At 48.9% G+C, this 226,849-nt stretch overlaps 1 protein-coding gene and 1 pseudogene across 8 annotated transcripts; one reads left to right on the top strand and one right to left on the bottom strand.

Moving 5' to 3' along the window:
* Window positions 1–1,696: 1,696 nt before the first annotated feature.
* ST3GAL4 (ST3 beta-galactoside alpha-2,3-sialyltransferase 4) lies at window positions 1,697–184,393 on the bottom strand. 8 transcript variants are annotated; one of them, XM_090026779.1, is made up of 14 exons: window positions 183,290–184,393; window positions 81,447–81,523; window positions 80,678–80,818; window positions 72,149–72,252; window positions 28,630–28,708; window positions 24,885–24,966; window positions 23,857–23,937; window positions 23,567–23,664; window positions 22,132–22,192; window positions 16,070–16,165; window positions 14,241–14,430; window positions 13,947–14,090; window positions 12,268–12,411; window positions 1,697–9,128 (listed from the first exon to the last, which is right to left on the bottom strand). In XM_090026779.1, the coding sequence occupies exons 3-14, from the start codon at window positions 80,790–80,792 to the stop codon at window positions 9,042–9,044; spliced, it is 1,281 nt and encodes a 426-aa protein (XP_089882905.1). In that variant the 5' UTR covers window positions 80,793–80,818; window positions 81,447–81,523; window positions 183,290–184,393; the 3' UTR covers window positions 1,697–9,041. The 8 variants fall into 8 exon arrangements, with proteins under 8 accessions (XP_089882905.1, XP_089882903.1, XP_089882904.1 ...); XM_090026777.1 differs by lacking the exon at window positions 183,290–184,393 and adding an exon at window positions 182,794–183,208; XM_090026778.1 differs by lacking the exon at window positions 183,290–184,393 and adding an exon at window positions 182,794–183,208 and having other exon boundaries at window positions 80,678–80,814.
* Window positions 179,534–179,688, top strand: LOC149853405 (U2 spliceosomal RNA; annotated as a pseudogene).
* Window positions 184,394–226,849: the final 42,456 nt, after the last annotated feature.

Below are 226,849 nucleotides of genomic sequence, written 5' to 3'. Positions count from 1 at the left end.
CATGAGCAGTTTGAGTTCAACAGATATTCTGGTTAATGAATATGCATGTGCCACCTGAATTCATGGGGATACCTCTACCCCATAATGCACCTAAACCTGACCATCAGGGGACAGGAAAGACATAAGAGTGGTAGTGGAGTGAGACTGGGGCTCGACAGTCAAGTTGATATAGCTGACCCAAAGAACTGTTAAAACCCAGGCTGACCCTAATCTCATGGAACCAGAACAAAGGGAGATATTTCCCTTTTTGGATCGTGAGCTTTTTGGGCTTGACCCAGGTCCAACAGTGACAGCAATTCAGGCAGTAGGACCATATCAGTCAGAGGAAATGCTCAAGAAAAGGGGTCAAGGTTCAATATGATCTGAACTGCCCTCCAAAGGAAACAGAGGGTATGGGAACCCCAGGCAATCATTGAGAGGGCGGACTAGATCAGGTGGGGGAAGGCCAAGATTTCATCTATGATCAAAGGAAGGATCTAGTTCATGCCCCTCTGTACTGATGGTTGGGACAGGCCGATGGGGCCATAGCGGATGCAAGTTTGGCAGCCCAGAACCTCCATTTTGAGTTGCAGGAGGACCTTCTGGTAAGGGTAACCAAAGACAACCATCACAATGGTGTGGTGGTTCCAACTATTAGTCCTGAAACAGTACTGTGGCCAGGTTCTGAAACTGCCACATGATGCACCATGGAGTTAGGGAGGACCATTTGGGAGTGGAAAAGATCCAGGATAAAGTGCTGATAAGGTTTTGTTTGGCTTGAGGTATACCAGGAAATGAAAGGCTATTGTGCATCCTCCCCCGAGTGCCAGCTGGTTGCCCCCTGGCTTGCTCATAAGGGCCCACTGGTGCCCGGCCCACTGGTCAGCATTCCCTTTGAATGGGTCAGGATGGATTTGGTGGAACCCTTTGAGCCCAGTTTAAGGGGCTCCAAGTTCATCCTGGTCCTAGTCAACTATGCCACCAGCTACCTTGAGATTGTGGTGATCAACTCTGCTGGTGATCAGCTCACAGGCCACTGTACTAACAGTGGCTTCTGAGCTACTACAGATTTTCTCCTGAGTGCATTTTTAAAGAGCCTTTAATGTACCAGGGCAGGGCCTTCATGTCCTGGTTATTACAGAAGGTCTGGAGCTTATTAATAGGGACCTATCCAAATCAAGGAGGCAGGTGACGGATTTCACAGGCAGATCATGGGGTCGGCCATCATTTTTATGGGCTTATCACAACAGGCCCCACTCCATGAATCTGGCTGAGAGGCCCTGCCCCTCATCACTGATTGGTTGGCTGTCCATTGTGCAGCTCTGCCCCTAGCCACTGACTGGTAGAGGGATGGGGCTGCATGACAGGCAGCCATCTCAGCCAATAAGCAAGGGGCTGTGGTGGCCACCATCTTGGCTACTCCCCTTCACTCTGGCACCACCCTCCTTCCCCCCAGTAAGCTACATGGTCAGGCTACTGGCTCCCTACCAGGGAGCCAGTGTTTTACTTTTAATAAGATCTTTTTTGGCAGGTTTCATGGACATTGCCCAATTTCACAAGTAATGCTGCATTTCACAATTTCCATGAAATCTGCAAAACCACGAATTGAGTAGGTCACTACTTACTAAGGTCCATTTGGTAAGAACTTCAGTGTATCATCTCCAAATGGATGGCCTGGCTGAAAAGTTTGACTGAACACTGAAGGAGATGTTGAGGACATTTGTCTCAGAAGAGCTGCAAAATTGGCATCAGTCATTATCCTACTTCTTGTTCACCGTATGAGAGGTTCCAGTCTTCCACAGGCTTTTTTGTCCTTTGAGTTACTGTGTAGAAGGCGGCATGTTAGACCTCCTGCAAGAGTCCTGGCAGGCCCAGAGGATAGATACACAAAATGTAGTTCAATAGGTTTTGAAGCTTTGGGAAAGATTAGACCTGATGGGGATCCTCGCAAGGAAACATCTCAAAGCAGCCCAACAGGAACAGGAACAGCAGCAGCAGCAGCAATACAATAAAAAATGCTTGGCTCTGGATCTACCAGCTAGGGGACTGAGTCCTACTACTGCTCCCCTCCTCCAAGAGTAAGTTACTGGTGAGGTGGCAAAGCTCTTTTGAGGTCCTGCAGAGGGTAGAACAGGTGAATTATGAAGTTTGTCTAGTAGGGAAACGGTAGGGTTCATAAGTATACTACATTAACCTGTTAAAGTCCTGGAAAGCACAAGAGGCCTGTCTAGTCTCTAAGTGTTTGATGGAAGCTGCCCTGGGGATTCTGGATTCCGTCCCATTTCCAATAACTGGCCCAGGCTATTGACTTTGACCCTGACTCAACAGCCTGAAATAAAAAACCTCCTGGAAGAATTTGAAGAGGCTGGACTGCATTAACTGAACAAAGGATTATCCTCAAACCAGGTTGTGCAATTCAGGAGGGACACTTAAGAATTCCAGCATGACTTACAGAAATGGTAAAACAAGAAGTTAAGATGTGGGACTTGAGGTAATAGAATAATTGACCAGTGAGTGGAGTAGAGTGGAGTAGCCCAATTGTGTTGGTGTCAATGACCAGCTCCTTCATCCAGTTTTGCATTGACTTCCACAAAGTCAATGCAGTTTCAAAATGTGACATATACCCAATGCTCAGAATAGATGAAATAGGTAACACAAAGTGCGTGCATGCGTGTAAACCACCCTGGACTTGACCAAAGGATATTGGCAAATTTCTTTGGATCCAGTGTCTCAGGAAATCACAGTCTTTGCAACACCCCCGGGACTCTACCACTTCAAGACTTTATCTATTGGTCTATATGGAGCCCCAGTGACCTTCCAATACTTAATGGCCAAAGTTTCATAGTTAGTAGAGTCGGAAGGGACCTGAGCAGATCATCAAGTCCGACCCCCTGCCATGGCAGGAAAGAGTACTAGGGTCAAACAACCCCAGCAAGGTGATTGTCTAGTCTTGTCTTGAAGACCCCCGGGGTAGGAGCCAGCACCACTTCCTTTGGAAGCTGGTTCCAGATCCTAGCAGCCCTGACTGTGAAATAGCGCCTCCTCATGTCTAATCTCAATTTACCTTCTGCCAGCTTGTGACCATTATTTCTAGTCACTCCTGGTAGTGCTTGGGGGAACAGGGACTCCCCCAGTGCCTGCTGGTCCCCTCTGGCTAGTTTGTAACAGGCCACTAGATCCCCCCTCAGCCTTCTCTTGTGGAGGCTGAACAGGTTCAAGTCCCGTAGCCTGTCCTGCTGCCCCTGATCATGCGAGTGGCCTCCTCTGGACCCTTTCATGTTGTCCACATCCCTCTTGAAGTGCGGCACCCAGAACTGGACACAGTACTCCAGCTGCGGCCTGACCAGTGCCGCATAGAGGGGGAGGATCACCTCCTTGGACCTGCTCGAGATGCATCTGTGGATGCGTGACAAGGTGCGGTTGGCCTTCCTGACTGCATCCCCACACTGCCGGCCCATGTTCATCTTGGCATCAGTGATGACTCCAAGATCCTTTTCTGCCTCTGTACTGGTGAGAAGGGAGTTCCCCAGCCTGTAGGTATGGTGCTGGTTCTTCTTCCCCAGGTGCAGTACCTTGTACTTGTCTGTGTTGAATCCCGTCCTATTCTCATCCACCCACCCCTGTAACCTGTCTAGGTCTGATTGTAGCCTATTCCTTCCTTCTAGTGTGCCAACATCCCCCCACATCTTAGTGTCATCAGCAAATTTGAACAGGGTGCTTTTTACCCCCTCATCCAAGTCATTGATGAAGATGTTGAACAGTGCGTGCCCAAGGACCCAGCCCTGGGAGACCCCACTGCCCACATCCCTCCAGGTCAAAAATGATCCATCCACTATCACTCTCTGGGTGTGGCCCTCCAGCCAGCTGGTGACCCATTTGACTGTGAAGGTGTCGACACCACAGTCCCCTAGTTTTTTAATGAGAATGGGGTGAGAGACAGTGTCGAAGGCCTTCCGAAAGTCCAGAAAGACTATTTCCACTGCTATCCCTGCATCTAAGGATTTGGTAACCTGGTCATAGAAGGCCACCAGGTTGGTCTGAGAGGAACTGCCTCTAATGAACCTGTGTTGGTTGCCCCTAAGCATAACCTCCCCTGCTGGCCCCTCGTGGACATATGCCGGAATAATTCTCTCAAAAAGCTTACCCAGGATTGAGGTAAGACTAACTGGCCTATAGTTTCCTGGGTCCTCCTTCCTCCCTTTTTTGAAGATGGGAACCACGCTGGCCCTCTTCCAGTCCTCTGGCACCACACCAGATCACCACGAGTGCTTTTAAGTGCTCTGGCACCACACCAGAGCACCACGAGTACTCCACTCACACTAGGCATATGAGACTGTCTATCTGGATGACGTTGTAATATTTACCAATAGATGGGTGGACCACCTCCAATAAGCGAAAGAAGAGTTGCAGTTGATACAAGAAGCTGGTCTCATGGCTAACCCAACTAAATGTCACCTGGGGTACATGGGGACTAGATACCTGAGCTATATTCTGGGCAATGGTAAAATCAGGCCCCTAGTCAACTAAGTAAAGCCCTTGGTGGAAGCACTAATACCAACAACCAAAAAGCAAGTGAAGCCATTTCTGGACTTGGCAAGCTACTACTGGCGATTCATCCTACAACAGTGGTCACCAACCAGTCTATCTCGATTGACTGGTCAATTGCGGAGCCTTTGACAGTTGATTTCAGTCTGTCAGAGGCTCCACAGTTGGGAGCACCAGGACGTATGTGGCTGGGCTTAGCCACACCCCCTGCCACCTGGGCCAGGCTGGGTGAGTGGGGTCAGAGCCCACGTGGCTTCTCTGGGAGGCAGGGCAGGGCCAGGGGGAAGGCAGGGCAGGGGCGGTGGATCTTGGGGTGCTCTTTACTTTAAAAACAAAAAAACCCAAAAAAAACGTGATTTTCACCATAAAAAGGTGGGAGACCACTGTCCTACAATTTGCAGCCATCACAGCCCCAGTGACTGGCCTGCTGTGGAAGGGAGCACTGAAAAGGATTCAGTGATTAAAATGTGAGACAGTGTTTGGGACAGTAAAACAGCTGCTATGCAGTACACCAGTCCTTAACACAAATATTCATATTGCAGACAGATGCCTCAGAGTAAGGCCTGGGGATGGTTCTTTCCTGAGAGACTGAGGATGGAGAGCACTCCATTCTGCATCTCAGCACAAAACTGCTTCCCTGGGAGCAGAAGTATACTGGCATAGAAAAGGAGCACCTAGCAATTAAGTGGGTGGTTGAAGCCCTCTGCTAATATCTCCTCCCAGAGATCCAGTATTGTTGGGTCATTGACCATGGCCCTTTAACATTGCTTAATGCTGTGCAGGAGGCCACCCCCTGGTTGACAAAGTGGTACCTGTCCCTGAAGCCTTTTGATTTTATGACAGATCACAGCTGTGTCAGCACACCCAAATACAAACTTCTTCTTCCAAGAGAAGGTGGGTATTGAAGAAAGGGAAGAGTGCATCCTGGGTTCAACTCCTGGAAGGGAGGATGTGTAGCTGGGTACATAGCTCAGGGGTGGGAGTCCAGCTGCCGGGGGGCATAGCCTGTCCGGTCAGGGGCATGGGACCAGCTGACAGGGATGACTGCCTGGCCACAGAGGAAGTTAAAAGCTCCTAGGGAGGGGAGTTAAGGAGGGAAGGCTGTGGTGCTGAGGGGACAGCATAAAGCTGGGATTGCCCTCTCCGGGTCCAAGAAAGGACCGCAGGTTTTGGATTGATCCTTTGTTTGTTTGTTAATCATGTTTGTTTGTTTTATTACTGATGTTGTGGGGACAAGTTTGCCCCAGGGAAAATAAAGGCTCAGGGACACTCTGCTACACCCTCATTCTGGAATCAGCATGTCCACCCATGCAGTTATTTAAGAACTACCATTCCTGAACAGTTATTTTTAAATAACTCCATGTGTAGATGCCTTCAATACCAAGGGTCATATTCTGCTCCCAGTTCCACCAGTGTCAAATTCAGAGCCACTCCACTGAGTTAACCGGAGACTCTTTATTAACACTAGCACAGCTGAGAGCTGAATTTGTTTCTGAGTTTTAATGCTGACTGAGAAAAAGCTGCTGTACAATTTACACTGATGACTCAAAGTGCATGGACTAAGAACTAGAATATAAACCAGGAGAGGGCAAAGCCAGAGTTTTCCAGGTCATTTCTGAGAGACTTGGGTCTCCCACAGCCTCCGGGGCCACATGGTGCCTGCAGCTGCCACTGAAAGTAGTTGTTTGGAGGTGACTTACCAGCTGCAGCCCAGCTATAGAGAAACACACAGTGGAGCAGTAAGGTAAAATGTCTCCCCCTTTTCAGGCCTATCCATAGTGTATCCTTCCTGAAATATGAACTAGGACCTACACAGGAATTACAAGGAGCCATTGTTCACTGATGGAGCAGCATCAGCTTGGTGGGTCCCCAAATGAGCCAAATGTGCTTAGCCAACAGGGTCTGCAGCACTGCCAGGTATCTGTCACAGTTAGGCACTGCCTATAGCTCTCTTGCTCAGTCATAGTTACCTCCACAGCAACTCCAGCACATGCAAGGAAGTGAGAGAGCAGGAGCCAAATGAGGCAGGGATGAGAAGCTCAAGTTACTTAAGCTAAGCTCCAACCTGCTTCATTTCAGATGACTGAGCCTCATGGAGCTACCACACTGGCATCCACTGGACCAGTAAGTAGGGATGGGCAAAATCAGTATCACTACATCAGTGGTGCCCTGCATCACCAGGCACAGAAACAGGGACTGGCACAACTTGCTGACCAAAAAGAGACATGGACTTGCAAATGGCCTCCAGAGTCCTGCTCCATAGGCTGGCAAGGTAAGCAACGGCATTGTACTGGTGGGAAGTGGGAGAGAGAAAGGAAGGATAAGGCCAAGCTCTTGTTATCCTAAGCATGCCCTTGAGCAATACACAAGGTGGAACCCAAGGCAGGACACTGTTACTAGAGAGAAAGGAGGACATAGCATTTGAGTGGTACAAAGTGATTTGGGGACCCAACACACAAAGTCCACAAGAGTCTTTCAGTGGATCTGGGAACGGATACTCAGTGATTACATCAGCACTTTACAGACAGACATTTGCCCAAGTTGCGATCCCTTTCCTCTGCCTCCATGGACAGCAGGAGCAGTCAAATCCATGCCTTGAACTGGGAATGGGTTCACAGGGGATATCCCCAAAGTTAACCTCCCCCCAGCATGTCACAGCAGAAAGACAATAACGTTTCAACACTGTCAAATAAAATTGTTTGTCATTGAACCCACAATGAACTCACTCACTGCAACCAAACATATAACGCACTCTGCAATAGATATCGACACTTCCAAGATAAATAATTTAAATTAATGTTAATTTTAAATTAACGAGCACCAAGCTACAATGCAGCCTGCTCAAGAGAGAGTTTTCTGCTCTGATCCATAAGGTCTGAGCCCCTTTAGTTCAGTGGAAGAACTGACCTGCCCTCCCCAGTTGACAGGGTGACCTAGAATTCGGCAGCGTGCATCACTGACCCCCAGTTCAGGATCAAATGCTGACCAAGAGAACCATTCCAGTAAACTGTCCACATCCCAATCAGCCTCTTTGTTGGCAATCTTGGCAGGGAAGGCAAGGATTGCACAAGTTACGGAGACCAGCCTCCCCTCAAAGCCTGCAGGGCAGTGCTAAGGCACATTGGGTAGGAGCAGGAGGGCAGGGACATCCAGTCCTGCTGCCCGTGTGGAGCCGGCTCTGAAGCTCAACCAAGAACTCTGACCTCCAGGGCCATTAATCTGGCTCTTCTCACCTGTAATATATGCACTTGAGACACAAACTGAAACAGCTGGATCACAAGTTAAAAAACAGAAAAATGCAGTATTTCCCCAAACTTCATACAGTCCAAGTTGTGGAGCAGAAAGCTCCACCCATCCTGGCCTCAGAGCAGAGCTACACCAGGTGCTAGCTCCTCGAAAAGCCCACAGTTCTTCCTCCAAACAAAGTGCTTGTGTATCCATCTCTGGCTTAGGGTCTTACCAGCCATCATCCTATATAACAGGATGAAAACTCCTACTCTTCAGCTTACTTCTGTCATTTGAAAATGATGGGATGCTTTCCAATCCTCTGGTTAACCACGCTCTCCACAACCTTTTAATTTAACCCTTTTTCAATGAGCACTGTTCACTAGCTCTCCTGCAGTGGAGAGACGAAAAATGGACCCGAACGTTTACCCAAAGATTTTATCTTGGGTAACAGAACCACCCATAGCAAGTAAATGCTGGAATGGACACACACACCCACATGCTCCCAGTCCATGGACAGGGATTTCCAATTCCCCAAACCCAGGAAGTTCTGCTCCAATTCAGTGTTTTGGTATCAATATTCACCGCAAAATACTGTAAGGCATCCTCCCTTCTCAAAATAAAATTCACAATCGGTGCCATTTCAGGCTTCCCAAAGCCAGCCCCCAGACTGGGGTCAGGAAGCAAACTGGCACCCCTTTGCCTCATTCATACTCAAAGAGCAAACCAATCTAGTGAGAAGTTTAAAGTCCTTCATTCAAGCCCATCCTGCTCCAAGGGAAATGCTGTAGGTGGTTAAATTAAAGAGCATGGTAGAACAGCTAAAGTTCTCTGTGAAGAGCAGGAGGCCAAAGTAGTCAGTGTAGCAGCAAGCCATGGGAATGGTCTGTCCCATAGGAAGTACCTCATTGTGCCATGCTGAAGGCCTAAAAGTCAGCGCTGGACTGGCCCCAACATGATTAATCCATTCCATGACATTGAAGACTTCAGAGGCCTCTACTTCAAAAGTCTTGGCACAATGTAGATAAGAGTATCATTGCCCAAGGCAAGGAGGACTCAATAGCCCCAGGGACCAGCCCTTCTCCCTCTGCCCACCTTCTCCAGGGCCATCATTATCCCCAGCTACCAACACTGCCAAGAGCAAGGAGCATATTTGAGGCCAATATGCAAGAGCCAAAGGCTATGGCGGTGTCTCCAAGCCAATGGGTGTCAGGAGGCTCTCAGTGACAGGCAGCCATGGCAGACTCTAAACTGCCCAGACAATTTGCAGGTAATTCCAGTCCATGGCCCCATCAGAAGTAAGTGAGGTTCTTGACAACTCTCAGTTCAAGCATCTTCTTTATAGCTAATGCCTCATGAGAGACATTGTGCTCCGAAGCCTGTGAAATACAAAAAAGAAGACTGGTTTTCCATGCACCATAGTGAGGAGCATCCTTATAGAAACCTAGGTAAGTATGAAGGGTTGTGTGCCTGTTTCAGACTTTCCACTCATCTCAATCATACTCTCATCATTCATGGTGATCTGTTTTAGTGAAGCTTTTAAAACTTTTTAAATTGTTTTAAAACATTTTAAAGAGTTTCCTACTAAGTACATACAATTGCAATAGTATTCAGGGAATCTGGAGAATAAGCCACTATACTACACTGACCCCATTGGCAAAATAAATGAGAAAATCTGTGACTAAGGATCTGGGACACCAAGTTGATGCAAAAGGAAGATTATTGGTATTGTTATTAGATCAACAGTGAAAACAAGCAAGTGACTCTCCATTGAGAAGTCTGTTGTTTAAATCAGCAGCTAAACTGATCAACTTGATCTCTGGACTAGAGAAATCTTTGCCATGGTTCATGAGTTGGTAAAAGCATAATAGTTTACCTGGAGCAATCCACTGCTGACAGGTATTAGCTCTGCTATGAAAGGGTTAAGCAGTAGGGCTGTGCAAAGCTTCAGACCATGATTCGGATTTGGAGACGATTCAGAGGCTGAATCTACGAATCCAAATCGAATCACTGGAAGCTTTAGGCTTTCCAAATCGATTCAGAGCTTCTGAATTGATTTGGAAAAGCTTTGGAGATTCGGCCATAGGGTATAATGGGGAATCAATGAAATAGCTATAACTTCGTCGTCTTTTGGCTGATTCAGATGAAACCTGCAGGGACGGTAGCTTCTGTTGAGAGCATGACATGCCACGCTTTGAGGAGATAGGTGCAGGTGTTTCTGGGAAATTCCGCCTCAAAGTCCTGAAAACAGAACACGTCACACGTGTGTGTTAAGACACAGTGGGGTCAAAACTGCAGGCATGCTAGCCCTGCTGAGGCCACAAAGCCTGCCAAGTTTCAAGAAGATAGGTGCAGGGGTTTGGGGGAAACTGCACCTCAAGCTGCGGACAAGCAAAATTTGTGACATGGGGGACACTGTGTGTGTTAAGGTGCAGCAGGATGAAAACCACAGGCCTGACAGCCCCTGCTGAGGCCACAAAGCCTGCCAGCTGTCAAGGAGATAGGTGCAGGGGCTTCTGGGTTCTCGGGCCCTGCACCTCTAGCTACTGACAGGCAAAACTTGTGATATGGGTGCTTGTGCAACTGTGTCCGTCCCAGAGCACGGGATGGGGGCACGACTACTGTAGGCCTGGCTGCTAAGCTACTGTGTTACCAATCAATCATGATTCACTCAGGGACCAGCTCAATACACAGTAGCTAGCTACTAGATAATGAGTTAACAAGCAAGGATTAACACCTACAAAACCACAGACTAAGGAGAAAAAAGAATTACTAGAGTCGGGAACTGCTTCTGCCCCAAGACAGAGACAGTCAGTTGCACAAGCACTCATGTCACGAGTTTTGCCTGTCAGCAGCTAGGGGTGCAGGGCCCCAGAACACCCCTGCACCTATCTCCTTAACAGCTGGCAGGTGTCGTGGCTTCAGCAGGGGCTAGCATGCCTGCAGCTTTCACCCCGCTGTGCCTTAACACACACGGTATCACCCATGTCACGAGTTTTGCTTGTCCGCAGCTTGAGGTACAGTTCCCCTGAACCCCTGCACCTATCTCCCTGAAGCTTGGGAGGCTTTGGGGCCGTAGCAGGGGCTACCACCTCTGTAGTTTTCACCCCACTGTGGCTTACACACACACGTGACATGAGTTTTGCTTTCAAGAATTTGGGGTGCAGTTTCCCCCAAACCCCTGCACCTATCTCCTTGAAGCTTGGCATGTGTCACGCTCTCAGTAGGGGCTACCATCCTGGCAAGTTTCACCCAAATCAGCCAAAAGACAACAAAGTTATAGATATTTCATTGATTCCCCATTACACTCTATGGTCAAATCTCCGAATCAGCTCTGAATCTTCCAAAGCAATTTGGCCGAATCGAATCAGAGAAACGATTCAGATCTCTGAATTAAATCTCTGGCATCCAAATTGGCCAAATCCGAATTGAATAGCTCCCTATTCGCACAGGCCTATTAAGCAGGTTTTGTGGGCTCCCCAGTGTTGGGGATTCATATCTAGGTGGAATAACTGAAGCAGCTCTCTGAAAACAAAAGCTTCATTGGTGGAGGCTGAAAAGGAGAAGCCCTAGGAACAACCCAGCCCAGCACAGGCAGAAGGTGCCGTTCATCTAGCCTGCAGGGCAAAAAGGATAAGAACCCCTTGCTGTACTCAAAACCAAAAGGCAAGAGGTGAGTTTGGACCCTACGCAGCATCTACACTGTACTTGCAAAAAGATCACACAGGCTTTTTTCAAATTTGTTTTCATAATTTGCAGATTACTGTAATATGCAGCAGCTCTGGAGTCACTTATTTTGATAGCATAGACAAGCCTGTGACACAGCAGAACTCTCCATTAACAGCACAATGCAGACATTCTGGCTGGCTGGCTCCATTTGGCAAGTTTGCCTTAATGACATTGCATCTCTGGGGCAGGAACCATCCTTCCTTACTTGCACGGCATGAGTTCATTCATACCCATAACCACCTTGTGCTATGCAAACAGGGAAGGAAAAGATGGCTCCTACTCCAAAGGCTTAGGAGGTATTTCCTGTCTTACGGTGCCAGACATATGGGGGCCCTGATGCCACACTACTGTTCATAGTTATTACTGTAAATACAAATGATGGTAAGGGGAAATTCTTCATATACTAAGTATTCCCAGTAGCTGCATGGAGAATGCTCCCAAATTTCAAGGTTATGCCTACGGCAATGAAACAGTGTTCATGGACAAGCACTGCATTGCGTACCACTGCTCATGAATGTGTCAAAGCTAGTCAGAAATATGATCACGTGACTTCCCAGTGGTAACAAACATAGGGAGGTAAAATCTCTCAAGCTATTACATAGGTGAAAATGTATCCATGGTTATGGCCAATGAGCTGTTAGCAATAACGTTTTCCCCAGTGCTCTCTGTGAAGTCCAAAGATCCTCAGAGAGATGGTGCTACACAATTGCTAAGTAACAGGAGCAGCCCAACACAGGTGGAAGGTAGTTCAGCGGCAGCAAGCAAAGGAGGATGCAGGTAGTTACTTACAGCCATGGACTTTAATGTGATTTGCTCATAATAGTGTATGGTCTGTTTCTTATTGCCAGAATCAGGGTAGCCAAAGCCTGCAATGTGTACTACGTCACAGAAGTGCAATGCCAAGGTGATAGCTAACAATCCTGTTGTTGGTTTCTGAGAGAGAGATAGAGAGACAAATAACATGACTCGATGATAAACATACATGCTGTGCTGTTCGGTGTAGTTTTCTCTCTCCTCCTCCCCCCAGCAACAGGTCCTGTGTGTAACATAGTGGCGGGCTCCAAGGACTCTCAATCTGTCACTAGGTTACTCCAAATAGTTTGGGCTTGGGATGCTGACGTTACAAGATCCTAGGCCCACTGACACCAGGCTACTTCATGGTGCAGCAACACAATTCATCACATACACACCACTTAGGATGGCTGCTTCCCCAATAGGAAGCGTCACATCTAGTAATGGGGTTGCCACCATTCCAGAACAGGGCTTTAAATGTTGTCTTGCAGCTTTCATCACTAGGCCCATGGAGCATACAACATTTTTGACTGCACAAGAGGGGAAATGCTATGTCACAAATTCCAAGATGCAGATGAATTTTCCAAAGAGCTCAGTGAGAAGTTTTTCAGATAGGAGAATCTCCCCTGGTTGTGTGCCAGGTCCCCGCACAGACCAAGGCACTGAGAAAGTACAGATTAAGCACAGCTCTATGAACTTTACTGCTCATGCCTGCACAGCTTAAACTGCTCTAGAAACTTTAAGAAGTTACTTTGACCCTTGCCTATAAAATTGCCATGTTCAAGATACTTTTCTCAGCTCAATGTAGTTTTTAAAAGACATGAGCCTTGGTAGAGAGACTAGAGAAAATGCATTCATTCACTCTGAATTTAGTATGACTGTCAACCAGTAACAACCAATTAAAAGATCTGCCCCTCTGCTCACTGCTTATCTCAGCCTTCAATTCCAGCACCATTTATTTGCTGAGAGCAGCAAAGCTGTATGAAAAAAAAATCTTATGGAAGCAATGAAATGGTGCTGACAGAAATGTTCGGGTCATGTCCCCCTCTGGAGGCTCACGCATGGTTCATTTCCTACTACTATCACCTACCACAGTGGGGGTAAAGGTTTTTAACAAATGTGTCACAAATTAGCCCCAACACTGATCCCCTTCCCCTGCCCAATTTCCTGCTCTGCTTCCTGCTGTCTGTCAGCTCTGTTGCTCCTCTTTCTGCTTTACTCCCTGTGCTCCCTCCCTGATCTTCTGCTTTGCTTTCTGCTCCCTGCCCCATCTGCCACTGTGCTACTTCTCCTCTCCTCAATCTGTTGCATGCTATATATGCACATGCTGCTTGGGCCATTTGTGGCATTCATGCTACAGACTGGCCACCCCTGCCCTAGCATTTTTATATTCAAAGCGCTGTGTAAATGTAAACTAACAGAGGTCAAGGCAAATTACTGGCCTTTCCCATCCTAAGTCAGCAAGGATAGCAGCTTTGGAAGCTATATTTAAACAGCTTACAGCTTGGCCAACAAGTCAAGAAGGGGAACAACAGGGCCAGGAAAGAGGAGGCAGTACTGTCCAATGACACTAAGTCCCATTTAGCAAGTTTTGTGTGCGAACACCTTGGGTTTTAAAATCTGAGCACCGTCAGTCTCCCTCATTCTCCTTCACCCGGCTATACTGGCTCCCTTACCTGCTTAACCTTCCGCAGTTGCTTCATTGGAAGATTAAGCAATTTAGCAGCAGTTATTTCCATAAAATAAGGGTTCAGAATTCGCACATGCTCTGGATTTGCATCCCAGATTAGAGGAGGCTGTTTCCAAAACCCCTTCCGTACCTGAAAAATGAAAACAGGAAGGTTAGTCCCATTCTTTACACGGGAGTCCCAGGGCCTGAGCCTGGGAGGGTTAGCTGCAGTAGCCAAATGAAGCAGGTAAGATATCCAGCCTGGCCTTGTGACATCGCCCACCCTCCTTATGGTACTCACGCGCTTCTTGTCATTGAGGATGGACTCCATCCAATGGAAGTCCATGGGTTTAAATGGCACCAAGACCAGCAGGGTATCTGGGTTGTTCTCCCTTTTGGGGTTGAAGTGTGCAGATTCTGGGTAAAACAAGCGCATGGTAGTCTTGGAGCCAACATCCTGCTCGTACCCATAAACTGGTGCATTGTTCAACCTTTTAGAGAGAGAGAGAGGAGACATGTGAGGCATCTCCCACTGCTTGAAGACCTGTCCCCTTGACATCCTGCAAGCATTCCTAGGAAAGACCATTTTGGGGGCTCTAGTCACGTGTTCGCTGTACTTTGATTCAATGAATTTGTTTGGTTAGAGGACTTGGTCCAGTCTCAGGGTGTGAGATGGCATCCTTCTTGAGTGAACTCCCACATGAACAGAGGGTCACCACATACTTCCCCACCTTTCTGGCTCTGGGTGCAAGGTGCTCTTCTTTGATTTGCCTTACATAACGTAACAACGGGCATCTAATATGCATATTGAAAGATTTCAAAATAAACTCTCCCCTGTCCACCCTTCCCCACCCCCCGGAAATGGGATGAGAGCTTGCATACATGAGAAGCGTTGTTACATGCACTACTACAACAGCAAGTGTGGTTTAAGAACCTATACAGACAGAACAGTATGGAGGGCAACTGGCACTAATCAACAAAACACAAAAGGGATCAGGTCTTCAGGTGAGGTTAACCTGTGTAGTGCCATTAAAATCAGACAGTGACCACTTACATTGGCCCATGAACTCTGGACACTGCTTTGCTCTCTGGTCTTGGCAGCGCCAAACTCCCAAAAGCCCCACCCCAAAATGTCAGTTTTTGTTTTCACCGCCCAGGCTGCATTTGCACAGAGTCACAGATTTGAATTTCTGGAATAGGGAAGTCTGAAGTCCCTGGGGTTTGACCAAAGCCTGGAGAAGTGGACAGGAAAGCTCTTATGGATGTCAGCATGCTTTGGTTAGGTTCTTGGCCCCTGGCAAATGTGGAGCAATGTCCATCGTTCAGCAACATGCCTCAATGATCCAAGAGGCCCTTGACCAAGTCCAGGTGATGGGCCAGAGGAGTCTCACTACCACTCAAGTATTTCTGAGGTGGGACTTTATGCTAGAGGAAGGTTTCGGACCTCTCTGGTCTGAAACAAACCCATTAAGTTTCCACCCATGTTTCAGTTCATAGTTGCCCTTGCTGAATCTTCAAACACTGTCCGTATGCTTCCTCTAGCCCGGCGGCGTGGGGCATGGGGTAGGTTCCTCTTTCTGCTGGCTCCAGCGGCGGGATGTGAAGGGCCTGATTTTAATAAAAGCTCAGCACCTCCAGCACCCGCGGACCCTAACCAGAGCCCTAAGTGCGCAACACTTCTGAAAATAAGGCCAGGAGTTTTTGCAGGATGGCATCATCTTGGTTACTCACCACAGGGCAAAGCCACAAGCCCAGAAAAATGACTTCACTGGGCAGGGGAGACACTAACTAGAGCTGTAATGATGGGATCATAAGAAATTAAAGACCAAGGCACTGAATGTCACTATTTCCCCCTGTAATGTCCTGCAGTTGGAACAGCAGCATCATGACTAGTCCTGCTTTTGCGTTCTGCCTCTGCTACTGTCTGCAGGCAACTTGAAAGAAAAGGAAGAGACACAACATTCCCCAGGCTCAGTTCTGGTCTCTCAACAGTACATCGTTTTCTTCCTTCCCATGAATGTATCACTGGTTCCTGGAGTTTTTTCTCTGTCTGTGTGGAGATCTCTGGGAAGTGCAGGATGTAGGGAAGATGAAGTCTTGTTGTATGAAGGGCTACAAATGCTCACATACCTGATCACAACATCGTATTTATTAATTGCTTCCCCCATGGAGCTGTTCTTGAGCCGGTGTCCATTCCCCACCACCACACACCTCCGGCACTTCATGCTATGGAAAGGAAATTCATTTTGAACCACCCGCATCTCAAGGCAATTATCCTTCCCCTTTATATTTACCAGAATAGTTCTTTATAAGTTGTTAGAACAGAAGAAAGCCTAAATCCCTTGGGGCCCATACAGAGCTGCCCTGCTTGCTGCTGTAGATCCAAGTTCTGGGTGAAGTCCCATGGCTTGGCTATGCAGAGAGCAGGCTACATGGTCACAATCTGGGCCTTAGCAGCTCTGAATCTTTAAAGTACCATATTTTTACAAACTGGTTCAAGGGGAAATACACGTGGAAAATTTCCATGACTATGAGGGCGCATTTATTAGGGGCGTTTTTCCAAGGCAGATAGACACTGTCTCCAATCTCTGGAACTGAACAGAAGAAACTAATCCCTTTAATGCAGGCCACCAAATGGCAACAGCTACCAGTCACTACCACATTGGCTAGATTCAAACTGGGGACCCAGAGTGCAGGCACACATACAAGTCACCATGAGGGAAGTAGAGAGGGACTTTCCCAGTGCTGTGATAACTGCCCATATGCACAGTCTTACCTCACAGTAAGTGAAGGCAAAACCACAGTAGCTTACCCTTCAGTGAGGGGGCTAAGTTACTGTGGGTTAGCTTTCATATACTGGGGAGAAGGGATCCTAGCAGCAACTTATTGCAGAGCATTTGGTGTGCAGTAAACTCTGCCTTCTTCTACCTTGCAGTAGTTTGTTCATATGCTTTCCAGGGACAAAGGACCCTCCCTGCCTGCACATCAGGCTGTCTCCGCTGCAGAGCCTGTGCTGCCAGGGCTATGCCGGCAGAGCCCTCTAGTGAAGGCACATTTGTAAAAGGAGGGTTTTTGCTAACTTACAGAGATGCTGAGTTAACAAAAGCCCTCTTCTGCCAGCACAGCAACACCCACACTAGAGGTTTTGCTGGCATAGCTGCCAGACAGGGGCACAATCTGCTCATACCACTAGCTGATATAAGTATGCCAGGAAAGATCTGTAGCATAGACCAGACCTCAGTAACCAAAATGTGGGAGGCAGGTATAAGGAGCCCCCTACTTGAGTCATTACAACCTGAACCTTGAACCGCCAACATTAAAAGCAAGTGCCTTTACTGTATGAGCTAAAGTAGCAAGTCCACTAAACCAGTTCAGCCCAATCCAGAGGCAAGTCCACTAAACCAGTGGTGTCCAACCTTTTGCAGGCATGCCACAAATTAGCCCTAAACTCTTCCTGAGTGTCACTCCAATCCCCTTTCCATGTCTGGTCTGCTGCTCTGCTTTTTTTCTCCCTGCCCAATCTGCTGCTTTGCTTTCTGCTTCCTGCCCTATCTGCCAATGCGCTGTTTTTATCCTCTGCAATCAGCTGTGTGCCACATACAGACTACCTGTCACAGGCTGGCCACCTCTGCAGTAGATGGCCAAATAGTAACCTTTTATCCTGTTATAGGGAGCAGGCGCTAGAGGAAGAACAGAGACCTGCTCATAGGCTGGGTCCAGCAGGAAAGACACTAGACTGAGGCCATCTGGCTTCTGTTCTCTGCTTGGCCATATCATCTGTGATTCTGATCATGCAGTCATCCAGTAGGGCTGGAAGGGGTGTCCAGAGGCCATCTAATCCAGTGGCCTACCCAAGCCAGGTGCTGCCACACAGGTGGGTACAATGTCTAAAAAGAGTCCTAAGACTCATGCAGGCAACTGTACAGAAGCACAGTGTCTTCATTCTTCCATATACCCTCCATACCCTTTGGGCAATAACAGAAGTTGGCAGGAGAAAGTAAAGTGTGCAGCTGGGCAAGAGCTCAGAGAAACCTGCCTGTACCAAATGCTGGGGTGGGAGAAGGGAGCTGCATGTCAACCCTGGCTGCAATGCAGACCAGTCAGCATGGAAGCTGAGTTACTCAGCCAGCCTGATATTCTTCACATTTCAAAACACTCAAGACTAATTCCCATTCATGGTTGCCTTCAGATACCTGTGGAGCTCCCAGAGACAAACATCTAACCACTGTTTCTAGGGATCTCTTAAAAATAGATATGGGCTGGATTAGCCAAGAGGCAAAGGCCAAAGTACCATGAGGTGGGTGAGAAGTACTCTGTAAGCACTGTTATCATATCAGGAATGAGCCCCTGACCACTCAACTTGATGGCCTTCCCCGGATTATCCCTTGCCTGATGCCAGACTTGTCTTTTTGCTTCTGCCTAATGCACAGAAAGGGAAGAGAGCAGGCTCTGGCCCTACAGACACCTGCTGGTCCTGGGAGGGCAGTAATGCCAGCTGTCACGAAACCTAATCACAAGACTTTGGATTTCTAAATCAAAGTAACTCCGACTGGCAATCTCCCAATTGAACCATCAGATCTCCGGACTTTCCCAGTTAGTAAACCTGTGGAGGTGAAGGGAGGGCGGAGAGATAGAAGACCCCATGGTGAAGAAGGGAGTAGGGCAGGAGCAGGGGCTGGGGTGAATGAGGCCCTGGGGCTGGGGAGGGTTGTCCAGAAGTGTGTGGAGGTGTGTGGGAGTGGGGGGGGGGAAATGGTGTGGCCCCCCTCAGCTGTGTGCACTGGGCTGGGGCTCTGCGCCCTGCTCTCTTGGACCCAGCAGCAAGGTGACACCATTGCTGCCTGCCAGGTGGGTAGGGGACACAGGGTGTGCTGGCCACGTGGTGAGTTCCCTGCCTGCCCAGCGGCGGGAGGCACACTGGCACCGTGTGCCTGAGCTCTCAGGGCAAAGGAAGCAGGGCGCAGAGCCCCAGCCCACAGTGGGTAACCCGCCTCTGCCCCGCAGGGGGCACATGCCCCCCATGCCTCCCCCAGGGGTCTGCACAGCTGCAGGGGGCTGAATCCCCCCGCATGCCTCTGAACAACCAGGTCCCGCCCTAGGGCCCCATTCACCCCACTCCCCCCTTCACTGTGGGGGCCCTCAATGTCCCTCCACCCCTTCTCTGTCCCCCACCCCTCCCCCTCCACTTACCGGCTGGGTGCTGTCAGTGCCTCTGTGCGTCTGCCCCTCACTCCCAAGCCACAGCCCCCCCGCCCTGCTGCCGTCTCTCACTCCTCACCCACCGTACCCCGCCTCCTCCCAGGGCTCCAAACCCCACACACACACCTTCACAAATAACAACCCCCCCAACACACACAGGCTTCAAAAATAGTATTTCATAGTTTACATGCCAATGTCTTGATTTTTTAAGAGTCTGGCTTAACATTTTTGGCACGGTTGAGTTGGCAATACTGGGTGTAACACTAGGACAAGTCTGGTTACATTTCCCAGGCCCTTAGTTTGTCAGATCTCCAGACCTCCTCCCAGCTGCCATTTGGACCCATGCTGTAGACAGGTGGGGCTGGAGCTGGTCCAGATTTGATCTAGGTTCTGCTCCTTACTCCAGCTACACCGGTCTTCACAGAAAACGAGACTGCTTGTTCTATACTTCTCATCCATGTCCTGCAACCCCTGTGCATGCTCAGGCAAGCAGAGACCTCAAGAATGGGCACAGCTCTTGGCAGTCACATACCCACTGGCTATTACTCCAGGGTCATCGTTGACTGCCACTTCAGCTCGTTACCCTTAGCCAAAAACAACAGTTCATTTTGTCCCAAGTTGGAGTGCAGCGATCTACTTCATATTAATGCCAGCACACACCCTGAGCACTGGCAGGGGTTGCAATACCATGACAACATGTCCTGAAAGAGGTCCGAGACACCATCCCAATGCTGGGCTGGGCTATAGCAGAGCTCTGCAAGGGCCTGGACCTAGAATACCAGTGGGCTGGCAGGCAGCTGTGTGTCTCTGATATACGTAACTCTGCACAGCACCATTAAGTTCTTCTTACAACAAACAGGGAGGCTGGGCAATGTGTTCAGCCCAATCCAGAGGCATGACCACATCTGGCATAGGAGCTAGCTCTACACTGGCTAGTATAGGTACTGATAATGGTGGAGTGGTTTACACTGCCCAATGAGAGTAGAACTAGCTCAGGTGCATCTGCAGAAGCTGAAACCTGACCCCCAAATTGCAGAGTAGATGTGCATGTGAGCCCACGCCAAGGAGGACAGCAAAGACCTGGCAGCAGGGGAGAGGCCTGGGGACAGGGAGCCATGATGATGCTCCATGTTTCACACAAGAGAAAGGTAAGAGAAGAGGGGCAAGCAGGACACAAGGATCAACAAGAGATCAACTGGAGGCACTGAGGTACGTCCTACTACCTCCAGCACTGACCCGCCCCCACCCCAGCACTTAGGGTCTCTCACACAGGCATCTTGTAGAAGTTCAAAATTAGTCTCCGGGCCCTTCTTCCTACCTCTGCATCCCTGTTTTCTGAGCACTGGTGGAGAAAAAACCCTAAAGGGCCTGGGGTCCCATCTCCTGGTACCTGCTCTTCCTCATCCTCAAGGACAGTTGCCAGAAAGAACTTCTTTGAAATGCACAAAGGAGACATCAGAGCCCAGCAACTGCAGGGTCACGGGGAGGTGGTTCAGTACCTCAGAGCCAGATTCTCAACATCCTTCCTACCAGTATCAGTCTTTGCTACACTGTAGCCAGAGCAAATGAGAGCAACAAACCCCATATTGGTCTCCAATCCCAGTTGCTATCCCCTCTGGAACCAGGAACCTGACCTAGACCCCAACGACAACTGACCACACTCAATGCAGCATCAAGGCGGACAGATACACCCAGACAGTAGCCACCCCTGCCTAGGAGACCTAGACATCTCACAAGCTTTCAGAAGCTCTGCATTTAAGTCACCTCAAGAGGAGGACTGCTCTTCTCATGCCACTCTGCAGCTGGGGGTCCTGAGCAGTTCGTTCCCTGCGAGCTCAATGCACTCTGCCTCCCCAGCCCTTTTGCATGTTGCCTAGCACATGAGTGAGATTAGGCACCTGTGGCACCTGGACCACCCTGCAGAGCACTAAGAGGACATGCCTTGCTTTTAAAGATCTGCTCATTTTGTTGAACATTTGCTTCCCTCATCTGGTGTGAGCTGTCAAGCCAGCTCCAGACACCATAGCAACAGGAGCCTTAGAGACATATCATAAATAATTAAGTCCCCATTTTGTGTGCTGTGGAGCCCAGCAGTGACTGGGTTAATACTCATTACACCCAGACCTTTGAGGGAAGACCGTCTCCTAGTTATACCAATGCTGACATCAAGGTGCCAGCCAGCATCAGCTCCCCCCTGCAGAAGCCAAAGGCACCCACCAAACAGGTATTTGTTCTCCCTGACCAGGAGACAAACTCCATGTCTCCACATATTGATCCAAAGGCTGGATAAAGGCTTTTAACCACATTCAGGCAAGGGACAGAAAAGGCAATTGTGAGGCACCCATTAGTGGAAATGGACTTCAGCCTCCTGGCAACTAGGGAAAGAGCTTCCCACGTTTGGGAAAAAAATCATCTGCTGGTTTGACATCAATTCATTGCAAGAAATACAGAATCTTTGATCTCCTCATCCAGTATGGGCCCAGCACAGCTCAGTGGCGACTGAATTATTGCAGCCTGAATAGGGAGAGTCCAAGATGGCAGGCTTCCAGACACCAAAAACCATCCAGTAAGTGACCCATCCAAAGATGAAATGGGCTGTAAAGAAGAAACACCCTCATGTGTATACCCTGGGGTACACTGGTACTAGGCACTGCACAGGTGGGGAACTTGGCCCTGTCATTATGCCTTTGACTTGGTCAGTTGAGAAAGAGAAAACCTGATCTCCAGGGCTCCCAATGCAGCCTCGTCCAATGCCTACATGAGGATAAGAGGGCCAAGGCTTTCTTTGGGTGATAGCTTTTATTGGACCAATTGCAGCTGGTCCAATAAGAGACAGCACCCAAAGAAAGCCTTGCCTCTCACATAATTCCTGGACCAGTGTGGCTACAACTTCACCTCTAGCATTTCCAGGAAGATAATTCACCCTATAAAGATGCTCTCCGCAATCTAGGATGTTAAGAAGTGTCAAAAAAGGCTGGATGCTCTGGAATTACCTTAGGATGGTTTCAGGCACTGAGTAGCTTGTGATTGCTAACAACCGGAGAAGAACATCTTCTGCAAAGTAAAGCAAAGGAGCTGTCAGTGAGGTTGGTCCTCCCCAGAAGCAGTGGGTTTCACCATATCAGGCGAAAGTCCCAAAAGGTAGGCAATGCACTGGGCTGTCACTAGGGAGAAAACTCTTGATGGAGATGGGCTTCCTGAGAGCTGGCTGGAAAATGCAAAACAGCCATGTGCTGATGGGTCAGGTACAAGGTGAAACTAAATAGCCATGTGCCCAGGTTCGACACTAAGTAAGTAGGACAAAAGCCAATCCTGCCTACATCCATCCGTGTCCTAGTTATCCACCCTCTCTGCTTTGGTACCCAAGTGCCCCAGTGCTAAGCATGCTTTCTGGGAAGAGGGCTTGATAACCCCTCACCAGGGCAGAATAGCTTCCTAAGGAGCTCATATCTGTACCAGCAAACCTCGGACCCGTTCCAGCACATCATGTCACCCTTGTCCAAGCACCAGACAGGGAACCAGCACCTAAATATCACCTCACCAAGCTTAGGGTTTCTGCTTGTCACTCAGTAACTGCAGCGTGTCTCACCACACACTTGCCATGTCTCAAAGCCTCACCCAGAGCCACCACCACCACAGGCCCTTCCTTCCCCCCTGTTCCCAGTTCCCAGGCTCTGCTGGGAGGGGTCCTCAGGGCAGGGCTGAGAACTTGAGTAGGAGCCTCTACCCATCCTCTTTGCCTGCTCAAAAGAGAGCAAATTAACAGCCTAATGTCGGGAGGAAGAGAAGGATGAGAAAGGAAAAGACGCCCTGCTGCTGCCCCAGAGTGGAACTGCACCCGGTTCAGGATCTGGGTCTGGGTAGGAAGTACCGAAACATGAGCAGCAAGTAGGACAAGAGGAGTGAAAACGAGGGGCTGAAGAAGGAACATGGAGCTTAATAATAGGCCCCTTCTAATGATTTCAGTTTATTTTTAGATTACTGGGATTTGTTCCCCTTTGTAAAACCCACAGTTTGCTGAGTTTTCATCCTGTAGGGGGAACATTGGCCCAGCAGATTCAGCAAATGCAGGGTTTGATAACATCAGCCCTTTGAAATGCAGAGAACAGATGGCTTTTTGCTCAAATGCCCCTTTCTTCCCCCACATAACCTTAAAGGGCCAAGAGCAAAGGACATAATCAGTAAAACAAACTGTCCAGGGAAGTCATGAATCTTTCACCTGGCAAAATCTTCAGATCAAGGCTGGGTAAAACTGTCCAGCCTGGGTTATCCAGGAGGGCAGGCCAGGTGACCCAACCACCCCTTCTGTAGCTACCTTTTCTGAATCGCTACAATTGTTGCCCTCCCCATGTTCATGCTGAAATTATCCAAAACCATGAGCCCAGTGCCAAAAAAAAAAAAAAAGAGAGAGAAAGCAGATTCACTTACCACTTCCTTTAGTACCATATGGCAGCTCATATGGGGAGACAGTCTTCACCCAAAAGTAATCCTTTAGCTGTAAGAACAGTGGATGGTCCCGTGTGTAACTACAGTAAACATAAAGCCAATTAGTTAGAGGGACTCGCAAACCAGATACTAAAACCGTGACCCCTCAGCTGACTCCTGAGCCCTCCTGCCCCATCTCTCAGTCCCAAAGCCTTCAGCAGTGATCTTCCCCAGGCTCTACCGATCCCTTCGGAGCAGAGGCCAGACCTCTAACACACCAGTTTATTACTCACTTTCCTATAAGCAATGCAGTTTTCTTTTCCACCTCTCCTTGGGGACACACTGACTTCTCTTCTTGCACAGGGAAATAAAAGCTGTAAGACAAACAGCAAAGATGGCAACTGCCCTAGCCTGGGCTGTCCTACCGATCGCTGTAGGTACAGACACCAAAAAAACTACCTCAAACCTTCTAATTTACTTATATTCTGAGCTCCTCCCACCCCTTGGATACATCTTCACTAGGAAAAAAGTGCATTTTTAGCTCATTACTTAACCCCAGGCTCTCCCACAGTTTTTAGCATATTCTGCTTCCGTGTTTAAGTTACAAATTTGCCTCCTCTCCATTACACTTTTGCCTTGTGTTAGCCACCACCAGAGCTAGGTGAATAAAGGATTTTTCAGATCACTGAAAGTTTAGGAAAGTTAGAGAAAAGTTCATTTCAATTTTAGCCAGCTTCACATATTTTACATTCTTTACAATAAACAGAAAGGCGTTCTCTAAACAAAACTGTTTCCATGTAGAAACATTTTGCTACGAAACAAAGCATTTGGAATAGTGAAATCCACAAAAATCGACTGGTGATTGATCTGGTGGTGGGGAGCGGGAGGGAGAGGAAGGTAGGCAGAAGGTTCATGAGGGGAAAAAAATAATGAAAAATGTTATTGAGCTCCGGCTCCCACGTGCAAAGAACAAAACAGCTTTTATCCTCGTAAAGCTGAGTCTTTCAGGCTCACAGGTCATGATCTAAGGTTTTAAAAAAATCCCAGGCCTAGAGAAATACCACCAGAAAAAAAAGCCCCAAAGCATTCCTGCACAATGTCACCGGGCTCCCCCATCGGTGGTGCTGTAGGAGGGATCAAGTGGTGAAATTCCACCAAGGTGATTGAGGTCTGACACCACTTTGCCAACCTGCCTCATCTGCCACTGGTGTGACCATCCAGCACCATTTCCTATTTTGAGACTGAGACATCCCAGAAGCCATCAGAAAGGGCAGAAAAGACCAGCCTCTTGCCTCCACTGGAACTTTGAAAATACACTCACAGCTGTATGTACCTCTCTTCCCAGGAGGTATAATACCACACCATCACGGCAAACACCACCAGCAGTGCCAGTATCTTCCAACCTACACAGAGAAAGAGACACAGAAAATGCTGTAAACCCAGATGACGGCACTAGGACTATAGCACACAAGAACTAGCCCATCCAAGAGATGTGCGTGTGAGTGTGTACACATGCACACAGACACTCAGCCAAGGTCTAATTCACTGATAAACAATATTCCATCTCAGTTTGTCTGTACAAACTTGGACATATTAACACTCAGAAAGATGCTGGGAAAAATCCCTCTTAGGAGAAAAGTTTGGGGATTGAGCTTCCAATAATGTAGCCCAATGATTCTCAATCAGGGTATCATGGTACCCTGGGGTGCTTTGAGATCCTTTCAGGTGTGCCACGGAGTGCTATGAAATGTTAGCAGCTAGGTGTGCAAACATGATTTACAATCTAAAATCAGAGATTTCAAGTAGGAATCCAATAGGGTCAAAAACATTTTAATCTGTGATCTTTCCGAGTGCTTTACAACAGAAGAACCACTCTTACTTTTCTGTAGTCAAGAAAGGAGTAGAACCTAGGAGCTGGCATTTTCCAAGCAGTGCCCAGAGTCTAAAGAGGGGTGTCTTGAGGCAATAAATATTTAAAATCACTGATCTAGATATATGATTCCTACAGCACCCTCCTTATTGTAGCATTTAAGCACAATGATTGGCTAAAGAAGATAAAAGCAGAAGATACAAAATGCCTACCTAAGACTTCTCCTCCATCTTTCTCTGACAACAGAAGACTTTTTTCCTTGCAGCAACATTTCCAGTGCTACATCCTGTCTAGTTTTAATGAGCCAAGCAACTGGATTTACACCATTCTCTGGGGAAGTGACAGATTGCCTGATGGTGAGGTCTACTGGTTTTTACTAAGTTTTCCAGTACCTAACTTCTTCCTGTTCCTCTTACCACGGTCATATCCTCTTAAATTACTCCAAATAAAGTGCTTATATACCTCTATCCTGTGTAGTCAGCCCACTGCTTATTATTGAACAGACATAATTTAGCCACAGTATATGAACTACTGGCCTGACTCCTCCTGCTTAGGCCTTAGGTACCTAGAGTCAGTGGGCTCTTAGACCCTGGTCCAACAAAGCACAGCCTTAACTTAACACAGTTAGCTGCAACAAAGTTAAGTGGACAACTCCTGGCACTGGCGGTTAGTGTGGGCTTACACAAACTGCAAGATCTTAGCCAAATTACTCAACACCTTGCAGGTACAAGCACTTTATGTGGTGAAACTCAGGACTAAACCCACTGACTTCTCCAGAGCAGGTTTACTAGGGGTAAAAATTAGGAAGCAAGAGAGTCTATTTCTCGTCAGAGTTTGAAATGCCTCCCAATTTTATGAGTTGTTTGCTCCTTTTTCAAAGCTGTCAACAGAAACGTTAAATGAAACTAGCACTGATGCCAGCCCATCCCACCCCACGCCCTCTGAGGCCTGCCAGTCAGCTTGATTCATTGACCTGGTTTACAGCCTTTTAGCCAATTCCCCCGCTTGCCCCAGCCCCAGCCCTGTAGCAAGAGAAACAGCAGCAGCTCCAGCCTGGGCTCTGGGGCCTGGCCAGAACTGCAGTTGCTGCATCAGCTGCTACAGAGCCCAGTTGGGGCTACAACAAGCAACCCCTGCCCTACTTTTTTAAGGAATATTTTTTGTGTCCTAGGTCAAATTAGCCAGATCAGGTCCAAATCCACTTGAATCATCCAAGAACCCTGTGGCCCTGCTACCAGCAAGTACCCTCCACCCCGGCCTGAGACTTCAGATACTTCTAAATCCTTTGGCAGGCATCCTACATGCAGGCCCAAGCATCTGGGGTTCAGATGCCTCCAAGTTTCGCTTGCCCTCAGCCGGTACGGCCACAGGAGCAAGCTAGAAGCAAGCACATCCTATGCCCTGGGCTGCAGATGGTCCAGAGCCAGAGGTGCCTACTAGGCCTCCACTTCCCCGTCCTCGCCACCAGTACCTGTAAATACCTGGGGAGCCTGACCTACTGTAAGGGGTGTTTGCCATTATGTGAAGCACCCAACGCAGCATCCTGCAAATGTAACACACACAGCAAAATATGTCACAACAGACTTCAATGCAGAGCAGTCACCAAAGGAAAACAAAGGCTGGTGGGGCTGTACTTCAGAGCAGGGCACAGCAATACAGACATCAGTGACTACTCTGAATTTGAAGGGACTGTCCTGGAATTGAGCTGATTTAATCTTCTCCAAGGTTTGAGAGCAGACAGTAGCCGCAGCATATAGCAAAACTACAAAATGATTACTGAAAACATTAGAGGAAGCTGTTATCTCGTTAGCCAGACAGAGCCCAGCTCCAGTGCAAGTAACTTCGACTGTGAATAAACACCAGAGACATGAGCCGAGACTAAGGTCAGTGCAGCTGGAAGCAGAGAGAGTGAGAGAGAGGCTGAACGTGCGGACTGCAGCGAAAGGGAACAACTGCACTGCTCCAGACATTAAGGTGCATGTGCTGTGGAAGGAGGCACCTACCCAACCACAGAACATGAGTATATGCAAAGCATTGTGGGAAACGCAGGTGATGGGGACGTCATGCTCAAAAAGGACAGACAGGAAACCAGGCTCACTGGACTAATGCTGAGGAAGCACAGAGGAAGAAGCCAAGAGAAAATGCATGACTGCACATCAGCATGGCATCCTAGAAACGACGCACTTTGCCAGGTAACACTGGGAGTAGATGCAGTCAGGTCAGGGTGAGGGTGGTCTTTGCTGGAAGGGCAGAGCCCATGTCACTGCCCCAAGTCACACAGCTGGTAGGTTGTGAAGGATGCTGGGTGACCTCAGCCAAGAGGATTTGCATCTGGGATTGGTGAACTTACTCTGTGGAGCCTGACCTCAAATTCTGGCACAAAGCAATTCTCAACCCCTCGCCAATCCCACTGCTGGATCCTGGCTCATCACTAAGGAGTAGCTTGTGACAAATCTACCTTAGCTCTCATTAAACCTTACCTTGCTTCACTTTGACAGTGATCCTCCCCTCCCTTTCTTCAATTGTGCTTAGCCAGAAACCAAGCCGTAGCCCTCCCCATCACAGCCTAGCAGCCCTGACCTACCTCAATGCAAGCTCCTCAGAGACCTGCCACTGCCAAGATAAGATTCCTAGCTTTCCCCCATCGTCTCCCACTGACTCAACTTCTTCCCACTTCTACTGACCTATCGCTAGAATATGCAGGACCTTCTCTACCAGGATCCTATGGTTTGGCTTGGCTCTAATTCCAGCTTTGTACCAACTGTGTTTTGCCCTTGTTTTTACTTCCCTTCTTCTCTCCAGCCCTATATTCTAATTCTCTCCAAGGGACTGGGCAACAATGGGGTGAAGGAACCAGACCAAAGAGAGGAGAGATCTCTATGTAGATGATTCCTTCCCACACCTTTCCTGGAGATGGCCTTAGAAGAGTAGGTCTGTGGAAAGACAGACGCTCACTCCATCCATCAGACTGCTCTTTGCACTTACTCCAGGAGAAGGAACTCAGCATGCTGGCTGATCTTTCAGGCCAAGGGCCTAAGACAGAATAAGACCAAGCCACCCTCTTTCTCATGAAATGTTGCAGGGGGTCCCCATCTGCCTCCCCTCTGCAATGCTGTTAAATACTGCTCTGCATTTCTGTCATTAGCAGCCTGAAAAATCCTTTTTAGGAAAAGAACATAAAGGAACGCAGACTTACGGGATTTGCTGAGCATTTTTATCAGCAGGTGAGGCATCACCCAATGGCTATTGCTTTCATCGCGGCCACCGCTCGTCACCTAGAGTGGGAAGAGGAAGACGCTTTGAGTCGCACCTGTCGAGCAAAATGGCTACTCACTTTGTACACATCCTCTCTCTCCCCGGGCAGCCGGGCACTTCCAGGCAACTATAAGCACTTGCAATATGATGGCCAGAATGGCAGCAGTGCAGGCAAATTAAGATTTCTATAACACCACACACACACGCACGAACAAATGGAGGCAGACTACACCGGCACTTTTGAATACTTGTGCGAACAAGTTCCGTTTTTCAAAAGGATTCTCGTCCCCTTCGAAAGCAACTAGGGCACTTCTGACAATTTTACTCACTCTCTCTAGGGAGACAGAATCATTATGCAGAGAGGTGGTTAAACATTTTACATGCCATTAAGTAAGGTGAAAAACCCCCCCACCTAAAACCTGAAAATAAATTTGTTCCATCTCCACCAAATGCATTACAAACATGACCTCAGGTACGTAACATAGGTGCTGGTTTCCCATTAAGCAGCTACATTTCAGTAATATATGCCATGAAATGTTATATATGAAGTATTAGGTGCTTTCACATTACTTAAAATCCAATATGCAAATACATTTCTTACCCACATTCACGTTTACACAGTCATGTGCTAGTCCACAGTTTGTTGTAAGTCAAGATTATTACAACAACATCAGTTCTTTTGAAATCCCTGACGCATGGTATAGGTAACCACAGATTATCAGGTTTCACGTTAAAAACAAAGCACCACAGTTCCAGCTGCTCAGGAGAATGCTTTCTTTTTTGAAGAGTTACCTCCATATTATTTTTAGACACAAATATCCAGAACCAGCTTCACTCTTCTATTTTTAAGTAACGGATCAGCCTAGTAATAATTTACTTTAACTTTCAGAGACCTTTTCTGGTTAAAAAATGTCACACGTACACAAGAGACGGCCAGACACAAACCACCCAAATTCCAAGTCACTGAGTCTGCAACAGGCACCAAATGTGCTTTGCAGCTACTGAAGTAAGAACAGCTGCAACACTGACCCCATAACAAGAAGCCCAGCAGATGAGATGGAAAAGGCAGGTATTATTAAGACCAGATTCCACATATTTGGATTAAATCCAATTCCTTTGATTCGGCCAGCTACTCGAGAAGGACCCTGGCTCCAGAGGCTAAGTATCTGCACTTGCTGCCTTACTTCTGTGACCAGTGCTGCATGTTGACAAAGCCTCCTGTTCATAAAGCAGTCTGAAGTACCAAATACCTCTGTTCCAGAAGAAGCCACCATTGTAAGGGTTTAGCTGACTTTGCCACAGTGAAGGATCTCAGCAGAAATGGTTGAAAACTACCTTCCTAAATATCATCCCGTGGTTAATTAAGGAAGTCTCAAGAAAAAACCCTCCCAGCCCACATACATCATGTTTACTTGTTTCAGAGCAGGTGTCTGTTAACCAACCAATTCTCAGCAGCTTAGTCACTTGGTTTATTACTTAGTTCTGTCATGATTCCATAATTAAATCATGCTTGCTCAAAATCTTTGCACTGCAGCGGATGTCTGGAGAGACAGACACCCCTCAGGAACAATGAGAAAGGAAGTCAGCAACCAGGGCCAGGACATTCCTCCAAATGGACCCTGGGTCTGCATGCCTGTCTTGCTGCTGCTTAGCTATTGCAGAGAGACTTCAGAGCACTCCCACACTTGCAAAAGCAAGACAAAAACCTAGGATTAAAATCCACACATATTTGTGGGACAAAAATAAATACATTCAGCAAGGACAGGTCCAGTTGCAGAGAGAGACATCAGGACAGAGCAAATCCATTTCTCTCTTTCGCCTCGATCCCAAGGCAAACACTGATTTATTCCGTCATGAAACAAAGTGAAGTACTGGTGAAATGAGCCAAACTGTGAGGTTTATCCCTTTGTATCCCTGCCAACATACCTTACTCCTGACTTAAAAGGGCCATACCAAGGGGGAAGAGGATAGTCTGGCTTGCAGGACCCATTCAACTTTTCCTTTCACAAGAACTAGCACCAATTTAATTATATCAATTTAATTATTTTTTTTTAAACAAAGTGGTAAAATTTCTATGCAGATACAAACTGAAATAAGCCAGTCCTTGCACCAGATACTTACATTAAGCCCAAAACAAGCCATACCTATACCACTAAAAATGATCTTACAGGAGTTTGTACCAGTTTAGCAAAATAAGACTAAATTCACACTGTAAGATACACCACTACAATTCTCCCAGACTAACTCAAGTGGGAACTAGACCAAGAGCCCCACCTTATTTTATGTAAATCTTCCCATAGAGATGAAAAGCCTCTTCCCATTCCCATTAATCACCTTTTGATTTTTCACGGTGGGCATCCCAGTGGCGGTCAAATGACATAGGGAAGGCACAGAAGTAACAAAAGATTGAGGTGGCCTTAGTAATGGCAGGGAAGTGAGAGTGTCATATGCTTCCACTTGATCTTAACATATAATAATGCTAATTTACTGAGCTAGAGAAAAGCCACTCAGATTCTGCAAATAATTTATGCCCCAGAGGAAGATTTTTTCCTCTAACCTTGGACAGGAGCATAATCCAACCATGTTATTTGTCCAATTCTTCCTATGCCTTATACCTGTGTTAACGTGCCTCATGCCTCCCCTCTTTCCAGCCTAAAAAGAGTAGGCATGATGTTCTCCAGAGCCCATGAGCACCACAAAGACTGGAGAAGGCATTGCTGAGCAATGGAATACACCAAAGAGACAGGTCCCACCCAAAGCCACCAGGGATGGTGAAAAACCAACTCTTACTTTCAAGGTCACATCACTGCAAACACTAAAAAACCTAGGGCGTCCGGAGAAGCAGGAGCTTACTCCACCATCTCAATAGATCTGAGTCACTCAGCAGTGAGCTGGGCACTTTTGGGCCTTACACAAGCCAGCATGGTCCAGTTTCCCCACAGAGCCCCTGTTCATCTCTCATTTCTCGATGAAGTGATGCAGCTGGAAAAAGCTTCTGCAAAGGAGGCTGGTACACACCAAGCTCATCCATTTGAAATGCTTACACCATGAGAGGAGATTTTAAACTACCTAACACTTAGTACTGCTATACAGCACTCCTTGCAAGGATCTCACACTGCAGCAGGGATACAGCCATAACCCATCCTCTGAGGCAGGTCAGCATCATCATCCCTGTCTTGCAGATTGGGAAGTGAGGCTATAAGTCACACTGCAAGATCAACAAGAGACCCAGGGGAAGGACCTCGATACTGGGCTCCTGCCCCAAGCACTGGTCCCTCATCTACTTTCTCCTTACAAAGACACCGCCAGCCTGGCACTAGGCAAAAGTGATATCTGCTACATCCCAAACACAAAGTACACAGAAGTACTTGCTACAGGGGATGCCCAATAACCCACACAAGCCAGTCCTCGTCAGCCAAGGTCCTCGATTCAAATGAGCCTCCAAATCTTCAGCTTCTTCAAGGACTTGCTGCCCATGCCCACTTCAGGGGGCCCATGTCTGTTTTTTCAAAACACGTCCTTCATTCAGAAAGGTGGAAACTGCTGCAACATTAACCCTCCCCCAGGACTTCTCCTTCTGGAGGGAACAAACCAGCACCGGCATGTGAGCACAGTAAGGCAGATTCTGCTCTCTCCCAGTAAATTAGGAACAGACCTGTTGATATCAGTGGATTTATACGGTGGAACAAAAGCAGGATCAGGCCTTGTGTGGGGCTGCAGTGTGCTTCTTAAGAAAGAAACCCCTGAGATCCTGAGCTGTAACATCACCGACACCCCACTTACCTGGAGAGAAAACACCAGGTGGTGTTTTCCTCGATCGTCCCAGTCTTGGGCTACGGGCTGAGGAGGATCAAGGCAGTGAACCAAAGACTGCGGCGCTGGTGTCATCGTGAAGGCTTTGGCTTCCATGACCACAGCCCGCTCTTTGGTGGAGAGACACTGAGCTGCCGGGAAGGGACGGCCTCCACCCCTCTCCGCTGGGGAGGAGGCTCTTCTCAGCCAGACGAGCTGACCTGCTCCACCGGGCTTTAAACTGAGCCCACTGGGGGTGGGGAGACTTGCATTGCTGGCCTGCTGAGCAACCCTTGCAAACCCAGCAGACCAAGCCATTTAAGAGAGCTCTGGAGTAAGCTGTGGGCAAGGCAAGGGCCCCCAAACGGACACCTGCCTGCCTGTACACAAATGCCAGGAACTTGGGGAATAAATAGGAGGAATTTGTCCTCCTGCTTAACAAATAATTACAATGTCACAGGGATAACAGAGACCTGGTGGGACTCCACCCATGACTGGGCCACAGGTATACATGGCTATACCCTGCACAGGAGGGAATCAAGTGGACAAAAGTGGGGGGTAGCTCTCTATGTCAATGAAAGCTATGTGTCCCTGCAAGCCGACATAGGCGCCCAGGGTGGATGACTGAAGACCTTCTGGGTTAAAATCCACGGGGAACACAGCACAGGGGACACAATGGTGGGAGTTTACTACAGACCTCCCACCCAGGATCAAGACCTTGACCAGGAGTTTGCCATGAAATTGGCTGAAGCTGCAAGCTCCCAGTGCATGGTTGTCATGGAAGACTTCAACTACCCAGACATCTCATGGGAAGAGCGCTCGGACAAATTCGAACGGTCGCAAATCTTTGTTTCGTGCGTGGATGAGCTCTGACACAAGAAATTGATGGGCTGACGAGAGGTAAAGTGCTGCTCGACCTGATACTGGCAACGGGGAATGACCTAATCAGCGACCTGCGATCGAAGAGAAGCTGGGTGACAGTGACCACAAGCTGATCAACTTCACCATCCGCCATAAAGCTGGCAAGTCAGTCAGCAATACAGAAGTCCTCAACTTCAGGAAAGCTGACTTTGACAAGCTCAGGAGGCTTGTCAGTGAGGCCCTAAGGGACCATGACCCCAAGGAGAGGGGAGTTCAGGACGAGTGGTTTCTCCTCAAGAGAGCAATCCTGGATGCACAAGCCAAGTCTATCCCATCTTGGAGGAAAGGCAGCAAAAGGGCATAGCGGCCCCCCTGGCTCTCCAGGGAACTAGCGGACCTCCTGCGTCTAAAAAGAAAGACCTACAAAAGATGGAGGACTGGATCCACCTTCAAGGGGGAATATTCTGCACTGGTCCAGACCTGCAGAGAGTGAACTAGGAAAACTAAGGCTCCAACTGAACTCCAACTGGCTACACGTATCAAGGATAATAAAAAGTCCTTTTTTAGATATGTGGGGATCCAGAGGAAAAGCAAAGGCAACACTGGATCCCTGCTAAACCAGATGGGAAAACTGACAACCAACACCCAGGAAAAAGCCAACTTGCTAAATGGATACTTTGCTTCGGTTTTTCACCAGTCCCATGGGATGCCCCTGCCCACTAAGGGAGAGGGTGGTCTGGGGGAGGGAGATCCCCGCTATCCATCAATACTGAACATGTGAAGGAACACCTTGAGACGCTGGACACCTCCAAGTCAGCTGGCCCTGACAATCCGCACCCCAGGGTACTCAAGGAGCTGGCGAGCGTCATAGCCCAGCCCCTGGCACAGATCTTCGAGAACTCCTGGCGCTCTGGTGAAGTGCCTGAAGACTGGAAGAAGGCCAATGTGGTGCCTATCTTCAGGAAAGGGAGGAAAGTGGATCCGGCAAACTACAGGCCCATCAGCCTGACCTCTATCCCAGGGAAGATCTTAGAAAAAATTATAAAAGAGACCATTCTTAACAGAATGGCCAATGGCAGCATCCTGAGGGATACCCAGCATGGGTTTGTTTCAGGTAGGTCTTCCTTGACCAACCTCATTTCCTTTTATGACCAGGTGACCTATCACCTGTACAAGGGAGAAGAGATTGATGTCATATATCTTGACTTCAAAAAAGCCTTCGATCTGGTATCCTATGATCACCTCTTGGCAAACCTGGCCAACTGCGGCCTTGGGTCTACCATGATCCACTGGCTGGGGAACTGGCTCCGTGGTCAGACCCAGAGGGTGGTGGTTGATGGAAGTCAATCGTCATGGTGCCCTGTGACCAGTGGGGTCCCCCAAGGCTCTGTCCTTGGGCCTATACTATTCAATACCTTCATCAATGATGTAGACATTGGTGTCAGCAGTGGACTGGCCAAGATTGCCGACAACACCACACTCTGGGGTAAAGCATCCACACCTGAGGACAGGCGGGTGATCCAGGCTGCCCTGGACAGGCTCAGCAAATGGGCGGACAAGAACCTGATGGCGTTCAATACTGAAAAATGCAAGGTTCTCCACCTTGGGGGGAAAAACCTGCAGCATCCTTATAGGCTCGGCAGTGCTACGCTGGTTAGGCACTATGGGGGTCATGATTGACCACAAGATGAACATGAGCCTCCAGGGTGATGCTGTGGCTAGTAAAGTGAGCAAAATGCTGGCTTGCATCCATAGATGCTTTGAGCAAATCCCAGGACGTCATTCTCCCACTGTACTTGGCCTTGGGGAGGCCACAGCTGGAATACGGCATCCAGTTTTGGGCTCCACAATTCAAAAAGGATGTGAAAAAGCTTGAGGGAGTCCAGAGAAGAGCCACACACATGATCAGAGGTCAGGAAAACAGACCTTATGAAGAGAGGCTGAGAGTCATGGGACTCTTCAGCCTGCAAAAGTGCAGGCTCAGGGGTGCCTATAAGTTTATCAGGGTGCTCACCAGGATCTGAGGGAATGTCTGTTCACCAGAGCGCCCCAAGGGATGACACAGTCGAACAGTCACAGACTCCTCCGTGATGGTTTCAGGCTGGACATAAGGAAGAACTTCTTTACTGTCCAAGCCCCCAAGGTCTGGAATAGCCTGCTACCAGAAGTGGTTCAAGCACCCACTGTGAATGCCTTCAAGAGAAATTTGGATGTTTTTCTTGCTGGGATCTTATGACCCCTGCTAACTTCCTGCTCCTGGGGCAGGGGGCTGGACTTGAAAATCTTCCCAAGGTCCCTTCCAGCCCAAATGCCTATGAATCTATGAAATCTATGAAGACTCACCGCTGAGCAGCATTCCAGGAAAGGCGGGGTGTGACATGCAAAGCACTTGGTTTTATTCTTAGGAATAAGCCTACCTCAACGCTTGATTATTCATGCAATATAAAAAGTTAATAGGACAGCTATAACTAAAAACCAAAGCCAGTGTTTAACAGCAACTGGTTTTTTACTGTACATTAAGAAGTATAAACACTAAACTTTACAGGAAACCAAGCAGACTGGCATAGCAAAGGCCAGAAACAGTTGAACATACACGGAAAGGAGGAGAGCCCAGGGAAGTAACCTGGCTCTGGGATTGAAGTCTAGAGCCCGTAGCAAGCCCTGGCCCCCAAGGGCAGCCGTGATGGCCCTGGTAGATGAGCTACTGCTGCCTCACCTTGGCCCTCAGGGTACCATCCCTCATCTGTCTCACCCGTCACACCTTACTGGATATTTTAGTCCTTTGAGAGGCTTCCCCATAGCCCTGAAGTGAGCCTCAGTTCATTTCTCCCTCTACTTCTTGTTCTGGGCTGGCACCAATCTTGCCCTTAGGCAATAAATCATCTCAGGGGCATTAATTGTGATCTCCATCCTCCTCCATGGTCACACCAGTGCCATGCTGGGGTCACTCTGTTTTCATCTGCCTTCCTGTAAATGCCTCTGCCCTCTTGGCTTTAGCCCACCTGTTACACATAAACCAGTTTAAGTGATCAGAAACTGGTTTAAACCTGTAACAGATGTTCCGTGCAGTGCACATAAACCAGTTTGAAAATGCCTGAACCTGGTTTGAGATGAACTTGGTTGAATATAGGATCAGCCTTAACTGATTAGGGTCAAACCAGTTTATGCAATGTCTGTCCCAGATCCCTTCCTGGTTTAACTTAAACCAGAGTTTAAACCAGAGTCCCCCAGGTGAGGGAGGGAGTGGGGCAGGGGCTGGGGTGCATGGCGTCCCAGGGCCTAGGTGGGTTGTCGAGGTGGGTGGGGCGCAGCACTCTGTAGCTGCATGCACCCCCTGGGGAGTCATGGGGGGCACTTGCCCCCCACGGGGCAGAGGTGGGGTGCCCACTGCAGGCTCAGGGCTCTGCACCCTCCCACCTTTGCCCAGAAACTCAGTGATGTGACACAATTCCCACCTGCGAGGTGGGCAGGTGACATGGGGCACATAGTTCACCCCCTGCCCACTTAGTGGCAGGAAGCGCACTCCTCCGCTCATGTCTCCACTTCTTCACTGGTTGGCATCCACAAGTGGTGTGTCCCCACGTGCCCATACCTCTATGGCACATCAAAGAGCCTGGCAAAGACTTCTGCAGAAGGAAGCAGAGTGATGAAATTAGCCTTGGAGTCCATGGTGCAACTGTTCTGACTTCTCTGTTTGCATCAGTTTCCTTTCCTGGCTGATAACAATCAAAGATTTTTTTTCCATTAGTAGTAATAATGCTGTAAAGTCACTCCACGCTAAAAGATCATGAGGAGACGGTAATAGATACAACTTAAAGGTCACATTTGTACGCAGAAAAAACACCACTCCCTCCTCCCAGCCTCTGGGTAGTACAGTTCTCTTGTGAAGGCACATTCACCTATTCAGCTCCTTTTTTGCATCCAATTATCTCCCCCGTCACAAGAGCTGCTCATACCCTGCGGCAGGTAAACAAGACTACTTATGTATAACATGTGAGGAAATCAAGGGGACAAAACTGATCAGATACCACTGTGCAAAACTGGCACAGGCCACCCAGAGCAACAAGGGCTCTAGCAAAGGGAACCAAGGCGCTTGCTTGAAACTGCTGTTCACTGTGGCTCTCCAGATAGTTCTGTGTCACAGGATTACCGCTTTGGATGTCCAAATGCATGTATTAAAATAGGATCTCTCTCCCTCCATAGCTAGCAGGCAACTCATTTCACCACCCTAGCTTAACCTTGATGCAGACAGGGAAGGTCAGGCAGCTTCACTGGAGTCAATGGCAGTGCATCTGCTCATACAAGAGCTGTAGCTGACCCACAGAGCACATTCCAACCAAATGCAGAAATTCAGCCTTGTTCTGCTGAGGTCTGCTTTCTTGCTGGTCTGCATGTCCCATACTTTACAGCTTTTGGATGTTTGTCTCATACACAACCAGGTTTTGTACGAAGCCAACTCAAGGACAATTACTGTTAAGAGTAAAAAGCAAACTGAACCCCAAATTATGGAGCTCTTAAGGGAATGTACATCCTAGTTAATATGCACCTAGTAACTATGATCTTTTCCCTCAACATTTGCAAACAGGGTACAGTACTGCACAGAGCACTTCCCTTACAAGTGCTTAGGGCTGGTCTAGCTTTATCAGCAGAGCTATTGCAGTACAGTCCCCAATGGAGAAGCAGCACATAGCACCAGATGGGACCTTCTCTGCCAGGTTGCTTCATGTCCCTAACAGTTATTCTACAAAACAATCTCTTCAACTTGCTTTTGCTGCATCCAGGCAGGGGAGGGAAAGGTTGCCAGAAGAGCTCTACCTGCTAGAACACGTGACCCCCCTCACCAATACAGCTATGCCAGCAAGACTTGGCTCTGTAGGCCAACCCAAAATTTGCCAATATTCCTACCCAAACCCAATGCATCAGCACAAAGCCTTGGCAATATTTAAAAAAACAGAGGAGCTTAAAGTTAGGCCCCTAAACACCTATTGAGCACTGGGTGGCCTGAGGGTTCAGAGTCAAGCACCCCACCCTGCAGCTCCCAATGATGTTGTAGCTGTTCCCACAGCCTGCACCCCAATAGGAACACATGGAGGAAGTGGGCTTTACATTTTCTTTTGATACCTTTCTTCTGAATAACAGTCCCAACAACAATTACCCAATAAGCTGGGACTGGGTAAATGTCTAAAGCATGGACATGCCACACTGAATCCCTACCCGACTTCGAATGGCACCTAGCAGTTCCTAGACAAACCTGTAAGAGCCCTGCTCACTCCATCTTAATAGGGAGTTTTAAAGCACAGCACAGCTCTGCTGCACTCCAGATCTATGTCACTTTCTGATTCAAGGCATCTTGAGCATTCAGTCCCATGAAAAGCTGGTCCTTAACCATCACCCACACTTACAACATCTCACCAAGACCCACACATCACACCTTAAATGGCTTGCCAACCTGAGAACACTTGAGCTACACAAAGACAAAAGGAAGAGAGATGAGAAACAGGGGGTTTGCGGGGGCAGCTCCTGCCACTGTGTGCACCCTAAGAGGGCAAGGGAGGGGCGTGTGCCCCCGGATCTGCGTGTGGGAGAGGGGAGGGCTGCAGTTGTGGGCTGGGGCCGGGCGGCGACGGCACTGCAAGAGGACTACAGGTGGCTACAGCAAAATTTGTGGCGGCTTCAGCTCCCCCTCCCCCTGTAACCTCCCTCCCAGCACTGCCCCAAGCGCAGCCCCCACATGCTGGGAAGAGCCTGATGATGGACGGATGTATCAGTGTCAGTGCACCTCTAACAGCAATACTTGTAAATATGATAAAACAGTGCAACTCAGAGGACACTGAACAAAGCAGCCTGCAAGACAAGGTGAAAACCTATTTTAAAGCTCAAGACAGTGCTGCATGTCAAGTCCAATTCCCCTAGATAGTGGTGCCCAAACATTTTGGGAACTAATGGTACCCAACCTGTGGGCCAGATGGGTGGTGCCAGGTCCACCTGTGGCCCGGATCCAGCCAGTGAGTTCAATCCGGCACATGGGACCAGTGCAGCAGGATCCCAATCCAGGTGTGGGGGGTGCACAGGTCGACCCAGATCTGGCTACTCAGGGAGTGAGGAGTGGCTCAGCCCCAGTCTAGACACATGGGGAGTGGGGAGCATCCAAGCCTGATCCTAATGCTTGGGGAGGAGCAACAGAGTGGCCCCAATCTGGATGCACGGGGGAGAAGGGGAAGTTGCAGGGGTGGTGGACAAGGAGCAATCCAGTCTGATCAGGTTAGGCAGGAGGTGGGCCTGGCCCTGATCCCACTTCACAGCGATAGCCCAGGAGGGGCTGGATCTGGCCATGCAAAGCTTCCATTACTTCCCTGCTGCCAAATTTCCTGACCTGTGGGGATCCCCACTGACCAGGTAGCATGGCTCTACTGGCTGGATTTGGCAATCAGGCCGGGGGTTGAGCACCTCACCCGAGAACAATGGTTCTCAACCTTTTCAGACTCAAGGCACTCTTGCTAAATGTAAGGCACCCCACTGGAACAGGGTGAATTGATTTAAATCAAGTCAATTTTAATTTAAATAATGATTTAAACCAAAAAAACCAAAAGCACAGTTTAAATAATTAATTTTTCTCAAATTTTCCTATTACATTATTTTGTTTGTTTTTTAAAAGAAAGGCATATTTTTTTTAGTTGCTATAACAATTAAAACATGTTGATTTAAAGCTAAATACAGTTTTTACAGTAGATTGTTACACATCTCCTAGGTACACAAACTAGATATATATTAAAATATATAGCTTAACATATTTGGATTTTGAGAAATCCTACATTTTAGTATGCTAACAAATGGTAAATATATATGTCTTATTCACTAGATGATTAACTATTTGCTCATATTTGTATCAAGCTGCATTAAGATGGCAGCTCAAATTTAATTAAACACAAAACCAGCACTTAATCTTTTGGGTACAGAATTATTTTTTTGGTACTAAATGTGGTTCTACATTTACAACTACATTTACATTTACAACTACATTTATTAAACACTAGTATTAACCGCTATAGTATCCGAAGTATGAACTTGTGGTTAGTCACTTCAACCAATTATTACATCCTGGGGAAAATTTTCTAAAATGCCTAGGTGAAAGTCATCTGAGCTTAAGTTCCCACTTGCCCAACTCACTGGGGGGGACCAGAAGGGTTTGGGAGAGACCTTGTTTCTCCTAGCGCCCCCAGGCATGACAAGGAATAACGGCCATAAGTTGTTGGAGATACCTGCCCTTCAGCAATGGACTGGACAGGAGGGCGCACACTGGAGAGTCCTATGAGTTGCTCCTTGGGTTCACCACAGCTGCTTGTGAGCATGGTCCTTCCGCATTGCAAGGGGCCCCTCATTGCTCCCTGGGAAGCTGTAGGGTGCCGATCTCCACTTCCACGTGGCGGCTTTGAGGGGTTAACATCAGCACACCGCACCCCAAAATTCCTAGTCCCAATCCTCAGATCCGCCGGGCAGAAAACTGCAAAAGAACTGGAAGGGCCAGGCCTTTCTGCCCGGGGCCTGGGCTCAGCAAAAAAAAAAGTCAACCTGGTCATTCTGCACTGGGCCTGGTCCAAACAGCAAAACATGCCAGGTCTCACCCTGGCTCAGGCATGCCGGTGTTTACGCCTGGCCCAAGCGTGCCAGCAAAATTGCCAGGCTTCAACCCCGGTCAGTGTGCTTTGAAGGATTAGTACCCCCATAGCATTATCCTGCTGCAGGTTTTAAACCTGACCCAAATTTGCCAGGCCTTTAATCCTAGTCAAAATTGCCAGGAAAGCATACAGCTGGGGCTCAGCTGAACCAAAAGAAGCTGCCACAGCAACACACGTGCCAGGCTTTTAATCCTAGCCTGAATCTGCCAGCAAAACCTGCCAGGCTCCAACACTAGTCAATGTGCTCTGGGTTTAATATCCTGACAGCATCATCTTACTTCAAAACCCAGAAAAACAAAAGGGGAAAGAAGAGGGAGGGAATAGTAGTCTCAGACCCCGAGACAGATTTTCTCTCCTTGTACCTGAGAGACTTTCCCTTTACATAGCTTCAGCTCACTTCTCCAGTGAAGGGGGAGACACCCCACCCCCCCAACCATGGGGAGTAGTTTCTCCAGCTCCCAATTCAGCTTTCAAGCTCTCAGCAGTCCCAGGAGAAAGAAACTCCAGTCCAAGTTGAGAGGTTTTTATATACCTGGGGTGACATCTCCCAAGCTTTTCCAAACAGGGCTTGCCCTGCCTCCAGCCTCTCTCTGTCAACAAATTCATTTAAAAAAGAGCACTACCCAGTTTAGCCAGTTAGGCCGGGGGGTCTAATCCCCCTGCTTAGGCGATTTAACTCCAAGCTCTTGTGTACAGTAAACAGCAGGGTGTATCCCTAGACAAAAGGCCCTGCTACATGCAGGCAGCCCTGCTTCTTTCCAGATGAAGGAACAGTCAAGAGAGAGCAGAGCAAACACATATTCAACCTGGTCATATTCAAACTAAAAAATATTTGCAGCAACAAACTAGAACACTTTGCAGCACAGAACGCTTCTATATTGTGTGTGCTACACAGGGCTCCTCCTCCCTGTGACAACCCACCACCCCCTTCACCCTCCCCAAAAAACAAAATCTTCCCCCTAACAATCCATGATTTTTGCTATTGTAACCCCCTAGCCTTGTGCTGCATGCATCTCTGTAAATGTGCAAGGGGACCAAGAAAGGCCATTTAACTGAAGTGCCCAGAACCATTCAGAAGCAAAGGGTTGGTTGGTAATTAATGAAGAAACGATTGTTTTTCCATGAGCTGGAGAATAACGGGTGCAAAATCAAAAATATTTATAGTTTGAGAATTGAGCTAATCGGAGCTCCAGTGGAGAGAATCAAACAGGAATTTAATACCATCCAGGTGGGCTCAGTGGATAATCCTGATTAAGGAGTACACATGACAGTGTCTGCTGGCGTCAGAGGCCGTGATGACTTTGCTGACCATTCACATAAACCCTGCATCCCTTGCAGGGTCAAGGCCTTAACGCATGAGATACTGTGCCATACTTTTAAAGTTTGATCTCAAAAGTTAGATGTTTATCCCTCATTTTTATATAGAATGACCAAATTTACTTCCAGAGTGTTTAGCACAGACTCATCGACTCAACATGCTATTTTATTTCAATTATTTTAATAGATTACACTTGGCCTTCATGAGGCCGAGAAGTGATACCTCAACCTATGCTGTATTAAATTCAAATTTCATATTAAGATGGTATATATTTTTAAAAGTACGCCTTAAATAAAAATTAAATAAACACACAAAAATCAGATTTAAATAAAAAAATATTAAAATGTTTTAAAATAGATGTTTTCATTTTTAAAAATTGATTTTTACCAACCTTGTCTTGGAAAATTTCAGCTCTTAACTTTCACTCACATCTTCTGAGTACAGAAAAATAATAGAGCAATTTTCCTGTTCCAAAGAACTCGGGCCACAACAGATCCTTGACACTATGGGTTCCCATTTGAAAAATCTGGCTGTGTCTACACGTGCGGAAACCTTTTTCTGGTGCCACAAACCACATGCATTGAGCATTAAACCGTGCACAGCAGTGTAAAGCATGTGCAAATAACATGCACGAGAACAAACATGGAGGTGGGGGAGCAGGCAGCCTAGGGCTGCATCCAAGCTAGGGTTGCCTGCTCCCATCGCCACATGCTGCAAAATCCCCTGCACTGAGGCACACTGTGCCCCAGCCAGCCGTGGAGCAGCTGGCTGGGGCCCAGCACACCTCAGGACAGGGCAGCAGGCAGCCCTGAGCTGGCTGCTCCCCTGTCTCTACATGCCTCAGTGCAGGGACTCCACTGCAGAGCCCCCGTGCTGAGGCACGTCGAGATGGGGGTCTGGCAGCCCAGGGCTGCCTGCATCCTCATCTCCACGTGCTGCTCTCTGGTGGGCTGGGGCGCAAGGTGCCTCAGCATGGGGGCTGCTTGCCGGCTGGCCCCACACTGAAGCACCTGTGTCCCAGCCAGTGCCTGCCACCCCCACAGCACATGGAGCCCAGCCAGGAACTGGGCACGGGCAGTTTTCCCACAGTGGGACAATGAGTCTTGTAACAGAGCACATTCAGGGGTGTGCACTGTGGCACAAAATACCAGCACTTGTTCTGCTGTTTGTGAGATGTCAGCGCATGACCCTGCTTGTCTGGGCACAGCCTCTGTACTCATCTTGTGAATCACCTTTGCACACCTCACAGTGCTAACACTACATGGCACCCCACAGCATCCATGAGAGGAACCCAAGGCATACCAGAATCTCAAATAATATTGGTAGCTAAACCTTGGCTACAGCCTCTGCCCAGAATGATCTGTATCTAGACTGCATTTTTCCTGCTGCCCAATAAGTAATAAGCATCTCACTGTCCAAATGGTACCAATATCTCTAGTGATCACAGAAGAATGACCTAGTTTGCTCTCCCATAGCAGTGTCAGACCCTGCAGAGCAGGACTCGAATGGTATCTTCTACAGAGCAGATGCAACACAGGCTCTCCAAAGGATACGGGATAACAACAATGGGATTATTTTTTTAGAGTCATGCTGCAAACACAGGCCCACGATTCAATCACCTCCCATAGACAAGGGAAGAGAGTATTTAAACACCATCTTCTTCGGGGTTTGTATATGCTGGTGTTTAATCAGGAGCTGTCCAAATCAGTCATCAGATTTCACAGTCAGAGGTAACACACCCATAGATCATTATTACCTTTCAGCACTTACTCCACAGTCCTCACCCCAAGCACGTCATGAAAGTCACTGCTTCAGGGCAGCAGCAGGTCACTTATATCAAGGCAAAGCCTTCCTCATCTAGGCTCAGGAAATATGCATCTCACTGCAGTGGGGGCTAGAGAAGAGCATGCATTTTGTGGCAAGACTCAAAAAGCTTGTCCTTTGAGTTCCCTGCCAGGTCGTCTCCCCCACCCACACTTTCACCAAGATGAGCGCAGGAGCAGAAATTACTGCCCAGCATGGGCTAAGACTGGGGAGGAGAGAAACACATGGTAAGCAGACAGACAAATCCAGTGAGATGGGGAGATGCCAGATGTGCTGTTTTTGGAAGAGATCAGACAGGCCAGAATCTTAGGTTTGTGTGCACCCAGCACAATGGCCGGGACCAAATGCATCTGTGCTGATTCTTGAAAATCAACAGGCAAAAGGGCCTCTGCCACCAGGGAACGGGAAACTGCAGCACATCAGTCATCTGTACCCTTAAAGCAGCAGCTGTGATCATTTCAAAGGGTTCTCGTGGTAGCCAGGGGCTGGCACAATCATTTGTCCCACTTCAGCCATGGTTTGTAGCACTACCCTGTCCCCGACACAGCTGGCTGCATATGTACAGCTGCCAGAACCACGTAACAAAGTGAACTCACTTCATCTGTAGAAAGTCCAAGGGAGTCTCTCCAACCCATGGAAACTCCCATTTAATGTTCATGGGAAACGGCCATGGAAACTCCTTTGTCATTTTAATGTTGAGGTAACATTAAAATGGCAAGGGTCCAAGAACCACAAGCAACAGTCTTATGAGGAAAGGCTGAAAGAATCAGGTCTATTTAATCTGAAGAAGAGAAGACTGCAGGAGAACTTGATAATAGTCTTCAAATACCTGAAGGGCAATTAGAGGGGACTGAGATACACGTACCACAGAATGGGAACCGCTGGTCTACCACCAGTGGTACACAGACAACCTGTAAGTGGTACACATTAGCAGACTTATTATAATTACTTTACATGACAACAATTTGCTGGTGGTACTTAAGGTTATATCATTTTAAATTGGTGGCGTGCAATCTGTCAGAGTTTGGGAACCGCTGAGATAGTCCTGTCCCCTGCAGTGACAGAATAGTCTGACAACAATGGCCCCAACCTGCAGCAGAAGAAATACGGGTTGAAGATTAAGAGAAACTTTCTCTCTCTAAGGGTGGTCAAGTACTGGAACTGGAAAAGTCATGAAATCTCTAGCTCTGGAAATTTTCAGAAGCAGGTTGGATAGACACTTGGCAGGATGGTTTAGTGAGGCATGATCCTGCCTTGATCAGAGGGCTGGACTAGGTGACCTTGCATGGTCCCTTCCAGCCCTACTTTCCTACGATCTTATGAAGCAGTATTGGCTGCAAGACCTCTTCCCCTACATAACCTTATAAGAGCCATGTGCCACTTCACCAGGAACAAGTACAGTTGGGAGATGCACAAAACATTTATGGTACACGCTGCTGCAGAGCCCTCTGCTTTCCAGAATCTGGAAGATCTCAAGTCCTCTCTCATCTGTTCAAATTAGCCATCAATCCTTCAGGGCTGCCCAAGTGAGGAAGGGCACCCAACTATCAGGAGCACATGCAAGCCAAGGAAAGCAGGGGTCGCGAGAGGCTCCAAAACCTCCTTGTTGTTGATAAATGGCATGGCGTACTCATAATAGTTTGGGGCCCTTTCACTAATTCTACATCCAATGGGAAAAAATGTTACGTAGATAACATATGTTATCTGACCTAAGGAAGCAAGGCACTGCAACAAATTAGATTTCAAACTGCTTAAAAAGTGAGCAGTGGCCGAATGGTAAAACCTGGGAAAAACCAGGGACGCTACAAAACCAACAAACAGACATCCTGAGAGGGACAAAAACCAGGCCAGGAAGACGTTCTGAGAGGAGGTAAAAAATGTGCTGTTTTCAAAGCAACCAAGGGGAAGAAGGGGTGCAGATCACCCATAAAAGAGCAAGAAAAAATAAGAACTGTGGACTTCCACCTCCACTTGCCCAGAAGAACTGCAGAACTGCAGAGACCCCCGAATGCCTGGCCAGCTGCGGAGGGACGCTGTCCTCAGAGCCCGCGTAAGACTTGTGCAGATTCTAGTGCATCTCAACTAAGGCTAAGTTTTCTGTTGTTTCTTTGTCTTTGCTTAAAAATGTAAATTGCCATACTCAATAAATGCCCTCATCAGAGAACAGACTACTCTTGTCCAAGCCATTTTCATGAATTCAGTCCCAGCACCTAGAATCTAACATTAAGCTTAGGCAATACTGGGAGAAAGGAGACCCCTGCCCTTCACTTCAGGACAAACGTCCCCAGCTTCTGCATGAAGACTACAGTCCAGTCCAAGTCAAAGGTTGGGATGACAAGGGGACACTGGAAAACAAGGCATTAGAGTTGTCTCAGACTGCCTAATAATCTACAACTCACCACACAGCCTGCCACAAGCACTAGCTGACTTATCTTCTAAATTGCAGGGACTGGGTCCTTCTAGGAAATGCAAGGCCCAACATGATAGGAATAGGGCCCAAGAATGGGACCCATGGCAAAGGGTTGCCTTTTCCCCCCACTTCTGCACAACAGCAGCAGAGGGTACAGTGCAGGCCTTAGGAGACAAAGCACAGAGCAAGACTGAGTACACATGGGCAGGTGGTAAAAGGAACTGAGTGCTGGTGCACACAGGGAGGTGGTGAAGCACAACCCTAAAAAATGGAAAACAAAGCAAAAATTAGAACAAAGTTTAAATGCTATATAAAAAACCCATATAATTTCCCTGGGGGTTGTGGTAAATGGGACATACTTTCCAATCTGCAGACAAGCCCTAGACTGGCAAACGTTGATCACAGCTCCCTGGAGAAGAAAGTCAAGCAAGGACCTATGCAGCTCCCCGCATCTCCACCTCCAGAGTCCAGCACCCATCTGACATAGGAATTCCCCTCTGAGCCTCCAAGCTTGCAGAATTTCAGAACCCCGGCACTATTTTTAGGGGAACATCCATGGGGATTAAGAAACGTGATCACAGCCACAGGGACCAGCCCTTATGCAGACAGTCCTGTTGACATCAACAGAGGTAGTCAAGTGAGCAAGGCAAGCAGAAAGTTGCTTCAAATTTCAGGTTATCAGTTCCTACCATATTCACCATACGTAATCATGTCTAACCTCCACAATTACAGACAGGGAGACAGTTAATGTGCGTGGTTGCTATCCAAAACACTTCCAAGGCAAGTTAGTCCTAAGACAGGTTTTAAGAACCAGATTTCTAAAATGGCTGGGCCTACACTCCGCAATGACTTACAGTGTACTGCAAGACTGAGATCTCACTGAGGTTGCTTTCAGCCAACATGGGCATTCACAGCAGATTGTTGTTTAATTAAACAGGCAAGCCCAAACCAATACCTGAGCTTCTACCCCCACCATTTTCAGTCAGACACAGTCTTGAGCCAAACTTTGTAATTAGCTGGTGCTGGAGTGGTTATAATCTTGATGGTCCAGGAAATATGAGAGGGGGAAGGATTTCTGTGGGCAATATCTCTGATTGGGCCAGCTGCATGGTTGGGACAGACTTAGACTTTGTCTTTCAGAATTAGCCGCTCGCCTCGTCGTAGGTGGAACATCTGTAGGCTCCAAGCCCCAGCCCCAAAGGTATCCTGTTGCAACAATCTCCAGGTATGAACACCACAGAACACAAGAGGTGTCTAAGTATACACCCTGGAGAGCTACCCCCTACAACAGTGGTCACCAACTGGTCGATCGCAACCAGCTCAGCCCCCACCCAGGCCAAGATAGACTGTCAGAGGCTTCACGATCAGGAGTGGCAGGACGCACGTGGGAAACAGCCAGGATGCAGTCTGAGTGGCAGGATGCACGTGACTGGGCTGAGCTGTGCACTCTGCCACCAGGGCCAGGCCACGTGAGTGGGATGATCCCCCTCCACACCCTCTACCACCGAGTGAGCAGGGCCCGGCGAGGCTGAGCCGGGGGAGGGTTGGAGCCTGGGTGGCTCATCCAGGCATGCGGAGAGTTTCCCACCACTGCATGCACCCCGACAGAGGCCCAGGGAACATGTGTCCCCCAACCTGTGTGCTGGGCTTTGTGTCCTGAGCCCCACTGCAGCCACCTGGAGCACAAAGCCCAATGCGCAGCAGCAGTCACCTTGCCCTGTGTACAGATCAGGGGTACACATGCCCTCCAGGTATAGGCAGCAGAAGGGAGGGGTTAATGGGGCTTAACCCCCCCCAAACATGGGGCAGCGGTAGGGTCACAAGGCAGCCCGATCGCGCGCTTCCAGCAGCTGCAGCAGAGATGGGGAGGGAGTGGGGAGCGAAGCTGGGATGAAGACGAAGCTGCGAGTGGTTTGTCCAGGGAGGCACCCGGCGCAGGATGCTGTGGGTGGCTCCTGTCGCAGCACACACCACAGGAGGTCATGGGGTGCAAGTGCCCCAGATCTGCGTGGGGGGAGGCGAGCTGCAGCTGTAGGCTGGGGCTCAGCTGGGCTCTTCCCAGCAGGGGGGTGCTGGGCAAGGCTGCACTCAGGGCAGGCAGTGATAGCAATGGGAGCAGGGCTATGGGTGGGGCTGCAGCCACCCCAAAATTCACTGTAGCCCCCTGCAACCTCCCTCCCAGGGCTACTGCAACCCACCCTAAGCTTAGCCCAGCCCAGCACCCCCTCGCCAGAAAGGACCCGGCTTAGCCTCAGCCCCAGCCCACAGCTGCAGCCTGCTTCCTCCCTGTGCAAATCTGGGGGCATGAGCAGCAGTGGGAGCTTCCCCCCAACCTCCCTGCACTGGGCACCCCCAGAAAAGCCACTTTCAGCTCCACCCCACATCCCATTTGGGGGGAGCTTAGCCCCCCCAAATCATTTTCTCTCCCTCCACCTATGCCCACGGGCCTCTGCTGGGGTGCACTCTGCAGCAGGAGCCCACCAGGTGCCTGGACGAGCCGCCTGAGCTCTGACCCCCCTCCCCCAACCCGGCACACCTGGGGCCTCCCTCTCACTCATCCCTGCCCCAACTCCCTTCCTCAGTGCAGGGGTCCCGATCTGCACCCCTCCCTCCCCCAACAGACTGACCTGCTGGGCAGGCAGGAGGGGGCACAGCAGCAGGAGGGCATGGTAGATCCTGGGTTGCCCTTTACTTGAAAAAGTGATCTTCACCTTAAGAAGGTTAGAAACCACTGTCCCACAACATGACTGCATGGGTCATATGGTCACAATACAGGAAGAATGTGGCAGATACAAAAATCTCTTTGGTTAGGCATTTTTGGCTTGTTTTTGATATTAAAGTTTGATCATTTCAGCAGACAAGCTACAGCTGGCATCATCTGCTATTAGGTTACCTAAGCTGCATTTCAGTAATGAAGCAGTTGATTTTTTTTAAATGAATGGCATAGAGTTAATGTTGGCATAGCCTTGGCCAGTAATTCCATAGGACTCCTCCATTGCAGATATAAAGAAACAGGAAATGAAAGCTGCAATTATCAACCTCAGACTACACGAGAATTGATATTACAGACTCCAGCTGGAGAAGAGGTTTGGGTTTTTACTTCCTTATCCTCCATCTAGTTGCTTACATGTCCCTGCAGAGCCAAATGGATCCATTTCTATTTTGTTTCCAGTTGTGCAACTTTAATGCAGAGACATTCTCGCCTAACAAAAAAAACACAAGTCATTTTACAAACTGCCTTGTCTCAAGCTGGGTCACTCCATAGATATGCGAGTGATAAGGCCATTCACAGAGTCACCACTCCAGAGATTCTCAGATGAGCTGCAAATCCCACTTCCTTCTTTCCTATGAATGCATAATCTCTTTCCTGGTAATACTAGTTTGCAAGACTGTTGGATACCCTTGGGCTTTAGGAAGCTGGCAATATTATAAATGGAAGTGGGCAACCCATGGCTCCCACACAATTCAAAGGAAACTCTTTAAGAAAGAGGAAAAGTTAAATAAAACCATTTAATGACCATTTGCAGTTGAGCTGGGTACTGTACACAGATCATTGACTCTGGCATGCGTAGCTTGAAAGCATGGTATCTTGTGATTCATGTCAAGATTTTGGCTTGAGGCTGACAGGGCAAAGTGGCTTTGCCATTCCTGTTATAAACTCATCTTTATTATCAGAGTGTGTGTGACAATGTTTACTTTAGTGCTATGTAACCCAGAGGCCCAGCTGGGGATTAGACCGCACTGTAATCTGTTCAGGCATCTGTTCATCTACCTGCAGAGGCTTGCAGTCTTTAGCATATGATGATGATATGAGAGAGAGAGAGAGAGAGAGAGAGATGGCACAAGGAACCAGTGAGAATGAGATGACCTTAGGTCCAATAATAATTGACAGTCCCAGCATACTAACTTGCAGCTGGATGCAGGTACCCTGGAAAGCTCCATTTCAAAATGCCACATTTTCCAATGTGTCAAGTTTTAGAATGAAATTAATAAATCACAAAGCAGCAGTGAGAGTGAACCAGGCCTCTGTGCCCAGCTGAAGTCCCAGAATGAATGCTTCTGCATTCAAATAAAGCTACGGCTAGCAAACACACAGACACGCACCGGTTACAAATACAACTGCCCCTCAAACAAAGCAGTGGTCAGTCTGAACCAGCACAGCTCAGAGAGGGCTCATTTGCAGAGACTAAAGCTAAGCCATAGCAATGAGAGGCTCGTGGCATCTTCAGAATGTCACCAGGGCTCTGGACCATTAATTACCTCTGGCACCCAGTCGCAGCACACACCACAGGAGGGCATGGGGCGCACCTGGTGGATTAGCCACATCAAAAGAGAAGGCTCTCGCAATGATTAGCTAATAGAAAAGAACTAGGAAGACCCAGGTTTGGTCTTCTGCTCTACAACAGATTTCCTGTAAGACCTTGGTTAAGTCACTTAATTTCTGTGCCTCAGCTTCTCCACTGGCAGTGGGGATAACCACTTTGCCTTAGTGCATAGGGACCTTGCAAAGGCAAATGCATTAAAAGACCAAGGTGCTCGCATATAGCTCATCTCTATTGTTTAAGCCCCTAAAATGAAGAAAACTGCAACAGCCAGAAAAACAGGATATTTATCAGAACTCTTGAATGCCAACCATAAGTATATGGCCTCCTTAACACGAGGATCAAAGCCAACCACTTCATTCAATATTAGTGCTTATTCACATAAATGAAAAACCCTTAGCAGATGCTAGATATTTTTCCCCCACGGTAAACAATTGTTTGAAGGAAGACCTCTCCCAAAGTTTTCTCTAGAAAATCTTCCCCTGGCCTCAGCATTGCTCGCAGTCACTGGTAACTTTTTTCATGATATATGCCATGCATTTGCCAAGTCTTTGCACAGAGCTTCCAATGCCTGACAGATTTTCCTAAAATAAGTTGAGAAGAGATGGTAAAACATCATAGCAGGATCTCAAAGCCTTAAGGCAGGGATATCAAACATATGGCCCACGGGCCGGATCCAGCCTCAGGAGCTACATGATCTGGCCTGTAAGGTCTCCAAACAACTCCACATGGCACGCAGAGCTGGACTGACATGTGGGCTGGATCTGGCACTATGAGTGCAGCTCGCAGCACAGGGGGTCAATTCAGGTCACAAGCTGCACATGGCGCCCATGCCAGACCAACCACACACACTGGCCCTGGAGCTGGTCTGCATCAGCATGCCAGAGCCATCACGTAAGGTTGTCTGGCAGGGTGCCACAAACCATGCTACGAGCAGCACCCACCCAGCTTGTGCACCATGCACTGAGCCCACTATGGGGTTTGTGCTGCCAGCAGCGTGTGAGCTGGACCTGGCACTGCGAGCATTGTCTGTGGCACTGGGGAGTGGCACCGGGCACAAGATGCATATGGTGTTTGGTTCGCCTGGCTCTGTCCAAGCTAGATCCAGCCCACAGACCCACGTAGCTAGATGAGTTTGACACTCCTGCTTTAGGAGAATGTGATACAGTAAATCCTCAGTCATGCCACTGAACCAAGAGGGGACGTAGAAAATACCAGCAAAGTAGAGGCAGGCACTGGAAGGAATTCATCTACCTTCACTAAGGCCTGTATTTCCTTTGCTTAGAGAGCTGTAGTTAGACATATGAGCCCCAAGGCAGGCAGAAGACAGGACACAGTGTCACCTTAGAGCCCAACTGGTTCAGAGGCATGAGCTTTTACAGGTGACAGCCCCCTTCATCAGCATCTCCGAACTAGCTGGTCTCTAAGGTGACATCCTACCCTTCCTTCTTCCTGCTTCCCTTGGGGCAGCTGAGCAGAGGATTCAGCTGATACCTGCTGTTTCACCTACCCCTTATCAGAAGAATCAAAGACCAAGCACACTTCTCCAGGACACACAAATGTGCCACACAGGAGCTATCTGGCTTTTGACCTAAAAGCAACACTGTGTGTATTTTACAGACACATTATGTTCTGCTTAATCAAGCAGCCTTGTCATTATGCAGTTAGAGCAATTGAGCAATTTAACAAGCAATCAAATAAACTCAGGTACAATTTGGCTACATGCTCTCCATAACTTCCTAAGCCATACACATGCTACAGATCACATATACAGGGTTTGGCACAGACATGAAATAACATGGAAGAACCCCATGCACCTCTCCCCACAAACACGGATGGTCCAATTCTGCCCCTCTACTCACACTGACTAGGACAGGACACCTTGGTAGTCTAATGGATCTCTAAAAAACTTCTTGTGATATAAAAGAGCTCCAAGAATAATGCTGTCAGGACCAGTCCCCAGATGCCTGTCATGCTCCTGAGTTGATATTCCCTCTCTCTCTAGCTTCATGGCTGGAATCTCTCTTTAACAGGAAGCTATCAACAAGTTTTTCATTTTATTGAGCGACTGGAGGCACTTAGTCTCCTTTAAATATTTCCCCTTTCAAGAAACAGCAGAGACTTTTCCTCACAGTACAGCAGAGGAGAGAGACTTACTTGAGTCATTTCTAAAAAAGGCAATTAATTAGCTCCCCAACTCAATTATGTACCTGTTCAATCAATTCTAAATGAAAGGGCTCTTCCTCCTAGAGCCTAGCCAAGTCCTAGCCTCAAATCCAATTACATTTCTGCCCGGGAGTAGATACCACTGGATTCTTGGAAACTGTCTGCCATACTGAAACAAAGTCAGGAGATGCCCAGGTATTTATGTGGACAAAGCCTCAATTCCAATCCCAGAACCACACCAAAAAATCCAAGATGCACATGCATACAGCCTTGAATATATCAATAGCATATATATATACTACCAAATCCAGAACTCGTGTAGCCCAGCAGTGCTTTATGCAGAGTTATACCACCTAAAGTTAGGCACCCTAAATCTAAAGTACTGTTGCTCCTGCTGGCTTCATAACAGACACTCATTTGCATTTGGAGGAGAGAAGCACTGCGTACATGGAGTTACAGATTTATGATTAGGGATCTAAGTTGCAGTGAGCAAAAGGGATTTTCATGGGCCACTCACCGTGATTTCACGGCTTTTTCCTGGTGAGCCCACCCCTCACTACTAATTGGCCAAGGGCTGGCCGTTCTGCAGCCCCACCCCTCACTGCTGACTGGTGGAGAGGGGCTGGACTGTGCAATGGACAGCCATCTCAGCCAATCAGTGGCGAGGAGGGGCGGGGAAGGTGGGAGAAGGGAGACACAGCCATCGTCTTGGCTGCGCCCCTTTGCATCAGCAGCTCCCCCTCACCCCACTTGAGAGCCAACATTTTATTTTTAGTAGGTTTTTTGGGGGGTGGATTTCACCAACAATGCCTGGTTTTGCGGTTTCCATGAAATCTGAAAAATCAGGAATTAAGTAGGTCCCTATTTATGATTTCTTCGAGTACAGAAAGCACAAGCAGGGCACTCTTTCTGCACAAACCACAAAGTCAACTTCCCATGCTAGAGCTGAGCAGAGAATGAGCGACACCGCGACCGACAGCCTCGATCCGTCAAACAGCAGCTCACAGGTGCACAAAACAATCACAAGCGAGGACAATGTCAGAGATGTAAGCAATAAATGTCCCTGACACAAGGGGTCTCTGAACTTCAGTTGCTTCCCTACGATTCTCCCCAGCAAATTGTAGACCAGTATAAACAGCCTGTCCTAGAGCACAGGGTCCTACTTCCCAGGCTCCTGGGAGCCTTCTGGAGGAGAATCATTTCACAATTTAATCTTCCAGCTGCAGGCTTCATGAAGACTTGACCCCACCACTGCAACAGGAGCACCATGCAAGCAACTGAGAAAGGGACATGTCTCAGGCGCAGGTAAAGATGGAGTTTGAGAGCAAGATATGCTGAGTGGAAGAAAGGACTCCAACAGGAACAAGATGTCACCATCGGGGAGCAGATCCAAACTGCCAAAGCTGAAACAACCAGGGAACAAACGTGATCAAAGAGCCAATTAGAGACAATTAGCTGATTTGCAGGAGGCGTGAGGGCAATTAAAGGAAATTAATGATGCAAAGAAGAAAAATGTTGCTGAGTACTCTGTATCCTTAGGACTAGTTACTTTTTCAAGCCGTTTCGTGTTGCTCCCCCCAGGTTCCAGTGTGAGACAACCCCCCATCCAGAGCCAGACCTTGTACTCCACTCCCATTCCTCCCTGAGGACAACACTGACCTCTTAACTGATATTCCCCTGCTGTTCCCGGTCTGCAGCACAGCTCTGCCAGGAGAAAGAGTGCATGAGCCAGGCAGCTGCTACATTCAGCTCCCATGGTCTTGTATAATACACTGAACCCCCACCAAGTCTCCATAAGAGAAACACCACTGTTATAAACCATGAGTGTTAGGGCTTCATCCACCTGGGGGAAAGGATCTGGAATGGAGTTAGGAGTGTGCTAGGAAACCTGATTGTACAGATCTCAGAGTTTTTTCCAGGAACTGCCAGGCCAGGGTGAGCAACCAGCAAAGCCAGCTGGGAGTCAGGCTTGGAAGTGCTGTGGATCATGATTTTGATTCCTGAGGTAGAGGAAGCATGTTGTATAGCATAGGTTCCCAACCACTGGGCTATGGCCTGGCACCAAGCCACGAAGGGTTGGGTGCCGGGTCGTGGCACAAGCCCGCTGCTTGGACCCCCGTCTGTCCACCCAGGCAAGAGGCTGTCAGTCATGTGCAGGGGTAATGCTGGGAAGCCCTGAGAAGCAGGCAGCCGGCTCCATGTGCCCTGTCCTGCAACCATGCCAGTCCGCAGCATAAAAAAGGTTGGGAACCATCATTGCATGGGACTTCTCAGGCCATTTGGGCTACATCCTGGGGGATGGGGCTGTTCCTACCACAGTACAAGGGTCATCATTAAACAGAAAGCATTTACCTGCGGTAAGAGGAGTTCTTCAGAGCTTTGGTCATGCAGTAAAAGGGATACACTTAATGTACACACCACTGCTGCTCTTCATATATTGGTTGTTTAGACTTAACATGTAGCCTTGAGCACCTGAAAAATTACAACTTGCTGCTGTTCCATCTGTGCCAGCCACTGACGGCGAGTAAAGCACCTTCCAAGGAAGGATTGATCTCAACAGCAATGGGTCCCTAGCACAGATGGCGGAAGGGGGGGCACCCATGGGGCAGCAGCGGGGCCACAAGGCCATGGGCTTCTGGCGGCTGCAGCAGGGGTGGGGAGGGACGCGTGCACAGCAGTGAGGGAGAGAGTGGGGCTGGGGCAGGCGCTGCACAGCCGGGGCAGGACACAAGACCGAGCCACGAGAGGATCATCTGGGGGGTTCAGCTCCTGCTGCTATGCGCACCCTAGGAGGCATGGGGGGCAGGTGTCCTCCGATCTGCGCAGGGTGAGGGCAGGCTGGGGCCTTCTTCCCTGAAGTGCACTGGGCTCTTCCCGGCAGGGGGGCCGGGCTGGCCTGTGCTCAGGGCAGATGGTGGTGCTGGGAGGGGAGGCTATGGGGGGGCTGCAGCCACCCCAAAATTCACCATAAGCCCCCCAACCCCCTCCCAGGACCACTGCTGCCTGCCCAACCTCGTACCAGGAAGAGCCTGCTCCAGCCCCACTCCCTCCCACACTGCCATGGGGGGGGCGCAGATCGAAGCCCCCACAATGAGGGAGGGAAAGGGGCACAAGCAGGAACAGGGGCTGGGGGAGGTGGGTCTTGCTTGTGCGCCACTCCCTCCCTCACCGCTGGGACCTTGACTTGCCCTTCCCCCCCGGCCTTTTTGCCTTCCGCCACAGACCTACCTGCCGGAGGGGGGCATGTGCACACATGTATGTGCATGCTCAGCCCCCACAAATAATGTTTTCTCCCTCCACCTATGGTCCTTAGCACATGTCTTTCCAGGAATCCATTGCCACGAGCAGAGGGCATAAAAGGGTTATGTCAAACACAGTCTAGGAGTTATTAAGGAGAACAGCAAGCATATATTACCATCCACCTTTGGTTAGCAAGGGCAGGCACAAACTGAGCTGCCAGTCAGACACTCCTAGCTAGAGCAGGCCACTGGCAAGCTTTATTTGCTAATGTCTCCAGGCCATACCACCCAATAAATTTCTGCTAGATATAAAAGAAGAGTCAAATTAGTCCCATGTGACAATACATTCATTCAGAGGGGATAAAACAGGATATAGGATGCATGTTCAAGGATGGAAGATATTTTCTTACTGCAGGTTATACAACAGGAGGTAACTAATGTGCACTAAGAGCTTCTAAAGACAGATCAGTTAGCAGTTTTCACACTTCCTGATCAGATCAAGGTAAACTTCATGCTTCCTTGTAAACTTTAATCCTAGTATTAACATCTTAAAACTATCACTTGCCTTTGCTAGGGCTGTGCCTTGTGTTAGCTGCCATATGACAGGTACTACTGTACTACATTCTTAATAAAACCAGAGGCACTACAGGGCCAGCTTATAACACACAGGGTGCTCCTTTAGCAACGCATGTGTCTTAATCATCTTGTGGATGTGCCGATACAAGTCCTAAGACTCAAAAGGACTTCTCTGAAGCGTAACAAAGGAAACACAAAGGAATGTCTTCAGTACTAACTTCTGGTGGGGTGGAATTCAATAATCACATCCGTCTAATTGGTACAAGACTGTTCCCAAGCCCTGCCAAAGAAAATGTACTAATCCATAAGTGAGAGGTTTAGTGCTAACAATAGGGGTTGGGAGGTATATGCAAGTGACAAAGAGGTACTTTGTATATTTAATGGCAGAATGCCATGAGCCACAAGACAAATACCTTTCAGCCCTACCCAAGTTACAGACTTTGGAGGGCAAATAATTTAGCACGGTCTTCTATTTTAAGTGTAAAATTAAAAAAAAAAATGCTAAAGAACAGTTTCTCTGTTACCTTCCTTGCAAAATAGACTCTCCCTCAGTTCCTGGTAGGTGCTGAATCTTTTAACTGATGCACAGTTCTACGTTTGGTAAGAGCTTGCCTGTGTTTTGCTCACTGGGAAACAGGAAGGTAATCTGACCGAATAAAGGCTATTCAGGTTTCCCCAGTTTGATCTTCCCTGAAAGTAGCATATTTGTCTTTTGGGAAACAGAGTTTGGAGACCTTTTTAAATCACAGGATTGGATGTTAAGGCTACCAAAACCTGGGCGTCTTGCAAGAGCAGAGCACATGTTCAGGTTTCAAATTCGCTCTTCAACATACAGATGTTCAAAGCTATCTAAGACACTCTGGGTGAAATCCAGACTCCACTGAGCTCCATGGACCTTTTCCCATTACAGTCAGTTGGCTCTGCGTTTCACATCTCATGTGGAAGAAAGCAGGCATCCAAATCCCCTCAACTAGTGGTAGCCAACCTGTGGCCACATGTGCCACAAATGTGGAAGGGAAAAGGAATGGGAGCAATAGCCAGGGAGGGGAGGGTGTGTATGTGGGGTGGGGATTGGTGCTAGCTCGAGGGTTTGGCCCTGTGGGAGCTGTGGAGGGGGATGCTATTGCTTCCAGCACTGTTGCTTCCAACTGGCAACAGGATTCATGGTACGGGGTGATGGCACTAGCTGATTGTTAGAGTGGCACTATGAGCACTGACAGATGTGCAGCTCCTCGGTCTAACTCATGGTGCTTCACGGAAAACACCGTGAGTTAGACCAACGCTCCTAGCGCAACAGATATTTGCTGTCAGGGGACAGCTGTAGAGCATTTTTCAAGGGGCTGATCATGTGACAAATGTAACTTCTGTCTGTGTCCTATATTATACTTAGGACTTAACTTGTGGCATACTTGCCATGAAGGAGGGCCACCACTGCTCTAAGCAGCAAGTGAAAATCTTAGCTCAGTGCTTGGTAACAGAATATATATGAACTCCCTAAAGGCAGGCTTAGAGAACAGGGTGCAGAAAGCCCTCTCCTGAGAGCAGTGTCGAGCTGCTCAAGCTTGGGGCCGACTGGAAAAGTATACGAGGTAAAGGAGCTGACACAGTAGCATAAAACTACAAGGCCCATGGAACAATGTGAAGGCAACCAGGACTGGCTGTGCCATTCACCAGCATCACCAAGCATGGAAGGAGGGAGCACAGGTTAGGTAGAAGGCAGTCTGGGCCAGAAAACAGCCTAGCCAGGTTGCCACTCTCAGCTCCACCACTGACTAGCTGTGTGACCAAGTGAACCACTGTAACAGTTAACCCGTAATGCCAGTGTCCGTGGCACACCTGGCCCCTGCCAGCTCTGCTAACTCCAAACTGAGCAGACTACCAACTGGTAGGGATGCCAATTCTAACTACCTGTCTAGAAACGGATACCAGCTGAGTCCCAAACGCAGAGTAGATTGACACTGCTAGACAAGAGGTAGATTGAGAGTATAATCAGGTTAAGTACATATGAAGCATGCTTTTTTTATTTGCCAAGCTTTTATGAGAATGGGAAGCTCAGTCCAGCATCCAAGTATCTCAATTTACGTGTCCAAAAATTAGCTTACTTTGGGCCTCACTTGTCTGTGTGCTTCATTTACCAGTCTCTAAAATGGTGAGAGCATGGGAAAGTAGGACTGGAAGAGGCCTCCTGAGCCACTGAATCCAGGAACCTGTGTATGCAGGCATCCATTAACCAAACAACTCCCCAAAGTCTCCACTTCAGACCCTCATAACACATCTAGAAAGCACAAAACCAGAAACTCCAACTTGCCAGAGGCAAAAACAAGGGGAACAAGGGTACTGTATCCCAGGGTGGCAGAGACAGGAAGTAGAAACTTCAGCTTCACTACAGAACGTGCAAGCATCTTAACTAGGCACAGAGGCAGACGCAAGACAACTTATTTAGGAGTATGAAATATTAGTCTGATGGGACACCATGGAGTTGGGAAGAAGATTAACTTCCCCTTACAGTAATCTTTTAAGATGTATGAGCAGTCTGAGTGCCAGCAGATACTGGAGAACCATTCAGAACTGACTTTCACTGGAGCTGGGCAAGAAGCTTTTCTAATCCCATGAAGCTTTGAGATTCAAAATAATTTTTACTAACCCACATCACCACAAACTCCAAACATTTTGAAGATTTTGGTGGTAGTGATGAGGGTGAGAGGGGAAAGAGAAACCCCCTGCCAGAGGAGCCAACAGCCTGAGAAGGAAGGAACAAAAGATGATCCAGGTTGTAGTCCCTGGTCTGAATCAGAACTCCCTCCCACATCTCAGGTATCAGCTGGTGATTACTTCAGCCCCCAGACTATTCACTATTTTGAGGAGTTTCTCCCCCCATTTTACAACAAATTCCTTACTTAAAAACTGACAGCCCTTTTCTGATGAAACTTTTGGGTTTTAAGTCCACATTTTCCAGTGAAAAAATATTTAGTTGAATAAACTTAGGGATAAAGCATCCACACCTGAGGACAGGGGGGGTGATCCAGGCTGACCTTGACAGGCTCGGGAAATGGGCAGGTGAGAATCGGATGGTGTTTAACACCAAGGGGTGCAGGGTTCTGCACCTTGGGAGGAAAACCCTGCAGCATCCTTATAGGCTCGGCAGTGCTACACTGGGTAGCACTATGGATGAAAGGGACTTGGAGGAGAGCCACGTGCATGATCAGAGGTAACGAAAACAGACCTTATGATGAGAGGCTGAGAGCTGTGGGACTCTTCAGCCTGGAATAGTGCAGGCTCAGGGGTGATCTGATGGCCACCTATAAGTTTATCAGGGTGCTCACCAGGATCTGGGGGAACATCTGTGCACCAGAGCACCCCGAGGGGTGACAAGGTCGGACAGTTACAAACGCCTCCACAACTGTTTCAGGCTGGACATATGGAGGAACTTCTTTACTGTCCGAGCCCCTAAAGTGTGGAATAGACTGCCACCGGAGGTGGTTCAAGCACCCACTTTGAACGTCTTCAAGAGAAATTTGGATGTTTTTCTTCCTGGGATCCTATGACCCCAGCTGACTTCCTGCCCCTGGGGCAGGGAGCTGGGCTTGATGATCATCCGAGGTCCCTTCCAGCCTTAATGTCTATGAATCTATGAACCCCCAACTCACTTTAACTTTCACTGAAAAGTCAGCCCTTATGGCAGGAGAAACAAGTCACTGTTTAATTATTAATATTCTGTTTTTACAGATGACTTTTCATTTCTGTATCTTATTGCATAGTTTACACAAAGTCTCCGTCACTGCTAATACAGAGAGGGGGCATAGCAAGGTAAGCTGGTTTTTGTGCTACATGCGCACTGCAATTTGCTAGCAACGTACAGGGCCCTGATGGACTGGTTTCTAAACTAAGGCAGAGATTATTATGATATATGCACACCTAAATTTTCATAGCACTTGCAATTAAAAGCTCCAGTTTGTTCAGTGCTGGTTATGTTAGATTTTCAGGCCAGAAGGGTCTACTGGGATCCCCTAGAGACTTTTTATATCACACTATCTGTGTTTCCCACCTACCTGCTCCCCCTCCCACACTCCAAACCTGGAAATACCTGATGAAGAAGCATCTGTTGGCCTCTGGTACGTCTGAGAACAGCCACTAGGGATTCATAGAATCTAGGGTCAAAAGGGACCTCCACAGATCGAGTCCAACCCCCTGTCTGGGCAGGAAAGAGCCAGATGCCTACCCAGTCTTCTCTTAAAGCCCCCCAAGGTAGGGGAGAGCACCACGTCCCTTGGAAGCCCATTCCAGATTCTGGCAACCCTTACCGTGAAGAAGTTCTTTCTAATGTCCGACCTAAATCTGCTCTCCATCAATTTGTGGCCATTGTTCCTGGTTACTCCAGGGGGTGCCCTAGTAAACAGAGTATCTCCTATTCCCTGCTGCCCTCCCCTGATGACTTTATAGACCAGCGCAAGATCCCCTCTCATCCTTCTCTTGCAGACACTGAAAAGATCTAGGTCCCTTAATCTCTCCTTATAGGGCTTGGCCGGCAAACCCTTAACCATACGAGTGGCCCTCCTCTGGACACTCTTGAGATTATCCACATCCTTCTTAAAGTACGGTGCCCAAAATTGGATGCAGTACTTCAGCTTCGGTGTTACCAATGCCGCATAGAGGGGAAGTATCACCTCCTTGGATCTATTTGTCATGCATCTGCTGATGCAGGATAAAGTGCGGTAGCTTTGCTGATGATTTCATCACACTGACAACTCATGTTCATCTTGGAGCACATGATGACTCTGAGATCCCTTTCTGCTTTTGTGCTGCTGAGAGGGTCACTTCCCAACCAGTAGGTGAGCTGGATATTTTTGTGCCCTAGGTGCATTTGTCCTTCTTGAACTGCATCCTATTGGGTTCTGCCCACTTTTCCAACCTGTCCCAGTCTGCCTGCAATCATTCCCTACTCTTCGGTTTGTTCACTTCACCCCACAATTTAGTATCATCCACAGACTTGGACAGAGTACACTTCACACCCACATCCAAGTCACTGATGAAGGTGTTGAAGAGCACAGGTCCAAGGACCAAGCCCTGGGGGACCTCACTGCCCATATCCTTCCAGGTCGATACCGACCTGTCCACCCACTCTCTGAGTGTGACTCCCAAGCCAACTTGCCACCCACCAGACTGTGTGATCATCCAACTCATGATGACTGAGTGGCCACAGCTGCACGTTTCCAGATTCATTGCATGTGAACTGGAGTAGGTGGGTGGGATGTGCTTGGTGCAGACACCCCTCTAGATATTCCTCCTAAATAATGCATAGCATTTCACCCACTGATGCCTACACCAAGGCCATAATCTCTGGCTGAGCTGAAGTACAGCATTTAAAAGGGACATACAACTTTGATTTGAAAACCTCAAAATGAGAAACCCAACACTTCCTTGAGGTAAGCCATCCCATTACAATCACACCTTTTGTTTTCAATTTGATTTTGTGTAGCTGTGGCTATTGACTCTTGATCTGCCATCCTCTGCCAAAGCAAAAAGTCCAGCGGGGCTGGCTTGATGATCTTTCAAGGTCCCTTCCAGCCCTTAGAATCACAGAAATTATCTAAAGCTCATAAGCCTTTGGTTCCTGTACAGTGCTTCAGGATGGTGACTGAGTTACTTCTTCTTTGCCAAGCTAAATATAGATTGAGCTCCCTTAGTCCCTCACTGTCAGAGGCTCTCCAGCCTTCAAATCTCTCTTGTAGCACTCTTCTGAGCCCTCACCTGTCTGTCAGCATCCTTTAAGTGCACACATCAGAAATGGACACAGTGCTCCCATAACAGTCTCCCAAATGCTCTTTGAATATTAAAGATGCAATTAATCCTAATGCTATATTTGAACCTTTGAGATTCAGAGAAAGAGGGTGAGAAAAAAATATGAAAGCCAAGCCTCCCTGAGAGAAGCAGCACACAGAGCGCAAATCTCTCCTCTGCAGCAGGTTGTGCTGGCTCTGCCTCACACCACGGGAGCTGCCCGCAGAGACAGCAAGCTCCTGGGAATTTAAAACCACTACATATGGAAAACAAGATCCTCACAGCAAAACTGAGTGAATAATAGATTTCTTGGTCCAGTGATATTTATTTTCATTTCCGAGTTATTTAAACTTTTTTAAAAAACAGAACGTGTTTGAAAGAGTCCACTCTGAAATGAAGAATCTGAAGGTTGTTTTGAAAATATTGCAACACGGAAACCGTTCTGAAATCCTCCTTCAGTGAATGACATTCACCCAGCCCTACTTCTATTTGTGGGGATTGTGAAACTGCATTTTTATTTTTTTTAGAAAACTGAAAATCTAACAGTTAACAAAGCCCTTTCAGGCTAGAGGACATCTTCCTAACTTACCCTTTCTGGGGCCCTTGCAGCCAGCCACTCACAAGCTCAAGGCACTGGGAGTAGAGGACACGCTATTCCTGCATAGCAGAGGGTGTGCAGGCACCGAGACATACCGAGAATGGGAATGAATGGAGGAAGCTCGGTTGAATCCGCTGAACCGTCGCAAGACACTGCTCTGTTACAAGAGTGAGGTCAGGCAATTTTTTTTATATTACAACAAATATGAACATCTTTTGGTTTATTAATACAAACCTTAGACACTGGGACTTTCACTCCCCAAGTGAAATGAAACTGAGCCAGTTACTCCTAAATCGTAATGCTGTCTTTAGAAGAAATACATTATTTGGCAGCTGACCAGTTGAACTACTGGGAAATCAATACCTCCCTTTATCATGAATGAAGAAGTAACATTTGGAAAGTAATGTGCAAACCAAAAATAGTGAGTGTTGCCTCAAGTATAAGGAAGTAAAATAAATAAATAAATCAATCAGGACTTGTTTATAGTAAGGAACTGTCTTACACAGGGGTGGGCAAAATAAGGTCCATGGGCTGCATCCAGTCCACCAGGTGCCTCCACCACACCGCCTGGGGCCATGCCTTGCCCACTCATGCCAGGGCAGCCTGCGCTGGGCTCCCGCCAGCCCAAACCCTCGCCAGCACATAACTTCTGGTGGGTCTGTTTCCAGTGCAGCTACAGCCAGGTGCTGCTCTGCACTCCTACCTCCAGCAGCAGCTCTTGCTTCTGATCTTGCCCCTGCTGCACCGCCCCACACTGTGCCAGCAGCTTCAGCCGGGCGGCTCCTACCCCAACCCATGGGGCCTCTGGCTTCAGCTCCCGGCTGCCTTCCAATGAGAGGCGGCCAGAATGCAGAGCCAGAGGCCCGTGTGCCTGCCAGGAGCAGTGCAGCATGGTGCGGTAGGAGCAAGAGCTGCTGCTGGAGGTAGGGGGCCCAGAGCAGCACCCCGCTGGCTGCAGCAGCATCGAAAACAGCCCACCAGAAGCTGCGCCTGCCCCTGCCATGCTGCACCACATTGCTCTGGGCGGGTGGGCAAGCAGCTTCAGCCGGGTGGCTCCTGCCCCAGCACCAGGCTCCAGCTTTAGCTCCTGGACACCTTCCTGGGAGTTGGGGCTGCCACATCATGAGGGCAGGGCTCAGCCTCATGCAGAGCGCCACAGGGGCAGCACAGACCATGCTGCCTGGGCAAGCTCTGCTGCATGCACCACCCACTCCGCCCTCCCTCCCCTCACCCACAGCCAGCTCCTGGTACCTAGCACCCAGGCAGCCCCCTCCTGCAGACACACACACACACACCCCCTCTCCACCCCTCCCCACACACACCCCACTCCCCAGAGGGCAGGGGCATCTGATCCCAGCCTCTCCTAAACATTACTCCCCCACCTGCCCACAGCTGTGGGGGAGAGCGGGGGGGAGAAGAGGGGTGCTGACTTGGCCTGCAACAGCTCATCAAAACTCCCTATGTGGCCCTTGGACCCAAATAATTGCCCACGCCTGGTCTTACAACAACTCTGAGAACCCCATGGCTGTCCGGCTTCATAGAGTTCAGTTTTCTTTGCCTCATTTTCCCTAGCCCTTCTCAATGAATCTCTCCAGCTAAACTAGTCCTGAAGAGAAGGGCTTCTTGTGCTGGGATTACAGCCTAGTTGAAAGTTCAAGGGAAGTCCAAGTACACAGGATTCTCACATTAGCTTTGAGACAAATGGCACTTAGATTTCTGCAACTTCGGCTAAATTTTTTGTGAAGTCTACGTACTTTGCTGTGCTTGTCAAAACCACCAGTATCCGAGGTGACAGATTTACAATTGATAGGCCCCAAGAAAGTACTGATCACGACAGCAAGGATAGCCAAGATTTCTCAGATTCTTGATCAACCCACAGTAGCAGGCTGCACTAAGGAGTCTCCTTACATGCCACAAATGTTGATGCTGTTGTATTAGGCTTAAAAATTAAGATGCACTGATTCATTCTTCCTCATTCAGATTCATTTTGATTTACACTTTCTTATTCAGAGACTAAAGCATTTACTAAATGTGCGGCCCATGACGGCTGTATTAAGTCCCTGCTTAGGGGGCCAGAGGCTAGGATGTTCAGTGTGGTGCTTCTTGTTACAAAAACTATCGGTCCCAATGGTCACATGTTTTTGAAATTGGTAAACTGCAGGGAGGTGAATGTGGACTGGGGGAAACAGGAGGCAGAGCTAGAAAAGAGAAACAACAAGAAAGATTGAGGCGAGTTTCTCAATAAAGTTACTAACGAAAAGCAAAACAAAACTTGTTTGCATTCAGTTTTAATCCACTGATTTCACTCTAAGCTCAAGATATCAGACGTCATGATTGCAACATCATAATGTTTGCCCACTCTCTCCTCTCTCTCTATCATGAGATATTATTTAAGTATCAATGCCACCCTTGGATCTCTCTTTTGACTTAATTCTTAGTGTGAAAGTGAAAGAGACTTATCTTGAAAAAGTCCCTTTTTATCGAACACAAATGCAGGCCTCTCCTTGCCAGCTAGAACGGAAGTACAGGACATGACTAGTTACAGCAGTACAGGAATGAACTTGACCTAGGACTGCCTTCCAGTCCTAAATGCTAATTGTGCTTTCCCCTTGCAGTAGTTGAATGGGGAACTGTCACATATGTCCCATTAGTCTTGCCCCTCCGACTTCCTTATGTGATCCCCTCCTCGCGCCACTTTACTCTATGAGGGCCACAATATGCAGCTGGAAATACAAAGTCCTCCTTATACTCTATACGCCAAGTTTTCTGATAATTTTTCAATAGAGATGTGAGCTACAGTGAATTTTACTTGTAACAATGTCTTTACAACATGAACCCCTTTGTTACTGCTGGAAGAACCCCCAACCCAAGCAGAGTTTTCTATAATTTACTGAAGGTTTCCAATATAACTACTGTACTACCTCCTTTTATACAACTAATAAATTGTCATACATTCAACAGTGGTTTTAAGTCGCTCATTTTTTCATAATATCCTTCCACTAAATTAATATACAAATTGTCCAATAATCACAATAAATGCAGTCTTTTTAGAATAAATATAATTACAGTTAAATTGTCTAAATAGTTCAAAGTAATAAATACTATTTTAAGTATCCCTCCTTCCTTCTGCCCCAGAACTGGTCTTGTACTTGGATCTCCCTTCAGTACTTCCCAAACTCTTCCTGTTCCACCGTCTCAGGCTCCCTGAGGGCTTTTCTCCTTTGCCCAGACCTTAGGGCAAAGAAAAATCCAAGTGCAGCAGGTAGCCAGAAGGTTTTACTCCTGAGTTTGGGGGCGGAGCTGGTATGCAGACCTCTGTCTGAGTCTCCAGTTCTGCCAATTATATGGATGGTGGAGGTTCTTGCATTACTGGAAGGTCCTCCTGGAGATAGCAAAACCCCATGAGTAAGGGGCATCAGCAAGGAGAAAAACTCCTTGCTGCAGAAAAACAGAAATTTTCTCCTTTAATGGAGAAAAAAATATGGATTTTCTCTTTTAAAGGAGAAAATAATGGATTTCTCCTTTAAAGGAGAAAAGCACAGGAAAGTGCAAGTTTCCCCTGGCAGGTTGGCATAGTTCCAGCATATAAGGGGCTGCTTGGGGCTGGAGGGAGCAGGACATGGGGGGCATCATGTGCATATGTGCACACACATGCACATGGCACCTGGGCAGTGGTGGAGAGCATGTCCCACAGCTCCCTCCAGGTAAGTCTATGGGGGCAGGGGAGGAAGGGCACAGATGACATGTTTGGAGGGGGGCACAGGAGGACACAGGCCATGCATGGGGGGGTGGGCAGAGGGAGCACAATCAATGCGGTGGGAGGCCAGGGGCCACATGCCTCCAGAGATTCTTATACCCACAGTGGGGCCACAGCCAGGCTGAACCAGCTCCAGGCAGCAGCTGGCACTGTAGCCGAGTGGGCAGAAGGTGCCCAGCATGGGAGAGAGCACTGCGCCGAGGAGCTCTACCCTTGCTGCTACTGGGCAGTCAGGGAGCACACCTCATCTTGGCAGCCATGGCAGCATGGTGCTCCCTCCCACACCCGATCCTGCCTGCTGGGCCATGGTGATAGCTCCTGCCCGGCGATGGCTCGGCCCAGCTGTAGCCCCATGCCCCACTGTGGGTGCAGAAAACTAGGGGATGGGGGGGCATGTGCCCCCCAACCCTACTGGCATATCACCTGTGCCACCACTACCACCCCCACACATCACCTGTGCCCACACCCCCTTTCCCCACACACCCACCCTGTTCCCCCCACACCCACTCACTCAGTCTTACACTGGGGGCAGGGGGCACCAGCAGGTCTAGGGGGCTGCAGGTCAGGAGTGCGGGGGCACTGGCATATCAAGGCTACTCAGCACCATAAAGCAGCGGGGGGAGGGGAGGGAGGGGAACACAGCCAGAGCTGGATCGGCATCCTGGTGAGCAAAGGGGGCAGGGGGAGCTCTGAGTTTCTATGATAAGAAAACAAAATTCAAACACCAAAATATATAGGTATATAGATATTTAGAATTTATTTTATTATAATGATTGAGGCACTGGTAGGCTTCCAGCCCACTTTAAAATTGGAAATATATTAATAAAACATTGTGTTTAACTAATACCTATAAGAAAGGGAAAGTCATTTCTTTTTCTTTGTGGACCCCCCCCCCACACACACACACACAGATTGCGGGGGTTATTTTAATCAGATAATTTGGGATTTTTAAACAAAGAAAACCAAGATCCCTGCTCATGAGCAATTTGCAAGAGGTAGCAACACTGAAAAAAGATCACACTGGGTGCGTCTACACAAGACACTTTACTGCAGAACCAACTAATAAGCTGTGCTGTAAAGCATCACCATCTACACATGCAGCATTATTAGGCTACAGTGAACTAATTTACTGTGCTGTAGGATAGTACTGCCAGACAGAAAAGCTTTCCTACAGCAGAGTAGTTACACAGGACAAAACACACATGTAGATGATGACGGGGCTGGCTGGGGCACGAGGCTGCTACACTGCAGGAGCTGCCTGCTGCCAAGACCTGCACTGGAGCACACTCATGCCCCAGCCAGCCCCTCTGCAACACGTTGAGTTGGGTCAGAGCAGCCCTGGGCTGGCAGGCTGACCCCTGTGGCTCCCTGCCAGCCAGTTCAACATGCTTTGGTCCCACACGTGCAAATGCTCTACCCATGAGCAATAAACTCCAGAGCACTTCACAATAATAGCATGTGTAGATGTGCCCACTGAGTCCAATCACCTGCATGTCTGATTAATTTACAAAAGGGAAGGGAGAGTTGGTGCTTAGGAATGAGCAACAGCTGTTATAATTGTTACCTGTTCCTGCAGAGATACAAAGGAACGATGAAAGTAAATGACGTTGCATCAGTTTTGCTAGACTGGCATGACTGCAGGGCAATGCTGAGGTACCAGAAGCAGTACCCACAGCAGCTTTCATACCCCCACAAGGTCAGTCCCAGTTAGCATGGCTGCTTCCTTTTCTACTGCACTACCCCTGGCTGCTCAGTGGAGCCTGTTCATACCCTTCAGTCAAAGAGTTCCCAATCAGTGTCCACTACCTCCACCCCCATTGCTTGGCCTACTATGGCTATGACCTAGCAATGTACCATCCAGCCAGGTGAAACAATGGCAGTCACTTTGTCTGTGGTCACAGCTTCAAGCTCACTCCAGAAGTTGGCAGCCTCCTACCTTTAAAAGGCACCTTCATCTCTACAGGTATAGACTGCAGTGGCCATCTTGCTATCTTCAGCTCAGTCAGCCATAATGTGAGAAGGCAGGCATTTTGATTAAGGGAAAATTTACAAGATTTTCCTGCCTTCCATAAAGAGGAAAAAAAGGGAAGGGAAGGGAGGAGACCCCCCCCCTCCTTCCCCCAAAATCTACAGAGTCATGATTAAATCACAAGGAGTTGACAACACTATCATAGAAAATGAGGGTTGGAAGGGACCTCAGGAGGTCACCTAGTCCAACCTCTGCTCAAAGCAGGACCAGCCCCAACTAGATCATCCCAGCCAAGGCTTTGAGCTGGGCCTTAAAAACCTCCACGGATGGAGATTCCACAACCTCTCTAAGTAACCCATTCCAGTGCTTCACCATCCTCCTAGGGAGAAAGTTTTTCCTAATATCCAACCTAAACTTCCCTTGCTGCAACTTGAGACCATTGCTCCTTGTTCTGTCATCTGCCACTGCTGAGAACAGCCCTGCTCCGTCCTCTTTGCAACCCCCCTGCAGGGAGTTAAAGGCTTCTATTAAATCCCCTCTCAGTCTTCTCTCCTCCAGACTAAATAAACCCAGTTCCCCCAGCCTCTCCTCAGAAGTCATGTCCCCCCAGCCCCCATAACCATTTTTTCTGCCCTCTGCTGGACTCTCTCCAACTTGCCCACATTCCTTCTGTAGTTGGGGACGGAGGGGCACAAAACTGGACACACTACTCCAGATGTAGCCTCACCAGTGCAGAATAATCACTTCCCTCAATCTGCTGGCAACGCTTCTGCTAATGCAGCCCAATATGCCATTAGCCTTTTTCACAACAAGGGCACATTCTTGGCTCATGTTCAGCTTATTGTCCACTGTAACCACCAGGTACCTTTTCTGCAGAGCTGCTGCTTAGCCAGTTGGTCCTAAGCCTGTAGTAGCGCATAGGATTCTTCCATCCTAAGCGCAGGATTTTGCACTTGTCCTTATTGAACCTCATGGCATTTCTTTTGGCTCAATCCACCAATCTGTCTAGGTCACTCTGAATCCTACTACACCCCCCACAAGCGTGGCACCATCTGTGAACCTACTGAGGGCGCAATCCATCCCATCTTCCAAACTGTTAATGAAGATCTTGAACAAAACTGGACCCAGAACTGACCCCTGGGGCACTCACCTTGATACCACCTGCCAACTAGACCTCAAGACATTGATTACTACCTATTGAGCTTGATGATCCAGCCAGCTTTCTATCCACCTTACATTCCATTCTTCCACCCCATATTTCCTCAGCTTGCTTTAAAGTATGCTGTGGGAGACCACATCAAAAGCCTTGCTAAAGTCAAGGTACGTCACATTCTTCTAGTGCTGCTGTTGCAGAGATGTGAGACCTGGTTCTCACTTGCTCATTGATGAGAAACGTGGAGCAAGTGAAGGGATGATTCATTTGTTTGTTTTACGTGTACAGTTCTATTAAACGCGACATGGTTAGGCAAATAAGCCTTCTTGTTTGCTTCGTATTGTGCACCGTGGCTGGCCAGTGAGTCAACGGGAACTGGATCAATATTGAAGCATGACTGTATTTACATAGCGGCACCCTCTTCCAGGCATCCGAGGGAGGAGAAGGGTAGTGGATAGGGCCATCTGTAGTGTGGATGGTGCAGAGAGGACAACTCCCCCTTGCAGCAGCACAGGGCCCTAGGCACATGCCTAGTCTGCCTGTGTGTTAATCTGGCCCTGCTCACCACTGACTGCTAGAGAGGCCCGGAGGGGGTAGCCACTATCTTGGCTGCTGGCTGCGCTGCCAGCTGGTGCCTTCCCCTCCCAGGCAGGCTGCAAGCACCAAGAGTTACTGGCTCCCACTAGGGAGCCAGCATTTTAAAGTTGTTTTTTTACATTGATTTCATGGACAATTGCAGATTTTGCAGTTTCCATGAAATCACAAATTCAGTAGGTCCCTACTAATTAAGTGTCAGCCACTGTCATTACTTGTCAAACTCCCTGGACACCCTGCAGGGGTCTCCCCACCAGCACAGCCCAGCAGGTCTGAGCCCACGTTCTAGGTTGGGAATGGACTGTGAAGCTTTCACAGGAATTACCTCCTAAATTTATGCTTGGTGAATGGTTTTTCAGAGAAACCTGCCTTTTACAGCTGCGTTCAGTACAACAACCAGCCTGATGCCCACAGGGCTGTCAGGTAATAAAATCAAAGAGTAATCGAAAACAAGAAAAAAAAATAGACTGAACTATCATGCAAATTTCTTGAGCATGAGACCTAGTGGGCTGTAAACTCATATCATCTCACCTCACTGTTTCAGACATTCATGGTAGGTCTATGTACTAGTTAAGGTCAACTTTAAGGCTGGTCCCAAGCCCATGCTGACCTACACTGTAAACTACTGCAGGGCTCTTGGTGGTTATCCAGGTCGGCTCAGAAGTTCTGATGAACTTCCAGCAGAACATCAACCTTGCTCCTACTTGCCTCTCAGCAGTACAGCTGTATAGGCTTTAAGCACAGAAGTCTTCCTGCAGCAATCCCACAATTTCCTGTTCCTTACTTCTGGCCCTTCTGCACATACCCCAGCCCAGAATAAGAGGGGAAAAAAAAACCACAGAGGGAAGGATAAGGAGACTTCAGACTGATTCCTAGAAGGAGTCCACTCAACAAGTGGAGAGCAATTTGGTGTGGACTGCAAGACGAGACAGATGGGGAGGGATGGCATAGGCGGATCAAGCTAGTGACGAGCAACCTTTAGGTCAACCCTAGATACCGGTGTAGACATGCTCTTAGTTGGAACGGGCAGTGTATTGGTAACCTATACCAGGCCAGAGTGGTGAGGATGAAACGGATGTGGTAGGGAATCGCAGACCCCAAACTTTGGCACAGGGTGTACACTGGAGAAAAGTCAGATTTTCCAAAGCGATTAAAACCTGGTACCACCTCTAAAAACACAGAACTGGGGGGGAAGTAGATGCTCCATTTCACCTTTCCTGACAAATTTGTCTTCAGCTGAGAAAGGCCAAGATTTCTAAATGTGACTAATCACTAAGATTTCTGAAGTCAGTAACCAAAAACAGACACCCAGAATCACTAGCCACTTCATAAAGTCAAGATCTATAAAGGATTATTAACATGATTAAACACAGTTCTATTTCAACAAAAAAAAGTAATTCTAAGAAAAAGAATACAACTGCGCTTACCTCACAAGAGTTGTGAAAATCTCCTGAGTCTTCCATGCATTCAAATGCTGATCTCAATTTCCCGCGTCCTAAACTATCTCTGCAGAATGGCAAGGTGGCAGTTCCTGTTTGATTAATTAGTGGTTTTCATTATTCTTCAGAGTAAAATGTATCAATTCATTTCTTTGTACAGAAATTAGACTTTGTTATTGGATCAAGTGTTTTGATTTTGTGGCTGTTCTCTTTGTGTTATAAAAAGACATTCTTTGCAGGCTGCAGCCAGTTGTGCAAAAATAGAAATTTGAAATCAAGTTATTCTTTAAGGATTGCTGCACCTTAGGTTACTGGTATGAATCCACTGCATCTCACTGTTCATTCACCATGCACAAATGCACACTCTCCTGGGAAGGATAATACGAGAGAGAGTTGACTATACAAATGGGTTCAGCGGTAACCTGGGACACAGAAAGTATGGGTTCAATTCCCGCCTCCCCACCCTCCACCTTGGAAAAGCTGTATAGGGCTGGATTTTTAAAAGGTAATTATGCACCCAGTGGGATTTCAAAAGAACCAAGTGCCTAACTCCTGTGAAAATCCCATGAGGCAGCTATCAGCATCTTTAGAAGCCTGAATACATTTATAAATCTGGCCCTTAGTTTCTGTAGCTATATCTATACTGCTCATTATGGTCAACCTTGAGGTCATCCTAAAGCCTATACCTGCCAACAACCTACATTGTAAACTCCTGTGTCTGATGCCTAGCAGCAATCAAGCCAATCCAAGAAGATATGCTGAACATTTAGGTATATAAGTCCAACCTTACTGCCACTTGCCCACCTCTTATCCCAAGTTTGGAAGCCTCAAACACAGGGAACCTGCCAGCAGCAAACCCACAATTCTCTGTTCCTGGCACCTGACCCTGCTGCACCCTCTTTCTCTTTCAACTGTTTGCAAAGAGAGACCTTACTGCCATATTTGAGAAATAAGAATCCAGTGTAGATGGCTTAGGTAAAGAGAGCAGGTCCTGCAGCTCAGGCTGGTTTAGGACAAAACTCAAAGTTAAACCTTAAATATCAGTGCTTTACCACAAGTCAGATGGCAAATGGCACTTTTCTACCCAAAGGGGCACACACAGTAGAGACTGGGAAGCACTTGGATGCTGGTGATGGAAATCACAGAGCTGTACTAGCCAGGCTCCCATTGTGTGAAAAACAAGGTCAACTGGCTATCCCCAAATCCGTGTCTGAAAAACACTTAAATCCCATGCTACTGGCTACAGAGGAGTCCCACATGTGGGTCAAGTCAGTTTGCAAGTTCCGGGCTGTAAAATCAGCCCCATGGCGAGAGATCACTGGATAATCATCTTCACATCCTAGATGGACAGTTTTTTCAGGAGGCAACCTCTAATATGGGGATCAGGCACACTGGACCAGGACCCAGTCATTCCAGATGAAGCCAAGAGGAATTGTAAGTTCTCAGCACCTCAGAGGCCATTTTTCAGTGGGGTTGAATTATCCTTCTATGGACAAAGAACAATGTCTGTCTTGACATGCTGGGGGTGGCACTAGACCTGCATACAGCTGATGCTTGCAAGCCAGAGGAGAGACAGGAAAACATCATTTTAGAGTTTGGATGGCACCTTACAAATTAACATATTTACATGGCACACTGAAAGATGCCAGGCCATTCATGGGCTGCAAAACCTTGTTAACTTTAAGTCTTGCCAACATCCTGGATAAAAAAACAGCTCAACACAATGTCCATTGTACAAGCTGGAAAACTGGGGGGCAGGAGGCAGAAAGGACTTGCCCAGAGTCACTCAGCTGATCACTGGCAGATCCAGGAACAGGACCCAGGAACTCCTGGCTCCTATCCCCCTTCGGGCAACCAGAAGCTCCCAATGACACACTGCAGGCAGCAGTGGGAAAATTTTTAAATATATATATTACTGGTCATTTGAATCCTCCCCTCCCCCATTGCAGACAGAATACACAGGGCTCCGTAGCTGCCTGGATTTCCTAAAGCTCCTAGCTTGCGTCCTCGCAATTCCTGCCTATCTCCCTGCTGGCCTTGAGCATCTTTTGACCAGCTCCCAAACAGGACCGAGTAGTTTCTTACCTGCAGCTTTCACTACCTGCACCTCAGTGCCACTAGTCCTGGAGGCTGCCCTCTAAAGCCTTTGCACACATCCTGCCAGCCAGGTGTTTTCTAAGCGGCTCCAGTTACATGCTCACCTCAGCCTGCTGCTGGATACTGGATACTCCCTCTGTTACCATTACCTCGTTGCCCTGTTTACCTGCTGGTCTGTTTGGCTTTGGGAGTCATCGACTAGGGAAATTTCACAGCTGAGGGAGATGCTGTGCAGTGATTCATACAGTCCTGCATTCAGACTGGCTGCAGCAACCTGTCTGTAACAAGGGGGCGGGCACAAACCGCTGGTTCTGGATCAGTGGACCGAGGCTACCAAAACTTTCCGTCATTCCCCAAAGGAGTGCCTGGCTGCAGGGGCAGGATCCTGGCATGTTTTCCAGACTGCAAGGCAGCGGAAAATTTAAACCAACAACAGGAAAAACTGCAAGAGGCCTGGGTTTTCCCCCTAGACACTTAACATTTGCTTCCACCTAGGAATAGTTGGAAGCCTGACCCCAAAACTGATGGGCATGCTTAGACAAGCAAGGGGGGTGGGAAGACTGGAATGGAAAGAACATGGAAGCCCACGCAGCTGAAGGAAGTACACTTCAATCCTGAGTTCAGAGAGACCCGTCTTTAACTCTGCTTGAGAGTAACAAGGACAATCTCGGAGTTTACCCCAAATCCCCCCTGGAGGAGGAGGTCATTAGAGAGATCAGGTCCACCATGAGGATGGCTCTCTCAAAGGAACCCCAGGGAACAAAGTGCCCAGATTCCTCTGACTTTCAAGTGGGACTTCAGTGCCTCACTCTCCTAGGCTGAAAATCACATTCTGGGCAGGAGACAGGGCAAATGAAGGTCAGTACCTATCACAACAGACTTGTTTTCCCAGTGAAATGCTGTGTTTCTCCTTACCTAGGAAGTATGCTGCCCATATTCATCACCATCAGATACACTTCTCGGCTAATGGTTTTCAGTGGCCAGTCACAATAAGCCTATTTTTAATGTTCCATGCTTTGCTATGGTTTTACAGATAATGATTCCTACTGAGCAGGGATGGAGGCTGGTATGACCCACCAACAAACAACAGGCCACATGAAGCATCAGGGTAACCAGACTGGAGACAGGTACAGTATCAAGATACCACAGGATAAGATGGGATGGAAACATGCAGCATCTCATTGGCCCTGTGGTAATTCCTCATGTGCACACATATTCCACAGTAAATGCAGGTAGGAAAGTGGGTGAGCTATCTTCAGGTCAGGAGTGTGCACGCAGGCTGTTGTTGCAGGATAGCTAATGCACCGTAAGTTCACATTCTGCTTTGCCCCCTGGTAAATGCCCGTACTCTTATCCCTAAGTATTTGATATGGACAAGTGACAACACTTAAAAATGCAGGCCTACAATTCACAAGAAGTCCAAATCGGAACATGCTTCCGCATATTTCCTGGCTAAAGTAAATTTCCAAATGCTCATGGTTTTCCCAAGTAGAGACAAATGCTGATATCCTTTAAGAACCCCCTCTTTGCATCCAGCACATATCTTGTCTGGAACACACAGCCTTTTCCCAAATCCCAGACAAGAGCCGACATTCAGTCCCTTTTAGGTGGATCACTATCCAGGGCACTGCTATTCTCCCCGTCTGGATTCCAGTCTCTGCTCACAGTTCACTGTGCATCAGAGCTCATGTCAAAACTGGGGTGGGGGCTTAAAATTTAAAGGAGAGCATTCCCTTCTTTATGCTGGTGCTATTCTAGAAGTCCAGAAATAGGACTGCACAACCAGGATGTATTTCATCACTTCTTGTGGTTTGTCCTCAGTGCAAGGAGCATTTGAATGAGATCAAGCAAGGATTCACTCAGACTGTACACAGGCACAATGGCAACATGTGAATACAGCTCAAGTTTTTATTTAGGTGTCACTGGGAAATAAAAAGGGACCTCCATGCAAAACTCTGAAATCCATACCCATGGGGAGTGGGGAAGCGATGTCAGGAACAAGCTTCAGATTCATAATCAAAAAGCCTGGCAAGCCTGTGAACTTGAATTCAACCTTAATCCCTGCCAGCCAAGCAGCTGCATTTGGGTTTCTTTCCCGTGTCCCTTTGTTTCACAATCCCCCCTGATGTGCACCACACTCAGGGCTTCTAGTCTACATGGTACTGACACAAATAAAAGCTTTAAGAGTCCAGCTTCTGCTCCAACTAAAGTCCATCAGCTATAGTTTAGTAACAAGCTATAATGGCCCTAAGCAAAGACTAATATGAAATCCCCAGAACTCCCCACCATACAATTATTTCAGTGAAAGGGCTCTGCTGCAAAGCCTGGCTCTCAGTCCGAGTGATCACAGACCAGTTACCTTTTGGCACCTGCCACTTAAGGAAACCTTGGCCTATCTTGGGGTCTTGACACCAGCGCGGTAACACAAGTGATAACTTTGCTGTCAGGGGAAGCTACTGGTCCCATTTTGTGCTGATGCAGGATCTCTCCTATAGTTTCCATAGATGGGAAGGAAGGAGGAATTAACTTCCCTCAAGCCTCCAAGCTGCAGGAGCCACATGGATCTGGTTCAGGTAAAATTTGATATTTTTTACGTCCACACCTGCAAGTAGTTTACTGCACTGAAGGGAACCATAGAAATGATCCTACTTTGCTATTTCAGAGAGACTTCCATCTAGGGAAAGCAAAACAATTTATATACGTTTATTAATTAGCCAACATCTTGGGATGGAGGAAAAGGTTCTTCCTGTCATTTTACAGCTCATTAACTTCAGCAGTTCAACATCCTACTCAGGCTCAAGCAGGAAGTCAGTAGCCGAGGCAAGAGCAGAACTAAGGAGTCCAGAGTTACTTTTCTTTAAAGTATTATTGGGTTCAATGAAGGAGGAACTGGGACAGGTTCTCTGACCTCTGACATACTGGAAGACAACCAGATAATCCAACAGTCCCTTGTAGCTTTAAAACAGTGGTCACAAACTGGTTGATCGTGATTGACTGGTCGATTGTGGAGCCTCTGAGAGTCTCTCTTAGTCTGGGGGAGCTAAGCACATGCACGCTCGCCCCCCCGCCCACCAAGACTGAGATCAGCCATCAGAGACTTTGTAATTGGGAATGGTTGGATACACATGGGGAGAAGCTGGGATGCAGTCCAGGAGTGATGGGACATATGAGCAGCAGGACAGTGGTGGGTTGCTTGTAGCTGAGCTGAGCCACACCGCCTGCTGCCAGGGCCAGGCAAGTGGGACAATCCCCCTCTGCGCCCTGCCGCACCCCCTGCCACCAGGTGAGTGGGGCCACGGCCGGGCGGGGGGAGGGTTGGAGCCCCAGTTGCTTGTCCACGTGTGTGTGTGGGGGGGGGGGGGCGGGGGCTCCCCTGATCTGTGTGTGGGGCCGCTGCGTGCTAGGCTTTGCACCCTGAGCCCCACGCACAGATCAGGTGGGCAAGCATCCCCCGGGCCTCCGCCAGGAGCCACATCTGGACAAGCAGCCCGGGCTCCAACCCTCCCACCACCCGGCCCAGCCACTGCCCCACTCCCTCCCTCACCATGGGGGCCCTGATCTGCCCCCACCACTTCCCTCCCCCACAGACTGACTTGCTGGGCGGTAGATCCTGGGTTGCCCTTTACTTCAAAAAGTGATCTCCTTAAAAAGGCTGGAGACCACTGCTTTGAAATCTCTCATTCCTGCAGCGCCCCACTCTGACCCCTAGGCAACACTTGCATTCTCTCTGCCGTGTGTCCCCCAGGGCAGGGAGCAGGGGACCTCTCACCCTGTCGCTCCCCGGTGCCCGCTGTCAGCGGCCACCTGGAATGTTAGTGACCGTTTGGAATGGGCCTTTTGTTGCAAGCACGTGACGCCCCCAGGCAGTCTGGGTGAAGCACTCACGCTGCTAGAAAAGGACGGTGCTTTGAGGAGGCGGAAGGGAAAACTGCATGTGAGCCACGGTTACAGCACCTCAATGTTGAACCTGGATCGGGTACAACTATTAAAACCTGCGCACATGGCAAAGCTCATATCACTTCCCAGCACAAGGCACAACAGCAGCAGGACCCTGACGCACTCATGGTGTCAGAGCAAGGGAACAACAAGGAGAGAGCCTCAAAAAAGGCACATCTTCACCCCTTTTGAAAAACTGGGCCAGCTGAAGAATCAGTTTCTCATTCCCATGAGCCACAAGCCTGAAAGCCCTTAATCACCTGCTTCAAACCCATCAACTTCAATGGGACTTACGCATTCACTGGGCCTTACGGAAGAGCTTATCGGCTTTGCTGAACAGGCAGCGACTTTGCTGACTCAGGGCTCTAGGCAGCCAATGCAACGCCTACGCAGCAGGTGTGCTGCTGTCAAGCAGTCCAGACCACACAGCAGATTACTGGTGTTAGCGCAAACAGGAGAGAAGCTGTTCTGTAGTCCCCATGGAGGAGGAGTTAAATAAGGACAAATATCAGGGGCACCCTGTGCAAGCTGTATGGCTGGAGGGAACACAGCACAGCTGGTTTTAAAATTGATGTAGTCTCCAATGCAAATTAACCCTGAATGCATTTTCAGGTTGGAATTCAGGCTGGTTAGGAGCTCTACACTCAGGAGCTCCTTTCCAACTCCTGCCAGTGCTACTGTGCCTTCTACCCTCTGGTTAAAAATTACTGTCACCATCACTGTACAGGGCAGAACTCAGCTATGGTAAATCTCCCCGCATAGTGAAGCAGCAGGAAATCGAAATCACTATCCTTAACCCACGCTACAGAGGTCCTTCACTTCTCATGGGCTGGTTTCTACTTCATTCTCAGAGTTCTGTGAACAGGACACAAGAGAAGTTTCCACTACCCTAGAGAGAGAGGAAGTCGTCCCATTTCCTAGTCTTGCTGAAATCACTTGCTAGAAGCACTACAAAAATCACCATGGCTTGCCACTTCTCTCAGGGGTAAGTGCAGTGATCTTTGGCTAGCCACAACCCTTTGCATTACAGAATTGATTAGTTTACAGGCTGGCATTTGCTTGTTTCTACAAATTCAGAAAAAGAAAATAAAAAACCCAGATATGAAATTCACAAACTTAGCAACAACTGAAACAAAGAACTGCCAGAGACTTAAAAAAAGGGGGAAAAAAGAACATAAGACTCCTCTGGATATTGACTCAGGTTAACAGAGCACTCCTGATGGAAGATAAATATCTGCCTTCATGTACATTTTAGGGAATTGGATGCATCTTCAAGTGATATAGTTATTTGATAAGTTGGATTTGCTAATAAATAAAGTTTAAAAAACAAAATCAACTACCCACACCAGTGATATTAGCAATTCAGTCACCAGTGGCAGCAAGATAGCATTGTGCTGTAACAGGGGCTTTCAACCTTTTTTAAGCAGGGTACCCCTTCTGGTTGGTACCCCTTCCAGACACGGAGCTGACAGGTGCTGACAGCCAGCCAGACATGGAGTCTGCAGCGTGGGGAACTGGCATGCGGCTGCCACTGCCATCTATACACTCCATGGCACCACTGGGCGCCTCTTTCCCGCGCCCAAGTATCCCCGCTTCTCTGCACCCCCAGCTTTGCATCTGGCCAGCCGTAAGCACCCCCTCCCTCCCCCAGTGCGCAGTGGGGAGCTTGCACGCGGCAGCTGCCCCCTCTGCCACCTATACACTCAGTGCTGTCGCAGTGCACCAAGGCCTGGAGGGGGTGGTGACAGCCAGCTGCACACGAAGCCAGCAGTGTGGAGAAGTGGGAATACTTGGGCACAGGAAAGCGGCGCCCAGCAGCAGCACAGGGTGATGGATGGCAACAGTGACCCTGCCCCATGCCACATTCCTGTGCCCAAGTATCCCCACTTCTCTGCGCCGTCAGCTTTGCAAGTGGCCGGCCATCAGCACCCCCTCCCCATGCAGCGATGGCTCAGTGTATAGATGGCAGCAGGGGTCGGGGGGGTGCTGTTGGCCAGCCAGATGTGAAGCCAGCAGTGCGGAGAAGTGGGGATACTTGGGCGTGGGAAAGCAGAGTGCAACGCCTGGCAGCGGTGGCATGGAGTGATGGATGGCAGTGGCCCCGCCCCCGCGCTTCTGTTTCCCAGGTAGCCCCGCTTCTCTGCGCCGCTGTCTTTGCATCCGGCTGACTGTCAGCAACGCTCCTCTACCCCACAGCTGGCCAGACTTGAAGCCAGTGGCGTGGAGAAGGGGGGTAACTTGGGTGCGGGGAAATGGTACACGGCAGCAACACAGAGGGATGGATGGCGGCAGCCCCACTCCCCACGACACCACTTCCCAAATACCCCTGCTTCTCTGCACTGCCGCCATGTACCCCTAGGGCTTCCCAAGTACCCCCAGGGGTATGCATACCCCCTGTTGATGACCCCTGTGCTATAACGTACACGTATGCTCTTTGCACTTGCGCTCGACTCTGGGTTCACATTTCCCCAGCTCTTCACTAACCTGATTTGGAAGCATGTGGAACAACTAATAGCTGGCAGGGCCTGGTCAGGACAGTTATGGCTTCTGTGGGCACAAACAGGCAATGCAGCCTGTGCTGCATCCAGATGTCTTCCATTCACCAGTACAAGTGCATCCACCTAGCTTCACATGGAAGGAATGCAGGCTTTCAGCAAACCCCTGCAGCAATACTGGGCAGTAGCTGGCATCAATCTTAATTTCCATGGGCCAATAATCCAGCAGACCAATGCACTTTTACTTCACCACAACAGAATAAGGTAAACGTAGCTCTGAGAAAGATTCAAGGCTAGGTTTGGGACCCACAGACACATAGGACAATTGCTTTTTGGTAGCAAGTCGAGTCTCAGTCAGCAGTTAACATGCTAACTGTAAAGAGAGGTCTGGCAGGTCCATGGGGTCAGAGATCACCCACCAGACATGGAAAAGAAGAACCTTCCTGGGTAAGGAGAGATGCTACAAGGAAAACTGAAGTCTCTCTCTGCAGGAAACACGGGCTCCCCATCTCGGAAGTGGAACAGCTGTCACTACAGGGGGGCTGACAGTGCCACGCGACCTCCCTGCCCTTCCCACCTTGCTAAGTGGGAGAGGATCCCAGTGTGGGGGGAAATGGCTTCCAGTGTGGACAGTAGTTTTACTATCTCATTGCCAATGTAGCTCCCTGCAGCTTGCTGCCCTCCTTACGCTGGAGGGAAAAATATTAAAAAGAACAACAAAGCTGGGGGGGAGAGGAGGAAGAGAAGATGCTACTTACCGTCCGTGCCTTTGTTCTGAAGCAAAGATTGCAGCACCTCTGTGGCGTGGGTCTCTGCACTCCTGCTGTCTCTTCCCCTGTCAAAGGAGGCAAGAGACAGAGGTCTTTAGCGAAGGGGCATATGGACAATTATGCAGGGCCGTGAAAGCTCTCTGTGCTCAGGGGTAAGTTAGAAGACAAGAAGGTCCCCGTGCATCCTGCCACACCCAGGATATCCTCAGAAAAGACAGCTCTTACCCCAGTTACCACAATCCAGAAACGCGCAGTTCCTGGCCCTTGCTGGGATGGTTCATTCACCTCTGACATTTGGTCAGGCTGTTATCAACCCCGGCTGTCAAACACATGGAGGTGGCTCTCCGAGATCAGTGTGGCAGCGCATACTGCTTGACAAACAGAGTGGGCTGCACCACTGCCAAGAAGCAGAACTACCTCCTGTAACAGCAGCACACATGACCACAAGCCACTGGCCAATCTGACTCAATACTGACGTATCCAGCCCTGTGTAGCAAGCGTACCCAAAAGGATGTTTGTACGCATTAACTGCAAGCAAGATCACCCCATGCTGTGTGGTGCCTCAGTGCTGCTGCAGTCTTAAAACCAACAAGCAAGCAGCTTTTTGGGTAAAGGTGGGGCCACCATGCTGCTGATTCCCAGAGGAAGGTGCTTGCATGGCAGGCACAGCATATTCAACAGCACTACTGGTTCCTCCCACTGACGAAGGTGACCGGTGGTACTCTACTCTATGCCAACCAAGCTGAGCTTATAACCCGCGACTGCCCCCTTCTGTGTTGTGCCCATGCAAGTAGCAAAGATGGAGTGTCCTTTCCATTCAGTTTTGGCTGCAATGGCCTGGGCAGTTGATATGGAGATGCTTTTTGCCCATATATTGATGCCCCCCCTCTCAGCCTAGCTGGTTCGACCCCAAAGGAAAAGCAAAAGCCAGTACATTTGGAGCCAGTTGGCTGCAGGAGCTGCTATTATGAAGGTCTTCAATCCATCTGTTTTTCAGGGCTCCACTCCTAGACCAATTGCCAACCAGGGCTGGACAGCCCACTCTACCATGCCAAGGCATCTGCCTTTTGGTGCCATTTTCTCAACCAGGGGTAAGGACTAGTACCATCCAAGTTGCTCCTCTACCCAAAGCTGTTGGCTCCATAGAGGTTGCTAGCCTATTTCCCATTGCTCAGCTCTCAGGATTGACAGCTGCAGGTAGTACCATCTACTGGCATTATCGTAGCAGACCTGGCTTGGTCTGACCTGACCTGAAAAGGCTAGGGAGAAAAAAAAAATAAGAAGAGCTGCAAAAACTTACCACTGATATTGCAGCCTTGCAGGAGACAAGACTCGCCAACTCAGGCTCCATTTGTGAGGCCAATTGCTACTTTTCCTAAGGGAGGAATGCAGAAGATACTCACCTATATGGGGTTGGTTTTGCAGTCTGCAACAGGTTGGTCAAAACTATCAAGACCCACCCCACTGTGGGGTATCAGATCGCATCATCTCACTCTGACTACAGTCAACTGATGGTTTTGTTAACATTATTAGCACCTATGCATCAACTTTACAGGCAAGTTCAGAGGACAACGGTAACTTCTACAATATTCTGCACCAAGTCATTGAGCACCTACCACCAAACAAGAAGCTTCTCCTCCTAGGGGCCTTTAATGAGAAAGTAGGCACAGATCACAACTCCTCACCACCCTTCCTGGGACACCATGGTAACAGGAAAATGAATAAAAATAACCAACATCTTCTCAAACTCTGCACCTTAAACCACATGTTTACACCTATCTGATGGGCAAAAAGCATCAAAAAGTATCATGGGGACACCCATAATCTGGCCACTGGCATCAATTAGACCTCGTGATCACCAGGAAGAAAAGACCTGCCCAGTATACATAGTTATCACAGTGTAGACAGTTATCACAGTGTAGATTATGATGCAAACCACCCCTTTATTGTTAGCAAAGTGCAATACCAAAGAAGCTGCAAAGAGTCAAGTCAGCCAACATTTCAAAGGACCTTTGAGCTAGCTATGTCTACAAAAGCAACAATTGCAAGTGCTGAAGGAGCTTGGAGTAAACTAAGAACAGTCACCCAGGAAACAGCCACAGAAGTATTTGGAGAAAATAAAGCCTGGTTTGAGGCACACACAGAAGAGACGATACGCCTTGCTGAAGCCAAAAACACAGCCTACCTGAAACACAACCCGAACCCAACAGAAAGTTCCAAGGCTAAGCTAAAGCTTGTTAGGACAACAGTACAGAAAACAGCCAGACACTGAGCAAACCACTACCGGACTGACTTATGCCAAGAGTTACAGTTTGCCTCAGATGCAGGAAACCTGTGAGTTATGTATGACAACCTGAAGAAATCTCTTGGCCCAAATGTCACTAAAGTTACCCCCCTCAAGTGTGAAGATGGCAAAGTAAAAATCACTGACAAGAACAAACAGCCATGAGGCTGGACTGAACATTACTTAGAGTTTACTCCCATGAAACACATTTCAGAAGAGGCACTGGATCAACTTCCAACTCTTAGTATACTGGCACAGCTAGACAAAGAACCTAGCAAGGCCATAGACCTTCTAGCAAGCAGAAAAGCACCAGGGGAGGACACATCCCAGCTAAGGTTCTCAAGTGCAGGAAGGGCAGCCTGCTACCAAATCTTCATCAAGTCCTCATGTGCTGCTGGAAGGAAGGTCAAGTACCCCAGGACATGCGTGACACTAACGTCATCACTCTCGACAAGAACAAGAGAGACAAGGGTGACTGTAACAACTCCCGACTCATCCTGATACACTTGCAACAACTTGCTGACCATATCTACCCAGAATCACAGTGTGGATTCAGAGCAGGCAGATCAACAATGGACATGATATTCTCCTTATGCCAAATGCAAGAAAAACACAGAGAACAAAATATGTCATTTGTCAACCTGACAGAAGCCTTCGACACTGCCAGCAGAGCAGGTTTGTTCAAGGTCCTGCTAAAGACTGGATGCCCCCCCACTTTACTCAGCATGACATGCTCCGTCCGTGAAAACATGCAGGCCATAGTTCAGTTTGATGGATCAACTTTAACAGATTTGAGATGAGGAGTGGAGTGAAGCAGGGTTGTTCTGGTGCCCACACTCTTTGGGAGCTTCTTTTCTATGCTGCTGCACTACACTTTTGATAGCTTGGAGGAAGGCATATACCTTCAAACAAGATCACATGGAAAACTCTACAATCTATTGCATCTAAAATCCAAGACAAAAGTGAGGCACATACTTATTAAGGAGCTTCTTTCTCCTGATGATGCTGCACTTACCGCTCAGGAAGAAGGCCAACTACAAACACCCACAGAATCATAGAACTGGAAGGGACCTGCAAGATCATCAAGTCCGGTCCCTTGTTGAGCTCACTTGAGCCCAGTAACTTCCTGCCCACAGCAAGGTGCTTAACCAACCTCATCTTAAACACTTCCAAGGATGGCGACTGCACCACCTCAGCTGGGAGTGTGTTCCAAATTCTGGTAACCCTCATGGGAAAAAAGTTCTCTCTTATGTCCAGCCTAAATTTTCCCTCCATTTTAGCTTGTGCCTATTGGTCTTCATCCTCCCTTGCGGTGCCTTCCTGAAGAGTTGCCCCTGAAGTGCTTGTAGGCGGCTATCAAGTCATGTCTCAATCTTCTCTTATGTAGACTGAAAGGCCCAATTCCCGGAGTCTCTCCCCATAGAGCCTATCCTCCAAGACCCTAATAATCATAGGTGGCCTTTCTTTATACCCTCTTGAGCTTATCCACATCCTTCCTGAAGTGCAGTGCCCAGAATTGAACACGGTATTCCAGCTGTGGCCTCACCAGCACATAAAGGGGAGGCAGAAGCACTTCCTTGGATCTATTGGCCACATGTCGGCTGATGCATGGCAGAGTTCAATTAGTCCTTCTGGCAACCTCATCGCACTGTTGGCTTGTGTTCATCTTCCAGTTTGTCATGACCCCCAAGTCCCATTCAGATGCTGTACCAGCCAGTGGACCACCATCTATCATGTAGTTATGGTGAAGGTTCTTCTCACTCCAATGAGGAACCCTGCACGTCTCCCTGTTAAACCTCATCTGATCCATTCTGCCCATAAAACCCGTCTGTCATGGTCATCCTGGATCCTTACCCTATTCTCTGATGTTCCCATGTTTCCCCACAGTATCATCCACAAACTTAATTAATGAGCTTTCCACCCCCTCATCCAAGTCACTAATAAATATGTTAAAGAGCACAGATGCAAGCACAGATCCGTGGGACATGGCCATCCAAGATGAAGCCATCCCATCATTTACCACTCTCTGGGATCAGCCTCCACACCATCTGTCCATCTACCTCACTGTAGACTGGCCCAGCCCAGTACCCTCCAATTTAGTTGAGAGAATCTTGCACGAAACCGAATCAAAGGCTTTAATGAAGTCCAAGTAAATGACATCAACTTCATGCCCCTTGTCCAGATGGTTAGTCACCTAGTCATAGAAGGACACCAGGTTTGTCAGGCATGATCTAACCTTGACAAAGCTGTGCTGGTTACTTCTTAACACCTCACCAGTTACCAGCTTCTAATTGATGGCCTCCTTAACACATTTTTTCAAAAATTTTTCCCAGGACTGAAGTCAGACTGTAGTTTGCAGGGTCACCCCTCTTCTGTTTCTCAGAGACAGGTACCATGTTGGCCCTCTTCCAGTTGTCCGGGACCACTCCCAAGTTTCACAACTCTTTGAACGGCCTCGCAAGTGGCTCTGCTATAAGCTCAGCCAATTCTTTCAGGACTCTAAGATGCAAGTCATCTCGCCCAGCAGACTTGAAAAAGGTCCAAGTGCTCTAAGGAGATCTCTTGCCTGTTCAGGACTGGTTTCATGTAGTCTGCTATCATCCCCATACTCCCTAGGCCTCTGGACAGGTGAATAGCCCCCATCTGATTTCAGAAATAGTGGTGTGAAATATGTATTTAGGAGCTCTGCCTTTTTACAGGGATCAACTGTGGGCTGCCCCTCCATATTCAGTAGGAGTCCCACAGTGGAGCCTGATTTTTTCTTGTTCCTTATGTATAGAAGGACTTTTTGTTGTCCTTTATTTCAGTTGCCAGCTTGATCCCCATGCCTGCCTTGGCTTTCTGTGTCTCATACCTGCAGATCCTGGTGATATAAGCGTACTCTTCTCTGGTTGCTGAACCATTCTTCCACTGCTTGTGAGCTTCTTTTTTCTTTTTCAATAGTTCCCTAATATCCCTGTTGAGCCAAGTGGGCCTCTTGGCTCCTTTCCCACTTTTTGTCGGCATGGGGACGGCCTCTTTTTGAGCAGTAAGAATTGCCCTCTTGAGGAAGCACCACCATTCTTGAACTCCCAAATCATCCAGTGATTGGTTGAAAAGGGGCTCTCCAACTAACATCCTGAGTTTTCCAAAGTCTGCCCTTCTGAAATCTAGGGCTTCTGTTCTACTAACTGACTGCCCAGCCTTTTGGTGGATGGTGAACCTAATCAAGTCATGATCACTGTTGCCCAGAGTACCTCCAATCTTCAGATCACCTATCACAGGGGTAGGCAACGTTTTTTGGCCAGAGTGCCAAAAAAACCACAATGTCTACCCTGGAAGGTGCCAGAGTGCCGGCATGCCAGAAAAACAAAATGAAGGCAGGGGGGTGTACATGGCAGGACGCACTGCATATTAGTATATTTAATAATCACAAATGTTGTCTTTGTTGTTGTGCATTCCTTTTTTTGTTGAGCATGTTGCAATGAGAGAGAAAAAAAGAGACAAATAAGACAAAGATGGGGATGGGGAGAGAACCAGACACACACACACACACACACACACACACAGAACCATGTGCACAGAAAACCGGAACACACCCATAACAGACACATGCGCACACACATCCAGAACCAGACATGTGTGCGCACAGAAACACACAGGACCAGACAGAGGCAGATGCATGGGCACACAGAGCTGGGTTCCTGGACCACTGAACAAAGTGCGCTCCGAGGGGCGCATGCACTCACTGGTACGGAGCTAAAGCCAGAGCACCGAGCAAACGTTTGCAGCCTCCCAGCTGCAGCCGACCCAGACTCTGGGTAGCTGCTGCAAACCATGGCAAGGCTTTCAGCTGCCCAGCTGCTTGCTGGGAGCAGCCTGGGCTTCATGGCTTGCAGCAGCTGCCTAGAGCCTAGGCCAGTGGTGGCATGCCAAGCAAAGTGGCCTTGCATGCTGTGCTCAGCACATGTGCTGGGGGTTGCTGACCCCTGACCTATCATGTCCTCCCATTTGGTCAGCACTAAATCCAAAGTGGCCTTACCCCTAGTAGGCCCTTCCACAACCCGTGTCAGGAACAGATCATCTATAGCTGCCAAGAAGTTGGCTGACCTGCTGGAGCTGGCCGAATGGTCCTCCTGACAGATGTCAGGGTAGTTGAAGTCACACGTGACAATCATGTCTTTAGTTCTGGCTGTCTCAGTCAGTTCCCCAGAGAATGCCTGATCGCTGTCCTCTTCTTGGACGGAGGCCTGTAGTAGACTCCCACCATCAGGTCTCCCTCTCCTGATCCCCCTTGTATTTTGACCCAGAGGGTCTCAAGGGACTTTTCCCTACTATCAAACGTGACCTGCAGGGAGGGATACCACTCTTTCACAAAGAGGGCCACACCTCCCTTCCTTCCAACCTGATCCTTCCTATAAAGCCTATAGCCCTCAATATCCACTGCCCCATCATGTATGTTATCCCACCAGGTCTGTCAACCCAATGAGATCAAATACCTCATCTACCAGGAGTGCCAGTTCCTCTTGTTTTTCTCATGAATTGTCTCTCCTGTGCTTGCAGGATTTTTGCCCTGACCATCAACATCAAGACAATTGTGGTCCTGGGACAGAGTGTTTGCCAGTCATCATCTCTCAGCCTTGACAACTCACCTCAAGGTAGTGAACAAGTTCTGCTACCTTGGCTCCACAGTAAGAGACAACCTATCACTGGATGAAGAGCTAAATGTGTGCATTGGAAAGGCCACTACCACTTTCAGTAATCTCTCCAAATGAGTCTAGAACAATACACAACTCACAATCAAAACTAAGTTGCTTATGTATAAAACCTGTGTCCTTATGTATAGCAGTGAGACATGGTCAAAATATGCATAATAAGAAAAGAAGCTGAACAGCTTCCACCTATGCTGTTTATGGAGCATCCTTGACATTGAGTGGCAAGAAAAATCATCAAACACAGAGGTCATTGCCAAAGCTAACCTGCCAACCGTCACTGCACTATCCAAACAGCAGCGCCTATGCTGGCTTGGCCATCTTCACAGGATGGAAGATGGGTGCATCCCAAAGGACATCAGGTAGGGACAAATTGCAAGTGGGGAGAGAAGTGTAGGGGGCTCAAAACTGCTTCAAAGACATCTGCAAGCAGAATATGAAGGCTTTTGGAATCAACTCAAACCTTCGGGAGGCCTTAGCAGGAAACCGGACAAAGTGGCACTTCCGTCTCAGTCACAGAGTCCAACATCACAAGAAATGTTCACTCGAATTACAACAGAAATGTGATGGAAGGAAAGAGCCTGTCAGTACAGTAGCCCCCAATGCCATGTACACCTGTGACCACTGTGACAGGAACTGCAAGTCTAATATTGGTCTTTACAGCCACAAGGGAAAATGCACCACCAGTCAGCAGAAGAATTGCAATATCTACCATTACTCACTGATCAAACGGCACAGCTTTGTAAACAATGGGCAGCACTGAACCTAGCAGTCAGAGCAGAGTGGCCAGCCTGTACTTCAAGCTTGGCTACAGCATTACTTTGGACTAGTCTCTGCTACTGGTTCCCCATCTTTAAAATGGAGCTGTTAATATTTGCCTACTTAGAGTGCTTGCAAGGCTTGCAGTCTGAAGGGCTTTGAATGCCTCTAATTAATCATGTGAATCAAAATAGCATCACAGAAATATTGCAACAGAGCAGAAATGCAGGTATATTACATAAGATCCGGTAACCTGCATGTCAGGTGCAGCTGGAAGTGAAACTATCATGTTCTCCTGCCAACACTTCCCAGGCTCGTATGGACAAGAAGCCGTGCTCCTTCTTGTGCCTAGCACAAATACGTGGTCAATTTGTTGCCCACCATCATCCCATTCTCTTTGCCAGCAGAGCTCTGAATTGCTCTAATTCTGCGTCTCCACTGACTGCCCTTTCATAGGCTCACTAGTGCTCGACTTTTTACATTAACCTCATCTCCGCTCTGACCAATTTTCCAAACACTTCAGATCTTAGCCACTCAAGGCCAGAAGGGGCCCCTGAGACCAGTCCCCTGGGTTTGCAGAGAACCATTCATCCCAGGAGTCCTAAAAATCACCCACTCCAACCTCTTACACATAACACCTTCCCTTGGATTTTAATAGCTCATCTAGGCTTCCTTTGCCCTATCGCTTGAATTCAGCCAGTGGCGTTAGCTTTCGAGAACATTAGACAGGTATGTTGAATCATATCCCAGTGCCTCAGGGCTCAGTAAGTCACTTAACACTTCCTCATCTTCCCAGTCAGTCTGATAACCCTTCATTACCTGCCTGTGAGCAAACTATTCATCTATCCCAGCAGTTCCTGAACTGACAGACTACGCACCACCAATTTAAAATGATACAACCTTAAGTACCACCGGCACATTTTTCAGTTCAACCTTTAAGTCCTGCCAGCACATTTGTCATATATAAAGTAATTCTAATAAATCTGTTAATGCGTACCACTGGTGGCACCCATACCACAGACTGAGAGCTGCTGATCTACCCTGTTAGGCAACATGCCTCTGATCTCTCCATAAGCACACCACATCCAGATACCAACCCATAACTATGACCACAATTGACATTAGATCCATCATCTAGTTGGTCAAGAGAGTACGGTCTCACTGGCCCAGCCTTTCCCAGGCTGGTCGTTACCAAGCAGCTTTGGTCTCCTCCAGTTCTTCAGAAATAAGTTGCCTTAGTAGGGTTTGTCCACAAGCAGCATAGTTATAGGAAGGCTGGAAAGTTTCAAATCAGCAGCCCTGGGTTAGAGTCTACATTTAGCCCCATGAAGTCACCTAGCAGCTGCCACCTTCCCTGACAACACTATCACAACCATATCCTAAACCAGTCCTGAAGATGTCCCTCATAGAAGACCAAACCCCACAATTCCTCGCCTTCGGCCTTTTTGCCAGATCTGCCATTTTTGTTTGGAAAATACAGTTGGACGCCTATTCCACTAGGACAAGAAAGGAGCTCAGCTGATTTCATTCATACCCCAAACTGCCAATCAGGGACAAAAAAACCATGACATAAGAGGAATCAAAGGTGTAAGTTCGGCATTAACCTCTTAAGCTTTTCAGGTCTTCGTGGCAGACAACTTGGGAGTGCATTTGAGCGCTATATTTCCAGAGAAAATTCTTGCAAGGATTCCAGGCAAAGCGATGTAAGGAGTCCTTCCAGGAAGAACAAAACAATGCAAGTTCTCCTTTCTCCATTCATTACAGTAAAATGCTGCCTCCTGCTTGCCGAAATCGCAGCTGCAATCAAACATCAAAATGCCAGAGAAAACAGGTGCCTAAAGTCCCATCAAAACAGACCTGAGCAGGTTTGGGTCAAATCCCTGCAGCTGTGCGGACAGAGGCGGCAATGGGATAGTACAGCATACACAAGAGATCTGCCACGTTGTGCATGACCAGTGCTTCAGGAGTGGCAAGTGGCAAAATCTCTGGCCTTCACTCCAACAGGACTCTGCTTTTTAACCACTCAAAACAAGCAGGATTCAAAATCTCAAGTTGGAAGCTAAATCCACAAACTCCCACAGCTCCCAATGGCAACTCAGATGAGTCTACATAAGCCAGCTGACAGAGATGGCAAGATACAGGTTCTCCCTTCTTCCAGTATCTGAGGAAGTAGTACATAGGGAATGGAGTAAATACCTTTTCATACACCCAGGAAGGGAACATCCACTGCACAGCCCTCTCCCCTTTGCCCATGGCCAACAGTAGAGACTGAATAATGTGGTCAGTTGGCTATAGATTTTCTTGTCACTTAGCCTATAGTTACTGCAAAAGCCTGGAGGACACTTACCACATTTCCTATTTTTAGACTCAAAGTACTTCTTAAAGGTGGGCAAGTACCATTAACTATTTTACAGAGAAGAAAACTGTTACACATTTCTCTGCATTCAATGTGGCCAAGGTCACACATCAAATCCCTGGCAGAGCCGGTCTAAACAGTCCTCAATTGTTGTGTTACTGCTGCATGCTAGCAACCTGCTAATGTGATGCATCACAGGGATGACTGGGTTTCAGCCAGCAGTGGGGTGGTCTGTAAATCAGGCAAGCACGAACACATCACCATATGGTTTATAATGGCTTTATTACCAGGAATTAGATATAGTGCTGCTCACAATGAGATAATGCAAGTTTGCCAACTAGCCTCATAAAACCTTTTATTCCACAACATAGAAGGTAACTCTTGGTCAGAACTTCACCATGACTTTGTGAAAAGAAAAATGGCTCAGCTGATTTGGGCAAAACATGTTTTGGTGACAAACTGAAAAGTGACAATGATGAGGCATCCCATTTCCACATCTTCAGAACAAGATATTCCCCTCTGTGGTGCAATGGCTAGGAGTCCATAAATTTTCATTGTACATCTTGTATAAAAAGGCAGAACAGACTCATTTCAGCTTTGCAGAATATTCAAAAAACAAAACATGGTTCAAAACAAAGTGTCGGAGTTTTCCTTCACGGGAATTTTAAATGATCCAAGATCCTTTCCAGTTCAAAATTAAACCAAATCTCAAAACACTTTTGTAAAACAGAACTGCCACCCTCCATGCTTCCCTAGGAACTGTCCCCCTGCAAGATTACACTCAATAAAACCAAATCTAGCAACTGCTCTCATTTGAAGTTTCCTACAATCTGTAGTTCTGGCTTTTGGTTTTACATTTCAGCCAAATGACAGCTCCACCAGCAACAGCCTGCCTGTCACTACACCAATGCAGAAGGATGAGGGCCACTTCACAAGTAACAAATATCTCTTCCTGTAGGGCAGAAAGTACTTCCCATTCAAGTCCTGACCGAGCCAGACTGCTCCATTTGCGAGGAACTAATAAAATAATCTAAGCTGATGTAACTTCTGCCTGCAAAACAAAATTTTTCCTTTCATGTCACATTACACACTGCCTTGTGACTACCATGTAATGAAAGATCCCATTGTAAGGAACAACTGAAGTCTCAACCTCAGTGTTGCATTAATATATGCTGCCCATTCAGGCATTCATAGCACGTGCATGCACACATTCACACTTGCACACTGCTGCTGAGACCTCTTAGACCAGCTTGCAGGGATAAAACCAGGTAACATGGAGGGGGGAAATATTAAAGATGCAAGATTTCAGCAACAGCTGTCAAATGTCATCAACATTCAGGTCTTGCAGCCCCACCAAACACCCTTTAAGTGCGTGCGTGCGATACCACAGTGCCAACTGCTGGGAGTTGGGCTTGTGCACACTCTGCTCTCTTGCTGCAGAGCTGATTTTATAAGCAGAGAAGCAGCAATTCACAAAAGAATCAAACTGGCTCCCACGACAGGCTGAAGCAAGCTAATGGAAGTTTTCTCTTCTTTTATGCTGCAGACAGACCTTGCTCTTTCTGCTTCCGCCCTTGCAGAGCATGCTGCTAATTTATGACCTGATAAAGCATGTCAGAGGGCTGGGGACGGAGGACATTTGGCTGACAAGAAAGCACTGACGCACCACTGTGAAAGGACAAACGCCACAGAAGCAGTTCTGCAGAATTCAGTAATAATTTGCACCAGACATATTGCCTAACAATTAGGTACAGACTGCTACGTTTTATTCCAGCTCTGTCAAGAAGCACCTACTTAACTGTTCTGCATTTCACTTCACCCATCTCTACGACAGCGACAACAACACTCATCTCCAGAGGGGAACTGTGGCCTCCTGGCAGCACTCCACGAGCACCAAATGGAAGGCATTACAGTGGAACAAAGTATTGTTCTTACCAATGTTGTCACTGCTCCAGTGACAAGTTCTCTGCATATGCACAGCTTCCCTGGGGCCCAAGCAAACTGTTGTTACAGGGGGCAGAAGGGGCCTGGAGTCTTCACAGGTTACACTTTATAAAATTGGATGACTGGAAACAAAAACTAACCAACTTCATGCAATGCACGATGGTTATCCTGCCTCTGGAGCAGCTACCTGAAGTTCAGCTCATTTCTAAATCAGTGCCTCCACCTCTACCCAATGCCGTCCATGCCAACCTGGGACGCAAAAAAGAATAAACTTCACCCATTTTGCTAACGAACCAGCTAGGGTTCAAAACTAATCTGTTCTTCTCCAGCAGAGGTCGTCAGCACACGCACGCACACAAGCCATGGCCTCGCTGTCTAAGGCAGAATGCAGACCACACACAAGCACAGATCAAAGCCCCTGTGAAAAAAGAAATCTGGAGCCTCTGCATTTTTACTTCAGTTTGTACAACTGTAACAGTGGCATCCTCTTCAGTCCTGCAGGAGGCTGCATGCAAGAAGTACATTAGGAGCTCTTGCCTTTCCAGGTCTCGTAGAGATGGTCGGTTTATTTGGCTACACTTTACTGCGTCCTGTAAAACTGTTGATTTTGTTCATTTATGGAGCAGTGAAAAATTATAAATGAAATGGAGCAATATGCATAAGCCAGAAAAACGCAAAGGCATTCTGTAGCTAATGCACCACAAAATAGAAAGTGGCAGCTCAATCTCAGCATTTTTCCCCCCCATGTTAATCGTGGTTAATTTTAGATCATCACTTCATGAAAGTGAAAATGTATTTATCTTTTCAAGAGAAAAAAAACCTCTTTTTTTGCTCTGGGCTGCAAGATGAGTTCTTCTAACTAATTATAAGGCCTGTATTTTTAGGCAGAAATGAATGGAAATACCACAATGCATCTGCTCTCTCAGCTTTGGCTACTAAAGGTTTGTGTCATCAAGAGACCCATTCATTGCTCTGACATTGCTCTGTGATGGACTGAAAAAATGCTAAAGGTCAAAGCCCTTGGCAACACCAACCAATGTCAGCAATGTTCATAAAGGCTGAACTAAAGTAATACCTGATGCCAAACTTCTCATAAGTGCAGTTTTTCTTGCACTGAACATCACAGAGGCCCTGCACAGGTGTCTGGCTGGCCCCAGAACTGAGGACTGGTACCTTGATCCCAAGCTGCACACACTAAAGATATGGCTGCTTTTCGGGGGTGGGGAGGGGGGAGAGATAGCAAAGTTAGTGGAGTGCTTGTGCAGAAAGTGGACATGAGCTCTGCAGCTGTGCTGCTATTCCTGCTGCAGCAAAAAGTTGTTTCACCCAAGTAGGAGCACACGTCTAACACAGAACTTCAAGGCAGCTGCACAGGAGAGGTGTCCTACCCTCCCATCTGGAAGAAGCCACGCTCAACCCGGCTGCCTGTGAAAGCATTGAGGAACGCTCATTCAGTCACCATGAACCCTGCCCCAAACAGGGTGTCTGCACTGAGACTGAATTAAAGCCCATACCTCCAAGCGATCTACTCTGTAACCCTTTAAAGCTTGAGGCCCAGCAGCCATGCAACCTAAGCCTGGAAGCCCAACTGAACTGCAGGGCCTGAAGCTGAGCACAGTGCAACTCTCATCTTTCCACCTGCCTGTTTTTGTGGTGTATTCAGAGCTCACCCAGGTGCTGCTTATGTCTGGAGCCCAGGAAGTTCACCTGCAGCATTCCCGTACCTCCCTGCTCCTGACCTTCAGTCATTTGGCATGCTGCCTCCGGCCTCTAGGACTTAGATGCAGGAAAAAACCCAAGAAGGAGAGAGAAGCAGTCCACGGAGCAATCCCCAACTTGCCACGTAAGAAGCACAATGCGACAGCCCTGGCGCAGACTATAGCAAGTGGTGAGGAAGGCCGACTCATGAGGCTGGACTGGCGATGGGTGATCTCAAGTTAAGCTCGAGATCACTACAAGTGGAACCAATATATCACCTGGCCAAACAGGTCGCCACAGTCAGGGTCTCTGGAGCTTCTTATAGCCCCAAGAGGGTCTACTCTCGCCATCCACAATGGCAAGGAGCTGGTAGGCAGGCTTTGTTATGCTTCATGCAGAATCTAGTCTGAGCTAGCTGAGCTTCTTTTTGGTTCTTTCTTGTATATATTCACCTGCTTCACTGGGGGACTTTTGAAAACCTGTATTTGTACAGCTGCTCCAAAGAGGGGGAAAAATAAAAGCATGAAATGTAAAAGGATCTCCCCGTCACCCCCCACAGTCCAAGAGGAGAGACAACAACAACATTTGACACTAGGAAGCAGAGAGTTTATTCAATATTTAAAGAGCTCGGAGACACCGAAGAAAGGCCTTCTAGTTTCACAGACCAAAGGGAAAAGGAAGAGAAGGCTTCAGAAGAACTATTTTCAGCATCTCTTTCAAGCAAGTGAAAGTGACTTTAAAAATAGACACAAAGCCTTCATCTAAGGAAATGATAGCAAAGTGTAGTGGCAAAGTAAACTGGGAAGGGAACTGCCAAGGTTTCCATCAACAGAAAGGGAAGGCCGTGTACAGGAGGAAACAAGCAGGTTTGGTCTAGTCTGGAGCAGTTACCATTCACATCCCACCAACATGGACGAATACTGAAAGATTTGACAATCAGTTCAGGAGGAGATGGGAGCATTAGCTGAACTGAACTGTGAAGATCAAAAGGAGGAAACCTAAACTAAAACAGCAGGACTAAAGTGAAGAGTTTGTGATTGGATTCAAAACTGGGCAGAGGACCAGAGCCGCAGGGAAGGCTGTGTGAAAAGAGATGTGCGCTGGCAGAAGCCACTCCTTCCCTGACATTACTTTCCTTGCAACCCCTGCCTTCAGAAGCCCATAACTATGCTTTGAATGTCTTTTCCAGGCACAGTCCAAAAGTACTCATACATAGGAAGCAAAACTAAATACGTCTGCATCCCTGCTCCCAGCATGGGATCAGAGAAGTCCCTTGAAGGCGTGGGGAACCGCCCCAGGCCTGGCGCTTTGCAGGGGCCCCACGGACAGTGCTGTACAGGTCTCATCGGGCGCCGCACACCACTCACCACCCTTCCTTCCCCTCCTTAAACAGGCCCCGCACAGCCTGGTATGCCCCGGGCCCCGCACACCCATAGGGCTGGCTCTGCATATGTTCCATAAAATTCCATAAAGAGCATACAGGGTAAATGGAAATTACCAGTATATTATGAAAATCAGGCCTGCACTCTGCTTCCAGATCTCATTTTCACTAATGCAAAAATTCAACCAATTATGCTAATTTAATGACAACTACAGGGCCAAACATAATAGACTTAGCTTTCTTTTTCTGATCTTTAGGTGCATGGGGGGAAAAAAAACAACTTACAAGATTTTCCATATTTTGGGACTATTTACTACAGAAAAAGTCCAAATCCACTCTGCAGCCACAGCTGAATGGATGCAGTTTTATCAAGTTCATGCTTCTGCATATCAGTTAGTAATCCTTTTTTATGTTATCCTGTGATGCTAAGTCCTTGCACTATAGGACAACTAGCTGCGACACCTATCAGATTTGGAAGGTGTTCTGTGCTTGCCAACTAGACAGCAAAACATGCCCCTTGTTCCAGCAGACGAAGTACATTCCCCAAATTTCTTCATGCACTGAGCAAGATCCTCCTGTTCAGTCCACAATGTTGTGCTGATTTCCATCAGCCAGAGACCTAGCCCAGGGACTCAAAGTGATTTTCACATGAAGTTTAGAACTGGCAAAGACTTTGCATTTCACATTGTTTCTGGAGATGTTGGGTTTTTTCTAACAGATGGTCAAATTCATGTTTTCCAGGAAATGTGCAACGACCTTGGAAGTAACACAGTGTTACGAAGGTACCCTTCCCTTTGCAGCCTGCAAAACCCCGCAGGAGTGATCAGAAACCTACGTTATGTACAACGCAGCAATACAGAAAGAATCCGTAAACCTTAACATGCAGGTAGGAAAAGCGGAAGGGGCTGTTTCTGGAATCCGCTTCTACTCCACGGTTTTGAAACCATGTGTATTAAAGTCATTCTGGCCATGAATCAGAAGCAAACTCAGGAGGGCCCTGCACTGGTTCTCTGTGTGCAGGCCTGTTAGTATAACTATGCTCAAGAAGTAGCCCCATCAAACAGACGAATTATTGTGAACAACCACACAATAACAATACACATCAGGCACCTGTTAATTAGCAAATGCAGCTGTTTCATGACCTGGCTTCTGAGCCAGCTCTGTTTGCAGTAAGGAATCAGGATGGAAGGGAAGCACCCAGGACTGTTCCTAAATGAGATCTTTGGATAGATATGATCCAATTATTTAGTTGGTCTAATAAAAGGTAAGAAAGTTCTTTGCAAGTTTTCAGGCACAAACACACTTCTTCAGGCATTGAGAGACTCTGCTGCTGTTATGAGTTCTCCAAGGTAGAAAAGAAGCTATGAGTGGAAGTTTGGAAGAGAATGGATAGAGATAGGAGGGGAGGGGGCGATGGGAGGGAAAAGAGCATGAAGGAATGCCAGTAGTCAGCTAAAGGCAGGTTACCTTGTGTGTTAGATGTCAGGCAGGTTGTAATGTGTCATAAATCCAATGTCTATTTTAAGTCCATGATTTTGTGTATCCTGTAGCTTGATGAAGTGAAGTTCGTAGGTTCATCTATGAAAGGTGTTTTGTAAATTCCCTTTGAGGATTAGAACAGAGATTGGAGAGGGAATGTCTTGTGAAAAGTGGGTACCCATAGGTAATTGGATGTTTTTGCCTTTGACTGATTTTCATTGTGCATTCATTCTTGTACACAGTTGTCAGGCGGGTACAAGCAACAACCCTGAGTGGGATCTGCCTGCAGCTTTGGGGAGGAGCAGCCAGGTTCCAATGCAGACAGATGCCTTCCACATTGAGGAGGTGAAGGGAGCTGCCCAGGCAATCTGGTCAGGGCCACAACACTCAGTAGTACTCTTAACTCTGGATACAACCCCCCAGTGCTTGTGACATGTTTCCTTGGGTCCTTAGCCCGAATATGGATCAGCCTAAACATTACATTTAATTGTAAAGGAGTAAAAAAACCAAACGAACCAAATGAACAAAGCCTTTTTATTTTAAGATACTGGGAATCTCTACCAACTAAACTCCTTTAATTTCATCACTAGGCTAGGGACAGACATTACACATAAACCAGTTTAAGTGATCAGAAACTGGTTTAAATCTGTAACAGAACAGCCATTCAGTGCACATAAACCAGTTTCAAAGTGGCTGAAACCAGTTTAAGATAAACCTGGTTGAATGTAGCATCAAACTTAACTAATTTGGGTCAAACTGGTTTATGCAATGTCTCTCCCAGACCCCTTCCTGGTTTAAGTTAAACCAGGGTCCCCCAGCCTCCCAGATGATTCACAGCCCTGGGTGGGGCTGGGCTAGGCTGTGCTCTCTGCTCCAAAGAACAGGCTGGCCCTGCCCCTCTCCTCCATAACCAGAGCTCTGGGGCAGGCAGCAGGGTCTGCCTGGCTTCTCTTGCTGCTCAAGCAGGGATTTCCCCCCATCCCTGCCTCCCATCTCCCACAGCACAGATCCCAACCTCACGGACCGTAGGCATGTGGTATGCTAGCTAATGCTGAGAGGTGTCTGTCTGTGTGCATCTCCCATTTCACTAGGACAGGGAAAAGGCAGACATAGCAGTGTCTGCTTAGGGCTTTTTGAAGCTAATCAACAGGCCAGCTGGTAATGCCCCTCCTTGGGAAAAGATGTTTAAGAAGAGTTTGAACTAATGTGAGATGCTTTTGTTTTGCTGATGGGCTGACAAACACTGTGGTTTTATCAGCCCTGACCCATGCTGGCTCACATCCCTGCCAGGTTTACAGACAGGGAGAGGGAGATTGAAAAGCTCAGTATCACCAACAGATGCATGCACTGCACCCCCCCGCCCCACACACACACACACTTCTTTGCCTCCGAGTGCTAGCCTGGGGCTGGTGGCTGGAAACACTCCTGCCCCTTGAGCAGCCAACCGCAGGTGGAAGCCTGAGAGTGCAGGCCAGAATGGGGGGTTTAAATCCATCCCTAATCAGAGCAGGGCCTGGCCAAACCCCACGCCTCAGCTCACCACTGTAGAAAGGAAGAGAGGGCTGCTCTAGCAACCCCCACCCCAGCTTCTAGCCCGAGCCATTCCAGGCATTTGCCTGCATTTCTGGAATGAAATTCCACCTCCAAATCAGTTTAAGCTTTGCAGGTTAGACTAACCTGAAAAGACAGAATCAATTCAGGCTTAGGCTTTTTGAATGTCTGACCCTAGCCTAGATGCTGGCCAGGCCACCTGGACCAAGAAGTCTCTGAAGCATCATGATCTAAACTCTACTCTGGATCTTATACTAGTTTGATGTCTGATTCCTCCTACTTACACAATAGTGACAGTACTTGCATAGAATGACAAAGTGATCATTCCTTCCCCACAATGACCCCAGACAAGCTTCCATTTGATCTCTCCAGCTTGTTTTTTCCAAGTCATTTGTGCATAAGCTAAACCAAGAGGTTTCTGGCATCACACTGAATCCTAAGTGTAGTTAAAATGGGAGCAGACACATGTTCAAGCAGTTTAGCAGGTGTTGCAAAGTTATTCCTTTTCAGGCAAAGAGTCTCTCTGAAACGCATACTAACTTTAATAAGTCACTACATTCTAATATTTTGCAACCGGTGCAAGTGAACATGTGGCATCACCCTCACTTGTGTTTCAGAATAAAGTCACAGGAGTCAAAGATGAGCTGTGAACAGGAACAGGATGCTGGAGAGAAAGAAGGTGTTTTGAGCTGTCCCATTAACAGAATGTAGTGCAGGAGTAGCTAGACATGATCAAGTTAACATCTAATGTACTGGGATCGGTTGGGTCTAAGTTTGTTCCAACAAACCACGACTCTTTTCTTGCCTGCCGGGGCAGGGGGTCAGTCAGACTAGATGGCCCACTGAGGTCCCTTTCAATTCTAGGAATCTATGAATTCCATTTAAAGCCATGAATTTCATACTCTGTTAAGGCAGCTAACTTCTCCCCAGAGAGATGCTGCTAACACAGAATTTCATGGCACAGCTTCATACCAGCGTCCTATATGAGCAAGCATGTGATCCTGGCAGTGCTCTGCACGTGCAGACAGACAATCGGCATGCATGCTGCTGGGATCAGCACCCTGAGTTTAAGGCACTGTCCCAGGGGACAGGAAAAGCACAAGACAACGTTATGGAAAAAGCTGGATCCTGTGGTCCTGAATGAAGGAAGAGTCCCGTATCAGAGCTCCCAGACCTTACAATGTAACAACTGGCCAGTAACAACTGGCATACAAAATAAGGTACTTTGTGCCACCAGAATAATTCTCTGTACACCCTCTATACAAAGATGACAGTCCTCCAGCAGATAGGAAAGTCATCGGCGAGTGCACAGATGACTGAGGAGGTCAGGTCAAGATCTGTCTCCAAAGTACAGCATGGGTATCAGCTGTCAAAATATATCCCCTGAGTAAGGGAAAGAGCATGGAGAATTATCACATCAGCATAGAGATAAAACCTGCATGAAAATGCAGCCAGAGCCCACCTCCCCACCCCGTCCCCAGTGCTCCATGGTCTTGGAGCTCATCCAAAGAGGAGACAACAGAGCACTGATGTCAAGGCATAGTCAGGCCTGCAATCCAATCAGGGCATGAAAAAGCCAGCCACCGCTCGCACAAAACACCAGTGGCTCAGGCAAACACAAATTAATGTTAAATACTCAACAAAAATGGGCAAAATACATATTTGCTTCTATAGAAAGTTTCCAAGAAAAAACAATCAAAATCTATGAGAAAAACATCTTCAGCAGCTCCAGTTACACTGACGCAGCCCACACATGGACTTATAGGGCCTGCATGCCTATGCAGAGACTAGCCAATTGTGGATATTCCTACCTGTGCTACCCACAACATGCCCCTCTGCCATGCCAACCAGCATTCTCGCAGTAAGGTCAAGTGATTTATTGGGACAGCATGAAATGGGACTGGTCACCCAATCAATGCCCTTGGCACTGCCATTGCACAGAGACTACTCACTCTAATACCACTGTCTGAATTGGACCACCATGGCTAACGTGGTTCAGGCACACAATAGACCAATGCCACAGTTAGGCTTTCGACTCCCCAACGCGAACAAGCAAGTGCCAATTCACATCTGGGAGCAGGGGTTGGGGAAGGCCTCCAACACCTGACTAGAATGAGTCTTGAACTATTGCCTCTAGGGCCACAGCAAGACACCTTAGCTCTGCTGCTGCTACCCTCCAATACGAGGAATGTCATAGGCAGACAAGGTGCTTTGGATGACTCTGATATCTTTTATTAGACCAATTTAAATAGTTGGGGGGAAAAATTTAGCAAGCTTTTGGTTTTAAAAACCCTTTGTCAAGCTAAGGAAGCCTCTGCAGTTGGTGTGTGCTCTCCTGGATGGATGGAATGAATAATGTCATGCATTGGGCGTAGGAAGAAGGGAACACTACCCTCTGCTAATTAAAGGCACATTAATTTTCTTTTTGCTGGCTCAAGTAATGGAGCAGTTCTTTGAAGAAACTGGGTGGAATGGGTGTCACATGGATAAATATATCAAATTCATTTCTCTCTGGTGCACAGGGGAAACAACTTGCTGGTGGCCTTAGCTGAAAAGATAGCTGTGGCACTATGCGTGTAACCATGTCACTGCCAGTGCAGAGCTCACAAGATCAGCAGAGTTGGGGCTGACTAGTTTTTGAAAAGGAGACTTCCTCAAGACCTAAACAGCTGGACTGCACTTGGATGCTACAACAAGCGACTTGAGACCAGGAAGTTGCAGATAGCAGTGCTCTTTTGATGCAGCGCTGAAAACCGCAACTTAAAAAGACACTGAGCACACCTACATCAGTTTGCCCACAACACTGACAGCCTGGCAACTTGTTCTGGGGTGAGTAATTAAACGCCTCCAATTTTTTCAGAGGCGTTTTGCTTCCTCTTCTCAGCTGCTCTGCAGAACACTGCTACTATAGAGCTGCTATATTCTTCAGGGCAGATGGCTGCATTTCAGAGGTGTATTAGAGATCTCTGGGGGTGCAATTTTGTACCCTAGGTCTATAAGGTCTGACAAAGCTTGCATGCCAGGTGCAGGTGATGCCAAGGAGGTTTTGTTCCATCTCTGTGCCTTCCCAAAACCAAACTGCTCAGGGGCCAAAAACTGCCTGGGGAGGTTGTCCAAGGGGACTGCTTGGGAGCTGTACTCGCCTCTCTGAGCTAATTCTGCCCAGTGCATCTGCTCCACTCCTGCACTGCAGGACTCCTCCCCTGCCTGCTCCAAGGCTCTGGTGGTCCTTCTGTGCCCCAGCAGGAATTGGGCTGAGCAGGAAGGAGAGCCCCACCCTATGTTTTAGGCATGTTTGCAAACCAATAGGAAGGCTGAAAAGCCACTGGCGTCTCTAGAGTTAAGGAGCACTACATTGAATAAGAGGACATTGTGCATGTACCCATTAATTGATTTCAGCCTAGGAATTCTTCCAATGCGGTGCTTCCTGCAGTAATTACAAGAGCATTAAATCTTATGCGTGGCATAAATCCCAGGACTCGAGAGATGACCTCCCTATCTCATATATTTTCCTTGCAATTGTTTCTTATTCAGAAACAGCCCTCACCCACAAACCAGAAGGTGCCTTCTTCTGTTACTACCGTCCTGTTTGTATTTCATCCCCATGGCCACAGACAAACCTGCGGCCCAGATTAGGCACTCAGATGGACTGGGCTGCTATCCCTGTGCTGCAAAAGTGGCTCAGGAGAAGTCAGGCTTGTTTCCCTTTGGGAAGGTCTTTCCCAGGGAGCCAGCTGTATGGGTGCCCAAGAGGCTGCAGTATTTACTGTGCTACGTGTACATAGAAGAGATGGGAGGTTGTGATTACAGCAGTGTCTCACTGCAAGATGCAGAAGCCAGGGAATGAAGCAGACTGGCCCAGCTGACAGTCTTGACAAATAATGAGTGCAAAGTTGTGGATTTGACTTGGGGGCAGAGGACAGGCAGAGAAGGACTCGGGTCAGATGCACTGTTGTATCCTATTCACACCCTCGGGAACCATCTAAATCAGGAGCCGGCTGGTAGATGAATGGTGCTGGTATGATGCAGGACCAGGTAGTTTTAGGCAGCTTTTGATGGGGCAGAGCCTGTTGTATGCAGCTGGTACTTCCTCAGTGAAGACACTCTCAGCCTCTGGTTAAGGCTGCCTTCCTCTCCCCAGGATTTGTGGTGCTGCTGGCCAGCAAAACTAGGCTGCCTTCCCTCCTCGCTCCTGGCAGTGATCCAGTCATGAAGGCCAGGTGTGCTGGCTCAGATGCACTGAACTACCCTTCCTCTGAGGTTCCCAGAGGGGGCCTGGAGATGCACAGAGAAGCCTCTCACTGAGAAGGCCCCAAGGCCTCAGACATGTGGCTCTTGCCACTCCAGATGTTCCCAGCTTTTCTTGCTCTGGGTTGTGTAATGTAATCATTGAGTCAACTTGAAACCTTTCCTGCTGGAGAGTGGAATACTGGGACCCACCCTCCTCTCCCGGCTCTCTTAACCCCTTCCTTCACGGGACAGCAGAGGCCAGTAAGATGGCTGCAAGCTCTCCCCAGCCCTACGTAGAAGGGCCTAGTGGCCTGCACCTCAGCGGACAGTGCAGATGGAGTGTATTCTCAGCGGTTCATTTAAATGGAAAACAGCGGTGAGCTGGCTAAAGCTGCTGAAGCAGAGAGGAATTTGTGCTAGAGCTGGCTGCGGAAGGAGGGCACATGGACCAGCATCAGAAGGGTTAACAGAAGACAGACCCACAAGGTTCTCCAGAGGAAAAGCTCTCCAACTTTGAGAAAAAGTAAGTGCCAGTGGCAGGGGGAGTCCTGGAGGCTGCTCATGGAGAAATCAGAGGGATAAATAATCATCTTTAAGCCTTTAAAGCACAGGCGCAGAGACAGCAAGATACACAAGCATGCACAGACACAGCAGAGTGGCAGTCAGGAAGAGAAAGGGCGCAGGAAAAGCCTTGCTGCTGGCCGTGACCCAGACTCAGTAGTTGCCAAGATCAGATGAAAGAATGGCTCTGAATGAGATCGTGTACTGCTCACCCGCTGGTGGGGACTGGTGAAAGTCTCCTGGACACACAATGCCATGAGTTTGCTGCATGGTGCAATGGAGCACTTTTTAAAGCCTAAACATGCTTGGTAAATGCATCAGGAAGGGAACCAGAGCTCCTGCAGTTAAGGAGCAACATTGGCATGAGTATAAGTGGAAATATACTTATCCATGCCCAATTTAAGCTGGAAATGAGGGGGCCCCTAACCATCAGACAAGGGAAGGTCTGGAGCAACCCCCCCAAGTAGAAGCAAGAGGCATAAAACTCTTAAATCACCTTTAAACAGAACAAGATACACTCACAAATGGGAACATGGATGTGGTGCCTGTAACAGCAGAGATCTAGACTCAATGCCTGAGGTCCCCTCAGACTTTGGGGGCAGAAAGGAATTTTACCCCCTGGCCAGACTGGTATGGACTGGGGGGGGGGGGTTGTCTTCCTCTGTAGTGGGGGGCACGGCCCCCTGCCCAGGATCTCGTGGGCATATATTGACAATATTTCATAGAAGCAGGACATGGGCTGACGTAGTTCCTCAGCTTTACTTGTGGCAGATGAGGGCATTAGATCTACGTTGCATCAAGGTTGAGGGCTGTTTTATGTAGTACTTAGATTATAGTTGTATGGGATGGTTTGGCTAGGGGTGATCCTACCTCAGGCAGGGGGGCTGCACTAGATCAGTGGTTCTCAACTTTTTTTGTATCAAGACCCTTTTGTAAACAGCAATGGCCAGTCCTGACCCAGTGCCCCCCACTCCCGACCCACTGTCCCTGCCCCCAAGCCCTGCAGTGTATGGAGCAGGGAGGAACAGGGCGGGACCCAAGCAGCCCCTTGCAGGCTGGAACTGCCAGCCTGCAAGGGAAAAGCCACTATTTCTGTTTTTCTTTTTTAAAGAACAATTCATTTCTAAACGTTTGTTTGCGACCCTTTCCCTTGCGACCTACCTGTGGGTCATGATCCATGGATTGAGAAGCGGTGGATTAGACCTCTGGAACTCCCTTCCCTAGCACTAAGAACTGCAGGAGGAACAGCCAACATTGCCAGCAGTCACGGCGGGGGGTCACCCTGCACTCCCATTATGTCATTACTTCATTCTTCGCCCCTTGTCCCCCTCCCTCCCCACACAGGCACATTCCTCTCTGCTCATTACTGTCGTCATCTCCTCTCCCTGCTGCCTCAGGTCTCTATCCCACACGCTCTGCATGAGACTCCAGACTCCAAAGGAATCTCAGGCTGTCTGGTCGCCTGCAGCAGATGCAGCCATCAGGCCAATTGTTCCCAGCTTCAATCAGCAGACCCAACAGCTCCACACAGATAAAGACCAGTCTGCCTCCAGCGCCCAGACAGCACAGCACCTGCTTTACTCGTCAGCATCTGAGAGCAGTAGAGACTCCACAGTGGTGTTGCAGCCAGGCTCCTGAGCCCAATAAAGATCCCTCCTCCTCCGGTGCAAGTGGGCGGAAAGAGTTGGTGGCTGTGTAGTAAAGGGTCAACTATAGCAGTATCCCAGCTAAGCTCAACACTTACTGGGGATGTCCCTGCTGATGAGCTAAAACCAGTCACTAGGGTCCCCCTTGGCCACCGACCCAAGCTAGGGACAAATAGGCAGCGAGGAACAAAGAAGAAATTGCAGCAAGAGCTGCAGCAGGAAGGACTGGGTAAGAATGACCCTAGCAGCCTGACAGACGTGACCTCAGAGTGGACTGGTTTGGGCAGAGGTAGGGAATTTGTGGCCACCCACAGTCTTCTCCACACTCCTTCCAGTCTGGGCTGGCTTTGCTTGCCTGCACTGCAGTCTGAGCTGCTGATGCTGGTGCAAGGATTTTGCTGCCGTCTTGCACCTAATTCCTGCCATCTGTTGGCTGAGTCAGATGTAATTCAGTCTTTACCCCTGCTGGTATACTTGGCTCTGCAGGCTTTCCACGCAATGAGAGAGGCAGAAGCTGGGTTAGATCAGGCAGCCAGTTCCCTGAGCTCAGCAGAAAGGTGCTCTAAGCAGCCAGATTTCTCTTGGACCAACTGAGAAGGGAGGTGGTTAATATATAACAGGCCATTAAGGAGACATAAGGGAACTAAAACATGTATGGCTGAATCAGCTACTGCCAAGCAAACTCTTTCCAGCAGCGGCTCTCTCGGCTCCCATACCAGGCATCATAGCGCCACTACAGCAGTGCGAGATGGCACAGGGCAGAATCCTGGTGTTCTGCTCCTCTGTGCCGAGCCGCAGCCACACCACGCCACCTACCACAGCATCTCTCTCAGACACAGGACTCAGCACTGGTGACCCCAGCCATGCTCAAATGGGGCAGTTTTTTGCCACCTACTAGGAGCAAGTGTGGTCTGGCAGCTGGGGGACCAGACAGGAAGTCAGGAAGCCTGGGTCCTATCCCTGGCTCTGTGTAGGACCTCAGGCAAGTCACTCTGCCTCTCTCCCACCTGTCAGTGGAAGGAATACAGCAGAACAACTGGCCCTGCTCTCAAGAGGTACTATAGACTTAGTAGGGCCAACATTTTTGGCAGGCGTGCCACAGATTAGCCCCAAGCCCTCCACATGAGTGCCTCTCCCACCCCTTTCCCAATCTGCCGCTCTGCTTTTTGCTGCCTGCCCTATCTGCCATGTGCCCACATGCAGAGGTCCCCCAACGCCACTTGTGGAACCCATGCCGCAGGCTGGCCACCCCTGCCACAGACAACGATTGAGAGAGAGGAGGCCCTGCGTCTCTCAGATTAGGTAGCAGACAGATGTTACCTGCACATGTATGCTGTCCTAGAAAAGATGTCATCCCTGTTATGCAGTCAAGCCTTGGAGCATGAACAACTACAAAAACCAGGGGGAAGTTACTAGCAAGCCTGGAAGCAGCAAAATATGGATCTCTAGTTTCCTCCCCTCATCTTTTTGTCATCCTTACATTGAACTATTGATACACAATTCCTCAACCCATGAACATACAAAACCTGAATCTGGAAGAGACCGTGAAATGAAAGTGCCCAAAACAAACTGCAACAGTAGTGCCTCAGGCCCAAACTGCTCTGGAATAATCCTAAACATGGCAGCACAAACATTTCAGACTTATTTAAAAGTTCTCTCAAAAGGGAGACACTTTAACGGTGGAGCTGTGGCTCAAAGATCCCACACCCCTTTGTGCTGCCATGCGTTTGGGGTTATTCCAAATCCAGTTTAGGCACACGGACGTGAAGTTCAGCGGCAGGCACTCTCTCCCCTTGCCTCCATGGATGCGACTGCCAGCCTGCCCGACTCCAGCTTGGGAAGGGTCATTCCCTGCCCTCGGCCAGAATAGGCTGCCTACCCCTGGAGTAAGTTGTGCATTCCTGCCAGTCTTAAATGTAAGGACAATCAAGGGATAGCTTACCAAAAAAAACAGATCAGTACAAGTGCTTACTTGCATAATTGTCCTCATGTCATTAATCTATGCAATCTATCTATTGATTTATTGGCTGGATTCCAACCAAGCACTTAAATGCATACTTAAGTCAGTTGAATTTAAGAAGCAGCTTAACTTTTTCATCTTAAGCACCTTTCTGAATTGATGCCGACATAAATGAGGATTTGCATTACTGGCTCAAACATATCCCCATGCTGGGGCTTGAGAACGCCTTTACAGCTGTTCCTACCTACTAAAAACAGCGATTTTCACTTAGTGATTCAGGTTTCAGCGAGATGCAGAAATGGAAAGAGGAAGAGCACGTGGCAGTACAAAGCGAGGAACAGAAAGAACAGCAAGTGGCCAACTCTCTCCCTCAGTACGAAGGGAAGCTCAGAGGGGCACTGTCAGCAGGAAGTCACGCCCCAGTGCCAGCTCCTCTGGGCTGGAAGGGCCTTGCTTATGCAGCTGAAAGTTTCCCTCCCCTCCCCACACATGGTGCACTCGGAGCCACAGGCTGCAGCAGTAGGGAGATCTGAACCTGGAGCCTCTTCCTCCTTGGCAGCATCACCTAATGCTTACAGCAGACTAGTTAGCAGGACTCCCCACTTCGAGTCCTGGGTCCACCCCTACTATCGTGGTAAACTTGAAGAACAGAGGCCACATTCTTCGCCTAGTTTCCTTGCCCTTTCCCACAGAAAACCCACACACCTACCAGCAAGAGGGTGCTGGGAGATTTAATTATAAAGCTGCAGAGTGTTTTGGAACCTCCCATCAAAAGGTGCCGTGAACATGTATAGCGGGTCCTGGCCCCCAAGGATGTGCCCTGGGGCCAAACTACTCCTGCCTCACCTCAGCTTCCTTGTCTGTGTCGCCTGCCATGCCTTGATGGATATTATAGTCCTCGAGGAGGCTCCCCAGGGCCCTGAAGTGAGCCTCTGTTCATTTCGCCACCACTTCTCATGCCTGGCTAGCACCCCTTAGACATTAAATCGATTTAGGGGTATTCATTGTGGCCTCCAGCTTCCCCCATAGCCATGCCTATGCCACGCAGGTCTCATTCTTCACCAGCCTGTATAAGCTTCCCCCCCTCTTGGCCTTAAGCCCACTGGTTACTCTGGCTATAGATGTCTAGCTTAGGCCCACTTGCTCTGGCCCACCTCCTGAGTCTCAGCCTGCCTGTACCTTGCTCCGCAGGCGCTCGGGCCTCAGCCTTAGCCCGTCGCCCTCTGGCTCTGGTCAGGCCTTTGCCCCCTGGCCTTAGCTTACCTCTCTCCACTTATACCTAAGCCTTGGCCCTCACACAACTCACTCCACTTGTGCCCAGGTCTCAGCCCTCTTAGCCCTAGCGTGGCTCACGCCCCCGCAGGGCTTGAACTCCAGAGTGCCCCAGGCACCCTGTTATATGGTATCCAGTCCACAGCCTGGTCCTCCAGGATGAACTGAAACCAAGCTGCCAACAGCCTGCTTCAAATGAAAACCTTGCAAAGCCCCTCTGGGTCATCATCATACAGCTGCAGAAGCCCCCTCTCCTAGGTTGTGGGGCACCTCCAGGCCTGCAGCTTTCACCCCTGGCAGGAGCTCTTTCCTTTGCAGAGCTCAGGGCAGCACTGGCCCCTCTGCCTGACGGCTCCAAGCTCACATTCCCTGAGCTGCTCCTCCTCCCAGGAGTCCGGTGGTCCCCTGACAGGCAGCAGATGTGCTCCCTAGGCCTACTGACCAGCTTGCTGCTGTTCTCCTGGCTCAGCTAGAGTTGTTGCCCTTGTTCCTACCTGGAGCCCTGTCCTATTGCCCTATTGCTCTACAACCAGCTACCAAAATAGTTATTTATAGCCCTTCAGCTCTCTAGCTGTCTATTCTTTGGCAGCTAAACAAAGTCCAGCTGCTGGTTCCTGCCTGTGGGCCTTATCTGCTACAGTTCCTACCTTAAAGTAAAGAGGAGCCTCTGGCTCCCCGTTACAAAGTGCAATATGTTTTTTTCCATCTGAATGCACAAGTCTGCCATATGGGAGGCATTAGGGAAAGGATAATCTGCTGGCATTGTATAAAACTGGGTGGGGGTGGGAAGCAAGCTGAGGGATAATCACATTAGACATATCAAACGCCTGGAAAATAAATTTACTAACAACTTTTCAATGACTCATTGGAGGAAGCATTCTGCTGCAGAAGTGGAGCATGCAGGATTACAGGAGATGTCATTCAGGAAGAGAACCTCATTTTATAGTCTGTATATTAATTGCAGCCCCTGCTCCCACCGCGCTAGTAACAACCTAGGTCTTGTTGCAGAACAGTGCCAAGCTGCCAATTATTTAAGCAAGAGACATCCAATACATTTCTCACCTTAGCCCTCAATAGGCCCCCATTCTGTACACTAGAGGTGTATATACTTGCCTGGGAAGAGGAATAAACTGGGCAATACATATGTTTTTGGAGAGCTCAGCCCTTGGGTGACAGTGACTGAGGGAGTATTTTCATCAAAGCAGGGAATAAAAACCTAACAGGTGCTCTAGACCTGCTACTGGAAACATGTCTGCTTTGCTCTTCACAGCACTTCCTGGGCACAGTGATTATGCCATAAACTCAGAAAAGGAAGGGGAACAGGCTGGAGCAGGGGTGGACAAAATATGGCCCCTGGGTCAAATTTGGCTCGTGGCCAGTCCCTCAGCCCCAACCAGCACAGGCACAGAGAGCAGCCCACACCATGACACATGCAACTTGCCCTGTTGCCCACGGGTGTGGAAATGCCACCTGGCACAGCCCACCCTATCCTTGCATACAGCTCTCAGGCACACTGGGAGCTGTAGTATGTGAAGCCATGCAGTAGGGTGGCACCAGCAGCCAGATGCTGCTTCCTGGCAGTCCTCCCCCCACCCCCGGGCCCCAGCCCCACCGCCCACCCACATTCACCACCATGGGTGCCAGACAAAGTGGGTGGGCAAGACCTTTTTGGAGACCAACCCAGGACCCCTGCTGGCAGGGTACACTTGGCTGGGTAGATCAGATGGAGGAGCAGATGGGCAGGGAGCAGCATCTGGAAGTAAGACAGGCAGGCAGGGGCCAGGGCTGGGATTGTGGGGCAGTGACAGTGCAGGCCCAGGGCTGAGCTGCAATCTGCTCCCTGCACATCCCTGCGATGGGTACCAGTTCCCTGCAAAACCAGTGCCCGTAACAGGGATAAGGAGGGAGCAGATTGGGGCTCTGCCCTGGGCCTTGAACCCATGCAATCACTGCTCCAAGACCCAGCCCCAGTCATGGCCCCACCTACCTGTCCCACTCCTGGTGCTACCCCATCCACCCAGCCAAGCGCTCCCTATTCACAGGGGTCCTGGGATGGTCTCCATTGAGACCCTGCCTGTCTGCTCCATCCAGCACCCCTGTAGTAGGTGCAGGGGAGATGGGCCTGAAGTCAGATAGAATAAATTGGCATCTCCCTGCCCCTTCCACAAGAGCTCACCAAAACTCCTTAAGTGGTTCTTCAGCCAAAATATTTGCCCAACCCTGGGCTGGAGGCTCTCCCCCTCCCGTCTGGAATTTCTTTTAAGCACACCCAGACACCTGGCTCACGTGCAGCAAATCCTCTTCCTTCTCCTGCACATAGGACCTCGGCCAGCTGATGAAGCTACTCCTTCAGGTCCACTGACAGAGACCAGTGGCTTTAATGGCACCTGTTGTGGCCTCATCACAGAGCCAGAGATTCAACGCACAGACTCAGTGTTCTCACAACCACAGCACAGGCCTGAATCATTCCTGCACGAGCAACATCCATAGTTGTAGTAGCAGAAGTAGACCTATGCTCTCCATTGGAGGTGGTCAACCTGTGGCACATGTGCCACAAGTGGCATGAGCAGTCTCTGCATGTGGCATCCAACAGACCGGAGTGGATAGGTGGGGAGGCAGCAGATCAGGCAGGGAGCAGAAAGCAAAGCAGCAGATCAGGCAGGGTACACAAGGCAGGAAGTGGAAAGCAGAGCACAAACCTGAACAGGAAAAGGAGATCAGAGCAGCACTCACAGAGAGTACAAGGCTAATTTGTGGCACACCTGCCAAAAAGGCTGGGCCTCGCTGATCTACAAGGACCATGCTGTAAGTTACAAATGGGTGGCACTGGCAAAACCCCGAGGAAGTCCCAACTCACTCTAAAGCAGCGATTCTCAGGCAGCGTGCTGTGATGCCCTGGAGTGCTATGAGATCCTTTTAAGGGAGTCACCCAATATTAGTCTTCCCCTGGTGGCTTATCCAGTGGTTAACCATCCTCATAGCTAAAAACAGTATCTTGCTTCTAATTTGAATTGCTCTACCTTCAACCCACAAGAACTAGCTCTCATGAGGCTTTTCTCTACTAGCAAAGGAGCTAGTTTCACTCCCTATTTCTGTCTGTGGAGGTACTTTGACCTCAAATCAGATCACCTCACAGTCTTCTTTCCAATCAATTACACAGATTGATGTGCAATTGATCTTGGCCAACTCTTCTACAGCTCTTGGAGTCTGTCCATAGCAGCAGCATATCCCAGCCAGGACAGGCCTGAGCATCCCCCGCCCACCTAAGCAGGCAAACTCGAAGCCTAGAAATACTCTGGTGATGCCACTTGAGGCAGGTCCCCAGTGACTGCTTAAGCATGCCAGAGATGGAAGACTCAAGAACAGCTTTAAAGGGATGCTGAAAGTGCCTTCACAGATGGACTTCTTGAAGGGACTTATCAAGCCACCCTGGCCAGGACATGCTGCAACTGCAGTACAGACAATGCCTTGATGCCTGCCAATTTAAAAGGCTTTTCCCTAACAGATGTTGTTTAACCCCCTCACCAGTTCCCAATGGAATGGAAAATGCTTCAGCATTCCCATGTGATAGTCAGGTCACCCTGCTTCTTCTCAAGTACAGAACATTTTAAGTACTTTTGTCTTTCCTGTATCAGTAATAGTTTTACCATCTCCTAGTAAGAGTCTAGGACTACCCCTAGGATTTATTTAGTTTCTCATATACTTAAAATCCTCCTCACAGCCACTAGTCCTTCCCAGCTGTGGAGTTTTCCCTGACACCCTGGGCTTCCCTTACACAGTTTCACACAATGCATAACTATGCATTTAACATCATTTATAGTACCCCATTTCTTACACGTTGCTTTTTATTTCTAATTGCTGCAGCCACTTAACTGAACAAAGATGGCTTGTAGTCAAAGTTGTTCTCTTTCTTGATTTTAAAACTGTAGCTTTTTGGCCACTAAAAAAAAAAAAAAAAAAAAAAATCTTCTCTCAAAAGAATTCCCCATTTTCATCTATATTCTTCTAACCTTTTTCTTCCCTGTCAATGTCACCACATTTTCTGTAGCTTGGGAGAAAAGGCCCTTTTAACCCCCCAGTACATACATACTGCAGGTTGGGATCATCCTCAGTTTGCCCATATGAATGAGATCTGATCATTGTTGTTGCTTGCTACACAACCACCAACTTCCAGTCCAGGGAGTTTGCTGGCATCAGTGAGTTACAAAAATAGAGCTACCTGAGGTTATAATTCATGCTGGAAAAATTATCTACCATTTTTAGAAAGTCTAGTGGCCCCTGGCTACAGGACACTCCAGCACATACCTCCAGACTAACACCCCCTCAGTGATACAAATCATCTTTCAATGCATGAGCTTTGTATGAAAAGCTCACCATTCACTTCAGCAACCAGCTAGCCCCAGGAGTCAGTCGCTCATGTTGTGACTTTGGGGGACAGAGCTGTATGAAGTGAATGGGGTCCCAAGCGTCAGACCCAGGAACACCCATTTCAGGAAGAGTCACAACACTTGGCCCCAACTTACAGGGGTACAGCAAGTGCCTAAAACTGGTACCACCACGTACACAGCTCAAGAATGCAAACCCACCCCCATCTCCCTGGAGCCAGCCGTGCTGTCTGAGCATTACCCTCTCCACACGCACATTGCCAAAATGAATCCCCTCTCCCTTCAGCAGATGTCTGTCCAGCTATTATCAGCTTCTTGATAAATGCTTGTGTAACAGCCCCACACTCCCACTCACTCAACACGTCTAACCAGAACTTCCAGCCCGTGGATTCCTGCTTGTCAGCTTCCCTTTCACTGCTGGAGGCTCCAACCCAAATTCTCTCTTCCATCATCTCCACCTGGGCAGCTCTGGGGCTTTTCTAGAAGGAAAAACCAGATGAAAACACCTGGGAGTGCTAGAGACATTGTGTTGCCTGGATATTTTCCATATACACTCAGCACATCCAGCTAGAATTCAAGTGGGTGTATGTATCTTCAACAGGCAAGTCACTAGATTCCTCCCAATATAAACAGAGCACATTTCCAAAAGACACACCGCTTTGCCATCTCAAATACTTGCTGCCCACGGGAACTGCTGTATTACCCTTCTGAGCAGAGGTGCTGATCTTCCATGGTCTACTGCTCCATTTCCTAGCAGATGCCAGAGAGAGGACCAAAGACAACCCGAGAGCCCATGATGAACATCTAAATGAAAACAAGGGGAAGGACAGGAGAAAATGGCAGAAAAGTAAAAATCACTCCCTCCCCCCTCTGTACAGCCAGCTGAGTTGCATCCCCCATGATCCCCAACAGGGTGCTAGAGAGGCTTTCCAGCTTGGCTTCCAAATTGGCAGGTCACACTTCAACCTGCAAAGAAACCAAGCCTGGCTGAAGCTCTTGGCTCAGATGGTACTGCACACAGCTCCTTGGACAGAACAGCACAGATCAGAGTATGTAGCCTGCAGAGTTTGTCCATCACACCCAAGGCCTCAGAAGCACACAGGCACCCGTGAGCCATCATAGGAGAGCCCCCGCCCCAGGAGCTCAGCAAGAATTAGGATTTTCTGCTGGGCTTCCACTCAGCTTCTTGCAATGGGTCCAAAGCTTAGGACAAACGCAACCAGGGACTGGTGCCCAGGCCTCCTCATCCCTGGACCTGTGCACCCAGTTCAGTCTCAAACACATGAGCCACAAACTCCTACTTCCTGGAAAGTCAACGAAAACACAGACAGACAGATCAGAGTGTGGTCATGCTCATTACATTGGATACTAACATACTGGAGGCTTTTTAAAGTAGACAACCTTTGATACTCTGGATCATGGTAGATGCATAAGAGGTCTAGTTGGGTGCCTGATGAAACCACCTGTATGGAGTCCCATGACCACCACACCAAGACCTTTGACGCGTATGCCTAGGCAAGCATATAGAGGGGTGGAGGCTGCCCAAAACCTACCGCCCTGTCTTTAGATAACTGAGACAGAATCCAAAGGCCAGATGATCAGTACCTTGATGGTCATAGCTTCTGCCAGAGTGATGCCCCTTGGCCTTTCTCCAAACAAAGAGTGCCCACAAGGCAGAGGAGACTAAGGTTTCTGAGGTGCCCTATACGTACTTTACCCTGGAGGTTGCAACATTGTGGTATTTTATAGGAGCTACCCCGCCACAAGCCACCCCACCACATTGTCACCAGGCCCCCCCAGTCAGATGCAGTTTACAGTCATACCAGGACTGGAAGCTACATCACTAGAAAACGTGCTCTCTGCCTACAGGGTGGTTTAAAGCAAAGGGGTTGAAGCAGTCAGCTGCTCTAGTTCAGCGTTTCTCAACACGAGGGTTGTGACTCAAAAGTGGGTCACAAGAATATATGGAAGGGTTGCAAACAAAATTTAAAAATGGATTTTCCTTTAAAGGAGACATGTGGGAAACTGCGGCAGAGTGCCAGCCTGCAAGGGGCCCCCCACACACACTGGGGGGCTGAGGCCTGGGGGCAGGGGGTAGCAGGTCAGGAGTGAAGGGCACTGGGTTGGGACTGGCCATTGATGTTTACAAATGGATCCTGGTGCAAAAAAAATTGAGAACCCCTGTTCTAGTTACTGTTGGGCTGCACGTAAGCCAAACTGTTTGCTAGCTAGACCACAAGTCTCAGCTTCACAGATGCTAAGTCATGCGCAAACAACAAATTCAGTTATGTCTTAGCAGCACAAGGTGGCTGCAAAAACAGACCTCTGCTGAGCTGATAAGCAGTGACCCGTGAACAACAGAAATTTTAACATTTTAACGTGAAGGCAAAAAAATTAAAATCTGATAGGAACAGAAGTAGAGCAGGAGCAAAATACTTCAGCACAATTAAGGAGATACTTCAGACAAATTTAATGTATTTATTTTAATAAATATTTATTTATTTATAATGCTCCCCCCCCCCCACAGGCATGTGTAGAAGTGCCCCAAGTTTCTTCCTATGATCAAAAGCTTCAGAGAAGAGCAATTTCCCCAAGCTAACAATAAATCTGTCAACACTGCGATTAAATGATTAGAAACATGCTGTATTGTTTTTGGAACAAGTCCACTCCAGTCGAATCACCTCTGCAGAGTCCTCCCGTACAAGCACACCGCACAGCTAGGACTTTCCAGGCATGACACACAACTCCTAGAATCACAGAAAAGTAGAGCTGGAAGGGATCTTAGGAGATCACTAGTCCTGCCCCATGCTCAAGGCAGACTCCACCCGATCTAAGCCATCCTAGACAAGTGTCCATCCAGCCTGTTCCAAAAACATAAACAGCGCCCTAACCTACTACAGGTAAAACAGGGGGACAAGGTTACTGTTAGTGTCCTGCCACTACAAGGACAGGAATTTGTTAAAATATACTCGCTCCCCGCTCTGAAAATGGAAGGAAGGAAATGGAAAATGGACCCTGCTGCAGAGGAAAGCAAAACCCTCTAGCCAGGGACCTCTGGACTTCAATTCCAGCAGGTGCATTAGCACACCACAATCAAGGTCTCCCACACAGGCCACAGCCAACACAAAGGACTTCTAAAAAAGGCAAAAAGGAAAAAAAAAAAAAAAGAGAAAAAAGGCCGGCACCTGCAGCAACAGGCAGGAAATAAATGCTGGGTGCCACATGGAACTGGGAAGGAAGGCAGAAGCATGACCTACCATATCAGGACTACTTGGCCAGCCGTGGAGTGGGTATGGCTCAAGGTATCTAAAAAGCAGAAAACACTGGTAAAATTTTCTGTGAACCATGAAGCCAAAGAGGTTGGTTGCTTCATGCATAACAAAATGGCCTCAACCTAATTAATATGGAAGAACAGTAGGATGCATCTATAAATACCAAATAAAATGCATAAGAAAAAAGGGCAGGGGTTACAAAAGAATCCTCTAGCACACAGGTTGCTTACTTCTGTCCCATGAGCTATTTTATCTGGCCCATAGAGCTAGCAGGCTTTCCCCAGATGGTGGAAAGAAGTGGTGGCAGTGGTGTTGGAAATGGTCCATGCTCAGAGCTAACCTCCATTAAAGCAGCTCCCCACCCCAAAATATTGCCAACCCCTGATCTAGCACACAGCACTTCCCATTCCAAAAAGGGTCTCAAACCATCCTACAAACCTAGCAAACACTCCCAAGTCTGGATACCTTAGTAAAGGGCAGCCTGCTTCTTAGAGGAACTGCCTACGCACAGCTCCACTCAGATTTCAACAGGAGCTGCAGCAGCTCTCAGCTTTGGGGAAAATCAAGCTAGCTATTTAGCTGCCTAAATTCAGGGCTGCAAATCTGAAAAAACTTGGCCTGCAGAGACAGACATAACAGATGATTCATCCCTGTCTCAAGTGCAGTTGCATCTGGGGTAGGACACAGCAGTCGTTTCAGGAGCGCGCACCAGCACTACACAGCAGACGAAGCAAAGCGTTTCTCCTCCAGCTAGAACTGCAGGGGCCAATTTAGACGGACAATATATAAACACTGAAATTGGCATTTAGCCAGGATACCACTGTTAGATGCACAGTTATTACTACTGCAAAATTAAAGCAATCCTTGGTTTCAGGTTTCATGCAAGAAAGATCTGTGTTTACTACAGGCACAACAATATCCCCACCGTGAAGGGTGCGCACATGTCATTTACACACATCTAATGCACTTAAAAGTGTCATTTAATTGTTTAACTAAGCTTTTCAAAGTGAGTTCACATAATAAAAGGATAACCTGTCGGGTACATTTGGGAGCCTCAACCTTACAAACCTTCAAATTACACAGCAAAGTTGTAACCAGGTGGAGATCCGCTATATCAACTTGCTAAGCCATTTTTGCCAAAGTGAATGGAGCCTTACTCCTCTTGCCCCACAAAGCCTACTGGGAAACACAGGTCCACCCCCCACCAAGGGCAAAGCCTCTTTCAGAGCATGCAGAGCACCACTGACAGCAGGTGCCATCCATCTCTCCAGGCCTTTTGTCTTATATTGTACTGGGGACTCTAGCTAGGAGAAGCTCTGCTGGCAGACAGCAGGCGCTACCAGGAAGGTAGATACCATGCAGGTGTCCACACGCACCAGCTGCCAGCTGGTGGAGAGGGGCTGCCGCTCTGCCAACAGAGGGCTTCAGCCACCAGACAGCAACTTTCAGTCCTGTCAGCAAAACCCTGCAGTGTAGGCCAGGTCTAAGACTTCTGTCAAGCCCTCTTCACTACAGTATCCAAACCCCCTCAAGCCAGGGACAAACACTCAAGAAGCCAAAGCCTGAACTGATCCAATTTTGCTGCCTAGGTTGAACTGATTTGCAAGTGCACAGACATTGACATTTAATTCTGTAAATGCAGGCACCTGCCTACAGTGGCGCAGGCTGGAGGCAGGGGGGCGCTACAGCCTCACATCCTTTCCTTTGCAGCTGCTGCAAGGCTGGAAGGAAGTTGAGCTGAGGGCTGTGGCCAGGCTCCCACAGGGGCCAAGTATGATCGGGAAGGGATTTAAACCCCCCCCAGCCTGGCTTGTAGGGACGCCAGCCAGACTGTGCCTGGAGGGGTAAAAGGAAAGCAGCCCTTGCCAGCCTTGGCCCCAAGGCCAGACACCAGGCAGGGCAGCACCTCAGGCAAAGGGGAGCAGGGTGTGGGGATTAAGCTTCCCTGTCTCTGGAAAAGCACAGGACCCCAGTCAGGCTCTGCCCAGCTTTCCCTCCTGCATAGATGGTGGGAGGCCTGGCCAGAGCCACTGACATGGCCCTACTACCTGCCCAGGGCTTGGGCTGAGCCCAGCCGGCTGGGTGTGTTGCCGAGGGTGGAGGTAGAGGGGCAGCCTAGGCTGGGGCTGTGTGGCCAGATTGCTCCCAGCTCCCCATGCCCAAGGCAGCTAGGAATGGCCCTGTGGGGCTGGCACACAATATTGCCAACCCTACCATGCCAAAATGCATGAGTTTGGGGGGGGGGGTTTAATAAAGAGATTGGCATGTAAATCATGAGATGCTATTTTTGAAATGGGTGTTATTTGTGAAGGTTTTGCAGGCTGTGGGTATGTGGGGAGAGGGGTTGGAGCCCTGGCAGGATGTGGGGTACTGTGGAGGAGGAGTGAAAGGCAGCAGCAGGGCTGGAGGGTGGTTTGGGAGTGAGGGGCAGACAGACAGACACAGATGCACGGAGACACTGACAGATGCAGACAGCACCCAGCTGGTAAGTGGAGGGACAGGCGGGGTAAAGATTGAGGCCGGCGAGGGAGGGAGTGGGGCAGGAGCCATTGCTGCCCACTGGGCGGGCAGAGGATGTGGAGTGCACTGGCCACGTGGCACATCCCCCGCCTGCCCAGTGGCAGGAAGCACACCAGGGTCACACAGCTGAGCTCTTTGGCCAAGGCAGCAGGGCACACAGCCCTAGCTTGCAGCAAGCCACCCCCCTCTGCCCCACAGGGGGCATGTGCACCCATGTCTTCCCCTGTACACTGCTCTGTGGGGAGCCGCACCCCCCCTTGCGCCTCTGGATGACCCACCCAGTCCCGGGTGCCCATTCACCCCTGCCCCACTCCCTCCCTCACCATGGGGGCCTCAATCTGCCCCCCCCCCCAACACACCCCTTTCCCTCTACTTACCATCTGGGAAAATCCAGAGATCTGAGGGTTGGATTGGGAGATCGTGGTTTGGAGTTATTTTGACTTTGAAATCCTGAATCTCAAAATGGTTGAGACAGTTATCATTACTCGGCCTGTGGGGGCAGGGCCCTTGCCAGCCTGCTGGGGCTCCATGACAGCCTGGCCTGGTAGCAAGGGCAGGGGCTGGTTGAGGAGCAGGCTTCCTGGGCCACCTTGGAGGCACCAGTGGGCCCCAAGCCTGGTAGCCGGCACCGTGCCCAGTCTTGTGCAGCACCCAGGGCTGCAGGCACACAACCAGCTGTGGGCTGGCCAGGGCTGGTGGTGGGGGCGGGGGGGCGGTCTTGTTTCGTCTGTTCTTGGTGGTGGGTGCAGGAAGCTTCAGCCACACAGCTTCTGGCCAGTGCATGGAGCTTCATCACAGATAAGTCTGTGGAGGGGATGGGGCAGATCAAGGCCCTCATGGTGAAGGAAGGAGTGGGTCAGGGCAGTGAATGGGACCCCAGGGCTGGGGAGAGGAACAGGACAGAGCTATGGGTGCGGGGCTCTTCCAAGGCATCAGCATTCCTGCACTTAAAAATGGCAGCAGGGGTGCTTGAACTAAAGCTTGTCAAATGAGCTTTAGTTCAGGTGCTGCTGCCACTGCCACCATTAAGCGTGGGGTCACTTTTAGGAGCAAGGCGAGGGCAGAGGCGGGCTGCCCACTAAGGGTTCTGGGCTTTCTGCCCTGCTGCCTTTGCCCCGGGAGCCATGTGCTATGGGGAGGCACAACTCGCCACCACCACTGCTGCTAGACAGGCAGGAGATGCATGGCCAGCGTGCAGCTCCTGCGGCAAAGGTAACAAGGCAAAAAGCCCCAAGCCAACAGTGGGCAGCCTGCCTCCACCCTTGCCCCAAGCCAACAGTGGGCAGCCTGCCTCCACCCTTGCCCCATACCTCTCCCAGGCATACACAGTGGTAGGGAGCCATTCCCCCTCCCCCTTCCCACACCCCCTGGACAAGCCAGCCACAGCTCTGTGCCACTCACTACCCTGGCTGGGCAGCACCCCCAGCCCCTCCCTCACCATGGGGACTTGATCTGCCCCTCGTCATGATCCTTCCCTCTCCCATACCCCTTTCCCTCCACAGACTTACCTGCAGGGTGCTGCTCTCCACACTGCCCAGCTGTGCTCCTGGCCACATGCAGGATGCAGCTGTGCACAAGCATGCAGAATCCAGGAGGCCCCAGCCAGAAGGCATATTTTATTTATTCATGCGTTAATCGGCGACACTGGCCAAAAAAGCCGCGTTGTCCCAGCCGTGCAGCCAATATGATATGGCACCAATGTATAGGTGCAACTCTACAAACAACAAAACGACTTAAGGGGAAAACATGACATGCCCAACACAGCTGGAACTAGAATGGGAGAACTATCATCATCACTATCATTTGGCATAAGTGGTTTCCCCAGCTTGGAGTACAGGAGCCATCAAACAGTTACACTTATAGTTCAGTGAGTCCAGTCCCCTGTCTGCAAAAAGAGCCAGTACCAGACACTTTAGAATAAGATGTAGGAAACCCTCCAGTAGGTAGATATGAGACTATCTGCCCATAAGGGAAAAGGTTGCTTAAGGGCTCGTAGTCTAATAGGAGTAGCATAACTAGGGGTGGGCAACCTGGCCAGCAACGCTGGGCACCAATTCTGAGGTGAGACAAGAATGGGGGCTGCTGCTTGCAGTCCAGGGCAAAGAAGCTGCTCCTTATACCTCTGCCTAATTGACCTCGGGCCCGAGAATGAGAACTGGGTCATACTGTCAACTGTCTCACCAAGTTACCTGAGAAGTCACTCACTGCACTTCTGAGACTCTATGTTCCCATCTCCACAGCAGAAGACAAGCAAGTAATCTATCCTCAAACCACTCAACTATACTGCAAGTGGAAAAACCAAGTTACCCACTTGCGCTTACAAGTTTGCAATACAAGTTGTATCAGCAAGTGTTCTGAACTTTTAATTCTCTGCCATTGATTAATGAGGAGGACTGCATATGCCAAATCCAAGTACACAGCTCTCTACTTGGTCGCACTCAAATTGCTAATAGATTCAGTAAGAAGCCTAAAAGGCCAAATAACTTGATTAAATTATAATCAGTTACTGGAAGGCCTTAAACCTGATTATAAAACAGTAGATAAGGCTTTCACCAAGGTCACACAGGGTGGAAGCATGCATAGCTTTTGACTGACTGTGAGAGCCAGCAGTCTTAAAGGTAGTTAAATGCACTGAAATTACAGGAATCCTGTTTAGTGCTTCTGAGCACTGAACAACTGTGGATTTCAACACATTAGCTATTTTGGGTACCTCCAACCTCCAGCTGTTAACTACAAAAGCAATGCAAACAGCCTCACCTGAGGCCTCTGTTATCACTAAATCAATAAATGCAACAGAAGTGGTCTTTAGAGCCAAAAACACTAAAACCCCAGGAATGCAATTGCTCTTGGACAAAGGAAGCAGTCCAGCAATGCCTTAAGGACAAATAGCAAGTTTGTTGCATAAACACTGCATTTCAAAAGCTGCATGATTCCCCCCTTACATCAGCTAGAAACAAGCAGCACAAGTCATGGCAACCTTTCTGGTTCCCAAGCCAAGTCTGTATACAACATGAGCTGGCCATGGCCTCCACTGCTGAGACAGGTCCAAGGACTCTCAAATCAGTTCCTTCCCTCCTGGTCCACTCCCCTCCAGTACCCCCTCGATATCTTGCTCTCAATTCCAGTTCACTAGGATAAGGCAGCCCCTAGAGCTTTCCTTCTAGACTTCCCTGAACCCCTCATTTCTATCACCAATCCCTCTCATCCTTTGATGCCCTGATACATGCCAGCTGTCTGGAGGCTTGGCACAGCTATTACTGCCATTTTACAGGCAAGGGACATAGGCACAGCGAGACTTGGTAACCTTCCTCAGGTCACTTGATGTCAGACAAAGGCAACTCAGGTTTCTTGAGGTCCATGCTAATACTGCAACCAATGGATCACATCTCAACATACTTTTCTGTTCCAGTCTACTTGGCACCCATACCATCTTGACTCCTTCAGCTCATAGAAGACAGATGTTAAGATGCCACTTCCTCCCCACCCCTCATGTTCCCTGTGGCTTCTGCCGTCTCAGGACAGATTCTTGGCCTCACCTAGGCTGCCTCTCACAAGTCAACCCCTTCCTGCCTTCTCAATTCATGGCAGCTGCTCACACTGCTAATGATACCAAGAAGGTGAGGAGAGCTGGCACAGCTCACTGATAATCTGCTTTAAAGCAATCTACATATTTGTATTCTAGCCAAAACCAAGAGCTAGACTCAATTGTTTCACAATCAATCACTAAAAAAGGCAGAGAATAGCAACAGTTTGTGTAATTTTAATTCAGGCCTCCTGGGCATATCCATTAAGATATAGTCCTTAGTTACATAATTACACACTGGGCACCATCTACATATGCTATTTATTCAGTTGCATTAACTCTAGTGCAGTTCACATTGGAGTTTTTCTCCCAGACACCACATTTACACATGCACCTGGAATTGTAGTACGTTTGAGCCACGACCACACCGTCCCAACTGCCAGGGAGCCTGGGGGTCAGCCTGCCAGCCTAGGGCTGCTCCAGCCCAGCTCAATGTGGTGCAGAGGGGCTGGCTTGTGCATGACGGTGCTCTAGTGTTGGGCTAGCCAGCAGGCAGCCCTCACATCATGCCCTAGCCAGCCCCTCCAGCGTATACACATGCACTAAACACCACTATAACGTGTACACACTAAACGCCACCATAAGATAGTACTTGTGTTTACAAGTACTAACCTACAGTGATGTTTATTAGTTTAGTGTGGCCACACATGTAGATGCTGAGACTTTACTGCAGAGCTAACTAGGCAACTCCACAGCGAAACATCTTATGTAGGACTTGCCCACTTTCTTCCACATACACCTGCCTCATTCAGTGCAGAGGACAGATCTGTTCTGGGTGGTAGGCAACTGCTATCTGAAAAACCCTTGCCTCATTTACTACAGAAGTTAGAAGGCATGTAATGAATGACTCAGGGGACCATAGAATTGTCTTGTACCACTGTAGGGAACTGGAGTCTATCCCTGTCTGTCTCATGTAAACCAAAACCTGCACAGAGATAGCAAACTACTCTGGGCATTCCTTATTTTTCTGGAGGTCCAATGCAAGACACTCGTGTCCTGGTTTGAGAGCACTTGCTACAATACATGCAACTACAGCTGCAGAGCCCTGCTCCAGCTGGACTTCACAGAGGGGGCACTTAGAGCAACGTGGCATCTAAAATTTAAATTGTAGTCTCTGTGCCTCAGTTCTCCAATGAGTGACTAATGGAGCTAAGCACAGGCCAATCTTGCCAAGACTGCAAAGAACTGAGACGGAGGGCGCGAGAAAAGAAGCTCACGAGGAAACAGACTCTGCACTCAGAGCAGGGTTTGGACAGTGCACAGCCAGTACCACAGAAAGCGAGGAGGGTAAAGAGAAATACCAAGCACCCTCCATGAGCAGGCATGCTTTAGAAGAACAGCCACAATTGACTGTCATGACATGCAGATGTGAAGGGGGCTGATCTAAAAAGTTACCATGAGAACTAAAAGGCTAGCACCTCCTAATTTTTCAGAGCTGGACTTTGCAACTTTTCTGCTCTTTTAAATAGATGCATGCATGCAAATAAACAACAAGGAAATCAAGGAAGCCACTTGTCCCCAAATTTCTCTGAAAATTCAAGCTTCACATCCATGACCTAGTGGACAGAGCAAAGAACTCCGAGTCCCAGTGACCTTGGGAAGTCACCGCAAGCCCATGCCTCAATTTCCCTCTTGCATTTGAAAACTTGTCCAGCTTGATCCCAACTACATAGCTGGCCCATTAAAAAGATAACACCCTAGGAAATCCTTCTCTCCCATCCATTCCCTTCTGATTTGATAACAATAGTACTGCCTTCCTTTTCTTGAATGCTGAGATTTATGAAGAGCACCAAGAACTGGGGATTGTTATTAGGGACAGTGCTGGCTCAATGTGTTCCTCACACGGTTTAAGAAAGGAAGCACAGACTGAGGACTCAAAGCCCAAGAGCAAGAATGAGGACCCCAGTGCCTCCCCTGTCACCGTACCTCAGTTTACCTTCCTCATTTGCAAAAATGGAGATAATACAAACCTCCCTGGAAGAGCTGAGCGACTGAAGCTGCTCATATTTCCAAATTGCAGCAGCATCACCACAATACCTTAGATTCTACACATACATGAAAAGGTTTTGTATTTCTAGAGGTCTCTGAGCAGTAGAACGAGGCCAGATTCACGGACGGTGTAAACCGCAGGGAGTTGCCAGAATTACAGTGTCAGCTCCCCTTGTACAGACCAGAAAGGCACCTAGGAACTGAATACTGCAGCTGCTGCTGCTTGACTTCTTTACAAACTTGTTGCAAACATGGGAAGCAGAAAAAACCAGCACACTGTGGCCCCAGTCAACAGCAGATACGAACGTAAGCCAAAGCTTCCCCTCACAACAAGGCGCTACATGAGAACCTCCTTTTATTTCATGCCGTCAGAGCAAATGTAAAGAATACCTTGCTATCAACAACCAGCACACACCCTGTCCTCTGTGGTGAAAATAAGCCATGAAAAGCAGATACGGAAGTCACCCAAAAGGCCCAACATCCTGCCACTGCCAATCCACATTTCACATATCAGCTCAAGTAACTCTAAACATTGAGAGAGCTGTTTCCATCCAGAGCTCAGAACAAGACAGGAACCACAGCAGCCTTCCCACCCCTGCTGCAAGGGAGGGCAGTGACACAGCTTCATTTTAACAGCAGGAAACAGGAGGACAGCAGGGCCATCCATCAGCCCAACATCACCTAGGGAGCTAGTGGCAGCACCGGGAAGGAAGCCCCAGGCTCTCATCCCCCCAGAACACCGTCTCGCCGAGTTTGGATGAAGCAGTGATGCTTTCAGTCGCCACCGCGCAGAACGCCAGCCTGCCTTGATCCTGCCGGGCAGGGAAGCCAGGAACCACGGGTCGCCTGCAGCAGCTACCAGCGAGGAGGCAGCCAACTGGGAATGCAGTTCCTACTGGGAGGACTGGGAGCTGTGGGAGGCGTGTGTTGGGTGGAGCTGCCCTCCGGTATCTCCCGTGAATTTGGGAGGGACGAGGATACATTTTCAGACCAATGGCCATTAAAGCAACAGGGCCAACAAAGGGCTACTTACCACCAGCACAGGTGCCGCCTTCCCCTGGCTCCCAGCAAGGCTGCCTCGCAGCCAGCGGCTGTCAGACCGGATGCCCCGCTCCTTAAGCACTCTCTTGACTAAGCCACTCCCCAGGCAGGAGATGGCAGGGGTGCTTGGGGCAGGCAGCCTGCCCCCTGGCGTTGTGCCTGGTCTTCCACCAGCTAGAGGTGACATGCTGACACAAACTCAAAAGTCTGCACAGCTTCTAGTCAGAGGGAAAACCACAGAATTGGAAAAAAGAGGCATGTGCACGTGAATGCTGAGAGCGCCATAATGGAGTAAACGTCCCCCCAGCTCATCTGCACAGCAACCAGGAGGGAGGGACCGAGTGAGACATCCCTGAACAAGAACGTGAAATGGGCACAATGTGGAGCAACTTATTTTTTATTATTAGCAGCAAATCCAAAGAGGATGCATCGCTCAGGGTCCCACCTCCCCCCAGAGTCAAAGCCGTTCCCCTCTGGGTTGGCAGCTCCAGCAAACCCCAGGGCAGAAGCAGATCAAATTCTGTCCCCTCCAACAGCCAGTCTGTGAGCAGACACCAGCGAAGGGTCTCAGGACACAACCTCCCAGACGCAGAGCTCCGGCTATAAGCTCCCGCAGGACGGCAGAGTCCGCAGAGGAGCAACCCCAGGCATAGAAAGGCAGGGGAGGGAAATCAGGCACCCCCCAGCAGTCCCAACAAAAACCAGATAGATGGTTACTCCCAGTCGCACACAAGCAGCACGAGTGTGCCAGGAGGCTCCAGCCTTGAGCGCACGGGAACGGAATGTTTTAATTCCGAACCGGGAAAGCAAGACGAGGAGGGAGGGAGGAAGCAGCAAAGAAGGGAGTGAAAAACTGCATTCCCAGCACTCCCTAGGGAGAAGACCTCCTCAGCTCATGACACACAAGATCAGCAACTCCAGGCCCTGAGGTCCCTACTCACACTTACAGGGACTCCCTTCAGGTGGAGGCACCTGGGCAGGGCAGGGCAGGGCGGGTGCTGCTGCCCAATCTGAGCTGGTTGCACAGACAGCAGGTGTAGTATGTCCAGGCCACAAGGGTGGCTGCTGCCCAGCTCCACCCCTAATGTAGCCCTCCTGCCATACCTTCTTCTTATTAAAGCTTGAGTAAGGAAGGCTGACCATGGGCTTTAGAGCAGGACTTAGTTCTTACAAATCTCCACCAGGTTTCTCCTGGACCCCCACTAGTCTCCACTCAGCACTCTGGCTCAATAGGCCTGGACACCTGCAGCCTTAAGAGCTAATTGCACGGCTTTGTTCTGCCCCTGCACCATGCCCCAAGCCTCACAGGTGTTATAGTTCAAGGATGTCACCTGATATTTGTTCTGCTTAGCCCCTCTGGTCACCTCCACAGCCCACCTCTGGGCTTCGGGACCCTCAGGTCCCATATGCAGCTGCTTCCTGGGTGCTCAGACTCTGCTCTCAGGCTCAGTCACTCTTAGGCTACCGCCACCCTAAGTAGGTCTTGAGCCTGCCCTTGCAGGCTCCAGGTGAAACCACCAGAGCAACTTAATAGCAAGCACCTGTGCCCTCTGGCAGGCATACAAACCTACTCCAGGTTACAACATAAAACCACAGCCACTTGCCCATGTAACAAGCCCTTCTCTGCCTCAGGTACCTTCCCTTGCTCCTGGCATTGCAGAGTTGCTTCCTTTCTGTCTGTTCAGGAGTACTGCTGCTAGGAGTCCCTCACTTCCCGGCTCTCAAGGCTGGCCAGCTCAGGGCTTATACATCTCCAGCCCAACCTGCTACTGGTCAGGTGAGTCCCTAATTAACCCCTTCACCACCTCCAAGCTCCCTCCAGCTGCTTTCTCCCTCAAAGGAACAGGCACACCCCAGTGCCCCATTACAGAGGGCTTCAACCATTCCACATTTCCAAGGGAGGCACCACAAGGCACCCTTATCTGTGCACCTTTCTCAACTGAATCTGCATGATAGAGAGGGTGGAGGGATTAAGCAAGTTCAGTGACCTTGGGTCACTGGAACATTAAGCCCTTGAAGAAGGCCGAATAAGAGGGGTATGGAAATGTGAGAAGCCAGTTCCATGGCACAGATGCCTTGGCTATCCACAGTTGTGTGATGTTGTGAGCCATAACACCCTGAAACCAGTATTATCTATATTGGCTCCAAGAATCCCAGACTGGATGCTGCTGGATAGGCAAACAGACTCACTCAGAGCCAAGGCCTATGGAAGCAGCAATGGCTGGGACTGTGACAAATAAATCAGGAGGAACAAGAAAGACAAGCAACACCTGAATGCAAAACCTCTGCCAAACTGGTGCCTGAAGCCATTTATGATCTTTACCAGCAACATCATCTCATGCCTGGCTCCTGGGGAGGGTCACTCTCCACACAGAGCCCAAGCTGGAGCTTTACCCCAAGAACATGACCCACTGTCTGGGAGCCACCATAACCAGCAAGAAGTCTGTAAACCCAGAGGGTGTGCAAGGGGACATCTAGCTACATACAGGGCAGCTACCAATATTCTCCAAGTGCTTTGATAATTACTGGGTTTTCTCCTTGCCACACCCATGCAGAGTCCGGGAACTATTAGCTCCATTGGCAGCAAAGGAAAGACCACATGATGGATTATGCCATTTGTACGAGGTCACACAGCGACAGAGCTAGGGAAACGAATCCAAGAGCACTACCTCATTCTTTTGATAAACCACTCAGCTGCCTTATGCAGCTCTGAATACAGTAATTGTTGCAAGGACTGCAACCCTTGGCCTTGCACCTCATGTCTCCCAACACCCTCTGCAGGTGGGATAGAGAACTGCCTCAAGGGTCTGCAGTGGCAAATGCAGGCCTCACTGGATGTGCTTTGCAGCCTGTGGCTTCCAGCAATACGCAGGGCAGGCACTCCTCCAAGGAAGGCCAGGCCTGGAGTCCAGGAAGGGAAACCCGGATGTAGAGTAAAACCATGACACGCAACTGTTTGAACTGAATGTAGTCCAGGGAGACAATCTTACAATTGCCACAATTAAAGGCTGCTTTATTAACAGCTTAACTGTCCCTGGCAGGACTTCAGGCTCTTAAGTTTGCCTCTCAAAAAGAAGATTGGTAAGCCAAAAACCAAAACACACAAAGCCCAAATGGAAACTGCAGGGTTTGGAATGGATTTCCATCCTGGGGAACAAAAGGACTGACAGCATATTTCAGTCAGCTGCACACAACTCCAGTGGCCTGATGAGCTCTCAAGGGAGCCCCATGACTTAGGGGAGCCACACACAGCTGGGAAAAAGAAAAACCATCAGCCAGGGCCAAGGGCTTTCTCTCATGTCTAGTCAGCAGAGCAACCCTCAGTACTTTTTTGCTGACCAAATGAAAAGCACAGGCACATCCCAGGTCCTGCAGATCAATGTAGTTCTACTCAATTTTGCCTTGCTAACCTTTGATGCTTACACCGCTCTGACTGCGCTGGCACAGCAACGCCCCACAGTTGCTGGGGCAGGTAATAAAACAAGCCTGTGGCAAAACAAGGAACAAAATCCAACTCTTCCCATGTCATAAGTCATCTTTTCTGTTAGTCATCTGTCCTACAGCAATTTCTATATACCCGCTGAGCCTCTAGCCTTGAGACAGCATGGACAACAACAGTCAGACCACTGGATTCAAAAACCTCAGGCCTCGGGGCCACAGGACGGGCAATATCCCACCAAGGCCGAGTAAAGAGATGGAGATTTGAACCTCTAAAATGTTCCCATCCATACCAGCTTGAGATTGGATGAATGTTGTTGCCATCTGAAGGCTGCTGGGTAGCCTGTCTTGTATGAGTTTAGTGGCATTGAATCTAATTGGACTGGACACACTATTTTTCTCAGGAGAACAGTGGAGAAAGGAGAGAAAAAGGAAGAGAAAAAAATACCTATACATTTTTAATTTAAGGCGGCGGCAAAGATCATTGGATTTTCTGTGAAAAACAAAGAAGTTGGACACAAAATACAAGTCTCCCACAAGGAGAGACTGAATTTTTTTGAGAAACATGGGAACAATGAATTTTGAGCAAGTGTACACATTCCAGCGCGCAGCCTTGGCAGGGAGCCCAAGGATTTAGCAGGTCATGAAACGAAACTCCCCTCTCATTTCCAGAGGTAGGAGGACTCCATCAGGAGCTGTGGAAATGGAGAAAGGACACTTGGGTGGGCAAAAGAAGTGCCCTGCAACTACCCGGGCAGTACCACCCTGCTAGAAACACGAAGGGCTTTTGGCCTCCAGAGTTTCATCATCAAGGAGTATTGAGGCAAGCAGGCAGAGCTGTAGGAGGGAAAGGTTTGTTATACATGATGAAGGCCAGCAGTACATGCTGTGGCTCTACATCTCCTCTGAAACCTATCCCCTCCCTCTCCCCAGTTCTAGCCATCATGCTGCAGGGCTCCCAATCTGGCACCATCACCAGATTTGTCCCAAACGAGAAGCGACATACCTAGCCACTCAGTTCTTGGTAACACTGAAAGCAACATCCGCTCAAGCAGCACTTTTGCTGGGATGTGATATTAAAACCAATATATACATGAAAGAAGAGAGGTGGGTAAATGGGCAGGAAATAAAAGGTGCTGGAGAAATAGCTCCAATCCACCCTCCCCTGCTCCAGCACAGGCTGGGCATACCCCAGCCCACAGCTCCCTGCCCTCCTTTCTCCCCCTCCCATCCAGCACACAGCCCTGCAGCTGGGAGCAGGGATGTTGGGCTTGGGGAGAGAGGCCTCAGATAGGCAGCTCCTCCTGGATTGGCTCCAAAGTGGAGCTTGATCCCCCACCTCCCTGAATTGGGTGGGGGGAAATGTGTTGCTATAACTCATGGTGCTGTCTGTGAAGCACCGGGAGGTACATCAGGGAGCTGCATGCCTGTCAATGCCTATGGGGATAGTTTTTGCCTTCCACACATACAAACTGCTGAAAAGCTTAATTCACACATGCTTATGAAGACTTTTCAGATGCATTTATTGGAGGAAATAGGTCTTACTCCAAAACCTTTCACATGGTTCAATAATCCAGTTTGGAACGAAATACCCCAACACCCAACTGATAGATCCAAACAGTCTCTGCAGAGACAGACTATCGCACTTCCAAAGGCTGCTGAGATCAGAACTCAGCCTGCAGCCTTCTGTCCTCTTTACTGTATTTGCAAGGAGATCTCAAAGAGGCAAGTCAGAAGGCAAGTGCATTTTAAAGAACCCAAAGTATGTTTGTACAACACAACATTGTCTGGCGACCAAAGAGAGTTCAGTCAACTCTTCCTACCCAGCCTAAAGACTGTATTTAGACCTTTAAAAACAATGTAGTCACTTATCTCAGAGCTGCCTAGTGAGCATGCAGGGCTTTTTTACTCTAAAGAAACAGAAGAAGTCAGAATCGTCCCTCAGCTCTCAGAGATGACCAAGAGGGGATCTGAACACATATTTCAAATACAAAACAGGCTGTTACAAAGGCTAAACAGATACTTGACTGGGATGGTTTAGTTAGGGGCGATCCTGCACTAAGCATGGGGTTGGCTAGATGACCTGGAGGTAATCATACTAATCTACAATTCTAAATCAATCGTTCTCTGTCGCATTGGCCCAGGGCAAAAGGTAATAGGCATAAATCACAAAGAAGGAAGATTTAGGTTAGGTTTTAGGAAGAACTTTCTTACTATGGTGAGGGAGGAGCACTAGAAAGGATTAATCAGGAGAGCTTGTAAACTATCCATCACTCCTAGTCTCCAAGTGCAGGTCAGGCTAATGTTGGCCTGCAATGGTGCAGATGAGGATGATCCTGCATCAGGTAAAGGATTGAGCTAGGATCCCTCTTAAGGTCCATTTCAGCTCAATGTTTCTATGATTTCTCAAAAGTTGACAAGTCCTTCATGGCCCTACTTCTCAGCAGTGCTTTTCAATACCACTTGTATAAATCAGCAGAAGCCCTGATTGAGGCAGTGGACATCAAACTTAATTTCACTCATGGAACTAACAAAAGCTACAGCAATGTGAGCCCTCCTTCGCTGATATAAGCGGAGCTCCAGTGTTCAAGGTTTTGCCTTCACTGAAGTAGCTTTGTTGACAAAACTTTTCTAAACTATGCCCCCTCTACTTCATTTTAAGAAGCCTGAAGAGAGGGCCAAAATTACCCTTGCACCCACTGTAAGGCTTCTTTAATGCAGCCAGAATGATGTAGGGGGCTGGGGGTTTTGGTGTAAATAAGAATCAAATCAGAAGCAACTGCAGATGCTTCCTCAGCTTGATGAAAAGCTTTTAAACCTGAAAGCTTGCTAAGATTTTTTTCTCCCAACTATTTAAGTTGATCTAATAAAAGATATCAGATTCGCCCGAAGAACCTTGTCTGCCTATGCCCCTAGACCAACACGGCTACAGCCTGAAGAGTGGTGGCACTTCTCATTGCAGATCTGCTGCAGTCTAGTAAGCAGGAACTGGAATCCTGTTCCACTTGCACTCTATTAGGGAAGCTCAAACCTGCCGCACCCCCAAAGGCCGCCTGAAGGAGATGAGGGCTGCACTGGAACTGCCAGTTATCAGAAGAAAACGGGAGCATTGCACCACTGGCGGACAAATGAGCACATCCAATCTAGAGACACAACGAACAGGAAAGTCATGATGGAGCCTTTTGCAGAGCCATACTATAGTGCCTCCTACATGCCTGAACCCCAAACCTCAGTGGAGATGAGCAGTAATCCTCCTTGCTGAGCCAGAACCCAAGCACTGAATGAGGGGGACAGTACAGATGTAAAGACCTTTCTGATCTTGTATTAACATCCTTATCCCACTGGTGGTTTGCAGAAGGGATTACTGTGTATAACCCTCTCCCAAAAAGCACCAGGGGAACTGGTTACAGAGTAACGTCTTTCAGTAACCGAAAAGATTCCAAAGGGCTTTCTGAACTAGGCAGGAAGAGGACAGCCCTGTAGTCATGTTATTGCCAGAGATCCAGGTTTTCCCTTCACTGATGAAAAATACAGATGTTCTCTTTTAAAGGAGAAAAACATGGGAAACCACAGGTTTCCCCTTGCAGGCTCATAGAGTTCCAGCCTACAAGGAGCCGCTTAAGGCTGGGGAGCAGGACACAGGGGGCACCAAGTATATGTGCACACACACATGCACGTGGCCAAGAATACAGCCAGGCATTGTGGACACCAGCTCCTCCAGCTGCCTGCAGATAAGTCTTGGTGGAAGGAGTGGGCATGGGGGAGTGGGGAGGGAGGACTGAGGCCTCCACAGGGAGTGGGACATGGTTGGCGGCTGAGGCTGAGGACACTACCCAGCCAGGGTGGTGCGTGGGACCCAGGTGGGAATGCATGGCCATGGGGCCAGCTGGATCATCGGGGGTGGGGAGGGGGGAAGCTGGCTCTAGTGTGCATTCCCAGGGAAAGGGGCATGGTGGGGAGGGGGCACTTGCCCCTCCAGATTTGTGCACAGTGTTAGGGAGGATGCAGGCTACCTGTGGCAGGGCTCAGCACTCCCTGCCCTGCTGCCCTCTCCCCAGGGGCCTCCGTGGATGGAACCTGGAGAGGAGGGCAGCAAGGCTCAGTGCTGCCGCTGTTGGGACCCCTGCACCAGCCATGTCACCATGGTGACGCACCCCCTACCCACCTGGCCGCAGCAGCTTCGGCATGGAGTTGTGCCCTGGTATCTCGCCACGGCAGTAGGGCTGGTGCAGGGTTCCCAACAGCAGCAGTGCTCAGCCTTCCCACTCACACCAGGGCCTGCCCATGGGGCCATGGAAATCCCTGGGGATAGGGCAGCAGGGTGAGGAGCCTTGAACCCCACTGCAGGCAGCCTGCATCCTCCCTCCCCCAACCCCCATGGGCTTCACTTGGCTCCACTCCCCATGGGGGGGGGCCACACGCTGGGCTCCGCACTCTGCTTCAGCTGCAGAAACCAGGGGGCTCAGGCACTGCTACAGGGGGAGGGGGCTGCAGGCCCTGGCCCCTGTAGCTGGGGTCCCCTCTGGTAGGGCTGGGAGGGGGCAGGGGGCTGGGGGTCAGGAGTGAGGGGCACTGGCAGGGATGGGAGGGCTGTGGGTCAGGAGTAGGAGCAAGGCACCAGCATATCAGGGCTGCTCTGCACCACAAAACAGTGGGGGGAGGAGGTGGAAACCACAGCTGGACTCATGTCCTGGCGAGTGAAGGTGGCAGGGAAGCTCTGATTTTTTTTCTTGTTAAAAAAACCCAAAAAAACAAAAATCAAGCACCAAAATATATAGGTATTTAGAATCTATTTTATTATGACGGAGGCACTGGTAGGCTTCCAAACTGGTTTAAAATTGTACAGCTATCAATAAAACATTGTGTTCAGCTGATACTTGTATATATAATGACATTTCATTGTAATCAGGGAGAAACATGTTTCTTTTTTAATCAGAGAAGATGGGGAGGGTGTTAATCAGAGAACCTAGGATTTTTAAATGGATAACCAAGATCCCTGCTTATTAGTGTTGTTGCAGTTGTTCTTGTACGGTGTTATTGATGTGTTGTTAGTGTTGAAGTCTCAGGAACTGCAATTCCAGCAAAAAGTTGCAGCCAGGATATCCCAACATAAATCTTGTCTTAAAGAGTAATCACAGGCTGTTTGGTGGCAAAGATTTGGCCAGATTTATTGTGTACAAGCACAGCCCTAACATGTTTTGGTCTACCAAGTACAACAGACAAGGAGTTAAGGCATTTGTGCCTGTGACAAAGCAGCTGGCACAACACCACACAGGCTCCCCTAGGCTGCTACAAAGTTTCCCTGATTTCCAATTCTCCTTTTATACAAAGAGCAAAACAAATTACACATTGTATTCCATCTGTATCTTGAATGTCTCAAACAGTCCTGTACCAGGGGCTTGTTTCATATCCTGACCTGGGGTTTCCTCTTCTAGTCTTATCATCCTGGTACTGGACACCATGTACAGCCATCTCCCCCTCCCATGTTCTGGCAGGACAGCCCAACTAGCCCACATGCCAAGATTTATGTGGGGAGTTAATCCATTGGTCAGGTCTGCCGGTCAGACCTACCCTGGTCAATGCTTTACCAAAGCCGTTGTGTGAGCAGTATATATACACATCAGCAAGGCCTACACTGCCCTCCTTTTTGTCTTTTATAGCGGAGGATGTTTACTTATTGTTTTGTAAAAGCATAATGTACAGATAGAAGGTAACCCAGCAGGCCAGGCACTGTTTTGAGGTTACCTTGTTATACCCATTTATACCCCACCTGTTTACACTGGTTTGCACATTTTCTTGTACAACCTGTAGACAGTTTTTACCCAATTGTTGGTTTTTATAGGTTGGGCCTGGGATTCTTACGTCTGGGATTTAAGTTGATAGGAGTGTGCTCCTTGTAACACTTTAGTATTTATGCAGTGGTAATAAGCAGTATCTGATGATAATATACTGATACTAGCAAATGATACTACTACAAGCTAAAAGCACGTATGTATAACATGCACAGAACCTCACAGTTAGAAACCTAAGAAACCCAGATTTTAGAGGTGCTGTTGCTTTAGTTGTGTTTTTACACATTTCACGTGGCATTTTAGTTACTGCTACTTTTTGCATGTTATTCCTGGCTTTTAGGGTTTTTTTAGATTAACTTTATATTTAGGCTTTTCTGGCATTAGAGCGGATTTACATTAAACACTTTACCAGAACAGGAAACAATATTAATTTTAGTTCCATTTTGAATTGTTTACTAAGATTGCACATATTTACTTCAGTTTCATGACTTTGGTTCAAGTTAGGGGTACCATATTTCCAGTATCAAAAAAGAGGACACCTGTGAGGGGGAGGGGAGGGGCAGAGATATGCCTGTGCCCTGCCTCTGCCCCTCACTCCTAAACCCCTGCCCCCTCTCACTCCCAACGCACAGCCGCCTGCCTCCCAGCGCTGCTGGTGCCCCTCACTCCCGACCTGCCACCCTCAGCCCTACTGGTGCCCCACACTGTGGACCCAGAGTCCCTTGCCCGCCCAGCCCTGCACTCCCGACCCACAGCACCCTGCCCCCCAGGCCTGCTGCCCAAGCACCTTCCACATTGCACACATACACAACACACACATGTAAAGATGCATCAACAGAACTAGCACTGATGTGAAGGCATTTTATTGAAAACACGTGGAGGAATGTATTCAAACAAGACACAGGTTACACAGCTGGAGCTTGACCAGGGCACTGGGGCAGCCTCCTGGCCTTAAGAGAATCCCAGGTCAGCAAGGGATTGTAAGATGAATGTCCCTCCAAGGATAAACAGACCAGCAGCATCTAGAGGTCCCGTAGGGAGATCTGAGCAAAGAATTGAAGGCATTTCTTCTAAGGCTTCTGGCATAGCTCCAACTTTCCCCTCCCAGGAGTTAAGACAACAGAGAGGGCATTAGCTGCTCTGAGATGTAGGTTCAATTTTCTTCCTATCTAGTGTCCCAGCTCCTGTCTACTGCTCCAGAGAACCTAGCTGATAAAGATGGATCAAAAGCCAAAGCCCCTACAACAACAACAGCACCACCCTATTACAGTTGTACTTCTGTACCCCGCATCAGTAGGCAGGATCACAACATGGCTCACTAGTGTTCTCCTTTATCCCTGCTCAGTCCCCTCCAAGCTCCCCAGCATCAGCTCTGCTGAGTTTACAATCTTCCTTGCCAGGCTTTTCAGCAATCCGGGATCCTTCTTCAGTTCACACTGCCCTTGCTTACCTGGTATATTTGTACCACACAGGGGACACTGCTCTTCTGTGTAAGACCAAAAGACCCATCAAAGGTCATCAGTCTCTCTAGAAAGACAGAAAGCTCCCGAGAGCTGGGCATGACTATACAGGAAGGACAGTCCTTTTGTGCCCCCTACTCAGATACTGCACCAGAGAGCTGGGGAAGTGAGTGTACACAGATCAAAGAGCATTTGTTATCTTACCCATGGGGAAGAAACAAGCTACATTAATAACTAGATCATAAAGCTCTGCTCAGAGTCAGACCCCTGAGTTCTCTTCCCAACTATCCCACTATCCCAAAGGCTCATTGCAAGACCCCAGGACTGGCCACCCAAAGCCATCAGTACTTAAAAAAATTAGTAGTGGGTGTTTAATGCCTTAAAAGTAGGCTTGCAACCTGCATGCCTCCATTTTCATATCTGTAAAATGGGAGTATAAATACTTGCATATCTCCATGGTATTTTACAATGTAAAAGCTCATTGATTATCAACCCCTCCCCCCAGCAACTCGACAAACTAGCCCTGTTTTGTTTTGTTTTTAATTTCCCTGTACTCATGACACATTCAGTCTGTGGCCTGCCTGCTAAGACTGGTATCAAGAAGACTTCTTGGGACCACAGGAGATGGACTGGTATCCATGCCACCCCAACACTGAGGGACTGGGACCAGCAACTGGCTCACAGTTTGCCATTCGCTGTAGGCAGTGGTGCCATGGACACCCCCACTAGCCCTGGCAGCAAGTCTGGACTGTTACTGTAGAGACACGCTGCAGCAATCAAGGTATTTTAATAGGCTGGAAGTGGCAAGTATTGTAATATGCCATAGGCTTGGAGCTGGTATCCAAAGTGGTTGGGACAGATGGTGCCAGCTCACATGTTGCTTTCTCTGGTGCTTAGTCAGGGACAGAGTAGGCCTTTTCCAGCCTTGGCTTCAAATTACTCAGGGCTAGAGCTATTTCTTTAAAAAGAGAAAGCGACCACACCAATAGAAGGCAAGCTCAGGTGTTTGGAGGGAAGGAGAAGCGCAGGCCACAGCATCACAGCAAAAGCCTTCACAGGCTTCCCAGGCTGGAAGGAGTTGGGAGTCCTTTGTTGCATGGCACTGACCCCCAGCAGTCTCTCTCACCCTCCACTAGCCCCAAAACAGCCTAAACCCCAATATTACCAAGAGCTGATGAAGGATGATTAAGTTTCATAGACATTTGGGCTGGAAGGGACCTCAGAGAATCATCAAATCCAGCCCCCCTACCCAGGAGCAGGAAGTCAGCAGGGATCATAGGATCCCAGCAAGATAAACATCCAAATGCATCTTGAAGGCGTTCAAAGTGTATGCTTGAACCACCTCCAGCGGCAGTCTGTTCCACACCTTACGGACTCGGACAGTAAAGAAGTTCTTTGCTATATTTAGCCTGAATCAGTGGCAGAGGAGTTTGTGACCAACCTTGTCACCCCTTGGGGCACTCTGGTGAACAGATGTTCCCCCAGATCACAGTGAACACCCCTAATAAACTTACAGATGGCCATCAGATCAGCCTGGAAAAGCGCAGTCTCAGGGTGAAGAGTCCCATAGCTCTCAGCCTCTCATCATAAGGTCTGTTATCCTGACCTCTGATCATGCATGTGGCTCTCCTCTGCACCCTCTCAAGCTTCTCCACATCCTTTTTCAATTGTGGAGCCCAAAACTGGACGCAATACTCCAGCTGAGGCCTCACTCAGGCCGAGTACAACGGGAGAATGACGTCCCGGGATTTGCTTGAGAAGCATCTATGGATGCACGCCAGTGTTTTGGTCACTTTACTAGCCACAGCATCACACTGAAGGCTCATGTTCATCTTGTGGTCAATCATGACCCCCAAGTCCCTTTCATCTGTAGTGCTATCCAACATAGCACTGCTGAGCCTATAAGCATGCTACAAGTTTCTTCTCCCAAGGTGCATTTTTTGGTGTTAAACACCATCAGGTTCTTGTCCACCCATTTCCTGAGCCTGTCAAGATCTGCCTGGGTCACCCTCCTGTCCTCAGGTGCGGATGCTTTATCCGCAGAGTTTGGTGTCGTCGGCGAACTTGGCCAGCCTACTGCTGACACCAATGTCTACATCATTGATGAAGAAGTTAAATAGTACAGGCCCTACGACAGAGCCTCGAGGGCTTAAAGTCAAGGTATATTACATCAATCTCTTCCCCCTTGTCCAGGTACCTGGTAGGCCACCTGGTCATAAAAGGAAATGAGATTGGTCAAGCAAGATCTACCCGCAACAAACCCATGCTGAGTATCCCTCAGGATATTGCTGTCATCTAGCCTGTACAGGTTGGCCTCTTTCATAATCTTTTCCAAGACCTTCCCCAGGAAAGAGGTCTGTAGTTTGCTGGCTCCACTTTCCTCCCTTTTTTGAAGATAGACACCACATTGTGCCTTCTCGGGCATCTAAAATGGAGTGCTGTCATCAGCATCCCCTCTAACAGAGGCCATCACCAACTCTTGCACAGTCCTTTTTACCCACAGGTTTCAAAGTGCTGAACAAAAGAGGCCAGCAGCTTTAACTCTGTTTTCCATAACAGGTAACAAAGGCACCCACTAGTACAGCATTTTGCCCAAGGTCACCCTGCAGCTTGGGAATGGACCCAAGTTCCAGTCCAGTGCTCTTGCCATTAGGCCACTGCACCATAAAAGCCAGAATGCTGCTCCTTGCACCTTAGTGCAACACTCAAACTCAATGTTACCCATTCCCCCTGGGAACCCCTCCTATGCCGCACTCCCTCTGGACATGACAGACCCACAATTGAAAACTCCCACAATTCTTTCACGACTCTGCTTAAGCATTTAGTGTTCTGCTTAAAGCACCAGCTACTGGACTCAGGTGATGATATGAAAGTCTTTTTAATAAAAAAGTCAATGTTTTTAATAAGAAAATGGGAAAGAGTCCTAGCCCTCCCTGGTTCCTTTGAAGTTCCTGAGAAAATGAAAAACCAGAAGGCAGTGGTGAGGAAACCCACAGCTGGCCCCAAAGCCATGTGCACAGCACAGTTCAGAGAAAACTGACCAAGCAGTTCAAGTGCTGGGGGTTTCCTCTCTTGGTGCAAGATCTCCAAACCCCAGCTGGCACTGGCAAGCAGATCCTGCAACAAGCAGCTGCTCTGTTGGTAAAGCTTAACCCTGCTGCTTGAGACATTGAACCCCACTGATGCAATCTGCCTTGGGGCCAGCTGTGGGTTTCCTCATTTTATTGCTTTTTAATAGTTTCACCATCTACCTGCGGTGGCAGTTTGCACGCATTGTATCCCTGGCTTTGACCAGACTAGGGGGAGAGGGCTGCCATTCTGCTTGTACGCAGTTACAGCCAGTAGCAGTAGCAAGAACACAGACCCCTCCTGGGTCCAATTTAGGAGGAGCCAATTGAGCAGCATCAGCTCAGGAGAACAGTGCAAAGGCTAACCACTACCTGGCTTCATTTGGGAGGAACAGGCCCTTTTTCTACTACAGTACTCTTTGCTTACCACTCCAGAGTTGCCCCTAAGCCCCAGGCACTAACAGAGATGTCTTAGTGCTATTCTGAATAGGTCCTAGATAGGTCTGACAGACAGGTACAAAAGTCCTGCAAGCACTAGTCTAATATCCTGTAGCACTTTTCATCCCCAAGCACCAGGCCTACGGACATTAACTAATCCATCTTCCCACAACCCTAGCACCAAGACATGCTAACCACGTTCCACAGGGGCACCCAAAATCAGGAGTGGATCCAAGGGGGTGCAGTGGTACAGTTACCCCCCCATTCCTGCTCCACCCAAAGTGTAAAAGCAAGTGCCTTGCAGCAGCCGCATTAGGCAGAACTGAGAGACTTGATCGACTCCGTGGCTCATTATAATCCATCACGTTCCTTCTGAACACTTCAATCCACAGGTGTTAACAACCCTCTCTCCTTTTTAATGGTCTAGATATTCCACCAACCAAGCTATCCTTCTTTCTGCAAGTCTGCTGTCTGTTCGCTGCTCCTGGTAATGTAGTTCCTATTTAAAGGTGTCACACGCCATTTTTAACTCTAGCTAAAAACATTAACTCAGCTGAACAATAACTCAGGTGTGAAAATAACTTTCAGTGAATCACTGGATGCACTGCCAAGATGCTCAAGGCTGTATTTTGGTTTTTGAATCTGAGAGATGTCAGTTTAATTCTAATGACTACAGGAATAATGAAACTGCATCTTATGTTCATTTTTGGTCTAGTTTGTTTTGTTTTATACATAATAGCAAATTTATGCACATACCAATAAAGTTATATTTGTTTTTGCTGTGATTTTAAACAGAATAATATAGCCTTAGGCCCCTAGCATTAGTAAAGCATCTCATTTCTTTTTAACTGGAGAAATATGTCTTGTGTTATGTGATGATGCACTACACCATCTGCACCCCCCTTTTCAAAATCCGCGATGCACTTAAGACCACAGAGTTCTATGGACACTGTGCAATGCTGGGGGAGCCACATCAGAGCTGGAAGTAGGCCCAGTAGCTCCCTTACTCTCAGTCTGATGCTGGGTCTGACAAGTGATGGGATCAGTCAGTTAGTTGGCCAGATCCTCCCTCACCTCCCCCAACCCAAAACCCTGACTCCAGTGTTAAATCTCAAGCTATTTATCATCCACCTCCTAAAGTAGGTGGGTGGATGAAAGGTGAAGGTAATGGAAAAAAACAGCAGGACTTGACATTTACAACCGTCTTCTGAAGCACAATAGAGAAACCCAGACCAAGGTTGTAGCCTTGCATTAACTGACACCAAAAAAAAGTGAAAAACCAGTCCTATTTAAAGAGAGGCACTGGACATTAAGAACTACAAGAGGAGATAGAGTTAGATTCAAGTCCACTAAATTGCAATTATTAAGAGTATTCTTCTAGGCCAGGCTTCACTGAGGTACTGTTACATGCAGTCTTTGGAGTTGTGGTTGTTAGCATAAGAGCAAATTTTGGTCATTAGGACAATATGCTGTGGTGTTGATTTTAAATTATGCAAGGGAGTAGAGGAAGCAAGAGAGTTTACTCAGAGACTAAAGCAAAAAGCAGACAATTCTTAGAGCATTACTGTGCCCTGGGAATAAGGCAATAGTGCCAAGAATCGTAGAAGCATGGTTACCAACTAAAGATTTTTATTTATTTATTTTTACTGACACCCAAACTTTTTTTCCACTGACACGATTTTACCAATACATTTACGTTATGTAAAAATGTCTAACACTTCTGCCAAGCCCCAGTAAGAAGGGCTGAGAGTTCAAATTTAGGGGTTTAACAGCAACCATAGTAAAAAAGTTTTTAAAAGTTTGGTTGTCAGAAAGTTTGAAGTAAAAGAAACAAAACAAAACAATTCTTGGGTCGGCTACAGCAATGGTTTTAAATTGCTGCTGACACCTCCCAGAGGTCTCCTACCCATCCCCAAATCCTGATGCTTCCAACCATACCCTGCACCATGCTGCACCCACCAAGCCCACCCCCCAGCCTTACCGCCACTAGTCCTGTCCTCCCTATCCCAGCACAGACCCTAAAAGGAACCTAACTGTGAACCGGCAGGGATGTAGGTAGCCGACGGGCCTCAGCAGCAGCAAAGCACACAGCTGGAAGGGGTGGATCTACAAAGCCCTGACACTAAACAAGGCTCCCTGGAGGGTGCTGCACTCCCACTCAGAGCTACTGTGGCCTGTCCATACTTCAACATTGCATCCTGCTTCTTTCTGACCAAGAGCTTCAATCAGCTCTGAGTGTTCAAGAGCTGTTATGAACAGCTCTTCTCCTTCCATGGCAGAAGCATGAATGTAAGTAAGTAAATCAGACATACTTAAGACAATTACCTGGTAGCCACATTACTGATTTCTCCTCCAATGGGAAGTAAATTGAAAAGTCCCTAGACGCTGGCTAGTTTTTGGCAGGAAAATGACACTGGCATTGGAATAGGACAACACCTGATGGGTGCAGCCTCTAAACCAGGGGCGGGCAATTATTTTGGGCGGAGGGCCGTTTACTGAGTTTTGGCAAGCCATCGAGGGCTGCATGACAGACAGCCCAGGGCAGATTAATATTAATTTTCTAAATGTTTAGGGGCCCTGTGGGCGAGATAGAATGGCTTGGCAGGCCGCATTCAGCCTGTGGGCCATATTTTGCCCACCCCTGCTCTAAACCAATCACTTCTAAGCTGCCATTACTAGAATCTCAGTGTAATGTACTAAGTTGGCATGTTTCAGGACCTCACCTTCAGCAACTGGGCCCAGAGAGAATAAAGGAATCTGCTCTTCCAAGGAGCTACAGGCTAAAGCACCAGTGGAAGCAGCCTATGGTTACAAGGATTGAGGATCAGGGGATCCTTTGGTAGGCAGGACTCTTTTGTCTGTGGCACTGGAGTAAAAGCAAGATTAGATCAGTGGGAAGCAGCACACTACGTAGAATGAAGAGATAACTCCCTGTTAGTTCCTATCAGCCATATCCACAAGAAAGCCAGCCTGAGACAAGCCAAGGGTGTCTGGGATATGCAAACAACTTCCCTGACTTTCCCTTTGACCAGGAATAAGGAAGGCCTGCCTGAGCTGGGAACAATGAGCAGCTAGGGCTGCCAGCAGCCGTTGATCCCCTTTGAAAAGCTGGCAAGGTTCTTTGGGTAAATGTGGTATCTTTTATTAGACCAACTAAATAATTGGAAAAAATGTCTCTTTGCAAGCTTTCAGGCACAAACACCCTTCTTCAGGCATAGGGTGAGTCTGCTGTTGTTTGCGTTCTCCTGGATGGAATAGAAGCCAATACACAAAATGCCGATGTGTGAAAATGCAAATGCATGCCAGTGAGGATCAGAGCCATGGGAGACAATAAATGGGAGACAGGTAGGTGGGAAGGGCAAAGGCAGAACAGTTACCTTGTGACACAGCTGATCAAATATAGAGAGATTACCTAGGGTTATTCACATGGTAGGCAGGTTATATATAACATGTCATAAATCAATTGTCTATATTTAGTCCATTATTTTTTTTCTATCCAGTAGATTTATGAAGTAAAGTTCACAGGCTCATCTACAAAAAGTGTTATGGAAATTCCCTTTGAGGATTAGAACTGAGAGACTGGTGAGAGAGTGGTTGTCTTGTGAGAAGTGTGCACCTTTGAAAATTTGAAAAGCTGAACACTCAAAAAACCAAGTGCTTCAAACAACCCTGCTCTTGAGCTAGGGACAGACATTACACATAAACTGGTTTAAAGTGATCAGAAACTGGTTTAAACCAGCACAGAACATAAGTTCAGTGCACATAAACCAGTTTGAAAATGGCTGAAAACAGTTTGAGATAAATATGGTTGAATGTAGCATCAGACTTAACTGATTTCAGTCAAACTGGTTTATGCAATGTCTGTCCCAGACCCCTTCTGCTTAAGTTAAACCAGAGTCCCCCAGCCTCCAGGTGCTTTGCAGCCCTGGGCTGTTCTGTCTGCTCCAGAGCATGGATGGCCCCGCCCCCCTGCCTGGCTTCCCCCGGCCCCACCACTCCCTGCTCAAGCAGGGATTCCCCTCCTCCCACTCTCTCCCATAGCATGGACCCCAGCCAGCACGTGGTATGCTAGCTAATGCTGAGAGGTGTCAGTGTAAGGCAGACAGGACAGTGTCCACTTAGGGCTTTTTGGACCTAATCAACAGGTCAGGTGGTAATGTTCCTTCCCTCCTACCTTGAAAAAAGCTGCTTAAGAACTTGAACTAATGAGAGAGGCTTTTTTTTTCTTGATGGAGTGATAAATGCTGTGTTATCAACTCCCTGCTGGCTCCCTCCCTGTCAGGAGCAGCGAAGGGGGTGGAACCCTGCCCTAATCTGAGCACCCTGCCGGGGCCTGGCCATGCCCCCCACCCCCTCAGCTCAGCACTTTTGAAGGGAAGGGAGGGCTACTCTAGCCCTCCCACCCCAGCTTCCAGCCTGAGCTACTGCAAGCATGTGCCTTCATTTTTCAGCGCAGAGGGAATGTCTATTCATATGCAAACTGGTTCAGCCTAGCCAGGTTAGCCTAACCTGCAAAGATTGATTCAATTCAGGGTCAGGCTTTTTGAATGTCTGTCCCTGGCAACCAGCTGGCATCTCACACACACACACAACATTAAGTGCAGGGCAGAAAGGACACTTAACAGAATGCGTTTGCCAGAGACAGGTTTGAGCAGATTAAAATCAAATTAGCCTGGATTAGCGACATGTGACAAACATCAGCTGGATGGAAAAGGAAACTGGCAGAGCTTCAGCTTCAGAAATAGCCAAAACAAGCTTAGGGAGAAGACCCTGCTGGCTCTTGGGCTTCAACTCAGCTCAGATATAAATGGAGAAAACAACACAGTAAGTTTGTGCCAGACAGGCACTGGCCAGTTCAAAGTCCTGTTAAAGGAGACAAGCATGACTGTATCCTATTACAGGAGTCACCCATAGATGATCAAGAGCAAGGCACCTGGGAAACAAGTCTGTAAAGACAGGCAGCACGCAGATCAGGGAGATGGAAGCTGAGTGCAGTTTCTATCCACATGCAATGAGGTGGCGATTCCTCATGGATTAGCCAGTCATCCCACCTGACAGAAGCAACCCCTGCAACGGCCTCTAAGCTGGAAAAATCCCATGGTTCTTTTTTCTTTTTTGGAAAAATCTTTAAGGCCAGAGGGGAACAATGAATCAACAGGAATGGTGACGCAGGGCCTGGAAGCACTTTTAACAAAACAGATGGAGACTGTTCGCCTGACATCATGGAACAGAAACAGACTAGTAGATAATCCACCCACATCCCAAAGAGACTGAAAGCCTGACGTCAAAATTCACATGATGCAATTCTGAAAACATGAATAAAGTGGGAAAGATTACTATGGTTTTGGCGGGGCTGAGAAGACTTGTTTGCATTAAAATGCTATGCTAAGTTCATGCAGACCTCTGTGCACTTCCTCTTGGCCAACAAAACGGTCCTGCCAACTGGACAGACAACAGATACAGTAAATCCAGAGCATAACCTGAGACCATCTTATCGCCCATGATGCACGAGTCCATATTTTATAAGCTGTACATCCTGCCTTTTCCTTGGTAAATAGGATTACGGGTGAGAATGAAGTATCGCACTATATGGGAAATTATCACAGAAGTACATTCACCTGCCAGAATTGTCTAAACAATCCTAACATCAAAAGAATAGCCACAGCAGCTGTTATCACAGCAGCACCATGCTCCCAGCAGCAAGAACAGTCACTGCATTGCTTAGATATCAGTGATGAATGTACACACACAGCTAGAGAAGAATGGAGTATCACATGTTTAGCACCACACACTAGACTGAAGGAAGCACTGTGAATATAATGCTAAGACTTGATACAGTGAGAGCTTGTTTTGTACCAAACTTTGAAGCCATCATCAAGACATAAGAGACAGAGATTAGCCAACAACGTTTTTAATGCATGGAATACGAAGAATGCGCTGACCTGTGTTGAGGTAGTTGTATTCAGTATGGGAATGGAAATAAAACGGAACCTGGAAACATCGAAGCTGCCCTGGTCTTCACAAATCAAGTTTGCTCTTCCACCCCTATTCTGAAATATGACCATGGAAGTCAAACTAGCAGTCTATGGAGCTAGCAGATGGCTCATAGGATTGATTATAAGCCAAGAACCAGCTGCTTGTCACTTCACATCCCCTAACCAAGGCCCAATGACTGAAATTTCTTGTAGGAGACCGCTGCATGAAATAAACTGTGCAAACAGATGGAGGAAATATGGGATGTGAATGGAGATCAGAAAGGAAAAAAGGAAAAAGAATAGACCTGGAAGGGACCTTGAGAGGTCACCTATTCTAGTGCACTGCTCGTTGCAGGTTCCTCTCCTAAACTATACCAAATGTTCTCTCACCTGCATTAAAACCATTCCAGTGATAAAGACTTCCTCACACCTCTCCAGAGGATCCATCCCAGTGCTTAGTGAATTAAACTGCAGAATGAATCTCTTTCAGCAGAATGTGGGTTCAAAAGCTAGATCAGATAAATGATACCCTGCTTCTTATGCAAACATTTTGCCTTTACTGATCCAAATACACAAAGCTAAATTTTAAAAACTTCAAGTACATGAATTTCCAATCACACATAAGTTATGGGGGCCAATTCCATAGATAACCTGGTTTGAACTGCATGGATTACTCTTTCTGTTCCCTTGAATGGATGATTTAAGGAACTAATGGAGATAAAATTCTCTTCCACATGTCAATTCTTGCTGACAAAAATCAGAGAAACAAAAATGCATGGAATTTTGCACTCACACAGCAGCAAAAAAGTAAAACTTTTCCTCATCAAGCTTAGGCCCAAATAAATCTCCACATTGCAAAGACACCAATACTAGCAGGTCCTTACTTAAAGCTATAGAACAGCAAGAACCAAATGGACCAGGGAGTCTCTACTTTAGTCAGTCCTTCAGAGAGCACCTCCATCAGAACCAAGGCAGGAAACATGGAGAGCATCTGCTTGAAAGGTTTCTTCTCTGGCCTCAACACAGCAAGATGCCTAAGCATGACATCAGCAGCCAAGGTACTTTGAGTAAATCTGATATCTTTTATTAGACCAACTCAGATAGCTGGAAAAATTCTTTACAAGCTTTCGGATATAAATACCCTTTGTCAGGCTGAGGAAGCATCTGCAGTGGTGTGCGCTCTTCCTGGATGGAATGAATAGTAAAGAAGCCAGAGGCTGGTACGCGTGCAAGAAAGCCAGTCCATGAAAATGCCAATTGAGGAGTCAGTGAGTGAGAGAGAGGCTGGGGGGGGAGGGGAATGAATGTAGCTGATAAATAGTGGAGAAGTACCTGGGGAGTCAGATGTCAGGCAGGTTATAATGCGTCAAAAACCCAATGTCTATATTTAGGCCATGATTGTTTGTATCCAGGAGTTTGATAAAGTAAAGTTCATAGGCTCATCTGTAAAAGGTGTTTTGTAAATTCCCTTTGAGGATTAGAACTGAGAGACTGGAGAGAGAAATGTGCCCCTGCAGGTAATTGGGAATTCTGGTCATTAATAGATTTCCACTGTGCGTTCACTCTGGCACGCAGTTGTGCTTTGGTCTCTCCTAAGTATTTTCCATCAGGGCATTTGGTACACTGGATGAGATGTATTACATGTCTGGCGGTGCAGCTGTAAGATCCAGCAATGCTGATGGTTCTGGTGTGGCCTGTAGTAATTGTGGGGGTGGTAGAGAGATGTTGGCAGGTTTTACATTTCTTCTCATGGCATGGTCTGGATCCATTCACTGTGTTTTGGGCTGTAGGAAGTTTGCTTCTGGTGATGAAGTTAGGTGAGGTTCAGTGTTTGTTTGAAGGCTAGGGTGGGTGGTTCTGGGAAGATCTGTTTAAGAATTGGGTCTTCTAGTATTGGTTGCAACTGTTTGAGGATTTTCCATAGAAGAAACTAAACAACAACTGCATACCAGAACGAATGCACACTGGAAATCTATTAAAGGCAAGAATTTCCAATTACCTGCGGGGGCACATTTCTCACAAGAAAGCCACTCTCTCTCTAGTCTCTCAATTCTAATCCTCAAAGGGAATTTACAAAACACTCATTGCAGATGAGGCTATGAACTTCACTTCATCAACCTCCTGGATACAAAAAAATCATGGCCTAAATATAGACATTGGATTTAGGACATGTTATAACCTGCCTGACATCTGACTCCCCAGGTACCTCTCCACTATTTACCAGCTACAGTCATTCCCCTCCCCCTCCCACCTGTCTCTCACCCACTGACTCCTCAATTTACGTTTTCACGGACTGGCTTTCTTGTATGCATACCAGCCTCTGGCTTGTTTACTATTCATGCCATCCAGGAAGAGCACATACCACTGCAGATGCTTCCTCAGCCTAATGAAGCACATTTATACCCAAAAGCTTGCAAAGAAGAATTTTTCCAAATATTTAAGTTAGTCTAATAAAAGATATCAGATTTACCCAAAGAACTTTGTCTGCCTATGTCCTTGGACCAACACGGCTACAACCTACAACCTGTGAGCATAACATCAATATTCAGTCTGAGCTTAAGCCCCACTGACTTCAAGTGCTTTAAGGTAATTGCATGCTAAATCAGCACACATTGGTCAAGATGACATTTTGCCAACTCTAAGCTCACACACAATTTTAACTTTAAAAAGGAACTACAAACATGCTCAGTTGGCAGATTTTTTTTTTTTTTTTTTTTTTTGCACCGGTCCTGGAAGCACTGTAATACCAGGTCAATGCATGGAGTGGACAGAGCACGCTCCGGTTCCACCAACCAATACCAAAAAGAATCTGCTCAACATGAGCGGAAGGCAGGGAGAGGCTGCAGGGCCTGCCGCTGCTTCCCCTGCCAGGTAAGTATTGGTACAGAAAAGCCCCACAATCCTGCCCCAAGTTACAGCATCTGCCTGAACTGGCATTTCCTACAGCAGAGAAAAGCTAAGAGCTTTCTTTTACAGGGGTTAATGCTCAGCTGCATGACTGAATTAGGTTTAGTCTAGGGATCAAAACTGAGCCAGACTTAGGTTTTGGCTGCATTCCCACACAACAATGTGGGAATGTTCCAGGAAGAGCAGCATGCAGCGTCAGCCAAGTTGCATTTTCCCTGGGAAACTAAAACCACCTCCCACAGGTCACCGTGTTATACTGGTCACCTTACTGTTTTGCCAGTATAGCTGCATCTACACTAAGTGCTTCTGCAGGACAAGGCTCACCCCTCTTCCACACATCTGTCAGCAGCACCTGTGCATCCAACAGGCCCTAGTGTTCATAGATATTAGGGCTGGAAGGGACCTCGGGAGATCATCGAGTCCAGCCCCTAATTCACTGAATTCTCACTGGAACTTTGTCAAATGAGTAGAGTAAGATTTTCAAGAGTAGCTAAGCTTGTGATGCACCAGCCCCATCCATAACCAAACTTAAAAAAAGAATCTTAGCGAATCACAAAGCCAGTTTTAAGGATGCAAGGTCATCGCTATTTTCTCCTCCCTAAGCAACAATATTTTTAAAAGGTCCACAGTCCTAGTTTTATCCTATATCCACCAAAATATAAGGGGCAGATTCATCTCTAATATTATTCTGTTAATTTTAGTGAAGTTAAACCAGAGATGACTTAGTTCAAGAAGCCAGCTGCCAAAGATAGTTGGGGAGGAAAAATGGTATTAATCAGCAGCAAAAAACCAAGAGACTCTGAAAAAGAATAGCTCAAGACAACAGGAGACCTATGCCATCTCCCCGAGACCTGTAGGCAACACACAAGCTACATGGATGTTCCTCAACATGCAAATCCCAGCAAAGCCACCAGGTCATTTATGGAGGGAGAGACTGATTGCAAGAGCCAATATGGAATTTGCAAGGCTGTGGACAGGGGAAAAACTGGCAGCTAGAGAAATGTTGCAAGAGAAAGGACAGAACAGAACTGAGAACTACAAATGGAAGTAATTATGATCAAGGAGCCTCACCCATCCACAGCAGGGAATTCCAAACTCTTGAGCTCAGGTTAAAGCCCCTTAGAGGACCAGCAAAAAGTATTAAGTGTGTGTTAAAAATAAATAAATACTATAAATCAAATTTGCTAGTGAAAAAGTAAATGCTTTTCTCTCACTCCTCTCCAAACACAAAATTGCCATTAAGAACATTTGGACTGTTACATGTTCTAATTTTGGAAGATAAAAAATGATATCTACATTTATGTATATAATTTTGGATGGAAGAAGGAGAGACTAGCATTCCCTCATTTAGGCTTAAAAAGAAAGGTAATTTTTAATCATACATATTTTAAGCATCTCTGTAAAACTTACGCAAATTAGAAAAAAAATAAGAGAAGGGATGGAATAAAAATGTAACCATCAATCCTAAAGAATACAGGTTTGTTTGTACAGTGCTCAAAATACTCAGGCTCCAGTCCATCATGGGGTACCTATACAGTACTGCATGGGTAAATGGTAAAAATAAATGAAAGAATTTAAATATCCAGTCGACCCAGGGTCAAAAGCTGAAAACACATCAAGGTCAGTATCACCATTTGCAATGAAAACATCTTGCAAGGAAGACCCAGAGAAACTCAACCTCCTTATTAGAATGAGGTGGCATTTCACCACACTTGAGAAGGCCTTCATTTGCTCTGCTGTTCATGCAGAAGACAGTGCCTAAGCAGTTAAGTCTTGGACAAGGCTGAGACAAGCAGGTCCTGCTCTGAACCCAGTGAAAAAGCAGAAATCTCCATAAGGAGTTCTGTTCCTCTTCATGTCAGCCTTTTTCTGAAGAAAAGCAACTTATTTCAACATTTCTGCACAGCCTTCGAAGTGCTGAGAATCATAAAAAGTTAGGGTTGGAAGGGACCTCAGGAAGTCATCTAGTCCAACCCCCTGCTCAGAGCAGGACCAGCCCCAACTACATCATCCCAGCCAAGGCTTTGTTTAGCTTGGTTTTGAAAACCTCCAAGGATGGAGCTTCCACCACCTCTCTGGGTAACCTGCTCCAGTGTTTTACTACCCTCCTAGTGAGGAAATTCTTCCTAATATCTAACCTAAACTCCCCTTGCTGCAACTGGAGACCATTGTACCTTGTTCTGTTCTTTGTCATCACTGAAAAAAGTCTAGCTCTTTCAAACCTCTCTTCAGATAGTTGAAGGCTGCTATTCTCTTTCGATTAAATAAGCCCAGGTCCCTCAGTCTTCCCTCACAAGTCATGTCCCCCAGCCTCCAAACCATTTCTGTTACCCTCCTCTGAACTCTCTCCAATTTTTCCACATCCTTTTGGGGGGGTGCAAAACTGGACACAATACTCCAGACGTAGCCTCACCAGTCACTTCCCTTGACCTACTGGAAACACACCTACCAACACAGCCCAGTATGCCATTAGCCTTCTGGGCAACAAGGGCACATTGTTGGTTTATATTCAGCTTATTGCCCACTGTCACCCCCAGGTCCTTTTCTGCAGAGCTCCTGCCCAGCCAGTTGGTCCCAGCCTTTACCGGAGCATGGGACTGTTCCATCCCGAGTGCAAGACTTCGCACTTTTCCTTGTTGAATCTCATTAAATTCCTTTTGGCCCAATCCTCTAATTTGTCTAGGTCACTCTGAATCCTAGCCCTACTCTCCAATGTATCTACTACTCCTCCCAGCTTGGTGTCATCTGCAAACTTGCTGAGGGTGCACTCTATGCTATCTTCTAGGTCACTGATGAAGACATTAAACAAAACTGGCCCCACTTGATACCAGCTGCCAACTAGACATCAAGCCATTGATTACTACTCTCTGAGACCATTCCAGCCAGTTTTCTATCCACCTTACAGTGTATTCATCCAGCCTGCACTTCCTTAGCTTACCTGTGAAAATGTTGTGGGAGACCGTAATCAAAAGCCTTGCTAATGTCAAGGTACACTGACCATATCTACCAGTTTCCCCACATCCACAGAGCCAGTCATCTCATCATAGAAGGCAATCAGTTTGGTCAGGCATGACTTGCCCTTGGTGAATCCATGTTGACTATTCCTAATCACTTTTTCTCTTCCACGTGCTTAGAAACGGATCCCTTGAGGATCTGATCCACGATTTTTCCAGGGACTGAGGTGAGGCTGACTGGTCTGTAGTTCCATAAATATTCCTTCTTCCCTTTCTTAAATCTAAACATTATATTTGCCCTTTTCCAATCATCCGGGACCTCTGCTGATCACCATGAGTTTTCAAAGATGATAGCCAATGGCTCTGCAATCACATCAGCCAACTCCTTCAGCACCCTCAAGTACATCCCATCCGGTCCTACAGACTTGTACACATGCAGCTTTTCTAAGTAGTCCCTAACCTGTTCGTTCATCACTGAAGGGCTGCTCATCTCCTCCCCAAACTGTGCTGCCCAATGCAGTAGTCTAGGAGCTGACCTTGCCTGTGGAGACTGAGGCAAAAAAGCTGTTGAGCACTTCAGCCTTTTCCGTAGCCTCTTTCACAAGCTTGCCTCCCCCATTCAGCATGGGACCCACACTACCTCTGATCCTCCTCTTGTTACTGACATACTTGTAGATACCCTTCTTGTTACCCTTCACATCCCTTGCCAGCGGAGACTGCAATTGCACTTTGACCTTCCTGACTTCATCCCTGCATGCCCGAGCAATGCTCTCATACTCCTCCCTAGTTATTTGTCCAAGGTTCCGCTTCTTATAGGCTTCCTTTTTGTGATTTAGTTTCCCTGCTAGGCTACGCTGGTCTGCCACACTTGCTAGTCTTCCTCCTCATAGGGATGGTTTGTTCCTGCACTCTCAGTAAGGCTGCTTTGAAGTGCAATCAGCTCTCCTGGACTCCTCTCCCCCTCAGACTGGTTTCCCAGGGGATCCTGCCCATGAGTTGCCTGACTGAGTTGAAGTCTGCCTTTCTGAAGTCCAGGGTCCTTACTCTGCTGCTCTCCATCCTTCCTTTCCTCAGGATCCTGAACTTCCACAGTTCCAGCGAATGAGGAACTTCCGCACAGAAGGGGAAGTTCCAGAAAACATCCACAGTTCCAGAGAATGAGGAAACATTTTAGATGACACAAGCCCTTTTGAGGAAGCCAAAAGGAAACTGGAGTACAATGAAAGGTGAGCTGGTGTCAGGGGCCCGGAGTGGGATTCAAACCCTAGGCTTAGTTTCCAGCTTGGCCAGATTCCCCCTCCAAGCACATCTAGCAGGGCCCTGGGCTGGTTGCTTGCCTTATACTCTGAAGCACGGCTGGTTGGGAATTTTTCAACTAAATAATATTTCATAAAAGATTCATATTCGAAAAATGTACTGGTTTCAATGAAACATCCATCCAGAACAGCAAAAGGAAAGGACAGCCAGCCATATCCAAACTATTTACCTTCCTGTGCTTTCCTGTGCTGTTCACTTCCCATGTTTTGCAGTTCCTAGCGCAGTAAGACCAGAGACCCTGAGTTCTAGCATAATGTATATAACGCGATTAACCATGTAGGATCCACATGCTATATAGAAGAGCCCCAAACCTATGGCTGCCTATACCTGCTGGTTGCCATTTTAATTAGAACATGTCCTAGTTTCATAGATGTTAGGGGCTGGAAGGGACCTTACAGATCATCAGGTCCAGCCTCCCCATCCTTTTCAGAGCAAACTTGATTAATCCAGCTGTCAGGGAACTGCTTTAATTAAAATGCCCCTTCCTCCCCCACCCCTGAGCACATGTATAGGCAGCCCACATGCGTAAGCATTTGAAAAAGACATCACAGCTTTAAATTTTAGAAAGCTTCACACTGGTGGAAGGTATTTAGATATAAAACTATACATCCACATTATATAATGATTTATCTATTCAAATTAAAAACTCAGAGAGTCACTTTAAGGTTCCTGTGTATAGGAAATTTCAGATGTCCTTTTGGAGCTATCAACCCCGCAACCCCAAAAGTCCTTGCTTTCCCACAAAAGTTATGATTGCCTCAGTAACTTGGCTATAAACCAAAGTTTCGTGTATTTTTCAGGGTGTTACAGAACATAGAAGAAAGTATGTTTGCATGAAACGTAACAAAGCTCAGTGAGATCTCCCATAACATGCACCAGAGAATAAGGAAACATTTAAAAGGAACCCCTTATGTCTTGGCGTCAGTTGTACGGTGGAGTAAAAACAAACAGGCCAATTCTGACTTGAGATTTTCAAAACCTGTGTAGACAAATATTTGCTGGGATGGTCTAGTTGGGGATGGTCTTGCTTTGAGCAGGGGGTTGGACTAGATGACCTCCTGAGGTCCCTTCCATCCCTCACTTCCTATGATTTTATGATTCTATGAATTCTGTGCTATTTTCACTGCACTAATTTATGATTTCTGGAAAATGAGTTTGGAAAGGGTATGGCCAAATGAACAAAGTGCAAGGAGCAATGGGACTGTGTTACTGAGCCACTAACATGTGGTAACGTTACATCTACCTACTCTTACCCTGCAGTAAGTCAAAGCTAATCAAGCAATGGGCAATTACTTAACTAGTGAGCTGTTGTGGGGTGGGTTAGCACCCTAACTATGCAGAGTCATCATCCCCCTTGCCCCCCATAGCTCACCAAAACTAAGTGGTAAATTACTAGACTGGCCCGGGACCCCCGTAGGCAGAGTGTGCTTGGCCATGGGATGGGATGGGGCCCCAGGCAGGCTGGGAAGCAGCATCTGGGAGCAGCACAGGTGGCTGGGGCCAAAGCCAGGGCTGTGGGGTGGTGACAGCATGGGGCTGGGGGGGGGGGGGGGGGGGGCAGAGGCACAATCCACTCCCCGCACCATGGATTGCAACCCGCCCAACCCAAAGGGGGATGCAGCACACACCTACATCCCAGTCCCTGTTGCCCCGCTCCAGCACAGGTGCAAGCGAGCAGCCCCAGTACAGTGCAATTGTGGAGCAGCATGGCCCAGCAGCATGGGGCAGCCTAATCTGGTCACCATCCATCAAGCCTGCCCCACACTGCCAGCCTGTGCCGCTCTGCAGCCACGCTGTACTGGGGCTGCCCGTGCTGAAGCAGGGTCTAGGTAAAGGGTGTGCGCTCCACCCCTCTCCTGAGTCAGTCTGATCATGACCCATCATGTGGGAAGTGCATCAAGGCTCTACCTCAGCCACAGCCCTGAGCTGTCACCACCCCATGGCCCTAGCCCTGGCCCTGGCCCCCATCCCGCTCTCAGATGCTGCTCCACACACACCCACAGCCCCAACCCATCCCCCGGCCAAGCACACCCTGCATGCAGGGGTACCAGGCCAGTTTCCATGGAGAGCCCCCCAACTCAGTCTGTCCAGCGCCCCCAACAGTGGGTGCAGGGCAAGCAGGTTGGGGTGTCCAGGCAGTGGGGCCAGGGCCAGTAGCAGTGGCAGCAACACTAGCAGAGTCAGCTGGTAGAAGCCACTGCTGCCAGGGCTGCTGGGAAGCAAAGTCCTGATGCCACAGCACCCCAGCCCCGCTGCATGCCCAGGGGCAGCGGGACCAGCCACACATGCCGCAGCCTGGGCTGCTCCCTATGCCTGGGCCGGGTGAGGCCAGAGGACCTGCCATGGGCCACATAAAATCCCTTGGTGGGCCGGATCCAGCCCACAGGCCATATTTTGCCCACCCCTGAGCTAAGCTGTGGTACCTTAGCCCTGTTTCACTGAGAACTAAGCTGCACTGCTCCGGCTCTTACCGCAGGTAAGACTATATGCATAGTAACTGCAGAGCTGTTGCCCCACAGTGAAGCTCTACCCATTTAAATGGCTGGACTTTGTTTGTCCAAAGGGAAAGACACATGATTTGAGGAGCGCAGAGGACAGGGGACAATGGAAAGACATCACTGAATGCAAGCAAGGAGCATCACGATACGTGCTCCGCAGGCTTTGAAAAGGTAGAAACAGTTTGATGCTGTGGACTGCAGGCTGCTGTCTGTATAACTCTTGTTGCTCCTGCCAGAGGAATCTGACCTGCTCATGTGTCTACTGACCTCTGGAGCACGCTGGGGGTGTGCAGAGCAGAGCCCCTGGTTTTCAGTAGCGGCTGGCTGTCTGAGATGTCCCACCTGGCCACCTAAAAGGGGTGGTTTCCAGATCCTGCTGGGTTTGCACAGATCAGGAATGTCCCAGCCTCAGAGTCCAGAAGCCTGTGCTTTTGGTGGGAATGCTCCAGAGCTCTACTGCCAACACAGCACGGGCTGTCTAACGGGGGCTATGCCCACATCTTACATGACTGCCACCCTTGGGAACTGCCAACACCAGGGTCTGTCCTACCCAAGAACTGACCCAGAACTCTTCAAAAATGACTAAGGTCCTCAAAGATGATGCCTTCAAGCCAAGACCAGATGTGTTGGGGGGGGCACTGTTGGGAGCAGGGGCACCTTGCCTTGGTGCTGCCAGCACTCTGCCCACCCTGGGACAAAGACGAGGAGCGCAGTCTGGCCATCTTTCCTTCTGCCAGCAGTAGGTGGAGGCAAGGAGGGCAGCACTGACCCCGCCATGCTCCAACCCAAGCAAACCTTTAAGAAGGTCCCCTCCTCAAGCTGCTAAGCAGTGGGGTTTCAGGACCACGGCAATTCCTCACAGTGTCCTGGTGATGAAAGAGGCAAAAATAAGCAGACCCAGCCTCTCACACTGAATTGCCTCAATTCTTAATTGAAAGATTTCATTCATTAGGTCTCTGCACTGGAAACCAAATGGCATTTTCCCTCCCAGACCTGTGCTCAAGACTGCATGTTTCTCATGCTACACCAACGAACATCAGTAGCATTCCCAAATGTGTCACCCATATGTGCCTTGCCCTCCGCCCCTCAATGAGCTGGAGGCAAGGAGAGCAAGCACATGGGGAGCAGGAGCGCATGTACACTCGCTACAAAGAGGCAGAGAGCACATTCACAGGAGCTGCAAGGGGCTCCTGCATGAAGGGACTTCCACCAGATGCTGCAATCCCTCAGATACATTTTGTCTTGCCTCCCCACTTTGCTTTTGGCAGCTTCTGATCCAGGCTCCAAGCTTTTTTGTCACCTCAAACTATTTCAGGCAGTCCTAAGATATCTTCTGTCTGAAACACCAGGCCTGCTGTGTCCTGCTCTACCCAGCTATCCAGACAAACGACTGTGGTATGACACAGGAAGGAGGAATTTATTTAGACATGCTTACTTGACCATGAACTTTTTAATTTCTCCCACCTAATTTTTTGGCACCTTTCTATTTGCTTAGTTATTTCTACCTTTTTCATTCCCAGCCAAAGCACCTGTCTGCAAGAATGGGTCCTGTGTCAAATGCGGGTGGTATTTGTTCCTGTAGAGGTAGGTGGTGTTTGCTCCCGATTTGTTTCAGGCTCTCTGTGGCCAGCTATTGAAATATTCCACTGCTTAGTGACGCAGATAAGTTTTGGCCCAAGTCAGCAGATAGAGGTTATCAACAGTTGTTTCCACCAGAGACACTTACCAGGTCTGAGAGGTGATGCTTTGGTAAACCGTGAAGAACCCCAGGTGGAGGCCACTTTACAAACGCCCGTTCTGGAAGAGAATCCGGCCGGGTCGAGCTGGACACGGTCCGAGCGAGAGCTTAGCCCTCCTGAAGCAACCAGCAAAACCCCTGTTGGATTTCACGCTATGTGTCTGTTGAGTCAGACACGCAAAAAGCGCTGGCGGCTCTTACAACACCAAACACGATTTTGCAGTTTAAGTCTCCTCATGCTTTAACTGCCACATCTGATGCATCTACCGGATTTCAGTAAGGCCATCGAGATCATCAGTTTCTCCCTATGGCCTTGAGTGGTCTTGCCACAATTCACCTGGAGGTGTTGGCCTGCGGCAGCTCTTTGCGTAACTGCTGACACGGCCCTGGAAACCAACAGGACTGAGTGTCACGGCAGCAAGTAGTTTCCCAGGTGTTCGGCACCCGCCTCCACGCTGCGTTTGTGTGAATGAGACGGGCCACCACCAGCACAAGGCAGCTGGGTGAAGGTGGTCACCTCCCCCACTACATTAGGGGCCAGAATAATGCTCTGAAGAGCAGAGCCTTGGAGAAGGGAAGGAGCCACACCAGCTGCCTGCAACAGGGGCCCACAGCCAGCACGTTCAAGTCCTAATGAAGAGCCATCCAGGAAACCTGCACGCCCCCTTCAGCCCAATCTGCTCCCCCTGGGGCAGCCTCCTCCCAGACCTCCTCCCACCCCATGCTTCAAGCTTTCTGGGCCCAGACTACAATAATCTCAGATACCACACCACCACTTAATTGAGGGGCCATCTCTGGACTGGGCAGGGAGCGGGGTGGCGACACCTTCCCCCTTCCCACCACCACCTGTTTTTGAAATAATATGAAACATCAAGATTAATCTGCCCGGTCTCACATCCACAGCCCATTCAAGCAAATGGAGCCACTGGCAAGGTGCAGGGCAGCACCCCCACCTGCCTCCTACTCTCGTGTCTCAGACTCACCAGTCCGGGCTGTACTTAGCTCCAGTCACATCAGGCCCTGCCGAGCCACAACTGAAGTGCTCCCTCTAGGTGCCCACCACTTGGGCGGCTTGTTTGAAAGTCAGAGCGTAGCAGGGATGTGGCAGGGGGGCCAGCAGTGCTCCCCCCCCGCAGAGAAGTCACGTCCCTACTGTTAACTGCCTGGGGGAGGCGGGACTGCAGCGCCTCTGCAGACGCACGCTGCAAGGGACCACATCCTATAAAATAAATACCCCATTCTAACAAGGGACAGGCTCCGGCACACATCTGACCTTTGCAGCCATGGCTTCGACATGGGCTCTCGCTGTAATCGGACAGCACGCAACCAGGCTCTGCCAGTGAACAGGAGCAGGACTCCCAGACAGATATATCACCCTTGCAACATCTGGGCTCATTTGCAAATGCAGCCAGCACTTCCTTATGACTTGATCTATTAATTGCCTGACAAGGCTGCATTTACATTCGGAAGTCGTCACCACTTTCCTATTGAATATCAGACTGCAATTAAACAGCTGCAGAGCATCTTGAATCCCCGCTGACTGCAGGCAGTGTGGAGGATAACTCTGCCCCTGGCAGGATTATGCCCAATTGACCAAAGGTTAAATTTAAACCGACACATGCAAACAGCACCATAGGGGTAGGTGGCATTTTACAAACAAGAAACCAAGGTCCCTGCCCCAAGGTGCTGAAAGGCATTAAATACAAATTACCAGGGATTTAAAAAATGACTGTACTGGATAAACAAGAATATCTGGCAGTTGCAGGGAGCTCTAATTAATCCTCAAACCACCTCTGGGACCTGCATATAATTCCCAAATTTGTATGTATTTTAATAGCCATAGCTTAAAGAGCTACTGAAAAAGTTTCACATGCAGCCGCAGAATGCACTGGGAGAATCATCTCCTGTTCCTTCTCCATTTTCTTCACCAGCTCCTCAAACCCTCTAACAAAGATGGCTCTGGAACCAGTGTAGCCTAACCAGTAAGGAGATGGGGGAAAAGCAATTTCAGCAGAGAGGAGCTGGGGCCCAGGGGATGATATGGGTAAAGGGAAGGGTACTAGTCGGTGAGTACAAAAATCCTGTTTTCAGTGCTGCCCCCCAACCTGTTGCATGATCTTGGGGAATCTGAGGCACTAAACAGGTCAGTAACTTGCCCATCTACAAACCCACAGTACTTCCAAAACACACACAAGCACCACACGATCCCCAGTTAACAGATTAGTCACTGCCCCTCTTTGCTTGGCTCTGTGGCAGAAAGCCACCTTAGTTTCTCCCCAAAAATCTCTGCCCTGTGACACTGTGACTAAAATCTCTGGGCTGCAACCATTTGATTAGGGTGGGCCCTGAACACAGGGGACTGCACCCTCAGCCTGTCTCTTTAGGTAACCTGAGCTGGCTGCAGTCCTGACAGAGGGGGAAACCTGCTCCCTCTGCCTACGGGACTGGCATCAGCCACCTGGGTGAGGGGTTTCTACCTGGGGAGCTGGAATCTGCCCGGTAACAGGCGATGTATTTCAAATCGGTTGGCTGACAGCCAACTGGGGCTGACCTGCACTGGACCAGGTGAATGAGGTCACAGGGGCTATACAAGTTGCGGGGGGAAGGAGGCGGTCTCTCTCTCCGGCCATGAGGTGAAGCAGCAGCCATGCGGGGGACACAGAGGAGCGCTACCATCTGAAACTAGCTCTCTCTCACCCCAAAACTCATGAGCAAGGAACTGCCTGCCCCCAAAGGGAAACTTCACCTGCCTCTGGAAGATGCTTGTGAGTAAGCTACTCGAGATCTGATTAGATATCTAGCTGGCAGTAACACAGATGCGTGATCAAAAGGCTACCTCAGCCACACTGTTTGCTCTTTAGGATTTCTAAGATATCGCTCAATCCTGTACCCTAGTTTACCCTACCCCTTGTAATCAATAAAGTTCTCCTTTTTGACTGGTGTGGGAGACTTATTGAGGGGTGGGTCTAAATTATGCCTAAAAGACCCCTTAGGTCTGCGCACTAAGGGAGACTTTACTTTTTGCCCCCTGAATTGGGGAAGTGCCCCAAGTGCCTGTACTGGGTCGAGTACCTGTCGGACTATTAGGCCTGTGTTTCCCCGAGGACACAGAGCTGAGACAGTCCCTTCTCAGGGTGGTGGCAGCGAGATTACCCCCAGACTAGCGAGTGTGCTCTGGGAGAGGGGTCGGCCAAGCATCAGGCGCCCCTAGGGAGGCATTTGGAGCCTGGAAGGTGGGCGGGTGCAGGGAGGTGTGCAGCTCAACACAGGATCGCCCTCTACTGGCCCGCCTCAAGTGATAGAAACAACAGTGGGATACGAATACCCAGCTGTTTTACTGAGGTGGAATCTCTGCACCCGCCACAGGCTCTGCTGTTGGTTTGCTTTGCAGATCTACAAAGCAAACCAACAACAGAGGCAAGCACCGATCTCCCACCCCTGCAGACATTCTCCTGTGCCATGACACCATTACAACTGGCTCAGGATATTCATGTAGCGATTAAAGGCACAGACAGAAGTGACAATTTGCACCTGATCTGGCCCCTGAAAGTTCTCTACAGTCATGACCAAACTGAAGTGCACTGCCACAGACAGCTTTAAAACAGCCCAACGCTGTGAAAATCTGACCCCTTGTTGCATGAGGATTTAAATGAGCATGCTCCAAAATGGAGCGTGTTTTGTAACTTGTGTCTGCGGAGCTCCCAGCCTCTTGCTGTTTTCAGGATGGGAAGGGGGAAAGGGAGCAGAGGAAGTCTGGCTGGTCTGAGGTTTTTTCAGCTGGCGCTGGAAGATGAGGCAGGTGGATTGGAGCCTGCTGAAGTGGGAGGGCTCCGATCCACCCACCCCACGCTGCTCCCATTCTGAAAACAGCTTCTGGGCTGGGATGGGGAAGCGCGGTGTACACGGACCTGGCTGCAGGCTCCCACCAAGCAGCTGGAATCCCCGACTCCTGGGCCCAACAGTGAACTTTTGCTGGGTTAGGGGGATTGTTGCAACTCACAGCACCTCCCACAAAGAGTTATAAATTGCAACAAGGAGGTGCTCGTCTATCTGCACCCTTAAACATATGCATCCCAGAATGTCACACAATAGAAGGTGGCAACCCGCCCAGATTGCGATCAGGAAGAAAGTTAGAAGTAGTAGCTATGGGTTTGAGAAAGCGAGTTTGTATACATGGAAGCCAAAGTGGTTATTCTGAAAGTGACACCGTAAGAGAAAAAACACTGTGGGACTCCAGATTTCACGTGTGTTCACTCATCCGGTGGCTCTCTTTACATGGAGAATGAGACATTCAGCTGGAACAGCTTTCTAGCTAATATGAATGCAAAAGGAAAAGGGGCGAAGCCTCCACTAGAAAGCACAATGTTGAGGTTTCCTCTGTAAAAGGTCTATGCCAGGGGTGTCAAGCATATGGCCCACAGGCTGGATCTGGCCTGTGGAGCCGTTCCATCTGGCCCACGGGTAGTCTGGAAGGCGTCCAGCTGTTGGGGGGTGACCAGTAGTGTGCCCTGCTGCAAGATTCAGGGTCCCTGGACTCCAGTGGTCATGGCCATTGGCAGCAGGGGGTACACAAACGATGTGCAAATACAGCCATCGCTTGATGCCACCTGCTCCTGGATCCGCACTACTGCCTGCTTCCCTACCCATGCAGACACTCTATGCCCAACCCACACTGCTGCCCACTCCCAGACCTCAACCCACTACAGCTGCTGCTGACTATAACCATCTGCCCAAGGAGCCCAAGGTCCAGATCCAGCCTGAGGTAAGTCTGACACCCCTATGCCAAAGTAAATACAAAATGGCACTCTCTCTCTACAGACAGTGCAAGCCTTAGGTTTTAAAGGATGGAGTTAAGCAGGAAACAGAAGCAATTATCCCTAGCACGTAAACTTCAGCTCCAGATCCATTGAGCTCTTTCTGCCTCACCAGACACGAAAATTCTCAGTTGACACCTGAGCTGCCAGTGCATTAGACGGTGCACAAGATAGATGTTCCCATCAAGGCATCAGCACTGCTGGACTGACCAGGATAAAACCCTTCCGTGCCAGTCACATCAAGAGAGACAGCTCAGATGCACAGAAACCAAAGGCAGTCTCCTGGGGCCACTTTCACTGTGAACTGAAAAGGAAGAGATTCCTCACTGCAAGACAGACAGAACCCCATGAACCTCTAGAGCGTATTCATGTACAGCTGTTACAGCTGCCTTTCTCCAGGTCCCAACAGAAAATCAAGGTGTGGGGGGTTTTGTCTTTGGCTTCACAACAGGACTTGCCCCACAAAATGCAGAGCAGAGCCTCATTAGCGTTTCCAGTCCTTGGCACAGAGCTCATGAGTTTAAAGGGATGAGCTGCTGGGAAGAGATGGCCTCCACCTCTCCCCCCTGGGGAGAAGGCCCTTCTCAGCCAGGCTGGCTGACCTGCTCCACCAGGCTTTAAACTAAGCCCGCTGGGGGATGGGGGGACTACTGCCACTGCTGGCCCGCTGAGCGACCCTTGCAAAGCCAGCAGACCAAGGCACTTAAGGGAGGGAGCCCACCCCTGCCCCAGCCCTGGCACAATCTGTGGGCAAGACAAGAGCCCCCAAGGGCACACTTGCCTGCCTGTACACTAATGCCAGGAGCCTGGGCAACAAGCAGGACAAGCTCGTCCTCCTGCTTAGTGCAAAGAAATACGATGTCATTGGGATAATGGAGACCTGGTGGGACTCCACCCATGACTGGACCACGGGTATAGAGGGCTATACCCTGTACAGGAGGCATCATGTTGACAGAAGGGGTGGGGGTGTAGCTCTCTATGTGAAGGAAAGCTACATGTCCCTGCAAGCCGATGTTGGCGACCGGCATGGACAGCTAGAGACCCTCTGGGTAAAAATTCGTGGGGAATACGGCACAGGGGACCCAACGGTGGGAGTCTACTACAGACCTCCCACTCACAGTCCTGAGCTTGACCAGGAGTTTGCCCGGGAACTGACTGAGGCCGCTTGCTCCAGGACCTTGGTTGTCATGGGTGACTTCAATTACCCGGACATCTCGTGGGAAGATCACTCAGCTAAATCGGAGCGGTCGCAAAGCTTTCTCTCGTGCGTGGATGACCTCTACCTGACTCAAGAAGTCTATGGGCCGACGAGAGGCAAAGCACTGCTCGGCCTGGTACTGGCTACGGGGGACGACCTAATCGGTGACCTAGTGATCGATGGGAAGCTGGGTGACAGCGACCACGAGCTGATCACCTTCACCATCCACCGTAAAGCTGGCAAGTCAGTCAGCAACACAGAAGTCCTTGACTTCAGAAAAGCCAGCTTTGACAAGCTCAAGAGGCTAGTCAGTCAGGCCCTCAGGGACCATGACCCCAGGGAGTTGGGAGTTCAAGAAGAGTGGTTGCTTCTCAAGGAAGCGATCCTCAATGCACAAGCTAAATCTATTCCAACACGGAGGAAAGGCAGCAAGAAGGCACAGCAGCCCTCCTGGCTCTCCAGGGACTTAGCGGACCTCCTGCGGCTAAAAAGGAAAGCCTACAAAGGATGGAGGACGGGATTCACCTCCAAGGAGGATTATTTTGCGCTGGTCCAGTCCTGCAGGGAGCAAACCAGGAAAGCCAAGGCTGCAACTGAACTCCAACTAACTTCAAGCATCAAGGACAACAAAAAGTCCTTTTTCAGATATGTGGGGAGCCGGAGGAAAAGCAAGGGCAATGTTGGACCCCTGCTAAACCAGATGGGGCAACTGACAACTGATGCCCAGGAAAAAGCCAACCTATTCAATAGGTACTTTGCGTCAGTCTTTCATAAGTCCCATGGGATGCCCATGCCTGCTATGGGACAGGGAGATCCGGGTGATGGGGATCCCCTACCCTCCATCAGTGCTGACCTTGTGAAGGAACACCTTGAGAAGCTGGATACCTTCAAGTCAGGTGGCCCTGACAGTCTGCACCCCAGGGTACTCAAGGAGCTGGCGAGCATCATAGCCCAGCCCCTGGCACAGGTCTTTGAGAGCTCCTGGCGCTCTGGTATAATGCCTGAAGACTGGAAGAAGGCCAATGTGGTGCCGATCTTCAAGAAAGGGAGGAGAGTGGATCCGGCAAACTACAGGCCCATCAGCCTGACTTCTATCCTGGGGAAGATCTTAGAAAAGTTTATTAAGGAGGCCATCCTTGAGGGACTGGCCCAGGCTAACATCCTAAGGGATAGCCAGCACGGGTTTGTTGCGGGTAGGTCTTGTTTGACCAATCTCATTTCCTTCTATGACCAGGTGACCTATCACCTGGACAGGGGAGAAGAGATTGATGTCATATATCTTGACTTCAAAAAAGCTTTTGATCTGGTATCCCATGATCACCTCTTGGCCAAACTGCCCAGTTGTGGCCTTGGCTCCACCACGATCCGCTGGCTGGGAAATTGGCTCCGTGGTCGGACCCAGAGGGTTGCGATTGATGGCAGTCACTCATCGTGGTGCCCTGTGACCAGTGGGGTCCCTCAAGGCTCTGTCCTGGGACCCATACTGTTCAACATCTTCATTAATGATGTGGACATTGGAGTCAGGAGTGGACTGGCCAAGTTCGCTGATAACACCAAACTTTGGGGCAAAGCTTCCACGCCAGAAGATAGGCGGGTGATCCGGGCTGACCTGGACAAGCTCAGCAAATGGGCAGACGAGAACCTCATGGTGTTTAACACCGAGAAATGCAAGGTTCTCCGCCTTGGGAGGAAAAACCTGCAGCTTCCTTATGGGCTCGGCAGTGCTACGTTGGATAGCACTACAGAAGAAAGAGACTTGGGGGTCATCATTGACCACAAGATGAACATGAGCCTGCAATGTGATGCTGCGGCTAGTAAAGTGACCAAAACGCTGGCTTGCATCCATAGATGCTTCTCAAGCAAATCCCAGGACGTCAATCTCCCCTTATACTCGGCCTTGGGGAGGTCGCAGCTGGAGTACTGCGTCCAGTTTTGGGCTCCACAATTCAAAAAGGATGTGGAGAAGCTTGAGAGAGTCCAGAGGAGAGCCACGCGCATGATCAGAGGTCAGGAAAACAGATCTTACGATGGCAGGCTGAGAGCCATGGGACTCTTTAGCCTGGAAAAGCGTAGGCTCGGGGTGATCTGATGGCCACCTATAAGTTTATCAGGGGTGACGACCAGGATCTGGGGGAACGGTTGTTCACCAGAGCGCCCCAAGGGATGATGAATTCGAATGGTCACAAACTCCTGCAAGACCGTTTCAGGCTGGACATAAGGAAGAATTTCTTTACTGTCCGAGCCCCCAAGGTCTGGAACAGTCTGCCAGCAGAGGTGGTTCAAGCACCTACATTGAACACCTTCAAGAGTAAATTGGATGCTTATCTTGCTGGGATCCTATGACCCCAGCTGACTTCCTGCCCTTTGGGCAGGGGGCTGGACTCGATCTCCCGAGGTCCCTTCCAGCCCTAATGTCTATGAAATCTATGAAACAAAATTCTAGAAATAATAGACCACATCTAATCACGTTTGACTCTATGCATTCCTTAGGCTGCTTTACAATGTGGCAAAGAGGACTGAAAGTCTTATTTGCTAAGCCCTAATACATATTAGAACAGTGTCTGCTTCGAGGAGCTTAGCATGTGAACAGGAGTAGAGACAAATTTGCTGCCAATTCTGAATCGGATAAATCAGAGTAATTTATGGATTGTTGCAATTACCAACTACCTCTGTGCTGGGCATCTCGGTAATTATTTCTGCAGTCCTGCTCTTGTCTGGGCTATTGTTCTTGGTCGTTACACAGCACTATAAATCATTTTATGCTGTAAAACACATGCTAGGAAAAATGCAGGCAACAAAACAAATAGTCAGTTGGAAATGTAAAAGCTTTTATGTTATTCCTGTACTGTACATAATTCAAATAGATGAAAATGGTTGTAAAGTGTGCTCTAACTCTACTTGTGCTCATTTCAATTTTCTGCAAATGCACTTTCCTGAAATCCACAAACAAGGAAAACAGGACTATGGCATCTGCTGCTAGATTTTTGCTGAGCAGTAACAGAGGCTGCAGGCATTTTATGGTACTGACAATCAAGCACACAAGGCAGTGAGATTCCCGTCTACCTGCCTTGTACAACCTGTAAATAGGTTGGGATTTGCTACTGGTGTGACTGGGTCTAAACACTAGGGATAAGATCTTAGCCCACATAGTAGGCACCTAAGTAGGATCCTATTCCACCCTGCTCAAGTCCCTGCAAAATAGAGAGCATGAATAATGGGAGGAACCTCTTGCTCTTTGCCTTTTATTATGGTGTCCCAGGGCAGAGATAACAGTACATTATGGAAAGTAGGCACACAAATATTTTTCCAGGAACCGGATCACACGTAGGGAATCTATTCCCTGTGCCTGCATTCATAAGTGGGGTAGGATCAGCTCCACACCGCGCCCCCCCGGGTCCAAAACCAATCCTAATATAATAAAAGGCTTAGTTTGTCTGTGTCTGTCCATAACACTTGTGGCCAACTGCGCATGTGCCTGGCTGGGCGGCCCAGGCTGCGTGAGCTGAAGTCTACACGGCTGCCGGGAAGGTTGGCGGTGGGGAACATGCCCTGGCCACCCGAACCGCAGGCCTGCCCCACCCGCCTGAGGGCAAAGGGGGGGATCACGGTGGTTGTGCCCCCCTAGAACAGCCGGCAGGGAGAGGAAGGCGGCAGGCAGAGAGGGAGGGAGGGAAGGGAGCAGGGAGGCAGGCAGACACGAAGCGACAGCAGAAGGGAAGGGGGGGGGCTTTGCCCCCCCCCAAATTCACCTTAGCACCGCCCCCAACCACCCCTCCCTGTGCTGCCACCCACACGGAGAGGAGCAGGCGGGGCTCCCGGCCTGAGCCAGTCCGGCCCCGCGTGCAGCGGCAGGGACGCAGCCTGCAGCACCTCCCTGTTGGTGAGTGCAACAGGGGCTGGGAGGAAAGCGGGCTGCCGCAGTGATGGCGTGGGTGTGGATGTGGGTGTTGCAGAATCCCCAACACGCAGATATGATGGCAGAAAAGCTGCTGTGTGGAAACTACTTTGCTAGACTGAAGCCAAGATGTGCTGGCTACGTCTCTCTCCAGTTACAAGTCACAACTGCAGGTGAAAAGAGGATTTCAATTTGGCAGACAAAAGGGCTGCCAAAGGTGACTCCCAACTGCCAAGCCATGGTCAAGAAACCCTCAAGGAATATGTACCTAGGCCCAGATGTTTGTTAGACCGAGCGAGGGCTCCTGCAGCACTGCCTTTATCTGCCCGTACATCTGTGAGCTAGAGCCCGTCGGCAAAGCAGGGATGAACTGCAAACAAACATTCTCCCACGTGTTGCTTTTCACTGACACCCACTGCAGGGGTCTCCAAGCCAACCACACCTTTCAGCCCCGCAGTGGGAATGCATTTTACTACAGGAAAAGTTTTATTAGTCTTATAAAAAGTTAGATTTGCAGAGGGAAAGCCAAGCTACCTAACCCTTTGATTGCTGGCATTTTCCACTGCATAGGGGGCGACATGGTTTTTTTATAGTACAATCCCAAAGGTTGAACTGAAACCAGTTTTATAAACTGGAAGATACCAGATCAAGGAGACTGCTCTGACACTGAATACAAAAGAAAGGTATTCAGGGGAAAGGCACAGGAACAACAGAAAGAACTGGAAGTCCTCGCAGAGTCACAAAACTGTGACGTGATTGGAATAACAGAGACTTGGTGGTGGGAGCTCGCATGGCTGGAGCAGGAAGGTCATGCATCAGGAAGGACAGGCAGGGGAGAAGCGGAGGAGGACTTGCTCTTTATCTCAAAGAGCTGTATGATTGCTCATAGCTCCAGTATGAAACTGGAGATAGGCCTGCTGAAAGTCTCTGGGTTAGGATCAGAGGAGAGCAACAAGGGTGATGTTGTGTTGGGGAGTCTGCTATAGACCACCAGACCAGGAAGATGAGGTGAACGAGGCTTTCATTAAACAGCTAGCGGTGTTTGCAGCTTGCAGCCCTGGTTCTCCTGGGGGCCTTCAATCACTGGGAGTGCACTGCTTCATTGCCCAGGCAATCCAGGAAGTCTTTGGAGCGTTGGGGGCAACTCCCCAGCAGCGTTCCCTCTAAGCTGTGTGGTGTGCACAGCCGTGCAGCATCAGTGCACCATGTGTGCACCATGCATGCCATGCAGCTTCCTAGTGCAACTGCTAGAGAAGCCAACTAAGGGCTGTGCTTTCCTTGACCTGCTGCTCACAAACAGGGAAGAATTGATGGGGAATGTAGTAGTGGATGGTAACTTCAGCAGCAGCAACCATGAGATGATTGAGTTCAGGACCCTGAGGAAGGGAAGAAAGGAAAGCAGCAAAGTACTGGCCCCGGACTTCAGAAAAACAGACTTCAACTCACTCAGGGAACTGATGGGCAGGCTCCCCTGGGAGATCGATCTGAGGGGGAAAGGAGTCCAAGAAAGCTGGTTATATTTTAAAGAAACCTTACTTAGGGTTGGGAAAGGTCTCAGACACTTGGAAAAGGACAAATATAGCGCCCGTCTTTAAGAAAGGGAAGAAGCAGGATCTGGGGAACCACATACCAGTCAGCCTCACTTTCAGTCCCTGGAAAAATCATGGAGCAGGTCCTCAAGCAACCCATTTCTAAGCACTTGGAGAAGAAGAAAATAATCAGGCACAATCAGCATGGATTCACCAAGGGCAAGTCATGCCTGAGCAACATGACTGCCTTCTACGATGAGATGACTGGCTCTGTGGACATGGGGAAAGCAGTGGATATGATATACCTTAACTTTAGCAAGGCTTTTCATGCAGTCTCCCTTTGCCTATTCCACAAGTATTTCATGTGGTATAGGCAGTTGTAGCCCAGTCTCCAAACAGACACAAGACTGAAAAAAACTGGATGAGCCAGGCAGCCTCTCCAGCACTAACCTATCAGGACTCAAATGCAAGATCTCTGTTGTAAAAGCAGAGGTAATGACATTGAATATATCAGGCTTCAGTCTAAGCCAAATAGTATCCATTGCAGCCTTTAATGCAGTGATTCTCCTGAGGTGCTATGACATCCTTTTAAGAGTGCCATGGGGTGTCATGTAATAACAGTACTATTAGGCATTCAAACACCTACCCAGGACTCGCAAGATAAGCCCAGAGATTTCAAAGAAGAATCTGTAGTGTCAAAAAACATTCTGACTTCCTGTTGGCTTTGAGCTCTTTGCAAGAGAAGAATTGCTGTATTATTTTTAGTTAAAAAAACAAGTGAAAATTAAAAAGCTGCCTTTTTCTCAGGGGTCCTTGAGTCTAAAAGGAGCAGTTCTCAACCTTTTTAGGAGCACACATTTGTAGCTGTCATTACATTACACCTGAATTGTTGCGAGGAAGGACACAATCCTGCACGCAATGATCTGGGTAAGCATTTCGCCTCAAAGACAACCCACAGAGACCAAGCGCTACTCTCAGTAAGGAAGCTTGCATGGGCTCACATCCTCAGATGTAAAACAGGAGGAGGAGGCACTTTCCAAAGGAGCAAACCAGCTGTGAGGCAGGCATGCAGGAAATCTGAAGGAGTTATGCACATCTTGACAGTGGAATAAGACTCAAAAGGCTGGAGCAGCCACCAGGCCAACAGGAAGGGAGCTGGAAGAAAACCATGGTCTCAGCAGACTGTGGCCCTCATGGGAAAACCTTACAGCACCACATAAGAGAGGCAAAAAAATCAGATAAATACCTTTTAGAGATTACAGGAAGAAATGCCAACATCTCTGGTGTGGCTGGGGACACAGTCAGAAACCATGTCCTCTTTAGGAGCTGGCTGCAGACTGCCCCTTAGAGTAAGTTCACCTTGAAAGTGTTGCCACGGTTCATATCATTTTTCAAAAATCGTGTCAATACCACAGCTCTTGACATCTGCACCAGAACCCACAAAACAACAAGCTGTAAGGATCAAACAGGCTCTGCATTTCCAAAGCTGCCATGGAAACCTTCAAAAGCTTTACTAATACAACTTGAAACTAAAAGTTCAACAGCCTCTTGAGTAACCGCTTAGCTGCCTCCTTCCTTATAGATATTTGTTTACCTTGACGGGGGGGAGGCAGACATTTTCAAGTTGGAGACACAAGGTCTACTGAGCATGCTGGCCATTTTGAAGGACATTTTCCCTCCAGGACAGGCCTTAGATTCATTTACTTCTCAATGGGAAAGTAGAAACTATGCCCCCCGCCAACCCCAAATCCTAAAATGAAAGCAGCAGTACCCATGCACGCGTGCCACTGCTCCACTAACGCCCGTGGGTACACACACGGGCTCTGGATCAAACAAGGAAAGCTCTGCAAAATGGACTAGTCACTAAGTCCATTGCCTAATGGTCTATGAACTACTACTGTTATCCCAGCGCTAATGGCATTTAAGGGAGAATCTGAGCCCTATGCTGGACAATGTGTCACTTCAGGTCACAAGCATTTACCTGTGTCACAACAGAACTGCAACCTTTCACAACAGTGTAGGCTGGAAAGACAGCAGAGCTCATTTGTGATGCTTTAGTTTAGTGAATCCTGCTGCACCTCTCTAGGAAGTCTTGGCTTGGTTGGAAGACTAGACGTTTATGGCATGGTTCTTTGCTCTCTTCATCCAGCACAGAGGAAAGGCTAAAGATTAAATCAAGAGCTCCAATTTTACACTTGCCCGCATTCGTCACCACTACACACTATTAAGGTTTGTTAAAGAGACGCACCTTGCTCTAAAGCAGACAAGAGATGCAAGAGGTAAGTCCATGCATGGTCTCAGCCTCAGACTAATTCATTCAGGAAATTCCAGAGCACAAACGCACACTTCTGCTCTCCAGTGTTTCTGTGCTGCAAGAAAGGACTACAGGTTCCTCAAACTACACTAGCTCAAGAGAAGCATTACAAAGCTGCTCAGGGCTGCAGGAGACAATCCAATCCAAAGGACTAACTCCTATTTCCCTCTGAGTGCCTAAGTGGCATGTCCATAGCTGCATAACACAGTTCTTGGCTCTCACTCGTCTGGGGTTGTTGTCCCCCCCGTGGCGGCGTGCGTGTACTTGCAACACGTGAAACACAGCAGAAGGATGGCAGTGACCCTCCCACCTTTTAGCTCAGTCGTGTCATGATAGGGCTCTTTCCCCAGAAACAGGAACCCCAGCTTCCAGTCCCCTTCACTCGGACTGGGTTAAAATATGCATCCTGTGTCCCTGGGAAGCTCTCGAACCACCAGGCACCGAGCTAGACACTGCCCCACTGGACAGCACTTTCCCACCCTCCTCTGGAAGCAGCACCCACTGCCCCCTGCATTTGACAGTCCTTGGACAGAGAGCACTGGGGAACTTTCTGCCTCATTACGAACAAAACGTCCAGGCTAGTCACTGTTTTTACCTGACTAACGTTTAGAGTTGCCTGACCTCCTGCGCATGCCAGAGCAATTCCATCTTCCTGCTGAATTGTCCAGAGGGAACACAGCACCACAAAGCATGCTCAGCAGGCTAACATGAGCCAAGCTGAATCCAAAATCCTGCAAAAGTGCCCAAGTTAGGCAGCTATGCACACACCATGTAGGCAGGTGAAGTGAAATGGCATTTACCCAAAATTGACCTCCTCCTGCCATCTTTCCTTCTCCATGTTCCCTTCAAGGTTACTGCACGAGTTAGCACTGTCCCATAACTTAAATTCTTGGGCAGTATCTGGGGCTTTGCCAGCTTGCATCCGTCAGAAAGGGGAACGGCATGTCTCATATACCATCAGACCTGTCTACTTACAGGAAATGCTCATAAAACCTTGTTTCTCCTGACATGAGAGAGGAAACAGTGGTTTCTTCCATCAGGACCTCCCAAGCCCTGCCTCTCAACTCATTCAGTGTCAAGGAATGCTACTTCCAAGGTTTTTCCTAGCCTTTCTGCTCTGGAGCCCCAGAAGAGCCAGTCCCAAGCACTGAACTCTACAGCAGGGAGCCTAGAGGCCCTAGGACCCCCCAACCTACAGGCAGTCTGTGTTGTGGGGATGTCCCAGAGCTGCGGGACCAAGCAGCCCAGGCTTCTGAGCAATCTGCCAGGGAAGCTGGGAGGATGCAAAGCAAGGAACCTACTTGCAGCTCATTCACAGATGGTCAATTTTAATGAATCAGCATTTTCAAGCAAAAATCTGTTCCATCGGCATTCCCCACAGCTCTTGTGACATTGCTACCACATCCCTCAGCTTCCTGCTCCTTCTACACATGCAGCCTGCCATCTGTCCCCTAGCCCCAGTGCCTGTGCTCATGGGACACTCCTACCCCTCTTGCCATTTGCCTTGGCAATGATGGTTTCAAGATATTTTACTAAAGGGCCTGAACTGTTTTTTCCATGTAGCCTAAAAAACAGGGTGCTCAACACACCCATCTACTTTAACCAGGTCTGCACCTGTCCAGAGTACAGAGATCCATCCTGGGACAGCTGGTTACTCCTTCCAACACAGAAGCAGTTCCCTTCGTACCTGTGATCTACCTTTGCCTGCTCTAGACACTTGCCACTCCTGTACCACCAGTATGGGACGTTTCAGAAAGGAGACCGGATCGGGCACTGCTTCCTCTCCTTCCGGACAGATATTTACTTTGTAGCTTTCTCGCTTGATGTGCCATCCCGAACCCAAATTCACTCGATCCCCAAACCTGGGGGGAACTCAACAGTTCATGAATAAATCCAGCCACACAAAACAGCCACAAGTTGTTTGGAGACCTCCCGAACTTCACAGGGAAAAGATCCAGGATAAGCAGGGAGGAATTCACATGCCTGCTGGGAAGTGAAGCCAAACAGCAGTTTGGAAGAGAGCTGATAAATAGGGTTGCGCTGCACTAGTGTTTTACAATAAATTCTATTGCACAACATTGCCATAGGAAACACAATATTATGGGCCTTTTGTTGTATGAGACATCTCAAAAGAGCTCCCAAGAAGCAGGTGCCAAATTCATCCCAGCCAGCCCAAGCTAAGAAGCAATGTATCAAGAGCACCTTCCAAGCTCTGTATGCCAATGATGGAGACAAGAGCAGAGAGGAATAAGAGTTGCTGATCCACAAGCAGAAGTGCCGTAGGTGCTAGAAACAGTAGTACTCAGCCTTTTAGGACTCAAAGCCCCTCTCAGAATATACAAGCTCTTAGGTTTCACTTGGGGGGGGGGTTCTGTTGTTTGGGGGGGGTTGTTTTTGTTTTTTTTATATACAAGCTCTTAGGTTTCACTCATTAGAGAAAAATAACAGAGCAGTTCTTCAGTTGCAAAGAATTCAGAAAGACCTCAACAGGTCACTTACAGAGTCCTGCATGAATCTTCTGAATCATGCATAGGTGGCTGCATACTGAACAGTGTTAATTTTGCACTTCATCCCTAAAAATACATACTAGGGGATCGATGGCAAGGAGAAAGCCTTGAGGCCAGTGGGATGAACATGGTGTGAGGCAATCAGAGCAAAAAGCGGCTGTGAGCAAATGAAACACCACTTGAGTGGCTCGGTATGACTTGCTTTCCCTCAGAGAAAACAAGAAAGGCATACAAGAAAATAGGAGTCACACTTAACGTTCAGAAGATTTAAGGTCCTCAATCAACACGCTCTTAATAAACAGTCCCCGGCTCCAGTAATTCAGATTCAAGGTGAGATTCTGGAGAACACTGAGTATTTCCCACCCCTCAGAAACCACCTCTCGCAGAAGGCTGACGTTAAACGGAGAGACAGATCCAAAACCAAGCTCGTGGTTTAATCAAGCAGTTATGATCCTCCACATTACTATACAGAGCTGAGATATGGATAACATACAGGAGACACCTCAAGTCACTGGAGAAGTACCATCAACACTGCCTGCAGAAGACCCTTCAAATCCAGTGGGAAGACAGAAGCACCAACAACAGCATCTTCTCGCAAGCAAACACCATGAAGCATCAAGGCAGCGATCATCCAACATCAACTCTGCTGGTCATCATCCAGATATCTGACTCCAGACTCCCAAAGCAAGTTTTATTCCCCCAAGCTCAGTCAAGGCATACGCTCAAGAGAAAGGCAGAGACAACACTTCAAGGACATCCTCAAGGCCAACTTGAAAAAAGACAGTGACATCAATTTGTGGGAAATGATCACCTAGGACTGGCCCAAACAGAGGAAGGGTCTGCTGCGAGGAGCTCAGTACTTTGAAACCTTACAACAACAACAGGAGATAGAAAAGCAGGAGTGACAGAAACAGTGTGTCACGGACCGAATCAAAAATCCAGAGCCACCCACCACACATGGAAACACATGCCCAAGTTGCAGCAGAGCCTGTGGATCCCAGATCTGCCAACAGCCATCTTTGGACCAACAATTATAGAAGACAATCATCCTCGACTGCAAGGGACTGCTGAAGAGAAAGGAGTGGCTGAATACACTGACACTTTTCTACCATTGATTCAATGATTCAATCCAAGATAACTGTTCAGACACACTGTGTAATGTTCCAGGATAGCCTGCTGGTACTTCTTACCCTGTGAACATTTTTAGGATTTATCCCAGGACCATGGACATGGACATATGAACAAATGTACTTTGTCTTGAGATAAAACAGCTTATCCCAGGAGAAGTGCAACATCTGTTTGTAGCCTACAAGACTGTATACAAACAAGATGCATTCAGACCCATCGCTCAGACCAGAGGGCATAGAAATAGGCCAATTTTAGTCCAGTCAGTCACAACAAAGACACACATTCAAGGCAAGAATGTGCCCTTGTGATCAAGCTTGGTTAGAAATTAAACAAGAAAGAGAACCAAGAGACCTTTCCTCATGCAGCAGCTTTTCCATAATAGTGCTGGTACTTCTGTGTCAGGTCCTAGAAGCATTTCTTATTTGGAGTATCACTGTCAGCGTGTTACCCCAAATTCTGCAAGCAGTCAGCAGTTTAGCAGAAGAGGCAACAGCATCGAAGTTTATAATGAACTATTTACTCTTTCTTTTAACTCAGAGAAAGTTCTATGCATGTGGTAACATAATCTGATTTACCCTTCAGGCAGAGAAAAAGAATGAGTTATTGTCTTTTAAACTGGAGCTCAAAAGGCTTTGAGCCACATGCCCCGGGAGCCCTGAGGTGCCCGACTTAAAGCAGAAAAGGCTGCTTGCAGGTTAAAGCCCAAACGAGAGCAAAGTTGACAAGTCTGCATAATCTCTTTTCTTGAAAGCCTCTATTTGAAAGAGCTCTGGCTGCAGAGATCCCAGAAGAGCTGCCCAGCAGAAAAGAAAGGCAAATCCAGTGACACTTTTTGAAGCTGGATTTCTGGAAACTCATTAGCTAATCTTTAACGATTTGCTAAGGTAAAAAGAAATGGTGAGTGCCACTCAGTGCATTCCCAAGGCTATCATCATTTCAGCACATCCATATACAAGACTGGAGTGCCTTTCCAGCAACTGAGAGCATACATAGCCTTCCTGCCTCCACAAACTTTATTCCATGCACCCGATGCCACCAAAGCTGTCTTTTCAGGGCTCTGTTTCTGTACCCATCGTTATCCAGAGGAACTGGCTGGGTTAGATCCCAGGACCCTGCACACAGAGCTCTACACATGGGGCAAAAGGAGGACGTCCTTTTTAGGTGGGAGGAGGAGAGCACAGGACCTGTGTGGATCAGCCACAAAAGGACACGGAGGAACCAGCAGGCTGTGCACACCAGCTACCCACCGAGCACCAGTCCAGACAGGGCATGGGCATTTTTAATCACAGTGGTTCCCTATTCAGTGCATATGGCATCCAGGCAAACTGTGCATGTTTCACACTATCCCAAGCAAAGCCTGGGGCAACACAGCCTTGACTCCATTTCTACTGAAGTTCTGGTCCCATTCTTACCATGGAAATAAGGAAACATCTGCACAAAGAAATGCCAAGGGAAAACCGAGCTTTGCCCAGCTCAGTTCCTAACTACAAGCTTCTTTCAAATGAAGCACTACCAAGAAGTCTCCCACAGGTAGCAGCAACAATAGGAACCTTATGGCTGCTGGACCCAGATATTCTTATCACTGCACTGGTTAACCATAAGGCACAAAGACAAAGGCCAGGAGTTTTCCAGAGGCATCTGAACTGAGCTCTTCCTGCATCTGGATATAGATGCCCAAATGATCAAAGTGATTTTTCCAAGATGCTGGCATTACTAGGGAAGTGGGAGTCCCACAAACACTGGCCCAAACAGCACCAGGTGAAGACAGTCAGAAACTGAACATTCAAGTAACCGCATGGCAAAGCAGGCCTGTGACAGAACACAGCCAAGACTCCCGAAGCTTTGCTCCAACCACCAGCGAATGCTGCAGTCACCAGAATTTGCATTCAAGCATTTCAAACCTCAAGCCTCAGGGTCTGCAGCTAAAAGCCACAGCACCTACACACCTGACTCAGAAGCACATCAGTTTTTTTCCTCAGTTTGTTTTGTATGGGAGCAGGTCCCACCTCACCATGGAAGGCAGTGTGCATGCTCGTCCCTTTCTGCCTGAGTGCAGGTGAGCTCCTATGATGGAACCCCACGAGGGCAGGCTGACTACAGGGGCAAGTTTGCTGCCCTGAGGACAGAGAGTGGTTGCATGCAAAGCACAAGGCTGTTGCAACCACCAAGCAGGAAGAGGCTTAGCTTCAACTAGAAAACCACAGCCAGACAGCAACCGAGAAGTGTGCACTGCACCATGAGCAGCATTCTCGTTCTAGTCCTGGGGCCAGCAATGTTTTTGGACAGAGCACCGAAACACACACTTCAACCTCAACTTGCAAGAAGTTAGTGTGCCGGGGCAGACAGTGGGGAAGCCACGAGGGGCTCAAATTTTGTTGGCTCAATGCGGCCCCAGCCCCTCCCCTACCATATCCGGAGGGACATGTGAACCCATTGCCAGCAACGAGCCAGGCTGGGACTCCGCAGACCTCAGTGAAGTAGTCTGCAACCTCCCCACTGCCCACTGAGAGCAGCCCGGGCTCCATGGCAGACAGCAAGGGCCTGCCCAGAGCCCAGGCTGGCTGTGGCAGGCAGCCAGGAGGCTGCAAGCTTCTGCACCAAGGTTTGCAGAGCCCTGGCCCAGTTCAGTGCTGGCAGCAGGTGCACACGTGCCTCCGGGCAGATAGTGGGGGAGGTACACAAGGCCTGATCCTTGCTGTGGCAGCGCAGCCCCAGCCCCAGCCCCTTCCCAACCATCTACCACAAGGCACACGTGCTAAGAAAAATACCATTGCATGCCATGCTCTGGCATGCATGCTAGGGGTTGCCAACCCCTGTTCTAGTCAGTTCCCACCACAAAAGATGCTGGGGCTAATCAAAGACAGACCGTGGCAGACCGCAGATCTTGCCCACAATCCTACAGGGATCAGTGAGGGGACATTTCTATTGCTGCCAACCCCATAGCTCCAGCAGTTGCAGAAAGAGGTGTGCAGGGTAATAAGAAAAGTGTCCTACGCTGCCCTGTCCCCACACGGCTAAGGACTGCAAGGGATTGTTGCAGCTCTGGCTGCTCCCAAATGCCAGCATTTCGGGGCTCTCTGCTCTCAAACTCCTTGTTCCTCCTCATCCCATTCCCTCAGTCCATCAGAGCCAGGAGTCTGATGCCTTTCACCAGGCCTGGCTTTGTCACACTCCTAAGGGAAAGGGCACTGTGAGCGTGGAGAAGGGCCTGGTCACCCAGAGGAGAGTGTACCCCGGCTCAGACTATTCCGTGAATCACTTGCAGTGGGAGAACCATTATGGAAAGTTTAATATAAAAAGCAGTCTGCTAAGGCAGAGCTTCATGTTTGTGTTGGGAGACGACCCTATCGGGCCTCCCAGAGCACTATCAGCTTAAATCTGGACAAGCTTGCCTTTTCGGGGTGCAAGCATCACCAACCACCCTTAAGAGGCCACTCTGCTTCCCACATCCATTTGTCCCTACACTCACTAAGCCTCTCTGCTCCATTCAGTTTACCTCAAACTACTATGTTCATTTTCCATCTGTTCCCAAGCCCCTGCCAGGGCCTTTGGTGCACACAGCTGCACCCTCATTAGGGAGCCCCAAAATGGACTGTGAGACCCAGATGAACAACTCGGCTTCACAGAACGTCTGGCCATTCCCTCCATGCCCAGCTCCTAGGGGGACTAGCCCCTCCAAATCTAGACTAAACAAGATGCTTGGCAGTGGCCAGCTCAACCTCTAGCTTCCAGGGATCCACCACTTTCCCTGGGGGCCCCAGCTCCCCATCTGGCTGGCCTGTGTGTTCAGCTGCCCTGAGTGATTCCTCACCGCTCCACCCCGCTGGAGTTTTTGTCCCACTTATCTCCCTCTCCTGCCCTGGTTAAACATACATGGTACTATACAAAGGGCAGTAGAGGCTCTCTCACACCACGTAGGCAGGAAGAACTGTGTCCCCTGGCTCTGGGACCCTGCATTCCTAAGTCCCGGCATGCACCTGCTATTTGTTTGCTTGTAAGCAAGGCAACAGAGAAAACAAGACAAGGGCAGCTTACAGTGAGGACAAAGGGAGCTGGGCTCTCCCAACAGACAGTAGCATGAACAAACATGCAGGGGCACTGCAACAAGGATAAGGGAGGTACAAGGAACTGGCAGAATCTAAATGCGAGCAAGGGCTCAGTAAGAATCAAGCCACGATAAAGCTATGGTCTGGTACAAAGCTCTCCTCCAATGCAAGAGCCAGTTGCACAGTTAGGAAGGGGGAGTCCTCAGCCTCAACCTTCAAAACAGGGCAAGATGCTGAGGCAAAGACTCAAGATCAAAAGACACTGGTCTGTTCCAAGATCTGCCCCTACAGGAAAGGAGGCAAGGTGCTTGGGAGCCAAGGTCAGCAGAAGTAGACTATGCCTTGGCCCTCAGGGGAATGGAGGGCACCAAAGCTAAGCCATGCTCACCCACTTCTGGGAGAGGAATGCCAAGTGCAAGGTGCTTGCTGAACAGGGGAAGCAGCGTGACCACGTAGGCGAGCTCCCCAGGGTAATTGTCTCTGATATGTCCTCCATAGGAGGTCTATATTGAGCAGATTCTTTTTGGTATTGGGTGGTGGAACCGGAGCATGCTCCATCCACTCCATGCATTGACCTGGTATTGCAGTGCTTCCAGGACCAGTGCAAAAAAAACAGGAAAAAAAAAAAAAAGCTTGCTGAACAGGGCTCATGTCACTGCATCCCTCTAGTTCTGGCTCCACCGTTTTACTGAGTGACCTCAGGAAGCCACTTGCCTCGTCTGCCTCTTCACACTCACCTGCATGAGGCACTCCGGCAGGCAGCAGCAGAGCCTGACGCTGTCCTTATAGAGCACAGGTGGGCAATAATTTTGGCCCAAGGGCCCATAAGGAGTTTTGATGAACTATGACAGACCAAATCAGCACTCCTCCTGCCCCCCTCCCCCAGCAACAACTCACCAAAACTCCCTATGGGGCTATGGGTGGGCAGGGAGTGGGAAGGGCAGGGAAGGCTGGGATCACATGCCCTCTGGTGTGTGTGGGGAGGGGTGTGGGGGGCGTGTGCATCTGTGGAGTGGGGGGCTGCCTGGACACTAGGTCCTGGGAGCCTGCTGTGAGTGAGGAGAGGCAGGGGATAAGGGAAGGCATGTGCAACAGGGCTCACCCAGACAGTGCAGTCAACGCTACTCCTACAGCGCTCTACTTGGGGCCAAGCCCTGCCCATTCACACTGGGGCAGCCCATGCCATGCTCGCAGCAGGGCCCACAGCCCAGCCATTGCTGCTCTGCACCCCCCACCTCCAGTGGTGGCTCCTGCTCCTGATCTTGCCCCCGCAGCTCTGCGCCAGTCTGGGCGAGCAGCTTCAGCTGGGCTCCTGCCCCAGTACACTGGGCTCCAACTCCTGGGAGCTGAAGCTGGAGCCCCAGCACTGGGACAGGAGCCACCTGGCTGAAGCTGCTCGCCCACCCACCCAGGACAAAAGCAGCTTCCAGCAAGCTGTTTCCAGTGTAGCTGCAGCCATCCGCATGCTGCTCTGGGCCCCCTGCCTCCAGCAGCAGCTCCTCCTCCTGCTCCTGCTGCACCATGCTGTGTGCCACTCCAGTGGGCGTGCTGGGAGCTGAAGTCGGAGCCCTATGCACTGGGGTAAAAGCCACCCAGCTGAAACTGCTTGCCCAGAGTAGCATGGCACAGCAGTGTGCCAAGGGCAAGAACAGAAGCAGGAGCTGTCACGGGAGGCAAGGGGGTGCAGAGCAGAACCAAACTGCAGCTGCACTGACAACAGCCCCGCCAGAAGCTGCGCACTGGGCAGGGCCCAGGCCAGCAGAAGCCCAGCACAGGCTGCCCCAGTGTGAGTGGGCAGGGCATGGCCCTATGAAGAGTGCCACAGGCCACATCCAGTCACCTGGTGGGCCATATTAGAGCCTGCTCCATCAGGACATGTGCATCCAGTCCTCTCCTTTCCTAAGAGCCCTTCCACCCTGGATAGCACTGCTCAGAACCAGGGCTAAGCAAGTCTTCATCTATTACTCCAAACTGCCCCCTCTTCCAGTGTCACAGGGTAGGGGGAAAGAGTCCTTCCTGTCCCTTGGCAAGCTCACACCAAGCTTGTATCTGCCACCAAGCCCCTCCCCAACATCTCTCTCACACTTGCACAGGCGCGCACACACACACGCCTGCACTGCTCACTGCTTTCATTCCTACCCAATTTCCTGAAGACCTTAATCCTCCAGTGTCTACAAGAGTAATTAGCAAGCTTTTCCCTACTTCTTCCAACCCATTAGCCCCATGTCAATTAGGCTCCCCAGGCCTAATTGACATTTTCCTCTGGATTTTGTACAGCACTGAGCATGATACCCCGCTCACAGAAAGGATGGTGAAAAATATTATGAGACCAATGATGCCCCCTGCAGGTCAGATGCTTCCCTCGTGACCTGCAGAGCCCTTTCGTATCCCTTGCTCCCAGCCCATCAGACAGTTTTGGAGCCATTTTACAGAGCACTTCCCTGACAATGAAGTACAAGTGATGATTTAAGGGTGGATAGGCTGCATCAGGCAGCTGAGGAGAAGGAGAACCAAAGAACCCTGCAAAATCTGCGTCCAGCCACCACAACGATAAAAGCTCCTCTTTTATACTCATTCCAGTCAAATCCCAGCTATTTTCTCCCATAAGGAACTTTAGAATCGAGTCAGAAAACCCGAAGCACGGCACGCTTCTGTAAGACCAGGCTGTATCTGATCTGTGATCAAGGCCGTGCGTAGATGTCCTCTGCAGCAGTGCAAGGTGCAACTGTGCCAGCCACAGCAGGGGAGCCAGCCGGTCTCACCGGGGCTGCTCAGGCCCCAGGAGAGCAGCAACTTGAACTGTGCGCCAACAGCCCAAATGAGCGGATATTCCTGGGCTGTCCCAGAAGAGGCACTAGGCCTGCGTCGGGACGCCAGGCTTGCTCCATACTGGAGATAAATCACTCCCCGTGGGGGCAGCCTGCACCACAGCATGCTGTTTTTAATTTAATTGAGGAACTCCAAGTAAAGAAAACCAGAGCACTGCCTAGCAAGGCCCGGGGAATGGATGGCTCTGACTTCACAAATGAGCCGCTGCCTTCCCTTTCCTGTTCCTCACCTCACTTCGCCACCTCCCGCACGAGCGCAATCCTGCCGCTGCGCGGAGGACCGGCGGCGTCCCGCTGGGAGTCAGGACACCCTGGCTCCGTCCCGCCGCTGCCCCGCGCGGCCCTCCCTCCCGCGCCTCACCTTCCCCACAAGCACAACGATACTTGGCCCGGCACTGGGGCACCCTCAGGGAGAAGGTGCTGCAGAAGCACAGAACTTATCAGCCGAGGCGATGATGTCTTGGGAGCTACAGTCGGAGGAATGACCAAGGGATGGGCTGAGATCACCTAAATCCATCCCACGTTTTCAATACGCTCCGACGGACCAGGGCTTCTGAAACACTCCGGAGCAAGAGGCGGCGGACCCGGGCCCGCAGACGTCGGCTGCGAGCGGCGGTGCTGCCAGGGGGCTCCGGCCCGCCACAGGCTCTCCGGAGGAGGTGGGCGCTGGGCCCTGCGCTACCGCAGGCCGCTCTGGGTACCCCCCGCACGGCTCCAGGTGTCCAGCGGCTCCCCCCAGCCCCGCGTGCAGGGCAGCTCCCCACCGCCCACGAGAGGTGGCCGGGCAGCCCGCCCCGCTCCCGCTCCCGCTGCCCTCCCGCCCGGCGGGCCCCGCCGCCGCCGCCCGGCCGAGACAAAGGCGGAGCGGTGCGGGCGGGCGCGGACTCACCATCACGCAGCCATGGGATCCGCTACGGCGGGCGGGCGGGCGGGGCGGAGTAGGACAGCACCGGACCAGACCGGACCAGACCGTCCCCCCGCGCCGCCCACGCGTGCGCACAGGGCGCCGGGCCGGGCGTGCGCGCGGCCGCCGTCCCCCGCGCCGCGGAGGGGAAACTGAGGCACCCCGGCCGGCCCCGCCCCGAGGAGGCGGCACGTGCCCGCCCCAGCTCGCGGCTCCCGCCGCAGGCCGCGGCTCGGGGGTCGCCGCCGCCGCGCCCGCCCTGCAGCCGGCCACGGAGCAGGCTCCGCCCGCCTCGCCGGCTCCTTCCCCGGGGTCTAACCCCGCAGCTGCTGGCTTTGCCCTTGAAGCTCCATTATCCCGTTGCTCACGGATATTCCCCTCTTCCTTGCTTTTGCAGCGGCCTGCAGCAAGGGCTCCCCTACGCCTCCTGGCCCGGATCACGGTGCCTTCCTGCCTGTGTCATCATAACATCCTCCCTCACCAAATTCCTGCTGAAGCCAGGACATTTTGCGCGTCCCGGGGCCGCAGCATCTCGCATCCCATCCCCGCAGCCCGAGCTTTCCTGCTCTGCACTTGCGCCCTGCCCCCTCCTGGGCCATGGCCACTGCCCAAACTGACTCAGGCTCGGGCAGGGTTTAACTTTGACAGCCGAGGGTTAACGATGAAAAGAGTCTTTCCTTATGGATCAGCCTAGCTGTTGGGGATGGACACTCTGGGAAGTCAAACCCCTCCAGGTCCTCTTCAGTCTCTGCCCATGCTGTTATGGGTCTCGTGACTGCATTGCATGACCGAGGCTTTCCAGTGCAGCTTAGTAGTGACCCCCGTGCTCTGCCTCAGCGCCCCGGAGTGGGGACTAACCCAGCAGAGTCCTGCTCTCTTAGATCAGGCACGCTAAACTCCTGACCCGTGGGCCAAATCCAGTCCTCTGACTCGTGGCATCCAGCCCAGATCAAGAAATTTGGTGGTGGAAAAGCAGTGGCAATTGATACTGCTGCCCCTCCCCTGCCACCAAATTCCCAAGCCCCTTATGGTCAGGTCCAGACCAGGCCCCCTCCCACCATACCCGAGACTAGGGGGCTTGCCTACTGCACAGCAAACACCGACAGCTTTCACGACAGAGCTCCTTGTGTGCTTCCACAGTATTTTTTTCACTTTGATTTTTAGAAACTACATACTTTTTCAAAGCACCCATTTAGCACTTTGCAGGCCCTTGACAGTCCTTAAAAACATACATTCAATAAATAATGTCATCAAAGCACTTTGTGATCAGCAATTTCAAGCCCATTTTTCATCACCTGGATGTTTTGGCTAAAGCGACTGGCGGTGACACCACTACCGATGTTGACTATGTAAAATATTAGCCACCTGGCTGATAAGCAGGGCCATCCACCAGTCGCTCAAAGCCATTAGGCCGTGCTGTGCAGAATCAAGAGTGAATGCTCCATTCATTTACATGTCATTCCCATGGTCAAGGTTTGCTTCATGTAGGCCTGAAAATAGGATGAATCAATGAAAGAAAGCTCAGATTCTAAGACATCCATTTGATAGATACATCCAGTGACAATATATCCATCAATCACCATGATGCTGAAATGGTTATAACTGATGGTGTTAATAAAACAAAAATGATCGTATCAATATTTTAAGAGTAACTGTTGCCAGATTCTTTGCTACAGTCCAGAATTGAGTCATTTCTGTGCTCTCAGAAATGAGTGATTGCTCTGCTAGAGGGATCTAAAGAAAAGTTAGCCTCAATAACAACAACCAGAAAATCTCAAAGGGATCATTTCAGAAAAGCTCGTGACTTGTAAGCTAATTACCAGAATTATGTGGATATGCCTGGAAAATGCATTTGCTCAAAGAGTAAGTGCTGTGCATCCAGGGACAATGAGCTATACCAAACCTCAGTTTGGGGGGCAGCAATTCCTGGTTGACAAAGTACTGAACTGGTTATCAAGCCTGAACTATATTTCCAATTCTGCCACTGGCCACCTGCATGACTTTGATAAATCTGCATCCTGCTCTGTGCCCTCAGCTTCCATCTCTATAAAATGGAACATAAAACAGAGAAGTTGACCAGGAAAAGTGTGATAGCTTCAGTGGCACATGCGACTGAAGTACTCACAGCATGCCAGTTTCGGTAACAAGTGGCACAACAAGGGGTGATTAGGCCAGAACTGCATCCAGCTGCCACTCACCCAAACTGCCAGGTCCCCAGTTGCAGCTGGACCAGCTGTTTGACTTCAAGGTACTTTCCAAGCTCTGCAGCTGTTTCCCCTCCCCTAGCCCCTGCTGCAGGAACGCTGAGATAGAATCATTATTCCTACAAAGCACACATTTCTTCTCTGCTCTGAGTGCAAATCATGACCTAAATTTAACTGATGAGCTGGTCTGACCCTAACACAATACTATTTATACATACTGTTAGCAATGCTATTTTTGCAGTTTTCCAATGCTCACTCTGTTGCAAGATCACACCCAAAAGGGAATAGAAAGGACAAGCTTTGCTTGACATACTGTTTCTAAGAGAAGGCCTCCATCTGTCTTCTTTTGAGCTCCTCACGCTTCCCCTGTAAAACAAGTTCTGTGTCAATTCACTGCATTGCACCCTCACAACACCTCCGTTCAGCCTGCAACATGCTCAGGGTATCTCGCTGGGAGTTGGCTTCCAGAGTGAGTAGCAGGTGGAAGTGTGTGCTCTTACCAAGGGACTGTCACCCCACAGAGCTGCAGAAGCTGCTACGTGACAGGCTGGTACCTCAAAAGGAAGAGCCTGGATTAATGTGATAAATTTGGGAATTGATGTTCTGAGGCAAGGCAGCAGTGTTTTACAAGACCTTCCTCACTGAGCAGCAAATACCCCACACTCTAGGAACCCCCCAGCAGGAGCCAAAATATCCTGACACGTGCAAGAGAGAATATTACCCCACCGTAGTTCAAAACTGTTGGGTCCATCAGTCTCAGTTGTCCATGGTAATCTGTAGGCTGAGGGTCAGACACAGCAGCAGCCCCAAGTCCTGTGATGGGACCCCAGCTTTTCCCCAACTCTTTTGCACCAGGGACTCCAAGAGAGCAGCCTAGGGCAGTCACATGCCACAGTTTGCAAAGACTCCTCTGGAGGCTGGCATTCCCCCAGCAATATTTTGAGCTGGTGCAGTGCCCAAGGCTTGGGATGGGAGAGAGTCCATCAGTTTGCAGCGTCTTCTTGGGGAAGGTGTTATCTCTGTCTGGGAAAGGTAGGACCACTTGGTTTCTGTAGAGAGGCAGGCCCTGACTGAAGGGGACCCTCAGGGCAGGGCAGGGCAGGACAGGACAGGACAGTCCGGCCCCTCACATGGTCATCTCAATCTCTGTTGTGCACGTTGTGCAGGAGAGAAGCAGATTAAGGTACAGGTCCTAACAGGGAAAACAGTGCTGCCCTCATGGAGAAAGGAGAAACCCCATGGGCTAGGGACAGACATTCAAAAAGCCTGAGCCTGAATTGATTCAATCTTTGCAGGTTAGTCTAACCTGGCTAGGCTAAATCACTTTATAAACGTACAGACATCCCAAACAGTGGCTCAGGCTAGAAGCCAGGGCGTGCTAGAGTAGCCCTCCCTCCCCTTCTACATGGCTGAGCTCAGGGGGCCTGGCAGGCCCAGATAGGATTAGGGAGGGTCTCCGCCCCCTCCCTTGATGATAACAGAGCATTTATCAACTGTGTTATCAGCATTTATCACCCTATCAGAAAACAAACAGCCTCTCTCATTAGTTCAAGCTCTTCTTAAACAAGGAACAGAGGGACATTACCAGCTGAGCTGTTGATTAGCTCCAAAAACCCCTAAATTGACATTTCTGTCTGCCACAGCATGGACAGTAGCCAGCATGTGGTCTGTTAGCTTGCTGAGGTGTCTGAGTAAGGCAGAGGGGACGGGGATCCCTGCTTAGCAGGGGGGCGGGAGGTGGAACCAGGCAGACGCTGCTCTGCCTACAAGTCTCTGTGGGAGCTGCAGCCAGGGAGCAGAGGGGAGGGGCCTCACCCAGGCCAGAGAGCATGTGGGATCCTGCAGGAGTCTGATTTAACTTTAAACCAGCAAAGTGTCTGGGACAGACATTGCATAAACCAGTTTGACCCAAATCAGTTAAGTCTGATACTACATTTAACCAGGTTTCTCTCAAACTGGTTTCAGCCATTTTTTAACTGGGTGATGTGCACTGAACACCTGTTCTGTTAGAGGTTTAAACCAGTTTCTGATCACTTCAACTGATTCATGTACAATGTCTGTCCCTAACTATGGTGTAATGAACACCCAGCTGCCCGGGGAGTTCGACCTTCAGGCTAGAGGCCCCAAGTCTTCCCAGGGGAGCATGGCCTGTCTCTACCTGCATCACGATAAAAGCCAGTAAAAATAGGCCAAAGAGACACAATGCTGCAGGCTGTGTGGGATCCCTGTAAAAGTTTAGAGTAGCTTCCACCATGGTGCTTCTGAAGTAAACCTCTATGAAACTCACTTGATGGGTGATGACTGAAGAAAGACTCAAGTTTGTAGATCTGAGAGCTGAGGACAGTTCCTCTGTGGGAGTTTAGCCCAATGATACCCTGTCCTGCACAAGGTCCTTGAGTGGTGCTGCCTTTTTCACCTCCTAGTGGAGATGGATGGATACCAGGTGAGGCCTCTTGTGGTTGTGTGTGTATCCCAGTCTGGGGTTTCCTTTTCTGAGAAATGTTGCATGACTTAGACTCAGATTAAGGAAACAACAAAGCAAGAGATAACCAAGGTAAATACTGCCTATGAGAGACAGCAGGGCTGTGTGTGTGCATTTGTGTGTGTGCACATTCTCCAAAATAGTCTGCACCTAACACAAGATGCCTGTCAGACTCTCCTCAGAAAAGTCTTTGGAGACTTAAAAGTGTCAGGCACAGAAAAAAGCCTTGGCACCACAAGATGGGAAGTGGCTGGGACACTCAGTGGGTGGTCCCAGGAGAGAGGACCTTTTCCCATTCAATACTCCCATGACCAGAGACAGATGTTTCTGCTCGGAAACATTAACCTGATGGTGAACTCCCTTCAGTTGTTAACCTTTCCATCCACCAGTACGCCAACATGGAGGATGCTTTTAAAGACAGGGCTGTATTGTGTATGTGACTTAACAGAAGCCATAAACAGCAAGTAAGCCAGGCCCAACCCTACCACACACCTCCGTCCCCGCCCGCAGCTCACCGCCCTGCCAGGTTTATGCTTCCAGCAACAAAGATCACAGGTCACACCAATTATGTTCTTCCAGGCCTGATCACTCATGGCAAGGGCTGCAGTATCACTCCTCAGGGCAACAGAAGCAGCTCTTCTCAATAATCTCTGCTTTACAAAGGCTCCACTCACTGAAGCCACCATCTCATTCATCTGGGGGTTGCTCCACCACTAACCACAGTGCTTCTGCAAAGCATGTTCCTGTCTGTCCAACTTCTGCCATGCCTTCTGGCGTGCTGTATCCGAGCTCCTCACTCGCCATGTTTATACTCCACGCACCCATGTGGCACAGGGGCTTTTTTTGTTGTGGGAAATGAGGCAATGGGGAGGAATCTGTCATGGAGATTTTACAGACTGTAACAAGCCAACTGGCCTTGATTATTTCTTAATTACCATCAAGCTGCATACAGCAGTGCTGGGCCCTCACCCCAGCAGGGAGCTGGGACTTGACTAGAATATCTAGATCTAAATTTTCAGTCACTTGGTTCCTCCCCACCATAATGTTTGTGGCATCTGAAAATAATAACAGCATTCAATAACATTCCAGTGAAAATAATTCATCACAAATGTCTTTTTCCATACAAGAGGCCTGTGCTCACAGAACATTACATTTGCAAAGTTGTGCAATTAAAAGAGTTTCAAGGCCCCTGTAACCTTAACACTACCCCGGAGGTGTCTACATTGCTAGACCATTTTTAATTACTCAAGCACGGGCCAGAATTCAGGCTGAGGGCAAGCTCACAACTTGCATAGTTGGGACACCATCAGCACAGTTAAACCCAGAATGAAAATGCTGAACTTATTCCCACTGTAAAAATACATGGCTTCCTCAGAAGTAGCCCCATTTTTTCCATGTGGAAATCTGCTTCCATAGCCAGCAATGACTCCAGTGGCGGCAGCAGCAGCTTTCAACTAACTAGCAGACCCAGCTTTCTCCATGCCCTAGCTCTGAGAATGGGCCAGGATCCCGAGCCCATTCCCACAACCACAGCTCCATGTGCAGCCCCCAACTATTCAAGGCTAGTAAGGAGGATATATTGCCATTGTTTTGTATTCCTATGGAAGCAGAGCTTTGCAGTTTCATTTGGATGCAGGAGTTCTCTGTAATCTGTTGCAGAAATAAATCATGGTATATCCTTTATGTACCTCCAAGCAGTGCTTGTAGGTTTAAGCAAGCTATTTTGGTAAAGTGCTGTATAGATTCTTAATGCAAACAGAGTTGGATCTGACAATTAAAGTCTTACCAGCTTCTCTGATTCTCAGTGGAAGCAGGAAATGTGAGCTCTGGAAACAGCCATTTGCCTGTGGAATTGACATCTGAGACCAGGGACCCAACACACTTTTGAAGGGGAGCCAGCTCTCAGCAAAACAACAAAATGCATCCCTGTTCTTGACCTCAGCACATAAATTCAGGCCAGAGGAGAAGAGTAAAAGAAATCACAGGCAGGGAAGGCAGTGGAGGAAGTCCTTGCTTCTATCAGGATTTGCTGGAAATCTATGCGGATATTGGCAGATATGAATCTCTGAGAACACTGAAAACACCACCAATCTCCAAATAAAGACAAAAGCAGTGAGCGCAGCCCATAATAGAGGCTCATCAGATCAAGAGATCCTCATTCATCTTATCCACTAATGTTAATTCTTTGTCAGGTATCTTGCCCTTTTTCTTGGAATAACTGGACTTGACAGTATGCTGTAATGCAATCTAACTGTGTTGATGCAAGCAGCAAAGGTCTGGCAGTGTATTAGATAATACTTTTCCCAGAAACTGAAGGTATTACTGCAAGCAAAATTTGGCCCTTTTAATTTTGAGGGGTAAGATGCCAGTTGAGGACTACAAATGTGGTGCTTCATGTGCTGTGCCATAGCAAAGGGGGGCATGCAGGGTGACTGCCCTGAGCACAAAAGTGAAGGGGTGCCAACAGATGCTGCCCAGCCAGGGTAGGGTGCGGAATGGAGCCACAAGCAGCTCATTTCATGGGCGCCAGAGATGGGGGAAGGGTAGCTTCCACCACTGCACACACTTCTGGGCAAGCATGGGGGGGCATGTGCCCCCCAGATCTGTGCACAAGGCAAGGGTGGGCTGCTGCTGCAGGCATTGCCCCGGGCGCCAAACTTCATTGTTAGGGCACTGGTCATATGTGCTAAAAAGTCACTTGCAATGTGCATGACCTTTCAGAAACAGGACATGTCCCCTGTTCCCAAGAGCACACAAGCTGAGGACAGATCTTTGGAAGACCCAAGAGGAAGAAAATGCCATAAGATCCCAAGTTAAGTATAACAAAAAAATATTTTTCAGATACATAGGAAATAAAAGGAAGGCCCAGGGTGGTATAGGACCACTACTGAATGGGTTCCAAAGCAGTTGGTGACAGACAGGGGGGACAAGGCTGAACTTCTCAATGAGTTCTTTGCCTCAGTCTTCCTAAACGAGGGGCAAGACAAGTCTCACAATGGGATTGTAGAGAGGCAGCAGCTGGGTGCCAGACTACCAAGCACTGACCCTGAGATCTTGCAGAGTCACTTGGAAGAACTGGATGTGTTTAAGTCGGTAGGCCTGGATAAGCTCCATCCAAGGGTACTGAAGGCACTGGCTGATGTCATTGCACAGCCACTGGCAAGAATATTTGAGCACTCGTGGTGCATGGGACAGGTCCCGGAGGACTGGAAAAGGACCAATGTGGTCCCTATTTTCAAGAAGGGGAGGAAGGAGGATCCAGGCAACTATAGGCCAGTCAGTCTCATCTCCATCCTTGGCGAAGTCCTTCCTTGAAAAGATTATTAAGGCTCATATATGTGAGAGCCCAGCAGGAAAAATTATGCTGAGGGGAAACCAGCATGGGTTCATAGCAGGTAGATCATGCCTGACTTATCTGGTCTCTTTTTATGACCAGGTTACAAAACACCTGGATGCAGGAGTAGGGGTGGATATCGTTTACTTAGACTTCAGGAAGGCCTTTGATACGGTATCCCATCCCATACTGGTGAACAAATTAAGAGGCTGTGACCTGGATGATTACACAATCCGGTGGGTGGCAAATTGGCTAGAGGGTCATACCCAGAGAGTGGTGGTGGATGACTCGGTATCGACCTGGAAGGATGTGGGCAGTGGGGTCCCGCGGGGCTCAGTCCTTGGACCGATACTCTTCAATGTCTTCATCAGTGACTTGGATGAGGGAGCGAAGTGTACTCTGTCCAAGTTTGCGGATGATACAAAACTGTAGGGAGAAGTGGACACACCGGAGGGCAGGGAACAACTACAGGCAGACCTGGACAGGTTGGAGAAATGGGCAGAAAACAACAGAATGCGACTGAACAAGGAGAAATGCAAAGTGTCACACCTAGGGAGGAAAAACGTCCAGCACACCTACTGCCTAGGAAATGACCTGCTCGGTAGCATGGAAGCAGAAAGGGATCTCGGAGTCCTAGTGGACTCCAAGATGAATATGAGTCATCAGTGTGACAAAGTCATCAGCAAAGCTAACTGCACTTTATCGTGCATCAGCAGATGCATGACAAACATAACCAACAAGGTGATATTTCCCCTCTATCAGGTGCTGGTCAGACTGCAGTTGGAGTACTGTGTCCAGTTTTGGGTGCCACACTTCAAGAGGGATGTGGATAACGGGAGAGGGTCCAGAGAAGGGCCACTCATATGGTTAAGGGCTTGCAGGCCAAGCAAGCCCTACGAGGAGAGACTAGGGCACCTGGACCTCTTCAGCCTCTGCAAGAGAAGGTTGAGAGGCGAACTTGTGGCTGCCTATAAATTCATCATGGGGGTGCAAGAAGGGAATTGGTGAGGCTCTACTCACCAAGGCACCCCTGGGGTCACAAGAAGTAATGGCCATAAGCTAGCAGAGAGCAGATTTAGATTGGACATTAGGAGGAACTTCTTCACAGTTAGAGTGGCCAAAATCTGGAATGGGCTCTCAAGGGAGGTGGTGCTCTCCCCTACCCTGGGGGTCTTCAAGAGGAGGTTACATAGACATTTGGCTGGGGTCATCTGACCCCAGCACTCTTTCCTGCCTATGCAGGGGGTTGGACTTGATGATCTATAGAGGTCCCTTCGGACCCTAACATCTACGAATCTATGAATCTATGGGATGTTTTCTAGTTGCAAGCTGTGGCATTCAATACAGCTCTACTCCAGAAAATGATTTTAGAATAGCATTACTGGGCTCACCTGCTCTAGGGGAACTTTGCTTATACCTTAAAGCTGGAGGATTTACAGCTTTTCCAAAACCTATCATCACTCTGGATATTCTCATTAGCCACAAGAATGCCCAGGGGTCCCTAAACCTGCTAAGCCCTTTTGCTCCCACATTCTCTGTAGCATGGAGCTGCACAGATGTTATGGGAGAGAGATGGGGCCCCTGCAAGACACGGTAGGAAATCTGATCGTCACACCAGATGACAAAGCTAACCTATTTAACAATTTCTTTGCCTCCATTTTCCTGAGCAGGGACTGAATCAGCCCCCCGACTGGGTCCCCCTCAGGCCCCAGGGGAGGCGTACCTAGGCCAAGGGTCAGTGAGGATCTAGTCAGGGAACTCCTGGAGGGAGTGGATGTATTTAAATCAGCTGGTCTGGATGATCTCCACCCCCGAGTACTGAGGGAATTAGCTGAGGTCATTGTGGGACCCCTGGCACGGCTGTACGAGCACTCGTGGTGCTCTGGTGTGGAGCCAGGGGACTGGAAGAGGGCCAATATGGTTCCCATCTTCAAAAAAGGGAGGAAGGAGGACCCAAGAAACTATAGGTCAGTTAGTCTTACCGTGATCCTGGGCAAGCTGTTCGAGAGAATTATCTTGGCACATGTCCACGAGGGGCCACCAGGGGAGATTATGCTTAGGGGCAATCAGCACGGGTTCATTAGCAGCAGGTCCTGACAGACCAACCTGGTGGCCTGCTACGACCAGGTCACCAAATCCTTAGATGCAGGGGTAGCAGTGGACATCGTCTTTCTGGACTTTAGGAAGGCCTTCGACGCTGTCTCTCACCCGTTCTCATTAAGAAACTGGGGGCTGTGGTGTCAACACCCACACAGTCAAATGGGTCCCCAACTGGCTGGAGGGCCACACCCAAAGGGTGGTGGTGGATGGACCATTTTTGACCTGAAGGGATGTGGGCAGTGGGGTCCTCCAGGGCTCAGTCCTCGGGCCCGCAGTGTTCAACATCTTCATCAGTGACTTGGACAAGGGGGTAAAATGCTCCCTCTTCAAATTTGCTGATGACACTAAGATGTGGGAGGATGTGGGCACGCTAGAAAGGAGGAATAGGCTACAATCAGACCTAGACAGGTTACAGGGGTGGGCGGATGAGAATAGGTTGGGTTTCAACGCTGACAAGTGCAAGGTGCTGCACCTGGGGAGGAAGAACCAGCACCATACCTACAGGCTGGGGAACTCCCTTCTTGTCAGTGCAGAGGCAGAAAAGTATCTTGGGGTCATCACTGACTCCAAGATGAACATGGGCTGGCAGTGTGGGGATGCAGTCAGGAAGGCCAACCGCACCTTGTCATGCATCCACAGATGCATCTCGAGCAGGTCCAAAGAGGTGATCCTCCCCCTCTATGCAGCACTGGTCAGGCCGCAGCTGGAGTACTGAATCCGGTTCTGGGCACTGCACTTCAAGAGGGATGTGGACAACATGGAGAGGGTCCAGAGGAGGACCACTCTCATGATCAGGGGGCAGCAAGGCAGGCCCTATGAGGAGAGGCTACGGGACCTGAACCTGTTCAGCCTCTAGAAGAGAAGGCTGAGGGGGGATCTAGTGGCCTGTTACAAACCAGTCAGAGGGGACCAGCAGGCACTGGTGAAGTCCCTGTTCCCACGAGCACTGCCAGGAGTGACCAGGAATAATGGTCACAAGCTGGCAGAGGGTAGATTCAGGCTAGATATCAGAAGGCGCTACTTTATGGTCAGGGCGGCTAGTATCTGGAACCAACTTGCAAGGGAAGTGGTGCTGGCTCCTACCCTGGGGGTCTTTAAGAGGAGGCTCGACAATCACCTACCCAGAGTCGTTTGACCCCAGTACTCTTTCCTTCCATAGCAGGGGGTCAGACTTGATGATCTTCTCAGGTGCCTTCTGACCCTACCAACTATGAGATCATTGAGCATTTCCTTGTGCCTGTTTGCTGCTTTAGGAGGCTACACAGTAGGTTAACACCGAAAAATGCAAGGTTCTCCACCTTGGGAGGAAAAACCTGCAGCACCCTTGTAGGCTTGGCAGTGCTACATTGGTTAGCACTACAGAAGAAAAAGACTTGGGGGTCGTCATTGACCACAAGATGAACATGAGCCTCCAATGTGATGCTGCGGCTAGTAAAGCGACCAAAATCCTGGCTTGCATCCATAGATGCTTCTCGAGCAAATCCCGGGACGTCATTCTCCCCTTGTACTCAGCCTTGGTGAGGCCGCAGCTGGAGTACTGCGTCCAGTTTTGGGCTCCACAATTCAAAAAGGATGTGGAGAAGCTTGAGAGAGTCCAGAGGAGAGCCACGCGCATGATCAGAGGTCAGGAAAACAGATCTTATGATGACAGGCTGAGAGCCGTGGGACTCTTTAGCCTGGAAAAGCGCAGGCTCAGGGGTGATCTGATGGCCACCTATAAGTTTATCAGGGGTGACCACCAGGATCTGGGGGAACGTTTGTTCACCAGAGCGCCCCAAGGGATGACAAGATTGAACGGTCACAAACTCTGCCGTGACTGATTCAGGCTGGACATAAGAAAGAACTTCTTTACTGTCCGAGCCCCCAAGGTTTGGAACAGACTGTCGCTGGAGATGGTTCAAGCACCTACATTGAACACCTTCAAGAGCAAATTGGATGCTTATCTTGCTGGGATCCTATGACCTCAGCTGACCTCCTGCCCCTTGGGCAGGCGGCTGGACTCGATGATCTCCCGAGGTCCCTTCCAGCCCTGATGTCTATGAAATCTATGAAAACCTGTGGTGACCCACAAAAGAGATGTAATTGCACTACACTCGAGTAGTGTAGAGGCAGAAGAGGTGTCCAACAGCAAAAAAAGTCTTCTCAGTATTGGGAGCCATGTGTCCTGAATTCTCACAGCTGGGGGATGTGCTGTTTGAAACAGTAGAAATTAATCTCTCTTGGAACATCAGGGACTTAAGCAAGGACTGTGTTAAGATCAGTTGGTTTACCTTTGTATTCATTGCCTGCTGAGCTCTCCTTCATTCGGCATTGATTGTTTCTGAATGCTATTGCCCAGGGGCCCATTGTGAACCAATCAGTGCTGGAGAGGACATTACCCATGTGCTGTCTGAGAGCTTTCCTTTAATATCCTCAGAGGATGTTTCTCCACATGATTTATGCTGCACTTGTCCTGAAATCAAAATGGATCGCAACCAGCTCAGCCACAGAGGTCAGCCCAGGGCACCTTGGTTATGCCCAGGTGAGTGGTGGGGGTATGACCAGTCAAGAGGCTGCTTTTCAGAATGACTAAATAATTATGATTTTGATGAAAGCCAGTGCAGCTTTGATCCTGAACTGAAGATTTTTGCTTCTTGTACCACAGGTATAACCTACCCTGCTAGTCAGATTTTACCCCTCCCAGCAGCACCTTGCCATGATATCTGAGATCCTGGATCTCAGATATCATCAAGTGTGTGGAGGGAGGGGTTTTAGGGTATCCTAGGTTTAGATACCCTAAAACCCCTCCCTCCACACACTTTACAAGATGCATCTGGCCATTGTTGGCCAATACAACCAGCTCTGGGCTGGTAAGCACATCATCCACCCCAGACTTTGGGGAAGGCTGCTGCAGGCAGCACCCCTGGTTTCAGGATCTCTCAGATTGATTTTCCAGTGTTTTTCACTTGTGTGTGTGCATGCACACCTTACACACACACAGTTTTAGCTTCTCACTTTTCAGCACAGGCAACCTCCCCACCCCTTTTCACCCAGTGGGCTTTGCATGTGCTAGTTTCAGATGTCAGGAATGAACTAGCAAAGGGCTTTTTAGGACATATAGGACCCTGGGCAACTTTGTTTTGTTGCCTCTGCTTCTGACACCACTGTCCCCTCTTCATCTGAGCTCCTGGGACAGAACTGGTGCAACCAGTCCTTTTTTCAAGAACCCCAGTGAACACACCAATGCCCAGGGATGCTGCCAGTGCAGACAAAGCTACCATGTCCATGAGGAGAAAGGAAAGAACAAATCTCTGCTATCTGCTACAGCTTCCCTCAGAGAACATCTGCATGAAGAGCTAGCAATGAGGGAGAATTTCTTCAAAGGCTAAAAATGTGTTTGTCTGCCAAAAAAAAAGAACTGGCCAGCCTATGTGTAACAATGCCATCAAATGGCTTCTGCTGTGACTGTCTGCATTGTGTTTGCAAGGTCTTATTCTAAAGACACGTGTGACAATACACAGATAGACAGATAGACAGAAGCATAAATGTGACCAGGAGGTCTGGGAGCCTCTAAGGAGCACAGTACTGGAAGCCCAAGAAGAAACTGTCTCAACATGACGGAAGCACAAGAAGGGCAAAAAACCAATATGGCTGCACAAGAAGCTTCTAAAATGCCTCAAATGCAAAAGGAAAGCATAAAGGCCATGGAAAAATAGGCAAGTCACCCAGGAAACGTACCAGGAAATAACAACCAAAGATGCAAAGAAGGCAGAGCTACTCAACAGTTACTTTGCCTCAGTCTTCACAAAAAATTAAGCTGCAGCCAAACACCTAATAGGGATTATCTGCATAAGGAAGGGGGGCAAGATGAGGGAGGAGATAACAAAAGAGATGGTCAGAGCTTTTGTTGGGTCTGAATGAATGCGAGCCAGAAGGCAGGGGTGATGCGCAAGGGGTATATGCGGGCGCATGTGCACCCCCTGAGTGTGGTGGTTCACCCCTTGCAAAAAGGCGCCACCGACAGTGTCAGCGGTGCCTGCAGATGGTTGTCGCTCACCACCCCACCACCGACACTGCCAGCGGTGCCTGTGAGCAGGCCACGGTTGCCCCTGGCTGCTGCTGCCAGTGGTGCTTGTGGGTAGTTGGCAACCCCTGGTTGGCAGTCGCCACCCCCCAACCCTTGCCGCCCACAGTGCCAGCCATATCTGCGGGCGCTCCTTGCTCACCACCACTGGGCTCCCACCACCACACTTCTGCCGCTGCCAGCACAGCCATGCCCTGCAGCTGCCAGGGGCACCCACCATCCATGCCAGAAGGGCTTGATGAGCTTCATCCCAGGGTCCTGAAAGAACTGGCAGAGGAGATCTCGGAGCCCTTGACCATGATCTTCATGAAGTTGTGGGAGATGGGCCAGGTACCAGAGAACTGGAAAAGGGCCAATGTAGCACCCCTCTTTTAAAAAGGCAAAAAGGAAGATTAGCCTCACCTCCATACCTGGGAAGTTACCAGAGCATGTTCTAAAGAGGGCCGTTTGCAGGCATCTGGAGGAGGAAAGGCTGATCACAAGCAGCCAGCATGGATTTATGGAAAACAAACCATGTCAAACAAACATAATCTCCTTCTTCGACAAAGTAACTACTTGGGTCGATGAAGGGAATGCTGCTGATACAGTGTATATCTGGACTTCAGCAAGGCTTTTGATAAGATGCAGCAGGATCTTTTTGCATAAACAAGTTAGAGAAATGGGGTTAGATAAAACTAGTACAAGGTGGATGGATAACTGACTCAAAGGCTGCAAGCAAAGGGTAATGATTAATGGGTCCATGTCAGAATGGCAGGAGGATTCAAATGGAGTCCCACAGGGGCCTGTCCTGGGCTTGGTGCTGGTCAATGTGTTTATTAATGATTTGGAAGCAGGACATTGGCTACTGTGGTTCCCCTGCTTTACCTGTGGCAGGTCAGGGCGTTAGAGCTGTGTTGTGTAAGGGTTGATGGATGAGTTTGCCTCATGCAGGGGACTGGACTACATGGTAGGGCCTGCCAAAGGATTTGGAAGTATCTGAAGCCCCAGGCTGGAGTGGAGGATACTCCATAGATTTCATTGACATTTGGGCTGGAAGGGACCCTGGAGGATCATCGAGTCCAGCCCCCTGCCCCAGGGGCAGGACGTCAGCAGGGATCATAGGATCCCAGCAAGATAAGCATCCAAATGTGTTCTGAAAGCGTTCAAAGTGGGTGCTTGAACCACCTCTGGCGGCAGTCTATTCCAAACCTCGGGGGCTCGGACAGTGAAGAAATTCTTCCTTATGTCCAGCCTGAACTGGTCACAGTGGAGTTTGTGACTGTTCGATCTTGTCATCCCTTGGGGGCCTCTGGTGAACAGTCGTTCCCCCAAATCCTGGTGAACACCCTTGATAAATTTATAGGTGGCCACCAGATCACCCCTGAGCCTGCGCTTTTCCAGGCTGAATAGCCCCATGGCGCTCAGCCTCTGGTCATAAGGTCTGTTTTCTTGACATCTGATCACGCACGTGGCTCTCCACCCTCTCAAACTTCTCCACATCCTTTTTGAATTGCAGAGTCCAAAACTGGATGCAGAGCCCAAAACTGGATGCAGTACTCCAGCTGTGGCCTCACCAAGGCCGAGTACAGTGGGAGAATGACGTCCTGGGATCTGCTTGAGAAGCATCTATGGATCTTGCCAGTAGCTTGCCATCTATGCTACTTGCCAGTACCATGGCCACATATGGTTCTTGAATAATTCAAATGAATTTGGACATGAGCTGGCTAATATGACCTTGAACATGAAACTTTTTCCTTACAAAAAAAAAAAAAAGGTAGGGCTGGAGGTCCCTTCCAGTCCTACTTCTCTATGATTCTGTAACAAATGACTGTGTTCCAGGTCAGCTACACCAGAAACAGAAAATAGAGGAATCCTGCTAAGATTCAAACCTCCCTTTCCAGGATTACAGCCCATCGGTATGCAGCACAAAGGGGTCTGCTCCCAGGCAACACTGCACAAATAATAAGTGTTTTGGCCTGGTGGCCAAATGGTAAAAACAAACAAGTGGCTGAGCATTTCTGATGGCTGCAAGCAACATAGGAAAAGCTTGTGGACAACAAGTTGTGCACCAGCCCTAGGCTGGTGCCACTGTTTTGGAGGGTCAGAAATACAGTGGAACAATCCAGGATTACCAGACACATTGCACCTCCTAGGGCAGCCCTCAGCTGCCCTGTGAGCAGCTCGTGCATCATCTGGCTGCTAACACTTTCCCCAAGGACCTCACAGGTCTCCACAGCTATAAATCAGCTTCCCAATATCCCTTGGAAGGGGGGAATTTGGCTCTAAAGTAGAAAGTAAGAAGAACAGGATGGGGTGATGAAATCCCCAAAAGAGGATGGAGGAACCCTCACATGTTTGGCAGCTTGGAGCCCAAAGGGATCTGCATTTCTGTCACACTTGGGCCACACCAGTGAAGGCTGTCCAGTCAGCAGTCTCAGTGCATCTCAGTGAGGGTCCTCACTGTACAAGCAGAGGAACCAAGGCATGAACTGGATAAGTGACTTACTTGTCATCCTCCAGAGAGCCAGTGATGAAATCATGGCTAGAACCCAGGTTCCCACCTCAGCTGAGTGCTTTCGTCTGGACTAGGGGTGTCAATTATACCCCATGTCCTAGGCTGGGCTCCTCGTGGGAGGTAGCAGGGCAAGTGGCTGCAGAGTGAGTGTGGATGTATCAGCCCCTACTCACCCCTTGGTGCTGATGCCCATGTCCAACAAGTCCTTGGACTCTGTGGCAGGACCTGCCCCACTAGCAGCACCCCAAAATTCCCTGGCCTGCCAGAAGCTCCACCAGCCAAATCTGGCCCATGAGCCATATGTTTGACCCCCTTGCTCTAAAGGATTTAAAAATGTAACCAACAGCTTTGATAAGCTTGCTCTCTTCTCCTTTCCCCAAGGGGGTACAGTAAGGTATTTATTTTATTTTGAATTTTTGTGTGTCTTGTGCTACATATTTTTGTTAGAGAAGTCAATCAGTGAGTGTGTGCGTAATCACTGAGCCATGCAATAGCATCCTCAGTGGCCATGTGCAGTTCCTGAACTTAGTCAGCAGGCAGTCATCAACAAGATGCAACATGGTGTGTTCTTTTGCCACAGCTACAGTTTTGCCACAGCTAGAGTCTGTTGCAAAAACCCCACAGTGGAGGTTGGCCATGCATAGACCTTGCCCTGTCTGGGACCCAATCAGCAAGGCCCACCGATAGCATGGCAGGTTGAAGTCAGGCAGACAGACAGACTGTAGGATCTGTAATAAGGAACTTGTTTGGTGGTGATGTCAACCTGCATTCCTCACATCAAAGGGTCTCTGCTGTGCGGTCTGGTGCACCAGTTTGAACCATAGTGGGTGTCATGATGGTAGACGTGCAATAGGTGGATGTAAGACATTGTTGTATAGCAGCAGGCTTGGATTGGCATAGATCTTCCCTGGTAGCTTTCTAGTTGCAACTTCCCATTCGATATGAGGGGGAACAATGTTGCTCAGGACTAGGAGCTATAGTAGAGGGGTTAGTCAAAAAGTTCCTGAGTTGATCCCATGTTAGAGAAGTATGGTCAAAGAAATGTGCCTTACCTTTAGAGAGGAAGTTTGTGGTGGTCCTCCATTCCTGCGGGAGATCGTTCCACAGCCCTGGCTGGATTCACAGAGTCCCGTCTCTCACACAGGTGAGTTTTATTCTTGTCATAGACAGGTCCACTAGACTAGAAAGCAAAGTTGTCAAATACAGACTTTTAGATACCCTCACCTTTGGCCTTTCAGTACCCTGTAAAGGAGAACTGATATCTCAAACTTGATTCAAAATTCATAAGGAAGCCAGCATAGAAGGTGGAGAACAGATGCGATACACTCATGGTAGACCAAGTTTGTGAGGAAGTGCTGCAACTTTCTGTACTAGTGCCCAAGTCATTGTTCTCAAGGACTCAAGAGTCTCCTGGCCAACCAGAAATGGCCAAAAGATATATTTGTGGATGCTGCTATGTGAGAAATGGCCGAAAGATATATTTGTGGATGCTGCTAATTGAGAGCTGGGAGCTCGTGAGGAATCCCCAAGCACCCTTATGTGTCAGACTGAGCAGATTCTAGGTGGATACCTTCATCAAGGACACTACGCCAAGGCTGCAACACCTTCAGTCAGCTGTTCTTCATCTGTAAGATGAATCTGTCCAAGCACTGGGATCTCTTGATGGTAAGGGGAGTGGTTGCTTGTGATTAAGGGTAAGTAGCACTGTGTCATCTGCCCACTGCTGACATTTGAGTTCATCTACTGGCGGCATTCAGATGTTGAACAGGACCAGAAAGAGAATCCGCACATACTGGGCAGGTCCCACTAGGAAGGTCTAAACCTATTTTAGCACATTGCCGTCAACCTCTGCTCCCTCACCAGGTAAGAGAACAGCATCTGTAGCAGAAAGGTCCAGAAAGGTCAGGTGTAAAAGTCCATTGTTTCTTTTCCAGCCTCTCAAAAACAGGTGAGTTAAAGTTGCATAAACCAAGCATAGAAAATACCAGCCAAAAAGGAGAATTTCTGTGAAAGCAGGGAGGTATAAAGACTCCCTGAAAGTAACTTTACTACATAAATAGTATTGGAAGGCACTATAATTACCTTTGGTAACACTAATAGATGATGTATTTTAAAACCTCATTATCATAATAGACTGTGGCACATAATTTGGAAATCTTATACAGAGATTATCTTTAAATAGAAAATACACATTTTTGAAACATTTGCTGTGTTAGCTGAACGCCACAAGCACTCTCTTTGTGGTTAGTCATTTCTAATGAATGTGTGCTACCCTAATATTTAATTTACAAAGCATAAAAGAGAAGAATTGCCAGTTAGATTAATTCAGGGTGATCTGTGAAAAGTAATTTAAAAAAGAAGGAAAAAAATTCTAGGATGTTTGAAAAATGAATTCATAACAAGGAGCATATCATTGGTTTTAAAGCTATTTGTTCCAGCCTTCTGAGGAGGCTTCAAGTTAATAAAACTGGTTAAAGATTAAAACGTTCAGTCTGACTCTAGTGAGTAACAGCATCATTTTTCCCAAGAAATGATCTTTGCTGGTTTCAAAACGGCCGCCCTGATGGAGGACCACCCAGGGCTAAAGGATAGAAACTGCATTTTGTTTCAGTTGTGCCTGAACTCTGAAATATAGAAAACTGGCAAACAGGCCAGTGAGTGTATGTGCTGGATGAATGCATGTTCAGGACTTTGGCACTTCTGCTACATAAAGCACCTTGTATAATGAGCAAAACAAAAAGTTAATGTTCCTCCCTTCCCTGTCCCCTTCAGCAGTGGATTGCCACAGTCACCCTGCTGTTGTGCCACTTCCCACGGAAACCTCCTGTGTAACGATGCTGTGCACCATTGAACAGCTACAGCGTCCTGCCTCGAAGCTGGGTCCATTTGCAGTCATTTCATGCATGGCTAAAAGGGTTTAAAAGCCATCAACATGTTGTTTAAATGGAAGACATTTAAAGGGGCATAGCAGAGACCTAGATCAGATCACTCTGGTGTTCTCTGGTTTCCATCTGTCTCTCTGCAGGGAGCTTGATGCAGCTTTGGAGGTTCCCTTCTTCCCAGTTGGCTACAATGCCAAAGCCCCTTGGGGTTATCACCAGGCAAACATGAGTGCTGTGTCCAACTTGAATTTCTGGAGGCGTTTCAGAGTGGCTGATTCAAATCACTAACCTAGGAGCGGGGCCAGGATGCTCTCGAGCCAACACCCTGGTTCTTTTTAACCACCCTGGGGGGGTCTGTAATAATTCTAAGCTGTCGTGCACTTCTGCCAGTTCCTAGCCTCCGGCTGGGGAATGAGCATCCAGTTGGATGATGACATCATCTGAGGACACCATCAGTCCCATCATGAAGGCCCCCGTACAAATTATAAGGCTGAAAGGTTGTAATAACTTTCAGGAAGTGAGTTCTACATCCAAAGACAGTCACAGGCCACATTAAAAGCTAGTAAGGTGCCAGGCACACCTCTTTCACATTCAACAGGAGGAACAATGAAGTATTTCATGTCGTAAAAACAGCTGGCCCATGGGGCTATATTGCTCAGTTTGCTAGCAGTTGAGTTTTCTTGGTTGCAAATTCAGGGGGCAGGACATTGATCACAGGTTGTGTGTGTTGGTGGCAGAAAACCAGGGGGAGTTGCTGGGATGGTAAATCTGAATAAAACAGAAACAGGCCTTCCAGGGCACAGAGCTCCCTGAAGGGGTGGCAGACCTGGATGTTTGTGAGCAAGAGGATGCAGCCCGCTGGTGCGTGTTTCCATAGGGAAATGGGATTTCGTGTCTGTTCTTCAACAAAGGGAAGCAAACAGAGAGGGAGTTTGCTTAAGGAATTTGCCAAAGGAGGGAGTCAGGGAGCAGAAGACCATGCATGTGCAAGTATGGGCAAGGGCCCTGGTGCGGGCGTCTGGCATGCAGGTTCTTGTGGTGCATCTCCCCCCCCGCCCCACACACATTTTTTCCCCTCCTTACACCATGGGTGTTCTCCGGGGGAAAATAAGGAGGGACAAATGGAGTCTGGGTTAGATGTTGTGACCTGCATGGGAAGTGCCATGTTTGTGTTCCTCCCAGAGGATCAAGAGCACTTCATATGCACTAAGTATAAACTGGTGTCTGCCCTGGAGGAGAAGATTCAAAGACTGGAAGCACATATATCCATGCTGCATTGCATCCAGGACCCGGAAGATTACTTGGACAAGAGTTATGAGAAACTGGTACTGGGGATGCCAAAGGGCAACGAGAAGTGGCAGCATGTGACTACTTAAAGGAGGAGGTCCCCCAGAATTGAAGAGTAGCCGATTGAATTTGGCAACTGCTTTCAAGCATCCTATGGTAGAACTGCTAAGGAAAAGACAGAGGAGAGGGCATCTGCAGGCATGAGGTAGAGGAGGCAGCAGCCTAGAGAGCAGCAAGTGCAAGGTCCCAAGCACAGGGACTCCAGGACCACTGCACCAAGAACGAAGAGAAGAGTAGTGGTGGTTGGTGAGCCACTTCTGCAGGGGACAGGCACCAATCTGTCATCCAGACTTGGGGGCCCCAGAGGTGTGCTGCCTGCCTGGGACCCAAATTCACAGGCAGACAGCACAGAGAGGATGTCACAGAGAGACTGCCAAAGTTCATCCATCCTTTGAACCACTATCCTTTCCAGCTTGTCCATGTAGGCGCCAACAATACTGCTAGGAATGACGCTGAGCAGATCAGAGGTAACGATGAGGCTTCTAGCAGGAGGATTAAGGAGCCTGGAGCACCTAACACCGGTAGAGTCTCCCTATGCCTGACAGAGGGTGATTGTGCCTGAAAGCTTGCAAAAAACTTTTCCCCAATGACTTAGTTGGTCTAATAAAAGATATCACATCTATCCAAAGAACCTTGCCTGCCAACACGGAGGGCTACAGTCTGTTTCAGAAGGGCAGGGAATGTCCCTAGTGATGTCAGGGTAAGACCGCACTTTGGGGCCACCTAGATGTTTTCTGGGTGCTGCCCGTACTTGCCTGCCACGACTTCAATGTTGATAGATGGGGAGGCAGTTCCCTGTCGGTGGTCCCAGAGGGGTCGTGACACTGGTCTTTCTTCGTAGGACTCCAAAACCTCCCCTTAACCCCACCTTTACCACATCCACGGCCTGGGATGTCTTGGCTCCCTGTAATCTTCCCCAGGATGATATCTTCTCACCTGAGAGGACCACCACGATTGGGGTCAGGTCTGTTCAGCTGTCAATCTCTCCTGAATCGATCCCTTGTCTTTGGACGAACCGTCAGGTAACTAAAAATGCCCCAGCCTAGGGTTAATAATAACTTAGGAAAAATGCTTAACTCAAAGAGATGTCCGGTGTCTGCCAATAGAGCGCCTGGGACTCTGGCTCCCAGGACCCTCTGCCTCCCTGGGATGAGAGGAGTTTCACCCATCTCTCTGGGTACTTTTCCCAGGGATCAGCAGACTAGGGGTTAATCACTCCTGATCCCACCATCTGGTAGAACTTTCCCCTTCCCTGCCAGGCTCTGGGCCAGTTGCTGCCTGCTCTTCCTTCTTCACCAGGTTGCCTGCACAATTTTGCCGTCACTCACCACCCTTCCCCATCGCAGTACTGGAAATCTCCGGAGCAGCCTGGTCTTCACCTGTGATGGTGAGGACGCTCTTCTCCTCCCCGACGTGACCCTCCAGCAGACTTCAGCTCCCTGGGCCTGGGGTTTTCTCGGCTGCCACTGGGGCTTCTTGCCCTGTAGCCCACCCCACTGCTTCTAACAGGCTCCACTGCCTGCAGCTCCCTGCTGGCGTTCCACTTCTCTCCACCGGCTTCTCCCCGCAGCTGCCGCTCATCTCGGACCCTGCTGTAAGTAGCAGTGTTTATCAGGCGGGGTCCCGGGATATGTTGGGAGGGGGGCTTCTGCCTCCCCTCTCACAAGGTGCAAGACATGGGAGCTGATAGTGCTTCTCTACTCAGCGCTGATTAGGCCTTATCTGGAGTATGAAGTACAGGTCTGGGCTCCGCATTTTAAAAAGGACGTGAAGAAGTTAGGGAGGGTCGAGAGGCAGGGAACAAAGATACTGATTATCAAGCGCTTGGGAGGCAAATCATATGAGGAAAGGTTGAAGGAGCCTGGCATGTTTTGCTTGCCAAAAAGGTGCTTAAGAGGGAGATATGATAACAGTTTTCAAATACTTGAAGGGTTGCCATAAAGAAGAGGGAAAGCATTTTTTCTGTTTTGCTGCAGAGAGAAGGACACAGACGAACAGCTTAAAGTTTCAGCAAAATAAGTTTAGACTGGATATCCAGAAAAACTTCTTCAGTGTTACAGCAGTGAGCAGTGGAATAGACTGCCTAGGGTAGTTGTTGACTGTCCATCAATGGAGGCGTTAAAGAAGAGGTTGGACATGGACAGCCACTGGTCAGGGATGATCTAGGTGCAGCTATACCTCTGTTTTACCATAGCTATTTCCCATCCTTCTGGGCCTTGCTGGTTGCCCCTGCTCCCCGCCTCCCCCTTTTCTGTTACATGTGTCAGAGTGTTTTTTAGCCTTTCCATAGGCATTGGGCATTGGCTACAGCCAAACTGGAGACTGACTTGGGTGTGCCAATGCTCCTGCTGGGACCAAAGTCAGCTGTTCTTGGCTGGAGGGTCTTGCCCCTCCACTCAGGGTCAGACTGATAACTATATTTGGGGTCAGAAAAGAGTTTTATCCAAATATCAGATTGGTATGGACTCTGTGTGTGTGTGGGGGGGGGATTCTTTCCTCTGTAGCAGGTGCATGGACCTCTACCTGGGCTCTCTTGAGCAAATATTGACATGTCATAGAAGAAGGAAGTTGTCTGCCATGGCTCCCCTGCTTTACCTGTGGCAGGTTAGGGTGTTAGGTCTGTGTTACGTCAGGGTTGATGGTAGTCTTATGTAGAGTTTAGGTTATGGTTTATGTGGGATGTTTTGAATAGGAATGATCCTGCCTCATGCAGGGGGTGACCTTCCAGCCCTAGATGACCTTCCAGCCTTACTTCTCTATGATTCTACTACCACTAGTGCCACATAATTACATCATAATATGTCAAAAATTGCTGCAAAATGGAAATTCCAAGTTTCAGCCCACTCTGTTAAATACATCTGCAGGTCCTTGCACCTCTTTTCCTGACTTGGTCCCTCCAAATGCTAAATTATTATAGGTCTTCTCTGAGGCCCCACTGAGAACTTCTACTTTTGTATAATAAGTGTTCAGAAAACAATGGGCTATTCCAGCAAGGGTCTGTGCAAAGGGCTGTCAACTTCCCACTCAATGATCCCTCTGGATTTGCTGCCTAGGATTGCATTGGCCTTTTTCTTACTATGAAACTGGATTTCATGCTCATCTCATTCGTACATTTCTTGTTGCCATTGATTTTATGCAGAAGGCATCAAGTACTTACAGTCAACACAAAATCCTAAAACTGATGCACAGGACCAAGAAAATGAACAGGAAGGAAACATGTGAGACCACCAGCATGACTGGACCCAGTGAGCCACACAGGCCAAGATCCTGAAACATATAGAGGTGCCTACTTTGCATTGAAATTAGGAACCTATATAGATGTTGCATGCCTAAATTAGGACTTTAGTGCTTGATATCTTTAAAGACCTGGAGCACAGGCTCCAGAGTGCATACCTAGGGGCACATTGTACAGTTTATTGTTAAGGCACACCAAGAACCAGCAAGCACTTAATGAACAGAGATCATGCTGGGTAGTGGCTGCAAGTGTTGTATGGAAAATTCTCATTAAGAATGGTGTGATCATACGCTCAGCAATCAGATTCTGTAGGTAGCACAGGGCCAACCCCTCTCCTGTGGGCAGCCACTTGAAAAATCTAAGCAATTTGGGAAACATCAGGAGGCAAATGATAAGACAGGGCTGAAGACCATGGAAAGTATTTCAAGGCAAACTTTGGGCAACTAGTTCCAGCTTACAACCAGACATTGCGTGCACAGCACAATCCTGCTGAGAAGGCTTGCAAGCATATGCTGCTACAGAAGAAGGTATGCATGGATGTATCCACATCAGGAGAAGCAAGAAGCCTATGTGGCAGCCCTGAGAAAGGAACAGCACTGCTTCCAGCTGGGGACTGACTGATGGTACAAGGAACATGGGCTTGCAATAGAGGACAAATAAAGAGAAGTACTCAGAGGGTGCATCTACACATGCATTAACCTGCTTTAGTTAATCTACATTAAATCTAGTACCTACATTGTGCAGACACTTTTACACATGCTCCAGGGCTTGAGGGTTGCACTTTAATTAGAGTGGCTCTGAGAGCTGTTTTAATTAAAGTGCTGCAGCGTCTTGTGTATCAGCATCCCCACACTTCAAAATAGCAATGGGAACCCTTGAACTAAAGCTTGTTTGATGAGCTTTAGTTCAAGCATACCTGCTGCCATTTTGAAGCACAGGGATGCTAATACATGAGATGCGGGAGAGTGCTGGAACACAGTAATTACCACACTCCAGCAGATTCCATGAATCATGTACAGGCACCCCTTTGTACTAAAGAAATGTGCATTAGCCTACCTTAATTCACATTAACTTAAGAGCAAGGGGCACCTATACATGAGCATGGAAGCTGCTCCGACACACTGGAATTCTAGCACAAATTGGAGAAGACTTGATTAATCGAGTCTGCTGAAGCATATCAATTGCCGCACTCCAGCAGCCTCCTGTGTCTTGTGTATCAGCATCCCCACACTTAAAAATGACAGAGGGGGCACTTGAACTAAAGCTCAACAAATGAACATTAGTTCAAGCACCCCCATGGTCATTTTTAAGCGGGGGATGCTGATACAGGAGATGTAGTGGTATGTTAATTAGAGCATCTCTCAGATCTACTCTGATTAAAGTGCCACTTGCCCCTGCAGCTCCTGAAGCATGTAAAAGTGCCCAAGGTTTTTAAGTGACACTTAATGCACATTAGTCTATTTTAATGCGTGTTAATTAAATAGTACTTTCTTGTAGTTGTACTTTTATGTGCATTAAGATAGGCTAATGTGTATTCAAGTGTACATATAGATGCACCCAGAGTTAAGGCTGTCAGACAACATGGAGGGAAATCCAGCCAGGTTTCATGCTCCTGATGAGGTCAAGGGGAATAAGCAGAGGCTACTATAGAAACAGCAGGGGAGATGGACATGCCTAAGGGAGCAGACCAATTACATATGAGGAGGGAGTTATACTTAGCTAGGACTATCAAAGAGCTGAGCTGGTGCTTGCAAACAAGAATGGTTCAGTTCTAGCAGATGCAATACCATTGCCCTGGAGAAGATCAGGCTCTTGTTGGGATTAGGCCTTGCACACATGCACAGTGCAAGAGACCCTGCCCAAAGAGCGTATGGTCTAACAGGCGAGGGCAGACATGGAGTGGTAAGAGGGAACAGACTGTACAGAGAGATGATAAGAAGTGTCATATCAGCCAAACCAAAGGCTGCCACTTGGTGAACTGGGGAGATGGTTAGCAATGTTGGTCTGAGGTCAGGCAAAAGGCAGGGCAGGGTGGCACCTTGGAGACTAACTCACTCAGAAAAGCATGAGGTTTCATAGGCAACAGCCCCCTTTGTTAGACGCTTTCAAAATGGTTCACTTAGGGAACTAGAAGAGATGCTCCAAGTAGCCCAACTGCTGAGTAACACCAGGGCCAGGGCCACTAGGCAGAATAATAGTGATTGAGGAGCAGGGAGAATTTTCCTCAAGAACAACTGCACTGAGAACAGAACCAGGACAGAAGAAATTGGAGAAGCAGTGGTGTTAGGGTGATGGAGGGAAGGAAGGTGGGGGAGCACTAGAAGGGCAGAAATACATACAGGAATAAATACATACATTCATACATTTCTCATGACAGGAGCCAAAAATGAGGAGCCTACCAGCCAGGGCAGAGGCGTGGGGAGCGGGGATGTACAGTCCTTCCAACTGAAGAATAGGAAGAGCAACCAAAAACAAAGGAGGACAGGTCAAGAAAAGATAGAGTTTCCTCAGAGACATGCTTCTGGATGGGAGGTGGAGCAGGGACAGAACTGGAGGGAGGTGGTAGAGGTGAAAGGGATCTTTACCTAGGCAGGGAAGGAAGGAAGTTACAAGGAGGGCCAACAAGTCATCATCCCAAGTGGCCAATGCAGGGAGCAAGGGGTCAGGCTGGACACTAAACACTGGTCACATGCAGCCAGGATAGTAAAGCCCATTTTTATCCCAAGGCACCAGGGCTATTGCCAAGATCAGTTGTACTGACAACTGATGCCCAGGAAAAAGCCAACCTATTAAATGTGTACTTTGCATCGGTCTTTCATCAGTCCCATGGGACGCCCATGCCCACCACAGGACAGGGTGGTCTGGGTGAGGGAGATCCCTTACCCTCCATTAATGCTGACCTCGTGAAGGAACACCTTGAGAAGCTGGATACCTTCAAGTCAGCCGGCCCTGACAATCTGCACCCCAGGGTACTCAAAGAGCTGGTGAGCATCGTAGCCCAGCCCCTGGCACGGATCTCTGAAAACTCCTGGCGCTCTGGTGTAGTGCCCGAAGACTGGAAGAAGGTCAATGTGGTGCCTATCTTCAAGAAAGGGAGGAAAGTGGATCTGGCTAACTATAGGCCCATCAGCCTGACTTCTATCCTGGGGAAGATCTTAGAAAAGTTTATTAAAGAGGCCATCCTTAATGGACTGCCTGATGCCAACATCCTAAGGGATAGCCAGCATGGGTTTGTTGCGGGTAGCTCTCGCTTGACCAATCTCATTTCCTTTTATGACCAGGTGACTTATCACCCAGACAAGGGAGAAGAGATTGATGTCATATATCCTGATGTCAAAAAAGCCTTCGATCTGGTATCTCATGATCACCTCTTGATGAAACCGGTGGCCTTGGGTCCACCACGGTCTGCTGGCTGGGAAATTGGCTCCGTGGTCGGGCCCGGAGGGTAGTAATTGATGGAAGTCAATCATCACAGTGTCCTGTGACCACTGGGGTCCCCAAGGCTCTGTCCCATATTGATGTTGAACCCATATTGTTCAATATCTTCATTAATGATGTGGACATTGGAGTCAGGAGTGGACTGGCCAAGTTTGCCTATGACACCAAACTTTGGGGCAAAGCATCCACACCAGAAGACAGGCGGGTGATCCAGGCTGACCTGGACAGGCTCAGCAAATGGGCAGACGAGAACCTCATGGTGTTTAACACCGAAAAATGCAAGGTTCTCCACCTTGGGAGGAAAAACCTGCAGCACCCTTATAGGCCCGGCAGTGCTACGCTGGCTAGCGCTATGGAAGAAAGAGACTTGGGGGTCATCATTGATCACAAGATGAACATGAGCCTACAATACAATTCTGCGACTAGTAAAGTGACCAAAACGCTGACTTGCGTCCATAGATGCTTCTCAAGCAAATCCCAGGATGTCATTCTCCCATTGTACTGGGCCTTGGTGAGGCCACAGCTGGAGTACTGCGTCCAGTTTTGGGCTCCACAATTCAAAAAGGATGTGGAGAAGCTTGAGAGGGTCCAGAGAAGAGCCACGCGCATGATCAGAGGTCAGGAAAACAGACCTTACAATGTCAGGCTGAGAGCCACGGGACTCTTTAGCCTGGAAAAGCACAGGCTCAGGGGTGATCTGATGGCCACCTATAAGTTTATCAGGGGTGTTCACCAGGATCTGGGGGAACATTTGTTCACCAGAGCGCCCCAAGGGATGACGAGGTCGAGCGGTCATAAACTACTGTGAGACCGTTTCAGGCTGGACATAAGGAAGAATTTCTTTACTGTCCGAGCCCCCAAGGTCTGGAACAGTCTGCCATCGGAGGTGGTTCAAGCACCTACATTGAACACCTTCAAGAGCAAGTTGGATGCTTATCTTGCTGGGATCCTATGACCCCAGCTGCCTTCCTGCCCTTTGGGCGGGGGGCTGGACTCAATGATCCTCCAAGGTGCCTTCCAGCCCTGATGTCTATGAAATCTATGAAATCCCATCAGCTCAGTCATTCTTAATATCTAATGGTATAAGTGGATGTATTACTGTATATGCAATGTGAATGGTAAGACATGTGTGAGCATCATAGTGGCTGTGGCTTCTTTTGTGATACTGTGACACCAGGTTTGGGGAGATTTTCTGCTGCAATTTAAGTTACAGGAGTCAAAGGAATTAAGAAACCATACATGCAACATCTCTTCCAGTCCCCCTCCCCCAGTGCTCTTTGGTGCAGCAGCAGAAGGCTACTGCCAGGGCGTTTTTACTTTAAGAATCCCCAAATGGGGAATTTGGGTCCCTTTAATAAATGCAAGACTGAGCTGCATAGTTCACATATTTTTGTCATGACAAATAAACTATAAACCCTGTGATCCAGTTGGGTATGAGTCTCTCATTACACACCCTCATGCTTCTTCCCACAGCTCTGAAGAGTCCCTGAAAGAAAAAAGAGGGCAGCACAGACAGAATGCCTGAGCAGACCTGGCACAGTGCTCGGAGAGTCAGATGAGGAAGGCATGGCCCTCTGGGGCAGGAAGCCAGGTCCTGGAACACAAAGACATGGTGGGATTAGTTCTCAGCAGCTCAGATTTTGCCACTCCTAAACTTTCCTCCATATCCGAATTACTCTGTTTTAAAGGAGTTGTCCAAATGTAAACATTGCATATACAGGGAAGTCTGCTAGCCCCCCCAAACCTTATAGTGGACCTGCCTTACTTATTGTGAATTATTTACTAACCACATATAATTCATGAATAATTTGGGTGTATCATTTTAGGGGGCAATGCACTTAATCCTTGCATGAATGCGTGTGACCCACTTCTTAAGGGGTCACACACAGAACAGCCCTGCTCTTTGCACATACAGTCTGTTGTGGCTGGGTCAGGGCACTGAATCACACAGGCTTTAAAGTCCTCTGGGTGCAGGCAGTGCCAAAGGGTCTCTCAAGCGCTCTTCCCTAGGAAGACCCTGCATCTGATCCTTTTCTTGGGCAGTGGGATCCTACAATCCTGCTGCCTAAAACCAGTGCCTCAACCCTATTCAAATGCCAGTCGTTTATACATACTGCCCTCAGTGCTCAGGTGGCTGTGGGAGATCTGGTTTCCTGGTTATCTTCCACACGAGATCACATGTCAGTAAGGCAAAGCACACACTCAGTGGAGGCATGCCTTATCCGCGGGCTCTTCACTCACACAAACTACAAGAATTCCAGGTGTGTGGGGAAAAATACAGACCTCAATGAAATCCCCCCCTCACCACCTCTGTGAGTCCTGGGGTTGGTACAAGACCTTTGGCCAGGCAGCTTTTCCTTCCTGCTTGGCTTGCTCTATTGCAAGTGTGCAAGTGTGGGTGCCCTCCCTCACGTAGCTGACTCCATCCCCCCTTTCTTCTTGTGCTACAAGTCGAAGACAAGTCCAGCTCCCAAATCCCCTCCCACTCCTCTGGTCAGCTTCTGTAATGAGAGTCACTCAAAACAAATGGCCCTACCAATGGCAAATACATTTTTCCACTAGGCAATAGCTGTTCAGTTTAAATGAAAGTTCAAAATTGCTTTGCCAGTTCCCCAAAATCCATGTATTCGTGGGGCATGGACCTTCTGCTCAGTGTACGCTCCGGTCCATGGAGAAGTGCAACCCCAAATGGCATCCACAAACACAAAGAAACATACAGCTCGACTCAGATAAGGCCCCACACTGCCCCATGCAGTTTTAATTTCAAGGAAAATATTGTTAACCTTCTCTGGTGGGGTTTCCAGACAGGAACAAAAGGGGGGACAAGGACTCAAAAGTGACTAGGACCTCAAGATTTGCACAGATAAAGGTTCCCTTAAGAACCAGCCTGCTTACTACTTCCAGCCACATCCACTCGGAGACTCTAAATCCTGTGAGCCACGGAGAGACAGGTCATCCTGGGAAGCCAAAGGAGCATGAATCCCTCCACACACTTGGACTGCAGCTGGGCGACTTCTAGTCCAGATGGACTACCCACAGGGAGAGCGGGTCTAAAGGCAAGAGGTGGTGGAGGTGAATGGTTGCGGATGAAACGGATGGAAGAAGAACCCTGTGAAGGGGTAAAGACAACAGACTTTATGAGAAGAGATAGGAAGTGACTCAGGGAATAAAGCATGAAGGCTGACGTGAGGCCGACCCACGTACCCGTGCAGAGCCCTGAGCTCGGACTCAGTGGAACAAGAAAGGCCTGAGTGCCCCAGTCTTAATATCCTTGGCACTGAATGGGGCAGAGGGGAGCAGGGAAGATGCAGCATGGTGGAGCTGCTAAGGCAATGTATGGGCTAGGTGTACCTAGCAAAGAAGAATCTGGATGAGAGTTTCCTGCACAAAGGGGCTTTGCACCACGGCAAGGGAGACTGAGAAGGCAGGTGAACAAGATCCAATGCTTTTATGGCTTGCAGCAAGCAAGCCTGTGAAATTTGGCAGCACTTAGGGCTGGGGATCAAGGAGGTCAGTGCCTTTTAGTGGCTTCAAAATGTAATAAGTGGCTGCCACTGTTCACCAGCAGATGACATACAAAGGAGGGTAGTTTCTTCACCACATTGGATAGGCAGGGGAAACTGCAGAACAGAAAGGACAGGAACTTGCTCCAGGCTCTCAAGCAGGCAAGGGGCAGAGGCAGGACTTGAATCCTGGTCTTCCAAGTCCCCAGCCAAAGCCTTGTCTGTGAACTGTATGGGAATGTGAGGAGCTACCAAAACCTCCTATTTCCCATCCATAAAAATGCCATGTAATGCCATGCTTGGCATTACACAGGTCCCCGGGGGCCAGCTGTGGAGAAAGCCTGGGAGATGGGCAACAGACTCTCAGATCTTTCACTGGCATGCAACCTTGGTGCTGGCCCAGTCCACAATGCTCAGACATACCCGTTTCATAGTTTCATAGCTGTCATACAGCCTGACTTCTGGGTGATCATATGTGCCTACCAGCATGGTGTTCACAGCAGCGTCTGCTTTTCCATTGGCTTGTGTGCATGTGTGTGTACACATGCATGGGTGCACGTGGTATTCTCTTGCACACTGCATGTCCCTAAATAAGAAATGCACCCTGTTTTTGGAAGGTGGGATGAAGAAAAAGGCCTTTCCTTGAAAATACCAGTAAGTACTTTCATAGGGAGACACAGGCAGCTGCAGAAGGTGGGGAGGGTGGAGGGAAGCAAAAATCTGTGGCTGCTTTCTTAACCTGACTGCAGAATGCAGCAGGCACCCTTGGCTGCCCATCCAGCTTGAAGAGGAGTCAAGCAGCCCGTCTCTGGCAGGATCTGCTCTCAGCTGACCCAGCAGGCACTGCTGGCTGAGCTGAACTGCCTGGCCCCTCTTCCTGAGCCGGGGTGTGGGGGGGGCAGTCAGCAGTGCCTGCTGGGTCAGCTGAGGGCCTACTCTGAGTGTCATGAAGAGGGGCTGGGCAGCTTGGCTCCAGGAAAATCACACCCTCCGCTCCCCACATTTCGTCATTTAAGACATGCATCCCTATTTCCGGTAGCTGATTTTTATGAAAACGGTGCAAGCCGAGAGTGAATAAATATGGTGTTTGTGTTTTGGTTTTTTAGGGCATAAGAAAATGGAGGATAAGACATTCCTCAGAGCCCCCAGGTCCTATCAGAGCACCCGCTGCTGGGCGGCTGTGGGATGGCTTGCACAGCATGAAGCAACGGATCTCAGGTCAGCTCCCGCTGGAAAGGCTCACCAGCACAGCCACCACCAGACCCGGCTGGGTGCTATGAGCCCTCTCACTGTGAATGGGCAAGGGGAGACCTTAGATTGCTCCTGTCCCTCTGCTGGGGTAACAATGAAGACCAAGGTGGTGGTGTTAAGTGAGAAGCCTCCCTCAGCAACCCAAAACCATCCTATTCTTTCCACGGCACATTTTGCAAGGCACTTCCCAGAGTTGTGCTGCACAGATGCCAGCCCTTATCCACCACTGGAAAGCAGGAGCCCTGGCCCCACAGGGTGGGACTGTGAGTGCCAGCGAAGGCTCGCGTGCTGCTGCTGTGGCAGCAGTGAGTTGCAATGAGGCTGCTCTGTTGTTGCTAGGAAGAAGCTTTTTTGGAGTCAAATGCAGAAAAGCCTTTCAACAGCAGTAAGACAACCTTGGCGACTGGGGAGGCTGCTCCATGTTCAAACTGCTCCTTGACTCTTTTGGCTTTGCAGGCTTGGGTGAGAAGCCCTTGACACATTCAAGCCCTGCAAGGGAGGACCAGGCATAGCCCCTGTCACTTGAGGATGTCCCAGCCCCTGACAAACTGACAGCTGTTAAGGCTAGAGGGGACCCATGTTCCTGATTTACACCAAAGTAAATACTTCTCCATATTGTACAGAGTGGAAGCAACTTGCCCAAGGTCACAAAATGAGTCCATGACAGAGCTGGGAATAGTCCCAAGTCTCCTGCTCTAGAGAAAAGTAACCGTAAGCATGAGTGATCCCACAGAACTGACTTTTCCATTCCCCTCCATGAAGTCTTGCCACTCGTTCAGCTTCTCGGGCCTAGCACACACCAGCTGTCCAACCGTCCTGCCTCACACTGTGTCCACAGTGCTTCTGATGGCAGGATGGTGTCACCCACACATTAGCTTCCCAGAGCAGCCGACAGGAGGGCCGTTCAGTCCAGCATCGCCATTCTGCACTTCAACTAAAGTAGCTCCTCCATCTAATTCTCACTAGTAACAGCAGCGTCCCTGGGTGCTGACAGAAGTGATGGTTTCTGGTGCGATTGGCCCCTTCAAAGTGCTCTACAGCCGTACACTGACAGAAGTGCATGGATGTAGAGCACTTTAAACATGTCTGATTCCATGACAGTCTGAACCCTCATTACATGAGGGCTCGGGTGAGGGTGCTCCAAAACGGAGCACCTTGATTAACATCTGTTGGCACACAATGGGAGCAGGCCTGAGCTGAAACAGCCCAGCCCAGCCCAAGCCTGCTCCGGGTGCTGTCTTCAGAATGGGAAGGGGAGAAGGGTGGGCAGCAACATGTCTTGGGTTTGCCCGGCCTGCACTGGGGGGTGGACTGAAGCTCACCCCCCGAAGGTGCTGGGAAAACCCCAGACTGAACTCCCTCTACTCCCTTCCCCCTCCCATTGTGAAGACAGCACTGGAGCTGGGATGAGGGAGGGACAGAGCTAGGGGAGAGAGGCTGCAGACACACAGTCATGCCAAACTGCAGCTTGATCCCCCAGCCCCAACAGCAATTGTCTGTTGGGTCTGGGGGATCACTGTAACTCGTGGCACTTCCTGCAAAAGCACCATGAGTTAGTGTGGAGCTGCACAGCTGTCAGTGCCCGGAGAGTTGCAGCTGGCTACTGGACAGAGCACAGACAAACACTAACGGTTATTATAAACCTGGGGAGTGACGAGGATGCAGGGGCTTCATTGTTGCCAGGTACAATGCAAAGGCCTGGTCTGGGCAGCACAGTGAAATCCCCCGATGGTGGGAGTTTTTTTTCCAAGACAATGTAAGGCTCCTTGCATGTGTAGGCAGATCCTGGAGCTTTATCTCCACAGGTGTGCTCGGTGAGCTGGCTCCTGCCTTGCACTGTCTGGTGGGAAAGCAGGACTGGGGAAAAGGGACGGGCACGAATTGCTCGAGTGGAATGTCAGCTATTCTATCTGCTGAATCCAAGCTGCTCTCTCCTACGCGCCTGGCTCAGATGGATTAGAGCTGGCAACCAAAACGGCACAGACCAGAACCACAAGCAATTCTCTCTCCAACCTTGAGCTCAAAGGAAGGAAAAATTGCAGACAGGCCAAAATGCCCTGGAAATGCCCCTAGCAACTATCAGCTACAGGGAAAGCACCAAAGCAGGGATGCGGGAAAGGCTTCTAAGGCCCCAATCCACAACAAAGACACGGGGCTGAGATGAGCACAGATGCATAGCCAGAAGGATCAGTAACAAGACCTGGAGCTTACCTCATTTGACTCATGCTCAGCAAACAGCAGAACTTTGCTCCACTCTCTAGAAACAGGGTGGCTTACCTGGAGGGAGATTGGGAGGCCTCAGCCCCCCTCTCAGAGGACACATGAATTTGACATATCAGGTTAGTCTGCAGCAATCTACCTTTGGGGAATCTGTACTGCATATTATCCCATTTCGAATTACTTCCACATATTCACATTTTGAAGGAAAGAAAAACTTGTTCTGAAGCTTTGCACATTAGAAGGTCAAACTAATAGGCCTGGAGCTGCTCAATTCAGCCCCTCTCCTCCCCACCTTCTTAAATACAGCTACTACATTTCCTCTTCTGCACTTAGAACGGTGCCATCCATCAATAAGCAGCTTGATAGCTTTCTTGGAGAGCCTTGCAGCTGGGCCTGTGCTTGCACGTGCCAATTTTTCCAGGACTCTGAGATGAAGATCATTTGGTCCCCTCAACCTCACTGAACTGAGGTCTTTAGAGCTTTGTTTCAATCTCAATGACTGTCATTTCTATCTCCAAGCCCACGTTGCCATTAGACATTATGTCTTTGCTTCCATGTTGAACATTATTATCTGTATTGAAAAGGGAGGCAAAGCTTTCCTGTAGTGATAGGGCCACACCTAAATTATCTACCCTCCTCCCCATCCTCACTGCACAGCAGCCCCTACTCCTCTTTCCATTGTCTCTTTTATTATATACACATACCTGGCTGATGAATCTTTTGCTACAGTCAAGACCAGACTCCACTGCTCTTACATTCTTAAAAAGCTGCATGATTGTGCCAATGTTCAGCCCACAGGCAGCATGCTGGAGACTCCAGTGGCCATGGCACCAGGTTGGGACTTAAGACCTCTCTCTACACTCAGCTCAATCATGGAACTGTGGTGTGGGCTTGAGGAAGTCACTGCCCCCTCTGTTGTCTCCTCCTCATTGTTTCATGGTCAGACTGTAAGCTCCCTTCCTCCACAAAACAGTAGTGACCAGGCAGGAAGAAAGCTTCAGTTAGGGACTTTAGACATCACTATATTACAAAAATAAAGACAGACAAGATTCTTTGGGTAGATACAATATCTTTTATTAGACCAACTAAATAGTTGGAAAAATCGTTCTTTGCAAGAAGTTAGTTGGTCTAATAACATCATATCCACTCCAAGAACCTTGCCTGCCATGTCCTTAGTCCAACATGGCTACAACCAACAACCCTGAAGCTTACAAAAATAAATACACCTGTATAAGAAGCAGGGTCTTTTGTAGCACTTCTCTCCATAACTGAAGACACTTTGCAAAGGATGGGACAAACATTACCCCCTTTTTTAAATGAGGAAAGGGAAGCACAGAGAGGTGCAGAGATTGACCTGGTTTCCAGAGTCTCCAGAATCCCTGGCCGGTGCTCTACCCCAGTCCATACAGGACAACTTGAACACTGGCTCAGCTTTGAGATCCTGAAAATTAAAGCTTCAAATATTCTCAAATGTCCCCTCAACTTCTAGGGTCAATGGCAGAACTCTCCACAGAATTATTTCCCCACAAAACCTTAGCAATACCAGTTACCTGTGTTGACAGTCTCTATTCACCCTGGTGCAGGATTTTCAAGACCTGCCTTTACATGTACGCATGTGAGCTGGAGGAACATAAAAGGAGGGCTAGGGATATGGCTGATTCTTCAGATGCTTGAGACCAAAGTCCCAGGTGTCAGTATTATGCCAGAAGATGCTCTGCCTATTTCAATATAACTTTCAGCCAAGTGCAGGACTTCCACACTTTCTGTCTATATGAAAGATCAGTTTTTGTTCCAGGTATTAACCTCCCTAATGCACTGTCAGAGGTACTTGTTGCTCAGAGGGGGAGTCTGTAAAGTTAAAATTGACATTAAAAGCTAATACACAGCACTTAAAAATAATCTTTCCTGACTCAAAATCTAATAATTTGTTTGTCTGCTTGGATTGCTTTATTGTAATGCCTGCTATAGCATGTCTGCACTGCTACTGTCCGCCACATTCTTTTGAACAGATGTTTAGTCTTTGGAAAATATGATGTGGTGTTATTTGCTTTATGGAAGAGAAGCTCTGCTTTGGAGTCCATTCTAGAGGCAGGTTTGTACCACTGGTGCTGGGCTGAGATGAAAGAAAGGATTGTTTAATGATGTCTGTTCCTGAAATGTTGCATGCATGTATACAAACAGGATACAAAGGCGATATACTGAGACTGCATCAGTGATTTCTATGCCACTGGAAGCAGGTCTTCAAGGGCACAGCCAATCCCTACTGCACAGCAGAGAAAAAACAACAGTATCAGAAGACAGACAATATTTACTTCTTTCTATCTGGCAACCCAAGATCTATAGATGAAGAGCACTATATGACAGCAAAATATTATGCTCGTTTCTGAGACCAGCAGCTGTAGCAGCATCCTACCTCTTTGATCACTTTTTGACCTCCATGTTTTCTATTTGAGCTGTAGGAAATGGATGAATCCAAGATGGGCCTGTAGAATTACAGATTACACAACGTGTTATTTATTTAGATGCATCACAAGTGCAGTATTTTTGTTGCAAAATAAGAGAGTGGTAGGAGATGGCCATATTTAGACTCTCTGTACTTGATTGCTGTGAAAAGATACTGTGGAACTGAGTGGTCTGAATTAACCAGATGACAGAATGAATAAAGCCCTAGGAAAGCAGTGATTTTTCTGCCCATGTTACAGTGTACATTATCATATTTGGTCACTTCCACAACAGAGCTGTTATTCAAAGGTTAAAGTACCTGTAATAAAAACAAAGTCCCTCTATTTCTTCCAAGAGAAGAAAAGCGACAAGAGAATCCAACAGGAAGGGCCGTTTGTCCTCAGCAATGGCTTTGCTAGAGACTCATACGCCAGTAAGAATTGCACAAAGTACAGTAGCTAGCTTATCTGGAGAGAAAGCTGCACAAATCCTGAAATTGTGTCACTGGTCACCAAGTGACTGACTCGTATCTTCTCATTCTGGAATCTACAGCGTAACAGGCTGGACTGACCTCAGCACCACGGCTTAGGGCCTGGGCTGTAATCAAACCAGCCAGTGCCATACTGACTGGAAAAGCCCTGCCAATTGGCCCAGGGGCAATGAGTTAAAAAATGTAGGCCTGGAGATGGAGGCACCAGGGGCATGCACCAGAACACCGGAAATGGGTCTGGATGCTCTCCCTGCTGCTGTAAGGAGCAGCCCGTCTTGCTGCAGGCCATCACTGACCACCTGGAATGACGCAGGCAGTGGGGTTCTGCAGGGCTCGGTCCTCAGGCCCGCACTGTTCAACATCTTCATCAGTGACTTGGATGAGGGGGTAAAAAGCACCCTGTTCAAATTTGCTGATGACACTAAGATGTGGGGGGACGTGGGCACACTGGAAGGATGCAACAAGCTACAATCAGACCTAGACAGGTTACAGGGGTGGGCGGATAAGAATAGGATGGGATTCAACACAGACAAGTGCAAAGTGATGCACCTGGGGAGGAACAACCAGCACCATACCTACAGGCTGGGGAACTCCCCTCTTGTCAGCACAGAGGCAGAAAAGGATCTTGGAGTCATCATTGATGCATCTCGAGCAGGTCCAAGGAGGTGATCCTCCCCCTCTATGCGGCACTGGTCAGGCCGCAGCTGGAGTACTGCATCCAGTTTTCGGCGCCGCACTTCAGGAGGGATGTGGACAACATGGAGAGGGTCCAGAGGAGGCCATTCGCATGATCGGGGGACAGCAGGGCAGGCCCTATGAGAAGAGGCTATGGGACCTGAACCTGTTCAGCCTCCACAAAAGAAGGCTGAGGGGGATCTAGTGGCCTGTTACAAACTAGTCGGGGGGATCAGCAGGCATTGGGGGAGTCCCTGTTCCCCCAAGCACCGCCAGGAGTGACCAGGAATAATGGCCACAAGCTGGCAGAGGGTAGATTTAGGCTAGACATCAGGAGGAGATACTTCACGGTCAGGGCAGCTAGGATCTGGAACCAGCTTCCAAGAGAAGTGGTGCAGGCTCCCACCGTGGGGGTGTTTAAGAGGAGGTTAGATGAACATCTTGCTGGGGTCATTTGACCCCAATACTCCTTCCTGCCATGGCAGGGGGTCAGACTAGATGATCTACTCAGGTCCCTTCCGACCCTAGAAACTATGAAACTGTGAAAGGGACCCAACACTTTTCCAAAGCCAGTATGCCCAATGGAGCGACAGACAGTCGTCCTGCTGCCCAAGTGTCTGGGAAAAACCCAGATGCTCATCTCGCCACTGGAAGGAGTCTGGCTCTGTCCCCTGAGGCCAAAAGACCTGGGGAAGTACTGGACACCACCCCCACTACTGGGGAGCCATCTGGATGCTATCCCTCCTGCTCAAGCTGGCTACACCCACCAGCCTGCACTACATCAGTCACTTCTTTGGCACGGGCAAGGCGACTGCCATGGAGGCTGCCCTAAAGGCCTGTGGCACCCTCCAGGATGTGCTGGGGCATACAGTGCTCCGGGTTCATGAGCCCCTGGAGGTGGTGCCAGGCTTCCCCCAGTGCATGGGGGCCCGTGGTGACTGTCCCTACTACAGCCAGAGGGGCTTCCAGCCTGTCTTGCTGCAGGCCATCACTGACCACCCCAGTGCCTTCACCAATGTGAGTGCCAGCTGGGCTGGCAGAGCCCACAACAACTGTGTCTTCTGGAACTCTGCCCTGCCAGCTCTGCTTGAGAACGGGCGCTTCACATGAGGGGTGCTGGACCTCTAGCTGGGTGAGGTGGTGGTCCTACCCCTCCTCATCAGGGACCCTGCCTGCCCACTCTGCTCCTGGCTCATGCAGCCCTACACTGGCCAGCTGGACCTCCTCCAGGAACATTTCAACCAGTGTCTGGGCTGGACTTGTGCACTGGTGGAGTGTGCCTTAGACTGCCTGAAGGGATGCTGGTGCACCTTCACCACCCACCTCAAGGTCACAGAGACCAGTGTCCCCCAGGTCACCATTATAGCCATCTTCATAGTGCTGCATGACATCTGAGAAGCTCTTTTGTGAGGCTTGGGTGGACAATGTGCAGCAGGCAGAGGACACCTGGTACCAGAAGTGTTGGATGCAGTGGCAGTGACAGTGATGGGCCCCCCACTGAGGCCCCAGGTGAGCTACACAACCAGCAGTGGGGGTCAGGGGTGTTGGTGGACCGACCGCCTGCTTCTGCACTCCCTGCTGTAGGCCACGTGGATGGCCGACCACGGACTCCAGCCCCACTGTACACCCCAGCCGACAGTTGTCTGGAAAGCACTTTATTCCCCTGCACAAACATAGACCCTGTCCCGCCCTCCCTCCCGAACCACAGAACCCCACCAGCACCCACCACCAAAAAAGCAACCTCTCCCCTGAGCAGAGTATGTACAGCTCTCTGTGTGTCCTCCCAGGGTGGGGGACAGTGGGGTGGAGGTGCCTATGGGGTGAAGCCCAGGGACAGGTGCCCAGCACCCTGGCCTCTGACCACACCAAGGGAGCACACAGTGAGGCCAGTGGGTGGGGGGTTCACCCAGGGCAAGGGCAGCTGCTGCTCTGCTGGCATAGCCAGCTCCCCCTCCTGCAGTCTAGTCCTAGGGCCAACAGAGCAAGCGGCAGTGGGGAAGGCACAGGCGGAGGTCTGGGGGGGGGGGCGCAGCTGGAGGGGGACCTGACCACTGGAGGTGACACTGCACCTCAAGCCAAGCTCACTGGGGCATTGCAGCTGGGCGGTGGGTGGCTGCCAGGAGGCCATGGGACTAGAGCTGGGGGCAGGCAGTGGGCGGGACGAAGGTGACTGACAGGGCCAGAATTGTGTCCAGCACCTGGTGGTCCTCCTCTGTGGCCCACTGCTCTTGGAAGAGGGCGATGTGCCTCTCCTTAGGGTGAAGAGCCTCTCCCAGACTCTCTGGTCTTCTTGGGCTCTCTCTCAGTCCCTCTCCAGCTCACACATGATGTCCTCTGTACACCAGGCCTGCTCCTCTGCCAGCTGCTCACCTGCCATGGTGACCAGCTGTCTAGCCACTGGGTCCCGTCCTGGGTCCGCTACTGCTGGAGCCAATGTATGTGGTTTGATCAAAAAGTTCTAAGACTCAATGTTCGGGGTATTGCTCATCAGGAATTTGTACCGAGTGGTCAAACAATCAATCAGGCCTTTTATAAAGAGGTTTTGATTCGATTGAGGGATAAAATTAGAAGAAACCACTGCGAGCTGTGTGAAAATGATCGATGGTTTCTGCACCATGACAATGCTCCTTCACACACTTCTGTCTGCATTCAAGAATTTTTGTCTTAAAAAAAAAAGCATTCCTGTAATACTACACCCTCCATATTCACCTGACCTTGCCACATGTGATTTTTTGTTCCCAAAAATCTAAATGAAGCTGAAAGGAAGGAGATTTGATGCCATTCCAACCACCCATAAGAATGTGAAAGAGGAACTCAAAAAACTCACCGTTGAAGACTTCCAGCAATGCTCCGAAAGTGGCAGGAACGTTGGGACAAGTTCACCAGAGAGGATGCAGAGTACCCACTCTGAATACACAGTGGATCTCCTTGATCTGGAGGACGTGACTGGCTCAAGCTAGTGTCAAGTAGGGTCAACTCAATTACTCTGCAGTTTGGCAAGCCTTCAGTGAAGGGCTAGTGCACCATAATGACGGCTGCTGCAGCAGACCAGGCATCCCAGGCTCCACACTTCAAGATAAGGAACAACCTCTTCTACCATATTGACAAAGGGAAAGGGCAAAAGCTGGAAGTGGCACAGTTGCTAGTGCCACAGTGGTATAGGCCTCCTTCAGTTAAACTGGCACACGATGGGCCAAAGGGGGGACCATCTGGAAGGGACAAGACAGAGGCACTCCTGTTGCAGCGGTTCTGACCAGAGCTCTATAAGGAGGTCAGGCACTACTGTGAGATGTACATGGTATCCACAACTGAGACTTCCGGTGGCCCTGATGGTGCCACTATCCATTGTGGAAAACGCATTTCAGCAGACTGCCCTAGATATCGTCGGCCTCTTCCCAAAAAGCAGTGTGAGTTACCAGTACATACCAGTGACAAATGGACTACACATCCTGCTTCCCTGAGGCCACATCACTGCGCTTGAAGACGGCTCCAAGAATTGCAGCCAAATTACTTAAATGGATAGCAAGAGTAGGAATTCCCAAAGAGATTCTAACAGATCAAGGTAAAAATATCATGGCTGGCATAATGAAGGGAATCTACGAGGTTCTCCAGTTAAAGCACTTAAGGACTCTGGTCTAGTATCTTCAGACTAATAGGTTGCTTGAGCATTTCAATTGCACCTTAAAGGTGATGCTAAATAAATGTATACAGGGAGATCCCAAGAGATGGGACCAGCTGCTGATGCCTTTAATGTTCTCCATCAAGCTTCTATGAGCTGTTCCCCTTTCAAGCTAGTATATAGCTATCAACCCTGGGGCCTCCTTGATGTAATGCAAGAAGGCTGGGAGCAACAGATGCCAGGTGGGGCCCATGTAGCAAAGCACCTGAGTTATGGGAACATCTGACCTGTGCACATCAGGTGGCAAGGGACAATCTCAGGCAAGCCCAAGAAGAAACAAAGCCTATTATGACTGAAAAGCCTAAGAAAGACACTTGAAAGCAAGTGATCAGATCCTGGTCCTCCTCCTGGAACACAATAGCTAGCTACTAGCCAAATGGGGGGACCATTCGAAGTCGTATGCTGCATAGGCCTGGTAGATTTCGAAGTGGATTACAAAGCACATGTTACAGAAGGGCCAACACTTGGGAGACTCCCTACCGAGCAGAAGGAACACCAACTTTGGGGGTTAGTAGCAGAATATCAGGATGTATTCTGCACTGAAGCCAGGAAGGCCAATGGGGTAGTACATCAGATAGCCATGCCCGCGGGTTGCGTAATACATGAGACCTGGAGGTGGATTTCACAACAAGGCAAGGAAAATGTCAGACAAAAGATAACATGTGAATCCAGGAGCCAGTGCTACAGTCCCCTAGTAATAGTGCCTAAGACAGAAGGGGCTCTATACCTGTGCATAGACTCGTTAAAGTTAAACACAGTGACAAAATTTGATGCGTTCCCAATGCCAAGCATCAAGATGTTGGAGAAAGTGGGTCAGGTTTGCTTTATTTTTACACTCAATATGACCCCCACACAAGGTCCCTATGGCTGTGGAAGATCAGGAAGATTGCCTTTGGCACACCCTGGAGTTTCAATGCAGGCCATTTGGCCTACATGGCATGGTGGTCATGCTTCAGAGGCTCATGGACCGTATATTAACTCTCCATCACGCTTATGCATCATCCTACATTAATAATGTAATAATTTTTTCAGAGACCTGGGACCACCACATGGAGGCATTGCAGTGGGTCCTCTAAGAGCTGCGCAGCGTAGGTCTAACAGCCAATCCCATAAAATACATGTTGGTCCAGTGGGAGACCAAGTACTTGGGATTTCAGGTTGGGCAAGGCCAGATACCTCTGCTAGAGAACAAGGTCAGGGCCCTATGCTTCTATGAGCAGCCAAGAACAAAGAGCCAAGTGTGTTCCTTTGTAGGACTTGCCAGTTATTATCGCAAATGTATTCCGCACTTCTCTGAAGTAACAGCTCCATTCACCGACCTGACCTTGGACAACCAAACGAACAACATCCAGGGGACACAAGCTAGCACTGTGTGAAAACCCCGTATCATACACCCCAGACTTTAATCAACTGGGCTGCAATCAAGCTGGTTGGCACCATGCTGACTGGAAAAGACCCACTGATTGGCCTGGGAACAATGAGCTAAAAGCAGGCCTGGAGATGGAGGCACTGGGGGTGCACAATGGAAAACCGGAAGTGGGTCCAGACTCTCCCTGCTGCTGGAAGGGACCCAACACACCCATCCTGCTGCCAAAGCATCCAGGAAAACTGGGATGGTCACTTCACCACTGGAAGGAGTTCAGCTGCATCCCATGAGGTCAAAACACCCAGGGAAGCACAGGATGCTATCCCCACTGCCAGGGCACTGGGGAGCGAGCCAGCTGCTATCCCTTCTAATACAGTTGGGACGCAGCTCAGCCTGGATGCAACAGGACCCCTCCACATGCACAGAAGTCTGTGCACAAGCACCCAGGTTGGGGGGGCTGGGAGACAGCAGTCTAGAAGGGGACAATAGGTGAAGAACCCCAGCAAGTGGGTTTCCCAACACTATGCACCCAGCTGGTATGCCTGAAGGCTTGGAGTGCCCCAACAGGAGGTTGGTGGGAAAGTGAGCCTTGCACAAGTATGACAGTGGCCACCATGAGATGGTGCCATACCTGGCTTAGTGCCAGGGTGGGAAGAACATGTGCAAGGTCTACCCACCAGAAGACACAGGGCCTGAAGGTGGGTGAGTGAGGGGTGCACCAGGCACTGGACCAACCCATGGCCAAGAAAGGGAGTGCTCAGCATGGAGGCATTGTTGCCCTTCCTGCCCAGCCAGTTTGAGCCATTTAAGTTACATTACCTGTTTAGTTGTGATTT

This window comes from Crocodylus siamensis, chromosome 14, assembly GCF_052110815.1.
Source record: "Crocodylus siamensis isolate JL-2025a chromosome 14, ASM5211081v1, whole genome shotgun sequence".
In the NCBI taxonomy this organism is placed as follows: Eukaryota; Metazoa; Chordata; order Crocodylia; family Crocodylidae; genus Crocodylus; species Crocodylus siamensis.
This window is presented reverse-complemented; position numbering and strand designations above follow the sequence as displayed.

Excerpts from the sequence above, each read along its gene's own strand:
- ST3GAL4 (XM_090026779.1), bottom strand. The coding sequence starts at position 80,792 with ATGGAAGACATCTGGATGCAGCACAGGCTGCATTGCCTGTTTGTGCCC. Across the intron at positions 28,709-72,148 it reads ATTTTCACAACTCTTGTGAG|GTGACGAGCGGTGGCCGCGA; the intron begins GTAAGCGCAGTT and ends TTCCCACTCTAG. Across the intron at positions 14,431-16,069 it reads AAATACGATGTTGTGATCAG|GTTGAACAATGCACCAGTTT; the intron begins GTATGTGAGCAT and ends TCTCTCTAAAAG.